The 244,702-nt window shown below is 48.8% G+C and overlaps 4 protein-coding genes across 8 annotated transcripts in view; 2 read left to right on the forward strand and 2 right to left on the reverse strand.

The window, feature by feature from the left end:
• Nucleotides 1-1,570, forward strand: part of Zfyve27 (zinc finger FYVE-type containing 27) — an 18,483-nt gene extending 16,913 nt beyond the window's left edge. For all 4 annotated transcript variants that reach the window (XM_036169620.1, XM_036169630.1, XM_036169639.1 and 1 more), the window contains one exon: nucleotides 249-1,570. In XM_036169620.1, the coding sequence (XP_036025513.1) occupies nucleotides 249-313 (65 nt within the window). In that variant the 3' untranslated portion in view covers nucleotides 314-1,570. The remainder of the gene's footprint in view (nucleotides 1-248) is intronic.
• A 7,239-nt stretch (nucleotides 1,571-8,809) lies between these two features.
• Nucleotides 8,810-12,924, reverse strand: Sfrp5 (secreted frizzled related protein 5). The gene is made up of 3 exons (XM_036176475.1): nucleotides 12,405-12,924; nucleotides 10,527-10,604; nucleotides 8,810-9,156 (listed from the first exon to the last, which is right to left on the reverse strand). The coding sequence occupies exons 1-3, from the start codon at nucleotides 12,922-12,924 to the stop codon at nucleotides 8,810-8,812; spliced, it is 945 nt and encodes a 314-aa protein (XP_036032368.1).
• Nucleotides 12,925-64,993: 52,069 nt separating this feature from the next.
• Golga7b (golgin A7 family member B) lies at nucleotides 64,994-77,942 on the forward strand. Its single transcript, XM_036169666.1, has 5 exons — nucleotides 64,994-65,429; nucleotides 72,513-72,638; nucleotides 75,178-75,330; nucleotides 75,402-75,503; nucleotides 77,119-77,942. The coding sequence occupies exons 1-5, from the start codon at nucleotides 65,418-65,420 to the stop codon at nucleotides 77,227-77,229; spliced, it is 504 nt and encodes a 167-aa protein (XP_036025559.1). The 5' UTR covers nucleotides 64,994-65,417; the 3' UTR covers nucleotides 77,230-77,942.
• A 12,994-nt stretch (nucleotides 77,943-90,936) lies between these two features.
• Nucleotides 90,937-231,648, reverse strand: Crtac1 (cartilage acidic protein 1). 2 transcript variants are annotated; one of them, XM_036169680.1, is made up of 15 exons: nucleotides 231,438-231,647; nucleotides 213,389-213,588; nucleotides 139,698-139,894; nucleotides 130,160-130,296; nucleotides 124,694-124,850; nucleotides 115,384-115,518; nucleotides 111,394-111,539; nucleotides 108,752-108,888; nucleotides 105,371-105,453; nucleotides 104,431-104,531; nucleotides 103,884-104,052; nucleotides 94,840-94,985; nucleotides 94,126-94,168; nucleotides 92,009-92,152; nucleotides 90,937-91,570 (listed from the first exon to the last, which is right to left on the reverse strand). In XM_036169680.1, exons 1-15 carry the CDS (start codon nucleotides 231,459-231,461, stop codon nucleotides 91,452-91,454), a joined length of 1,938 nt encoding a protein of 645 aa, XP_036025573.1. In that variant the 5' UTR covers nucleotides 231,462-231,647; the 3' UTR covers nucleotides 90,937-91,451. The 2 variants fall into 2 exon arrangements, with proteins under 2 accessions (XP_036025573.1, XP_036025581.1); XM_036169688.1 differs by lacking the exon at nucleotides 115,384-115,518 and having other exon boundaries at nucleotides 231,438-231,648.
• Nucleotides 231,649-244,702: the final 13,054 nt, after the last annotated feature.

Below are 244,702 nucleotides of genomic sequence, written 5' to 3' on the forward strand. Positions count from 1 at the left end.
GGCTTTAAAAAAGTGTTTTGTTGATGCCGAAGAATTTCCAATGCATAGAACACCTGGGAGAGGCCCGTCGTTGGCATCAGAGCCCCAGTGCTCCAGCGTGTCTGAGGGCAGGGAATGAGCTGGGTCAGGGAGGGTGTGGGCTGGGCCGTGGGTGGTCTGTCTACGGACTGGGGAGGCTAATTCAGTATTGGCGCCTTGAGCCTAAAGGGTACAAAGAACCGTCTCACCGCGTTCTTCTTCCTTTCCAGCTCCTGAAGCCCAGAGAGAGACTGTGTTTGTGTGTGCCTCCTGTAATCAGACCTTGAGCAAGTGAGAAGAGAAGAGAGAGAGGCCAGGCTCCCTCTGTCCTGGGGCCAGCAGCAGACCCTACTCTCCCAACACTGGTCCTCTGAGGCATGTGCCGGGCAAATGTAGCCTGACAGCTAGGTCCTTCCTGCCCTTCCCCTGCTGCCTCCAGCTGGGCTGGTGATCCTCTAAGGCCCTCGGGGAGAGGACTCCCTGGAGCTGTTTGCCCTGAACAACCCTGTGCCCTGTTGATTCCGGACTGACCAGAGAATGTCCACCAGAGGGCAGAATTGAGCAAAGCCTGCTCTCATCTGAGCTCTGATGGTCAAGGCCAGACTGACTAGGCTCTAAGAGACCTGAGGTGGGGAAAGAGGTTCTTCCCTGTTGAGTGCTGGGCCGGCTCAGCCCAGAGAGCCTGCAGGATGACTTAGACACCATGGCCTGACTCTGCCCTTTGAGTAGCCTCAGGAACTGTAGTTTTCTAGACATGATTGGAGTTCCCAGGTGCCCAGAAAAGAGTGCACATGAGGGTGCTGATCAAGTCTCTCAGTGTCAAGTGGATGGTAGCACTGGGAAGCTCTGCCTGCAGGATCTTATCTCCCATGACTCTCTGGTGTCCTCAGCCCTGCTGGGATGGCTGTGGGACCCTCACAGCACTCCTGCTCCTGCCCTGGGTCTAGGGCACCCCACCTCTCTCACACTGCCACCTCTCCTTAACTCTTACCCCATAGAACATGAGGCCAGGGGAGTGGAGCAGAGATTCTGAAAGCCCTTGGCCTTTGAGGTCCAGGAAAGTGTAGGACTTGAATGGCTGGCTCTTAGAGTCCAGGGCTGTTCCTGGAGAACAGCGTCCATTGTGGGATAAGGTCACATGATTAGTTTTATGTTCCCTCTGATCTGCCAAGGGGGCCCTATTCCTCTTCTTAAGCCATGAGCTGGCTCAGGCCCCCCTCCCCTGGAGCTGCCCTGTCTTTTCAAAGTATTTATTTATTTATTTCATGGTTCCTGGGAGCATGCAGCACAGGGGTGGGGTGAAGATGATGAAGGGCTTCTGCCTGAGACCCTTCGCTTGGGACTGCTCTGCAGGACCTTGCATCTGGGTGTGGGATGAGTGACTCCCGTCTGAAGCCCTCTTTGCTGATTGGCCATATACAGAGCAGTGAGGTTTGGCAGTGCGGACCAAGCAGGTGAGGTGTATGTACCCTTTGTCCTGATGAGCGCATTACCTCTGTGCTTATTGTAAAGGAACTGTGTGGAGAATTGTCAATAAAAGGCCTCAAGCTTAGGCTTTTGTCTTGTCCTTGTGCCAACACTCGCCATCAGGGTGGAGACCCAGGTTTCTTAGAGCTGTTTAGATTTTTCACTTTGCCAAGGGTGGCCTGTGGGGTGGGTCTTTGCACACCTTCAGTGGCAGTGCCTATGTGTTGCTGCCCGGTCTGTGAGGGAGCCAGGCCCAGTGGAAAGCTGTGCCTTGTAAACAAGAGAAGCAGGCTTTGTCTTGTGACCAGAGTGAGGGCCGTGGATTGAGGTTGGGGCCAGAATTTAAATATTAATGCAGGCTTTAGAATGGAGAAGTTTTAGCTACCCCCTTTCCTTCCCCTACAAAGCCTTTAGAAAGGCCTAGCACTGCTGGAGGCTGAGAGCTGGTCGGAGAGGTTGCTTGGAGGTGTGAGGTGCAGGTGGCCCCTGTGATCGAGTGAGACAGGGTGGTGCTGGGTGCTGGGCACTGCACGAGTTATGTTAGTGCCAGTGCCAAGCCTAAGAGGCACTGTTTTTCTCACAGTAAGACGGTAGTGCCCAGCAGCAGCAGTGTAAGCCAGCTCCAAACTCAGCCCCACCTATCGTGGACCTCCTGTGTGTCATCCTACAGCCTAGGGACAAAACATGCACCTCTGTCCTGTGTCCTTCGGCAGTCACCTTTTTTTTCCTTCCTCTTTTAAGCCAGAGAATAATTTTAAATCATTTTTTAGAGGAGAGTGTCAGGGAGAGTCCAGGGTATAGTTTGAAAGGAGACTCGTTGCTCAGGAAGGCTGGCTATAGGGTGTAGTCACAGATGTGAGAAAAGGGGTTTTGCCCTTTTTGTTTCCTAGAGGCCCCTGTGAGAATGAGTGGGGGAGGCTGTCTTTAAATGCAGGTTCCACTTGAGAGCAGAGTCACCAGGTTTCACCAGGATTGGTGGCATTGTCACCATGGAGCTCATGGTACAGATAATTCAAAGTGGTATGACAGACAGCTTGCCCTTTGTGGAATTAGACACATGCCATTTTGATCTGGGGCATCCAGGAGGAGGGGACAGATAGCCAGGTTACAGTCCTGGCACCTGGCAGGGTAGGTCTGGAGGCTTGGCTCCAGCCTGGCTTGGGCTTGGCTCTGTTGAGGTTTTTGTGGTCTGGACTATTGATGCCTTTGGAGAGTCTTGGCATACCTGGAACAGGCGATGGTTTGGGGTGGGGTGGGGGGTCTTCTGTAGCCTTTGGGGCTGAAGCCAAATGAAGCTCCATTTTCATTCCGGTCTGTGTCTGTCTGTCCACAGTAGCTCATTTTAATGTCCCACAACACCACAGGTCCATCTAATTGGTGGGTATTTTAAATGGGTAAATGAGGCACGGGGAGGTTAAGTGACCCACCCAAAATGGGATGAGAATTGTGCTGCAGGTGTTCGTGGTAGCCGGGGCCTAAGAAGCTTTGGGTAAAGGTTACATTCTGGGCAGCTTCCTCACATTCTGGTCCCCACTCTCTAAGGAGCTAGCCACTGAGCAACAAGAAGGATCTGCCCACCGAGCACCACCGCCTTCAGCCCTTAGCAGAACAGAGCTGGCCTTGTGGTGAGAGTCCCTACTTTCTGCAGCTCCCGGTGACCCCAGCCCCTGCCAGCAACACCCCAACAGCACATTCCATTCTCTGGCACTGTTGGTGGCTGGGGTTCCGGGTTCCTTTGGCTGTGAGCCTTCTTGGGGCTCCAGCAGAGCCTGCTGTCTGGGCTGGGACCCTGCTCTCTGGCCACACACATTCCAGCAGCAAACACCCCCACACTAGGTTTCCCAAGAAGTGAACTTTAGCCAGGATTACAGCTGGCTGTACAGTTGTGGGATGTGAGCTTGCTTTGTGGAGACCTGAGGCTGGATTATGGTAGGGGTGAGGGGAGGAATGTGGGACTCAGGGCTCCTCTGCCTCTGTCCAGGCCCTTGCAAGTGTCATCAGCAACTTCCTGGAGCCTTCACGATTGTTTAACCTATCTCAGACCCACCTCTGTAGAAGATAGTAAATAGTCCTCTTTGTGTGTGTGGGTGGGGGGGGAGTTTTGAGGCAGGGCTGTCCTGGAACTAGCTCTGTAGACCAGGCTGGCCTCGAACTCACAGAGATCCCCCTGCCTCTGCCTTGAGAGTGCTGGGATTAAAGGTGTCTGCTGCCACCATCTGGCTTAGTCCTCAGACTTTTAAACTGTGGGCTGTGACTCCATGTGGTGCCCTGTAACTGGATGTGGGGGTTGTGAGGAGTTTGGTAACAGTAAAAGGTTTTGGAACATTGAACAACCAAAAATTCACTCAAAATCAAACGTGTAAATCAAGGTGAGAGGCGTCTTTAGAGTGCTGTCCTGTGCACTGTACCACACAACACACACCCTGTGGTCTGTGCATCCCTGGATGCCATACAGCCAGAGAATGCTGCTTGAGACACCCCCAGCTCAGATGTGAGACCATTGCATGTTGTGCAAGGCGATGTTTTTTACATATATTCCATTCCTGCTCTTACAGGGACATAGTGGTTTACAGAAAACAAGGACTTAATATTTGATCCCTCAGCATGTAAATATCAAATTAGCATGTCTTTGGATTGCATTAGGTTGGAATATTTGATTTTAAAAAAATTAACGTTTGTGGGCTGGTGAGATGGTTCACTAGGTAAAAACTTAGTCGCATAGGCTGGATACCAAATTTGATCCCTGGAACCTATGTTAAAGAGTCAGGTGTGGTGCATTTGTGATCTCAGCACTCCTGTAGTGAAGTAGGAGACAGGAGAAATGCCCTGGAGCACACAGTAGCCTGACATAAACTCGAGACCCTGTCTCAACAAGGTTAAAGGAGAGAACCAATTCTCTGGCCTCCACACATGTACATACACAAGTAACAAAATTTAAAAAAAGAAAAGAAAATTACTGACCTCAGTTTCATTAAAAAAAAAATTGTTTAATGATTTCATTTGGATCAGGGGTCAGGATAGAATTTCAAATAGTTTATGAAATTATTCTAAACATACTTCTGCCATTTTGTACTCTGTGTGTGTGTGTGTGTGTGTGTGTGTGTGTGTATGCAGAACAGCATTCTCAGTGTTGGTGATTATAAAATCAAAACTGATTATCTAAAAAAGTGTTATTCATCCTAAAGTATCAAACAGCCACAGTTTAATTCCTTATGTAAATGCAAGTACATTTGTTCCATTAGTGTGCAAATTTGCTTTCATCCCTTAAGAAGTGGTATGTGTATGCCAAAGGATTATTTTGAAATAGATTTATGGCTTATTATAAATAAATGTTTGATTTATATACCCATTTTACATAACTATGCTCGGAAGCAAGTAAACATTTCTTGGGTGAAAGGTTGTGGGTGGGAAGTGTTTAAGAAGTCCTGGGTAAGCCAGATGGTAGGGCACACCTTTAATCCCAGCACTCGGGAGGCAGAGGCCGGCAGATCTGTGTGAGTTCAAGGCCAGCCTGGGCTACAGAGTAAGTTCCGGACCAGCCAGGGCTACACAGAGAAATCCTGTCTCTAAAAAATAAAATAAAGTTCTGGATAGTGGTTAAGAGTTTGAGGTCAAATCTAGCACCACCATGTATGTTGTGCAAACTCAAACAAGGACCGTAACTTCTCTGAGCTGTAGTCATTGGTACCAAAATGTGCTACCTCTTGCTGGACGGTGGTGGTACACGCCTTTAATTACAGCACTTGGGGGCAGAGGCAGGTGGATCTCTGTGAGTTTGTGTCCAGGTTGTTCTACATAGTGGAGTTCTAGGCCAGTTAGGACTACACTGTGAGATTTGATCTCAAAATGGCTCTGGTAGGTTTAAATTAGAATGGAACGGTGTGGGGCTGGAGAGATGGCTGAGTGATCAAGAGCACTGGCAGCTCTTCCAGAGGTCCTGAGTTCAATTCCCAGCACCCACATGGTGGCTCACAGCCATTTGTAATGGGATCTGGTGCCCTCTTCTGGTGTGCAGATGTGTACCAGATGTGCAAACAAAGCATCACATAAAATAAATAAATCTTAAAAAATTAAAAAACCACTTAAAAATGCAAAAATGCTTTGAGTAGTGCCTGCTATTCACCATGACCTTGGCAGTAGTAGATATCTTTCCCCAATATTGGCTTATATGCCACCTAGGGATATATTTCTGAAGCAGACCCCCAAATGCAGTTTCCGTAATTCTGGCTTTTAGCTAAGACACCCCTGCTTCTCCCTGCCATCTTGTCAGTCATGTATAAAGACTCAATTAAGAATTTTACTGCGTACCTGCTATGTGCAGGCATTGTTGGGTTAATAAAAGTACTAATAACCACTAACAACCATCTAAATCTGGGCATGGTGTCCAGGCACTTGTCATGTACTTGACAGCACCTGTCACCCTGGAGGAGGTAGTATACTTAGTGTCACCTGGTCACTGATTCGTAGGACTGGAGGCCAGAACTGGACTGCCTTTTCCCTCTACACCATGAGTGTGTGGTCCCCTGCTCCAAGTCGCTCCTGTTTTGTATGAGAACTTAGTGTATTCAGGTGAAAACTTGACTTCTCTGCTCTTTTGCAAGTAGGAGGGTAGTCATGTGACTTATCCTGGCCTGGAGCTGGAATGGAAGTCTACCAGGCGCTTGCCCGCTACTTTTCTGCTCAGGAGGGGTGGAGGCTTCTCACTTAGCTTTATGCCTTGCTGTCTGGAAGGGGCTGGGAGTTGGGAAGAGAACTGTGTTGTAATGGTAAGAACTGCAGACATCTGGAGCCTGGGACATCCCTAACACACACCTGCCTACCTCTAGACCTTTTGTATGGAGAGGTCCAGTGTGCCAGAGGGATTCAGTTCTGTTCATGTGATGAGAGGCTTGCCTTCACTGGTTCCCTGAATCCAGGTGTGGGCTCCTGCTGACTGAAGGAAGTCATTGTAGCCAGCAGGACCGGGTAAAGAAAACTGGCCTGGGCCTTGCAGAACCTCCCTGGTCTCAGGAGAATTGCTCTCGACTCCAGAAGAGATTCTAGGTAGGCAGAGAACAGAGGACTTGGGGCCCAGGGCCAGGTCCCTTTTTGGGGTGGTGGGGAGAGCCTTCCTGGACTCCATGGAATGTGCTAAGGGAGCCCTGTCCTACCACCACTCTGGGCCACCAGCACCTGACAGAGCTCAGCATTGTGCTTTAGCCAGAGGTGGCTCCAATCCTGTGTGCTTGGTGGAAAAATAATCTCTGCCTGGTGGACCAGAGAAGTGCCTGTAAATATTTGGTTTGAGCAGGAGGCCAGGAGACAAGGGGCAGATTCAGAAGCTGGGCATGCTGGGCAGGGTGGGTGGCAACATCCTCCTCTGACGGAGGAGGAACAATTAGGCCTCTGCTGCTTGGGCAGAGGCCACCTGACTGCCCAGAGGTGATTTATGGACATGTGGTCAGGCCACCTGTTAGTGATGCCTCCATGGAGGGCAGTTCAACTGGCCCACCCTAGTCTCTGCCAGTGGCCTTTCTGTTTTGCCCATGTGACATCTTTCCAAGGGAGCACACTTTCAGAGCTGGAAGCCAGAGTTTTCCTTACCTGGGCAGCTGTATTAAGAGGAACAGCAGGCCTTGACTACGTCAGCTGGCCAGGAAAGGCTCTCAGGGTGCCTGCCCCCTGCTCTGTGGACATCTGCCTGATCTTTTCACATGTGCTGAGGGGCCCCACCTGGTCCCCACAGTGAGCTCTTCCACATGCTGGTCATTTGCATGGCAGTGGCCTCTCACCTCCAAGACTTCTCCGTTCCTGCACCTGTACCTTAAAGTTGCTCTGTGGACCCCAGCCTTCTCTTTTCTTGCTCAGGTTTCTTTGTCCTGGCCATGGCTCCCAGACCCTGCATGCCGCTAGGTGGCAAAACCGTGGGTGTTTGGTGCTTGGCAGAGGCCCTGTTTTCATTGCATGGGAGCGAGGCCCAGTATTTGTTAAAAGCTTAGGAGATGGGCTAAGGTTTATGTGTTAAAATGCAGATTCTTGGGTTTGATCCCTAGTACTATAACAAACAAACAAACAACAAAGCAGTTTCCATTACAGCAAGTTTGGGTGGGGCCCAGGTGTCCAAATTCTCAGGCAAGCACTCTCTCTTTGAGGGGCAGGTATTCCTAGCCCTCTGAGGTTCTGTGTTTTTAACTAGCTTCTGGGTAACACAGCGGCTGCTGGCCCTGGGGCATGCTTAGGGTAGTGTGGTCTAAAGTATCTGTCACCTGTATGTCAGGACAAGTGCCCAGGAGTATCTGGGAACCCCAGGGGAAAAGTGGCATCGATCCCTGTGGCCTGGCCTTCTTAGACCCTTCTGACCTGGAACTGCTCAAGTTCCAGGGAACAGTGCATGGCTGGGGGCTTCTGATCAGGTTGGGAAACTTGACACCTCTGTCCCTCCTCAGGGACAGAAGGGTGGTCGTCTCTGTCTCTTACTTAGTGGTTGGGAGGTGAGGGTAACTCTCACCTTGTATTCTTGTGGAACATTGCCTTTCTTGGGCTTCCCAGGGAGGTGAGTGGACCAAGCTTTGGCTTAGGATCGATATTAGGCCCTTGCTCAGTGTCATCTAAACCTCCCTAGCCCCCAGCCTCTTCAGAGCCACTGGATAAAGAAATTACCTGATCCAAAGCAACAATTATTTTCTTTTATTTAATTAAAAACTTTAAAAAATATTAAGAACCAACCCTGTTGTCTAAAACCAGTGGCCTCACAGCAGTAGCAATAATTTATTGTTGGGTTCGGGACACAAGGGTATGGAGGGCTGAGGCAAGAGCCAGGACGCAAGCCTGTGTGACAATGTCTGCTGAAGCTGCTGAGTAGGCACTCCTGTCCAGCAGGGCTCCAGATGAGAAGTGGGTGTGGCTGGAGGACATGGAGGCCTTGACTCTGGTTCTTTGGAGGCCCATGATGACATAAAGAGGCAGTGGGAGAAGAAAGCGTCCTCTAAGCACTGAAATCCCTCTTAAAAGAGACCCACTCTCCTTTCTGGAGACTCTCTCCCCGGGCTGAGGGAGGCCCTGCCTCCTTCCCTCACATTTTTCTCTGTTGCCGTTTTCTCAGACATTGGGGCTTCCCCCAGAAGAGAAAGTCCCTCTCCCGAGAGAGGGAGCCCCAATAGACCCCAGGATTCCAGGCCCCTTCCTTCAGTCACGGAGGGCAGCCCTGTGCCTATCCTTTGGAACCTGTGCAAGTAGTAGCTGTGTGAAGCCACCTCTGCCAGGGGCTGGGTCAGCCTGGGAGTGGGGGTGAGGCCAGGCAGGCAGGGACAGAGGGCGAGGAGGAGGGGGCAAGGAGGAGGGCCCTTCAGTGGGGCTCAGCTGCCCCATAGAAAAAAGGGTAGTAGAGGGAACAGGGGTAGGAGGACATGAACTTGGCTGCGAACTTCATCTCCTTATTCTTCTTGTCCCAGCGGTAGACGGCCGTGAGCAGCAGCTGTCCCTCCACTTTGCGACCCATGACCAGGAAGCTGCCCGTCAGGCTGTCCAGCTGTGGGCAGGGGCAGCCTGCGCCATTCTTCATGTGTAGGACCAGCTTCTTGGTGCCCTTGCGCTTTAAGGGGCCTGCCTTGAGCAGCTTCTTCTTCTTCTGGGCTCCAATCAACTTCCGGTCCCCACTGTCTATCTTGATCTCCTTAATGCGCATCTTGACCACTGTGGAAAGGATGGGTAAGGGATGGTCTGAAAAGTGTCACATTTGTCAGGACAGCAGGAGCCCTACGTTGATACCAGGACACTCTTGGGAAGCCTGCTGAGGTGTGGGGCTTGGATGGCCAGACTCATGAGGTTACAGCAATGTTTATGAAGCTCCTGTGGGCTGGACTTCATGGACATGGTAGGCAGGCTTTCAGCTTCCAAGTACAGTAGGGTGACATGGGTATGAGAAGGGTGTGTCCTTCCTGAGCTCTGGAGCCCAAATCCCATTAAGATCATCCAGGTTTAGAACCAGAGCACTCCATGACACCCATGCAGGGTGGTAGGTTCTTCGGCGATGGGGTGGGGTAGCCACTGCCCATCTGGAGGATGTCTTTGTGATACAGGGATACTGGCTTCTGCTATCCCTTGTGGGTGATTCAGATGGGTCTTCTAGGTGTGTGTGGGGTGTGTGTGTGTGTGTGTGTGTGTGTGTGTGTGTGTGTGTGTGTGTGATGAGTGTGTAGAGTGGTGGGGATTGGTAATATTTAATAACCAGTTCAGGGAGGAGGAGTCCTACTATGTAGTATTTGCTGATATCCATCCTGGCTGGAAGTATGTTGTGGTATGTGTAGGAGTGTGAGTGAATGTTTAGGGTAGGGAGGTAAAGTCCGGGCCTGTGGCTTGAGTCAGGTCTAGATCACTCACAAGTGGCCATAGGGACCCAATACAGATAGGGACAGGAATTCTGGGCTGAGGGCCCTCTGGCCAGCTTCACCCTTCTATAGCTAGCCTCCATCTTTCAAGAAGCCAGAGAATAACTTTGCCCACTCAGAAAGGGAATTGGCCTAAAACCTCTTCTTTTTCCCTGCCCTGCCCCCTGCAATTATAATAGCATTTTCTTTCCAAAGAGGCTACCAACATAAAGATTCCTCTGAAGTAAGGATTTCATCATTGCTCTTTCCCCTGTTTTTATAGATGAGGAGGCTAGGACACAAAACAGAACCAACTTTGCAAAGATCACATGCAGAACTCTGTGGCCTACAGTGAGCTTGGTCCTAACTAGCTTGGTACAGCTGTTCCAGAATGGGAAGAGTCCAAGATGAAGCTGTGAGGAAAGCTAGTCATAACCCACCCTGCCAGAGGAACACTGGCCAGATTCCAGGGGACAGGGGACTGACTCTACTTCTATTGGAGTCCTGTGTCCTGTTAGGGCTCCATCCATCTCTGGCTAAGCTTGCACCCCCTAAAAAAACGACAGCCCAGCCACGGAGGCCTCTTTATAGCCAGTGCCAAGACACAGCTGTTGTACCCTTACTCAGGTAGGGCTGGTTCTGAGCCAGGCTGCTGGGGGCAGTGTCAGGGATGTGGGCCTGGGAGCCCATACTCACCAAAGTCGCTAGAGCACATCTGTTCCATGAGGCCATCGGCACTGTGCTCCATCTCACACTGGGCACAGATCCTGGTCACTGAAGAGAGAAAGCAGAGTGGCTGGAATCCCAAACCGCCAAGACAGTACAGGCTCCTCCAATAACCTCCCTCTTCACAAAAGCTGCTCTGTGATACCTAACCAGAAAATGGGATGGTGGCAATAAGTGAGTGGCATATAGTGTAGGGACAATGTGGTGGTGGTGGGCGTTGTTTCCCCATGGCGGCGGCTGCAGCCATCACACACATGTTCTAAATTTTATCCCACCTAATACTCCGCTTGTGAAGCAGGCACTGCCTTCTCTACTTCCAGGGAAGGAGCACAGGCCTAATGTGAGTACCAAAGGCAGCAAAGCTTAGGGCTCACAACTGTGGTTCCTACTCTACAGCCAGGGCAGATGTGTTTGCAGGGGTCAGGCAGGTGGGGAGCCAGCAGAGAAAAGCCAGCATTAACTTATCATTTCTCAAAGAAAGCCCAAATGACTCCTTTTTATGTGAAACATCTGAATGTCATCTGTTGGCCACACATACACCTTTCTGCAATCCGCCTATTGTCCATCCCCAACCCCCCCCCAATCTGGCCTTTGTTTGGAATCTCTTGTGTGCCTGCCTCCAGGTGAGCAAGCCTCACTGGGAAGGGGGAGTCGCGGAGTAGCAAGGCGGGGCCAGGCAGGGTTCTGAGCCCAAGATTCTTGAGTTTCTCAGGCTGTTCATGTTTGGGCTCCAAAGAAACTATAAAAGGAGTCTGTAGGGACTTCTGGGGACTGTGGGCTTCTTGCTTAGCTGGCCCTATCCCTGCTTGTCTGCCGCTTTCAGCCTCCGGGATAGGGATTTCCCCTCTAGGCACTCCGTGGAGAGGGAGAAGGAGAAGGAGAAGGAGAAGGAGAAGGAGAAGGAGAAGGAGAAGGCAAGAGCCTCCAAGGACTAAGCAGTTAAGATTAGCTTTGAGAGAGGGGGTGGGGTGGTGCAAGGAGGGGCCCAGCTGCTTTTGGGGAGTTGGGAGGGAAGCAAAAAGGGAATGGAGCTTTGCCTGTTCCAGCCATGGGGGCTCATGGGAGCTCTTGCTCTCCCATGCTAACTGTGCAGGCAACCTGCTGGGTGTCACCCTGGGTGGAGTGTTAGGGGCCCAGGCCAGCCTGGAAGGGAACCTGCCTTCTTGGAGAAAGGAGGAGGGTGTGGGACAGTTTTGAGGATCAAGCAGAAATCAGGCATGACAGCAATAATGACACCAAGGTGCCAGTGGGAAGCAGGACCCCGGAACTCAAGAGGCTGGGATTTTACTGCTGGGGAGGAAGGCTCAGAGAAGTTAAGCACTCCAGAGATGTCCAGTCTAGGAATTGGAGAAGTTAGGGTTCCAGGCCTGGAAATGAAGGGCCCTTAGTTCTTCCCTTAACCACTCGCCTTTCCCCAGAGTTCCCACGTCGGGGAGGAGTAGGGCTTGTCTGGGTGCCTGCAGTTCAGGTCAAAGACACTGTCTAGCGACCCTAAGCATTGCTGAGTTGAGGAAGGCAATAAAGAATTTATGGGGACGCTCCCAGGGCACCCAGGGATTCAGCAGCTTGGGAAAGCCCGTGTGCTGTGAGCTGTGCGAGGCACAGGTTGGATTGGGGAGAGAACCAGCGGAGATAACCAGAGCTCCAAGTTCATGAAGGTGGGAAGGAGAACGGAGACAGTTATTGGGCGCTGGACACGCGTGTGATGTGAGCGCGCGCTCACTGTGTGTGTAAGGGGCTTGGTACCTATCCGAGCGTGCAGATAAGGATTTGGGGAGAGGCATCTGTCCAACCCCAGGTTGCTGGCCCGCGGGACCATCGGGGCGCGCGGAGCCCTGGTGGAACTACCTGGAGGTGCGGTGGCAGGCAGGTGCCCGAACTGCACCGCGATGCAGAGGTCGTTGTCCAGGGGGAACTTGTGGCAGTGCAGCATCTCGGGCCAGGGGAAGCCGTAGGCCTCCATGAGCGGTGCGCAGCCGGCGCGCACGGCCTCGCAGAGCCAGCGGCACGGGTAGATGGGCCGGTCCAGACAGACGGGCGCGAAGAGCGAGCAGAGGAAGACCTGGGTGCCCATGTGGCAGTTCTTGTTGAGCAGCGGCACCCAGCTGCTGGCCTGCTGCTTCACCTCTGCCAGGCTCTCGTGCTCTAGCAGGTTGGGGAGCCGCATGCGCTTGTAGCCCACCGTGTGGCAGAGCGGCAGATCGGCGGGGATGTCGAGGCATTGCGGTGGTTTCGAGTAGGAACGGCCGTGCAGAGGCTCGGCCTGCCAGCCATAGTAATCATACTCCTGGCCGCGCGCCGGAGCCGCATGCAGCGCCCCGAGCAGCAGCGCCAGCGCGGCCGTCCGCGCACCCCGCGCCACCCGCATGGCTGGATGTCGCCGCCCGCCCCGACGGTTCGGTGCTCGGGGCCTGGCTGCCCCGTGTGCGCCCCGGCCGGGATGCTCCCTGCAGCTGTCCCAGATGCTCGGGTCAGCCAAGTAGGTGGCAGCCTCTGCTCTGCTCCGCAGCCGGAGTGATCCAGGCGCCTCCCACCTCGGGGCTCCAGCCCAGGCCTCGCTGTGCCCTAGCCAATCTGCAGTCGCTGGTCCCCCCCACCCCACGCCCGCCCCGGGGTTGGCGGACCTGGGAGGAACCCTGGAGTCCCTCCCGCCCGCTTCCCGTCCGGCTCCCGCCCCGCCCCACCGTGGGACCCTGGCCCGTCAACTACTCCCCTGCGGCAGCCCAAGCCTCTCCTTGTGCTTCTTCCTGGGGCTCGACATTTTCCTCACTCTTGGCCTTTTCTCCATCCTTCTTATCTCTCTCCGCCACAGTCTCTCCTGTTCCTTTTCTCACTCACTTCACCTGCTTATCTCTCCTCCTCGGCCTTTCCCCGCTCCGCTCTGGTTTCTCTTCCCCAACACCTTTCATTTGCTCTTCTCTGATACTGGAGTCTCTTGACCATACACGCCCTCCTGGCCAAGCGGGCAGAGAGCTTCTTCACTCTGAGCTCTTCAAGTATCCACTGAGCTTCTGCCCAGAGCCAGGCACCTTGCAGCCTGCTGGGGATAGTGGATGGCAATCAAGGGTGTGTGTGTGTGTGTGTGTGTGTGTGTGTGTGTGTGTGTGTGTGTGTAGGGACTTTTAGCTTCTATTTAATGAGCTTCTGCTAAGTGCCATGGATACTGTGCCATACTGCAGAACCTTGTCGAAGCCTCTTTCCAATGAAAGTTCACATCCAGTGAGTGCTAACTGTGCTTGGAGACTGTTCTAGGCACATTACCTAAACTACTTCATTTAGTTCTCACAGTGATGCTATAGAGAGGCTAGGTACCATTATTACAACCACTTCACAGCTAAAGCCACGGAGGCTGAGGTTAGGCAAGGATTAGTTAGAGCTGGCCATTGGATCTGGAGAGTCTGGTTTCAGAGTCAGAGCACAGACACAATTAAAAGGCCTGGATTCTGAGAGTTCAGAATAGTGGAGATAATTGTCCCGGGGTTGCTCAGCTCATGTGCTAAAGCAGGCAGGATTTGAATTCAAGCATTGGGCTCCAAAAAACAGAGCTTCACTATTCTTGGTTAAGATAAAAGTCTGATCTGGGGCGGTATGGGTGGAGGGGAAATGTTGTCATCCAAGTAGACATCAGAAAGGTGATATCCGCTTGGTGTCCTTTGTCGGTCTGGGCCCTGTCTTCCTTGACTTTCCCGAGAGAAAAACTGGAGCAGTGGCTTGTGGGAGGAGCCTCCTAGGGCTTGGGTGCTGAGGTGGGGTGGAGTGTGGGGGGGGCTGGTTCTACTGTAAGGAGTGCTTCTCCCCAGTCATCCTTACCTTTTCTCTCTGCTCCTCAACATTTCCAGGGCTCTCGGCTTCCAGTGATCTGCCTATGCAGTGGTAGTGGAGACAGGTGGGGACCACGCCTTCGTATCCACCCCAAACACATAGAGCACTTGCTGTGTGCCACGTATAGGTGAGGTGCAAAAGGCGTGGTCCTGAACGCAGTTGACATAGCTGTGAGAACAATTCACCAGGCAGAGCAGAGGAAGCAGGAACGGATCAGGCAGACAGACAGATGTCTCTGATGTCCTGGATGATGTAGTTGAGTCCAGGTAGAGCTTCCCTTCCTGTTCTTTACATGCAAGAGGCCCTATAGACGACCATTGAGAGGGTGACGGACTGGTCACCACAGAGCCGAGCCGTATAGAGTAGTAATGTGAAGGGCGCTGACTGCATCCGAAAGCCAGGTTTGCATTCTGTCCCTCCTCCCCAACTAGCACCTGTGTGACCTCAGGCAGATGAGAGTGATTCCGACCTTCAGTCTCCTTCTTTATAAAGGGGACTTCCATTGAAGTTACTGTGATGGGCAAGGAAGATGAATGGATGGCCTCATGCAGTCCCCGCATGTGAAGAGCAACTGGGAATGTCAGCTGTTCATAGGAATGAGTCTTTGGGTTGTTCTGAACACCCCCTGAGATGCCTTGGACAAGACTCTGATTTGAACTCTGAGTGTGGCCTTGCTCTCTGTGATCTGCCCCTGCCTCATCTCTGGGCCTGGCCATCTGTGACCATCGTGTACACTGTAGGGTAGGTGTGGCTGTGGACACTTACAAGGGCCCTGGGCCTCCCAGGTGGTGTGCAAGGTGTTGGCTCCTGGGCTTCCTGGTTTGGCTGGGCTGTTCTTGGCATTGCTGTGGGTGACCTGGACAGAGCTGGGCATTGTTCCTGTGGCTAGTTATATAAGGCCGACACATGGCCAGAAAGCAAGCATGTCTGGGCTTGGCAGCCCAGGTTCCAAAGGGCAGTGGAACTGGGCTGGAAGCCTCCTTAAAGAGGATCATGTGCCTTCTTTACCTGCCAGCTCTGATGTGGGGAGGCCTGAGGCTCCCTGACATGGATGCAGGGTGAGAGCAAGGGGGAAGCCCCTTTCAAGGGATGGAGCCAGAGTGCACGGGGCTGCTCAAGGCAGTCTCTTTCTGTGGCTAGCCCTTCCCCTGGCTCTGTGGCTGGGCAATCGAGGCTGCTTTCTGATGTGGTGTTGCTCCTTGCTGAGGTGAACCCAGGGCCTAGGCAGCTGGATTGAGCACCCGGCACACTTGGCGTCTGTCTGTCCTGGGATGTATGTAGTCTGTCCAGGTTCATGCTACCTCAGCTAGTAGAGGGAACCACTTGTTCAAAAGAGCAAAATTCTATATAGGTATCTCTTGCATCTAAGATGCTTCTAATTGTTTTTTTATAAACTCCTATAGTTTTCTACATTTTCATTGTTTATTTCAATGGATCTCAAAATCGCAAGCCTTTTCAGAGGGTATACAAAAATCAAAATTGTACACAATTTAAAAGTCAATTTGAAGTACAAGATAAATCAATGGATTTTAGAGCAATGGAATAAAAGTTTATTAATAGGTTTCAGATTACATATTATTATAATGAACATATAGCTCATATGTCATTTTGGGGTGTTATCAAAGAAGATATCCATAATTATCTGCAAAGGCCATTAAAACACTCTTTCCTTTCCAAGCATATTTCTGCATAAGGCCAAATTTTCATCATATAGTTCAGCCAAAACACATGTGGCAACAAATTGACTGCAGAAGCAGCCAGAAGAGTCCAGCTGGCCTCTATTAGCCTATACATTAAGGGGATTTACAAACTGTAAAATAATGACACTCTTCTCAGGGCATTGTGTGTGTTTTTTCTCTCATTTGAAAAAGCATAATTATCTTCATGAAGTTTGTTTATGTTAACATACAATGATTTTTTAAATTTAATTTGTAAAGATTTGTTTATTATGTATACAGTGTTTGCCTGCATGTGTGCCTGCCCACCAGAAGAAGGCACCAGATCTCATTACAGGTGGTTGTGAGCCACCATGTGGTTGCTGGGAACTGAACTCAGAACCTCTGGGAGAGCAGTCAGTTTCTTAACCTCTGAACCGTCTCTCCAGCCCATACAATGATTTATTGACAGAATTAATGAATTTAATTTTTTCTTATCTTAAATTTCAAACACTGTAAATCACTTTTTGGGGTTCTAAACTGATTAATTTACTGACTGATAATAGGCTCATAGATGCCAGACCGGCCAAGAGAGTGACCAGGAACCCGCCTGTTCCCTGTAGCCTCTGGCCTCACCTGCAGACAGAGTTTGGAACCTGGAGGTAGTCTTGTCGAGCTGACCAGCTTTCTGTGTTACTTTACAAAATACCCTAAGGGCTGGGCTTGAGGGTCTGTCTAGCTGAGGCTGTAGGAAATCCCTTCACACATGACAACTCCTGTCATTGGGAGTGTGGGCTCTGGGGTAACAAAGGGAGATCCGCCTGCCTTTGCCTCCTGAGTACTGGGATTAAAGGCATGCGCCACAGCCCGAGTTCTTCTTGTTTTGTAGTTGAATCCTTTCTGCTTTACATACTTTAAAGCTTTGTGGCTGGGAACACAAAGCTTTGTGATTGTATGTTTGTGTATTACGTGCACCCTCTTCCTGCTGGTGCCTGAGGAGGTTAGAGGAGGCATTAGATCCCCCAGAGCTGGAGTTAAAGGCAGTTGTGAGCCACCTGATGTGGTTCTGGGGATCAAACTTGGTTCCTCTACCAGAGCAGTATGTGCTCTTAACCACTGAGCCATCCCTGCAGCCCACTGCTTCCTCTCTGGAATGCAGTTTAGAGACAACGAGGTACCTGGCATTATGCTCTATACTCTCCCTGTATGTTGTTCATCTAACTATCTCAAGAGCACTGAGAGAGAGACGTTGTCCCCACTTATATGAGGAAACGAGCTCAGAGAAGGTAAGTAATCTAGAGCCACACAGCTAGAAAGAGCGCCAGGACTCAAACCCAGGACTTCCTTTTGTGGTTTGTGGATTCCTGGTTGCATGTGAGAAGTTGCTGGGGAATGTGCTATCTTGTTGGGCACTGAGTCAAGCTGCCTTGCAGAAGGGGGTCTGAGGGAAGCAGACCCTTAAAGGAGACCCAAGTCGCTATAGCTGAGGTGGGTTGGCTCCCTGATCTCAGCAGTGCTCAGTCTAGAAGGCAGGAGGCCATTGATGAGCAAATCCATGAACTTGCGATCGATCGCTATGCAGGATGACTTCCTGGTTGGAGGGAAGATGCTCAGAGCCCCCTCTGTGGGAAGGGGAGAAAGTGTGGGTGCAGTCAAAGACTCCTTTCCTCCCAGGCTTTGTTTCTACTGCTTTCAATCTGTGGGAATTTGGACAAGACCCAATTCCCTGTGCTTTGGTTTTCCTGCCAACAAAATGGATGGGGAGAATTCTCTGCAGGTTTGTAGACAACTGCTCTGGTGTTAGGTGCAAAAGCCTCTGTGCAGTCACAAGAGTACAGTGCAGGGTCCCCTTTTCTAGCTCCAGACATGGTGATGTGGGTTGCTGGGGGCTCCACGTTTATAAACTGTTGCAGCTGAGAGTAAGCCTTAATTCTGCCCCTGACCACCAGCGGCTGTGGAGGCGGTACAGAAAGCTATCAGCCATTGTCCACACTCCCCAAATCAACACAGACACAGTACAGCTCATTTGCCTGTAAATAAAACAGCGATTTCTGTGATTGGAACTAAATGACATGCTCTCAGGGCTACAGCTCCTTCCCAGGCTCACAGAAGTCAGCTAGCAGCCCTTGAGGCAGGAGGGGGAAGTAACTGGCTTTTCAGGGGACAGCAGGTCAGAGGCCCTGGGGGGGGCACTTTGTGCTCTGGGTGCAGGAGAGGAAGTCAGCACCCCTGGGAGGGACCTAGGGGCAGGACTGTGGAGGGCAAACCCAGGGCATTAGTGTTTGGGGTTGGGACCAGCTGTTGGGGGAACCCTGCAGAGACAATGGCCTCATTAAGGAGAGGGTGCAGGCAGGCAGGAGCTGGGCATGGCCACAGCAAGGGAGAGAATGTGGGGAACTGAGCCTCCTCTTGCCGGGCCAGCCAATGGAGCAATTGTCCTCTGGGAGGAGGGAGCTGGGGTCTGAGCCTGGGAATGGCTGGACAGTTGCCCTTGGGGCAACTGAGGTGGTCCTGGCCCTTTTGCTGGCCTAAAATGACTTTTCTGCTGGTTGCTGAGAGTTCAGGCCCCAGAGCAGGTTGCTGGGCCTGACAGTTCAGGGTGTGGGTCCCCACACAAGGCTCTCTGAAAAGGAATTCCCAGTTCCTAATTGCCCATGTCTGGGGAACCCGGTACTGTTTAGGGTTGTCTCTAGCCTGTAGCTCTCCTGTGCAACTCCATCCTGCTGTTCCGTGCTGGTGGATCCCAAGAGCTCCTCCATTTGCCAAGTGATGGTTGAGCTGGCTATGTTCCTCAGCTGGGTGGGCAGCTGGCTCCCACCTGGGTGAGGTGAGAGGGGTGTGGTCATCAGGATGGCTAGGCTGCCACTTGAACTTAGTGGGCACCATCCTGCAAAGCCTGTGTGACCAGAGGTTTACTGTCTCACACGCTGACAGAGCTCCTGCTGAGATGTATCCAGAGCCCAGTGCTTCTCACCAAGTGACAGAGGTGACATGGCCGAGCTCAGTAGAGAAGAGAGGGGCAAGGTAATTGGGGCTGGCACTGAGCCCCAACGTCCCTCCCAACCCTGGACCCTGCCCTGTAGGACATCCAGGGCTGGTTTGCAGCTGGAAGGGCATGCTTGATAGTTCCGGATGCTCTGATTGGTTAGATCTCTGTTCTGACAGGTCAGTGTTGATTCTGATGGACAGATGTGCTGGGATTGGCCTGTGTCTGCTCCATAGTAGCTCCTAGTTCTTACTCCTGGATTTAGGCTTTTGTTCATTCTAAGGGAGGTGGTGGGGCAGCTCAGGTGTGAGAATTAACTTCCCACAGCTCTGAACTATTGCTGGTTTTCTGGCCCTCCATTATGGCTGATTCGGGCACATGTCATAGAAGAAAGGAGAGATTCTCAAACTACACAGCAAAGTTGCTGCTGTGGGTAGAAACTGACCAGAACACACATTTTGATACCTGGGCCACCTGCAGAGATCCCAGCTCAATGCCTGTCACTCCTAGGTAGTTGGATGCAGTGGACCTTGGACCAGGGTGAGAAACACTGGTCTTGGAGGTGGTTTGTGTGCATGTGTGATACTAGAGGTCAAACCCAGGGCCCTGGATAGGCATATGTTCCACTACTGAGCTATACAGCTCGTGACTGTCTTGGAAAGGCTGTGGCTGGTCCTCTGCTCTGTACCACCTCATCTGCTGGGCACAGCCTCTCCCCAGTCTCCTGCTTTGGGCCTCTTTGGGATAAAGTGAGAACTATTTTTTGTGGAAGTTCCACACAGCCTGGCCTCTCTCCTCTCTCCTGGTCCCCTGTCTCTTGTCTTCCGCAGTTAGTTGATTTCACAACTCTCTTATTTGCCCAGCCCCCACCCAGCTCAGTACTCTGATGGATGACAGTGTCAGGGGACAGTGTGTGTCCTGCATTAAGTGCTCCATCATCTCGGTGACTAGGCACACAGTGGGGAGGTGTTATCACCTTCCTCCTGTGCGTGAGATGGGAAGACAGAGGTGAAATGGTCGCACAGTAGGGAGGTTGCAGATGGATGGCCCTCAACCACACATCTCTGGCTCCTCATTCTCAGCCCTCATCGAGCCTGGCCAGCACTATGAGAACAGAGTCTATCACTAATGAGGACATTACAGGGGTTTCTGCTTCTGGAGAGAGTCCCATGAGACAGCTATTGGGGTCCTGGTGTGGATGACTCATCTTAATGAAGGGTTTGGGAGTTACAGATGTTGTCTTGTTCCATCCTTACAGCACCAGGGAGGCTTATGGGAACTCTCCCTATTTTGCATTTGAGGACACCGAGGACTGAGGTTAGCTTCCTCCAGTTCACCCAGGCAGTATGTGATGGCGAGGCCCAGAACAAAGCTCTGATTCTTTTTGCTCTGACATTCCGTCCTTTTCCCATTGCCCCATGATTCCAGTGGGGCCAAAGTCAGGGAAGCTAAAAGGGCTGGTCTGGTCCCTCTGCGGCCAGCCAAGGAGGGCTTGTGAAATCAGACCAGGGTCTGCAGGAGACAAGAGGGCCATCCATCTGCAACCTCCCTACTGTGCGATCATTTCACCTTCTGACCTGGCTCAGGGATGAGGCAGTTGGGCGTCAGGGATAGGTGCATTCTTTCCCCTTAACTCATCAGCCAGCCTTTGGCTTCCTGGAATTTCTGTTTGGATTCCAAATGACTTGGCAAGGAGTTCTTTTCCCCACAGTTCCTGCATTCAGGAAGGCAGCACCGTGCAATTCCAGACTGCAGAGTTTCACACCCTTTCCTAAAGGGCTGGTTGATAGCAGACTAGGAGGTCAGTTGGGCAGGAGAGTCAGTGGTCACCAAGAGTTTGGTAGCAAGTTTCTGAGGAAGGCAGAAAGGACGTGGGCCTCGGAGCCCCAAGACCGAGGGTAAGACCAGCCACTTCCTGTGCTACTTTGGGGCCCTGCATCTCCTCTCCCAGTCTCAGTCTCTCAGCCTTTGAGGCAAATGTAAAACCATCCTGGTGAGCAGCTTGGGTGAGACTGTGTCTGAGGAGATCGATCACGGTAATTGATTAGTTGGAGGTCAAGTTTGGCAGAGATTATGAGTGGGATCTCTGCAGTGGTGAAGTGGCCACCAGCCACGAGTGTCTGGGACTACTGAGGAACTGAGTTTTAATGTAATTGTGCTTTAGGGAGATGAGAATCACAGAACACCAAATGACCATCTTTTGAGAAGTGTTTTTTAACCTTTATTTTTATTTTATGTGAATGGATGTTCTACGTACATACACATTTATACACCATGTGTGTGTTGGCTCCCCTGAGACTGGAATTACAGTTGTGAGTCACCGCGTGGGTGCTGGGGATTGAATCCAGGTCCTCTGGAAGAGCAACCAGTGTTTTCAACCCCAAAGCCATCTCTCTAGCTCCCTAACCATCTTTTTAAAAAAAATTTTTTTTAAATTTTATAATTTAATTTTACAAATCAGCCACGGATTCCCCTGTCGTCCCCCCCACCCCAACATCTTAAAAGAGCAACCCAGTGGCGTTTGGGGCACTCACAGGCTTACACAGCCACCAGCCATCACTTCGATCTAGCAGCAAATCATTTGTCATCTCTGAAAGAAACCCTGCTCCCTAAAGCAGGAGCTTCCCATCCTCTCCACACCCAGATCTTCCAGCTGATACAACACTTCCGTATCTATGGCTTTGCCTGTTCTGAGCACTTCCTACCAATGTCCGTCAATGTGACTTGCCTGGCTGGTTTCTTCCTCTTAACTTGATGCTGTAAAGTTCGTCTATGTTATAGCATGTGTTAGTCCTCCGTTCTGTTCTAAATGATGGCTGTGATCACCATACTGCACAACAGAAATGCTGATATACTTTGAGACAAACCCGGGAATGGGACTTTCCTATGCTGGCTGTTCCCTTAGGGGACTCCGTGGGACAGTAGAAGGACCTAGGAAACCAGAAGACTAATAATGGTGCCTGGGGTCTCTCCAAAGACATCCGAAGGCATGTCTGTCATGTGTGGAAGTCTTACTGAGGCCCAGCACTGGGTTGTGTATGATGTAACTATTAATACCGGCAGAGCCATTTAAAATACATTATTTACGGGCATTATATGATTTGTTATTATATATGTATTTCTTTTTGAGACAGTTTTTCTATGTAGCCCAGGCTGGACCCAAACTCACAGCCCTCCTGCTTCTAGGATCTGGGACTAAGGTGCGAACAGACAACTCAGCATCACAGGTTTGCAAGTAGGGTTTCCTTTTCATCCCTGCTTTTCCGAGTAGGAAGGAGACTGAGTCTCAGTGCTGAAGTAACTCATTAGCCTACTTAGCCGGTACATGGCCAGCCTATGAACCCAAGTCCGTCTCTTGCTGAGGCCAGTGATCTTCATCAGAGCTGTGCACCTCCCACCCCCTGCACCCGCACCCTGCGAGGGAAGCCGATTAGGGACTCAGTCCCCTCCCCCCAACTTGAGGCAGGGTTTCCCAGCTCCATGTCCTGTCAACCTTTCTGTACTCAGATGGGACCTGGGCTTCTTGGAGTGATAGCAGGGGCAGCTCTTGGGTTAGGGGGTAGTCTCTATCTCTTTCCCAGTGTTTATCAGTGAGTAACCTGCCTGTGCCCTCGGAGGCCCCCACTATTAATTGATCCGGGAAGGAGGCTCTGTTAATTGCTGACTCAGAATAAACAGGACTAGGAGAAATGGGGCTGATAGCAGAGCGAGCCCCTCAGCAGCGCTGCCCTTTGCCCTCTGGGAAAGGGTGGTGGGAAGGGGTGATAGACAGCAAATGGGAGGTGTGCTCCTGGGAATGACTTTGGAGCGGGGGAGGGAAACTAGCTTCCTGGGGCCCCAAAGAGTCGCTCGGTATGTCCTTATGGGAATAAAATCCGGCTGGGCTCCCGGTGTGCTCCCCGTGTGCCATGCCCTGTCAAAGGGTTTGGGAGGACGGCCAGCAAGACTCTGATACTCATCCTTTACCCCTCCTTTATCCATCTATTCTTCTTCCTTCCCTTTAACATCTTAGCGTCTTTCTCCTCGTTAAGTCAATTTATTCTTTCCGTGTTCAGCCCATTCATCTGAAAGCCCGTGTTTTCCTTGTAACCCTCCTCTTTCTTCATTAATCGCCTCCGTCTTCATCTTTCCTCCCCGCAGAGTGACCGCATGTTTCTAGGGAAGAGAATGATGGGGTCCTTCAACCGACCCAGTCATGGGGTTCTGAGATGGGGACCTACACAGTCCTGACGGAGCTCACAGTCTGACCTCAGACATGATGTGCACTTGCTCAAGGTTAGGTAGTCTCGCTGTCCCTGGGAGAAGGGTAAAACTTTATTCCTTTGGAGTGGAGACCAAATAACTCACTGTCCAAACAGGATACGTTAGTCCTAGTAACCACCCACCTGGGCCACGAGTGACCTCAGAATGTTCTGGGCAAAGCAGAATGTTCAGCCATGTTTCCTTGGCCTCAGCCTTGGTGAGTCTGTGACTCTGGCCTCTCTCTCCAAAGCCAACACTTGGTTTGGGGGTAGGTGTGGTGGTATTTGTTCCCCCAAAATATTGTGCACCCTAATAAACTTATCTGGGGTCAGAGAACAGAGCAGCCACTAGATAGATATAAAGGCCAGAAAATGGTGGCACACACACACCTTTAATCCTATCATTTGAGATGCAGAGATCCATTCGGATCTCTGTGAGTTCAAGGCCATACTGGAAACAGCTAAGCTGGTAACAAGAGCCTTTAATCCCAGAAGGTATTGGAGTGAATGCTGGAAGATCAGAGAAGCAGAACAAGCCACAGCTATCTCACCTCGCCAGTTCCTCAGCTGGTCTTGTTTCCTCAGACTGCAAGCTTCTGAATCCTCATCCCAATGGCTCTCAGCTGAACTGTGCTGCTCCAAAGCCTAAAAGCTTAACCAGCCAAATGTTTGACTAGCTCTGGTCTTCACACCTTATATATCTTTCTCTTTCTGCCATTACTCCCTAGGATTAAAGGCTCACTTTCTGGGATTAAAAGTGTGTGTCACCATGCTGGCTGTGTCCTTGAACACACAGAGATCCGCCTAGTTCTGCCTCCCAAGTGCTGGGATTAAAGGCGTGCACCACCACCGCCCAACTTCTGCTATGGCTTGCTCTGACCCATTTTCTAGCCACCATTTCTGGCTCTGTTCTAGTGGCTGTCTGTTCTCTGACCCCAGATAAATTTATTAGGGTGCACAATATTGTGGGGAACACAATACCACCACAAATAAGAACTTTTAAGATTCCTGCTACAGGTAGGCCCAGTGAGTAGAGCACACTCCAACATCAGACCCTTGGTAAGAGTTGGGTGTCTGATCTCCCTTTGTTACCCGAGAGCCCACACTCCCAATGACAGGAGTTGTCATGTGTGAAGGGATTTCCTACAGCCTCAGCTAGACAGACCCTCAAGCCCAGCCCTCAGGGTATTTTGTAAAGTAACACAGAAAGCTGGTCAGCTCGACAAGACTACTTCCAGGTTCCGAACTCTGTCTGCAGGTGAGGCCAGAGGCTACAGGGAACAGGCGGGTTCCTGGTCACTCTCTTGACTAGCCATATGTGGTTTCTCCAAGAAGGAACAGAGGCAGAAAGAATGATGGGTAACAATGATGAAGCCCTTGTTAAGTGCCAGACACAGTCCTGGGTGCCCAGCCAGTAGAGGTTGGAGTGCAAGAGGCCACTGGGGGACAGAGCCTTTTGGGACCCTAACCTTCTGCTTCTGCTCCACCCCCACCCCATGGAGCACTCAGGTGGGTCTGGTTGATTGTGTTCACCTGCCTGCCACCACCCCTACTCCTGAACTGCTCTCCTGGGAGATAAGATAATCACAGCCCATTAATCAAGGTGGCCTGGCACATTACAGGTGCAGATAAGCCCCCTCCCGGATTGGCTCCCAGGCCTGGGCCAGTGGAGGTTGCTGGGGAGTTTGGCCTCGAATTCCAATATCAAGTGTGTGGAGACGGGGGTGGAGTCCATCATGGGCATTGGGATGGTGATATGTTGGGAAAGGCAGGTTAGCTGAGAGTCCAGAGATCTGCCTGTCCCCACTCTGTGTCTTTAGATACACCACAACACCTCTCTGGGCCTCTGTTTCCACCTGTGAAGAAAATGGAGGAGGGGCAGGCACAGCATGAACAGTCCTTATGGTTTGAGATGCTCTAAGCATAGGATGTGAGGAGTGGACTCATGTGTTGCAGGGACAGGGACAGGGACAAAGGGTGTGTGTCAGAGGAGGGGCCTGCCTTGGCTAAGGGTCAATGGGTTGGATGGGATTTATTTTACTGTCATGGGAAGGGGGTGGTTGGTGGCCACACAGGCTGTGTGACTGTGACAGAATAGAGAATAAATAGTGGGCCATTGTGTACTTTGGAGTCCTGTGGCAGCCTGGAGAGGCTCTGGGATAATGGAGTTTGGTAAGGCCCCACCTCTGCTACTTTTCCATGCAGACTTTGAGTAGGTCACCCAGCCTGTGCCCCTTTAGTGTCCCCTTCTACGATGACATGAAGGTGGTGGGTGACAGACTATGGTCTGGCGGGTTATTCTAGGAAGACCAATGCAGAGCCCTCAGCTCAGTTGCCTGGCGGGCAGCTGGCCGCAGGTGGCGGGTGCTCAAGAAGCACCCCGCCCCCCCCAAACAATGGCCGACCAGAGGATGCGGAATCTAAAGTGTATTGGTCACTATTGTTTTTAAAACTTATTCTAATGGCCTCATCAGTTGTGGTGGCCAGGAGTTCAGGAGCAGCTTAGTGGGGTGGTTCTGACTCAAGATCTCTCATGAGGTCAAGATCAACTTGTGCACCAGGACTGCAGTCATCCCCAGGCTTGCTTGAGGCTGGACCCTCCGATTTCAAGCTCAGTTACGAGGCCATTGATCAGAGGGCATGTAAACAGCTCGTATCCTCATTTTCCCTGCTTGCTCTGGTGTTGCCAAGCAGCGGCAGAGACTCATCACCAGGCCCAGCTCATCTCCAGTGCAGGGTGCCTTCTGTGCCTGGATGCTCTGTGCTAGAACTGGCATACCTTGTCTTTAATCTCACACCTAAGTCAGGAGCTACTTTTCTTTTGCCAGCGAGACTTGGTGGTTCAGAGAGGCTGAGGGATCTGCCCCAGGCCACTCAGCAGGGATATCTGAGGTAGTGGCTGGTCCTCGGGGCTTGCCTGACTTGCCCTAGGCTATTCCCTACTCCAGCTGAGCCACATCTGAAAGACACAGGACTAGCTGAGAAAGTGTGGGTCTCCCTTGGTTGTGGAATTAGAAATAATATATGAGGGCACAGGGCAAGGGCAAATGGCTTGAGGGAGCTATGCCTGCTCTGATGCCATCAATAACTTTCTGCCTCTTCTTCTGCATCTACCTGCAGGACGGCTGCAAGGTAAGGTGAGGACAGTATGGGCGGTACACATGCTACCTCTTATTATTGGGACAGGACTAGTCGGTGCCAGGGTTGGACTGCCTGTCCTTGGAGGACTGTGTTGGTAAAAAGCAGTGTCCCCTTTTCAATCTGAGGTCTCCCATCTAGGCCTTGCTCAACTAAGACTCCCTGGCCAGGACCAAGTCTCAGGACAGAGACCCTTGACTGGGGCAGGATTCAGGCCAGGCTACTGTCCTTTCAACGCTGCTCATCTTGTCTGTTCTGGGCTCAGGAGATGCTGCAGGAACTCCACTAGCCTTCTGTTTCTGCCTTCCCTGAGGATGGTTACTCCGATGTCCAAGCACTTCCCCAGTTTTGCCAGCAGAGGGAGCAGATGCTGTGTCTGGGAACTGGGAGGTTCCAGGCGAGGGCACCCAGCTGGGGTACCCTTCAGCCCAGACACTGGCTGGAGTGGGATAATTTTTTCTTTTTACCATCCATCCACCCATTCATCCATCCATCCATCCGTCCGCCCATTCACTGTTAAGGCGGACACATGAAACCATGTATTTGTCAAAACTCAGTACAAAATTACAGAGCAGAGTCCTTGTGAACTTCAGCTTTAAGTTAGTGTGTTGACTATGGATCGTGAATCGTGTTTGCTATAGTTCAAGGAGACACACTGCACCTGAAGCCAGTTGAGTGGTTCTGAACACACTCTAGGTTCACTCAGGGGGAAGTACTGGTACTGGATCGTGAATTGCTAACAATAACCACACTGAAGCAAGATTTTAGTTTAAGGGCAGCTAGGAACATTCAAGTTTCCTATAAACACAGTTTCCCAAAGTCATCTTTTTGTTTTAAAATGTCACATGTAGCTAAGACCCTATATGCCAAAGGCTGTCCCAGAAATGCCAGGAGCCTTGGAATTAACTGTCACGAAGTCTGTGGTGCTCATGAAAGGCTGAGCTATGGGAAGGTGTGAATTGGACGCTGGTGTGAAAGCCCAGCCACAGACACTGCACTTGTCTAGGGAGTGGACAGCAAAGGGCTTTTCAGGCACGGGCTATTTCAACAGTGATGTAGTTCAGTGGCGACAAGAAAACCCAGACAGATTTCTGGGTTATTTCCTGATGTTTTAAAATTCACCACCAGGCTGGGTGGTGGTGGTGCATGCCTTGAATCCCAGCACTCAGGAGGCAGAAGCAGACAGATCTCTGAGTTTGAGGCCAGCCTGGGCTACAGAGTGAGTTCCAGGACAGATTCCAAAACTACACAGAGAAATCCTGTCTTGAAAAACCAAAAACCAAAAACCAAAAATCTCACCGTCACCAGGCACTGGGGATGTTGCTCAGGTGGTAGACAGCTTGTCTACCACAGGCTTGGTCCCAGTGCTAGAAGTGGTAGTGTTCATCTGTAATTTCAACACCCAGGAAGCAGAGACAGAAGGATCAGAAGTTCAAGGTTATAGGGTGAGTTTGAGGCCAGCTGCGATAGATACATGAGACCCCTGTCTTAAGAAAATTGGGGGAGCCGGGTGGTCGTGACACATACCTTTAATCCCAGCACTCGGGAGGCAGAGCCAGGTGGATTTCTGTGAGTTCGAGGCCAGCCTGGTCTACAGAGTGAGATCTAGGACGGGTACCAAAACTACACAGAGAAACACTGTCTTGAAAAACCAAAAAAAGAAAAAAAAAAAAAGAAAAAAGAAAATTGGGGGTGGAGAGATGGCTCAGCAGTTAAAAGCACTGGCTGCTCTTTCAGAGAACCAGAGTTCAGCTCCCAACACCCACATACTGCTTGGCTCACAACTGCCTGTAACTTTGTCCCAAGGAATTTGATGCTGTCTTCTAGACACCATGGGCACTAGGTACACGTGTGGTACAGAAACATATATGTAGGTAAAACACCCATATACATAAAAAATAAATTAAAAAAACCCTGCCAGGATTCTCCCATTGGGTTGTACCATGATGGTCCGCTTCACTGTTCTGGGCTCATTCCTGCCAATATCTTCCCTCAGTGGGTCAAGGAACATTGCAGCTCGTCTCTCAAGACCTTGTTAGTACTTCTCTTGTGTACTAACATTTCTCACATCTTTAAAATTAAAATTTTAATTGATTTTCTTAATGTATTTTGGGGAGATGGCTCAGTGGTTAAGAGTGCATACAGTTCTTGCAGAGGAACTGCATTTAGTTCCCAGCACCTCCCGCTCCCAGGGATTTGGTGCCCCCTTCTGGGCCATGTGGGCAAGAGAGAGAGAGAGAGAGAGAGAGAGAGAGAGAGAGAGAGAGAGAGAGAGAGAGGTTTAAAAAAATAAATCATTTAAGTAAGAGCACTTTTTGTTCATATCAGAATTGAACAGGAAGTACAAAGGTTTCCATATGCCACCCCCATGTCATTTTGTGTCCCAAGACAGAGCAGTGCATCTGTTACAGCTGAGGACCTGAGTTGGTGTCCCATCAGCATCTAAGTCCATACAGGGTCACTTAGTATTGTACATTCTATGGGTTTGGACAAACATGAGGGTGTGTCCCCACACCACGACAACATACAGAGAAGGCTCACCATCTTTTAAATTCCTGTTCCACTCATTTCACTATCTGCCCCCAGCCCTGGCAATGCTGGTCTTCTCCATGAGTTTGCCTTTTTCAGAAGTTGATTTTGCTGGGACCATACAGTTAAGTAAGCTTTTAAAAGGTTATTTATGGGCTGTGCATATTGGCACATGCCTTTAATCCCAAAACTTGGGAGGTAGAGGCAGGTGGATATCTGTGAGTTCTCAGCAAGCCTGGCCTATATAGCAAGTTCCAGGTGAGCCAGGGCTACATACTGAGAGCCTGTTTCAAAAAAATGAGTAAATAAAAAAGCTATTTATTATTATTGCACTACTACTACTATTATTATTTTTACATGTGAGTACCACAGCGCTTGTGTGGAGGGCAGAGGCATCTTTCAGGTGCTGGTCTTTTCCTTGGGGTCCAGGGATGGAGCAAGCAGCACACAAGATAGCTTCCAGTCCTGTTAACTCTTTCAGACTTGGACTTACAGTTATTTGAATGCAGTAATCACAGCTGTTTTTTTTTTTTTAACAGTTTCTACCTGAGAACACCAGTGTTTTGTTTACCTCTGAGTCTGCTTATGTTGTCTGTTGCCTTTTATTTTATGTCACAGACAGGGTCTCGTGTAGCTCAGGCTTGCCTCAATTTGTTATGTAATTGAGTTTAACCTTGACTTTGTGGTCTTCCTGCCTCTACCTCTAGAGTGCTGGGATTTACAGGTATGCACACCTTATGTAGTTGGGAATCAAACCCAGGGCTTTGTTCTTTGTAGCTAGAGTTTTTCTCTCTGGGTCCCCCCAGCCCTGGCAGTCCCATAGCCCACTTATAAAATAAACATACAGACGTTTATATTATTTAAACTGCTCGGCCATTAGCTCAGGCCTGCCATTGTCTAGCTCTTACTCTTATACTCAGCCCATTCCTGTTAATCTATGTCGCCACGTGTTCTGTGGCTTTACCTGCTGCCTTTACATGATGCTCCCTGGACGGCAGGCTGGCGTCTCCTCCAGACTTCCACCTCCCAGCCTCTCCTCTCTGTTTGTCCCGCCTATCCCATACTTCCTGTTGGCTACTGGACAATCAGCGTTTTATTTATTCACAACATACAGGACATCCCACATCAGTTCTGTGCATGCTAGACAAGTATTCTACCAACTGAGCTACATCCCCAGTCCTATGTATGGTTTCTTATTCTAGAGTTCAGAATAATACCTTAAACCTAGGGTTCAGGGCATCCAGAGAATATTTTTATTTTCTTCAGCTGTGATTCGATTTCAGGGCTGGATAGTTCAGAGTAAGAATCCGGAGGGCAGGTTTGTGCTGGCTGGTTTAGGGGCGGCATTCTCCCTGCTCACTCTGCCCCGGACTCACACATGCAGGCTCAGCTCCCTGCAGGGTTTGGGTTTGCAGCATCTTTACTTCACAAACTCTGGGGCTTCAATGCTCTCCCTCCAGCCCTGAAAAGGCCCAGCACAGCCCTGCTCCAATATCTGTTTCCAAAATCAGCAAATGTCCTTGAGATGAATAAAAACGGTGCTCCAGCTCGGTGCTCTTTGCATAGGTCTAGGAATGTCCCAGTTGCTTGGCATGTTCAAGAAGATGTTTGCCTAATTTTTGGCTTCCTTCCGGTTCATTGTCCGTAGTGGAGAACTGGTCTGAATTAACTTGCAGAATGAGCAACTGAGGCCACGTTCTCCTGAAATACTCCTAGCCTCATTAGCCGCAGGGGGCTTGCTTTTACCAGATGGGTCCATGCTGGCTAAGGACAAGGCTGACCTAGGCTTTGCCACTGCATAGTCACTCTGTTGTTCCTAACTGCTGTCCTGTCATAAGCTCAGGAGTGGGAGGTATGGCCGCAGTGTGTCCCTCACCCTGGGTGAGGAAGTTCCTTCCTGGTTAAGCCTTCAGCCTTCATGTCTTTAAATAGTTTACATGCAACATGGTGTGAAGAATGTGCTCTCCTACGATTATCTCCTAAAGTGATGCTGTGAAAATCCCCATCACATGGCCTGACATATTTAGATACTCACAAATGTCTGATGACTATCAATCCAAAGCAGTTACATGGCTCTGCCAATGTAGTTGTGAATATTAGAAAGGTCCCCAAGTGACAGGAGCTTCGGAGGTCTCCCTCCCTCCCTGTGCCCCTAAACAGGAGTCCAGGGCTAGGTAGTGACTATGCTCCATCAGGGTCCCTGGCACCTTGCTCTTTTTCCTCCATTCTTGGTGCACACACACCCCCCCCATCCCAGATGCTGCCCATGCGGCACCCGTGTTTTAGACAGCAGCGAGAGGAAGGGAAAGGTCACGCTTCCCACGCAAGGAGACACTTTAGCAGTCCTGCACAACACACCCACTTAATCCCATGGGCCAGCTCTTACACATAGCTTATACGGGGCTGCCAGGGAAGTAGAGAATGGCATCTCTAAGAAGGACTGGGACATTGGCAATGGATCGATTGAAATCCCTTTCCCCATTGAACTTCAGCTGCTCATCTATAGACATTTGGTGGAGGGGTGCTATTAGCATTTTGAGCAGCACTTTCTTTACTGTGCAATGCTGTACTGCTCTATGCCACATAGGGTACTTGCCACCCCTGGATCTGCCTATTAAATATAGTCACATCTATAGGCATTGTGCTCACTCCAGGGGCCACAACATCACTCTTGTCTAGCCGCCCTTAGGTGCAGTACTTCTCCCTGCTGAGAAGCTATGGGCAAGACGATTCTCAAGTCTCCACTAGTGGATGAGCAGCTGTGGGCAAGATGATTCTAAGTCTCCACTAGTGGCTTTCTGTTCTACTCTTGATTCTGTGGAGCCTGGGTGAGGGTAGGGCAGCGGATGGGAATGCAGATGTCTACGTAAGTCTTCCCTGGAGCCAGAGGGGGAAGAAATCATTGTGTAGGTAAAGAAGAGGACATTAATGGATCTCCCAGTGATCATAGAAAGAGAAAGGATAGAAGGAAGAAAGAGGCCAAGACAGTTCTCCAAGAAATGGTGGGAGGCAGGAACTCAGAACACCTGGTCCTAACACAGCCCCCCTGCTCCTCCCCTAGGTCCTTCACTGTGCCCCTGGTACGAGGGATGGAGGGGGAAGCTGGCAATCCTGGCCTTCATCTGTCATGATGCCCTCATTAGTGGCTCCCATGTCCATTGGCAGGACCTCATCAGTGGGGCCCACTTGACCTTTGGGGTGGCAGATACTCTACCTGGCAGACCTGATCAAAGAGCTGGGACCAGGAAGCCCTAGGACCTGGGCCAGTGCCCATGAGCTCTCCCTGCAGGTCCCAGCCCTTACCAGGGTGGGGAGCAGCTAGCTGCATCATGCTGTGCTTATGCCATGGGTACTGATGAAGCCGGGGGAGGATAGTAAGTCACGAGGCTCACACTGCCCGGATCCAAAGCTGGTTCTTACACTTCTTAATGGTGTGAACACTGAACACATTGTTTGACCTTCCTGTCTTGTTTGCTGGCCCTTCTGCAAAATGAAGATAATAATAGACCATTTTCACGGGGTCACTGTGAGCTGTGAATTGGACACCACTGCTAGGCAATGACGAACAGTGCCTGATGACAGTTCTGGCACATGCTGCCTTTCAGGGAATGCTGGCCATCAACCATTTGAAGTAAGGCCTCTGCTCTCTGTTCTTGTCTCTGGAGAGTCTGTGCATGTAATATGGCTTACAGGGCTTCTGAGGCTTGCCTGAGGTTCCACAGCCAGTCAGCATGGGCAAGCAAAGTTCCAGTTCACCACTTCTGGATGAAGAGTGGGGTGCCAGGGGAGGAAGGGAACAGCCTCGGATGATTGCTCTGTCCAGAGCAGCTGGGATCTCTAGGCCATGAGAGTGATAGAGATGGTGGAGGGGAAACAGCTTCCCATGAAAAGTTCAGAAAACTTAGTGAGGCTGGTGAATGGCAGAATGAGGACTGTGAGTACCCGTGAGGAAGACATAGTAGGATGGATTGGAGGATGATCCAGCTGAAGCCACATTGCAAGCAAAGGCAAGTGCCTTAACTGTGCCCATCATAGGTTGGGAACTCAGAGCCATCTCCCTGCCACCTGCCCCAGTGTCACCATGGATGCCTACACAGATACAAGCTTACTCTAGGAGATTTCAGCTTTCCACTATGCATATGGACTAATGCTGGAAGCTGGAGGGACAAGGTGGCTCAGCCTCAAGAGAAAAGTTCCTTGAAGCAACTCAGGCCATAGAGTGCAGTGGGGTGGGATGGGGTTTAGAAGGCTCCTTAGGGTAGGCCAGCACTCACTGTCTAGACATGCTTGTTGCAGGGGAAGTCACATACAGTTTGAATAAAGTGGGTCTTCCTGGCTTCCAAGCACACAGCAAGGCTGGCACAGTCACTGTTGAAGAAGACTCATCCCATTAAGTGAGCACTGGGTGTGGGAGGGAGAGAAGGACTGTGCTGAGGACAGTGGGGGATTTTGGTTGACATATTGGATCTGGGGTTAGGAGAGCCCGCGTTGATTCTAGAATGAACTATGGCTGAGTATATTTAAGTAACATGATAGTAGCAGTGCTCATCCGATGTCAATGAATAATGAGTATGAATTAGTAATGATAATAACCACTTTTTACCAAGTGCCAGACACTCAAGTGCTGTCTACAGGGTCTTTCGTGCTCCCCAATAATGGTATGAGGAAAGTACTACAAATCCCATATTGAAAGGGGCGCTGCACCAAGAAAAAGACTAGCTTGTTTGGTCAGGCAGCAGGTCTACAGGGGGGCTGGCTCTCTGACACCTCTCTTTGCTCATTGGTGTTAGAATGGTTTCAAATAGTCTCAATCTGTGTTATGTCACAGAGTAACAGAATCAACCGAGTGAAGGAGGAGACAATTATTTTAAGCTCGCTCACTGATCCACGAGGAGCCTGTGTTCTGTCCTGGCTACCCTTCTTTGGACCAGGGAGAGAGAATCGAGCATCAGGGTTCCTGCTCTTGGGTCTCCACAACAGCCCAAGGTCAGGGAGACAGGCAGCCACCAGATCCAAGAATAAACAAGTCTAGAGGTTCTGGGAGGAAAATGAGAGGGGCGGGTGGGCCACAGTTGGCTCCACACGGACTGGAAGACAAGAGCCATCTGAGCAGATGAGGACTGGAGCAGAAGCCTATTGACATCAAGCAACAGGTGAGGGCTGAGGAGGTGTGACAGGCGACACAGGAAGTGGAAAGGAGAGTGTCATAAGGTATAGAATCAGGTGGAGCCCAGGTTCGGAGTCTCGTGGGCATGTCAGGAAGCTTGGATTCTATTCTCAGGGCAGTGGGAGCTGGTGGTGTAACTGTGTTGGTACTAGCGCAACCGTGGCTAAAACAAACAGAAGTTTGTTTTTCTCATTTGAGAAGAAGATGGGAGCTGCATGCATGGCTGTCTAATCTGGCTCAGGGGCTTGGTGACTGGCCTCTGGGCTTTCTGCTGTGCTGCAGCTAAGGCAGCTGTAGGTATTCCGTCTCTACTCAAGGCGTCTTCTGCTTGCCTCTTCTCAGCTAGAGTAGCTAACCGTTCTTCTGCAAGGACGCCTGGCAAAGGAAGCCAGTGTGGGAGTGAGGGTTTCACTGCCCTGAGGTGGAGGGAAAGCAGGATTGGAGGGAAGGGAGACGTTGGCAGGGAACACACTTTAGTAAGCCGTCTGGCTGCAACCAGGCTCTCGGGTTTCTATGTCCCTTCTGTACCTGCCTGATTAAGTTGACACTTGGCAAACTAGCCCACGGACAAAATCCAGCTACCACCTGGTTTTGCGTAGTTTGAGAGCTAAGAATAGTTTTCACATTTTAAATGCAGAACGCCAAACAAGACTGCCTAGGCTGTCAGCTAGGACATTTGTTCATTTTGCTTTGGGCCTGTAAAATCTAGAGTATTTACTCTCTGGCCCTTTGTCGGAAAAGTTGGCTGGCCCCTGGCCTGCATTAATTGGTTTGGCTCAGACTGAAGAAGACAGTGTGTTCAAGTGTGAAACCCTTCTTGTCACCACTGACCTGCTTCTCTAGTGTTTTAAGTGCCTGCAGGTTGTCAGACACAGGAGCGTACCCCCACTGCGTGCCCACCCTGTGCAGGTACAGGCCTCAGCAGTGTACAGTCCAGTCAGCTGAGCTGGTGAAACTGATTAATGCCATCAGGGCACTGTTTACTGGAACAAGTGATTTATTCAGCACCTAAATTTTAAATGGTGCCTATGCTTCCTGGGAAGCTGTCTGGCTTAGAAAATTACCTATAATAAATGTATGTAATAAATCCATTCTTTTGAACCTAAAGGAAGGTACCCAAGTTTTCTATGGAAAAAAAATCAGTTTCTCCTCATCCTTGCTAAATACATGTTATGTAAATAATTAAAAACAATGGTTTGAATGGATGTTAAATTATCTGCTTGCCAAAATGCAATCAGGGCTCTTATTTTCACAATTAATCATGTGAAAAAAAAAATCCTGCCTGCTGGCTTCTCCCTAGAGAGGGCCCTTCTCTGCTCCTAAATGGTCCTGGATGTATAGTACTGGCTCAGTCCAGCGTGCTCAGGGCTTTGCAGGATGGGGGCAGATGTTTGCACTCGGGGCTTTGGACTGTTAGAACTGGTTTTGGGATTTCCTGTGCTTTCTCACTTACTACTGGGGTGCTCTGGAGTGGCTTTCACACTGTTCTCAGAGTCACCCTACTTGTAGATTCCCCAGATTCTAACTCAGTTTGTGCTCACTTAGTGGCCAGGAGCTGTATATCCTAAGAAGTATTCAGCTTTGGTTCCGTTGGCAAGAGCCAGGTGTCTATTTCCCTCAGAGGCTTTTGAGGTGCAGGATCTGCTCAGGGGAAAAGGTGCCTGGGACAGTGGGCTAGGGCTTCATTCTCAGAGGCTTTGGATGCTCTCCCTAGAGGGAGCCCAATTCTCCAGAGCCTGTGACAGTGGGGCATTCACAGATTCTTCAAGCCAAGTAGAATCCCCTATAGCTAGGTCCTGTGTCTGCGTTTCTGGCACTGCATGACTCCCTCCGAAGCTAACTCTGCACTGGAGAGGAGCACCCTGACATCGAACCATGCCACCCCGCCTGTCTAAAGATTGCATTGAACACCTTCCCTCCTTCCCGTTGCCTGCACCACACCTCCTAATTTAAGAGCGGAATTCATTAGCACCTACTTCGCATTCTCTCTGGGAATGTCAAGCATGAGGACAAATCCTTGAACCATCTCCGCGAAAGTTTGCAGAGGTGTTTGCACTCAGTCTGGGCATGCAATAGGTGTGCAAAGACCTGTCAATCAGCCAATGATATATGAGGAGAATGAGGGACACAGGGTCCCTTCTTGTCTTTGAATGTTATTGTGTGAACATGGGGTTTGTTATAGGCTCTTATGGTCATGTTGGGGAAAGCCAAAACAATGTCAGAGAAGATAAGCCAGCTCTGATTTTGTTGAACCACCTAATTAACACATTCTCGAAGTCTCTTGCCTCCATATTTTATCTTTTTTAAAATGAAGTTTTTATTTTACTTATGAAATATTATTGCTTATGCACATATGTGTGTGTATATGATGAGGGGGCTGGGGCATGTTGCCACTGTGCTTGGATGAAGGCCAGAAGACAACTTTGTGGTGCCAATTCTCTCCACCTTTATGTGGATTCTGGGAACTGAACTCAGATTGTCAGGCTTGGGTTACTGGGTAGCAAGTGATGAGCCATCTCATTGGCCCCTCCACACTTCTTACAAGAATTATTAAGTGTGCTTTATTATGTGAGTGGTTTCTATCAGCTCAAAGCGTGCCTTACGTGCCAGTGGGCCTTAAAGTGCTCCCAGGGCTTCTGAAAAGTGAAGGACCACACCGTAATGTGGGGGTTTATCAAGGCAACTCCATGCAGTTAAAAGGGAGGTTTATTTTGGGCTAACTTACAGTAAAGGGGTTGGTTATAGGATCGGGGGAGGTGAGGTGCAGTCCAGCGGGGTTCTCTGGAGAACTCTGACTGGATCTGCCATCTAGCATCCAGGATCACCAGGAACCTAAGGGCTCCTGTCTTGGCCCCGCCCCAAGGGCAGGTCATAGGTAGGTGTGGCAGCTACCAGAAGCCTCACTAAGGGTAGTATTTCCAGGTCAAAGCTACCCACTACAATACAGAGGTATCACAAGGTCACCACACGGCGGTGGTGGGCAATTTGGCATCCAACACTTGATATGGTTGTAATGTCTTGGAAAAGGAGATGGGGTCAGCAGTAGGAAGGGGAGACCCCAGTTTGGGATCACAGGGATGGCAAGCTGTCAGAGGCTTATGGGTAATTATTCCTGAGACCTGAGCCACTGGGAGGAGCCTGGCACATCCAGACTTCTACCTTGTGACCTGAGCCAGCTGAAGCACTTGCTTCTCTCTGTATCCAGGCCAATGGACAGTGAGAAACTCTGGCAAAGACTTTTCTTCAGGAAGGCAGGGAGGTGGTAAAGTGCCTGCTGTCCATGCACATGGACCCAAAATCCATGTAAAAAGCCAACCATGGTGGTCTGTGACTATAACCCTAGCCTTGGGAAAGAGAAAGGGTAGAGACAGATTCTTAAAGTTACTGGCCAGCTTAACTGAGTGGATGAGGCCCAGGTTCAGTGACTGAGTCTGTTTAAAAAAAAATAATGGTGGAGGGGCTGGAGAGACGGCACAGCTGTTAGGAGTGTGTAGTGCTCTTACAGAGACCAATGTGGTTACCAGTACCTGTGTCAGGTAGCTCACAAGTGCCTGTAAATCCAGCTCCAAAGAGCTAGACACCCTCTTCTGGCCTCTGTGAGCAACTGCACTCTGTGTGTGTGTGTGTGTGTGTGTGTGTGTGTGTGTGTGTGTGTGTGTGTGTGTGTGTGTGTATGGACACATACACATAATTCAAAATAAAAATAAATATTTAAAAATGTGGATAGTGATCTAAGCACGGCATTCCACATCTACCTTAGGCTTCTGCATATACAAGTACTCAAATCATATGCACATATGCATGCACACACATACATACACATGTATCCACACAGTCATAGAGATGTGCACACATATACACACACAAATACATACACATGTACGTACTTTCTTCTGGTTGCTTCTTGCTTGTGCTATGTTATGTGGTTCTGGGGTTTTCAGGGCTCAGCTCTACCCCAGAGCACAGACTTCTGCCTTCAGATTGACCTTGAGCTGGGCCACAGACTTTCCCCTGTGTGTGAACTTGGACTCCCTGGTCTTGCAGCTCTAGAGATGCCACTTGCACACTGCGGGGACAAACCCTCTCTGCTGATAGATCGGTTCCAGGAGGCATGGTTGGGCATCTCCCACCTCTGCCTCACAGCATGCCCGCAAGAGTAGGAACATGCTTCAAGCCTGCTGCAGGTGAGAAGGGAGTCCGAAGCCTTGCGTCTGATCTCTAATTTGTGGGGATTTCCCAGGTGCTGGCTTGAACAGGTAGGTCATTGCGATGTACAGAGGAAAGCGTGCTCAGACCTGCCATGGCTGCCCAGTAACCACTGCATAGACCACAGCTGCAAATGGCAGCTAGGTCTTCACAGAGCTTTGGTATTTACATTGTGTCCTTCTCTCCCCGACTTTCACTTGTCTCCCACCCTCTCCCTCTTCCTGTGTGCATGCACATGTGGAGGCCAGAAGCCTATGTGGAGTGCCTTCCTCTGTCACTTTCCACCTTGTCCAACATCAATCACTTAATTGTGTGTGTTCGTGTGTCACGGTATGCTCATGGAGGACAGAGGACAACTTGTTGGAGTCAGTTCCTTCCTTCCACCATTTAGGTGCCAGGCCAGGCTTGGCCAGAGTCTCTACCTACTGGGCTATATCCCTGGCCTTCTACTTTTTGAGACAGGTTATCTCACTGAATCTTGAGCTTATTAATTTAGTTCAGCTTTTCTGGCTCAGACCAGAAAGCCCCAGGGATCTGCCTGTTCCTACCTCCTTAGAGTTGGGGTTACAGACTTGCGTTACTCTGCTGGCTTTTTACATGGGCACTTGGATCCAAACCCAGGTCCTCAGGCTCGAGTGGCAAGTGCTTTACAGACCGAGCCATGCCCCACACCCACCTTCATGCATCTTGACTTGTGGATCTGCAGAAGGCTCTTCCCTCTCCTCTCAACGTGGTTTTCTTCTCTGTCTATCCAGACGAAATTAACATAAAGCCCACAAATCTTTAAATGTACCATATAATTTAGGAACTTTTCTATAAGTAGACATCCATGTGAACACCATCAAGATCAGGATGTGGAACATTTCCATCCCTCTGGAAGCTTCCTGAAGCTCCTTCTCAACAGCTCCCAGCCCCTGCCTCCCATCAGCCCAGCTTGCCCCAGGAAATCTCACGCTGTGTGACATCACACCACGTGAGTCTCACTGCTTTCCTGACCAGTTTCAAACATGCTTACATCATCACGGTCTCTGGATAGACCAGGCTCCTCTCGGCTGCCCATCACCAGTGACAGCGTTTCTGCTCTCTAAGATGGGGCAGAACCCTTAGCTATGGCTCTCCTGGAAGAAGTACAGCCAAGGAAACCAGATGGAACCTTTCCTCCAGGCGTGGCTGGGTGGCTCTGCTAGCTCTCGCTGCTGCGATTCTTGAGTTGGAATGGCTGGAAGCCTGTACCGAGGCCGAGAAGTGTCCTGACAGAGAACCAATGGGGGAGGGAGCGTAGGGACACAGTGGATCAAACTGGAGGCTCAACAGAGTCTGCTGTAAATCTGGTGCTCACACACTGTCCAGGGATTCCGAGGTACCCGAGAGCAGGGGTGCCTGAGTCAGGCGTCAGCCTTGACCTCCCCTGCGAGTGAGGGGAGGGAGACCCGAGGTGGGACTCGGACCTTGCTGACTGACCAGGCTGGCCTCAGGCACGGTCACCATTCCCCACAAAGCGTCCCTCTCACCTGCTTGCTGGTGGCATGTTTTCATTTTCTGGGAAGCCCCCTGGCCCAAGGACGACACAGCATCTGCTGTCCCAAGAGGGTCAGTATCCAGACTAGACTGCAGCATAACCTACAGGGAAGTTCCCCAGCTGATGTCAAAAATCACGAGTACAAGGATAGCAAAGAGGAGTTTGCTGGGACTTAGAAGTTAGGGTCAGATGTAAACCATGTTTTTAGGGCAAAGCTGAGGACCTGATCCCACCACCATCTGCTTTCCTGATGGAGCCTTGTCCTGAGCACCTCCCGCCCGCCCGCTCGCACACCCCCACCAGGCAAAGGATGTGAGAAACACCTTCTCCAGGCTTCCTGCCCCTGCACCTGGAGGAAAGGTCATGCTTGCCTTTGCCAGGTCTCATCATCTCCTGGAGTCTTTGAACTGCTACCCAGGCAGTGGGCCAGCTCCTGGGTGGGACAGTGGCAGCTGGCAGGTAAGAACCATCTTGCCTCTTTCTCAGCCAGGTGGCTTGACAGTTGCTGGGCTCTGGCCAGGAGGCTGGAATCACACGGCTCTGAGCTTGGACAGAAGACGTGGGGACTTGTATGAAGAACAAGTGCTTTCCTGAGTCAGATTGGCCAAGGCAGGATGGGGGTCTTAGGCTATTGCTGTTGGAACTTCAGCTATGAGAGTGGGAGTGAGGAGTCACACAGGAAAGGGGGCTGTCAGGGCAGGGTCTATGGAGTGGAGAGCACATAGGAAGTTCTATCCCCACCCCGTGTGTGTGTGTGTGTGTGTGTGTGTGTGTGTGTGTGTCTGTGTGTGTGTCTGTCTGTCTGTCTGTCTGTCTGTCTCTGTCTTTCTGAAGTGCTGGAGTTCTGGAGATCAAACCCAAGGCCTAACACATATTAGAAAAACACTCAACCAATGAGCTACACCCCCAGCCCAGGAGGCACTTTTCAGGGTGACAGAGTGAACTCAGGTCTTAAAGTAACCCTGAAAGCAAATGCCTCCTTAAGAGTATAGTGCTGAGGGAGCAGAATGCATGAGCCCCTAAGCCTCTGGGTGTTGGCTACTGTCTGTCCCACACAGAGGTGTGGGGGCCAGAGGAGAGGGTGGAGCCTAGAGGACACCTTAGGATACCCAGAAAAGACCCTACATTCTCAACTTGACCACACATGGAAGTCCCTAGGCAGCTCTAACATTTCATCATGCCCCTGTTCTAAACACTGAGATTTCGATGAAGTATTCTGGGGTACAGCCTGGTTGCTGGGGTTTATTGAAGTTGCCTGGGGATTTGAATGCACAGTGGTATTGCAAACTTCTAGTCTTTTTAAAAAAGATTTATTTTAAAGTGTGTGAATGTTTGCCTGCATGTATGTAGATGTATTTGCATGCTGCATACATGCCTGGTGTCCATGGAGGCCAGAAGAGGGTGCTGGATCCTCTGGAACTAGCGTTATAGGCAGTTGTGAGCCACAGTGTGGGTGCAAGGAGCTGAACCTGGTTTTTTTTTTTTTTTTTGCAAGAGTAGCAAATGCTGTTAACCATAAGGCTTTTTCCCCAGCTTCAGATCGCAGTCTTGAAAGAGCAGGGTGGAAGTGTGTTTCCCTAGTTTTCCTTTCTTGGCTTTTAACGGGCACGGGGTGGGGTGGGGGGCGTGGACTCATAAGTGTAACAGAGGTGCTCATGGTAGAGCCACAGAGCAGACCACATGGAGGAGGGTGTCTGTGGCAGAGCATGGAGGGAACTGCAGCACAGAAGGAAGCTGATCCTCAGGGCCCACAGCCTAGGGATCAGCTGGCAGACTGGTGTCTGCGTCTGCTGGGTTGGGGACATTGCAGGTGTCCTACAGAGGAACCTTACATGACATGTACCTGTGACAAGTTGATAAGAAATGAAAGTCAGGATTGTTACCTACAGACTTGACTCGCAGACCATGTCTTTTCTATCTTTAATTCTTTATTAGCATATATTAGCTATACATGATTGGTCTCATATGACACTTTTACACACACACACACACACACACACACACACACACACTACCACTACCACCACACATGCACATGCACGCACACATCACACACACACACACACACACATACACACACACACTCACGCAACATGCATACACATTCATACACACAATATATTTTGACTATATTCTTCAGGTCCCCTTCCTTTTTCTTACTAGTTCTCCATTCTGCTCTCATGGAGGTTTTTGTTTAAATGACCCAGTGAGTTTCATTAAGGAACTTGCAGGAGGATGGTTGAGGTTAGTTGGAGAGTGGATGCTTTGCCAGTGGCTACAAGAAATGTCTCTCTCTTTTCAGCAACCGTTGACTTTGCACAATCCTCAGGGAGGACTCATGAGCCCCTGACCCCACTGCAGCGTATTGGGTTTGGGGAGGCAATTTATGCAGATAAGCATGGCTGCCATGGCTTGAAGGATGCTACGCCAGAAGTCAGCATTTCCTATCACTCCCCAGCCCTTCCTTTTCTTACATTCTTTTGGGCCCTCTGTTCTGTGATGTTCTCGGAGCTGTGAAGGGGGTGGGATAAATTGTCCCTTTATGACTGAGCTGAGCATTCAACCAACCAAGGGTATTTCTAAGGCCAGCTTTCTTAGTGTGAGAGGAGACCCTCCCCTTGCAAATCAATCAACATGTATTCCCGCAAATGTGTGTCCTCACACACATGTGCATACATGCCACAATTCTTCCAATGAGGTTATTATAACAAATGCAAGATCTTCACGAAGGGACAGACACAAGAGATTGCTCATTCATTACACTAGAGTGTGGCTGATGGAGAGACTTGGCGGGGAGCCAACTCCAGCATCCTTGATAGATCCCAGCATCCAGGCAGATATCAAGCTACACAAAGCAGACCACGGAGGCTTCTAAAGATGAGAGAGAGAGAGAGAGAGAGAGAGAGAGAGAGAGAGAGAGAGAGAGAGAGAGAGAGAAAGAGCATTTAAGGTGAGGCTAGGAGAGTGCTGAAAATTCAACATAACAGTTATGAGAAATAACTGGCTTCCAAAGCAGGTGGCATTGCTGAGTGGCTTTTTGCTGTGGTAGCGAAAGTCTGTTTTGCTTTTGCTGATGTGAGCTTTTACTCTTACATAGGGAGCTTCCTGCAGGAGCGATGGGGCAGGAGGAGAACACTGGGTTTGGCTGGGACACCAGATCCAGTTCCTTCTGGCTACTTCCAAGCTGTTTGGCTTTGGGTAAGGGGCTCACTTCTGAGTCCTGGTGTCCTCATATGCATGTCGGGGGACTTCTTCTGGCCATGAATGAGGGACGGTACTGGATTTACTCTCCATCTAGCAGCATGTAAAAAACAAGTAGACAACATTCTTGGAGTAATGGTTTTGAAGATACAGGACCCAAGTGTTAGGATTCAAGATTCTGGACCTCAGAGTGTTCTGACTGTCCCTAATGACTGCTTGCCACAGAGAAGGAAACAGGCCAGGAAAGAAATGGAAGGGCACCACAGTGATGTCCTTACACAGTGTGAAGTGTGCAACATCACTCGAGGGTAGGCAGTGAAAGAAAGCGGTGCAGACCATAAACTCTAAAGCGGAAAGTAAGTCATCAGCTGGTGAAGGCCATTGGAAATAACCTAAAAGGAGGCAGAAAGGGGGCTAGAAAGGGAAAACAGTCAGTAAAATGACAGATAGCTCCACACTCAGCCATAGCAATGATCATATCAGGTGGAAGGAGTCCAAACATCAGTCATAGATATTAAACTTGGAGAAACAAGTCAATGATACACCACCTTGCAGAGATACTTCTAGAGACATATGCTCCAGGTAAACTGTGAAGAAAGATACTGTCACCAACACTCGCCAAGAAGATGCTGGAGAAGCCGAATGCATGTCAAAATCTATTTTAGAACAAAGAGGATTAGCTGTTGGTTTACATCTCTAACCCATGGCCGTACTGTAGGAAACCTCAATCCATGCCTTGTGGGATCTGAGAGAGTCCCAAATGTGGTAATACCTAGGAAACAACCCCAGATGGTAATCCAAGAGGTGTAATTGGATTCTAATAATTAGAAGTGGAATCAGGGAACCCTTATGAAGAATCAGATTATTAGGCCTGGACTGTTTTGTTATCAAGAAAAAAAGAATAACAAAAAGATGTCACTGGGGGTGGTTGTCATGGTGGCATCCAAGATGTCAGCTATGGACTTCCAAGTCATCGACAGGAACTGGATTTGCCTAGACAAACAAATGTGGGAAGGTAAACTTTGCTGGAAGAATGAGCCATAGGTTGTGAGATGGCTCAGTGGGAAATACTTGCTGTGTGAGCAGGAAGACTCAAGTGTAGATACCTAGCACCCACATGAAAGCATAGTGCAGTGGCATGTGTCTATAACCTTTCAGCTGGGAGGCGGGTGAGTCAGGTGGATCCTGGGGGCTCTCTGGCTGGCCAGCCTTGCTGAAACATCGAGCTGCAGGTTCAGTGAGAGACCCTGTCTCAAAAAATATGGTGGAGAACAGTAATGAAAGGCACTAGAAGTCAGCCTCTGGCCTCCACATGCATGAATGGACATACTTGTACACACTACACACATGTGCATCACACACACACACACACACACACACACACACACACACACACACACACAAGTTTAAAAATATTCACATCACCCAGAATACCTTATACCCTTTTATTGTTGTTTTTGAGACAGGGTTTCTCTAGATAGCCTCAGCTGTCTTGGAACTTGCTCGGTAGACCAGGCTGGCCTCAAACTCATAGAGACCCATCTGCCTCTGCCTCCCTGGGATTAAAGGTGTGCACCACCCGCTCCTGGCTGCCTTATACACTTTTAATGATCACTCTTTTTCTCCTTTTAGCCTCTGGCAATCTAACTGCTTTCCCTTTTAATGAATTTACTTATTATGATTTTAAAAAATTAATTAGTTAGCTAGTTAATTAATTAATTTTGTTTTTTAAAATTGAATATTTAAAAAGTGTCTTAAAAGTAATTTAGCCAGATGTGGCAGCACATGGCTGGAACCCTAGCACTTGGGAGGTAGAAGCAGTAGGTTACAGTTTTGAGGCCAGCCTGAGTGATACAGTGGAACCTTGGTTCAGAAAACCTGTGAGTCTGTGCTGGAGGACTTGCCTAGCACGACAGGCCTAGATTAGACTCCTAGTACCGTGAAAGAGGAGAAGTTTAATTAAAAAATTCTAAAACTGGGGCTGGAGAGATGACTCAGCAGTTAAGAGCACTGGTTGCTCTTCCAGAGGACCCGGGTTCAATTCTTAATACCCACATGGCAGCTCACAATTGTCTCTAATTCCAGCTCCAGAGGATCTGACACCTTTATACCAATGCACATAAGATAAAGTTAAGTAAATTATTAAACAAATTAAAAGAATTCTAAAAGTATATATATGCACATGATTATTGTAACAATTCAAATAAAGGAATTTCTAGGGGAAAAAGTCTTTTTATTTTTTCCCTCTTCCCTCCCTGAGGCTGACTCATGGTTATCCTTCAGTGAGTACATTTAAAAAATTTGCAGTATAGTGGTGTGGTGGCACATGCCTTTAATCCAGCACTTTGTGTTATGGGAGCCGCTTGGAGCCAATATAACTCACACATGGAGTCAATGCAGAAAACACAAATTTATTGTCAGTAAGCTGCTACTGATTGATCAGGGACACAGAAGAGACCCCGGAGCTGAACGGCGACCCTCCAGCAGACTGTTACAGCGCTTTTAAGTCTGAAAACCACAAACATCCGTGCCAAGTTACAGCTACATTTTCCCACCAATCAGGATTTAGGGATAGGGAACTTTCCTAGGAACGTTTCCCTATGTGGCCCACTTACCTTGTTCTCATTGGTTGGTTTATTCAACTGTGGCAGGGGTGCCTGGCCCCCTATTCCTGTCTCAACTTGCCAACCAGGATGTCAGTTACCCACGTACATATCTCTCTCTGCCAAGCAGGATGTCAGCTGCCCAGGGAGGTCTTGGGAACTTAAACTTTGCTTGACCCCTATTCAAGATAGAAGTTGTATTCAAAATGGCTTCAGTTTGGTTCTTTCTAAATTGGGAAGCTGGGGCAGGTGGATCACTGTGAGTTCCAGGACAGCAAGCTCTATGTAGCTAGACCCTGCCTCAAAGAAACAAGCAAAAAAATTAAAAATTTTAATGTTTATGTTTTGCAGTACTAGGGATTCAATGTAGGGCCTCTTGTGCTAGGCAGGTGCTCTACCAGTGAGCTACATCCCTGACCCAGGGCGAACCTTTCCATACTTTCTCTGGGCATCAATATTGCTTTGAATATTTTCACATAACTATGTCACATATCCATATCACTTGCTTTGAAGCCCTTCTGTCCATTTCTTATGAATTTCTGTTGTTCTAGAGATCATCTCACAGCCAGGCTGAGGGTCCCACCCTCAGATCTGAGACTTGATGGTATTTTACTTAATAAAGTATGTCAGTCCAGGCCTCAGACTGGATATAGCTGCCTTTGGATACGGGATAATGAATATAGTATATTATAATTTTTCTTTTGTCTGCATGTACAGATTCTTTTAAAACGAGCATGAATTACTTTTATAATAAGAAGAAAGAAGGCAGTCCAGAATTGAGGGCTCGCGAGCTCTGTGCCCAGCTTGTCCCTTAATTTAGCACCTGCTTCACCCTCTCCCTGGTTGCATAATGAGTTGTTTATGTGTTTGCCTCCCTGGGGGGCGGTTGGGCAGGCTTATTCATCTCTCTGCCCTCTCGGCCTCTTCCCACAGAGCTGAGTCCAGGGCCAGGCACACAGCAGGTGAGCGGAGTGGCAGGCTGCCCCTCTAACTTTCCTGGAGGCTACAAAGTACAGGGTGGGTCTTAAAGACCCTCATTTCAGACTCACAAAAGGGTGTCATGGGTATAGAGTCCAGACCCCAGAGGCAGGTCTGGAGTGGTCACACTCTCTGCCTGGATATTGGGGGGGTGGGGTCCAGCCTCCTGGGATGCTTAGTGTGAACCCAGGTGTATTTGTTTGTTCCTGGTGGCTTCAGCCAGGGGTGGCAGGCAGGCACCCAGCTGAGGAAGTAATTAGCACTGCCAGGAGCAGGAAGGAAGCATCCATGCTGGGGGCCCTGGCTCCCTTTCCAGAGAGATATAAATAGCTGGTCTCTGGGAGGAGGTGGAGGAGCTGTACACTCAGGAATCGAGGTGCGAACTACCAGTGTGGGGAACTGGGGTGCAGGCTGCCTTCTTGGGCATGTCTGTAAGTCTGGGTGGGGAAACCACCAGGGAAGTGGTACTGAGGGAGTGGGCCCAAGGTCTGTGGCTAGGAAGGTACCTTCCCATCTGTCCCCATAGACTGGCCTGCTAGGACTCATGTTCCTGCTGGCCTCAGATTGCTACTGGGGGCATGAAGATGGCTGAGCAACACAGGTCCCAACCCTACCTGCCTTTCTGCAAAGAGCAGGCTGCTGGGGTTGGTGGGAGCCCTGAAATCTATGCTACTTATAGTGTTTCTTCTGGAACATCCCCTGAGGTACCGGGCAGTGTGTGCCTGACTCATCTGAAAACATTTTATAAATAACCCAGCAGGGTGGGGTAGCATGGGCTGGTCACCGGCGCCTGACTTTAATCACCCAGGCTTGCTAGCTTTCCTCCACGGAGTGCCTCTCCTCTGGGGTGGGGGTGAGGTTTAGGATGCTGGCAAGAGCTTTGTCCTGGAAGAGGCGCTATAACAGGTCGGGTCCTCTCAGCCATGACGTCAACACCACCATTCTCTGTTGGGAACCCTAGGGCTTCCTAGCTAGGCAAACTGAGCTATCCTGGGCTAAGTTCTCTGGGTGACCTAGAATGACCCTTTCCTGTGAGGTCTCAGGACTTCATTGGCAAGAGGAGAGGATGGAGTGTGGTGAGCAGCAAGCAAGGCCCTTTCCAGCTCATAGGGTTTTACATCTCCTTGGCAGGTACAGGTCAGCATTCCTAAATTAGCCTCCAGGGTATTTACTGAGTCCCCGTGTGCCTGAGCGGTGCTGGAAACATATTTTAATAAGGCTCGGCTGGTTAGTTGGCCTATTGTTTGGGGCCTTTGCAGACCAGTCAATACCAGAGGGAGGTGCATGAGGCCTCTCTAGAGTCCGGTGTTACTGTTCAGAACACTTCTGAAGACACACCTGGGTTGGGATTGGTGGTGAGGAGGCACTGATGCCATCTCCTGGTCGTGTGCTGGGCTGACACTGCGTTTATACCGTCTCCAGCTCCTCCAGAACTCACGGGGGAAGATATGGTCTGGGCCAGTGTACAAGGAAGGATAGCAAGGTATGGGATCAGTCGCATGCCCATGCTTCACAGCGGAGAAGTGGAGCAGGCCTTGGACTTGGGTCTGGTGACTCTAACCGCACAGGAATCCCTCAGTGCCACCCTCTCCCCTTATGGAATCAGCCTCCAATTTTTATTTAGTCCTTTTTCAAGACAGGGTCTCATTGTATAGCTCAGGATGATCTAGAACTCACTGTGTAGCCCAGGCTGGCCCCCAGCTCACGATCCTCCTGACTTGGTCTCCTGAGTGCCAGGATCACAGGCACATATCACCCTACCTGACTCATGAGTATCATTCTCTGAAAGTGTGTGGCACCTCTGTGCCCAAGGCTTTGAATGTGTCTCTCCAAGGTTGGGGCCTGTACGTAAATGAAGCTGAAGAAAGTGTGAGTTAGGATGAAACTGCACTGGAGAAGTTTGAAAGAACCTAGAATAATCTAACAGTGTCAGCAGGACATGAACCTGAGGTTTACCTGAGTGTGGAATCAGCTGCTGGGGAAACTGAGGCAAATAAGCTCTGGCCCCAGCCTTGAGCTCCTCTTGTGTGGGAGGCAGGCAATGGGATGGCTGCAATGCCTCCTGTTTCTGGGGTGGATTGCTGCATGGGGAGCTATGGGGGAGGAGCCCCAAGAAACGGCTCCTGTGGCCTCTCTGAAGATGGGTTGCAATACAAGAGTTGGATATGGGAGAAAGACGTTCTAAGGGCTGGGGCAGCAAATGTGAAAAGATCCCAGGATTGGAAAGATGAGTTGGGCAAACGGAACAGTTCTCTGAGAGGATAGAAGGAGCGGGTATGAGCTGCGTGGCTGGACAGCTGAGCAGGGCTGGGGAGGGGAGGCTGGATATATGTGTTTCTTTCTGATCTCCACTGATTCTCAGCTTCCTTAGTTGAACAATGGAAGACTAAGGCCACCCTCTGTAGGGCTGTGGGACTTAAACGGGATAGCAACAGTAATCAGGAGCGAGGCGCCGTCAAAACTGCATGCTGTTACTGAATAAGGGCCCCTGGCTTCCTTAGTCTATTCCTAACACTGTAGCAAGAGGGATTGTCTAGACATATGGTGGGTCATGTCCCTTTGCTCACAGGTCTGGGAGGGGGGGGGGCTCATAACGGTCCCTGTGTGTCCGCTGCTGCTGTTCCTCTGTGCTCTGTTCCAGCCACACTGGCCTCTTGGCTACACCTTGAACTTGCTCCTGCCTGGGGGCCTTTCACTTGCTGTTTCCTTTGCCTCTGGCCATGCAATTTAAAATCTTAGGCGAATTTCTGCTTTCGACTGACATGCCTCATCTCGGTTCCTGCTTTCTCTCCCTTCTCAGCACCTCTCACCTTTTAATACATTATGTATTTTATTTTAACTCTCGTTTCTCCCACTAGAATAAAAGGCCCATGAGGGCAGGACTTTTTGCCTGTTTGTGTCTCTCTGTATCCTTATCTTCCACCTCAAAGTTGGTGTTCAGGGACACGTGCTGTTATTTTTTAATTATTTCTGGAGCCGGGGGATAGGTTGAACCAGCTTTCTCCTGCTGCATGGGATTGGCCCTGTGTCTAGGGCCTTGAGGTATCTCATTTGCTTCTGGAGGGCATTTCCTTCAGGCCTCACATGGGAGCTGTGGGAGCTGCGGGCAGCAAGCTGACAGCTTCCTCTCCTGTAGATATTCTTGATTATTTCACAACACAGCTTCTTCACTCCCTTCCAAGCTCCCTGAGCCCGTGGGGTGGTACCTGGCAGCCTGTGCACCATCTCATTCCTGAGGAATTTCCCCAGATCCCAAAGCATCTGGGGGCCTGGGAGCCTCCAGCCTGGGTGGCCTGACTTAGACACTGGGGAGTGGGGCTGCAGCTGAGGCTGCCCCTCCAGCTGGATCTCTAGGGAAACACTCTGGCCATGGCCTCCCGCATTATGCACCCTTTTCCCGGAGCTGTTCTGTCCACACATCTGGGCTGTGTCCAAGCGTGAAGCACAGTCCTGTGGTCCCTCTGACTGCTGGCCAGAAGAACACCACCCAGAGTCATTGAGGTCTGGGAGATCCCTCTCCTCCCAAGAGCTCCAGGCTCTACCTCTGTCAAGCCCAAATGCCACACTCCACACTGTCTGACCTGCTTCCCAAATTCTCTGTCCCCCTGGAAACTTTAAGAGAGTCAGTGCTTTGTTCTAAGGTATGGCCAGTGGAACTGCGGGCCTGTGGGGCAGGATTTGGAAAGGCTGGCTGGAGATGGGATGGAGGAGACTTGCTGGATTCATGAACCAAGACTAGGATCCTAAATTCACTGCTTAGCTGAATCACTCAGTAACTTGCTTGCTCGCCTGTAAAATGGGTATAGTGAAGGTGCCAACTCCTAGGATTAAGTGAAACACTGGTGTCCAAGGCCCTTAGCTGGGCCTGGAGCAGAGTGAGGGCCCAGCAAATGGAAAGAGCAGTGGGATGTGAGCCCTGGCTTCTCCTAAGAACTGATCATTCTCTAGCTGCCCAGGCCTGTCTAGAGCCCTGCAGACACAGCTGCTGTCCTGGAACCTGCCAGAGGTACAAGGCAAGAGCCCCAGGCCTGATTTCTCCATGGCTGTGACTCTTGTCTTTCAGTCTGTCCCTTCCTTCCTCACCAACCAGGGCCCTGATGAAGTGGCTCACCCTGGAACCCCAGGAGGGGATCCCTGCCCATCATACTGAGTTAAGTCCTCCAGCACTCAGCTATTCCAGTTTCCTAGAGAGCTCTCGAGGATCCCGAGTTACTGCTGTCCTGGGTCGAAACTGCTCTAGAAAGGGAGATATCCAGATGTGTATGAGCAGCTGTGAGGGGACTCTGCAGACTGAGAGCCAGGCCTGGGACAGTTTTTAGGGTTGTGAGGCTTGTATTCTGTTAGTAACAGACTACCCAAGGCCCAGAGAGGCCTTGTGAGTTTTGCATATCACAAAGCTAGTTAGAGTGTGAGCTAAGTCTTGAACCTGCATTCTTGCTGCTCATCTGGGGCTCTCTCCATGGTTCCTTACTCACCAGTGTGCTCAAAATGTCAGGGCAAACCCAACTCTCACTTCCTGTTGCTGTACCCCTATTCTCGACTAGTTAGACGTATCACAGGAGCCAGTGACGCTGTGGGGATGGAGAGGATAAAGTTTGTCTCTGATTCCAAATGAGCCCATGATGGGAATACTTCATGACCTTGTGCTCACTCTGTCCCTGCTGTCCCTGACAGTCACATTCCCTCCAGCTCTGTTGTCCAAGCACCATTCTCATCCTTGAGAGTGCTCTCCCATCCCTACCAGAGAAGGCAGGTCTGGGAACTCTGTGCTCCGTTTAGCATTTTGATTTTGCTGCTTTGGGGAGTCTGGCTGTTTATGTTTTAGATGCTGGCGGAAGGCCATCACCTCTCTGATGTTTATTCAGAGAAGTTCAGAAGCCAGGTTAGTTTCAGAGGCCACAGGCAGAGAACTTGGGGTCACCTCTGTTCCCAGCTAAGTTACAGGGTAGGCCTATCTGCTGCTGAGCCTTTGTTGGCTGGCCATGGTGTCCTCCAAGCAGGCAGGCCTTGCTTCTCCACTTCATCATGCCCAGATCTTGTCTACCCTGAAGCCTGCCAGAGAGGGGCTTATCTTTGAAATCTTAACTGAGACTTTTCTTTTTTCAGTATTAGGGATGGAAACCAGTTCTTTCCACATGCTGAGAAAATGTTCTACGCTTGAACTATAATAGATACTTTTAAACTAGGGGTGGGTCTTTCAGCAAGTGCTTTACACAGAGGCCCCTAAATGAAAGCTTATCTGCAAGAGAGGAGGCCAGGGGACAGGCACTGGACCTGTTGCCAGGGGGCCCGCTGTCCAGTGAATCAGCAAGAGGCTACTATTTGTTTGATTTCCACTGCCTTGAAAGTAAAGGAGAGGAAGATGTGGACCTGCCCGGCCAGGCTTTCATGCTGAGGATTCTACCTCCCAGGGCACTCACAATACCACAGGCTACATTGGACTGCCATCCACTCCAAAGCTTGGTTCCCACACGGTTATGGTAGGAAATGGCACCTCAGAGTCTATTGAAACCCCAGGATTCTATGGATCCAGCTCTGTCTCCATCCTAATATAGATGGTATCCCAACAAAATCCGATGTGTGTCTCTGTTTGGGCTCTAGAACTGAGACCCACTGTGTTTTTGTTTACCCAGCGCTCTGACAAGAACTGATATAAGTTGGTCCATTACTGCCCCTGTTTTCTTTACAGCATTAGTGCCATCACCACTTCCCAGATGCAGAACTTGAGGTCCCAAGCTCCTGAGGCACATGCCCATGGCCACATGCCAGAAAGCTGGCATCTGAGGCAGGAATCAGGTCTCTGACTGAAAGCCTGTTCGAATGACCACTATACTACCCCACCACCAGATTACTTCTGGCCAACCCTTGGCCCCATCCTTCTCAAAGGAGGCAGCCATATGTTCAGTCTCTAGATCTGGCTCAGAATGGGCTTAAATGCCACCAGGGTGGTACCTACTCCTTCCGTTAGAACTGTGCCCAACCTCAGAGCTTTCCTGGGAGGAAATGGTTCCTACCACTAAGCCTAAAATTCCCGGGGATTCATTTTGTTCCATTTCGTATAATTCTATGCTCCACACCATCCCCAGGGCACCTTCTCCCTCCGAGGGCTTCACACCCTTGAAGGCCTTGAATGCAATTATCTGATCCCATTTAAGTTGGCAGAGGCTAGAATGTGGGTCTTTTCATCTGCTGTAATTATTCCACCCCCCTTGTCCACACATTGTTTCAGATAGTTCATCTCTGAACATCCTCCAATTTTGGGTATCTTTCTGCAACAGTGGCTGCCAAGAAAGTAATGGAAAGATCTCATTAGGAGTAGGGGTGGGGGTGATGTGCTCACTGCGGGGAGCCGTGACCTGTCAGCACTGGGGCTGTTGGGAAGGCCTTACTTCCTCTTTTCATGGATGTCTGGATACCAGTCTGAAGGTGGAGAGGGCTGTGTGCCTGACTAGGCATAGAAGAGGTGGGTAGAGGCTCTGAGCTGGGACATGGGTGGAATCTATTCACCTGTCTTTGTCTTGGCTGCCTTTTGCCAGCTGAGTTCAGCCTTTTATTCATTCCAGAAAGTTCATCAGCACTTGCCATGTGCCTGACTAGAACTATGCGGTGCTCTAGTGTAGGATGTTCCGGTGATGCTCTGGTTAGGAGCAAAGAGCGTATGGGAATCCGAACAACTTAGTAATGTGGGCAGTCAAAGACAGGGCAGGGCAAGGGGCAGAGTTCAAGGAGGGAGAGCAAGAGAGGTCCCTGAGTGAAGCAGATTGGCCAAGAAAGGCTTCCTGGAAAGTGACACTAAAGCTGAGACCTGGAGGTGGGCAGGACACTCCAGGAAAAGACCTGGGGTTTCTGGGATAGGGGAAGGATGTACAAAGCCCTGGGTAGGAGAGTCTATTGGATGGGCTGGATGAAGGTCATTATGCTTAAGTTGAGGTTGGAGGCTCGCTGCCTGAGACATGAGTGAGCTGTTTGATTCAGCTCTAGCCTTCTCTTTGTTAGAATGGAGGTATCAGTGCCCATTTCTGAACTAAGCAGGAAGCTTCAGTGAGAGCTACTGAAATGGCCAAGCCTGGCTCAGGGCAAGGCCTCTAGGAAGAGATTCAGGGTCTTTCTCCTTATTCTTGCCTCTAACTCCCCAAGGAAAAGCATCTAGATATCCTGGCTCTGTCTCCATCCTCCATTTCTCCTTCCCCCAAATGTGGAGCTTACTCAGTCTACCTGACACCAGGCAGAACTGGTCAGACTTCATCCAGCCTGGTCCTGTAGCTTCTGGGCTCTGAAGATTCTAGATGGTATTGCCGTGGGAAGCATTCGTGCCCTCAAAACAGGCCACACCCGTCCTCATCCCACCTTGATGTTCTATGTTCTTTCTTTTAATTATTGTAATTAATTTTTCCAAGAGTACAAAGGATATGTCTGGGCTATGTAATCTACAAGGAATAAGAACGTAACAAAAGCCTGTGTGACTACATTTGGCTTAAAGGAAAAAACGTTCCCTCCCTATCTGGAGTCCCCAGGATGCTTGTCCCTGTAGGTGGAGTTTCTCTGTGTCTCCAAACCAGCTCCCCAATAACCATTCAGAGACTTATTATTAATTATAAATGCTCGGCCAATAGCTCAGGCTGGTTACTAGCTAACTGTTATATTTTAAATTAACCTGTATTTTTAAAATCTACCCTCTGCCATGTGGCTGCACCTTCTTTCAACGCAGCATGTTCATCTTACTTCTTTCTGAATCTCTAGAGACTCCCGAGACTCTAGCCTTCTTCTCCCAGCATCCTCTGTGTCTTATTGTCCCACCTATACCCCCTGCCTAGCTATCTGCCAGTCAGCTCTTTCATTAAACCAGTCAGAAGGTACCTTGGCCAAGACACATCTTCACAGTGTACAAAAAGATTATTCCATAACGTGTCTCCAAGTTTAATCACTTTATTGAATTTGGGGTGCATGAGTGTGGTTTTCCTCTCTTTGGTAGTTTTACATTCAGGCTAATTTTTATCTAAGCAGCATATTGTTTTAGCTTTTGAGTGTTGTGGAGCTTTATATAAATAACCACGCTGGATAAACTCTGCCACAGTTCGCCTCTTCTGAACGGTGTCTTCTGGAATTAATGCAGTGCATGCTGCTCCTGCTATACTGTGATTCCTGCAATGCTGTGACCCCTGGGACTTCACTATTCACACTCCAGTCTCAGGATATTTTGGTTGTTTCCAGCTTTGTTATTCTTTTACAGGGCGTCTCTGTGAATATTCCCATCTATAACTGGACACACATATGCAAGACTGTGAATCTAGAAGTGGAATTTGGGGCATGGCTTGATTTCCAAAATGGCTGAGGCAGCTGATGTTCCCATCAGCCAATGGAATGAAAATGTCCCCGTTGCTTCCCAGTGTTTGCCTTGTGTGTCCCAAATTGTTGATCCAGAGGGCGCGGCTCATGGTGCTTCCTGAAGCACCCACCTTTTGGGGTTTGGTTTGGTTTTATTTTGTTTTGTTGAGGTGGGGTCTCCCTATGTAGCCCAGGTTGACTTGGAACTCACCATCTGCTGTCTCCTTCCTGATTACAGGTGTGAGCCAACATGCCTGGTCTCGTTTCTGGCACTGCTGAGATGAAAAGGCACTGCCTTCTCTTCAGAATCTGTTTCCTTGAGCTGGGGAGTGAGCTCAACTATGAAAGGACCTCACCCCTCTTTTAAGGACACAAGCATGCTTTTCAGAACCTTTTTTCTAGACACACTTTCTTGCTCACAGCAGAGAAAGACACAGGCCGCTCTTCCCTCCAGCCTGGGCCCTTTCTGGCTCCTTAAGGATCCTGCTCCTTCCCTACCATCTTCAGTGTGATGGTTCCCACATTTCATGCCCAAATAGCATGGCAGATGGTGTTGGTCACATACTCAGTGTGATGTTTTCAACCCTCTTCTCCTTTCCTCCTTCCCATTCTGGAGTTCGATAGTGTGTCCTGGCTTCATTGGTACTAGACATGGGCGGTGGAACGAGCAATGTCTGACAGGTGGCTCCTGGGAGAGACTCATTCCCTGAAAAGAGGAACTATGCTCTTCCTTTCCACTGCAGATACTTGTCAGTCGTGGTGTTTGGCGCAATGGCAGCTGGATTGCAACTCCGCGTGTGAGGAGCCAATTGCTCAGGCTTTGGTAGAGAAAGGATGGAAAAATCCTGGGTTCTTGGGGACACTGGTGAACCACTGGGCTAATTTTGGAAGCACCACCCTCCAGACTTCTTATGTTAGTTAAATGTCTGCTCTGCAAATGGTGTTAATAGGACAATCTATTTGCAGTCTGAATGCCCTGACTAATGGAGTTCCTCCTGTGATCTCTCTCTCTCCTTCCGTGTTATTCTGTTCCCTGCTCCCTCTGCTCCTCCTAGGTCCTCTCTCTCTAGACTTCACGATTAATTCCTGCCAATTCAGTTGCTCTTGAACTTCCCTTGAGACCTGACACTGTTTATCTGCCTTCCTGAGGGATTTATCTTTGGGCTTCTGCCATAGTCCTAGGCTCAGGGTCCAGCTGTCAGTTTCTCCTTATTCCTCACCTTCATCCTCCTTTGCTGAAAACCTGCTACAGGCCATGTGCTGAAGCTGGCTCTTCCCAGAGCTCCTGTGACTTACTTGTTCCTGATGGAGCTTCTGTGACTTAGGGAACATTGTGTCCACATTAGCTAAGTGAAGCTGGGCTTGTAGAGGTTAACTGACTTGCCAGTGGTCATCTAGCTAGTGGGCAGCAAAGTCGCAGCTCACACAGAGACATCCATGTGCCCATCATTCAATAGCCAGCCCCTCTTACCGTTCTGTTTACCTTTACACTGAATGACCCATTTTCATGGCATCAGCTCTCTCTCTCTCTCTCTCTCTCTCTCTCTCTCTCTCTCTCTCTCTCCCTCCCTCCCTCCCTCCCTTCCTTCCTTCCTTCCTTCCTTCCTTCCTTCCTTCCTTCCTTCCTGTCTTGTATGTGGACCATAGAACACGAACTGGATCTGACTTGAAACTTTCACCCATAGCCTGGATGAAGAGAGGTGACAGGTTTTTGTGATGGAAGCCATGGAGAAGGAAGACGGGCTGAAGAAGGAGGAGTGACGCATGTGAGGCAGAGAATGGGTGCTGGCTAGTGGAACATTGGAATGCTGCGGAAATGTTCCAGTGCGGGCCTTTCCTTGTGACCTGGCCAGTGGCTAGGAATTCCAAAACCATATGACGGGGGTCAGAAAGCTCTGTCTGTGGCTTTGGGTTGGCAGACTTGGACACATGGCTACAAGGTGAGAGTGTCGACGTGGGAGGTTAGCACAGTCGTCTCCCTTTGCTGTCTATGCAGCGGGGACCCTGTTCTCCTCTGCAGAAAACGGGGGGGGGTGTCACAAAATTAACACACAAAGAAGTAGCATCGTGAGTCTATCACCTGGTAACTTAAAGATGAGTATTGGGAGAATTTAAAGCAGAAATCCCTGGATGAATGAAACAGCCATTTCTTCTGGTTAAAGGGTGGAAGATGTGAGGCAGAGTGGGCCAGACCTCTTACCTTTTCTTGTAAAGCCTTCAGCATGTCTGCATTTTATTTTTGTTTTTTTTGTTTGTTTGTTTGTTTTTGTTTTTTTTGTTTGTTTTTTTTTTCAAGACAGGCTTTCTCTGTGTAGCCTTGGCTGTCCTGGAATTTACTCTGTAGACCAGGTTGGCCTTGAACGCTGAGATCTGCCTGCCTCTGCCTCCTGAGTGCTGGGATTAAAGGTGTGCACCACACTGCCTGGCTTGTATATCTGGATTGTTAAAGTGGTAGGCTTGTGTTACGTCAATGATTTGAAAAAGTCTATTCTGCAGAGCCTTGGTGGGGAGTGGTAGGTACCTTGGCAGCTTTAGTGGGGATGAGGGGGTGGGGGTGGGGAGGTAGGAGAGCAAATGAGTCTTTATCTCTCTGTATCCAAATCCACCTCTCCCATTTTTTTCATAGATCTTTTGGGTGAGACTGTGTTTGAACAAAGGGTTCTTCAGTTAAAATTGGTTTGAACTGCATGACCTCTGTTGGTTCTCATAATTAATAATGTCTTCAAAGCACCCTTTACCCTTTGTGCCCATGCCTTTACTTCTGAGACCATGCCCTTCGTTCCCTCAGCCTCTCCCAGTGGCTGGGTTTGCAGTGGCTGCTGCGTTTGCTGACAATGTACTTGATGTGGACGGACGACACTGTAGTCAATCATTCATGACTGACTCTCCCCCAGGAACCTCCCCGAGGTGGCTCACACAGCCTCTGGTACCATAACTGTTGTGATGACAGGCAAATACTTTGGCCAGTAGTTTTCTGGTGTTACCCTAGTCTCTGCATTTCCCTCTGATGGCTATGAACTCTACTTGGAGACCTTTCCCCCGACTCTACTTCCTGGAGGAGGAGGGGGGCAGAAAAGGAGGCAGCCCCACTTAGGCTTAGTCACCTCCCAGTGACTCCGCTTGCAGACATGTGTCATGGGCTGCTCCTCTGGCACTATTTTTAGGGCAGTCCCCTCATTCATGTTTCTGGGGACTTTACAGTTGCCCTTGTCTCTGCCCAGCTGCTGCTTCATTCAGTCTACAGTTCTAGAGGCTCTGAGTCCCCAGGTACTGTGCAAGCGTTCTTAGCTTCTGCCAATGTCTAGAAGTCTGATACTAGTCCTTGAAGGAACCGTTGAAATTCCATAGACCTTTATGGGCTCCAACCACCTCTCTGGGCTATGTTTTCATGCTAGTATTCATCATAGACCTTGCTTATCTCAGTCTTTGCAGCAGGGTCTCTTGTAGACCAGGTTAGGCTTGGTATGTACCAGAGGCTGACCTTGAACTCCTGCCCCTACCTCTCATGCGCTAGGATTAAAGATCTGTGTAACCATCCTTGTCTTCCTAGTCTGTTTTCTGCTGCTACTGACACATCACAGACTGGGTAAGTTACAGAGAAATGATGTTCATTCTGGAAGATGGTTCTAGGGTGAGGTCAGAGTCCTTGTTGGCAATGTCTTGTGGCAGCAGGGTATCATGTAGTGGAAATAGGGAATGTGGAAAGGCCTGGTTCGACTGGCTTTATGGCAGATCCATTCTGTTTTAAAAAATTTATTTATTTTTGTTCCATGTGCATTTGTCTTTTGCCTGCATGTATATGTCTGTGTGAGGGTGTCAGAGCCCCTGAAACTGGAGTTCAAACAGTTATGAGCTGCCATGTGGGTGTTGAGAATTGAACCTGGGTCTTCTGGAGTTGAACCACCACTCCAGCTCTGCAGATCCACTCTTAACATAATCTACTAGATCATCAATCCATTTCTTCATTAAATGCGTGGGCCTTAATAACCTCTTAAAGGTCTCACTTGGTCTTCTTAATATAATGGGGATTAAATGTCAGCACACTTTTCTGGTGTGTGTGTATTTTATGTACATGTGCACACGTGTATGTATATGTACACACACACACACACATATACATATTTGTGTTTGTCTACCTTATTCCTGTGACACTGGGTGTTTCACTGGTTCTAGACTCATCATTTTCCCTGTAAGCTTGTGGCTAGGAAGCCCCAGTGATTCTCTGTCTCCTCCTTCTCTCCACCCTGATGCCTAGTTACAGGTGTCTGCAGCCACGCCTGGCTTTTAATGCAGGTGCTGGGGTTGTGAACACAGGTCCTCATGCTCACACAGCAAGTGCCTTACCCATTGAGCCATCCCTCCAGCGCCTCACCATGCATTTTAGAGGGAAAAATCATATTCAGAACCATATCCCTGGCAACTGATGAGATTTGGGGTTGCGTAGGGGTGGGAACACCCCATCGTTTTCTTTCCGGCTGGTGGGTAGTAAATGTTTCATTTGCTGACTGGGTGAACTGGGGATTGATTGTGTATCTTTTCTGTGCTTTAGGAAGTCCTGCTGGGCTGGGAAGAAGTATCACTGACATACTGAGGGGCATTCACATAAATCTTGCCCTGTTTTCTTCTCAAAGGCTTGGTTTGGAAGTCAGGTAAGAGCTAGAGGAAACTCCCTGTGCTTGGTGGTTTCTAGCTGGGAGGGAGAAGGATCACATGACTTCACAGTAGCTAACAGAGCCAGAGGCTGCAGTCCCTTGCGACCTGGCTCCAGAGACACTGATTCCTACCACACACTTCCTCCCCGGTCTCTGTGCTTCTGCACAGCGACACCACTTAAGACTTTGCAGGCCACCATTTCCCCTCAAGCGCTCATGTGATGGTTTTCCTCCCAGGCCCCATCTCCCCTCCCTTTCTCCCCCCCCCAGGTTTGCCAGTGCCCCTCCCCGCTTCTCTGCTGTCTTCTCAGCAGGACTTATTTTGCCTCTCATCTCTCTCTAGATCTTTCAGTTGGTTTCTCTTTCTGGCCACGCTCCTCCTTTTGGAGACTTTCCAATGCAGCCACAGACTGGAAGATGATAACAGTGAATTAGTTAGTAGATTGTCTTTGATGTTATTTTGTGGGTGAACTCATTAATTTATGACAAAAACATCAAAGACCCGGGCTCCTGCACGGAACTGGGCTGTCTCAAGGCATCTGGATAATAACGATTAGTCAGATTAAATCTCAGGGCCTCAGCCCAGATGACTGGGGTGTGGGAACATTCCATCCTATAGTGTCTTATTCTAACCTGAGTCAGCATGGTGTGGGGCTCCCTTCTCACTATGCTTTCTGCTTTGATGCCTCCAAGCCTTGGGGGCCATCAAGGTTGTTGTAACTACCCTGGAGGCAATGCAGAAAAGTGGGCTGAGGCTGGTAAGGTCTCTTCTTGTCAATAAAGTTAGACATTGAAAGGGACCCTCTGTGCTTGCATAGATGACCTCAAGGCCTTGGAGTTCAGGTTGTACAGTGTAGCGTAGCTAGAAAGATTTCCAGGAAAGAGGCAGCATCACACTTGGTGCCATCAAGCTCTCTATACACTTGTAGGTTGAATGGACTTGTTGAGGTAAGTTAGGACTCTGGTTGGTTGAGGTGGAGCTTGGAATAGTGTTTGTCTTTCTTCACAGTACGACATCTGATCAGCTTGCACGTGTGGTCAAGTTCCTTCACCACCAATGTAGAAAACTGGCTGTTCCCTACAGTCACACCCTCTGTGTCATCCTGCACTTCACTCTTTGTGGACCTCCATGAGGGTGATCCAGCCAAGTGTAGTGGCTCATCATGTCTTAAATCTCGGTACTCTGGAGGCAGAGGAAGGACGATCTTTGTGAGTTCAAGGCCAGCTTGGTCTAGATAGAATGGGCTGGCCAGGATATATAGTGAGAGCTTGTCTTTAAAAAAAAAAAAAAAGGTTTGCTTCTGAAATTGCCTGCTCTTCTCAGAACCCTTGGTGTTTCCCTCTCCACCTGACTTCTGCTCAGTGCCCATCAAGACCTAGTGTCTGCATCTTCAGAAAGAATCTTCCTTGGCTTCTCTCAGACAACCATGCTACTCTCAAGGTTGTTGCTTCCTCTCCCCTGTTCTAACTCCCAAACTCACTCTAATCAGGAGCACACCCTATCCCACTGACAGTCGTTTGCAAGGTCACCAGTGACTTCTCTGTTGCCAAACCAGGGGCCATCCCTCATTTCTTGTTTTAGGTCCAGTGGGAGCAACCTTGGGCAGTGTGAGTAAGGCTTCCTTCCCAGCCTGCTCCGCTGGGATCCAGGGGTCATTCTCTTGGGTCTTGGACTTGGCTACCTCTTTTTAGTCTTTTCCATCTTCTAGTCCAGATGTGGTCAACTCAGGATTAGTTCTTGACAACTTTTCTGGCTATACCTCTTCCTTAAATGAACTTATGTAGTCAATTGTTTCTGCAGGGGAGAGGAGGGATTGAGCCAAGTTCTCTCTATCATATAGCTCTGGCTTGTCATGAAACTCACTATGTAGGCAAGACTGGCTTTGAACTCACAGAGATCCACCTGCCTCTACCTCCTAAGTGCTGGGATTAAAGGTGTGCACCACTATGCCTGGCTAGTCCTTTGGTTTTAATCCTTATTTGGGTCTGGATAGGTCTAGAATTTTTATCTCTTTACCCCTCCCCTAACTCCTAAATGTCTTCTCACTCCAGTCTATACTATGTACGTCAATCTTCAGACCTAATTCAGCAAAATACAATTCAAACTGCACCCTGTATCTTCAGGGCTTAGTCAGGCCCTACTTTTCACTCTACCTCTTCAGTATAAGGAGGCTCTTTTCTTCTGGGTGTCTCAGATCTCAACGTTGGGATAACTTTGGACTCATTCAGATCATACATGTAAAACTCTGCATACACTGTCACACATTACCTTCCAGCTGTGCCTAAATATTACTTACTGCCTGGAGTGTCACACTATACTCTAATTTCTCTCTCTGCCCCTTGCCTGAACTAGTTCAATTGGTTTGAAAGCTTTCAAACTTGCCTCTCCTACAACCCCATCATCGAAACAAAACGTAAGAACTTTAATAATGTCATGTCTCTACAACTTGCTATCTCACTCTCTTGACCATGATCCAAAGTTCTTAGTAAGGCCTGTAAGGCCCTAAAAAAACCTGGCTACTTCCCACTTAAAAAATTCCCATCTTCCTTTCTCTTGCTTTCTGTTCTATGGACACTAGTTTGGAGCTATTTTTTTCTTTATTAAGACTTTTTTTATTCGACTTACATACCAACCACAGATTCCCCTCTCATCCTTCTTCCCTCTCCCCAGCTTCCCCTACTTCATGGAGCTATTTTTAGGCACCTCAGGCTCGGTCCTTTTCAGGGCTCTTGAACTCTGTCCTTTCTGCCTCATTGCTCTTTTCCTAGGTATTTGTATGTCTGTCTCTCTCTTTCTCCTTGCAGACCTCTGCCCAAATTTGACCTTATGAAGAAAGTTTTCCCCTGAGTATTCCTTCAGAAATGACCTCCGCCTGTCACCAGGTCCTTATCATAGCTCACTTTACATTCTAGCAATGATCACAAGTCTGCACTGAACTTATTTTCTCATATTTGCAAGTAAGAACAGTCTGTGTATTTAGTCATTGCCGTATCCCAAGTCTGTACAGTCTAGTACTCAACAAAAATACAATGGATGGGTGGATTCATTGAATGGATTCCTTCTAGCCACTGGGTGAACAGGGTGATTTTCAGATGATTGTCAAATTAATATGAAGTCAAGTGAGAGGGACAGTGAGGTCATGGACACCACTGGATGGGCTCACTTGTTAGCAGTGAACATCATGGGATTTGCAGATAGTTCCAGTTTGTACATTAATGCCAAAACACTTTTGGAGTTATGAGGCAGACCAGAATATCTGCCTTTAGCTGTTTTTGGCATGTCACTTATCCTTAGAGACCCAATGTGCTCTTATGAAAAATTGGCAGTTGGAGATGTTGGACTTCTGCCAACAAACGAGGCAGTGTAGTTAGGGGACAAGCCACACATGGCCTCTAGAGCTTGACTGCCTTTGTCTAAACCCTTCTCATAGGAGACCTTGGGCATCTTATTCCGTCTCTTTCTTTGTAGAGTTGAAATAATAAAAAGATGATTATAATATGGAAATGGGGCTGGGGAGATGGCTCAGTCGGTAAAGCTTTTACTATGCAACTGTGAAGAACTGAGTTCAAATCTCCAAAGTCTATGTAAAAAAGCCAGATGTGGCATGCCTGGAACCCCAGTGCTCATATGGTGAGATGGGCCAGCTAGTCTGGTGTTTGCGATGGCAAACAAATGACCCTGTGGAAAGAAGGTGAAGATTGACAGTCCAGGTTGTCCTCTGACCTCCTCACAGGCTCTGTGGCATCTATACATTGGTACTCACAACACAAATTAAACACACACACAGACACATGCACGGAGAAAGACAGACATATACATAGAGAGACAGAGACAGACAGAGACAGAGAGAGATACACAGAGAAAGACTTAAACAAATTAAAAAGAACATTAACTCACAGTGGTTGTGGGGGTTACAAAATATATATGCAGTGTGGAACATATCATCTGGCACATAGTAAGTGATCCCTAAATGTTTATTATTAAAAATAGAAAGTTCTGGAGGAATTGCTATTAATATGTCTTTGGTGCAACAAGCTACTCTAAAATAAGAGGGTTACTATGGAATTTTAAAAGAGATGATAATGATATTGTGATTAGGTAGGAGAATGTTATTTTTTTGAAACAAGATCTCATGTATCCCTGCCTGCCTTAGCCCCCTGAGTGCTGAGATTAAAGGCATGCACCATCACACCGGGTTTAGGAAAGTGTTCTTGGTCTGAGGGATGAATGTGGAAATACTTAAGGACAAGACTGTAGAACTTACTGATTTCTAATAATCTAGTTAGATTATATATTTCCTTGCTTCTATTTCCATCAGTGAAACAAATCAAACGTGGTAAAAAATAACAATTGTGGAAGCAGTTAGATAGTAGTTTGTGATATCCTCCCCCCTCCCCAACCTCTCCTGTATGTTTGGGAATTTTAAAATACAACTGTGAAGGAAAAAGAAAGGTCACTAGCTATAGGCAGTGAAGGTCAATGAGTATATCCTGCAGAAAGAGGACATAGGCTCAGAAGGTGACAGTCACTCCCCTGGAATCGGGTCTTCTGGCTGTCTCACCTCCCCCATGTGTGTGGCTGCTGCTGCTGACCTGTGGCAGCCATGCTGTAGAGAATGGTTCCCAGCTCTCCTTAGGCAGACCTGGGGGTATTATGGGTATGTTCAAGGGCCTCGGTGTTGGGGCTTCTTTTCTGCTTATTAAGTAGATAAGCCATTTGACTGGAAGGCCTGATGCCAGACTGCCACCTTGGACAGTGGGCATACCGGTTTGGCACTGGGCTTGTGGTTTCTGACTGGTGGTGGCAATGGGTAATGGGAGAGTGTGTGTAAACTGGGATTTCAGACGGGAGAGGGAAGAGTAAGGTGTGGGGCCTAGGGCCAGGAGGAACATAAAGACAGGCTGGTTTCCATCTAGAGCTCTTTGAAAGAAGGGACTCCAGGGCAAAGCTGGGAATGAAATATGTGCAAATATTAAAAAAAAAAAAAAAGACTCTGCGATCTACAGCATCTCCTTCTAGCTAATGCGGTTCTATAGGAAGTGGAGAGCAGAAAAGAGAGGAGAGGAATGTCCGCGTAAGGCCGGTTGGTGCTTGGGGAGTGCACAGCGATAAATCAGGCTAGAAAAAGTTGGGGGTGGGGGGAGAAGAGAGAGAAAAAGAGAGAGGGAAAAAAGAGGAGGCGGCCAGGGACATTGTGGGGGAGGGGTTAGAGTCTGATGTTGTGGGTGTTTGGAGAGGCCGGTCGGGACGGTCGGGACGTTCCTGCAGACTGGAGTGCCTTGCGGCAGAGTGCAGCCTGTCTTCTCCTCTGTAAGTCCCGGGAGGCGGTGATAGCTTGCGCAGAGCTCTAGGCTCTTCTGCAGGGGAGGGCAGGCAGGAGAGGCGGGGCGCTGGGCGGGGTCGGGACGGGGCGGGGCGGGAGCGGAGCGGGTGGCCGCGGGCGGGGCTCCTCTCCGGCGGGTGCCGGAGTCTGGGGGCCTCGGCTTCCCCCTCCCCGCCCGCCGAGGCACTGGCCCCTCCTACCCCCGCCGCCCCCGTACCCGCCGCTGCTGCCGCTGTCAAAGATAAACCGGGCCATTGCTTGCAGGAGCCCTGGCAGCAGGCGATCGGGCGGTGAGGAGCCTCGGGCGCGGCCTCGCCTCCCCGGCCCGGCTCCCGCATCAGCACGGTGAACAGCACAGACCCTCTCTCCCGGACCCTGCTGCCCGCAGCAGCTCGTCTCGGGCTTCGGCGATCTCATCAGCACCGCGGACAGCACCCAGGCCCTTGCGGGCCTCGGCCAGCCCACCAGCTCTCCGAGTCAGCACCGCGGACAGCCCCCCTGGGCCAGTCCTGAAGATGGCCACTGAGGTAGGGGCCAGCACCTTAGCCCACAGGCAATGCTGCAGGAATGCCCACTAGGGGCAAACTGGGCGCAAGGAGAAGGCGGGGGCGGGCGGGGGTAGGGGGTGTTTCCCCAGGTTCATGGGGGGCAGGTATGGAATGGCAGGGCAGAAGAGCAGGGCTTGCCCATGCCACCCTGTGCCCTGGAAAGTCCACTTGTTACCAATAGCACCAGGTCCCAGCCTAGGCTGGGATTTCCCCTTCTCTTGAACACAGGGTTCTGATTCCCTGGAGGGTTGGAGATCCCTGCACGCCTGTGTAAGGGGAGGGGAGGTGGCCTACTGCTGCTGTTGCTATGCGGTGCAGTATCCTGCTTCTAGCCCAAAATGCTTGACTAAGGAAGACAGACCTTCCTCTACATCCGCATTTCCCTAGGAGGAGGGTGTGGACAAAGACATCCTCGGGCTCAGAACCAAAAGGGTTGGTTTTAAGAACTTCCTGCACCAGCCCCCTTTGAGAATCATCATCCCTTGCTTTCCTTCTCTGCCTGAGTTGCTGGTCCCAGAGTGCCCACATCTGCCTGTGTATGGGGAGAGGCTGCCTTCTTCACAGTGTGCCTATGGACCAAGGGACCTGTTAGCTAAGGGCAAAATCTTGTCATAGCGCTTAAGAAATCAGGATTTTTGTCTCTACCCCTAGAGGTTACCCCTTCCCCTCATTTGTGCTGGAGATGTGAGCTCTTTATACATGGAAAAAAGGATTGGTTTGGTACTCACACAGCAGGCTAACAGCAGAGTGAAAGTTTCTTTCTTTGAATTTTTGGAGTGTAACGCAGCACACTGGGACTCCCCTGTTCTGCTGCTTCCTTCTTTTGTGGTGTCTCCCTATTTCCAACCTAGCTGGAACACTGCCAAGGAGGAAAGCAAGGGCCTGTGAATGATTCTGTGCAGTGCCTCTGGGCTTCCTGGTGAGTGGCATGACATCAGTACCAAGTGCTGTTGCCATTATGCCATGGCATCTCCTGATGTTGCTTGGCATGGTTTGCCTTCTGATGTTATACAGGCTAGCTAGGAGGCACTCATGCCCTTCCAGAACCCCATGTGCAGGCAAGTCTACCGTCTAGAGGAATGCAGAGCACTTCAGAAGCACCACAGAGATGGAGAAGAGCCCAAAGGAGCCAAGGGGCTGGTCACCTTGCACATAGGTCTGCCAGACTGCAGCAGCAGTTGCTAGTGTGATCTGATGGAACCCGACAGGCCCGGCTGTCATAGTGTCTCTTCTCTACAGGTCTGATGTGGCCCACACATTCTGCCCAGAGGCTCACACCTCCTGGCTGAGGCCAGGTTTCCAGGAAGCTGTTGGTAGGCTTGATGACTCTCCCCTGGGAGAGGCTCTGCTCATAATGCCTCTGTGGATATGGCACCGTGGCACACAGCACGCCTTTGAGTGTTTGAGCAGTTCTGTGAAGTGGGCCAGGATAGTGTTATTATCTGCAATTAGCAGATGAGACAACTGAGGCTTGGAAGCTTGCTTCAGTCTGGTGAAGGAGTCAAAGAAGGCTTCATCATCCCATTTTACAGATGATGCAGCTGCAGTGCCAAGACAACAACTCACCTTGCCTCCATGACCGCTATCTTTGTTGCTTTGTGACCAGGACAGTGTGTCCAATTAGCCGGTGCGATGCTTACTAGAGGAGAATGCTAGGGGTCTTGAGTTAGGGAAGGTATGTCAGGAAGAGCTACAGCAATGGCTCTCAACCTGTGGGTCGTGACCCCTGTAAGACCATTGGAAATATCAGATATTTGCACTGTGATTCATACCAGTAGCAAAATTACAGTTATGAAGTGGCAACAAGAATAACTGTATGGTTGGGAGTCACCACAGCATGAGGAACTGTGTTAAAGGGTTGCAGCATTAGGAAGGTTGAGAACCACTGGGTGAGGGGCACTCAGGTTCCCTGACTGGCCTGGCTGGTCATCTTGAGGACAGAGGGACAGAAGAATGTCTAGGATGGGCGGGAAACATTTTCAACCACACAGCTCAGCCTTGACTGGACTCTGCTAGCAGTGCTAAGGGAAGAAACTCAGGCTCTGCCAGGGCACAGGGTGTATGGTGTCTGGGCCAGGGTGAGTCATCCCCCTAGGCTGGTTTTTACTATTAGGATTGGATTGAGAGTACCAGGAAAAACCTGTTAGGGGAAGGAAAACCTCACTCCAAGTTCCCATGGTCATTTCCTTAGCATTCTGAAGAAAGAGCTGAGATGTAGGGGAAGACAGGAAGAGAGAGGAGAGGAGGAAAGGAGAGAGAAGGGGGAGGGGAAAATGGCTTTCTGATTTCCATTTAGAAGTTAGCATTAGGGGAGGGGTGGGTGAGGAACACAGAGGGAGAAAGGTTCCTGAATGAGGCCCTGACCTCATTTGGAGAGCTTTCCTGAGCCTGTCTCTTGGGCAGCAGACCTTGGCAAATGCTGGTCTGCCCAGGAAACAGTCTAAATGACCAAGAACAACAGCTGGGAAGTGCCTTTCATTGGAGAAGCTTCTCGAAGTGGGTTTTGGTGTGTCGGAGATGTTTAAGTGCATTACCCAGGCAGGGTATTTGGAGGTCTGATCTCTGAGTCACTGGCTTGAGCTTGAGTGTGTACTAGGCTGAGAAGAAGGGTGGCCCTGTGCCCAGTTTTCCACCTTCAGGTCCTACCTGGCTGTCAGTGACTCATGATCTGCACTCCTCCACTACGCCCAGCCCAGTGTAGGTTATCATATGGATCTGTGCCTCACCTGTACCTTTTGGAATGAGATGGTTTTAAGTGAGGACGGAGCTGTGGACCAGCTGGGACCTCCTGTTTGTCTTGGGCATACCAGGGCCAGGAGCTCATTGTGTTCCAGTGATTGCTCTGTACTAGCCCAGCCTGGAGGCCTGACTGCCAGGTGTGTGGAGACACACTTCGTCACCTGCTCTGTCGCATCTCTAGGTATTCTTCCATTCCTTGTTACACTGTGGGAAATGGCACCCACAGGTCTCACCATTGGGTTTCCTCCTTATGAAGGAAACATGGTCTTGGCCTTACCTGCCAGCAGGCTGCAAAATGACTATGGGAGAGAGGGGCAGGCTGAGGATATCGAAATATCGGGAGTAGCTCAGTTCTCAGAACCATCTAAGATTCCCCTGGAGAGATTCAAAGGGGGCGCTGCTGAGGGAGACACAGAATCTGCAGCCTCAGGGAGTATTGGGTTTTGCTGTAAGAATTCCTTCCTGTTTCCAGGATCCCAAGAAGCTGGATAGTAAGTGTTTGGGACCTGGCTCTAGCCTCTGTCTTTTTTTCAAACTGGAGCTATAGGAGTTAAGTCTTCATTCATAGATGAGCCTTATTTAGCCTGTGTAGTGCTCACATGTTTAAAAAAAGTCATTGGAAATATTTAGAAACCAGGATACCTGATATTAAGAAAAAATTGGATTTGGGGCTTCTCTTGAAAAGTCAGAAGTGTCAGATACCTGGGTGTACATTTTCAATGGCAATAGCCAGCTGGCTCTGTGACACAGGTCACAAGCTGTCTTATTAGACACAGGCCTGACCCAGCCCACTGACTGCTCTGCCTCTGGAAATGTTTATGTTCATCATTGTTGATAAGGCTTCTTTGAAGTCAGAGATGTGAGGGTTATGATGATGGGGTTCCAGATTAGTGTCTTTGAAGAAGTGGGGGCCTGAGAAGGGCAGACTCTTCAAGGATATGTGGCCCAAGATCAGGCCTCCTACCACTGTGCTCAGCAGGCTACTTTCTGCCTGGGCCCTTGGTACTTCTCATGGAATCACCATAGATGCAGAGAACCAGGAGACCCTTTCTTGCCTAAAATCCTGCTCTTCACCAACTGTGCTGGGATGTGTGATATGTGTGCCATGTAGGTCTGGCATGCTAAGGTGCTTACATGTAAAATGTATCTCATCTGCTCCTCGACAGACTCCCCACTGTCCAACATACATTCTCCAGGGACAGAAGCAGATGCCTAGTCACCTGGAGCCAGGACAGGCTCTTAGGTTCAGGATACTGCTGTGGCTAGGGAGGGTGTTGACCCCTTCCACTTCAGGGACTTGAGACTGAATGAATCAGTCAAGAGGAAATAGGTCTGTAATATGTAAGACTGTAAGACTGCTGTCTTAATAACTGAATATTACATCCTTCTCAGTAAAGTCCTAAATGGGGGGGGGGGGGCTCCTGATCAGCAAGCAGATGTCCTCCAAGCGGCCATTCAGGGACCTAGCCCTTTCCAGTTCCACTGTCTTTGGTAACTGGTTCCTCTGCTTTTGGGAGAAGGGAGCGTTCCTGGTGTGTATGAGTCAAATAGGATATTCATCAATTCCATTCACTCAGCATGTGGCCACTACAACTTGCAAGGAAGCCTTGGAATGAATTTAGTTGTATTCCTGGAGGAAGAAGAAATAGCTGGTCATCAGACAGCCAGTCACTGAGAGACACACTGTCATGGCTTATCATAGTATAGTATCGCCTACATCGATGTACACACAGGTGTGTGTGCAGGCTCATACAAAGGATGTTGCCTGTGGCAGGAAGCCAAGTCCAGGTCAGAACTGTGGAAACATTGTTTCTATCTTCTTTCAGTTCTCTTTCTCATCATCACACCCCCCCCCCTTTTTTTTTTGCCAGAGCTGAGGACTGAACCCAGGGCTTTGCGCTTGCTAGGCAAGAGCTCTACCACTGAGCTAAACCCCCAACCCCTCATCATCACCTTTTGGGGTTTTATCTTTACCCTGAACTATGACAAAAACAATCTCCTTCCAGCGGGTCCCTTAGGCTTACCCACTCCTGCAAAACTGCCAGAATGATCCTTCCAGAGCTGAAGGAATCCATGGCTGGATCTTGTATGCTGCCTTTGGAAGGGCAGGGAAGGCCACAGCCCTTTTCCTCTCTCGTGAAAATGAATTGTAGTGAAACCAGACGGAACAGAGACATTGATGAGAGACTTAGTTATATTACCAAAGGATGTTGATTTTTTTTCAAAATCACCAAAAGATTCTTGTAGATATTAAAAGGGGACTTTTTCTTTCTTTCTCCCCCTACACCCCAGACAGAGTTTCTCTATGTAACAGCTCTGGCTGTCCTGGAACTTGCTCTGTAGTCCAGGTTGGCCTTGAATCCACTGAGATCCGCCTGCTTCTGCCTCCCAGTGCTGGGATTAAAGGTGTGCGCCACCACACCCGGCTGAAAGGGGATTTTCAACAAAGATCCTGGCTAGTGGGATCAAGAAATATTAAAACTGGGGGAGCACTTACATGCTATTTAATTCATTCTCAAAACTTTGAGATCAAAACTCCTGCTTACAAGTTTACCTAAATTTAGGAGAGCCTTATGTAATGTTCTCCGATTGCTACATTTCTCAGACCTTGATACACCAACCATTCACTCCTTCTGTCTTGTCAGCCCCTCTCCACTCTTTCCCTCAGCTGTTATTATCTCCACCTGCAATCCTTCCTGTTGGCAGAGACCCATCCTATTTGTGACCTCACCCTTGACTGCAGTACATGTTCATTCCCACTGGTTGTATCTGTTCTGCAAACCAGCTTTGGTCTTGCTAAATGCTGCCTCAGGCCACTGGAGCAGATCATGTTCTGCTGTCTTCATTACCCCCTTTCCCAGGGTCACCCTTTTCCTCCCCTTTCTACTTCCGGTCAGTCCCTACCACTGCTAATCCCTAACCTTCCAGTAGGACTCAGTACAGGCTCCAGGAAGTCTTTGTGAATAAGCATTTCTGGGTAAATGTGACTTTGTTTCCACCATCCATCACAGTCTAATTCATTACACATTTATTTGTCTTCCTCCCTGGAGCCCATAGAGTGACTTTTGCTCAGCATCTGGAGAGCCCAGCACTAGTAGGGACTCAATAAATGAGAGTCGAGTGACAGAACGGATTCAGCTTAATTACACAGGATGAACTGCTGTTTCTTCACTCTGCCTGCAGGGCCTGGTCTCCATGTGGTTCCAATGCTGGGCGCATTTCACCAATGAGGTGTTTGTCTCCAGCATGAGTGACTGAGGCTGGGGAGGAAGAAGAAAGAGACCTTGTTCTTTTGCGGAATGGAGCACACTCCCCTCGATTGCTAGGTCAATGTCAAGTTTTCAGAGTGGGTGGAGAGACAAGTCACCCTACTCCTTCTTATAAAGGAAACCTATTAATTACTTCAGCTTCTGGCCCCAGTCCACTTTGTACTGTTGTCTCTGGGGAAATAGCCATTCCTGGGCCTTTTACTGGGGTAATAAAACCATTGGGGGTGCTCCCTGGCCTTTCCGAACTTGGCCTGGGCCTCAGTCTCCTCATGCCCATTCCCTAGTCTGGTTGTGAACTCCACCTGCAGGGCCTAAGGTTTCCATACTGGCCAGTGCTGAGTCCTCCAAGGCTAGGGCCAGCTGCCATTCCACCTCGTTTCTCTGTTAGAACGAGTTGCTGCTGTGATTGAAGGCTCTGAGGGGCTCATTTTGGCTCACTTTTGCTCCTGCTTTAGGCTTTTGCAGACTCACTGAGATGACCTCAGGCAGCTTCTCATGTAAATTGCACAGTGCCTGCTTCTCTAGGGCCCTCCTGGAGCCTGGCTATGTGGCCAGCCCATCCCTGTGTGCCAAGATTCAGTAATGCTGGAGAGCCCTCCATATTAGTACAGCGTTTCATGAATCTTAAATGGTCTTGCCAATTCCTCAGCTGATCCTGTTTCCTTAGACTAGAAGCTTCTGAGTCCTCATCCAGAATGAATTTCAGCTGAACTGTTGCTCAAAAGCCTAAAAGCTTAACCAGGCTCTAGTTCACGCCTTAAATACCTTTCTACATCCTGCCATCACTTCCTGGGATTAAAGGCATGAGTCACCATGTCTGGCTGTTTCCAGTGTGGCTTTAAACTCACAGAGATCTGGATGGATCTCTGCCTCCCAAGTGATAGGATTAAAGGCGTGTGTGCCACCACTTTCTGGCCTCTATATCTAATGGCTGTTCTGTTCTCTGGCCCCAGATAAGTTTATTAGAGTGCACAATATTTTGGGGAACACAATATCACCACAGTACAGTGAGACAATGTTCCCCTAAGTGTGTTCCTTCTGGCTATCTCCTCAGGTTCACAATCTTCAGGAGCTCCGGCGAAGCGCATCACTGGCCACTAAGGTCTTTATCCAGAGAGACTACAGTGATGGCACCATCTGTCAGTTCCAGACCAAATTCCCCCCAGAGCTGGATAGCCGGGTAAGGGCACCTGATGGGTGAGGATACCTTTATCTAAACATGAGCTCTATTTCCATGATGGCACTTGCGGGGGCAGGAGTTGGGGAGTCTTCTTAGAATGTTTTATTTTCCCACCAGTCTTATGTGACACATAATACCACAAAATGCAGGACTTGGTCAGCTGCCCCAAAGGGAAGAGTCTCTTGCATTTCCACAGAGAAAATTCTCTGAAAAATAAAACACAACACAAAACCTCAGACTTGTTCCAGCCCAGCAGCTCGAATTACCCTTGCATGAAATGTCTCTAAAAAACTTGTTAAACAAATGTAAATTCCCGAGTCCTAGTGGCTTAGATTGGGTGTCATTCAGACTTGCTGACTCAGTTGCTGGCCTGTGGCTTAGGAATCTCTACCTGTCAGCTGTCCTTAGCCTTGGCTTTCGTGCTAGACTTTTCTGGGGAGCTGAAAAAAAAATCTCAGTGCACCCTAAAGCACTTTAATCAGAATCTCTGGGAGTAGGGCCTAGGTACTGGCATTGTTTTACATCTTAATTTGCAAGTTAATTTTTAAGTTAACTAAAAATTATTTTTAATTATAATTGTTCAAGCTTCAATTCTTAATGAGGAATTCTCATGTGAGCAGGAATTGAGTGGTCCCTAGATGCTGCTTGGGTAGTAGCTTGCTTCTTCCCACTCTGCGCTGGATTGGGGCCACTTGTAAGCTTTGGGAAGTGGGGGACCAGACAAGGCATCTACTTAGGTAGGGGAGGTGACAGCAGTATTTGCTGTTCTGACCTATCTCTCCCTGTCCCAGACTATTTGAGTCCTCACCTCTTGGGGCTGAGATTTGGGTGCAGGGTTGGCTTTAAAAACTGCCCAAGTGATGTTACTGTGCAGCCAGCACTGAGCATGACCACTAAGCCCTTGTTTCAAAATTGTGCCCTGTGGCCGACAGAGTCAGCATCACCTGGGAACTCAGACACAATGCCAAGCCCACCTTAGAGCTCCCAAATACGAATGTGTTTTAGCCAGATCCTTAGGCTGAGCCACACACACATTGCAGCTTCAGAAGCAGAAGAGTCTTTCAGGGCTGGAAGCAGGAAGTGACTCACCAAAGTTATTAGAAAGTACTGGAAGAGCAAGGTGCCCGCTTTCTCTGCTTTTCCACTGGCCTCTGATTATAAGACTGGTACAAATGCATCCCCAGTCAGTACAGATGAAAAGTAGAGACTGTGTGATCAGAGCTGTGGCAGGGAAGCTTAGAGACCCAGAGGGAGAGCTGGGAGGCTGCTGTTCATCTTGTTTTCACCTGTCTTATAAAAAGGGTGGAGGGAGTCTGATGTCCCCTCTTCATCTGCTGGTGGCATCTAAGGTAGTCAGCCAAGGGTTGTGCTCTGCCCCTGTTTCTGAGGGTGTCCAGTCCCTACCAGGGGCTGCCTCAGAGCTGGTTTGGGATCAGAGACCCAGTGCTGCTCTATGTTGTAGGCCAGGCTGATTTGAGGAGGTTTGAAAGGTGAGGCGTGGCTGGTCTTTGCTGACTGAATCTCCAAGGACTCTGGGAAAACCATGAGCATCTCATTCTCAAGTAAGCTTGCCAGTCCTTTACAGGAAGTTTGCAGTGGTAGGGGCAGGGAGGCCAGAGATGAGACCTCAGGGCTCTTTAGTCTCAGGAACACAGAGCAGTCCTCACCTGTCGGAGAGTGGGGTGACGAGAGTGCTTCTGAGGTTATATGAGAGTTGGTGAAAAGGCTGGTGAATGGAGAGAGTTCTGAGCGTTTCCTATTGTTAAGGATACAGGCCAACTTCCTGGCTGTCCGTGCGCATGCGCGCACAGCAGCTGTGGCGGCCCATGACTTCTTAGCTGGGGAAAGTGCTCCAGGAGGGGCTCCAGAGCTCCCACTGTCAGTCACAACCTGTCAAGCAGCTGAAACCCCCTCCAAATCTGGAGAATCTGCTTGTGGGAATTCGCTGTTGAGCTCTGGCACAACCATCACAGTGGGAGCCAATGTCACCAGAATACTTCTCTGAGCTTCTGCGTAAAACATCTATGGCAGTGGTTCTCAATCTGTGGGTTGAGACCCCTTTGGGGGGGTCAACTGACCCTTTCACAGGGGTCACATATCAGATATCTTGCATATCAGGTATTAACAGTATGATTCACAACAGGAGCAAAATTACAGTTAGGAAGCAGCAATGGAGATTTTTATGGTTGGGGGGGGGGGCTCACCACAACATGAAGATTGGATTAAAGGGTCGCAGCATCAGGAAGGTGAGATTCCAAGGAAGGCCAACAGCCATGCTTGTTCCCATACTACAGATGGGAAAACCAACAGAGCACGGGCAAGCCTCTGGTGCAGGGCCACACGTCTAGTTCATCAACAAGTCTGGGCAGACTCCAGGTCTTCTGCTCTCTGGGCTCTGCCCTGCCTGCCACTTCTCAGTCATGCCTGTGTACCAGTATTTCACCACCTCCCACTCATGTGGCCCCAGCGATGTTATCCCAGCCCCACCAGGGATTGTCCCCACTTTGGGGAGGCTAACAGTCTGCCTCTTTCCCTCCAGATTGAGCGGCAGCTCTTTGAAGAGACCGTGAAGACCCTTAATGGTTTTTATGCAGAGGCTGAGAAGATCGGGGGCAGCTCCTACCTGGAGGGCTGCCTGGCCTGTGCCACAGCCTACTTCATCTTCCTCTGCATGGAGACCCACTATGAGAAGGTGGTGCTTCCCTACCTCCCCTCCCCCCAGCTTTGTTGCTACAACATCCTTATGGACCCCTGTTTCTGCAGGTTCTCAAGAAGATTTCCCGTTATATCCAGGAGCAGAATGAGAAGGTCTTTGCTCCTCGAGGACTCCTGCTCACAGATCCTGTGGAACGGGGGATGAGGGTTGTATCCTTCTAGGCTCTTCTGTGTGAGGGTGCAGAGCTGTCTACCCAGTGGGCCCCTTGAGGATGTTACTAGGAAATAAGAGCTTCCCCAGAGCCTTCAAGGATTCCACACATCGCTGGTCATAGGTACCCTTCCACTTGTAGCCACTGAGGCAGGCCACTTGTGAGTTTCAGGATTTGTATTTATTGAACTGTATGCCATCAATGCTTAATATAGGCCAGCCACCATATAAGGGCTTTGAAAAATACAATCTCATGTGATTTTCATCACATCCCCAAGAGGTGGGCTCTTCTTACCCTCCTGGGTATACCAGGACACTGAAGGTAAGCTGGCTGTCACTTAGCTTTAAGCAGCAGATTGTCAGTCAGGGTTTGAGCTAGGCTCTCTGACCCTGCAATGCTGTGTGGTCCTCAGAGAATCTGCAAGCCTTCCACAGTCTCATTTAATATTTCATATTGACCCACTGAACACAGATGAGAAAGATGAGGTCCAGGATGGGGTCCAGGATCCTCTGGGCTGGCTGTCTTAGTGAAAGGCTGGGCAGGGGTGGATGATAGTTCTCCTGACCCCATTTGGAATAGTTGTTCAGGTGAACAACCCCCTTTCAGTAGCAACAGAAGTAGAATAGTTAAAATAATGCATTTTACAATAAAGCTGAGAAAAGAGTTCAGAAAACAATCCCTAGAAACACATTTTCCCCACGCTTCTTTTTCCCAGGGACCTCGTGTTGTGCTTAGCATTCAGATAGTCCATTTAATTTACACGAGTCCCAAGGCTCTGCAGTGGCCCCAGTTTGCAGATGTGATAATTGATGGTTAGCAGGCGAAGGGATTAGCCTAAGTTGAGTGGGCCAGTAGGGATCAGCAAACGCAAGTGTTTGTATGTAACTCCATTTCCAAGGCATCTGTGCCTTGGAATCCCATAATGCATCTCAAGGAAGGCCAAATTCAACATGGGACCCCATTGCGCACTCAGCCCCATGTCCTCTCAGAAAAGGTTAGCTGAGGCTTGGAGAAGAGTTGGGACTTGTTTGTTTTTATTCTTTTAGGGGGCCTACCACCCAGCTCCCAAATAAATCACACATGGAGGCTTATTCTTACTTATGAATGCCTGGCCTTAGCTTGGCTTAGTTTCTAGCCAGCTTTCCTTAAACTACCCCATCTACCTTTTGCCTCTGGGCTTTTCCCATTCTCTTACTTCTGCAAATCTTACTCCTACTCTGTGGCTGGCTGTGTAGCTGGGTGGCTGGCCCCTGGAGTCCTCCTCCTTCTCTGACTACTTCCTTTTACTCTTCCCAGATTTCTCCTTTCCCAGATTTCTCCTGTCTGCCTGCCAGCCCCACCCATCCTTTCTCTTGCCTTGCTATTGGCCCTTTAGCTCTTTATTAGACCATCAGGTGTTTTAGACAGGCACAGTAACACAGCTTCACAGTTAAACAGATGCAACATGAACAATAGTAACACACCTTAAAATAATATTCTACAACAGGGACTTCAGGCCTTTTGGTCTCTGCTATTGGGCATAGCGGGGCTCCGGTCACAGGCCTCATTCTGGGTCTGTACCCCCTTTCCCAATTAACAGCTGAGTGTGCGCAGCTCCTTAACCTTCATCCCAGATCGAGATCTCCATCTATGAGGACCGGTGCAGCAGCAGCAGTTCGAGTAGTGGCAGCAGCAGCGGCAGCGGCAGCAGCAGTGCTGGCGGGGGTGGGGCGGGAGCCCGGTGACTGGCCGAGAGTCCCTGCACGGAGGTGTATGGCCGGAGCGAGGGGCTGGCAGATCTGCGGAGGCTGCGTTACCAGAGCACCCGCTTCTGAGTCTTTCTCTGGGCCCACCCTGCCGTGTGGCGTGGGAGGGAGGGTGACTACCCGCTGTTCCGTGTTCCCCAGTCCTTTGCCTCTTGGTGGGATCTTCCTCTTTCTGACCCTGGACCTTTCTTTCTCCCATGGGGCTAGTCCGGGTCATCAGAGCCAGGCTTTCCTAGGGAAGTCTGAAGGTGGGGAAATCCCAGCTTAGATGAACCCTCTCTTCTTTGCCTTCTTCCCCCACTCCAAGGAGGACCTGAAGAATTCCCACCCTGCATGATCCTTCACCGTCAAAACCCATGTCTACCTGGACTGTGCCCCTGGGCTCTTTCTAAGGCCCAAGGCCACCATGAAGCTCCTGCTTGTCAATGATCCCACCTCCTAGTTGGAGATCTGGGGAGATGGGTGCCCTGGGAGCTACCCAGCTGCTCCTAAGGCTGTGGCTTTCCTGTACTTCCCTCAGAACAGAAAGTCCTCTCAGCCTTGGCAAGAAGCACCCAAGTCAGAGACTTTTCACCCCCCAGGAGCTGGTTGTGGGTGTTCAGCTTGGGACTCTGGGGGGTGGTGTTCCACTGGGATATGGTAAAACCCTGTGGATGAATGCAGCTGGACAGAGCTTGAACTCCTGAACTGGAGCCAATTCCTGCATTGTGTGCATACTGTGTGCACAAATGTATGTATGTGAGTTTATGGGTGGGAAAGCATGTGCACATGTGAGTTTACAAGTGTGTGAATGTGAGTGAATGTATGTGTGTGACTGCACAAGTGAGTGTGAGTGGGTGTGTGCACAAACCTATGTTTATCTGAATGAATGAGTGGGAATGTGAGTGTATTGTGTGCACACCTGTGTGCAAGTTATGTATGCTTGTGCATAAGTGCAGGTGTATGAGTATGAATGTGTGTGTGTGGGGAGAGAGAGAGAGAGAGAGAGAGAGAGAGAGAGAGAGAGAGAGAGAGAGAGAGAGAGAGAGAGAGATTACTTTGTGTGTTCTTTGGCTGCTAGGCTAATGACTCTCATGTCCTGCCCTGTCCTGACACACAATGGTCTGCAGCACCTCTCTGTGAGCTCCCCCTGGCCCTGTCAGTCCATGTCCTAAGGCTGGGCTTCGGCTTGGCTCTTCTTCCTGGCCTTCCTCCACCTTGGCTCTATTGTGCACATTCTAATGGAGGAAAGGCTGGGGTCCTAGGAGAGCAGGGCCAACATCCGGGTGGTCCTTGGTGCCCTTCTTCCAGACCCCATGACACAGTGAGGCCACAGATGCTGCATATTTAGCCTGCCCAGGGGTCAGGGCCCTGAAGCCCTGCGGGGAGGCTCCCTAGACATTCAAGGCAAATGTGCCTTGCAAGAGAAGAAGGGCTGGCCAGCCAATGGTGCTGTGGCTCCCAGGGGGAGCCAGTGTGTGTGTGTGGGGGGCATCCTGGGGCATGAATATAGACAGAAATCGGCTGCCTACCTCAGCGGGCAGGAGGTGCTAGAAGAAAACAGGAAACACCAGCCACTGTAGGTAGCTTCCTAGAGCTTGAAAGAGCCTGGTTCTCTACTGCCCAAAGCGGCAGCATGTGACATCAGGAGACTATGCAGAGAGATGGAGAGGGCTGGCCAAGGCCCTGAAGCCTCAGGGAGTCTGAGCCTGATGAGCCCGGGTGCAATGAACCCCTTCTTCCCAAGCTGCAGCCCCAGACTCCTGGCAGAAGCCTGTGCCCTCTCTAGCCTACGGTATGGCCAGGCACTGTGTCTGACCTTGCACATCCTGTTGGGAAGGTTGGGAAGAGGCAAAGTGGAGACCTTTTGTTTTATTCTTTTTCCAATAAAAGGACTTGCCAGCTTGAGGCTCCATGCTGTTTCCACTAGTCCAGGGTGTTGGACTTAGTTCTGCATCCCAGGTTCATGCAGAGATGCTGGGATGGGTGTGTGTGTGAGAGAGAGAGAAAAGAGGCAGACGACACAGGACTGATGAACTCTGTCTCCCTAGAACTTGTGGGTCAGGGAGGAGGTAGACATCCCCTGTTACCACTCCTTAATCTGTGGTGGATTTGCAACTCTGGGTGGAGACAGTAGATTCAGATAGAAGCTAAGCCCGAAGTAATTTATCAGTGAGTTAGGTAGGGCCTGTTTCTTGAGCTCTTATTCTAGGTCAGGCTGTCTGGGTTGAATCACACAGGGCATTCATTACTGAAGACTAGAATGGGCTGGCAGGATGTCTTAGCTGGTAAAGTGCTTGCCAAGCAGGCCAGATGTCCTGGGTTTGAGCTCTGGAACCCATGTAAGGGTGGAAGGAGAGAACCACCTCCACAAAATTGTCCTCTGATCTTTACATGCACCATGGAACGTGCACAACCCCCACCAGATGCATATATCAATTTTTTGAAAAGATGAGAAAGCAGCTAGATATATCATAGATATATTTTGGATATCATAAAACTAAGCATTTATTAACCACCTGTGATATACCAAACACTTTGCTAAAACCATATTATAGGGATAAGGGGGATTTTTAAAGGTTAGCTGAGTCTTCTCAAAGATCCCAAGAGGTTGAGTAATGTGTCCCCCATCACAGAGCTGGTGGGTGAGTTAAAAAAGGGAATTCCTCCCAGATAGGAAGTTGCCTGAGGCTGTGGTGGGGCTGGGCCACACAGATCTTCTGGCCAGGGTCTGTTTCAGAGAGGCCCTCATTAGGTCACAGCGACCACAGCTCTGGTCCTGGGGTTGGGAGCAAGGGAGAGATAGTTTCTGGGTGGTGTGGAAGATCACTCCAGGTGGTTCAGAAGTTTCCATTTGCTGCTTCTACGGGACACCTGGCTCTCTGCTTCTGCTGTCTTGAGATGTAAGTGAGTGGGTTGGGGAGCTTCTCCACTGGCAAGGAGGGTCATGCTTGAGTTCTGCTTGGGTAGGAAGTTAGCTGTAGCCTGAGGTCAGGCTTGAACCTCAGCCAAACTGTTTAGTGAGGAAGCCCTGAAGAAGGCTGGGGATTTCCAAATTGGCAAAAATTCACCCAACACCCCCACTCCCAGTGCTTGACTTGCTGAGAGGCATTCAACTGTCCCACTTTCAATGGTCACCGTGATAAAACAGTAGCCGTGCTGGAGAGAGGGCTCAGCAGTTAAGAGCACTTCCTGAGGACCTGAGTTCAGTTCCCAGCACCCACATGGCTGCTCACAACTGTAACTCTATTTTCAGGGTACCCAACACCTTCTGGCCTCCTCTGGCACCAGGCACACTCATGGTACATAGGTATACATGCAGGTAAACAGTCATACACGTTTAAAGAAAATCTTTTTTAAAAGGAAGAAAAATGGTAGCTAGCATCTGTTTAATGCTTATTATGTGTTGGGGCCTAACTAGGCTAAGCTACTACATAATTCATTGCTTAGGCCTTCTAGCAAACTCTACATGGTGTATATTACTATCCCCATTCTACAGATGAGGCGCACAGAAGTTAAATTGCTCCAATTTATATGGGAAATAGTAGGGCTTGGCTTTGAATCTAAGGAGCTTGCAAACTGCAGAAAGGAGCAGGGGTATATCTGGCTTTAAAGGCCACTCAGTTACCTGGAGGCTGGAGCTGTAGGTTCCCAGGGAAGGACCTGGGGCTGTTGTGTCTGGGTTCTGAAGCAGGCCTGGCATCTCCATGCCCCAGTAGCACAGGCTTATGAATGGGCTGGGCTCACAGGCATGTAGGACCCAAAGGGACAGCCCAGTGAATGGCAGGGGAGACCTGACTTTGCAGATCTGATGAAGTGTGGTTTTCTCTGCTTCCTCTGTTCTTAAAGCAGTAGCCTGTCCTCTCTGGCTGGTGGCAGCCATGTCACTACTTCCTCCTTTTGACAACCATACACAAGCCCTTGGTTCCCTTTGAAGGGCACAACCATCCTGGCACACCCCAGGCAAGCTTTCAGTGCATGGTCTCCCTGTGCTGCATGCACTGGCTTTCTTCTGTTACTAAGACCTGGCTTCTTTGCTATGGTTAAAGATAGGGCCTGTGTGACAAGAGGACCAACGAGTTTACAGAAGTCGAAGGTGCCGCCAAGTGGCAGGATCATGTACTGCACCCGAGTCAAGAGAAAAGCCACTCAAGATACTGTAAAACTTCCTCAACCACTCTACTAAGCCAGCAGCTGCTGCTTGTGGCTTCCAGAGGTGTGGGTCAAGGGAGGAGATCCAAGACAGCTACTCTTTCTCCCCGCAGCCAGGTTCAGCTGCTTCAGGAACCGCCAGTCTGGGAACCTCTCTCCCACTTCCCATGTGGCTCCTGCAGGCAGCACCCTTACCGGACCTTTGCCTTCTATTCCTCCAAGGACAATGCTGAAAATGGGGTTCTAAACAAGACCCCCAAAACTTTGAGCTCTGGCTTCAAGACATCAGCAGGCCTCAGAGGCAGCCTCAGTTTACATTCACACGATTGTTCAGACCTAAGCCTGAGACCTGGATTAAAAACACCAGCTCCACAAAAGTAGTCAGACAAAGCCTGGGACAAACTCAAGACAGACACAGCTGCCTACAAAGAAAGAACTAACATGGCTGTTTGCTTCTGAGGGTGGTGGAGGAGAGGGGCCTGGGGACTCTCAGGCCCCCATTCTTCTGTTTCAGGGCTGGAGAGTTGGTAGCACAGGGATCTCACTTCACATGAGATCTATGCAGTTTTTTCTCTGTTTTATTGTTTAGTAAAACTAACCAAAGAAGTTTATTGGCTCCAAGATAGGCAAAGAAAGCACAACACAGGAATTCATGTTTTATTGAAGATCTATTAATGTGCCTCATGTCAAACCAGACAATTGCAATTCAACATGACATATGTATATACATGTGTGTGTTTGTATGGCTCCCATTTGCTGTGGGTTGTGAATATATTTGATATGCTGAGGCTGCCAAAAAAGAAGGTCCCTGGTGCCTAAGAAAACATAAAACAGGGTCTCGATATGTAGCTCTGGCTGTTTTGGACCTCGCTCTGTAGACCAGGCTGGCCTCACACCCACAGAGATCCACCCGCCTTTGCCTCCTGAGTGCTGGGATTAAAGACATGCACCACTATGCCCAGCTACCAGTACTTAACCTTAACCTCTGTGCCCTGAACTTATTTATGTGCATAATCAGTACCTTTATCTGGGAGACACACTCCATAGCTCTCAGCAGATTCTCAGAGGTACACATGACCCACCTCCAAAGGTTAAGACTAACTGGTTTCAAAGAACCAGAAAATAGCTGGAAATGTGCCTGGCATGAAATAGGTGGTCTGTAATGCCAGTATCTTTTCTGGCTTTCAGAGTGTGGCCTTTGAGGATTTCCACATGCCTCTTCTCAGGTGACTCTAGGAGGCTATATTCTTCCAGACAGTACCAAGGGCAGAGTACGTTGTGCTCACAGCTCTTCTTTCAAGAGGTCCTTTAAAGGCCCTGTCATTTCAGCACCTGCAGGATGCAGGATGCAGTGCATAGCATCCTGGGGTAGCATCAGGGCTTGTGTATTTGACTCAGGGATGGTAGAGGAGATGAACAAATGTGAAGGTATCAGAGGGCAGCACTAGCCAGGGGACCTCCTGCCCCTACCCATTCCCTGAACTTCCTCGAGTCTGTGCTTGGTCAGTTGTAAATCGGCAGCATTACAAGAATACATCTTTGTAAATGATAATTATGATGTAAATTATAATTTCCTCAATCTATGAATGTTATTGTGGAAGCGACACTGGGACCTCTTTATGCAATGAGCTCATGACACAGCTTTATAGACGGCTTCAGATACTCACATGGAACGAACGGATATTTATCCCAGGCTTCAGTGATTCCCCACTACAAGCAGGGGATACAAACATTCGTATCATTATTCCGTTACTGCTCTAATACTCTAGTGGGTGGTTATACTCATGATCTGATTTTATATGTGAGGAAACAGATGTTCCAGGTTCTTATGTAGCTTGACAAGAGCCCATAGCTGAATGCCTTAGAGCAAAGATTCAAACCTAAGTCCCTCTGAACCCTCCTTCATTCTACCTCAACGTGTCACAGTCAGACACAAGATGCCCATCTCCCTGGGCTGACTCATAAAGATAGATTCCAGACCCAGAGTAAAGCACACGGGCAAACGCAGACACAGAAAAAATTAGTTTCGGAGGGGGATGGAGGTGCTCGTTATTTTGGAGTAATTCAAGTTATTGATTTCTGTAATGGAAAAGTGATTGGGGACCAGCTACCACCTGAGAGTCAGTTGCTTGATGCCTGCAAAGGAGGAAACAGTGCACACAGCTTACAAGGCCTCATACATAGTGAAGGTCCCTTTCCTGCCGTCCCCAATTAATCAGTAAACCCCTTGAGGGTGGGGAATCTTGTCTTACTCATGTTTACCTCTCTCCTCCCCACCTCAGGTGCCTGTCACAATGCCTTGCCTTTGGCACTGAATGGGAGATTCAGCCTATCACAGGCTGGCAGGAAGAGAGAGAGAAGATGCAGCTTGTGCAATCCCAAGGCCTCTGGGCGCTGGGCTGCTGAGAAGCAGTGCAGATAGGCAATGAAATTGGACTGTAAACGGCCACCAAATAATTCAATAAAAAGGTAGAGGCAGTGGCCTGGCCTCTCCTGGGCTGGCAAGAGCTCTCAATAAGGTCACCCTGGCTGTGTTCTTGTGGCTCTCTTCATGCTCTCACGGGAGACGGGGAGAGGAAAAATGCATCCTGCCTCGACTTAGCTCTCACTGCCTAAATACTGCCTGAATGCCATGACTTCAAGCAGGGAAAATCCTTTTGGACTTTGATGTTTGCTTGTTTGATTGTTTTGCCTGGAACTCTAGGCCTGGGTCTTAAGAGGGAATAATACCATGGGTAGATGGATGGAAGAATGGAGGGATGGAAGGATGGATGGAGGAAGGGTAAATTGACAGATATGTGGTGGATAAAGAGAAGATGGGTTCAGGGAAATGACTGATGGATCAGAACTGAGTGAGAAGGCTGCCTGGCTGGAGATGGATGCTTGTAGACCCTGGAGAGGCAGGTGAATGGATGAGTGCTGATTGGCCCTGTGTTCCCTCTGCTGTTCAAAACACGGGCCTGGACTCTTCAAACCAAAGATTGTGTGTTTACCCCATTCCCCAATGAATTGAGCATTTGTAACTGAGTGATGGATGGGTCTTGCTGGGAAGAAGTCCTATAGGTCTAATGTGGCCTGCTTAATGACTTACGGATTGTTGTAAAATCAGGCAAGAAGTGAATCAGGAGGAGAAGGGCTTGGGACAGACTTTATAATCATCTCTACCTCCCATCAGTTGGGTGTTGTACCTACCTGGAGGGAGCCTCACTGCCCTTCCTTAAGGCTGTTCCTACTGCCCCACTCTGTGGATGAAGCACCTGGGGCTTAGAGGGGAAATGCCTTGCTTCAGAAGCAAGTGTGGAGGTGGACTGCCTGGCATGCACACCTGAGTCTTTGATCCCACAGTCTCTTAGTGAAGGGGACTTTCAAACGTAGACAGATAGAAGGAGAGTCATAGGGGTCTTGTACCAGGTCTCTAAGAAGTAGCTTGGCATTTGGCACACGGGATACCTTTTGCATGGGCTGAGGTATTGTGACTGTTGAGTGACTGTGTCCTGGTGACAGCCCCCAGACCCTCCTCTCTCTTTTCTGCATCTGCCTGGAACAGCAGAGATGAGTACGTCTGGTTGGCACATCTGGTTTGCCGTCCCCCATTTGGTTTGTACCTGTTCCCTTACCACGCAGGAGCCTCCGGGAGCTGGGGTGTGTTTCTCCTTTCCGAGCAGCTCCATAGAGGAAAGGACCTCAGCTCTTAGCTTGGAGAGGCATCCAGGCTCTCTAATAGTAGGATTCTCTGCGGTTGCTCTGGGGCTGGCCATACAGGGGAGCTATCTTTATGGGAATGCCTGGCTGCAGTCAGGTTTTCTTCTTTCCCACAGGCTGGGGTGGCAGTATGGTCCCTGGGCTCTGAGCAGGGCTCCCTAAGGAAGTGGTGACATTCTCTTTGCTCCCCTCACTAGCCCTGACCCTACCTCCCTACTCTCACGTGGAGGCCCACGAAAGTTTCCTAGTGAGATCTGAGCTTGCTTCATCCAGAAGGGCTGCATTAGAGGATTGCTTGACCATGTGCATGGTTACTAGGTGATTGGAAGGGGCTGCACTTGGCTGTGCTAGGGGGAGGTCTTTACTCCACCTTTTGTCATTCTTATAAAAAAGTCCTTTAGAAGAGACAGAAGGGGCCAGCGGATAATGATCCAGGCCCTCCTGAGGCTATCCTGTGTTTCTCTCTCTCTCTCTCCCTCTCTCTATTTCTACCTAAATCTCTTATCCCTTACTCCTCAAGAATACCCTGGGGAAAAAAGTGGGAGCTGGTCTTCCACACTCTCAGCCTCACAGGTGTCGCCTGTGGTGGGTGCCTTCCATCTTGGATTGCTTCCAGGATGAAGTGCATGAATGACTTTTCTGTCACTTGGTGGGAGGGACCAGTGCTGCCCACTTATCTGCAAAACTGTGGTCACATGCTTCTGAGACACTGGAGCTTTCTGGGAAAGGAAGCAGGGAGTGGCCTGGCCTGAACTTTTTGAAAGACCTATAGGCAGTGTGGGTCCAGAAGAGGACTATAGGGCAGAGAGTCTGTGGTCCTCAGTCTCCCCATCTGCAAAGAATGGGGCAGTGCTAGATGACTTCTCAGGTGCCTCAACACTTAATGCTTGAGGAATCTGTTAGTGTTGATGCAGTACATCTAGAAAAGTTCCGTGACTCTCGGCACCCTCTGCTCTGTGCGGCCCAGGCGATTCATGCCTGCCTGCTTCATTTACCTTATTTTATGACTGTTCTCTTTGGGAATGATGCCTTGTGAGCAGTATGCCAAACCTGGCACACCCAGAGGCCAGGGAGATAGGTTCTGTCCCTTGTGGCCATCTGTGGTCCTGCAATCTTTCTCACTAACCTAGCATCCTGGGGTAGCCAGTGCATTCCATATCTCCACTTGCACACCCCGAGTGTTCTAGGCATAAATGTGGGGATGCATAGGAGCTTTGACATCAAATAGAGCCTGGCTCCATCATTAATTTAGGTATTTATTAATAATCAGATCTCTAATTTAGTGGAGGCATACTCCATGCCAGACACTGTGCCAAGTTCAATACAATAACTGTGAGGTATTGATTACTGCTAAAACTCAAGTTTTTTTTTTACTTTTTTTTTTTTTTTTACTTTTTAAAAAGGTTTATTTATTTATTATGTACACAGAAGAGGGTGCCAGATCTCATTATAGATGGTTGTGAGCCACCATGTGGGTGCTGGGAATTGAACTCCGGACGTCTGGTAGAGCAGTCGGTGCTCTTAACCTCTGAGCCATCTCTCCAGCCCCTAAAACTCAAGTTTAATAAATAATTGTCAACTTCATACCCATTTTACAGATGAGAAACTGAGGTTCAAGGATACTCCACCTACTTTAAATATTTTCTCAAATGCCTGTTTTGTCCCCCCTATCCCCCCCCCCCCGGGGGGGGGCTGAGCACTCTGGCTCACCTTGCTTAAAATAACAGTTTGCCTCTACCTAAGGACCCCACACATAGTCTTAATGCCACTCATCTTCCCTGATACACCTGGTATTTTCTTGTACACAAGAACTTCCTCCCCCATCCCATGTTTACGTCAACATGCCTTGCCATATGTCAACAGGGAAGGAATGTTCCCTGTTGTATTCACAGATGAATATCCGAAGCCACTAGCACAGCACGTAGTAGGTATGCAGTTGATTATGAGTGGACAGTTGGTTATACAGCTCCCTCAGGTGCAAATTACCTGGCGATGGGCAGCATAGGCTTGAGAACCCAGGCTGCAGAGTAGACAGTTTGGGGTCCAAAAAGCATTTGCTACCTCAGTGAGCTGTGACCTTGCATAACTAACTCTTCCTGAGCCTCAGTTTCCTTGGTAATAATAATAATAATAATAATAATAATAATAATAGTAATAATAAAAAACAGCATTTGCCAGGGTTGGGGATTTAGCTCAGTGGTAGAGTGCTTGCCTAGCAAGCACAAGGCCCTGGGTTTGGTCCTCAGCTCTGGCAAAAAACCAAAAAAAAAAAACCAAAAAAAAAAAATAGCATTTGCCTTGGGGGATGGTTTGAGGATTAATGGAGACATGTATGTAAAGTTCTTGGCATAGAGTGAGCACTCTGTAAGTGTTAGCTTCTTGCCCGAGGGTGTCGTGTGTCTTCTTGCTTCTCATTCCTCTGATGGTCTTCCCTCTTAGGAGGACAGAGCTGCTGAGGGTGGGGGACAATGGAATTATCTATCTAGTTAACTAGCCCTAGCTACCCTTCTTCTCCTTCCTTCCAGGGTGTGCTTGTTGCCAAGGAAACACAACATCAGCCCTTGGCAGGTTTCTGACTCTCTGTGGCTTGGCCACTGGCTTTACAAAAGGAATGAGACACTAGTGACCATGGGCAGGGAGGTAAGGGGAAGGACCTGACTGTCCTCCTGGGCTGGGAGTCTGGTGGGGTCTGGAATATCAGGTACCCTGAGATAATGAAGTGTTCTTTCTCTGTGTCCACGTGGCTCTTGGAGGCTCTGGTGGAGTTCTTGCTTGGTCCGGCAGCATTGGACAGGATGTGATGCCGAATCCCTGAGAGGGGGCCATAGCAGCCAGAGTGACTCATAACCAGACTCCTGGCCTTCAGAATGGCACCTTCCCAGAGTAGGGCCAGTGACTGTGGTGATGGAGGTGGCCTGGTGTGGGACTCTCCACACTGCTCTTGAGAAAATGGCCAGGCTGGGCTCATGAGGATGCTCTCCACATGGGTGTGGCCTGCTCTTCCTTCAGGCTTTGGTATGACATCGGTAGGACTTCTTCAGATCTTAGCTCTCTGGGGACTCTTGTTTCTCTCTTCCCACCTGGCCCTTGACTCTGGGTAACATAAGGGACTGCGGCTTTCGCACAAACCAGTTGGCTAACTGGATGAAGTGGGTAGGCCTGGCAGGTAAGCATGTAGGTGGGAGAGCCAGTCTGTCTGGGACTCCATCCCACCTTTGCCTGGCCCAGCTGTGTGATCCCAAGGAACCACTTAACTTCTCCGTGTAACTAGGATAATTATAGCGCTTTCCTCTGGGGATTGCTCAAAGGATTAAGCGAGTTGGTTCTTGTAAAGAGTTTCTATCTGACCCAGACACGCTGAGCTCACTCACTAAAAGCTATTATTGCCATTCTGAGGGGGAACATTCCTGGAGGAGGCTGCATCAGGCAGAACAAAAGTATTCTTATTATTGTAGTTATTTTGGGGGGTTTTCTTGAAAAAAACAAGGTCTGGCTCAGTTGGAGTGAATCTTGAGTTATTCACTTGCCCTGAAGGCCTTTTCTATTTTTTTAAATTTTACAACTTCGATCACAACCTAAGAAAGATGTCAGGAACCTAAGTGGGCTTATGGGAGGGAAGAAAGATAGGTGTGTGTGTGTGTGTGTGTGTGTGTGTGTGTGTGTGTGTGTGTGCGCGCGCGCGCGCGTGCACGCGCTCTCAGAAGGGGACAGTGAGGGTTCAGACACCATGAGTCTTGGGAAGAGGAAGCAGAAGGGAAGAGGGGATGAGAACACTGGCCTGATCAACCTGACTGAAGCTTTGTCCTGATACATCTGTGGCCAATAATGCTTAGGCAGCGAAGATCTGAGTTGGAGGTACCTGGCTTGAATACTTGGATTCCTAACGAGTGGTGGGCCCTGGGCTTGGGGGCAGGTGAGGTTAAGCAGCTTCAGAGCCTGCCTGTCCTCTGTAGAGTTTAGCCTTGTAATTTTTTTTCTCCACTATAAGCATCTTGGATGTAGGAGACTTGACCTTCTCACTGGAGGGAGCTTGTCACCTTTCCCATGAGAATACCCATGAGGTTCTCTATAAACACTTGCTGAATGAACACGTGGATGAATAAATGTGTGGAGTCTGTGTCATGGTGCAGTAACCCATGAATCCACCTCTCACCCTTACACTTGGCTTTTCCATCTGGCTGGAGGGAAGGCAGTGTGGGGGTATTATCCACCATGAACCTAGAGCCCTGCTCAGGCCCTATTGCAGGGCAGGGGTTCGGACCATAGTTGCTGAATGAATGAACTGCATGGAATGCCTTATAATCCTGCATTTACTCTTAACAATTAGGGAGCCTGGCAGCCTTGGTGCAGGGAGGAGGGGCTTGGACCTGCCTCAACTGAATGTACCAGGCTCTGCTGAGTCCCCATGGGAGACCTTGCCTTGGAGAAGGTGGGAATGAGGGGTGGGTTGGGGGGAAGGCTGGGGGGTAGGAGGAGAGAGGATCTGTGGTTGCTATGTAAAATGAATAGAAAAATCTCTTAATAAATAAATTTTAAAAAGACAGTCAAGGAGCCTGAAACGTCTCTTTGTGACTCATCAGACTGCCCACCAAGTACAGTGAAATGGCTCCGTCGGTGAACCAGGCAGTTCAGCCATCCTCTGAAGTTGGCCGTCACTCTGAATTTCCTGGTGTCCTTGGCAGGCAGGCAGGCTTACCAGCTTTTTCTACTTCCCCACCCCCATTTCTCATGCCGTTGTGTGTGGCCAGTCAGTGGGGCTTGTTATCTTGTCATCCCTACCATTGCTGTGTTTGCAGCCTGTCTCTGTGGGCCGTAGGCCTCACTCATCTTGATATCTTAGATTCACTTGTTCATTTCTGAAAAGGCAGCAGAATCTGGGTGAACAGCAAAGTCTGAGCAGTGAGCGTGCCGCCGCTCACCCTCACCAAGATGGTGGGAAAGGGCTGCAGACCTGGCTTGGGGAGCAGCTGCCACTGTGACCTTGGGCAGGGTGACCTCAATCACTTCATCTCTCTGAGCCCAATCGGGGGGCCTTTCAGATCTTTAATTCTCTGTCGATACCCAGGGATGGCACGGTGGAAGCGGAATGATTTTTAGGTTGTTATGTGCTTCCCAGGGAAATTGTAGCTGTTTTCATTTAAAAACTTTTCATTTAAGCTCTGGTTCCGAGTAAAAAGAGCACTAGCTGCAAGGAATTCATAGTTTGTGATTTATTGGGAGAATTATTATGGTATCAGAAAAGGGTAGTTTTTTTGTTAAATATGTTTTTAAAAGGCTTGCTGCATTCTTAAGCATGATTTTATTATATCTTCAAGCGACTTTTTTCCCCCATGAAGAATATATCTGTGATTTATAATGTGCCCTCACTTCCAGAGCTGGTCGAGAGCGTATTCTACGGTGTTACATCATCCCCAAAGAGTGCTCTGGCTACAGGCACTTACAAGTTCCTAAGCATATTGCAAAAGCTGGGTTGTTAAGTTCTTTCTAGAAACCAGGACTGCTGGAGACTAGCCATACACATGTCCAGTCACACAGGGAGCAGTTGGGGAGAAAAAGGGGTTTATAGATGTAATGACCCAACTCTCTTGTCATTTATGAAAAGGGAATGGAGACCCAGAGTGAAGGAGTGAATTCCCCAAAGTAAACTGTCCAGAGCACAGTGTGTCTGCCACTTGCCCACCCCACATGCCTTGCCTGCTCCCCTAAGTGTAAATATTGTTTCACTCACCCAAGCACAGCGTTCCAACCGGCATGTTCTTGCACACCCATCCCTCCCCCCAACTAGCTAGGTGCTAATATCCAGCAGAGAGTTTATTGGCATAATTTCTCCAGAAAAGAGGCTGGAAGACTTAGCAAGTTCAAACTTAAGCATTTTTATCAACAGTCCCCAAGGGCCACCCTTCCCCTTCCCATCATTACCACCAACCCAATAAGGCTTTCATAATCATAGGAAATCAGGTTGTACAAAGCAGCAACAGCACAGGCCAAATGAGCAGGCACATGATACATCACTGAATCAGCTGAGCAAGCAACCACCTGGGAGCCATCTTTGTTAAGGGCAAAATAAGAAGCTCACAAAGATACAGAACTGACTGGACTGTCTTGGTTCTTCGGAAGGAATGAAGGATGGGGTAGAGAGGAGATACTTTCCTTTTCTGTTTTCTCAGAAAAAAATGCAAAGGAAGGCTTCGCAAACAACTAGGGTCGCACCAGTATCTCCCAAACTTCCCTTTTCAAAGATGGCTATCCCTGCTGTCCACTTGAAGGAGCACATGGCAGATTCTATTGGGTGTGGAGAGAGGTAGGCAGCAGGAGAGATATAGTTTTCCACAAAGGTTGTTAGATTTTTTTTTCCTTTATTGATGGATTTAAAGTGCATATAACTGAAGGCAAAGTCCAAGGCCTAGAGAAAGATATGAGGCTTGAGAGAGAGGTTCAGAGAGTCTAAAGGCAGCCGAGGAATACCCACCTAAAAAGGCCACTTGAGCTGCAAAAAACGAAAGGGTGGGAGATTGAAAACGGGAGAGGGAAGAGGGTTGGTTGGGAGGAAGGAGTTTGGGAGGAAGAAGAAGGCAAACACTGGTTCAGAGATTCTGCCCAAGGGCACTTGGAGGACCTATTTTCCACCCCAGCTTTGAAAACATGGGCTGACCTCCAGGTTGGAACACTTGCCTCAGGAGAAGAGTGGTAACCACAAAATCAGGACACAGCACCCCAGGGCCCTTCAGGCGGGGTAGCAGTGATGGGACCTCTCCAAGCCTGACACGCGGTCTCCCCTGGAGAGCTAATGTGAGTCTAGGAGCCTCCATCAATCCAGGGAAGCAGGGGCTAAGGACAGTGGTCTAGAGCCCACCCAGAGACCCCTGCGCTCCCCGGGACAAGGCATGTTTCCTCTGCTGCTGAGTGTGGCCAGCGTTCCACTTACCCACACAGGCTGTGCCATCCTCATTGGGCTCAAAGCCCCGACTGCATCTTTTATTGGTCCGGCACCTGTAGCTTCCATAGGTGTTGACACACACGGGCTTGTCTCGGGGGCATACAAAGGGGAACTGGATACATTCATTGGTGTCTGAAAGGCAAGGGAGCCGCTCACCAGGGAGAGGTGGGCAGTGTGTCCCAGCTTAGGACCTGTCTGCCCACCTGCCCTGTGACCCTGGCCGGGCATGTCCCTTCTCCTTGCTGGCCTGCCTCTCCTTTAGTGCCCTTGGATAGCTCCTCTTGTCCTTGACCCCTGAATATTGGGGGAGCTCAGGCTTGGTCCTGGGTCCCTTCTCTGTACTACATTTTCTCCCGATAAACTCTTTAAATGTGGATGACCGTAAACTTCCTGCCTCCAGCCGTAACCTCTCCTTTGGGCTCCAAGCATGTGAATCCAATCACCAATGACCTACATGGCAGTTCCACTAAGATGTCTAATACACACCTTAGACTGATAGTTTCCAAAACGGAGCTCTGATTTCCCTCAGCCCTTAAGCCTCTTCTGTCCCCTGTTTGCATCTTCCACTGCTCTGTCAACGCCACCAGCCACACCAGCAGAAACCAGACTTCTCTCCCCATCCTCCCACTTCCTCACCCCAGGGTGCAGTCCACTCTGCCCCAAAGCACGCTTCTCATCTATTCACCTTCCTCACTCGGCCACCACCATATGCCCAGCCCCCATGGTCTCTTGCCTGGATTTCTGCAGCGGCTGCCTTACTGGCCTCCTGGCTTCCATGCTTCCCTCCAATTCAGCAGCCAGAGTGATCTTTTCAAAATGTGAATCACATCAGGTCACTCTCCTGCTTAGCTTCCAAGGGCCTAAGAACAAAGTCCAGAATCCTTCCCGGAGCCTCAAGCTCCTCCTTGACCTGCACTACCCTTCTATCACCTCCTCTCGGCCACAACGGCATCTCTGACAGCCCTGTGGCAAACTCTTGCCCTTCATTGATCATCCTCTGCCAGGAAAGCTCTCCCCTCAGCTCTTTCTGGGGCTGGTCCTTCTAATCCTTGTGGTTTCAACTTAAAAGTCCCTTCACCAGTGGCTCTTTCTGACTTCTCTGCTCAGAGTCCCCAGAGAGCACCTTGCTGATAGGGCTTCTACACCATTTTTCTCAGGCCGTGTAGTCCCGTGTCCTCTACCAGGATGCAAACCCCTCAGGTGAGGCACTTGGCTGCATCCCCAGAGTCTGACATGGTGCGTAGTACCATGTAGAGGGCCTACTGGGTGACAGAAAGAAAGAGGTGCTGGACCAACGATCTCAAAGGGTCCTCTCGGTACGTAGAGAAGACTCTGAGGTTTATGTGCCTGTGCTGTCCATTTATCATGTGACCACAGTGGGGACATGGACAGTAAGGGAGAGTCACGTCTTCCTCTAGTCACCCTAACCCTCGCGCTATGCTTCCTCATTTTGCAGTCCTTTGCCAGGTAGCATCCTCCATGGGCACACTGTGCCCTCTTTCTACGGCTGCCTTATTCATCGTCCCGCAGCTCCCAGACCGACCTCAATTTCTCTAGGCTTTCTTCTGGGATCTACCCCAGAGAGCTTAACACCTCGCTGGGTACTTTCCTGCTCATTCCATCCCTGGCCCCACATATGGCTGTCATATGTGGGCCTCTCTGTTAGCTGTGAGCTCCACAAGAGTGGGGCTGTGTCTAGTTTTCTCCGGATCTAAGGAAGAAAGAATCCTCACCCTAAGTCCTCATTGTAAACAATCAGGATGTAAGGCTTTGGGTTGGACATCTTCTGGACCCTGGGCTGCTAGACTTTCCCCTTCACAGCATATTGGGAGACTTGAGAAAGTCATGAGACCCTCACTGACCTGGCATCTGGAAGCTAGCAGCCTCCCCTGCGCTGTACCAGGCTGCGGTCTCCTATATGCACTGCGATTCCATTCCACACCCTGTTGGCTGTGTCAGCACCTGGGTCCCTAAGGACCAATGGCATCTTCCTCTCCCCATCTTTCTAATCCCTGTCTGCATCTTGGGCCTTGGTAGGGTAGGCTGATAGTCCCCAAGAAGACCCCAGCTTCTGCCCCATCCTCTAGTGCCTATAGGTAACTCACCCATGCAATGGCCATTGTCCTGCTGGGAGAATCCTTGTCCGCACTGCAAGGTGGCAGAAGCAGAGACACTTGTGAGTTGAGAGGCCTCATCTTGGGTCCCCTCCTTGTCACAGCCACAGAGAAGCTGTCACCCCATTACAGCACGAGAGATGCTCTTAGCCTGGGCCAGAGGGCAGCCCTCCTTTTATTGTGCCTTGCACTAAGGATGGAGATGGTGTTGGGGGCGGGGAGGGCAAGGAGATGTAATTCAAACTCTCCCTGTACTTGAATCTATGTACCTGATAGACCTGAAACTGGACCAGAACTGTACCCCTAAGAGGCTCAAGAACCCCGGTTTATGGTCTAAGCCTCATCCAGTGCTAATATGAGGCCTCTTGAGGTATTTGGAAAATACCACAAAGGCAGCAGGAGACTAGGGTTCAGTTCTCAACCCAGTACATAACTGCCTATATAACCTTAGCTAGCTTTTGGTTACTTTCTAGGCCTCTGGTTTCCTCCTCTGTAAAATGGGTGCAAAACCCATTGCCCTACCAAGCCCCCAGGATTCTGTGAGAAGCTGAAGAGATGTGGGTATGGTGTGTTGCAAAGCTACAATTGGAGCTGTTATCCCTATCATTCTAGAGAGCAAGTCTATAGATTTACCCCAAGGGTCATGGGTGGTGGTCCCTGCTTTTTTTTTTTTTTTGACTATGAGGCCCAGAAGCCTTGGCCCACCTCTAGTGGGGCTGTGTCCTGAAGTTTGTCCTTATCCTGGGGGTAGAGGATCTCCAACACTGAGTTCATCTCCCCGCTGGCCACACTGCGGCTCACCATCTTGCCATCTGGCCACGTCACCTCCACACTACTGGCTTCATCCCTTCCTGTTGGAGAAAGAAGAGTGATCAGAAGAGGAGAGAGGGCCTCTTGGAGTACTGGCCTGAGTATGTTAGCAGAGAGAGTCAGTAAATCATGCACTCTTCCAAGGGCTGTGGGAATGAGTAAGAAGATAGATTTGAGGAAGCTCCTTCTTGGGGCCCTACTGTCCAATCAACCACTGTGCGGTGATGGAAAGGCCTGGTGGACGCCCTGTCCAGTGCACTAGCCCTGGCCACATGCAGGATGAGATTGATTGAAAAACTAAATTTAACATTTTACTTAATTGAAATTAATTTACAACTCAACAGCCACTTGATGCTAGTGGCTACTGTGTTGGAGAACTTTTATTCTAGCCAACAGAGTGGGCAGCTCGAGGTTGAATCTGGGGAGCGCTAAGGCTTGATGGTAAGCAGGCTGACTTCAGAGCCAGGGGTTCAAATCCTGGCTCTGTCACTTGCTTGATATGCTGAAAGGACATGATGGGGAGCAGGTGGCTGGAAGTCCTGGGGACAAGTCCTAGCTTTGCAGCCAACTCACTGTGACCTTCTGAGTATGCCTCTGATATTTCTATTTATGGAGCTGTGCTAGGAGCCAAGCTCTTTTTTGTCACTGGGAATGTCCCCTCATGGGTTTCCCTCTCCATTTGGGAGGCAGGCCAACAGAGAACAAATAAATCCTGTCAGATATTGATAAGCCATGTGATGAGAAGAAAAGGCAGACATTGGGGTAAAGACCTGGGTGCTGGCCAAGGTCCTGTTCAGTGATCAGGGACACACTCCTGGGAAGGAGGCATTGGAGCTGAGCTGTAAATAAAGACCCAGGAAAGATAGGGAGAGAGAAAAGGCCATTCTGCAGATCTGAGATGTTTACAAATGATACCCGCAAAGCTCAGACAATGTCCCTTGTGAATCCATCATGCACATCCCTACTATATCAATGGCAAAAAGTGGGCTAGGAAGATTGGTCAGGTATTCAGGCACTGCCAAGGTGTGCCCAGCGATCTGGCTAATGGTGATGACCCGGGGGTGGGGGCAGAGGAGCTTGATCGTCCTCACCTGTGGGCCTTTCTCAGGTCATAAGGAAAAGCAGACAGTGCTCAACACACCCAAGCAAGGGTGTTGGGATTCTGGGAGGGGCTCAGAGGACAGGACTCATGCCCACAGCCCTGCTCCTCCCATAGATCCCCTGGTTTGGTTGGCCGGAACCTTTGTCTAGTCAGAGGTGGCTTCTCAGCAGGCCTGACTGCTATCCCCCACCCCCAACTCCTAAAGCAGGGGGTGGGAGAGAGACTGAAGGGGGCCAAGTATAGATTTTCTGTTTTGAAGCAGAATCGTGAGCCCATGAATTTGGTGTTTTTAGGGTGTGCAGTGCCCAAATTATGTGAAAAGCAAACATTTTCCATTTAAAAAAAAGGAGACAAAAGCAAGCGTTTCTCACCTAGGCCAACAGAACAGCTCCATGAATACATTTTACAGCCTGACTGAAGCCACAAATAACTCAAGGAGTTGAGGAATATTCATAAACTCAAATTTGCAGCCCGCACTGGGGCATGTGGCTCTAGATCAGGTTCTCTCTCTGAATACCAGGGAGGGGTAAGATGAGTAAGCCATCCTTTCTGGGCCTTAGTTTCTTTGTCTGAAACTTGGGGGTGCAGGCTCAAAGCCCCACTGTCCAGGGGAGCACAACCTTTCTCCCTGGAGAATGAATACTGCCCCATGGATGACTTATTACTCTCGGCACGCTTAGACAGGTTGTTAGTAACGCTGAACACTGACAGCGTGCCCAGACCAGACCAATGCTTCATGGTGTGAACACATGAGCTCCTCACCCCTTCATGCAGAAGCTGTTGTCTATATAATCTTCTTCTTAGAGAACACTGAGACCTGGAGAGGCCAGAGAAATCACCCAGTCACTCACCTAAGGCCTGTGTGACCCCAGAGCCTCTGTTTGCTTCAGCCTTAGTATACTACCCTTCCCTTACTCAATGACCATCCTATACCAAATGCTGGACAGGGATCTAGGCTTCAGCACTGAACAAAAAGGACTCAAGCAAGTTGGAGAGAGCCCATTGCTATGGGACTAATGAACAAGGTGATGTCATAAAGAGTGAGGGAGGGTTATGAGGAGACTGGTGCCCTTCAGTGAGGACGGTGGCCCGTTCCATTGGGTTGCACAGAAGAATGATTTTTCAGGCAGAGAAAAAAAGCATTCAAGGAGGGTGGCAAGTTTGGTACGGAGATGTGTGAAAGGGCAAGATGTGTTTGAAGATGTAGAAGTTCAAAGTTGGGGGAGGCAGAGTGGAAGGGTGTTATTAGGTGGGGGGTAGGGAGGCAGGAGCTAAGGAAGAACTTTGGAGCCTTTGCACCTGCAGGGTGGGCATCTTGTGCCCATTCTCTGGATTTAGACACTGAGGCCTGTCAAGGTAGGAAGTGACTTGAGGTTACATCTGAGCTAGTGCTGGAACCCAAGTTCAGGTCCTTGGACAGGTAGATAGATTCCCCGGCTCTAGGCTGCTAGCCAGGCATCTCTGGCGTTCCCAAAGCTGTACAACTGCAAGGCCTGTCTTCCAGCCTCTGAGGTGAGGTGGCCACACTGCCAGGCCTATGTGCAGGGAGAGGTCTGCCTAGGCAGGGCCGTTACCCAGCAGAGAGTAGGTCAGGAACAGCGGGGAGTTGCCTCTAGCAGCTTTGAAAGGACAAAGGCCAGGGAGCCACGTGGCATTGTGCTTTTCAGAATTACAAGCAAAACAGATGGTGGGAATACAGTTGGTGGAATATTTTTGCACTTTAATAAAGCCATTTTTATGTGGGGCACTGACTTTTCCTTCCCTAAATGAGCACCAGCCGGTTTGGAGGCAGCTCTGAGTCACTTACAAACAATTAACTGAAGGAAGGGGTGTGGGGGTGGGGTGTGGGGTGGTATCAATGGGTGGAGTTCGGAGAGCTTGAGTGGGTGACCACAGTGGGGGCAGTCGGGGACCAAGTGGGCTAGCTGTACTTGTTTTTATCTGCTGGGCTTGGCTGTACACTGGTTCAATCTACTGGCACTCAGGAAATGCAGAGGCAGCCCCGTGGGGGCTGGGTGAGCAGTATTCAACACCATAAACAGAAAGGTTTATTTATGAAGCCAGCAGGTGGTCTGCACCCAGGAGGGGTAGGGACAAGCCAGGGCAGCTGTGCAGGAACTGCAGAATGTGGTTAGGGCTCCCTGGAGTGAGGGCAGGGTCTTCTGAGGAGGAACAAGACCCATAATGCCCTACAGCCGAGTAGGTCCTCAGGGGACCCCTGCAGAGCAAGGCTAGCAAAGGTCCCTGAGAATTTTACTGCTTGGTGCAGCACAGCTCAGTTTCCTAGGGAGGGAGGTGAGATTGCATGTAAGGGTCTGAGTCGTCTGTCCTTATTGGAGCGTTTGGAGAGGCCACTGCAGGCGGGTGTGCCTCAGCAAGTACAGTCGGGAGTCTGCTGCATCCTGTGTGGCCTTGAAGGGCTGATGTTGTGTGCATACATGTGTACTCACCTCTGTGTTCACACACCAACACCAGCTCACCACACCTTGCGGCAACATCAGAAGGAAGCAGTGGGGAGTGATTCACGGAGAGAGGACCACCAGGGAGCAGAGTTGCTTAGGTTGGGCTGGAACCATATGCCAGGAGGGCTTTTTGCAGCCCTCTCCCCTCCAGATCTGGCCCCTGGACACAGCCTCACCCCCTACTCTGCCTCTCAGCCATGCAGAACCCCAGGGCAGGCCTTTCTTGAATATGTGATCTAGACAGCCCCCTTATCACCTCCAACTGCACAAAACTGGAAACAATCTAGCTGTCCATCAACAGGGGACTTGGTAAATAAATTATGAATGCTGCCACACAGTGCAATACTCTGCGGCGCTGGAGGAAAATAAAAGATGTGCATAGACTCGGAGGGATGGCCAGGCTTTATTGTTCAGGAGAGGAAAAGAGCAAACGGAGGAAATGCCATTATTTTTGTTTTGTTCTTTAAAGAAAACAAACAACAAAGCTAAGTAGTATGTGCACCTATAAATGTGCCCTGCGTGTAGTGCATGGGATAAAGGCTTATTAGAAGCTTGGCCTCATATTTGAAAATTGCTGCTTGTCCCTTTTCCTCCCTACTCCTAACCCCTCTCCCTGCTTGGCATTTTCTTTCTTGGTGGTACCTAATACAATCTTAACACGGTCTATTTCACCTACTTATTCTGTCCATCATGTATTCCCTGCTTCTCTTACCACTAGAATACAGGGGTGAGCAAGGCCAGGCTCTTGATCCAGATTCTGTTGGGTAGCTTGTGGGTGTTCAGTGGACATGAACTGAATTGAACCAACCATGCTGGAGTGAATGAGGGGAATGTTTGTGTTTTTTTTTTACTTAACAGTCTAAGCACTGTGATGAAGATTGTGGGTGATTTTTACTTCTTTTTATGCTTTGTTGTATTGTCTCATTTTCCTATAATCAATACACATTGTTCTCAAAATCAAGAGAAATGTTTTAAGAGGACTCTAAGAACAAGTGCTGTGGGGCTGCTGCCCCTGCACAGGCACATCTTCTCACCTCAGCACTGGCTCTGGCTTTCCCGGACCTGCCAGGATACCCCCTCTGTCCACCATGCCATATCCAGCCTCCCTTGGAGACCGTGGGGACCTTGGCCCAGCCCCTGCTTTCCAAGCTCTGCTCCTATCCCTCCAACAGAATACTCCCACCGCTGGGCCTTGGTTCAAGCTTGCCTGGCCTCTGGACTGCTCTCAGCCCCTGCCTTCTAAGTTCCTGCTGTCTTGCTCTTCTTTCTTTTAGTCTCCTCATTTGGCACAGCTATCCAGGGCAAGGATAATTTCACGTGCTTTATCCCCTCAAGGCTCCACAGCAGTGCAGGATGCATCCGAGACAGCCCTGCATGAGACGTCCTGGGTTTGTCCAGCAGACTGGCAGCATCTCTTGCTGCCTCTTCCCCCCATGTCTCTACCTCTCTTGCCTTCCGTCTGCCCTGTTTCTCTTCCCCCCCCCCGCCCCCCCACCAGTCATTGCCAACACCTGGTTTCCCCAGTCTCCTTCCCTGCCTGCTCTGCCCTGCTGCTGGCTTTCCTATCAGTCAGGAAGGACAACTATGCTCAGTCCGTAAAGAACCTGTTAGAATCCTAAGGGCCCTGAAGAGGCAGGGATGAAGCTGGCCTGCCTCACTGTTTAGGCTTCTGGTCTGGTCCCCAGAGCTGCTCTGATATCTGAGGGTCACTGTCTGCCTCAGGTAATTAGCAAAGGTCTGTTACTAAGAGTATGTGTCCTTCTACTGTCCTTCTGGGAACGGAGCCTTACAAAAGAGGAGCCTGGTCAGGGTAGGGTGGGGGACCTTTGCAGCAATTTGGTTCAAACCAACAGCAAATCCCCCCCTTTTTTTTGCCCATTATTGAGGGCTGGTATCAGGAGGGGCCCCTGGTCTGGTGCAGTGTGTACAGCATGGGTGGTAGTTGGCTCCCAAGCACCCTGGATCTCATCAAATGATCCTGTAAGCTGCCTAGTTGAGGAAACAGGCTCTTCTCCTGGTGGTGACAGATTCTGGAAAGGACCCAGGGAGGCTCCTAATACACAAAATAGCAGAGACAGTACACAGGATGTGGGGCCAGACAGTCCCAGCCCAGCTCTGCTGGTCTATTCTGGGAGCCTCAATTTCCTTTTCTGGCCCGTGGAACAGGGCTGACATCTAGCTTGATAAACATTTCACTTTTGAAACCACAGCAGCCACCTTGGTGCTTGAATGGCCTTCTGGGATACCCATAAACTGAGGGGATGTGCACACCGGGAAGAAAGAGGCAGAGAAGCCACAGGAGGTGGAGTCACCAAGCCCAGCAACTCTGTTTCTAGGGAGGGGTCCAAAGCCAGCACCTCCCCACCCTCTGGAGCTGTGAACTGGGTTAGTGTGTTTAAGCGTAGCCTCAGGTTTCTGGTCTGTAAGTATGGACTACGGTTCATAATTCATCAAGTTCCCAGGAGAACTGATGAAGAATTTGGGCAAAGCCCTGCACACTCGAAGCATGCTGTAGGAGTCAGCTACTGCTGGTTTGCAAAAGAGAGGACTCCATGTTTAAAAGTCAGCTAGTACCTTTAGGGCCAGCAAAGCAAATGGCTGCCCTTGGAGTGACAGATGCCCTAGGCTCAGGCTAACCCATCCAAGCGCAAGAGCCAGGGAACATGCTCATATAACTAGGCCTTGGGTCCCCTAAATATTTATTGCTTCTTTCTCAGACTACATAAATATTATGTGTTCCCTATAAAAACCAGAATGTGCACACATATACTAGAACATATGGCAGAAAATACAAACCACATTTTTAGGCAGGTCTGAGTTTGAATCCCAGCTCTGCCCTTTGAGAATCATGAGCTCACAGGCAGGCTTCCTTTAACATCTATAGCTTCCTCATTTCCAAGATGGAGATAATAATGCCCATCTGAGGGTACTCATGAGGGTCAGCTCATGAGAAGTGAGGCCCAGCACTGTGTCCAGAACAAGTGACAGTCCTGTAGTAATCTAGCCACTCTGCTCTTTTTTTTTCCCCTGTGCACATATGATGTGTGCTTAATATTAATGTGGCTATATACTTATCGATTAGAGAACATATTGTCTAATCTTTTTATATTAAAATCATATCACCTCATGAAGTGCTAACACACGGAGAGCATCTGGTTAGAGCCGGGGATTCTGACTGAAATGCTTTAACTCCTGGTCTGCCTTTTCCTCAGGTCTCCTCAGTCTTTTCCCCATTAACTGTAATCCCTGCATACTCCCTGAAGAATTTTCACATCTCCCTCTAACCTCCACATTCTTAAAAAACAGTTTATTTGACATAACTGGAGACACAGCAGGCCGTGAAGGTAGTGCAGATGGTTCATGTAGTCAGTTGCCCCAGTGGTTATGGCTTGCTTCATGATTGTACCACACTGCGTTCAGGGTGTTGCCATGGGAACAGGTGTGTGGACAGTTCTACGTCATGAATCGCACATTAGATTCATGTAGCCACTGCCACTGAGACACTCATCACCCATCACTGTGGAGATGCCCCCTACGGTTTACCTGCTCTTCACTACCTCTACCCTGGAACTGTCTGTCTTCAGCTCTATGACTTTGTCATTTGGGGAAGGTGACTTTGGCGATGAGACTTCTTTACTCACCAAATACCTCTTATTGCCAAACCACATTCTATAGCATCAATGTACCACAGTGAGCTGAAACATTAACCTACCAAAGGACACTTGCATTGTTTTTGTTTTTGTTTTGTTTTGTTTTGAGACAGGGTTTCTCTGTGTAGCTCTGGCTGTCCTGAAACTCACTGTGTAGGCCAGGCTGGCCTCGAACTCAGAGAGCCACCTGCCTCTGCTTCCTGAGTGCCGGGATTAAAGGCGTGCACCACCACCACTAGGCCATTGTTTCTGGTTTTAGCTCCCAAACATAATACTACTGTGAATAACAGTGCAGAGATCTTTGTGTGTCTATTTTTTAATTTTTCTGAGATGCATAGTTAGAAATATTAGAGACTGCCCCCCAACTTCTGATGATGGCTTTTGTAATTTTTTGACTTCATTATGATGTGAAAAATAAGAGACATTCAAGTAGAAACTGAACCCAGGGCCTTGAATGTGCCGCTACTCCCCCAATCCCACACCACCACATCGAGTAGTAGACATTATGGTCCTCTCTTGGGACACTGGGCAATGGTGAGTAGTCAGGAAGGGAACAGTCAACACTCTGCAGTATACCACGCTGCTATCTGAGGATGTGTCCTTGATGTGCTTACTAATGCAATGCCTTCCCAATTTAAGATCTTCTAACTTACATTGGCATGGAAGCCCAGGATGGATCAAGGAGCACCTCTAACAGTTGGGGCATGCCTAATAGTTTCTCTCTCTCTCTCTCTCTCTCTCTCTCTCTCTCTCTCTCTCTCAGTCAGGGTTTCTCTGTGTAATCCTGGCTGTCCTGGAAATCTCTCTGTAGACCAGGCTGGGGTCCAACTCAGAGAGATCCGCCTGGCTCTGCCTCCTGAGTGCTGAGACTAAAGGCGTGTGCCACCACTGCTCAGCATAGTTTTTCTTTTTTAAAAGTATCTACCAAACAGACAAGCCAGTGAGATGGCTCAGCAGGTAGGGGCACTTGCCAAGCAAGCATGGTGACCTTCGTTCAATCCCTGGAGGCCACATAAAGGTGGAAGAGACAACTCCACAAACGTTGTCCCCCGACCACCACATGCACGAATACCCACACACACTAATAATAATAAATACAAAACTAAAACTATGACCTACCAAGTCATTTTCAGAATGGGAGCTTATGGCTCACAGCAGTGAGAGAGCCAGCTTCTCCTGTGTCTGGAAGCTGCCCAGCCCCTAGCAGCATAATTTTGGGGCATTCTCAGTGGCATGCTGTTGATCTGCTTCCGTGATGTGTGCAGATTGCTGCTTTTAGACATATAAAAGGGCAAGGTTTTTTAGAATCCCATCCTCCACCAAGATCCAGCCTTCACCCCTTGGGGTGACTCTGTGCCCATTAAAAACTCAGGGCTCCAAGCCTTCCATCTGAGGAAGTCATCAGCATCTTAAATACTGAACTAGCTCCTGAGAGGTCAGGGGGCAGCTGCTCTGGACGTATTCAGTGGAGATCAGCATGTGAAAAAGGCTATGGCCGGGCAGATGGAGAAGAAGTACTCTGACTCCAAGGTGAGCTAAGTCCACAGAGGCCCTGGGGTGGGGGCTCCTGCCCCCCATTCCTTTTGAGCACAGACTCACTACAGAGCATAAACGGTTGTCTTTACAGTGGGCATCCCTTGTGATGCCATAGTGAAGATAAATCTCGGGGCACGCTGCAAGACTTAGTTGCAGAATCTACTACTGTCCCCATGGGCCCCGACTCACCCAGGCCAAAATGTGCCACAGGCTCCATCTCACATAGGTAGCCGGAGCCCCCATCAATGATCCGTAGGTGCGCCCCACTCTTCTTGGTGTAGAGTACAACCTTGGCACCCCTGGCGAAGGCCCCAAACCGGGTGCGAGGCACCACACGTAACCAGTTGTTGCTGAAGCCCTGCGGGGGAGGAAAGTGGCTGGCATCAGCCGGGCTGGCATAGAGCAGGGAGGCAGGAATGCTGGGAGGAGGGATAGGGGAAGAGGAGGAGGAGGAGGAGGAGGAGGAGGAGGGGGGAGGTACAGAAGAGAAAAGGGGAAGGAATGTGGGCAAAGATTGCCGCAGGAAGGAGGCTGTGGGGCAAGCTTGAGGCAGAAGGCAGAGGGCTGAGCAAAGGAGTCTCCTGAAATGGTCCTTCCGGCTGGGAACTTAAGGGCTTCTGGGTCCGAGGCTTTTCACTTCCCATCATGCTGTCTAGCAAACCCAGGTTCCTGTGCCTTCATGGGTCCCTGAGAGCCCACCAGACCAGGAGCTAAGGGCCCTGAGATGGGTGCACACCTGATTTCCCCGGAAGACAGACAGTGGCTGAGCCATGGACTCTCCATGTGACAAGATGAGGTCCAGCATCCCATCTCCATCGAAGTCAGTCACCACGCCCCCTACAAACAACACAGATTTCACCTCTAGCCATCAGCCAGTGGACCGAGGGGGAGGAGGGGCTCCCTGGGGACAGTAGCAGTGGGGTGTGTGTGTGTGACAACGGCCATGAGTGTGAAAGGCAAAAGGAGAGAACAGGGTTGGGGCAGGAACAGGGCTGCAGGCCCATTTCCCTCCTGTTCCTCATCCAGCTCCAGACAGGAATTCACGGACGGGCTTCTCTTCCTTCCCCCTGAATCTTCATGGATGGGATGGGAGCAAGTTATTACCTTGCTTTTCTTGTGGTTTGAATGATATACTTCTTTATTTAAATAGTCTTTTTGTTTTTGTTTTTCAACTTGTCCAGTGTTTGCACAGGCATGGTCTCTTTCTGGTCCTCTTTACAACCCAGAAATGAGAAAGGCAGACACTCTCATTTTGTGGAAAAACAAAACCCAGAAAATAAGGTAACTACAGACCTGGGTCCTAGGACTCCCAGTTAAGTGCTCTTTGCCTGATGCTGAGCTGATGATTGCCGGGAGGGGAAGGGTCAGACACAGGATGCCTGCCAGGGAACAGAGCGGGCACAGCCCTCCACCTTCCTATCTCTACACAGGAAGGCATGGCCAGAGAAACAGTTGCCTCCCACCAATCCTGCTCCTTCCTTGGCAGCCCTAGGGATGGGAGGAGGGGTGGTCTCCTTCCCTGCCTCCTGCCTTTGGGTCACGGCTGTCCTCCATTCTCGTCCTACCCTTGGATTTCAGGACAGCAGTGCCAAGATTGGCTGCTTGACATCTTGCTCCTCCAAGGGTGTGGACTGTGCAGAGCTTGGTGGAGCCGCTGAAGCCTCCAGGTCCCTTACCTGTACCCCGGCCCTCAGGCTCTAGAGCATCACCAGGATTGAGCTCCTCGATGAGAGGGTCCCCATGCTCCCTGCGGATAACACTGTAGAAAAGACAGACTTGTTCCAACAGGGCCCTCGTGGGCTCCCTGGACCTACTGGCTGGTCACTCTTTCTGTCCCTTGAGACTCCTTCACTGTGCTCGGGATGCCCATGGAATTTCTCTCTGCTCACAGACTCTGCCTTCACTAGGGCAGTTCCCTTCTTGTGTTTTAATTTATGTTGGTAAACATTGATTTTTCCTTCTCTAATAGATGAATTATAGACAGCCTGGGGAGGGGCAGGTGATGGATGGGGAAGGGCAGAGGCACAGCTACCTTCAACTGACCTTCATGCTCCTCCAAAGGTGCTGGTTCCATAGCTCTGGATGCTGCTGAGGGTTCAACCTCATGCAGGCTCTCTCCCCTCGGCCCACTCGCCCTCCAGTGACTGGCTATGATGCTAGTAGCCATCCCCGCTGTCTCTGTCTTTACTGCTCTCCTGGCCTTATCACTTTTTGCCCATGTTAACTTGGCACGCTGCATCTTATCTCTCAAGCTGTGGTCTGGGAGCTTGCTGTAGGCTGGGACCTAGTATTGTTCATCTTCTCCCATGGGACTGAACACAGGGCCTAGCTCCCAAGCAAGCTCCAAGCACATGTCCGTGGGGTGTTGAAGTGAATTCCAGGGGCAAATAGGAAGGGTCCCTTTGGGTTGGAATACTCAGTCTTGTCCCCAAGCACTTCTGAGGCTCTCCCCATGTCTTGCGGTCTCTGTATGAAGGGAGCAGTGTGTAGCCAATGATGGTGTGAGCTCTCCAATCTAGCTTTTCTTACTTGTTGAATTCTGTAGCTGTGGATCCTCTGCCCTGGCTCGGTGAGGAGCCTGGGAGGAGCCTACCAAACTGTCTCCTCAAGTCACACTCTGTGTCCCAGGAGCTGGAGCCTGTGGTGACTGGATGCAGGCCATTGTAGATGTTCAGGCACGTGCAGGGTTGTACAGATGCCTATGAGGCATCCTCCATTCACTGAGGGCATTTAGGTTGAGCAATACGTGTGTACATGTGGGTGGCACACAGTGTGCCTGGGAAGGGTGTTGTGTGCAAGTACATATGGGCATATGCACATCTGTTAGAGGTGTGACTCTTCAGCATGTAGACTCACACTGTCCTTTGGCCATTTGTGTGCTATAGGCTTTGCTGTTGCTGGGCAGAGGCAAAAGGTGGTCAAGGGAATAGGGGAATGGTCAGACTGGCATTTTAGCAGGTTGCTATGCTGGACTAGAGACTAGGCCAGAGCTGTGGTGGGCTCAGAAAGCCCCGCGAGACCAGAAAGTAGTGTGGGGAGACTTGAGAAAAGACCAGATATATTTAGATGCATAAGCAGGGGGCAATCCATGCCCTACCAGGCCTGGGAGAGTCCTTGCTTGCATGCTCATCATAGGCTCCTATCTCTGGGGCTTGGATCTGGTTTGGGTGATATACTGCCTAAAGCATCATTAACGGACCATGAGGCTTTGGGTCCCCAGTGCCTGGGCATGTGGCAGGAGAGACAGAGCTCCAAGAACGGGTCCCTTCAGTGATGGTAACAAGCTGGTATAGTACAGGGCAAGTGAGGGTTAAACTTCCAAGCTGCCAATTGAGCAGCAGTTCCAGCTGCAGCCCCTAAGCTGTGTGCTCAGGACCCAGCCATCTGCCTCCGGGACTTGAGGCCCAGCTGTACCTAGACAGTGGCTTCTGTTGCCCCTGAGTGGAAGCTAACACTACTCCAGGGGGTGACCATGTGGTGACTGTCCACTGCCAGCCCAGGGACAGCCTCTCTTGGGCAGCATGGGAAGCTGGGAGGTTGGACCAGGCCAGGAAGGTAGACAGGCAGAAAGGTACCTGGGTTCTTGGGCCACAGAACCAGAGCCCTAGACAAGTTGCTGCTCAGGGCCCCGGCAAGTGACACTTTATTAGCTGGAGAAGGAAGGCAGCATCTCTGTTAACGAGCAATTGATCTTCTGCAATTAATCTAGAAGTTGTGAATAAGCTTTTTGCAAGGCACCTAATTAGTAAATCTGGTGCCTTCAGGGGGTGATTACATCCAGTCAGGATTGATGCTTGGTTAATAATTATATTTTAAAACATGCTTAGTCACAGCTTGCACCTTTTATTAATAGCTGAGCCCCCCCCCCCCCGAGAGAGGGAATAGGAACTTGGAGGGCCAAGCAGGTGACCTGACCTATTTCCTGGCTCCAAGACCTTTGCTCCACCTGCTCTCCCAACCCAACGTGTCTTCGTGACATCCCAGACTGTGTGAGGTTTGTTTCTGCACTGCTTTTCAAATGTCTGTGTGGTAAGAATGGCCGTGTGCATGCTGCTCTTGCTAGGCCTACAAAATCTTGGGCCTCAACCCTTGAGATTTGACCTGGACATCTGAAGTGGCCCCTAAGACTCGACACAAGCCCTTGGAAGATTCCTCCAGTCCCCAAGAGATGTATCACCTTAGAAATTTGACCCTTTCTCCTTAGATGCGATGCTCAGGTGCTTGAGGACTCCAAGATCTCCTCTCCATTCTCTTCCTTAACTGTTGTGGAATAATCTCTTTGTACACTGTGAAGTTGTGTCACTTGGACTGGCTTATTAAAAAACTGAATGGCCAATAGCTAGGCAGGTTTTTCAGGGCAGAGAGGACACTGGGAAGAAGAAAGGTGGGGTTGCCAGGAGACATAGAGGGAGCAGGACATGCTGGAGGTAAAGCCATGAGCCATGTGGCAATACATAGATTAATAAAAATGGGCTAATTTAAGTTTTAAGAGCTAGTTAGTAACAAGCCTAAGCTATGGCCGAACTTTTGTAATTAATAATAAGTCTCCCTGTCATTACTGGGGAGCAGTCCCAATGAAAAGGCCCAACTATACTTAATCATCTCTTCCAGCGTTCCCCAAGAGTACTCTACAGAGCATCTATCCCTTTGAGAAACATTTCTGAAAGACGTGTCCTGTGGCCAAATCTATTTGAACACTCTGTCCATTTTTTGGAAAGTTGAAATACTCAGTGGTTCTGTTATAGGTGCTCAGAAGTTTCTGGTAAACAAGCCAGACCCTCTTTGCTTAGCCCAGGTTTACCCAAACAGACTTGACTTTGGAAGCATTTCTGTGGCTGTGGGAGTTCTGCCTCGTGGGGATGGAGGTATGGGCCTATCTGGACCATGTCCTCTCTACTCATTTTCCAGCTACAGCAAGGGCTGATGTCTAACTCAGAGCTCTCCCTCGATCTTGCCTGCTTTCTGTCCTCCCCTCCTCTCTTAATCAAGGCCCATGCTCCCTCTGGCACAGCTTCTCTGACCCTTGGAGTCTAGCCCCCACGGCCTGGATATGGTACCGGAAGAGACGATTGGCTGCAGAATTGCGGTAGGCGATGTTGTTGAAAAAGACTTCCAGTTCCTGGTCGTTGTCGAAGTCGGCAACAATGACAGTTCTGACCGGAGAGGGCATGGAGAACTTGGGTGAGGCAATGTCCTGGAGGAGAGAGTGATGAGGGTCAGAAGACAGGAGGGTAACAATGAGCGAGAACCCACACCCTCTACTGCAGCACCTCTATCATGTACCCTCTGCTATGACCTGGCGTGGTGACCTGTGGGACTGCATAAACTTCAGACTGCTTGCAGAACAAGGAGGTCAGAGTCACAGCTGCAGCTTACACCAGCTCATGCAGGGAGCTTTGAGCTGGTTCCTGGTCCAGATCACACTTAACCCGCCTGCCATTCCCCTGAGCAGCCTGATGTCAGCATTCCATTTTACAGATGGGATAACTGAGTCTTGAAGTGATTGCTAATGATAGGGGCCAGAGCCAGAACTACAGATCGAAGATTCTGACCATGCACCTTTCCTTCTTGACTGCTGAACCAGAAGCTTGGAAGGCACTGGAACCCACCTGCTTTTAATCCAGGCTCCAGCACTGGCTTGACCTTAGAGAGGTGACTCAAGCCTTGGGCTGGATCTCACTGTGGGGATAGCAGCAGCCCACACTGTGAGGCCTGTATATCAGGTGTACGTCACAGAGTGGCCAGGAGACAGATCACTGGCAATCTGTGTTGCCTCCTCTTTGTCACTAGCCCCATGCAAAGCCAGACGTATCCGTTAGCTGTGTCTCTCAATGCTCCTACTTCCTTATCCTGTTTCTTGGGAGTCTTAGAATTTTAGTTGAGACATGATTTGCAGGACTGTCATTATCATTTATACCTGCCCAGGACTTATGGGGAAACTCTGGACCCAAGACAGCCAAGCCGGGCACCCTCCCCACAAGTGCTGGCAGTCTTGAGAGGGTCTGGCACAGGGTCCTAGGTGTGGGATTTGCCTCTGAAATGGAAGAAGAGCTGTGCAGATGGTCTTTTGTTTCTGAGCAGAATACTCCCATTGTGTGTAGGTTGTCCCTTGAAGACACTCAGCGCTGTCCAAATCCCATTGCCTAGGTGAAGAGAGCTGGGTTGGGTTGAGCTGGTTCTTTGGGAGTCCCTGTCCTTGGGCCAGGCCCTGCCCTTGGGCCAGGCCCTGCCCTTGGGCCAGGCCCTGCTCTCCTCTCCTTTTGCAGCCTGCTTTGGAACCATAGGAAGGAGCTTTCTTGGCTCAGCTGCAGAGATGCTTCCTCCTGGAGTCAGGAGAGGGTGACAGTCCTCATCAGCACTGTAATGAGGTTGATTAAGAGCCTGGCTGGCTGGTCAGGGTGGGCTGAGCAGGTTCTTCAGACCGGGGGAACAGGGAGACCTGAGGATCTCTAACTCATTACTGCTCCATCGATCCTGTAAAAATGGAAACTTACACAGCCCCCGTGGGGTTGCCCCTCTGCATGCCTGGGCTTCGAGATAATCTATGTAAAGCTCTTATCAGGGATCCTGGCACGTGGGTGGCATGTGATAAATGGGACATTTGTTATTATTGTTATTGTGCTGTGAGCTCTGTGCAGGGGCCTCAGAAGGCCAGCATGTTTTCTAACCTCAGCACAGGACATCTGGAGCCTTTATACTATCATGTAGAAAGGCGATACTTTATAGTGCAGACTGCCCTGTGTATTGTGGGGCATCTGCAGCAATCTTGCTGGCTTTTGTCCTTCCCAGTCAGGACAATTCAAAATGTTCCCAGACATTGTCAAATATCCTGGGACAGGGAGGGCAAATCATTTCTTCTGTGAGTCTGGGATAGAATGCTAGATAAAGGAGGAATTCACTCAGAACTCCAGGCTCAATATCCCGAGTTCAAGGCTAGCATCCTCTCCAGATGGCCTGGAGTCTCAGCAGGGACGGGAGTCATCTGCGGTTGAGGTCTCTTCACAGTCACACAGACTTTGGGAATTTTGGATAATTCTGTGTTCACAAAGCTGAGAATACCACAACCTTTCATTTCCCATTTATTATTATAATATTATTAGTATTTACCAAGTCCTAAGTACTTCAAGAGTAATCTGGCTCCTTGACATCAGCTTCATCAGATCCATACTCTATCATCTGCTGAGAAAGTCCCAAACTCAAGCTTGTCACTGACACCAGCAGCCCTCCGGGAGAAGACTTGTCATTACATTCTGCGGACAGCGGGGGACTACGGTGTGTGTATGGTTAGCCTAGCCTTTATTTGACCTTAGGCACAAGCTGGGAGATCCTTGGCCTCAACTTCTCTCCTCTCCCATCATTTCTCCCTGGCCCTCAGCTGGAAAGCCAGTTAGCAGCTACAGGTGGGATGTCCCGGGAGTCCCAAAGGACAGTAGTTGCTAAAGAATAACTTTCCCTGACAAGAGTTCCTGCGGGCTGCCTTGGAGACGTCTCTTACTCTGCGGCCACTTGTTTTCTGCTCAGGGCCCGAGAGCCTTGCACATGGCCGAGGCTGGTGTCTTTGCCCCCTGCATGTCACCTTCCTTGGGACCCCACCCTTGGCTCTGGAGAGGCTCAAGGCCCAAGGACTTAGCAGGAGTCACAAGGCAGGTCTCCATTTCACGGTCTGCCTAACCACTGTGCAGCACCTGGCTGTTCTTACCCTAAATCGGACCTTCCCGTGAGCACTCATCTGCAGGTAGAGGCGGTGTGGGCCATTCCAGTTGCCATAGACAATGTCCACTTTGCCGTCACGGTTGAAGTCTGCCAGGGCCACACCTCTCCCATGCTGCTGAGGGTCATCCACACCTGGGGAGGAGAGGCAAGAGCTTCAGGGTGCTATCCCTTGCATGTTCCCTAAGCATTCACCTCTGGCAGCAAGAGAAGGTGACGCTCATACAGTCCCTGTTCTTCTGAGAAGATGGGGAGGCACAGTTGAATTCAGATGTTTTCATGTGGGCAAGAAGGGGCACAGCCATTCCCTTCCACGCTGCCTGGACTCAGCTCAGGGATGGTCTAGGAGGAGAGTGATCGGTGTTCTGGGGGACCAAAGCCTTTTCCACCACTATCATATGGCCACAGGGAGACATTAAGTTGATTTCATCCCTCTTGCTTAACTTCCTCAAGGGTTCACCAGTACTTCAGGTCAAGTTCAAATTTCGGCCCAGGGATCGTAGGCTCTGGCTTACTGTGTCCTTATCTCGTCTTTGTTTGGTTTTACTGTTTCCTTGACTTACTGACCCCTGGTCACCACAGTCCTTTCATCCCTTATGTGAACCAAGTTCTTCCTATATTCCAGATATTTGTTTTAGCTGGTGTCTCTTCTCCAGATGCCTCCCTGGCCCCTGGAAACTTAACTCTTTTAAGGAAGCCTTCCATGACCTGTGCATATAAATTGGTCCACAAAATAAGCCATGTTCAGGAAAACAAACGTTAAATGTTTTTTTGTTTTTGTTTTTTGTTTTTTTGTGCTTGCTTGTTTGTTTGTTTGTTTTGAGACAGGTTTTCTGTGTAGCTCTGGCTGTCCTGGAACTCACTTTGTAGACCATGCTGAGACAGGTTTTCTGTGTAGCTCTGGCTGTCCTGGAACTCACTTTGTAGACCATGCTGGCCTCTGCCTCCTGAGTGCTGGGATTAAAGGCGTGCACCGCCACCACCTGGCTCATTTTTCTTGAGTATGTGGACTCCAGGTTTAAATACACACACACACACACACACACACACACACACACACAGACACACATATACACAAAACCTGACCTAAAAGCTGAAAGAGGCTTCTGAAGGAAGAGACCTAAGGAAGAGGGGGACGTGAATAAGAAAGGCAACGGAGTGTCTGTGACACGAAAGGGAAGGGATGATTTGGAAAGGGAAGTGGGGGCAGCAAGGATGATGAGGGAGGGCAGTGTGGAGGTGACTGAGAACAAGGCATAATGATACACGTATGAAGACGTCACAATAAAACTCATTTTTCTACACTAAAAGGATTAATAAAAAAGACAAAAAAATGCAGCCTCCTAAAGCAGTCCCTCCCACCCGCCCTCCTTATCTTTCTAATCTTCCCCTTCCTGGTGCTGGCCTTTGGGGGTCTCCTTGCTTGGGGTCTGGTCCCTCCACCTGCTCCACTCTCCTGAGGTCAGCACACCCCCCGTGCTTCCTGTGTGCCGCAGCTACCTTGGTGTCTGCAGCTGCATGAGAGCACTCAGTAAGTACTTGCTGAATGAATGAAGAGACATAAATAATTTGACAGCAGGCAAACTGGGGATGTTAGTGACAGCAGAGGAAACAGAGCAACCATGACAGAGAACCCACAGCGGGCCTGAGAACAGGAAGGGATTCACCGTCCACCAAGGAGCCCATTCTAGGGGGGAATGGCGCAGGCACAGGCTGGAGACATGGTATAGAGGCAGATCTGCCCACTCTGCCCAGGTGCAGAGCTAAGATGACACTTTGAAAGGACAAACAGCTGCAGGTTGCCCTGAGGATAGGGTCATAGAACAACAGACTAGAGGTAGGTGGTGGGCAGACTCCAGGGCTGCTGCAAGCAGGGTGATCCTGAGAAGGCAGGCTGGGGGCTCTGAGAACCTTGGAGGTGAGGTGTTCTCACGGAGGGGAGAGGTCAGGGGCTGAACAGTGATGGAAGACAAGGCAGAGACTCAGTAGGAGAGGGTGGGGCTGAAGGGACTGGTGACAGCCCCCAAACCCTGAGGCTGATATCCCATTAATTCTCTGCAAACTCCCTTGCCTAAGCGTTGGGTCGGTGGCCTGCTGAGCTGGTCCATTTCCCTCCTATCTGTAGGCACCTTGACAAGGAGCCGGTTCCTTTCCACGGGACTAAGCAGTGCCAGGCTGCACTTCACAGCGGCATCTGTTTGGGTGATGAATGCCCCCTTGACATGTCTTGTTAAACCCCTGCAATCGCTTTGACTTTCAATTATGGGCCTCGCACCTCGCATCTCCTCCTGCCTGGTACGTTCCCCCACTCCAACTTGTTCGCTCCCCTTGCTTCCATCTCCTTAACACCATATCAAATGCTCTCAGTTTTCTGTGCTTCCTCCTTCCCTGCATTCTGTGATTTCTCAGCAGCGAAACTGGCTGCTGCCAACTACAGCCCAAGCAGGCAGTGGGCTCAGAGGGCAGGCCAGAGGACCACACCCTATTATGCCAGAGAAGGAGAGACCCTGGGGCAAGGATGCGGAGTGATGGGTAACCAGCTGGGGTGTGGAGACTCCTGAGCAGAAAGGTGGAGGGCGAGACACTCTTGCATCGGAGAAAAGGGATGTGCTCATGCTTGGGGGCTTAGATGCTGCTGTCTGCAGAGCTGGTGGGACCTAAGATCTATGGGTTCAGCTCCTCAGTCACCTCTTGCCTGTGCTCCAAGGAGAAGGTGCATTGAAACTGTCATTCATTCTTAAGATGGGAGGAAATGGAGGATGAGGAAGGGGCTGAAGAGCACATACCACATCCACAAACCTTTTTAGACAGTATCCATTCTGTCATCACCTGGATGCCAAGAGAGGACAGTACAAGGTCTCAGTCCTTGTAGAGCATACAGACCAGTCATGAGGGCAATGTAGGAACCTGAGTGAGAGGTACATGCCAGGGGCAGTGGAACCAGAGGAAGAAAGAAAATGCTTCTCAGAGGTGATGCTGGACAGAATGTTGAAGGGTGCATGGAAGTTCAACAGAGAAGAGGGAGGGCAGTCCAGCAAAAGGAATGGTACATGCAAGGTCCTGAGGTTGATGGGAGATAGTCACAGGCAGGAAGGGGAGCAGAGTTGGAAGCCATGGTGATTGTTGGATTTGTATTTTATCCTGCTCCTGATTATAGCTGCTCATGTAGACGTGTGTTTCTAGAGTGTTAGCTCCTTTCCTACGTGTGGGGTGGTCCTAGCCTTACTCAGATCAGCATTTCCGGCTCTTGGCACTAGCTGGAAACTTAGCAAAACTTCTTGACATGATTGTTGGTGGCTCACACCTTTAACCCAGCACTTGGGAGGCAGAGGCAGGTGGGTCTCCGAGACCAGCCTGGACTATAGATCCAGTTCCAGGACAGCCAGGGCTATACAGAGAAACCCTGTCTCGAAAAACCAAACCAAACCAAACCAATAACAAAAATCCAACCAACCACCTCAAACAAAACAAAAACAAAACAGCCCCCCTAAAACAAGAGAACTAGTTTAAGCGATGACTGGTGTAATTTGAGGCCCATGCCACAAAAGGGAGCCCATGTCCAACACTGCCTGGATGACCAGGAACCAGAGGCTGGGCCACCCAGAGACCTGAGTTCAAGCCCCAAGAACCACATGGTAGAAGGAGAGGCCTGGCTTTTGCAAGTTGTCCTCAGACCTCCAGTTGAGTGCCACAGTGCACACACATCCACACATGTGCACACATGTGAAAGGTTAAAAAAAAAAAGGAAGATAAATGGGGAGAGACCAAGTTGGGGAGAGAGCCTGGAGGATTGTGCTAGGAAACAAAATCAGACTCAGAGGTTCACAGGCCAATGCCATCTGTGGGCACAGGGCATGCTAGGGGCAGGAGCCTCCCTGCCTGGTCAGCAAACACCCCTGTGGCTTGAGGGTGGCAGAGGAATCCACAGTCCGTTAGGCCCAGGACCTCCAGGACACAGGAAAGGTCCACACTTACTCACCAGCACTAGCTGCAGCATCCACAAATGTCCCATTGCCTTGATTGTGGAAGAGGAAGTTGGGTCCATTCTCGTTGTCACAGAAGATATCTGAGGCACTGTTGCTGAGAATGGGGCCCACGCTGACACCCCGGCCCGCTAGGAGAAGAGGTGCACCCACAGTGAGTGTCTAGTGCCCAGCCAAGCCCCGCCTGGAGGACTGGACTGCTCAGGACCCAGATAAATTGCTTTAAGGAAACAATTAGAAGAGCCTGAGGGATCTGAACTTTGGAATGCTTCCCTGAGATAGACCTTGGCTCCCAGTCTCCATAACTCTGATGGCACCAAGGCTGGAGAAGAGCTGGGTGGGATCGCTTTGTGCCAAGAGCTTCATTCCATGCCCCAGGAACTCAGGGTATGGTCACCACACATACCAGCTGAATCACAACATCCCTAAACCCAGTTCTATCCCTGCAAGCACAGTCAAGTTATAGCACCCTCAGCAGGGCCTCAGTCCCACTTCAAGTCCCAGATAACCCCGTCAAAACCTGTACATGTGATCTTGGGTTAAGAATCTTAGGAAGTCAGTCTGCCGGTAGGCTCTGACAGGCTGTGGGTCCCAGCTGTAGGCCCAAGGATGCTTTCTGGCTTTGGTTGATATACTAAGCAATTTTGTCCTTTGGTAGTGAACTGGCTGAATGGATTATGGTGCATCCGTATGGTGGATCATTCTGCAGCTACTAAAAGGACTATGTAGATCCATATGTATTGATTTGGAGGAGTGCCTGAGATTGTTTTTTTTTTTTTTTTAAAGCAGCTTGGCAAGTAACAGTACTGTGTGATCTTACATTTATTAAAAAAAGGTGGGAAAATTCTTGGTATTTCAGAATAGACATGTGTATAAGTTAGTTTGAGTTCTGAAAAAGTGGAGAAGGTCATACCGACTAGCTGCATCAGGACGGACCAGGGAAAGAAGAGAGATGGTAGTTAGCTTTTTCTTTGTTTGGCTTGTAGAAACAAGTCTTGCTTTTGCATTTTGAGACAAGATTATCCAATAGCATATATATATATATATCTTAAGGCAAAGGTTTCTCTGTATAGCCCTGGCTGTCCTGGAACTTCCTCTGTAGACAAGGCTGGCCTCAAACTCACAGAGATCCTCCTGCCTCTACCTCCTGAGTGTTGGGATTGAAGGTGTGTGCCACCACCACCAGGCTTACATTTTTTAAAAAGACACAAACCAATCCAGCTCTCCATTAGACTTTGAGGACTAATGTCTATTTTGAGCTCCTGATAAGAAGAAGTCCAACCTTAATGCATCCTGAACCAGAGGCACCAAGAAGTCCAACCTTAATGCATCTCAAACCAGAGTGCTTCAACTATGGCATTTGCTTGCTGATCCTCACTTGCTTCCAAGAAAACCCACTCGCACCTGGGAAACCTTACCAGCCGCAGCCCCTGGATGCCGGGAAACTGTTGAAAAAGCTGTGTAAGGAGTGGGCGGAGATTCTCACGAGATGCTGCACTATAGACAACTTGTTACCCGTCAAACGTCAGTTTCTTCTGCTGTTAAATGGGGATTTTCTGACTTGCCCTTTTCAGTCTTTATAACAATCAGATGAGTGAGAAAGGACAATGGATTACAAATGTCCAACAGGAGGGAGGGGAAATGAACCCCTAGACACGCTTGGAGGGAATATAAATCAGTACACCACAAAGCAGTATGGTGTACCCTCAGAAAAATAAAAAATAGAACTAACATATAACCCATCAATTTTGCCGCTGGGCAACACCTCCAAGGAAAATGAAGCCAGTAGGTTCGGGACGTCTGAACTTCTGGGTCCACTCAAGCACTGTTCATGAGCGCCAATCTGAAACCACGCTAGGTGTCCATCAGAAGACCGAATAAAGAAAATGTGGTACGCTTTCACAATGAAATGCTATCCAGCCTTACAAAAGGAAAAAGTCCTGTCATGTGTGGCCACACAGGTGAGCCGGGGGGACAACATGCCAAATGGAGATGAGACAGATAAGCAGGGGTTCCCTGAGGTGTGGAATCTAGAGAGCCAAACTACAGAAGCAGGATATAGAGTGGGGTTGCCAGGGTCTGGGTGAAGAGGGGCACGGGGAAGGGATGACAATGGCAAAGGAAGAGCTGAACAGGGGGTCTAAGTGTGGGAGAGAGACTATTGTACAGTATGGTGAGTACAGGTAATAACTGCATGCTGCTCTTGCTGGTTAAGATGGTGGGTTGTAAGTGACCTTATCCCAAGTGGAAAATAATTCATGTTAGTTCAGGCCAGCTATTCCACAAGACATATATATTTCAGAACATCATGTTGTGTATGATAAATATGGAGTCTTCAGAAGTCTATTTTAAAAAGTGAGGCAAGAGTGATGGAGGTTTTGAGAAGCCTACAGCCTTGCTGTGCAACCAGGCCTGTGGACCAGCCCCACAATCAGAAATTCAAAATCTCAGGCTCCCCTGAGTTCTGCATGCTGACGAGCCCACTGTGTGGCTTGTATGTTCACTAAAGGATGAGGCATATTGCTCTAAGGAACTAGGCAATGTGACAAGAGAAAACTGGGCTGGAGTTCTCAAGTAAATGATAGTTCTGGCAGAGCCATGTGTTAATGGCCAGGCCCTCGGCCACTCATTTCTGGATGGATCCAGGGGTTTGTGAAGTGACTTCACCCTGGGAGATGCTCCCTGATAAGTTATGGGGCTTTGTTCTAGAATGGAGCTAGGGCAGGGGCCCATAACGACGTTACCACTTTCGTTACTCTTGCTATAATACCTGTTGGGCTTTTGTATCCCTGCCCTGGTCACTGCCAGACTCCCGTCTAGGTGAGGGCCTCCAGGAATTTCCAGGTAGGATTCAGGACTTGCCACCATGCAACTCAGTCTTTTTCTCTCTCTGTGGCATACTCCAATTTCCTCTCTGCCTCTGGCTCCCAAGCTGTGACACATTCCCTTCATTTTCTACAAAGCAGGTTATTTCCCTTTTGGACAAATTTCTAAATCTTTCTAATTAACTAATTGGGTTGGGTTGAAGCCTTGCACCATTTGTAACCTGTAATTACTAGAAAATTGCCATGGTAACCACACTACTAATTAGCAGCAATTTATTGCCATAGCAACCGGACCATAACAGAGATGTTACCCACAACTCCTTCTTGGCAAGTTGGCCACACAGTTGGGGAGCAGGTGAGTCCACAGTCAGGGAGCCAGCCTTTGGGGGCTCATCTCCAGAAACCTTAGGGTAGTATCCAAACTGGGGTCTAAGGCAGGGCAGCCAGGTGCTGCACAGCTCGCTGATGCCACAAGGGAACTCTTGAAACCAACGGAAACCTCCCGTCAAAACTGCCCTTCTGTGCCTCCTCTTGGCCAGTGACAAAGGGAACAGCAGAAATTCTCCCAGGACCCGTCTCTCCTTTTCTTCCTGCTTTAGGACACCCACACTCCCCTCCTCTGCCTAGGTTCAGCATAAACCACACCATACAGGGTTATCCAAAGGACGGTTAGGGACATCCTGATGAAGTCGACTTCACCCTTGTCAATGAATTCTTTGCTGCTGAAGCCAGCACCCTCTCTCACAGACACACACTTCCCCAGATGAAGCTGCAGGGGTGGAATGCCAGCCCTCAGGACTGGTGATCCGCAAGTCCAAGCTTGAGCTGTGTGACCTTGGGCATATCACTTAACCTTTCTAGGCTTCTGTTTTCTCATCTATGAAATAAACTGGTAATAATAATAGCTCCTTCTCAGGGGTGTCATAAATATTAAGTGGGATGAATTTTGGAAGGTATCTTGGAAAATGTCAGGTGCCACACAGTCATTAGCTGGGACTATTTACCACCTGCTGAGTGAATAATATCACTTTATTTTTGCCCAGCACTTCAAGCTTCAAAGGCCCCTTTGTTATGCTGTGGGGCTTTGAATGATTCCGTCTCCCCTTCCTTCCCAAGGACATGTGCCTCTTTGACAAGTCTGTCAGAGAGGTTGGGGGTTCCAGGGGAAATGACCCTCTGAAGTCCCCACTTCCTTTTGCCACATTTCAGGCTTCCCTGCCTGCTCACTGGACTCACCCCCTGTGGGGAAGCCTTGGCTAGTCTCAGTACCCACACCTCCAGACCTCTGACTCCTGTCCTTGGACAGTGCAGTCTCCAGTGTGGTGCTGATGCAGGGGTCCGTCTCCCAGCTCTCAGGGCCCAGATGGGGAGGGGAGGCAGAGGCTGTGGATGGACCACACACTCTGAACTGCTCCAACTATGGGCTACTGACCCAGGGATGAAGCAGCAGACTGGGATCCAGTTTCTGAGAAAGGGTCTCCTGAGTTCTTTCCTGGGCCATTCCCTCTCTCTGGCTTCAGGAACTTTGGACCTCTAGGTATCACACCCCTGTACTGCAAAACGAAGGAAAGGGGTGATGAGATGATCTTTAAGTCTTTGCTTTTCAACAGATCAAGCATCCTCCAAACTGGACCAAGGATAAACATGTTGGAAGCAGTTCCCTGCCCATCATCCCACTGCAGTGGAGGCTCAGGGGCTCTTCATTGAAAGGGCATGGGCCCGTGACGTTCTCCTACTGGAATCTTGTAGAAACAGGGTTCTCATGGACACCAAGGTTCATAGGCCACCAAGAACATCCAAGAACATATTGTGAAAGAGATGGCCTAAGATTCTGGAGAATGTGTGAGGTGAAGGGATGGGCGGCATGAGTTGGAGAAGGGGGTGGCAGGTAGGATGGTGAAAATGGGGTTCTCCTTTCTAAGTTTATTTCCTGCGTAGTTCCAGATGGAAGTGCTGAGGCTGGGTTGGTGTGGTGAGCCTGCTGATGCCAGGCAAAGCTCGACTGTGAGACTGTGTGGGAGCTGGTACTGTCAGGCAAGGACACTCAGCTCAGGTCTCTCCAACCCCTGGTTCCTTGAAGCTTTCCAAATGGGCCACCAGAGGCTGTGGGAAGAAGAGCATTTCCTCTTGTGTCCACCCAGCATAGAGGGGCCATGCAGAAGCTGTGTGAGGCCAGAGTGGGTAAAGGACTAGAAGGAAGAGTCTGGTGGCCCCTCCTGTGTGCTGGGCATGGGCACACGCATCTCACGTTAAGAGTCATGACACCTGGAGGTGTGTCTCATCACCACCACCACTTAACTGAGGAATAAGAAATTGCATATGTTTATCGCATACAACATGTTTTGAAGGATGTGTATGCCATGAAATGGTTAAAGTGAGCTAATTAACATATGCATCTCACATATTAATTATTTTAATTCTGTGAACACTTAGAGTCATGCAGGAATACAATGTATTGGTATTAACCATGGTCACCACAGTGTACAGTAGAACTCTTGAGTGCTCTTGTCCAATGTAATGAAAATGTTGTTTATTTTGGCTAATACCTTTTTAGTGTCCCCCAAATTCCCTCCATTTTCCAGGTGAGCAAGCTGAGGCTCACGTAGGAGCAATTACAGTTGGCAGGTATTAGGGTTCCAACTCAAACCCTCATGCTCTCTCCTCTGCTTGCTTCTCTGATACTTCTGCTCAGGTCCCCCTTTCAATAGGGAGGGGATTATACTGGCACCTCAGGGGTGTGGCCGCCAGTGTTATCTCGTTAAAATCTCTGGAGACAGCTGAGAAAAATTCACGTAAAAATCAAAGTTTTAGGCCATCACACATCTATTCACTTCAAAACAAGGATAGACCCCTCTGATAACCATCAAATGCATCTGACACCTCTGGGAAACGGTCCTCCTGCATCCTGAACCTCGGGAACTCCTTTGGGGACCCCTCTGGGGCTCCTGGACCTGGCTGTGGTACCTGTCACTCTAGCCTTGACTGGTCCTTAGCTGCTAGATCTGGCTGAGCAACTGCAAGAAGGCTGGTACCCACCTGGGAACCTGGGAGGCTCCTCCGCCCCCACCCGGAGCCACCAGCCACACTACTGATGGGAATCTGCCAGAAGGGCTCAGCTGGGCTTTGGGCCTCTCCGTCTCCTCCAATAATGACTTCCTATAAATCAGATCTGCCCTCCGCTTTGTTCCACACTGCTCCCAGCCAACAGCAGAACTCTCCACCCAACATCATAAATCCCCCTTCATTTTCTTTCCAAATTTCCTTTAAGGCTTCTTTAATCACCACCTTGCAGCCTAGGCAGATGCTCCCTCAAAGGGCAAGGCCTGAATGCAGAGGTCTCGGGGAAAGGGGAGGGCCTGAGTGAGGCTGTGTGCAGAGGAAAGGGTGACAGAAAGCTGGACTCCATCTGGGGTGGGAATGAAGATGTCTATGTGGTATCCAGGCCTGAAGACACAGCCTTCATGCCTCCATGACAGGTGGGTGGGCTCCCAGGAGATGCCCAGGAGAGGGCCCTGGTGCCACTCTCTCAGAGCCACAGGGCAGATGTGAGTGTGTGTGAGACCATAGGTGTTCCCTGAGTTCTTTAGCTCTGCCAGAACACAGTGAAGGTAGAATCTATGTTGGGAGAGGTCATTGTTTTCTATGGTATCTAGGCAGGCATGATACAGGTGGGGTCTGCAAATGGCAGCCTACTCCCTTTAGCCTCTCTGCTAGTTGGCTGGGTCAAAGTGCCTGGAGAATACCACAGGACTTCGCTCTACTTCTCTCTCTCTCCTATGCCACGTTGTCTACAGGATGGAGCCTGTTCCTCATGGTTCCCACACATCTCAGCTCCCAGCACTTCCTGGCTCCTAGAGGTCTCTCTCGTAGGTGGAGAGGTTAGGGCTTGGAGTGTTCAGGGAGTCACAGCAAGGGGAAGCAGGCTCTCCACTGCTATACTCAGTCCTGGCAGCCCTGGTTCAGATGCCCTTTAGGGGCCCTCAGTCCCCTGAGAGCAGCATTTCAGCCGCTAGATGGCACTGTGACCCAGCAGAGTGGCAGTCGATACCAGAATCAATAGTGTCTGGAGAGATCTCCCCTCCCCCTCCTGCATAGCATAACAACCTGTGCATGGTTTGTGTGCCATTGGCCCTAGTCACTGCAGGCTGCTGTCCTGAGCACCCCAGGCCAGACAGCTGCTTCAGCCTGACAACCTGGGTACACAGTTCAGGGCCTGTCTGCCAATGCATAACCCAGTGGGTGAGGGCCTTCCCTTTACCAGACTGGAGCAGGATACTCAAGTTGGAGGTCATTAGAAAGGCCAGCTGCTTGTGGCTAGTTTAAGCATCAGGAGATAGGGCCCCAAGTGCTGGTTTTCTATAAATCTCCTAGGTGACCTTGGGTGAGTCCTTTCTGCTATTTGGACCTAGTTTGATTCCTTGGCAAATGGGAGGTCCTCCCAGGCCACATGGCTGCCCCAGAAAATGAGGGCTGTGTGGCTTGGCTGTAGAGGTCGCAGTTTCCTGAAGCACATCTGGCCACTGATTGCTTCTCTCCAGCCTGCTTAGACCTTGCTCACTCCTCCCGGCTTCTCAGACCCCTTCCACTGTTCTGGCGTTTGAGCACTGGCTACCTGCCCAGAGTCTCAGCCATTGGGCTGGGCTCAGAATAGTGGCCCTTACATTTGGGGTTCATTCCCAGGGCTCAAGGGAGCACTCAGGGGCCATTTTCCAGCCAGATGTCCATGTGTCATTAACCGAGTGACAAGTGGGGGTTGCAGAATAGTGTTGGGGGGGCTGAGGAAGGCGGGCAGACAGAACAGTAACTTGGTGGGCCAAATTGGTTCTTGCCAGCCAAATGGCTTCTGGAAGTCTGCAGAACTGCTCTTATGTGTCCTCTGGGCATGCCAGCTGCCCTGGCCTCCTCCATGCCTCCACAGAAGCTGCTGGCCCCGCCACGGGTTGCCCTATCCTTCCAGCATGGCCGGCACAGTTGGCTGGGGCTCTCGTAGCATCTCTGTTCCTCAGCTGTCTTTGCTCGGCCCCCCTTCTCCCTGCTGCGTTCTGTGCCAGCCCAGCCAGCGTGAACAATGCCCCCTTCAAGCTCCAACCTCCAGAATTCTTCCGTTCTGTGTGTAATGCACTCTCCCAGTCCTTACCTCCCTTCCATCTCATCATTTACAAGTGTTTCCCCCCCCAGCCCGCACCCCTCCCTTCCTGCAAGATCAAGGCACTTAATTGCCAAGCCAGCCCAGTACACAGAACTGGGAGCTTACTCAGAAAAATTGACTGTACCAATCTAGGCTGAAGCGCCTCATGTTTATTCTTCTTCCCATGGAAACATGGTTTATTACTGACACTCAGCCTTTCTGAGGCACGTTCGTGCCCAGGGCTCCCAGGCACTTTGATGGGGCTTGAGCCACACAGACTACTTTACCGTCTAGTCATTTGTTCCCACAAACATTGTCAGATAGGCCAGCATTAACCTCTTTCACGGAGGTGGCAAGTTGGCTGGGTGAGGGCACCATCAACTCCTAGCAGGTCAGGACAACCTTTCCTGGGTGGAACTTGGAGATTTGCTGCCAGCCAAGTGTCTGGGGGAAGGGTGATGCCCACGTGACTTCCCATGCCACTTTCCATCTCCAAGCTTTGAGCTCAGGCTGGCTGCAGCTTTGGTAGTATAACTTGGAGCAGATGTGTGGGGAAGGCTAGCTAACAGGAGAATTTCTACACCCAACTGCAGGGCGGGTGTGAACGAGGCCGAGTTGTTATGCACAGCCCTGGCTTTCTGATTTTTGGCACTCAAAACAGGAACTGGATGGCTCTGCCATCAACAGCCTATTGGCAGATTATCAGAGTTTAGTCAGCAGCCCTGCTGGAATTAGAAAAACAGCCTTCCCTAGAAAGAGCTCCTGTCGGAGGCTCTGACAATAGGCCCCCCATCCAGAAAGTTGAGGGGGGGGCGCACCTTCCATAAAAAGTGCCGGAGACGGTTTGGAACAAGAACGCAATTCTTTGAGCTCAGTTATCCGAGACGGGACCCAGCCGAAGCTTAGGGACTTAGCGCTCAATTCCTGGCCGCTTATGTGTAAGTAAATAATTTCATCTGCTGTTGGGCAATAAAGAAAGCTTTAAATCTCCGTTCTTGTGATCTGTCAGTTTTCTCCAACGCAATCTGCTCACTCATCACTGGGGTTATAGCAGGGGAGGGGCGAGAGGTTCCTGGGACAGGATGACATGGTGTTCTTTTCATTCCAGTCGTTGGCAAGCCCCTACACCTGTTGTGTGGTGCCCCCAGCCCTCCCAAGCTCACACTTGCCAGGCATCTCACCTCCCCTTGGAGGGGCAGCATACATGGTGGGAGCGGATGATGCCTTCATCCCTGCTCAGGGTTTATAAACCTTCTCTGTCCTCCTGGTTGCTGATGAATTAGACACAGCTCTACAGGGCCCTGGACCCCAGCCCCAGCCCCTCCACTCACAGCCTCCACAAACTCGGCATACCTGTGTACTTGCTGACCCCTGCCTCGGCAGCCACATTCCTGAGTGCCAGGATCCCCCGGGACAGGTCACTGGCCTCAGGGTCCATTTCAATGAGCGCATCAGGTCCCACATCACCATAGGCATAGTTAGCGATGTAGATGGAGTATCGTCCGGAACCCTAAGGAATAATGGAAGGAGATGAGAAGCCTCATCTTAGTCCGGGCTTCCCAGGAAGTTGTCTCTGCCCCAGGGACCCCAGCTTTGCCGGTGGGTTGAAGTGTGTGTGAGCTACAACCCCAAGAGGTGCGCAGGACAACGGCTGCCATGTGGATGGTGCCCACCTCCCGAGCCAGACAACAAAGCAGCCTTTCTGGTTCTATCCTGTTCCAGAACACATCTCTCCCTCTCCCCCACAACCACCTTTTTATAGACAATTTTCTAATGTGCCTCCCTCCAGCTGAGCTCGCTCCAGCTGCCAGCCAGGGTAGCTGCTCAATAAATATTTGCTGATTGATTGATCTACCAGTTCCCATTATTCTCCGTCTCTCATTCAAGCCCACTCCAGCCTAGATGACAAGCAAATTCCTGTGCCTGCTCCCTCTCTTCCTTGCAGAAAAGGTACAGATTCCTGAGGTCTTCCATCCTCCTTCAGCCCTGTCTCCCCAGCTTATCAGGAAGAGATAGTTCACTGTTTTGGCCTTTATAATACGACCTCCTTTCTTTTTCTTTGCATCTCAGAGAAGCCCCGGGCACCGGCTTCTCCTTCAGTAGCCATCATCTTCTGTAGTCCAAACCCCGCTGATAAAAGATTCCTTTCTGCCTGTTATTATAATGGTGTTATTTCTCCGGTGGATGCCTCCTTCTTCCCAAGAGATACACACAGCTTCAAAATCTGTTTCCAGCTTCCCTATTATCTTTTCACCACTTTCCTCCAGAAGTTATCCCTCAAGCTCTCACTGTTTACAAAGTGTTCTTCGATGAGTTCTGAACCCACTGTCCCTGTCCTTAGGTGGCGTCAAGTCTAGTGTGGAAGGCTAGCCAGAGAAAGAAAGAGAAATAGCTGAGCTTGAGGTGGCAAGCAGAGGCTGTCAAACTTATTGACCTTCTCTGCTTGCTTCATTCTCTTATCCCAAGGCATCAGGATCAGGACCATCACGATCACTCACTTTACACCTACTGTGGACCCTTTTCTTTGGGAGGGAGGCGGAGCCAATCCAGAGACACTCAAGTGGGGGTGACTTGATGGGCGAGGACAGGGAAGGAGCTTAGAGTCTTCAGGGGACACAGAGGTGTCCAAACCACACAAGCGCACGGCAGATGCAGGCACAGGGTTTTCTAGTCTCACTGAAGAGAGGCTTGCAGCCTGGAGGCAGGCGCCTCACTATGAGCTTAAGAAAAGGTTTTCTAAGAGCCAGTGAAGCGGAGGGAAAGAACCTTCCAGGCAGAGGCGGAGAATGGCGGACTCACAGAAAGCATGGCAGCTGGTTCTGAGTCTCCAGAGGTCAAACACAAGGCAGGAAGTATTAGGAGATGAAATTGGAGACTGGGAGGCTGCTGGGTTATCAAGTCTCAACCTGTTATCTGGGAATTGGCGCTTTACAAGTCCCATTACTCAAGGCAGTCCCTGGACCAGCACCCCAATACCATTTGGGAGCCGCTGATAGAACTACAGAATGTCAGGGTCCACCCCAGACCTGCTTAACAAGAATCTGCATTTCAGTAAGACCCCACAGGACACTTAGGCAAAAGCGAAGTGTGGGATGCTTTACAACCCGTTGGAGTCTCAACAGGGGAAAACTTTGAGAGGTTCTCACTTGTACCCATCACAGGAGCTCCATATGTGTGCGTGCAGTGACTGGATGAAGTGAGAAAGAGACGGGCCAAATGGGAAAGTGCACCATGGCGAACCATTCCTGACCCCACCAGCTGCTAGCAAGCTCATCAACAAACGGGCAATTAAGCCCACGTGGGCTCAAATGCACTCTGCTACAAACCAGAAGCTTTATAAAATTCAGTTATACCTAGATCCTTACTTCAATTCATCTGGGTGATAAAACAGATAAACACAGGCGTGTTGTAGGTGTCGACGATTGTGGAAATTTACATGAGACTGACCACGGTAGTTCTAAGAGGGTGAGATGACACCAGGCATGGGAGGTGCTTCTGGTTGCTGGGTCTACACCAGGCATGGGAGGTGTTTCTGGTTGCTGGGTCTACACCAGGCATGGGAAGTGTTTCTGGTTGCTGGGTCTACACCAGCAGGGCATGGGAGTTGCTTTCTCTGGTTGCTGGGTCTTACACACCAGGCACGGGAAGGTATTTCTGGCAGCTGCTGGGTTACACCGGCTTGGAGTTGTTCGGTTGCGCTACTAACCAGGCATGCGAATCTCTGGTTGCTGGTCTCACCAGCACGGGAGTTTCTGCGAGCTCTGGTCTACACAGGCATGGGTCCAGAGCTAACATCAGAATCACCTGGGGAGCTTGTTGTCACAGACTCTCAGCCCCATTCCTAGAGATTCTGACTCAAGGGGTCTGGAACGGGTCTGGAGGATGTGCATGTCTAACAGACTTCCAGGTGATGCGGAGGTCAATGGTCCAGTGGTCGCCACCTAGCATGAATGAGGCCCTTGGTTCAAGGCTCAGTACTGCTGGGAAAAGGGAGAGGGAAACAGATTTCCAGGCTGTGTTGCTGCTGCTTACCAGTGACTCTAAAAAGCACCAGTCAGCGCCTATTAGCCCAGTCCTGGTCTAGCCTCAGGCCCTCAATGACTCTTCAGCCTTGGGCACATCCATCAAGGGCTCTTTCATGTGCTAAATGGGGATCAGATTCCCCCTGGTTCCTGGCAGGGTGGTTGAGAAGATGAAATGAGACAATGTATGTGAAAGGTCTTTGAAAAGACAAAAATGCTATATAAACATGAGGCATAATCATTATTGACCAGGGGACGCTTCTCGTAAGAGACCAGCTTTGAGTGAGTGTGATGAGATAAGAGGGCAGGAGGGTGCTCCAGGTTTGGAGCAGAGCAGAGTAGGGGTGCATGGCTGGGCCAGTGACATACTCCCCCGAGCACACATCACAACCTCCTGCAGGTCCCCCTGAACGGAACCGCGTCTCTGGGTCTTATCCCTGGCGTTTCTGATTGAGCTGGTCTGGAGGATGGAGCAGACAGGGTCTGTTCATGCTAGTGCACGCACAGTCTAGAGGAAGGAGGGATGTGTGTCCTGTTCTGTCACTGTCCACCATGTTCTCCTGAGACAGGATCTCTCATTGACCCCGGAGCTGGGGTAGTGGCTGGCAAGCCCCACAGATCCTCCTGTCTCTAACCCCACAGGACCAGATTGCAAGTGCCTGCAGAACCATGCCTGGCTTTTTACATGGCTTCTGGGGATTTGAACTCAGGCCCTTAAGCTTGGGCAGCGAGCACTCTCAACTTCCCAGTCATCCCCACAGCCTCTGAATCTTCCTTCCCAACACTGGGTGTGCCAACAATAGTCTGGGGACCACACTTTCAGAACCACTGACCCGTAAGACCAACCTCCCCCTCCCCCCAGGTGGAGGCTGTGGGGCCAAGTGCAGTTGGCTTGAGTGGAGCTTCCAGCACGCCTGGGTTAGAGATGTCTGCCTATTATTACTGTACCCAGAGCCAGGGCAGCCGAGGGATGAAGAGGCGGGTGCTGTTTTGGGGCAGGCAGAGTTCAATTCCCAGTTGTGCCTGCCATTTATTATGTGACCAAGGTCAAGTTATTTAATTGCTCTGATCCTTAATTTCCATATCTGTAGAAGGTGATAATGGTAGCTGGTACCTCGTGGGCTATTGTGAAGGTTCTGGAAGAGGAGTCCTGTGCACGGGACTCCATGCATGGTTTGCTGTGCAAGCGGAGGCTGCTTTTCTCTCTCGTCCTTCATCGTTGCTCTTGTGTTTCCTGCACCACACTGCATCCCTGTCTTCTAGTTCCCACACGGGCCTGGGCCTCTCCCAGCTCCTTCCTCACAGTTTGTAGGTCCCAGGAATGGCCAAGGTGGTGGACTCAAAAAGCACCTTTTCCCCTGCTGGTGACCCACTGAAAGCCCCCCCCCCCACCCCCGGGTTCTCCAAGGCCTGGGAGGATGGAGTGAGGCCCCGTGGGGAGCAGGCAGCTTCTGCATATCACCCTTTCCTGCTGCCTCCCACACAGCCCTTCGTCTTGTGTTTAAATGCCTGCCCGTGTGTGGATGACCTTGCTGGGACACAGAGAGCATCTTTGTGATTAACCTTCAGCTCCTCCCTCCAGTTCTGGGGGAACTTCCTACTTAGGCCAGTTGTGGGAGGCTTCGTCTTGACCAGGGAGGCGGGAAGCAGGAGGCATGTGGACAAGATCCCCAGCTGTGACCAGACCTGATATCCACGGCCCTCCACGCTCTCAGGACTTTAGACCCGCCTCACTGTCCCCTCCCACCAGGCAGGAGTCCAGGTGGCATGGATTCAGGTCAGGGCTAAATGTGGCTTCACAGCCCAGCTTGGCTTCTCTTCCCAGTACCAGCTTGTTAAGAAATAAATATTTATACCTGGCACCTGCCTTCCCCCAAGGCCTGGAGGCCCCTGCTGCGAACATTCACACTGAATCCCCAATCCCTCTGTGCCATCTCAATCCAAAGTTGGAGCCCACCCCTTCAGCCCCAGGACTGGGGCCAGAGATGCCCTATGGAGCAGAGCAGCAGCTGGGACTCCAGTGCAGTGATCATTGTTATAGAGCCGAGCAGGTGGGTGGCAGGGGACCAGGTGACAAGAGGGACAAACTGCTTCTTCAGAAGTCTCTGTCTGGGGCTGCTGGGACCTAGCTCAGGTCACGGGTGGCAGCTCCTCTTACCACTTCCATTCAGGCAAGCCTCCCCATGTTTTGGGTTGAACACCTCTGGGTAGGATGTACTAGGAAGGTGTTCATGGAACCATTGATGAACTAAGGTTCTAGAACATTCAGACAACCCTGCCTTGACCACTTTTGCACTCCCCTGTCACACCTTCAATATTCTATAAATGTGTACAGGAGGCCACATAACTCAGTGCCTTCCTCACCAGGGCATTTAATGTTATCTGAATGAAGGACCACCCCATTCGGTACTGGGCTTTGCTTCGTGTCCTAGACATGTAACTGATGTATTTTGGGTCCCCAGCTAAGTCACTGCTCCAAGCTGAGCCTCCACCCTCCCCTAAGAATCTGATATTCATGATCATAACCCCCCCCACCCCCGTTGCTTCCACAGGGTCAGGTCACTGGGAGGGTCGCACAAGAGATAAATGTTCTCACTCATCCTGAACCTTGGTTCTCAGTATTTTGCTTCTACTACTCTGTGTGAGACAGTGGCAGCTACCAAGGTGGGACAGCCCTGGGCTCTGTCCTCAAGGTGGCTGCCACTATTCCACAAGGAGATGTCTACCTGGGGAGTCCCTCCTGGCTCTCACATCAAGGGGTCCCTCTGCTTCTTCCCTCATGTGTCCCTGTACTCACCGTCCTGTCCACACAGGCCACCGAGCGTCCGGCAAAGAGGCTGGCCACTCCACGGGCCACATTGACGTCATCACTCAGGACGTCTTCCCAACGGTTATTACGGAACTTGAACAACTTGTCTGTGTACGTGGCCACACCTGGAGAGAGGAAGAAAGAATGGTGGGTGGACAGTGGGCAGAGGACAGGGAAGCTCTGGTTCTGTCTCCTGGCATTTGCCACAAGGTGACTGGGGCCAGAGGTCAGGAGGTTAGATATAAGGAGGTCCTCTGCAGGCAAGGGTCCTTTCTCCTCTCAGTTGTGAACTTGACTCTGGCTGGCCCCAGGGGAGAGGTTCAAGGGGAAGATGGCATGGAGCAGTGGTTATAAGCCTGGGGTTTAGAATCAGTGAGCAGAAGTTCCAGTCTCAGTTAGACCTAGATTCTAGGTCTTTGGGCAGGTTTCTCAGCATCTGTAAGCCTCAGTTTTCTTATCTGTAAATGGGATGACGGTAACCACATTCAAGCTCTCTATGAGGGATGAAGGAGATGCTGTACATTAAACGCTTGGCACAGTCCCCCTAGCTAGATTAGGCAGAAATGATTTCTCCATTTTTTAAGCTTTATTTTTATGTACATTGGTATTTAGGATGCCAGATCCCCTGGAACTGGAGTTACAGACAGCTGTGAATTGACATATGGGTGCTGGGAATTGAACCTAGATCCTTTGGAAGAATAGTCAGTGCTCTTAACCACTGAGCTATCTCTCCAGTCCCTGACTTCCCTGTTTTAAAGATGACCTACTTGCTGAGATTCACACTTCACAGGCTTGGTAGTCAGTGATTCTGGGAGTGTGTATGTGAACACAAGCATAGGAATGGGTAAGTGTGCAAGACTCAGGTGTGCGGGTGGGAGTGAATATGGGAGCATGAGTGAGCATGAGTGTGAAAGTGAGAGTGTTCAGGATGAGTCTGAGTCAGTGTGAGCATGAGAATGTGTGTAGTTGAGTGTGTTAGAAGTCACAGGAGCAAGTGTGCCCTGGTGGGAGACTGAGAATGGATGTGTGAGCATACAGACAAGTGTATGAGGGCGTGTGAGGGCGTGTAGATGCATGTGTGAATGTGTGCAGGTGGCAGCACTGTGTACACAGCCCACAGCTCCCTCAGAAGAACACCCACGCAAAGAACAGGGAGGCTGACTAGTAGACGTGCAGGGTGTTTTCAGGTGGGGGCCTCTGAGGAGTCAGGTCTACACAAAGCTGCTGTGTCTGGGAGGCACTCCGTGGGGCGTGTGTGTGTGTGTGTGTGTGTGTGTGTGTGTGTGTGTGTACACGCTCTCTGCTGTGTCTGGGAGGCACTCTGTGGGGCGTGTGTGTGTGTGTGTGTGTGTGTGTGTGTGTGTACACGCTCTCGCACACATGTCGTCTGAGGTTCTGGAAAGTTTCTTATCCTTTTCCAGCCTCACTTTCCTCGTCTGAGAATGACAGGTAGTAGCGGTCCTCACTCACAGTGTCACTGTGGTGTGAAGACACACATGCGGTCTGGTCACAGGTCAGACAGGATGAGAGCACACAGTGATAGCTTTGCACCCCTGCAGGGACACCGCCCCTCACTGAAATCCCTCGGGGCCCAGTGTGTTTAGAAACCCAGATTCTTCCTTCATCTTCTAGGAAGGAAACATGGTATGAACACTGTTGATTACATAACACCCCCAGCAGGGACTGGGGGTGGCACCCCATAATTAAACACATTAATATTTCTGCAGTGAAACATGAATATTCACATTAAGTGGGATAAATAAAGCTTATAAATAGCTCACATCAGCTCAGGACAGGTTTTGTTATCTAGTGAATTTTCCACAAACTTAAGAAAAAAAAAGTGCTAGAGGCTTCCAGAATGTTCTGGATTTCAGATCTGTGGAAAATGACTTAGGGTGTAGCTGCCATCATTGGGGCTATGTGAAGCAGCAGCAAGCTTGCCGGTGTGTTTAGATGCCGGGGGTGGGGGGTGGGGGGTGGAGGGTGGAGGTGGAGTGGGGTGGGTCTGAAGATGGCCCCTGCAGGCCTCCAGCCTTCCCCAGCAGAGAGCAACCTTGTCCATCTCATTCACACTGGGGCCCACTTAACTCTCTTACCCACTTCCTGAAATGACAGCAAATACGTTCCACCAAGGCTTGGGCGGGCAACCTTGGTTTCTCTGAGCAACTTGGAGGAAGAATTCCATCATCCTCCAAGTCTGGGAAAGACTGCATATTTGCCCAACCTTTGAAGCCTCTCAATAGATATCAACTTACTAAAACTTTGAAAAGATTGCAACAAATTGTCTACTTAATTTTACTGAGCCCAACCTTTCCCAGATGTCCCTGGCCATGGCACCCTTCTTTGGAGCTGCCCATTAGCTACACTGGCTCTGGCTTAGAAAGTCACCGTCTAGGCTGCTGACGTCTGGTCAGGCTTTGGGCTTGGTAGCCAAGGAATCTGGGTATCTTGTACTGTTGGTCCGTCCTCACTGGTCTCATGGCTTCTGGGCTCACCAGAGATGCCCAGAAGAATAAACTAATTAAGGTAAAATGTGCAACAGCGATGTGGAGCCTTGTAGATCATAAACGGGAACGGTAAAATCAATGGCAGCCCTTCTGCAGGCAGAGGCCTGGAGGCCTGGGCGACAGGAGGGTGGGAGCCTGTGATTTAGGAAGAGCAAACGCGCTGGCAGCTGCAACCTGGGTAATTAGGTGTGTCAGGAAGACAGATAAACAGCAAGCTGTGCTGGTCGATGGCACAGGCAATAAACACCCAGGCCTGGACCCTGGCCCAAGTCACCGCTGAAGTGGGCCTTGCCTCCTGGCTCCTTGTAACTGCACTTTGTCCCGGGGCCCCACACCAAAGTGGGCCAGTACTCAGAAAGAGGAGGGACTGTCAGTAATGTGGGAGGACCTAAGAAGCTCTCCTGGGTCCCCAGAGGAGACACTGAAAGAGTGGGGCTCAGGAAAAGGATGTCCAGGGGTAGGGAGAGTCTCTGGAGGTCAGTGTCACAGAGGTGAGTCTGGGAGCTCTGAGGCACAAAGGTTACCACCAAACAGCTGGGTGGCTGTGTGACAGCCAGCAACCTCCCTTTGTGGGTTGATCTTAGGGAGCCATGGACTTGTCCTTCTCTTAGCTATGATATGGGATAATGGGAATGGCTGCCTCTCCATCAGGCTGTTATAAGTTAATGTCTGCAAAGTGCTTCCAATAATACCAGCACAGGATAAGTACCATAAACAATAAGATCATCTCTGCCCAGTGCTTCCCCTTCCTCCAGGGAATTATAGGGCATGACCAGGCCAGTCCTTTACAAACCGCATCCCAGGGGGCAACTGTGACATTAAGTTTCAAATGCCTCACAAGACTTAGTCCATGGAGAGCCAGCAGAGCAGTGATGGCCCCAGGGGACAGGGAACTAGTTCAGACAAAGGATGTGTTTCAAAAGAATGAACTCAGGCTCACAGGGTCCCTGGTAGAATTCTTGGCCTCTTCTTCCTCCCTCTACCCCAGAGTGAAGAGGAAAACTCCATAGGGTGCCTCCTCCAGCATCTCCCCAAGACGATTCAGGCTACACAGACAAACTGGGGCTCAGGGGTCAACTCCTGTGCCTCAAGTTGCACAGCTGTGAACGATGGCAATGTCCAGCTCCAAACTGGCACGACGCGGCACAGCCCTCCCGCCCAGTGGCACAAGGCTAGTGGGAGAAGCTCCAGGTAAGACCATGGTGACGAAGTCTGGGACCCAATATTCATGAGTGTTTGCGTGTGCACTGCACCAGGGGACAACTTTGCCTGTCATTCCTCAGGAGTTGTCCACTTTGGTCTTGGTTTTGCTTTGTTCTCCTCTTGAGACAGGGTCTCTTTCTGGCCTGGAGCATGCCTAGTGGGCTAGGTGGTCTGGCCAGTGAGCCCCAGGGATCCGCTCGTCTCTACCTTCCTGGTGTTGGGACCTGACTTCTTTATGTGGGTTCTGGGGACTGAACACAGAAGCACTCTACTGACTCATCTCCCCAGTCCCCAGTTTTTGTTTTTGAAAACATGCTCTCATATAGCCCAGGCTGTCCTCAAAATTCACTGTGTAGCTAAGGACGACCCTGAACTCCCAATCTTGCCTCTGCCTCCTCAGTGCTGAGACCACAGACAAGTGTCACAACATCTGATTTTTTCCTTACTCTATGGTGCTGCTCTGGCAGCTTCTCTCCAGGCACGCTGTTCATTGGCTACATGGGATGAGGCACAATACAGGCTGGCCAGGGAGCATACAGTATCTGAACTCATCTTTGAAATGGGGCCAAGCTGGGACAGCTGAGAACCAGGACTCTGAATCTCAGGGAAAGTAGGCTGGGGATGCAGAGACCCGAGAGTCCATTTCAGGGCGGATTGGCAGAAAAGGGTGGAGACTCAGACATAAATTAGATGACACACTAACACACACCCTGGACTTCATGGGGCACAGGAAGCTCCTAAATATTGCAACATTGGGTTCTGGGCTAGCAGCTGTGGGGTCAAGCTGGAGAGAACCTGTGTTTTTCTGAGTTTCCAGCTGATTCCAAAGCTGCCAGCCCAGCATCACACCACGGGGAGTGAGGTGCAGGGCCTCTGGGTGCAGCTGGAGCCAGCCTGGCTGAAGGAGCTGCTGGGCAAGGGGGGTGCCTCTCTAGAGAGCAGATGGCCCATCTGCTGTGTAGGCAGAGGAGGCTGGGAATGCAACCTGCCCAGGTCCTCCTCCTCCTCTCTAGCTAGTAACAGACACCTCGTCTCTGGGAAGTTACCAGTGTCCCTGCCAAAGGCCCCTCCAGGTGCGACACAGCCCACAAGACGTAAAGGAAGAGTCAGCAATCTGAGTCTGTGGAAGTGAAGGTTTTCACAGTGGGTTTCAGAACCAACAAGAGAAAAATGACAAACCCAGGAGACCAACCGTAACGTGTGTCTCAGACAAAGGGCTAATTTTCCTAATTTATAAAGAGGTGTTCCAAATCAATAAGAAAAGACCAATAGTCAATAGGAAAAAAATGGGCGAAGGCTGGGAGCAGACAAGAGAGTCAAATATATAAAAATATTCTCAGCCTCACTCATTTAAGAAAAATGAAAATTAAAACTACACTTGGAAATCAATTTTTTTCCTCTCAGATTGGCAAATACTGAAAATGCAGTTGATGGAACACTGTGTTGGTAAGCCTTGGCAAGTGTTTGATCATTGGGCATGGGAGTAGTGTGGTAAGCGCTGCCCCCAGGGAAGGCCATCTGGCACTCTGAGCTAGCTATATGTGTATATTCCTTTGACACAGTCACTACGCTTCTGTAAGCTTATCTTACCAATATCTTTGCAATCATGGGAAGTGGTGGATTGTACGAACTCATTCATTAAGTGACATTCTTTGTAAGGAGAAAAGAATTGCAAGCAATATCAGTGTTTCCCCACAGAGGAATGATTCCGTTAATGACGAGGCTATACACGGGGGTACTATACAGCCATAAAGAATGTGAGATCCTTCTGTATGTTGTTGTGAGCTAATATCCACAGTGCCTTGGAAGTGCAAAACCAGAACTGTGATCAGGGCATGCTGTGTGCTCACAAGGAGGGGGTCTGTGAGCGGGGGTTTAATGGAGATATTTCAATATAGGTTCAAGCATAAGGGTTAAAATAGAGGTCCCTCAGAGGAAGACAAGACACACCCAAAAACATGGCTATGAGCTTTTCAAAGGGGAGTCACAGAAATAAGTGTCGGTGTGGGACCTTCCAAGGAGAGTCTCCAGGAACGTGGGCTGCAATAGTGCCATGCGCACAAAAGTCGGATGCTCATCACTGAGTGGGGGTCCATAGTTGGTGCTGGCCCGCCCACCAGTACACTACCCATCAGGGCTAGGGAGCCAGGGTGGGTCAGGGTGGGAACTCCATGGAGGGGACTCTGCCCAAGAACTTCAGGAGAGAGAGGGTCTAGCTGCCTCTCGACCCCTCCCCCTTGTCCTATGCACACTCCCATGGAAGCACCCTGGCTGGCCTTTTCCCAGGTCAGTTCAGCACGAGTGCGTTTCCAGGCCTCGGCCGTCTTGGGAATGTGGTTAGTCCTCCTCTTCTCTTGGTTCCTCTCCAATTCTCCAGCCTTGAGCCAACCCCAGTTGGGACCCCATCTGCCACAGCATCACCCCATGCTGTCAGGGTTGTTTGGCAAATTCAGTGCAAAGTAAGATCTTTTCACCCTTGATTCCAGTTATTCACTCAAGAGTCTGTATTTGATGCTAAGTGACAGGCACCTCTTTGGGTTCCCAAGTACAAAGTGACAAAGAGCCGGATGAGGCAGTATATGACCCCCTTCCAGACAGGAGTGAGGCAGGAAGGCAAACAAGCCAGCTAAAGATACAGGGCATAATCTGAGATGAGGCGCTGAGAGAGACCTTATTTGAAGGGTGAGTCCTGGGAAAATCATCAGGAAAAGCATTCCACGCGGGAAGAATAGCAAATTGGAGCTTCAGGCAAAGCCGTAGAAAGTGGGAGAAAGGGGTAAGGCTAGCCTAGCAATTTGGCTGCACCCGGAAGGCTGGCAGGTAACCGGAAGGACCTTGATTATGGTCTGTGGAGCTGCTGGAGGCAGGAGAGTTTGTCAGGTCCATATGGTTCCTGTTCTACAGATGAGCAAAGACAGAGGGGTCAAGATCCTGTCTAAGGTCACCCAGGAAAGTCTGCATGGGCCAACTCCCAGAGGGCATTGCAAGCACCCAGGCGCTTCCAGGGATTTCAGTGCTAACATCCCGAAAGCTGGCTGAGGGAGAGACTGTCAACACCCCACAGGCCACGTGACTTCACTGGCTGGCTAAGGTTCCGAAAGAACTCTCAGGACCGCCACAGAGGGCAGGGTGGGGATGGCTGAGTGCTGTCTGGGCTGGACCCAAGGAAGTGCTGACATGGTACAAATGTCCCTGCTCCATGCCCACCCCCTGTTGACTAATCAATGGATCACTCAACTACAAAATTAACTCAAACCCACAGACATCCCTCAAACCCACAGAAGGTCATCGGGAGGTGTACACTCGGGGCTGAGGCCACTGGGCACTGCTGTCCTTGCCTCTGCCCCCCCCCCCCGTGTCCTGGTACCCCTCTTCAACGGCCAGGTCTTCTGTGTGGCGTGCCTCCCCCTGACATCTCTTTTGGCTTTCCTCTTCTTAGGCAGTTGCTCATTCACCTTTTCTTCCTGAAACTTAATTATTATTCAATTTTAATTAAGCTCCTGGGATAGTAAAGACCTGGCTGGGGCCACTGGGAGTCACACAGTAACCAATATAGGGGCTTTCTCTCATGGGTCTTAGAGATCAGGGACTGGGAGAGGATGCAGGATCCTGAGAGAAGCTGCAAGGTGTACTGGGAAAAACACAGACCTCTGGAAGAAGGACTCTTGTGTTCCACACACTGAGGCATCCTCAGTGCCTAGAACAGTGCCCGCACATAGTATGTGCTCACTAGCAATCTGTCCGGGAAATGGGTACATCTGTGGGGAACCCTCCTTGTTTGGCTAACACAGAACTGGCATGATCCCAGGTAGTGACTGACCATCATTTTGGGCTGCAGTGTAGACTTGAGAGTTGAGTGTCACAGTCTGATAATGGGTCCTAGCCTACTTCCAGACTTATTTGATTGTGGCAGCTCAGTAGGAGGCTGTCACACCCCCTCCCCAGGAAACTCTACAGAGCCCCTACTCTGGGATTCACAGTGCATACTCTAAGAGAACGGGAGAGGCTGCTGCCTCGGAGACGGCCCTAGGGCCTCCTCCAGGTGTTTTGGCTTGGGGAAGCTGTTCCCTCCTCTGGCATCCTGCCGGCAGAGTCCACTTAGGGCAGTTGTCCCTGTTCCTGCTTCCTAGCCTTCCAGGGACTTCCTGGGGACCTGCCCCTTCTGCAGGCATCCTAGACTCTGCTCTTTTCCTGACCTTGCCCCACATTAAAGAGTTGATCAGCCCATCAATTAATCGCGTCCTAATCCAATCTCGGCTTGGTGGAGAGAGGGCAGTAAATCCAGCTGGGTAATCATGCCCTGATATTTGTGTTGGGATAATTACCATCTCTCAGGCCTCACTCGGTGGCAAGATGAGATGAAAACCCATAAAACACCACTCGGGGCTGTGGCTCATTGTTTCTTGGCGGCACAAGACTGGCTACCAGCCAGCCAGCCAGCCCACCCCAGCCCCTGGCACAGGTCCCCAACCTCTTTACCTCTCATTCATGCAACTGGCTGAATTCAAACTCCAGGGGCAGCCTGGGCTGGATGCTGGATTGGGACTGGCAGCTGGGGAAAGCCTGGGTGTGTTGGTGGGGGTTGTTGGGGGCAAGGTCCCATAGCCGGCACTGTAGCCTCCGGGACCTTGGAGAGCTCAGGACAATGCTTATTATGTGGAAAACTGAACCACAGCTAAGAGCCTGTCCTGTGAATACCCAACTTCACCTCTAGGGGGTGCTGTGGTTGAGGATGCTCTATAGATGTTAGCTAACAGCCCTACAGGAGTGGGCTTATTAGTGAGTATGGTTTAGGTCTGAGAAAATGTGGGTCAGGGGTAAGGGTCTGCAGCCCCAAGAATATAGCCCCTAACTTTGAGATGCTGAGTATCTAACTGTAGCCAGGCTCCCCGGAGACAGAGGGTTGAGAAGAGCAGTAGCATGTCTTGATGCAAAGGATAGGTTGGGGTGGGACCCTGGGTTTGAATCTAGAGACTTAAAGGTGAGTAAGCTTCTTAGCACCCCAGTTTCTTCAGTGTAAGACTACTAATTCCTTCTTAATCAGAGTGCTATGGGCTGCCTGAGATAACTGAGGGCTGGGAGTCAGGGCCTAGTACATAGAAGGTTTTCTTTATATTAGCCACCACGAGGCTGATAAACAACAATTTACCTGTGGTCTCTGGGCCGTCTGTACCCGGTAGCCCAGGAGCAGTCAGGAACAAAAGGCTCATCCCCAGACCTGAGGAGCCGGAATGCATTAACAGAGACCCTCAGGTAACAGGGATGGTGCATGGGGCAGTATGAAAAGAGCTGGAGGAGGCTCTGAGAATTCAAGGTCAGCCTCCCTCAGAGTTGCAGCCCCATAACCACCCTGACATCCAGAGCTCTGTCTGGCACATAGGAATCTGTGAGAGAGACCTTTGCACCAGTCTAAAAGCTGACAGGCAAACTCTAGGACTACAAAGCATTTGAGAAAGGCCTAGGGTAGCATGGGGAGGACCCAGGGACATCTGTTGACTTCAGAAGTGGCCTAGTGGGGTGGGGATGAGCTGGAGGACCACGCAGAAGTGGTGGGATGGCAGGAGGGGAGAGGGGGGAGGGCAAGGTGTCTTAGGATGCAGGAGAAAAGGATGACCAGTCTGAGGGAGAAGATTGTCTTTTTCATGCCCTTCTGTCCCTGTCCAGGGTCCCGAGGATGAAAATCCAAGGCCCATCACAGGAGATGAAGGGTCTCTGCCCAGCACAGGGAGATCCTGGAGGCAGCAGAGAGAGGCCCGAGAAAGGCCTGTCAGAGAAGGGAAGAGGTAGCTGGGGCAGGAAGAAGACCTGACCCTCACCTGAGAAGGCGTTATTGGTGTTGAGAAAGTAGATCTCCTCACGGCCATCCCCATCAATGTCACAGGCTGTGACCCCAATGGCATTCCCCTGCCGGTCCCTCAGTGCGTAGTAGGGTGAGCTGCGCTCATCCACTGCAATGTTCACTAGCCGCTTCTGGGCTCGATCGTACTTCAGCACCAAGTTGGGGCCGTTGTACCTGGAGAAGGAACAGGGAGAGGATTTTGAGGGTGAGTGGCTGGGTCCACCCAGCTCACTGGAGCAGGGTAATGGGTTCAAAGTCCACTGCAGCTCTGAGTAACTTGGTCCCTGGCATGCACAGGAAGGACCTGCCTTGTCTCAGGAAGCTCAGAAAGAAAGTGAGGCTAGAGAAAAGTGCATCAGAGCCATGTAGAACACAAAAAAGGGTCAGGCTGGTTGAGGGGAGTGGGTAGCTAGGGACAATCCCTAAACTAAGGGCCTGACTGGAGAAAAAGCTCCCTGACATTTACTTTGCCCATTTCACCGTAAAAGGCGATTTCCCACTGATGACCTCATTAACTTAACATTAACAACCTGACAGCTAACAAAATCCGGTTGAGACTGGCATGGGAAGCCATGCTGCTAGTCACTCACTTCACAGAGGAGAAATAGATGAGGTCCGTCAGAGAAACTGAGGCTCAGAGAGGTTGTGTGTGCTTCCTGAGGGCAAACAGTATCAGGTCTGCCTGATCAGTGAGGGTGCCTGTGCCCAGGCATCCTTCTGCTCTCCCAGGAGCAGCCCTGTGAGTGGTCCCTGCAGAAGCCTGTGTTGTTGACAGCTGAGACAGCTGTCTGCTAGGTGGAACCACCAGCTCTACGGCACCTGGGATGAGAGACTACCAATGTATCCGGGGGTCACCAGGCAAACCTGCTGGATCTTTTTCTGGGGAACTGGGAAAAAGTTCGAAACTTTTGCCTGTCTCTCCCGAACCCATGCAGCCTCCTAGTCACACCGAAGCCGCAGACATGCGTCTGTTTCAGGGACTTTGCCCTTGCTGTACCCTCCATGTGGGATGCTGGTCTAGACAGCCACACAACTGGCTCCCTCCGCCACCTCCCTCAAGCCCTCCTTATAATCTGCACCTTCACCCACTTCCTCTTCCTCCACTGTCCCCACCACAGCTCTACCTGTCTGTCTTCTTGTTCCTCTTCCCCTGCTCTCCCTGGTTCTGCTCGAATGTTGGCTCCACCAGAGATAAACCTTCCTTCCATGTTGTGCTCTACTACCTGGAAGAGCACCTGGCACACAGGAGGTGCTCAGTAAATATTTATTGAGTGAAATCTCTGAGCTCGCACCCAAGTCCTTGGGGCTCAAGTGTCGCATAGTCAGTGTCTTCCCATCACCTTTCCAAACTGAGGGTACCCAATATTTTCCCAGGTAGCATGGCCAAGCATGATGCCTTGTGCCCTGAATAGTGACCTGCCGGGATCTCCAGAGAAACCCACACGCCCCATTCACCAGGGCCTACTGGCTGGCCTGTGTTTACAGTTGAGTGTGCCTACCATGAGCGAAGCGCAGTGCTGGCTTAGATGACCCGGGAAGGACTGACAGCTCGCCTAGGTCTTTGGGAGAAATTTTAGTCCTGAATCAGATCCAACCTGGCCTTCTCCTTTGTCACCAGAAGCCAGTGAAGTCTGGGGGATGCTGGTGGTTGGCCAAGAGCCTTCTGGCACCCACAGAGAGAAAGGGGAGATGGGGGCTGAGTCAGCATCCGGTGACAGGAGGGTGCGCCATAGACGCCTTGATGAAGTGTGTCTGAGAGCTGAACACCAAGGGCGCAATGTTACCTCTAAAGACTCGTCGGGGTAGGAGAGACAGAGTGCTTGGGCTCTAGCATGGTCAGCAGCTGGCTCCAACCCCAGGGATGTGACTTTTGAGTGTTAAAACTAGTCCTGAAGGTCCCAGGCCCTCCGCTCTGCTATCACACCACGTCCACATTATCAGACCACAGTGTCCATCGGATGTCGGCCTTGCTAAGAGGACTGCCGTTCATTGTCACGCTTGTGTGGGGGTGTTTCAAAAAAGCGACGGAGGGTCAGAGAGGCCAAGTGAGGCCCAAGGTCACACAACCTGTAAGTAGCCACTGGGCGTCTCTCTTCAGGGCAGGAATTCTATGCTCTTTCCCTGCTGCCTGTGATGCCACCGCCCAGTCCTGTCCACGTTTATTTCTCTGGTAGCTTCCCCAGAGTAGTGGCTCTGAGGAATGTACAGGAACTTCACATAAGCGGCGGAGGTGACAAGAGCCCATACATTGCAACAGCACTTTACACAGTTTGCCAAGTGCTTTCTGCTCTGAGGCCTCTGCTTCGTGGAGGCCCCAACTGCTGTAGTTAGGGTGGTGGCTTGGCTCTAGACTCCACTCTTCTCTTCTGTAGGATGGAAACTGGACCAAACGGGGAGTCTGCGAGTGTGGCTCCAGGGCGTGCATCTGGACCTGCCCTCTCACATTACACCGGAACGTTTCCATGTAGAGGCTTTCTGTCTTACACTTGGCCTTCCAGATTATGGTGAGCAAGCGATCCCCAAGCTGGAGTGGGACAGCCTGGCAGGTCTGTGAGCCCAGGGGTCTGACTAAGCTTACAAGATGGGCAAAGCCAGTGTATGTCTCCCAGGATGTGGTGGGGGAGTCTCCACACAATGTCCAGCGTCGATACCCTCTTTACCCTGCTGCCTCGTGAGTGTCCCAGATGTTTGCCATGCCCTGGAACCATCCAGCAGCAGGGGAGGGAACATGACCTGAATCTGGGTGGCTGGAGTGGGCACACGCTCCTTGACCCTATGAAGTGACCCTTGTACATCTCTTCTTGGAAGATCAGGGGGTGCTAGTCTCAGGGTGCCTCCTAAGGGGATTGTGGGGCAAAGTAGATAGGCTGGGTCAGTCTTGATTGTTAAACAGTTAGCACATGTCCAGGGACCTCCCCAAACCTACATGGGGCATGGGAAGAGGTCTGACAGTCTGGTCGCACCTCCCCAGGGATTACAGACACGAAGTCTGTTCTGAGGTGGGGTTCTGAACCACCTCAGGGCAAGGCTGTGTTGGGGGCATGCTCCCTGTGGCCAGCCTTTCCCTTCCATCAGGCCGCCCTGGGCTGGCCCTATAGACCAACAGCTGTTGTGCTCAGCCCCCGCCCCAGGAAAAGCTCCCACCCCTCCAGAGAGCTGTTGTTACAGCTTGCTTCCTCGCCAGCCCCCGAAGATGGCCTGCCCTTTCTGGCTGCGCCTGTGTCTTTGTTCAGCTGCAGCCACTTGCTCCGTGGGGAATGTTCTCCCCACCCTCCCGGCCCCTTCCTGTGTGGAGTCTACCCCACCTGCCAGACTAGATGTGACCTTCTCTCTTCCGGATACCCTGCAGTGTTTTGCCTTGGCCTGCTCTTGAGAGGGCAGAGGTGTCAGTTCCACAACCCCATCTTCATTAAGTGCATGCTGCTGGAGTCCAGACGGCTGTGAGTCTCTGCGTGTGCGATGCCTAGAGCATGTGGCAGCAGAAGGTACTCATAAACAGAACACAGGGATACGGGTTAGGGGAGAGGGGATGGAGGGGTGAGGGTGAGGAGGAAAGGTGAGGGGGGCAGAGGGTATGTGTGGAGGTAAGGGGTAGGGAGGGGAAGGTGAGGGGTGAGAAATGAAAAGTGAAGGAATGAGAGGCAGGGGTGTAAGGATGCAAGTGATGGTAAGTGTGGATGTAAGGATGGTGAGAGGTGAGGGGGTGAGGAATGGAGATGGAGGGTCAGGATGAGACAGGAAGGTGAAAGAGAAGGGGAATGAGGGGACCAGCGGGGTGAGTGGAGGTGATGTAGTAATGGAGAGCAAGGTGTGTGTGTGTGGTGTGTCTGTGTGTCTGTGTCTGTGTAGGTTCTTACACAGGGATGAGGGATGAGGGATGAGGGATGAGGGTAAGGTTGTGTGTCTCTGAGTGAGATTGTGTGTGTGTGGAGGTGAGGGTGTGAGGGTGCGTGTGTCGGGTGAGGATATGTGTAAGTGAGGGTATGTGTTTGTTGCAAAGGGTGTGAGGGTGTGTGTATAGAGGTGAGGGTGTGAAGGTATATGTGCAGAGGTGGGGGCAAAGGGAGAGGGTGAGAGGTGAAGCAGGAACACATCAAAGCTATCCTGGGCAGCCCTCAGAGAGCAGTCTTCATTTGCAAACTCTGCGCCAAGCACTATTTATTTATTTATTTATTTATTTATTTATTTGGTTTTTCGAGACAGGGTTTCTCTGTGTAGCTTTGCGCCTTTCCTGGAACTCGCTTTGGAGACCAGGCTGGCCTCGAACTCACAGAGATCCGCCTGCCTCTGCCTCCCGAGTGCTGGGATTAAAGGCGTGCGCCACCACCGCCTGGCTATGTGCCAAGCACTTTAAATCCCACTTCATCTTCATGATAGGCCTGGGCTGCTAGTCCTATTAACAACCCCATTTTACAGATGTGAACAATGGAGCACACAGGTGACTTATCCACAGTCCCTCTGTGGCGTCAATCCCCACAGTGAGGAGCCTGGGCAAGATATGGAGGTCGCGTGCTTCCTTTCTCTGACACTTGCTGGAGAGAACTGGGCATCTGTAGAAGTCCAGGGGGGCTTTGAAGCACAGTTAAATGGAGCCAGGAAAGGCAGCTACTGTGTCTAATATCAAAGGTGTGCCAGCCATGGTTAGACCAACACAGCCTTGGGGGTACATGCTGACTGTGACCTTGAGCTTGTCACTCAGCTCCTCTAAGTTTTCAGCTTCCTCATCTGTAGCTCAATGCTGCTCACACCTCAAAGGACAGCCTTGAGGAGTGTCAGAGTGTGTGACAACACTTGATAAACTGTGAATTGTTACACAATTGTAAGCTTACATCATTTAAAAAAAAAAATCACAACAAACCTGAGGTGGGACCTTTCACTCTCTGGTGATCAAGTAGCTGGTTTCTAAACATGCTACTATTTCTCATTCCCAAACATCCCAGCCTTGGTTGGTCGGCCTCTGTAGGTAGATTTCTTTATTGATTCCCCACATGCAGCCAAGTTTCATAAAAGAGCTGTCTTTATAAGTGGTCTCCACTTTCCCATCATGCATTTCATCTTCTCATCCAGCCTTGGTCCATAAAGCTGCTCTAGTTGCTGTCACTGGTGGCTCTCACGTGGCCAGGTAGAGGGAGGCCCTGTCTGTTCTTACCACCTTTGGCCTCTTGATGTGAGTGGCACTGTGGCCACCCCCAACTGCCCTCCACTCTCCCATAGGACAGCCCCCTTAATGGGCTCTGTCTTATCTTCTCCTCTCTCCAGCTTCCTCTCCATTCCCCCGACTGTTGGGTACTTTTTCCTATTCGCACCCTCTGGTGGCTGGAGTCTCCAGGCCTGGCCTTCGGTCCTCTTGACTTCTCTCTCTCCTTTTACTAGCTGATCATATCCATTCCCATGACTGACAACCCCTAAATTCATATCTCCAGCTCAGGCTCAGACTCATATTTTCGACTGCCTACCTGACATCTCCCCTCATGCACTGAGATGGAACATGTCCAGAATGGAACTATTGATTGCTTCATTTCTCCCTCCCCGAAATGGGCACCTAGGTACTAAAACCAGAAGCCTGGCATCAGCCTCAGAACTCACCCCCTCCCCTTCGCCTTCCCATCTAATCCATCAGCCCATCTTGTCATTTCTACCTCCCAAAATATCTCAGCTTTGTTCTTCTCTTCCCTCTCCGACTGACTGCCACTATCCCTGGGGTGTCTCTGTTCCCTTACGTGCCCCCACTGATCTCTGGTCTCCTACCATAGTCAGAGGCATCTTTTTAACATGTAAGCCAGTTTGTGCTAGCTACCTACCGGAAACGTGGGTAGCTGCTGTGGTTTGAGTCTGAAATGTCCCTCACGGGCTCAGGTGCTAAATCACTTGGTCCCCAGCAGGTAGTGCTGCTTTGGGAGGCTGTGGGACTTTTGGGATGGGGGCCACAGCTGTTGGAGGTGGGAGTGGGCCGGCCTCGGGGGATTAAGCCAGGATCTTCTTCTGGTCTTATTTCCTGCTTCCCAAATCCACCAAAATGTGAACAGGTCGTAGCCATTCTGTCCTGCACCATAAAGTTACTCCACTACATTGTCTCTGCCTTGATGGACTTCATTCTCTGATACTATTGGCCAAGAGGAAATTTTCTTCCCTGAAGTTCTTCTGTCAGATTTTTGTCAGTGATGAGCAGAGCAACTAATAAAGTGACTTTCACTGGGTCTGGGCCTGGCCCCTCTGCTGCCCACTTTGCTGGCTGACTCTCCCTGCCTAGTACATGCTCATCCTACTTCCTCCCACTAGCCCCAACAGCTGGCTCCTCTCCTCTCTTAGGTCTCATCTTAAAAGGCAGCTCCTCAGAGAGATCATCCCTTCTCTGTCTCCCAACTCCTGATCCTCTTTCCTGTAGCTACCCATTCTCTTCTCTATTGCCTGCTTCTCTCTGGAGACCCTGAGAGTCAAGAGGGCAGGACATGCCTACTGGCTTCACTTCTCCCATCCGGTGCACACCAAGTGTTCAATACATAGTTGCAGAGTGGACAGAGGGCAGGGAAGGCCCTACATTATCTCCTTATGGCTCAACAAAAGCACACTGGGCACAGTCTCCTGGTTGTCTTGGGTTCTCCAATTTTGGTAATTCCCCACATAAACAGAGCAATGGCAGAGAAGATGTGGACAGTTCATATCCTGGGCAGAGGTAAGAACGAATAACCAAGTATTACTGATGGAGACAGAAGATCTACTTTTTTGTGGTGGTAATTGTGATCCACATGAGGGGAAAAATTACTTAGAAAGTCACAGAGTGATAAAGGGCTGCATGCAACCCCCAAGTATTTACTGTATGCCAGGTACTATGCTAAACAATTTACATGCCATATCTCTTTTTATATAATAGAAAGATTTTTAGACTTGAAAGATATTATAACATATCTATCTTGAGAATTAAGAACAGAAAATGTTTTTAAAAAGTAAATAGTGAAAAAAAAAATCTACCTGACATTAGTCAAGAGAGAAGCAGGGGCCCTGGCATTGTGGTGCACACCTTTAATCCCAGCACTTGGGAGGCAGAGGCAGGAAGATCTCTGTGACTGTGAGGCCAGCCTGGTCTACAGAATGAGCTTCAGGACAGCCAGGGCTACATAGAGAGACCTTGTCTCAAACAAACAAACAAAAACAAACACAGAGGGGGCAGAGGGAGAGGGCAAGAAGAAGAGAATGGTACATGCACACAGAGAGGTTGAACACTGGAGACAGACTACACAAAGATGGACATGAGAGTCAGTGAGCCTATAAACAGAAGCCCAGATGAAGGGGTGGGACTCAGACAGACAGAGATGCAAGGAAAAGGGGAACTGGTCAACCTGTAGACTAGATTCAAAGTGTGATGATTAATTAGGCTTGACTGTCAGCTTGACCGGATTTAGAGTCACCATGGACACTACGCCCTGGGCCTTCCTGTGAAGGGGTGTCTAGACTGCATTAGCTGAAGTGAGAAGACCTACCCTAACTGTGAGTGGCACCATCCCTGTGGGGTTCTGAACTGATTTAGAAGATGGGAATGAGCAGAGGTACCAGCACTCCTTTCTCTTTCTGCCTGACTTTGAAGCAGCCTGAAGCTCCTACCACATGACTTCTGGTGGGCTGAGCTCAAACTGTGAGCCAAATAACTCTCCCTTAGGGTGCTTTGCCAGGTACTTTATCAAAGCAACGACAGTGATTAGCATTTTTAATGTATTTTATCTTATGTGTCTGTTTTGTTTGCATGTATGTATGTGCACCATGTGCATGCCTGGTGCTCAAGGAGGCAGATCCTGTGGAACAGAAGTGACAGACGGCTGTGAGCCACCATGAGAGTGATGGGAACTGAACCTGGGTTCTCTGCAAGAGAAGCAAGTTCTCTTAAGTACTAAGCCATCTCTCCAGTCTCTTGAAGCAATGATAGAGCTAACTAACACAGCATGTCACCAGGAGGAACATCTGGTGGCTACTTTAGACACTTCCTGTAAACATGTTTTGCATTTTCATGACTAAAAAGGGCATAAAAGAAATATTTTATTCTTGGGCACATTAATACCTTTAGTTATAGGTTAAAAGAAGTGCATTTCTGATAAAAAGTGATTGGCTAACCATTACAAAAAAATTAATTGAAAGGCAAACTTATCTTTTTGGTCTAAAGCAGTAATCAGCAAATTATGTGTGGCCATCTGCATGCTTTTGTAAATAAAGATTTATTGGAACATAGGCATGCAAATTCATGTATCATGTATAGTTGCTTTTGGCAAAAGATAGTGTTGAGTAGTTGCATCAGGAACTGTATGGCCTAAAAGGTGAAAATACTATCTGTCTCTTTGAGAAAACTGTCAACCCTGGTCAAAGAGGTTAGTTGTATATTCTATCACATATAAAATATTATAATACATATATATATATATATATATATATATATAAAATCTGATTTATTTTAAAAAACTTAGTGACTTAAAGATTATTTATAATTCAACTTAATATAATAATTATATATATCTTGAGTCTGGGATGGCTTTGTGATTTGCCTGGATAGTCAAAACATGGTAAAAGTAATGATGGGCCAGTTCTGGTCTTAGCTTTTCAGAGGCCTGTTGGCTTCCATCTGTCTCTGGGGAAAGCTAGTTATCATGTAAAAAATCTGATGTTCATGATATAGACATATATATGATATATATGGTATGTATATGATAACATATAAGACATATATATAATATATCATCCATATGGTAATATATATGATAGCCTTATCATAACAAAACAAAAAAATTAAGTAAGGTTAATAATTAATTTGGGGTTCAGCATTTGGATTTTTATCGACAACAGGAAAGTGAGGTCAATGTCAAGATGCTGGGTCTCAGGATGGAGACTGTAGCATGAGAGCTTGGCAGAATGAGACTACAGAGGGAAGCTGCTTTTTATAGATGACCTCTTTGGGACCAGATGGGCATTTCTAAGACCAACAATGAGCAAGTGCATGATCCCTTTAAGAAAGACACATGATAAAAGGCATGAGGCAATTGGTCTCTGCAGGCAACCATGATTATTTCCTGGCTCCTTAGCATGCACACAACACTCCATTCATCAAGAGTTGAAGCCTATTCTTCATCCTCTTGAGTGTGGGATGACTTTGTGATTTGCCTGGATGGGCAAAATGTGGTAAAAATTATGTTTGGCTAGTTCGGTCTTGGCCTTTCAGAGGCCCAGCTGCATCAATCTGTCTCTGGGGAAAGCTGGTTACCATGTAAAAGAAAATCCAATGTTCATGAAACAATCAGGAGTTGTAGAAGCCAGTCCAGCCATGGATGAGCAGTGAAGCTCCACGCAGGTAAGGAAAGACTTCTCAGGCCTTCAGCCCCGCCCATTGACATTGGAAACAGCAGAGTGAGGATACTCTGGCATTGTGTGGAATAGAAAAACTACCCCAGCAGGTTCTAGACCGAATTCCCAATGAATAGAATGGGAGGAATTATAAATCATCTTTAAGCCACTAAGTTTTTGGAAAGAAATCAGATAATGATGAGCTATCATCTCAGACCGAAGAGAAAGAAAAATGTATCCCTGGAAAGTAGGAAAAAGGATTACCCATAAATCAGTGGAGTTCTCTAGGTGAACCATTTGAATTCACAACCAGCATGTCTGTCCAGTGGAAGTCTGGAACTGTTGGCTGGTAGCTGGGTCTCAGAATATCTGATTGTCTGTCCAGAGCCCACAGAGGAAAGGTAGTAAGAAGCACAGGAGCCAGGCATGGTGGCTGCATGCCTATAATCTCAGTATTTGGGAAGCTGAGGCAGGAGGAACATTGGCTGGAGGCCAGCTTGAGCTACTCAGTCTCACAAAACAAATAAAGAAAAAAATAAAAAACCAAGAACAACCCCTGCCTCCCACAGGGATTCCAGACACTACTCATTTTTGAGTCCTTGTTTTCTTCCTAATTTCTTACAGTGTGGGTGTAAAATATCTCTCATAAGCTCATGTGTTTGAAGCCTTGGTCCCCAGTCGTTGACACCGTTTTGGGAGGTTGAGATGTGTGACTTAGCCAGAAGAAGAAGTGAGTTGCTAGGGATAGGCCTTGAGGGCTGTGAATGCATCTCATTCTGGCCCATGCTTACTGCTTCATGTTCTGCCACTGTGTGAGCAAGCTGTGCTGCCAGCTCCCACTGCCATGGCCCAAGCTGTTGCCCCTCTGGGCGGGACCACACCCTCTGAAACTGTGAGCAAACAACACTCTCTGCTCCAAACAGGTATTTGACCACAGTGACGAGAAAAGTAACTAATACACAGCTGTAGCTAAATGTTTCCCATTTTTAAATGCATACCTTTGAGTAGAGATTATCTCTTTGGAAATGTACGTAATGCTCTTTTTTCCTTTTCTCATATTTAATTTGTTGAAAGCCATTGACGTTAAATAGGATCTGAAAACATATGGGAAGGCATTCAGACAGGAGATTCCCAGATTGCATTCTGGAATAGGATCTGTCTAGAGACAGATTCAATGTGAAAGAGTGGAGCTGAGGGATGGGAGGTTTCTGAGGGTGTCTAGGCTCTGGGAAGGGAAACTGGCTAAGCTTGCAAATGGCATCCAGAAAGAAATGGCCAAGCAGATTTGATCTTGATTTAAGAGTGGGCCAGGGTGAAGAAGATCTCACAAAGACAATGCTCTATTGAAAACAGTAACTAAGATGAAGGGAAAAAAAAACGCTTCTGTCCTGAGGGGTGGACGGTTTTCCAAGAAAGGGATGTTTGGTACTAAAAGGTGAGGATATTCTGCAGCCACGAGTGTTAAAACTCCACGTGGAGTGATTGATGTATGCTTCGTTCCAAAGAAGCTCTGTGCTCAGCATGTGCATGGTGCCCTTGGAATTTCCTGTATTTTGATGTGCACAGAAGCACCTGGAAGGCAGAGACCCTCACTGGCAGTTCTGTCTCCCACCGTTCCTGGGACTGAGCAAGTGCTTGCTCACATTTGCTGATGTGGACAGCAAGGGTGAAGATGAGTGAGACCGTGACTATACTCCTCAATGTATTTCCAGGAAAAGAGGGAGACAGGGAGGCAGACATTGTCAAAGGAGAGATTTGGGGGCCAGATAGAGGCTGCTAGTCGAGGTTCTTTGATGGTGTGTGATAAACACTCAAGCTGAACTAGTGAGGAATTTCTTGGCACAGATTCCAAACTACACAGACAGCAAGGGTGTAGCTGGGCCCTGGGGTGACTGGAGTGGGGAACTGCAGGGCTTTATCCTCTTTCCTTTTTCTTCTTCTCAGCGTTGGCCTCATTCTCTCACCCCATCCATCCATTCAAAAGGCTTGAACAGTGTCAGCATCCCAGCCTCGTATAAGAACCCTGCTCTCACCTTGAATAGAAGATGCTGCCTCCCCCCCCTTTCCTTTTCTTTTATTTTTTTGGACAGGATTTTTCCTTATTATTTTATTGATTATTAGTGCATGTATATGATATGTGAGCAGAGTTTACACATGCCATGATGAGCGTGTAGAGATCAAAGAACAATTTTTTAGGAAGTCAGTTCTCTCCTCCTGCCTTGCTGAGGCAAGGTCTTTCTTGCTTCTGTTATACTATGTGCTCCAGGCTACCTGGCCCATGAGCTTCCAGGCGATTCTCCTGTCTCTGTCTTCCATTTTGCTATAAGCATGCTAGGATTAACAGATGCAAGTCACTGTGTCCATTTCTTTCAAAATATTTATTTATTTTCATTTTATGTGTATAAACGTTCTATATATATTCACCATGTGTGTGCCTGGAGTCTGTGGAGTCAAAAAGAAGATGTCAGATTCATTGAAACTGGATTTGCAGATAGTTGTGAGCCACCAAGTGAGAACTGAGAATCAAACCCAGGTCCTCTGAAAGAATAACAAGTGTTCTTAGCCACTGAGCTATCACTTTTGCCTATCCTTTTTTTTTTTTTTAAACATGGGTTCCTGTAGTTCCTGTACTCAATCTCATGTCATTAGGCTTGTAGACGAAGCCTTCACTCATTGAGTCATATTGCTGACCCAAGGTGCTTCCTTTCACTTTGAAGTTCCAGCAGGACAAACTTCATAGAAGATCTATGATTCGCTCCACTGGGCTTGTATGGCAAAGTCAGAGCCAGGAGATGGGAGCCTGTGATTGACAGCTCTCAAATAGGAGCTGCGTGTCATTAAGAAGACAAGTGTCTGGAAGGATGAAGAATGTGTCTCTAGGTGACAATGACTCATCTAGTCTGTTTTGGTAACATACTCAAGTCCTACTGATGGGAGGCAGAGCTTCCTTGCCAGCTCCACCGGGTCCCCGTGTCCTCAGAGACATCTTGACACCCTTCCACTCTCCTCCAGATACCCAAGGAGGTCAATGCTGAGCACGGAGCAATTGTCTGTCTCACCATGTTCTGGAAATGGGTCTTCTTTTAGATCTCCTTGCATGATCCTTAGGCATGTGTCCAGAGGGCAGGTCTGGGCTATAGACACTGAGTCAGCAGCCCCGAGGCCAGCAGATAGATCCCTTGCTTGGGATTTTGGGAGACAGACCATTAACTGCTTTGTCATAAAACATTTTAGATACCTACTCAAATTTTATGGCATGCTATAACTACCCAGGATCTGCTACTTCAAACTGTTGGTCTTGATCAGTTGAGGAGGCACAGCAATGGGGCACATGGCCCATAGATGTTTTCTTCTTTTTAAAGGGCAGAAATGATAAGTCAACTGTTGACTCCATGCCACCCCCTCCTCCAAACTGGGATCCTATTTATAGGCTGGACCCACTGCTAGGTACAATGATGGATGTAAATCTCTGCCCAGGGTGTCAGCCTGCTTTGGCTAATAAGCGACTCACATCTCAGGTGTTCAGAAGGCAGAAAGACCACTTTCATTGGAAGTAAAGACATCACAAAAGTGCATCTGACCTATAAATTGAAGCATGCACGAGCTTTTAATAAGATGTATAAACAAACATTTGTGGAAGAAATGGTGCAGGCTAAGAAACAGATCTGGGAGCAGAAAACTTGTTTAGGGAGCTGGGTAGGCTGGCTGGACAATACAGTGATGAGATGGTAGTAGAAATAACAGACAGCGACATGCACAGTGAACATGCATGGAAGCTAGGTTGATGGTACCTGCAGCATCTCACCAAGGCTTCAGGTTTTCTTTGGTAGGAAATGGAGGAGGGTGCCAATGGATTCTGAAAACAGTATACCATTATACCAAACTACTGCATTAGAAAGCATTGTCTGTTGACTAATATATATGAAGAATTAGCCAAAGGAGAGAATTAAAACAGTGCATGCCAAGTATGGTAGATTAAGCCTGTAATACCAATACTTGGGAGATTGAGGCAGAAGGAAAACCATAAATCTGAGGCCAACTGGGGGCTACATGAGTTCTAGGCAAGCCTGAACACTATAATTCCATGTGATTCTGCAAAACCATTCCAAAAGGCTCTTTTGGGCTAACTTAGATTTCGGTTCCTTGCAAGTAAATGATTTCTAAGACAGGATAGAGTGGAACCCCCTTGCAAAAGCCACCAGGATTTAAAGCAAGAGGTGCAGCCACCAGTGATAAATGCTTTAGGATAAAAAATGCCAATGATTAGACCAGCAAATGAGTTTGGGTATTTGGAAGCCACTGGTGACCTTTAAGATGGCTCTTTCCTGAGAGAAGACAGGAAGGAATGCTTGAGGCTACAGTGTAGACAATACATTGAAGATAAAAGGTCTCAGAACAGCCTCGGACATGGCCAGGGGACACATTGATCAAGTGTCTCAGTATGCTCTGAGCCCTGGGCATGTGTGTGTCTATGGATTGCCAGGAGGAGGCAGGAGAAACATGTGTCAAGCCCAGGTGCTTTTCCAGCCCTGAAATTGCAAGGAAGGCAGGCAAGATGGGTAAGATGTGAGGTAGCAATCAAGAAGTGATACTTGGAGACTGTGGTCTTCTCAGTGGCCAAGGGTGAAATTTTTCTTCCTAGCTTGGGGAAGGAAGACTTGCAACAGCGACCAAGACATGGCCTCAGAGGGCGACACTGGGCCACAGGAGGAATGGTCAGTTACAGGACACCAGCTATGAACTTCAGCCCCACAAAGATGGCTGACTCTGTCCTGGAGAGGGGAAATCCATGTAGTGAAGGCAGAGCTTTCTACCTGGAGCGAAGTGGGCTCTGTGGAGGTACCACCCCGTGACAGAGAGCACTGGACTTGGAGACAGAACATATAGGTTGAGAGGTCTAAGGTACTCAGAATAGAAGGGAAACAGCCTGAGGCAGCCCCCGCCGGCTATATAGGGGCTCTTTCCAATGTCCAGCCTCAGTGCCTTACTTGTAACATGGGAATTCTGATACCTGCTTGCATGCTGAGGATGATGATCTGCCTTGGATATCCAAGGTGGTTGTACTGCCTCGCTGAGGTCCAGAGCATATGCTCAGTAGACACTGGTTAGCAAGACTGTCTTCTGACCAACACATAATGGTAGCTCAATAAATATTTTTGAAAGGCTGAATTATTATTATTACCAGGGTAGCCTTGAGCACAGGAGACTGAGCTCCACAGTGTTCTGGACCATATTTTATTCCTCTAACCCCAAACAGGCTTGATAAAGAACCTGATTATATGCACTAGGATTCAGTTTCCTCATCTATGAAGTGGGGATAATAATATTTGCTTTACCTCAAGGCCAAATGAGATAATACATGTAAACAGTAATATAGCCATTGTTTTTACACACACACACACACACACACACACACACACACACACACACACACACACACCTATTGTCTACAGCAGAGGCAGCTGCCTGGGCCCCTCCTGGGAGCTCTGTCTCATCTACCAAGTTCAACAGAAGCTGACAGATAGGCTCTATGGGTTGCAAGAATGCCCTGGTTAAAAGAGAAGATAGGCATTGTCTAAGCCTGGTCAACAGGTGGCTGAGGTTTTTTTCCACCAGCATGGCATTTGGGTCTGGGCATGGACTGGAGATGAACAGGAGGCTGCTGTAAGCCAGCCTGTTCTGATGATGTCCGCACTGGACCAGCTAAGAGACATAGAGTCACAGGCTCTCGTGAGGACCAATGAGTACACAGGTTTTGGAAAAGAGTAGGGCTGTCATGCAAAGACAAGGATTAGGTAAACTTATGTTGATTACAGCTCAGCAGGGAGGGAATGGCAATGGCCATCTTCAGATCAGAAAGGGCCTGTCCTTCTGGCTTGGGGCTCTGTCTAACCAAGGTCCTCCATGATGACCTACTTGGGATTTGTAATATAAATCACTGTTCAAGTCCCCAATGTCTGTCAAGACACATGGACCACACTGTATTTGGACTCCATCTTCCTTCACTTGCTGGAATCTCTATAAGCTCTGCCCGGACGTGTGCACATCTGTTTTTCTCGCTTTCCCTGGCTACCCCGTCTCAATAGGGAAATCAAGTTCCTGCTAGTGTTCCCTCTCATGCTGCAGCTAATGGGGTACGCCTGGCTGTGTCTTGAGAAATAATGGCTGGAGGAAGCAGCGAAAGCCTTCTAGTTGCTATGGAGTGTTAACTGATGAATTCAGCTCTTCATTTTGATTGGGAGGAAATAGTTCTAGAAGAGACTCTCGCTTTAAAAAAAATATAGAGCTGCCAACAACAAAATGTGTTCATTCCGAGGGGTCTTTGTTGCCAAGCTGACTTCAATTCCCTTAGCCATGCATTAACACTAATCAGAATCTGGCTGTTGGAGCAAATGCACATTAAAGTTTAGGGAGAGGAAATGTTGTGTGTTAAGTATTAGTGAGAAAGTACCAAATTGGACCCAGACATTTATTTCTTTAAAGTGCTTGCTATATAAAAATTACCTACCTGACTGGCAGTTAAGATAAACAGCTATGCTAATTACAAATGAAAGGTACAAGACTATAATCTAAGATATTAGGTCAACAGGCATTTTATGATTTGAATCTTCCATTCAGAATAAAAGCCTTTCTAGGGCTGGCTGATCTTTTCTAACTACATGGAGCAGATATGTACTACTTAAAGTATAAGTGTGAGGGCTGGAGGCATCATTTGGGAGCATGTTAAAAATATAATGGTGGAGGGGGGATCCCAGCTCTTTAAATAAGAATCTATATTTTAGCAAGGGCATTCATGTGCACATCAAAACTGCAGAGGAGCGGCCGAGGAGATAGTTCAGTTGGTAAATAATTGCTTGCAATATAAGCATAAAGCCCCGAGCTCAACACCTAGAACTCTTGTAAAAAGGCTGGGTATGCGGCACACTTGTCATCATAGCATCAGGGAGGCAGAGACAGAAGAATGGCTGGGGCTTGCTGGACAGCCAGACCAGGAGAGAGAGAGAGAGAGAGAGAGAGAGGGAGAGAGAGAGAGAGAGAGAGAGAGAGAGAGAGAGAGAGAGAGAGAGAGAGAGAGACTGTCTCAAAGAAACAAGGTGGGGCCGACACTTGAGGCTGAGCCCCGGTTGCCTCATGCACATGCATCCACACCTATACATGCATACTCACACATGAAAACACACAAAATAAAAAAAAATAGTTGAAAAATTCAGGAGGGCTGATCTGGATCAGTGTACCTCAAAGAGCAGATCACAGATGATTCCATTTGAAATTCCCAGGAACTCGTGAGAAATGCAAATCTCAGAGTGAGTGCCACCCAGCAGCTGAATCTGTTTGGAATCCATGTTCCAAATGTTCTCCAGGTGGCTTTCACCTTCATCAAAACATGAGACCCATCCCCGGTCCTTCCCAAGTCCAGTTAACACGTGGTGTTCCAGGGCCAGCATAAAAGGACCCGGATGAAGCTTGTCTCTGCCATTTAGGCATTTATAGCAACAACGCTGCAGTCAAACACGTTGAAACAAGCTGTGTGGTGTGAATACCCAGAAGGATGGTATTGATTAATTCACAATGCACAATGTACTTGAGTTTCCCTCCCACACTACACCCTCCCTGAGGGTAGAGGACAACAGATGCATTGTTTTCATCCTTCCCAGACCTGGGGTTGAGTAAATTCCCACTTGGACCCACCATTTGTTCTGCTGAGACACTGGCTGGGATCAAGCCACCCTGGTGTCCTGCTCTCAGCAGACAAGAGCGTTGTGACTTATTTCACGAGCCTTTTCTTCTTTGTACCCACCAACCCTTTCAAAGGCCATGTGGACCTGTGCTTTGAAACTATACCCATATCCAGTTGCCATGGTTCAGTAAGGGTCAGATCAAGCCTTGGTGCCTGCAAGCGCTCTGTCCTTTGGGATGGTGCAAGCATTCTTCTCCTTGTGATGTGTGCGTTTAGTTCCTTTAGAAAGAAAGGATTCGGACCATAGCACTCTTTTAGAGATAAGAGAAACCAGCCGACGTCGTTTGAAATTCAGTGTGTGACAAGCAGAGATGGGACAGCATAGAACAGAATCCTCCTGGACGTCTCTGATGATTTGTAGCCTCAACAAATGGCCAGAAGGCAGCAGGCCCCCAACAGTGGTCCTTCAGTGGGTCAGTGTCTATTATGAGGTGGTTTTGAACCCTGGGGTTCAAAACATAGAGCCAAAGAGGCACAGGGGGACCCTGCATTCTCACCCCCTCAAGGCCCAGGCAGGCACTTACATATCAGTTAGCTTCCCTGCACCGATGGCTTAGTCCTATCAGCAAGAAAGCCAAACCATCATTTACCTCCCTACCTTAAATGTCAAACTAAGCCTGAGGTTAGTCATGTGCCCAAGTCACACAGCTAGGAAGTGGCAGGCTGATGCTGGGCTCTGGTTCCTCCAGCTCTCAATTCTAGCTCCTTCCTCCCAGCCACCAGGCCTACTTTTCTTCCTGCTCTTAAACTAACATTTTAACTAGACCAAGGATTCCTTTTGGCAGAGCTTTCTCCGGATGGACACCAGTGGGTTCAGAAGGAGCATGTGATACCTGCTCTGCAGGTGTGGTGTCCACCCCCACCCCACCAAAAAATACCCACAAAAGCCGAGTTATGGCTTTTTTACGTTGCGCCTCCAGCAAATTCTCTGGAGGTGTAGCTGAAAAATCCGAGCCAGATGTCTGTTGTGGAGAAGTCCCCACAGCTCGGAGGCTAGGCAGGCGCCTTGGGAGGGGATCTCCGCAGCTGAGGAACACCATGCTCTGGACCTTCGTTCTCTGCAGTTCCTGGTTGTACTGTAGCAGCATAGCTCTAACTTGGCACTGCCCCCACTCCCCAAAAAGGCTGCTAGGAAGTGACTCTTGGGAGAGGACCTGCGGCAGGCACAGTGTCTAGGAGGCATTACTGCTGATCTGGAGAGTCCCCCACAGGCCTGGATGGAGAGGGTGATAAAGCAGAAAGTGACAGTACAAATAAAGCTCCTGTCCGCACGGTCATTAGACTCAACAGATAAATGCGGCCCCGTTGTCAGAAATGACAATCTGGGTGTTACAGAGAACTGACTTGCCATTGTGATTGCTGTGGCTGAGACTGGGAGGAAAGGAGAAGACCTGAGTGGTGACCGAGCCTCTGCTCTGAGTGTCTCTGGAGAGCAGAGCCGGTCCCTGCCTGACCTCGCTCACTGTGGGAAGGAGCGAGGTGGGCACCCTTGATGTAGTATTTCAAGAGCACCATCACATGCCCTATGCCCGCCTCTTTCTGTGGAGCAGGTGCTATACAGAGCATGGGGCTGGGACACACGGAGGCAGGATCCTGTACCAATCTGCTGGGCTGCTGTGACCAAAGACCAGGGTGGTTCAACACAGAAATGCCCCCACCGTTTTGGTATTCATAGGTTGCTTAGCTTATGGAAACATCTTCCCAAGGTCATGAGCTCTGTCACATTTTTGTCCCATAAGGTAAAGTGAAGGGCTGCATGGCCCCAGAAGTGGGCGTAGATTTTGGGGGTTATCCGCCATCAAGCTTTAGATTAACACTTGTTTTCCCAGACAATGTATCGGTGAGTCTCGGACTAGCAGCAGCTGGGTAGGAGATGCTGCTGCATGGACTTGCCAGGTCTTCCAGGCACTTAGTGCGTTATTTGTTTTCCCTCCCACAAACAGGAACACGCCTCAAGGCCCACACTCCTCCCAATGGCCCTGCTCTGTGTTCTGTACCCCCACAAGCTCCCCCAGACCCAAGGGCCCGAGGAATATGAGACAGGCTCTAGGCCCTCATAGCAGCTCCATACACCTGTTTTGTTTGTAAGATTTTCTTTCTGTTCCAAAGCGTTTCTCTGAGAAAATAAAGTCTGCAAAGCTCAGCTCTTTATATCCCGCTACCTGAGGTTGTTGGAGCAGGAGCCCCATTTCTGCAGGCAGAACACTGAGCTTGGATCTCCTTACTGTTCTGTCCCCATTCCGTGTCCTTGAGCAAGTTACTGGACATCTCTGAGCATCCTGCTTCTCAACAGTGTAATGGGGATATCAATAATCACCATCTCAATGGGCTCTTGGGGGAAGTGAGTGAGACAATGCACCTATAATGCTTATAACATACTCAGCGAACAATGGATGTCATTTCCCCTGCTGTCTTCACTGTGCATGCCTCTTCTGCTCAGCTCCCCTGATACTCAGTCTGGAACTTCTGGGAAGCGAAAATGTTCATCCAGAACAGGTGGGTCCAGCTGTTTCCCTCGCTACAGCCTCCAGAAGAGATGGCTGGCAGCCCCGGGCAATGATGTGCAACGTCACTCTCCCAAGCTCACAGATGAGGGTGCTGCCATCCATACAGTACCCAGAGGCCCTCCCCCCATTATATGCATAGGTATGTGGTGATGCATCCAAGCTGCAGCCAAGGCCTCCAACAGGATCCTCCAAAAGGCTGTGATGACCGACTTATAAATCATGACCCTGTGAGGAGACATGAGACTTTCTGGATATCTTTGATAACTGCAAATGTTTATTTACCTACATCTGTGGGCTTCTATTGACCTTGTAGTAGGCCACTGTTCACCAGAAGGGGCCACCAAAGTGGCAAAGGGCAGTGAGCATGCTTCTGTGAAGGGCCCCCAATTACCCTTGCTTCCAGATTAGATTCAACTCGTGAGCTCCAGGAGGCAGGCTGACTGACACCAAGCCCTCCGTTCTACTCCCAAACAGCTGCTTGGAGCACAGACTCTGATTGAGTTTTAGAATGCATCATAATGACAGCTTAGCATGTATTGACTGCCTACTGCCTGCCAGGCATAGGGCTAAGAACTTCATATGCATGTTCTCACATTTCCCCAAATGAACCTATTATCCCTTTTTACAGATGAGGTATGGGAGCTCAAGTGACTTCCAGAAGGTCATTTAGCTACAAAGTGACAGTGCAGGGCTCCGGCTGGGATTTGCATTTCTCTGGAGGCTATGCGCCCCATCCCTACATAGTCCCTCTCTAGCGTTCTCGGGAAAGGATTGTGAGTGACGGAGGTTGGCATTTTTGGGGGGTGGGGGACAGGGCTTTATCCTCACCATTAAATAAATGTTTTGAATAGCAAAAGTAGTAATTAAAACAAAACAACAAAGCACGCCATCGCTACCACCAAAACACAAAGGAATCTTTGGGTGTGATTCCATGTTTAGGCTACTTAAAAGGACAAAGTTAACAGGGTCTTGATATTTCCCTGGAGCAGAGGCGTGCAAGGGTGATAGAAATGAGCTCAAATGGGGGTGTCCCACAGGAAGAGCAGGGTACTCACTTTAAGGTGAGAGGTATCTATTTGGGAGACCCCCCAAAAAAGCCATGTTTGTTCATTCATTCCTTTCTTTCTTTTTTGAGACAGGGTCTCTGTATGCAGCCCTGGCTGTCCTGGAATGTGTTACGTAGAGCATGCTGGCTTCAAACTCACAGAGGTCACCTGTCTGCTTCCCTCCAAAATTTGAGATTAAATACATACATCACCATGTTGGGCCCCAAAAGTGAATGCTCCAAAAATGCCTTGGGACAAGAATGTAGGCCGTATCTGTGGTTGTGTGTGTGTGTGTGTGTGTGTGTGTGTGTGTGTGTGTGTGTGGTGTAGGCATGTGTACATGTGGTAGATTTCTTAGAAGCAGGAGAGAGGTAACAGAGGGAGCTGGAGAGAGGTGATGATGAAGGAGGAGGATGTTAAAAGGATTTTTCACTGTGGCCCTGAGAGAGTGGGCTTCCTCCAGCAGCATCAGTAATGACATGGGCAACACCAACAGCCTGTAGCACCATCAGTGGCCGATATTTAGTGTAGACCTACTATGAGCCATCTGGCCTCTAGCTGAATTAACTCACTTAATTTTCACACTCTGTAAGGTAGGAACCATTCTTTGTCTCCTATTTATGGATGAGGAAGCAAGTCTCAGCGAGGTCAAACAGTTTACTTGAGGTTGCACAGCTGAAAGGCAGCTAAGCCCAGTTCAAATGCAGGTTATGTACTCACCACAGCTTGCTTCTCCTATCACCTGGGTGTGGCCTGCCTTAGTCTTCTGGAGGCGATGCATTTTTGATGTCTGTGCCTACCACATTAGAACAAAACAGGCGCTCTACCTCTCAGAGGCCGTGTTTGGTGGGTGAGATAGCGAAGACACATGAGTGTATGTTGGGTGTGATGGTGGGCTGAGAAACCGGAAGTGGTAATGGTTACCACTTCCTGTGACAACTGGAGGTCCCCCAAAGTCCCCCTCCCTTGTGTTTATGGCACCCCCAAGGTTAAAGGCCCTTTCCTTCCTCAACTTCTCCACCCCATCAGGGCCTTGTTGCTGCCTTAGTAGAAGAGAGTCCTCTGGAAATAGGATGTCCATTGCAGGGTCATTTTTACCAAAACCTCCAGCTCTCAGCCTCAGGGCATTTTAGGTGAAGGATGCAGTTCAAGACAGAACTGGGTGTTCTGTACCTTCTCAGGCTGGGGAGAAGATGAGCCCATCACTTGCCAGTTGGCAAAGAAAGGGGACAATTTCTTCTCCCACAAAGATATTTCAGTGCATTTAATAGAGAGAGGGAAAAGGTATTCGGTAATGTTAGAAATTAGCCACCCTTTCAGAGAGTGTCCATGTCTTGATGCCTCAATGCATACCCCCAACATACACTTGGGAGGGCTACAGCATGCCTTTATTTTAAAAAGTATATTTCATTCTTTTGGAACAGTTTAGGTTCAAAGCAAAACTGAGCAGGAAGGCCATAGATCCTCATGTGTCATCCCGCTCCCCCCACCCCCACCTCTGTCATCTCATCCGTGGCACATTTGTTACAATGATGAGACTACACTGACATGCTATTACCAGTCAGAGCCCAGGGTTTGCTCTTGGTGTTGCATGTCCCTTTCCTTCTGACAGGACGAGGAAGGGGTGACTGGCTGGTAGCCACCAGGTGGGGCAAAGCCTGGGCTGGTACTCAGCCCTAGTCCTCAGTCAGTTGGCACACCCACATTTTCTTTGCTAGAAATACAATGGCTTGGTCTTGGAGGTGGCAGGTACCAACAACAGGGGCAGGAGAGACCTGCTTAGAAACTAAGAGGACTAAGTTCAACGGGCTCTGAAAAGCTGTGACTACCCCCACCCTACCGCTTTGAGTGGTCTGTCCTTCTCATCCCTAAAGACACGGAGGTGAGCTGGGGGACCCCAGAAATCTGAGGACAGCAGGACTCTCCACTTAGGTGCACAGAGAATGTCAAAGAGCAGCAGCCTCTGGAGGTAGCATGAAGTCTTGGGTCTGGGAGGCACAGATCCTATGTGCAAAATGGCCATATGAAGAATGTGGCTGTTGCCACCCATGAAGTCAGCCACCTGTAGTTACCTACACAAGATCAAGCTAGCCCAAATTCCCACACGGAATGGGGGAGCGGTTACTAGTAGCTGATAGGGCTGGGGAGGGAAATCACTCTTCTTTGAGGGTGTGGCCAGCGGCAGGCTTCCCACTCCTCAGTGGATAGTGCTGTGTCCATGTACATATGGGCAGTGCTGATAGGGTTTGGTGAGTAATAGGAAAAAAAAAAAGAAGAAGACAAGAAGTAGGGAGAGAGGAATGTAGGGCAAATCTGGAGACAGTTGAAGGGAGAAATAGGCGTGTGTATGATTATATTTCATTGTATACATGTGAAATTCTCCAAGAATAATATCAGTGTGTGATATTATGAAGTGCCTGTGGGCCAGGGGTTCCTAAGACCACTCCAGGTTCAATGATTTGCTTATAGACCACTCAAGACTCAGCCTAGAATCCCACTGATTGCTAAGATGTATTGAAAAGATGCAAAGCAAAATGAGCAAAGAGAAAAGGCATGTGGGTGAGTCTGAGGTTACCAGGCACCCGCTTCCAAGCGTCCTTTCCCTGCAGAGCACACAGACAGCGCTTAATTTCCCCAGCAACGAGTTGTGACAACATGTGTGAAATGCTGTCCACCAGGAAAGCTCATTAGAGACTCAGTGCTTGGGGTTTTTACGGGGGGCTGGTCCCACAGGCACCCTGTGCCTAGCACATACCAAGAAGCCTGTCTCCCAGAAGGAAAGCGAATGTTCAACATAAACCACATTGTTTATATCAGCAGCTTAGTTAGGCACAGTGAACCAAGAACGTCTGTTCTGAGGATGGGGGGAAACATCTTCAAAGCCAAGTTCCCAGACACCAGCCAAAGGCCAACCTTGCTGGCAGGTCTTTCTAAGAATAGCAGTCTCAAGCCTGCTGTGACTTTTTTGCATAGCCTACTCGGCTGCTTGGCACACAGCAGATGCTCAACAATCTCCAGCTTTTACTGTCATACACTCAGATCTATCTCTGCAGCAAGGAGAAGTCATCATCTCGCCGCTGCTATCCACCACCTCAAAGGAGGTACCCACTCGGGAAATGGAGAACAGGTGCCTCTATATATTCCCAGATGTGCTACCTATATCTATAGCACATTTCTATGATGGTTTCTGTACACACAAGCATGTATCTGTGATAACAGAGGTGCGCATACAGTCTTTCCCCTTCTTATGTTGAACCGTTATTCTTTTTTTTTTTCTTTTCTTTTCTTCAAGACAGGGTTTCTCCGTGTAGTTTTGGAGCCTGTCCTGGATCTTGCTCTGTAGACCAGGCTGGCCTTGAACTCACAGAGATCCACCTGGCTCTGCCTCCTGAGTGCTGGGATTAAAGGCGTGCGCCACCACCGCCCTGCAAACTGTTATTCTTCTAACTCAGGTTTTAGTTTGCCATGTTCAATTTTGATAGCCATGCCTTCTGAGTCCAGCAGAGTCACTGATGGAAATGGGTTCAATGAAGGAAGGCTGTAGTTTGAGCATTCCTTCTGGCTCATGAATCAGTCTTTGGGATGGGATTCTAGCTAAGAGAATGATCATTTTTGTACTTAGAGGCCAACGTATTCAGTGTGATGAAGTATGGAGAGACTGTTAACTGCTTCACTAAAATTCATGTAAATGAAAGCTTTCTGTCAGCCCACTAGCCAGATGCCTTCACGTAGGAACAAAAGTAGTTGAGTGTAGATTAGCCTTAGCTGGCCAGTGCTTGCTTCCAAACATACTACACGGAGCCCTAAACCTTTAAAGACATTAGTTTGAAGCCAATGACTGTTCTTTGATCTTTCTGTCTGTTTTTCCTCCCTGTTTGAAATACTTTGCCTGTTGTCTTTTTGACTGCCTCATTTTTATGGGATCAGGTTATTAAGATCACAGTTGCACCCTGTCTTGGAGTTTTCTTTCAGATGACCATGTGTGCTCCTCCTCTGCCTCTGGCTCTGCTTCCTGGCCAGCCCGCTGCAGAAGATGGAAGGCATGGGAAACTGTAAGCTCTGCCTTCACTCTCTCGTCCATACTACATTCCAACTCAGAACCACCTCCTCCATGCCTCATTCCCAATTCCAAGCAAGTAGAAGAACAACACTGAGGCCCAAGACTTGGACAATTAGGGGAAATGCCATGAAAGGTTCCATATTCTGAGGTCATAGCTCTGCCATTGGACCAGTGCATACAAATTTAGATATCCAAAGTTTTCAATATATGTATTGAATCAGACAAATAATGCTTACAGTGTTAAAAAGTATGAGTAAGCAGGCTGGGTCTCAGGTAGGTGAGAAGAGACTTTGCATATAAAGTAAAGTACAGGATCATGCAGAAATTATTAACGTCTGTGAGGCCTTATAAACCCAAAGCCCAGTGCGCTAGAAGTGCCCAGCTCTTCCTCTCCCGGGGGTGGTGATGGGAATTCTCCTGGCTAGGGATGTAGTTCAGCTGGTAGAATATTCTCCTAGCATGCATGAAGCCCTGGGTTCAGCCCCTAGCATTATATAAAACTGAGCATGCAGGTGCATGCCTGTAATCCCAAGATTTTCTCAAATTACAAAGTAATTTCTAATACAGAACTATATGAGGCCCTATTTCAAAAACAAACAAAAAAGAAAAGAAATAGCAAAAAGGAAGAGAGACTCCTAACTATTTAAGTAGAGGTGCCAATATTCTAGGTAACAAACTGCCTTCCTTTGGGATAAAGGTCTTCTCCAGGCTACAATGTAATCTTCAAGATAGCTGATTAATTTCTATACTCAGTGCTCATGTATTCTTTATGTCCATCATCTTTGTTGTCTTGTAGCTACCATCTTTGGTAGTATCATTCAAAAGACAGAAGACACTTTCTAGAAGGCCATAGAATATCACTGAGCTTGGGAGAACACACCTTTTTGGATGTGGTGTCTTTTTTTGGTTTTTTGAGACAGGGTTTCTCTGTGTAGCTTTGGTGTCTGTCCTGGAACTCACTCTGTAGCCCAGGCTGGCCTCGAACTTACAGAGATCCGCCTGGCTCTGCCTCCAGAGTGCTGGGATTAAAAGCGTGTGCCACCACTGCCCAGCTCGGATGTGGTGTCTTTACGTCTGCTGTTTCTTGTGCTGGACAGGATACTAGCTTCACATCACAGGATCTTGGTCTCTTTCTCCAGTTTCTCAGTGAACTCTCTAGGCCAGAGCAAGGAAAGCGAAGGACAGTGTCCCCAAGGCCGCCTGCCCAAGCAAAGTAGAAGTGGCGGATCACAGCCAACTTCCCAGCAGAACTTTCTGATGCATAGAAAAGAGGACACTGCACCAGTAAGAAAAACCAAGAACCATTTTTCAAAGCTAGCAGCTGTAAAAGAATTAATGTAGATCACCATTTAGTGCACACACAGACTCATTCCTCCCTCAGAGAGCTTCACGGTCATTATTAAAGGACACATTTCAGAGCATAATATTATTAGGCTATTGATTGGTGTTTGTTTCGATGTTTAATTCAGTAACAACTTGGGTTGTGGGGAGCTCTAAATGAAACGGATGCTCTGAAGACCTACGTAAACGTTTTAATTTTCCACTGGGCTTCACAAGAGATTTGGCCATGCCATGGGGATGGGGACTCCAGTGCCACACGTCTCTTATTCAGAGGCTAGCTGAAGAGCTGAGTTCTGTGCTCTTGCAATGCAGAAAACAGAAGAGAGAGAGAGAGTCACACATGAATCCAAACAACATACACACTCTCTGTCACCACGCAGTAAATGATCCGGGACCAAAATTCAATACACGCCTCAGGCACTCTTGCAGAACGGTACCTGCACATCTCAGTGCTATCAGTACCCCAGGAGGAACAGAATAGAAAGGGGAAGAGAAGAAAGAAAGAGCAGATTTCTCTGGACAAGCATGGAGAGAAAAGAAGAAAGAGCCTACTCCAGGAAGCCAGTCCCACCTGCACCACAGGACCAATTCCAAATATATGGCCAGGCCACTCTATAGCACCTCCTGCTTTCTCCAGTGGACAGGTCCACAGGACCCTAAAGGCATGTGGGATATCTCAGGGATAGGCACACTTAGAGCCTGGACTAAGACAGCCGAGCTCTGCAGTCCCTGACATCATTTCTTGCCCATTCTTCCCTGAAGCCTTGCTTAGAATGGGCATCTCCCCTTCCCTGGCTGGTGTTGGTTCCCCTTATGTGTGTAGTGGGTAGCCATCCCAGCCTTGGCCTGGAAGTTCCAGCCCCCATTGATGCTTCGGTAATGGTCACACCCACAAGGCGGGGCTGAGGGAGGAAGCTGAAGACCCAGGATGGAGAGGAGAGGTCTCTCTTGGTTCTGGGACCCTAGATGCTGGAGGCAGACCAAGCAGAGTTCTCCAGAGAACACTGCCGGACTGCGCCATACCTTTGCCAGACCCTACAACCTACCCTTTCATTTGTAAGTTACCCCACAAAATAAATCTCCCTTTTAACTACGTGGAGTGGCCTTAATAATTTCACCAATATATGTCTATGCCTGCATCAGACTTCTGTGGTCTGAACAAGAGATTCTCAGAGTGTGGTCCCATAATTGGGTGCTCTAGCATTAGGGTAAGCTTGTTACATATCTTTATTTCCCAGGTCCCATCTGGGACTTCTAGGATCAGAAAGTTTGAAAACAAAGCTGTCTAGTTGAGAAGTCCAGGGCAAAACCTGAGAAATGTGCACTTTAAACAAGCTCTTGGCGGACTTCTGATACACATTCAGTTTTGAGAACCATTGGTATCAACAATCACAACAGCTACTGAGGTCTCTCGCCCTCAGTTCAGCCCCTCCCTACCACTTTACGCTCATCATCTAGAACACAAACCTCATCAGCTTTGATGCTGGCACAGCCTGTCACATAGTAGGTGCACAATAAATTCTACAGACAGAGTAAATGAAAGGTGACTTTTACTCTGAAAGCTCACAGCTACTGATGAAAAAAGTAGAGTTGGGCTGGGTGACATAGGCTTGTAATTGCAGCATCTCAGGAGGCAGAGGCAGGAGAATGGGGAGTTTAAAGCCGGTGTGGGCTGCATAATGAGATCAAGGCCAGAGTGAGCAACTTAAACTACCTCAAAATAAAAAAAGAACTGGGGCTATAATTCAGTGACACAGCAAGAGCCTAGTATATGTGAGGCCCTGGGCACTGAAAAAAATAGTCAATGCTCAATAGAGTAGGATAATGTTTGTCTGATTATAATTCATTGTTGGCTCTATCTACTAGTACCTAGCCCAGTGGTTCTCAACCTGCCTAATGCTGTGACCCTTTAATACAGTTCCTCATATTGTGGCAACCCCTAACCATAAAATTATTTTTGCTGCCACTTCATAACTGTAATTTTGCTACTGTTATGAATCATAATGTAAATATCTGATATGCAGGCTATCTGATGTATGCCCACTGTGAAAGGACTGTTTGACCCCCCCCCCCAAAGGTTTGACCCATAGGTTGGGAACCTCTGACCTAGAGGTCAACAGGGCATTTTTCACCACTCTAAGCAGTTTGCTAAACACTGTGTCCTTCTTTTCCATCTCTAGGAGTAGGTAGTCTCTCTTTACGGATGAAGACATTGAAGCTGAGAGAGGTTGTGCGCAGTTGCCTCAGGACACACAGATGGTAGATGAGTAATGAGCTGGGATTCGAATCCAGGTGTGTGTCTGTCCCCGAGGCTCATGCATGTCCTTTTATTTAGGTTTTATTTATTACTTGTGTAATATAGGTCTGTATGTGCATGTGTGTATATGGATGGTGTGAGTACACGTGTGTCATGGAGTGCATGTGTACATGTGGGGGTCAGAAGACAACTTTTGAGAACCAATTCTCACCTTCCACTGTGGGATCTGGGGCTCAAACTCGGGGAGTCAAGCTGGGCCATCTCACTGTCCCTGTCCTTTAAACTCAGATCTCGATGTCCTTGCTTCTCCCTTCCACTCGCTAAGTCTCTCAGGGTTCCATTGTCTGGCCTAAGCTGGTCCCTCTTGCTAACTTACCCTTCCTGTTCTCCTGTCTGGAGAACTGACATCCAGATGTCTCTGTTTCCCACTCATGGCAAAAACAAAACAAACAGACAAACAAAAAACCCTTGCTAGTCACACTAGTGACCTGATATTGGACATATGCTCTAGGCTTAGTGAGTTTCTGAGCCTTAAGTTACTCTGTCTCTTTCATCAGATGCCCCAAGGGTACATGGGAAATGTAGATCCCAGGCTGTACACTCGCAGCCCCAGTTCTAACACAGTAGGCTTGGAGTATACCTGGGGATGCCTCTTTCCCAAGCATCCCACTCCCCATTGATGAGTCTGCACAGAAATGTTCTAGGACTGCTGCTCCAGGGCCTGGGTTGGTCTTACTTACACTAGTTCCCTGCAGTGGATGGATGCACAGGGCTGCTGCTTGACAGGCCATTGGAGAATGGATGAATGAACCCTTTTCTCTTGAAAGGATTGAGGTGGGGCAGGGTGTCCCATAAAATACTCATAGGAGAAAAGAAACCACAGCACAAACAGCCTTTCCAGATGTGGCACCAGCTGCTGGCATGTAAGCAACAAGCCTGAGTGTGAATAGAAGACACATGTTCCCAGCCACAAAAACTTGACGTATCGACTTTGGCAAGCCTTGCAGACCATGCCATGCTGATAATGTTATTAACGCTGAATGTATTTGCCTGACCTTATCAGGCTGTATAAAGAGCACAGGTGTCTAATTAAGTTCGGATGCCAGCACCTCTAACTTCTTTTTCGGTAACTACTGAGCCCATCATTTACCCCGGTGCTCCTGAAATGATCATCTTGAAAACCAAAGACAGTTGGTCATTAGCATTTGTAAGGCGCTTGTCATGATTTGTGGTGGGAGGAATCTGGTGTTCAGAGATGGAGGCCATTTCATTCCACTTGGCCTGACACCAGCCCAGCTGGTAGGAGTTGAGGCTTTATCACCGCATCACACTTGTCACAGGGCTCTGCCCTTCACCTTTGTCCACTGAACAGTCACACAAATGACTTGGAAGGGGACCCTGATGGGCTCACCGATGAAATAGGCAGATGACATGGAGTTGAGAGAGGAAGCCAATGATGGGTGTCAGAGCTGAGACTCAAAAGAGACGCATGAGTCAGGAGTGAGTGGTGACTGGCTGGTGGAAGATCTTCTACTGAGACCCAGACAAATACTAAAACAACTGGGAATGATAGTAGATGTTTATATAGAACCTAGTAGGTGACACAGATGTGTGCAGAATCCTTTGCACATATCAGTTCATTTAATTCACTACACCTATGGTCCACTACTACCCTCATTTTATTTTATTTTTTTATGAAGGAATTTTAAAATTCATTTTAGATACCAACCACAGATCCCCTTCTCTTATCTCCTCCCTCCCCTCCAACCTCCCCCTACCCCGTCCTATTCCCTCCTCCAACAAGGCAAGGCCTCACATGGGGAGTCAGCAGAGCCTTGTCCATTCAGTAGAGGCAGGTCCAAGCCCCGCCCCCCCGCATCAAGGCTGTGCAAGATGTCCCACCATAGACAATGGGCTCCAAACAGCCAGCTCATGCACCAGGGATGGATCCTGATCCCTTTGCCAGGGGCCCCTTAAGCAGATCAAGCTACACAACTATCTCACTTATACAGAGGACCTAGTCGATTCTCGTGGAGGCTCCACAGCTGTTGGTCCAAAGTTCATGAGTTCCCACTAGTTTGGTTTGGTTGTCTCTGTAGGTTTCCCCATCATGATCTTGATGCCCCTTGCTCATAGAATCCCTCTTCCCTCTCCTTGATTGGACTCCCAGAGCTTGGCCTGGTGCCTGGCTGTGGATTTCTGCATCTGCTTCCATCGGTCACTGGATGAAGGCTCTATGATGACAGTTAGGGTTTTCACCGATCTGATTACTGTGGTAAGCCAGTTCAGGCACCCTCTCCACTACTGCTAGTAGTCTAAGCTGGGGTCATCCTTGTGGATTCCTGGGAACTTCCCTAGCACCCGGTTTCTCCCAATCCCCATGATGTCTCCCTCTATCATGGTATCTTTCATTGCTCTCCCACTCCATCCCTGTTCCAACTCAGCCATCTATTCCCTCATGTTCTCATCCCCCATCCCCTACCCTCCATTGCCCCCCCATCCTCAGTTTACTGATGGAGATCTCATCTATTTCCCCTTCCCAGGGCAATCCATGAGTCCCTCTTAGTGTTCTCCTTGTTGGCTAGCTTCTCTGGAGTTATGGGTTGTAGTCTGATTATCCTTTGCTTTACATCTAGTACCCACTTATTAGAAAGTACATATCATGTTTGTCTTTCTGAGTCTGGGTTACCTCACTCAGGATGATATTTTCTAGTCCCATCCATTTGCCTGCAAATTTCATGCTGTCATTGTTTTTCTCTGCTGAGCAGTACTCCATATTGTGTATATGTACCTCATTTTCTTTATCCATTCTTCAGTTGAGGAGCATCTAGGTTGTTTCCAGGTTCTGGCTATTAGGAATAATGCTGCTATGAATATTGTTGAGTGTGTGTCTTTGTGGTATGATGGAGCATTCCTTGGGTATATGCCCAAGAGTCTACCCTCATTTTAAACGCAAGGAAATTGAGGCAAGAGCAGGTGAATGCCCCACTGAGACAATAAACACTGGACTGAACTGCCTTTTCAACTCAATTTTAATTAGCTTCAATTAAGTCTCCCTTTTCATTGTGGCTGCCAACAGTACTCAAATACTTCCAATGTTGGGATGCTCACTATTTCAAGAACATTCCTTTCTCCTTTTCCTTTCCCTACCCCCATCTTTCTCTTCTCTCCCCACTATTCCTCATTTTTTCTGCTACTCTCCCCTTTAATTGTTACCAACCTAACTCAGAGCACTGTGTTCAATTCTGGCACCTTTGTGACACTCGAAACAGGCTTCAGAGGATCCGGTGAAGTAGATGGAAAGGCCTGACTTGGACACTGGATGGCAGATGGGACAAAGGAAAGGTGAATCTGAAAACTGCCACTGGGAAGTATCCTTGAAGGACACAGGGCTGACCAGGTGTTACCGTTTGGATCTTAAGTATTCTCCAAAGTCCTGTGTTATGAAGCCATGGTCCCAGAGGAGACAGTATTGAGAGTTAATGGGATCATTAGGGGGCGGAGCCTAGCAAGAGATGTTTAGGTCATTGGGAGTTTGTCCTTGAAGGGGCATGTGAGACTCAGGCTCCCTCCTCACTTATTTTTTGTTTTTCCTCCTGGCTGATGAGGTGAGTGGCTTCACTTTGTTATCTGACCCTGGTATGCACAAAGACCCAAGTGATAGGGCCAATCAATTATGAATAGAACCAAAATGTGAGCCACATAAGCCTTACCTCATTGCAAGTTGATTATCTTGATAATTTCTTGTAGTGATGGAAGCCGAGGAACAGAGCTGCCTTTGGGCATTTCTCCATTGTTTTAAACCAGGGCCAGACTCAAGCCCTGCATGAAGGTAAGGAAGGCTGATTTTCTTTTTCAAAAAATTTTTTTTTAGATTATGATAGTCTTCAATTTATAGAAAAATTGTGTACACATTACAGACGGTTCCCATATGTCATATCCAGTTTCCCTTATCATTAATATCTTACATCAGTATGCTACATTTGTCATAATTACTGAGCCAATATTGAGCTATTATTATTGGTTAATAGTTAGACTTTGTTCATATTTCCCTAGAATGTACCCAGTGTCCTCAGGATCCCATCCAGGGCATCATATTATATCACACTTAAATGTCAAATCTTCTTATTGCCACTTCACTGTCACAGGCGGTCACCATCCCTGGTTCTAATGATCTCGCCAGTTTTGACCTGTACTGGTCAGGTATGGTTTTGGAATGTCTCTTGATGTTTATCTCATAGCTAGACTGGTATTAATGGGTTAGAAGAGGATGACCACAGAGATAACCTGTCATTTCCATCACTTCGTGTCTGAGACTTCATGACTTAATTTTGTTGATATTCACCTTGATCATTTGGTGGAGACGGTGTCTGGTGAGTTCCTCTATGGTGCAGTCAAACCATCCATGTCACACTCTGAGGGAAGTCACTGGGCAGAGCCCACATGTAGGGACCAGGGGGTTATGCTTCCCTTGCTCGAAGATAGAGCAATCACATGAGCTTTTTTGAATTCTTCTATGTGGGAGATTTATGTGTCCTTTCCCATGCATTTATCTATGCAATCACTTATTTATATCAGCAGAGATTCATTGATATTTATTTTACACTTCTGGTTATAATCCAATACTTCATTTAGGTTGCTAAGCAGAGTGCTCCAGCGTTAGCTCTTGGGAGTTCTTTGGCTATCTTTGGTTCCTCTGTGATGTTGTGTCTCCTTGACACGTTCCTTCTGTGTAGATTTTAAGTACTTCCTTACACTGCTACGTCCACATGCTGCTGGCTCCTCTCGTATGTTTCCTGTTCTAGTCCTAGACTCGCCATTTCTCCAGGGATCCTGGGTTCTTTGATTGGAGAACAGTATTCTAAACCAAGATGTGGTTCTTGGTGCTATTGGGATGTCAGTTGCTTTTAGGGTCTCTGAGATGACACAGTAAGGAACTACACATATGTACACTAACCCATGCATATGTACATCTAATATTCCTACAGGTAGCCATCTGCATCCACACTAGGCTGAATGTGAGCTCACACTGATGTCTCCAACTCCATTCCCCCATGATCAGTCCATCCTAGGGGAGACTGATCTCTAAATAACATAAAAAGGAATTCTGCCTCTAAAGGTAGTGAGCTCTCTGTAACTAAGACTATTCAAGTAGGTCAGGCATTTCTAAGGAAAGGGGAGAGATGGTGGGCAGAATTGGGAAAGCAAGTTCAATTTAACTGTGTTCTGGGTCCTGTCCGGTCCTCTGAAGGTTGAGATAGAAGTATTATGTAAGGAAAGGTACATATACACTATCCGTGTCTTGCCAGGAGGATTCATGGTTTTCTAATTTCCAATATCTAAGATCTGTGCAAGGAGAAAGAGCTGGCACTTGGGGAAATGAAGGTAGCACAGCCAACAGGTAGACAATTTACAGCATTTGTAATCCAGAGAAGAGAAAACAGGCTTAAAATATAAATGACGCTCAAAAAGGTTTAAATTCACAGATGACAGCAAGAATGGATTATGAAGGGAGAATGCCGCTGGCTGGTGGGAGGGATGCTTGCCAGGGTGTTGGTATCTGAGGAGCTAACCCTGCTGTCTCGGTAAGAATCTTGGGTATGCACAGGCAGAGGGACAATTCTTTGTGTTCACTGCTGTGGCTTAGAGTCTAGTCAGGAAAGCAGCAGGGGTGGGGGTGGGTGGGAGGGGTGGGTGGGGCAGCCGAGAAGTCAAGGCAAAGAAACAAGGGATAGACAGTCCTGAGCATGTGAGAGGCCAGGTCCCCCAGGGAGGCAACACTACTCCATCTTAGGATGTGTCAGAAAGTGGGCCACTCCGCACAAGACAGGAGACCCCTCACCTAGTGGTGCTTCCCCCTGAGAGAGCCTTGCCCATGAATCATGCAAAGATGGAGGACACAGAGAACTCACCAGGGTGTGCCCTGAAAAGACAGGCTGTGGAAACTGAGAAGTCAGCTTGGTCGTTAAAGTGCTTATCTTGCAAGATAAGCACAAAGACCCGAGCTTGATCCCCAGGACCCACATAAAAATTCTGGGTGTTGTGACATGTGTTTGTCTACCTAGTTCTGGAGAGCTGGAGAGAGAAGGCTCCCAGAGCTCACTGGCTAGCCAGCCTAGCGTAATTGGTGAGCTCTAGGCTCACAGAAGGTGGATGGTATTCTTGAAGATGATGCCCAATGTGAATCCACACCCACACAGACATGCACACATGTACACACACACACACACACACACACACACACACACACACACACACCATCCAACTGTGGGTTGTTGAAGTATAGCATCTAGTTTTTGTTTTTAACATCATCTCCCTAGGTGACCCTGATACCAGAATTTCTCAACCACATGTGGAATACCAGTGGTGGTTTTAATGCAAGAATTTGCCTAGAACAGTCTCAGTTGAAACTGATTCGTGTTGCTCTGGAAAATTTTAGAAAACCCCCTCATGCCCTCCAATGTCAAAAGTATTCTGGATTGGGTAACAAATTATGTGGCTGTTCTTAGCCTGGGCATGCATTTGAGCTACAGGGAGAAGTCATGTACTGGTGGGCCCTGCTCAGCTATTCAATATTAGATCAATCTGGAAGATAGTCATTATTGAAGGTGAATGTTCTCAGTGAGGCAGGAAGGAGAAGGTTCGAGAATCTCCTGGGCTGATGGGGTCTTGGGGACCAGGGAAAATAAACTGACAAAGCCTCCCAGGTGTTTGATGCTCTTTCTTCTTGTAATCCTCTGACAGTTACTACTTAAGGGAAGAAGCTGGCAGATGGGGACAGGGCTGCCACTGCAGCCCCACCTCCTGTTGGGCCTCTCTCCCTCCCTCTCTCTTTCTTTCTCCCAAGATTGCGTTTTCCCCTGCCAGTATCAAAGGGCTGCCGATGTGCTCCGCCCTGTTGGTGATGAGTCTTGAGATTAAAGAGTTGGCTGATCTTTGGTCAAATGTAACCATGGAAATCTGAGACATTAACCATTGCCTGCTGGGGAAGCCCTGATAGGAAACACTCAGAATTTTTCTGCACAGAAGAAATGGGATCAATCAGTGAGTCTACCAAGCCATTGATCTGAAATACAAGGTCTGATCAGATTTTTTCCCCCACCCATGACACTCCCAGCCTGGTCTGCTTTAGTGTTCTCAAACCACAGAGAGTCCAAATCCCTCCTGATATTGGCTCAGTCCCTGGGCAACTATCTCCACTCTTCTATCTAGTCCACTCCTTGGTGACCTCACACAGCATCAGGGCTTTAAATACCAGCTATACACTGACAACTCCTAAATTTATATCTCTACCCCAGACCTCTTCCCTGAACTCCAGACTCATATATCCAGCAGCCTCCTCGACATCGCTCCTGAATGTTTAATAGACATTTCAAACTTAACTTGTCAAAAACCGAGCTCCCAACCGCCCATCTGGATCCACTCCTGCTGTCTTTCCTCCTTCAACTTCTGACTTCCAGGTGCTCAGGCCAAAAGCGTGCAGTCTTTTCCAACACCTCTCACCCTCCCTCAACCCATAAGCATGCACCATCAGCCCCGCCTTACAGTGCATACTGGCTATTTCCCACACACTGCTGACGTCTAAGTCACCGCTTTCATTGGCATCACTGGGAGAACTCCCTAACAGTCCTCTCAGCTGGATTTCCTTGCCTTCCTTCCACCTATTCTCTTTTCAATTAAAAATATTTATCTATTTTATTTTATGTGTATGGGTGTTTTTGGATTCTCCAGAACGGGAGTTAAGGATGGTTGTGAGCTGCGATATGGGTGATGGGAACTGAGCCCGGGTTCCTCTGCAAGAGCAAGTGCTCTTAACCACTGAGCCACCTCTACCACCCTTTCAGTCTATTTTCAACTTGAAAATCAGAATGGTGCTTTTAAAGTGAGTCACTATTGACTCAAAACTCCTCTCCTACAGCCTTCTCACTAACAGAAGGAAGCCCGAGCCTGAGCAACGGTGCTGCTGGGGTTTGATTGTGGTTCGTCTGAGAGCCTCATGATGAAATGCCGTTGTGGTGGGGTGGGGAGGTGGATGAAGTCATTAAATGGATTAATTCCTTTCTAGGAGGTTGGATTAGTCACTGGGAGAGCAGGCTGTCTGCACCCTGCCCTGTGTTGACCTCTTTCTCTTACACAGTGCCCTCCTGCCTCTCTGCTTCTGTCAGGAGCCCTCACCAGATGGAGCCATCCATTATTGGACTACCGGTCTCCATGTGGTGAACAGAAGGAGCCTTTTCTTTATCAATGGCCTCATCTCAAGTATTTTGTGAGAGCAGTAGAAACAGACTAGAAAGCTGCCCCAGGACCAGCCTGATCTGAGGCCCTGCCCATTCTCCTTCATCTCCTCCATCTCAGTGTTTTCAGTTTGAGACCCTCTACGTTCCTGCCTCCAGGCCTCTATCCCGGATGCAACCTTTTCTTCAGACACTCTCTGAAGATAACCAGAAGGTTTCCTTCCTCCTTTTCTTCTTCTTTTTTGGGGCTTGCTTAGATTCCTCTGGGGATACCCCACCCCCAGCCCTTCCCTACAGTAACTCCGGAGCATGCGCACCATCTAACACATTGCATGGGTTGTTTAATGACTTCCTTCCTCACTAGGATACAGACTCCATGAGGACAGGGGCTTTTGTCTGATGACTTGAAGGAATGACTCCTTTGACTGGATAGTGTCTGGGACAGACAGGAGGCACTGCAAAAATATTGGTGATTCACGCCCTAATCATTCATCTATAAAGAGGGCATCTAAAGCAATGAGGAAAATACTACATCTTCAATAGGAAAGTGACCAATAGAAAGTGACATGGAAAGAATTTACAAAGAGGACACTCACATATACATATATACCTTCCTTAGGAACACTCAAAGAAATGTATACTAAAACAACATCATGCTATATTTCTACTATCAAAATAACAAAACTAATCAAATAATATTGAATGCTGACATGTACACTTATACAATGAAAGTCACGTAAAAAACTTTGTCAAACATTTTTGCAAAGCAAGTTAGTGATGGATATAGAGTCAAAACTTTTTCAAACCTTTTGACTGATGACTAGCAGTCTATTCTAGAGAATCAAAAGTCAGACAAAAATTTGTGCAAAGAGACAGATAAGTGAAGAAACAAAATATGTGATATACACCAGTGGAGTCTTAGTCAGCCTTAAAAAGGAAGGAAGTTGTAACACATACACACACACACACACACACACACACACACACACACACAACATGGATGAACTTCGAGGACATTAAGTAAAGCAAAATATGCCAGTCACAAAAGGGTGACTGCTGTATAAGTACACAAATGACAAGTACCTGGCATGGTCAAATTCATACAGAGTGGAATGGTGGCTTCTAGGGGCTGAGACAAGGGGATGGATGAGCCATCCACTAACCACAGTGGTTTCTGTTTGCAAAGATGAAAAGGGCTGAGCAGATGGTGGTGGTGGTGGTAGCATGGGAGAGTGTACCTGATGCCCCTGGACTGAATGCTTACAAATGGTTATGATGATAAACTTTATGGCGTGTATTTTACCACAGTTTATAAAAAAGCCACTGGATTGAACACAGCCACACTTAAGCCCATCAACAGCTATGATATAGCTTGGAGAAAGCAAAACACACATTTTTCAAAGATAAATCTTATTATTCCATAGTCAATGATTAGCTTGTAGGATACTTTTACCTCTGGGTAAAATATGAAAAACAACAAAAAACTTAATGCACAGCAGCATGCATATTATATATAATGATGGGGGAAAAACCCAATATAGTATCTGTTCATAGGAAATGATTGTGTAAACTGGAATATCCATGTGATGGGGTATTATACATCTATTAAAAACCACCTTGTGGGGTGAGGAAATGGCTCAGTGGGGAGATGCTTGTAGTTACAGGTGTTAAGATAGGGCTTCAGAACTCTAGGACCTAAGGAAATGCCAAAGGATGTCACAATGATGCTTGTAATTCCAGCATTTAGGAGGAGGAGACAGGTGGCCTCTGGAGCAAGCCAACTTAAAGGTCCTACTGCCACTAAATTGGCAAGTTCTGGGTTCAAGTGATATACCCTGCCTCTGTAAAGACGGTAGAGAATGACTGAGGAAGACAATGTCAACTCCTGGTCTTTATAGGCACATGAGTACGCACATGGTGTGTGCATGGGTGCGCGCGCACGCGCACACACACACACACACACACACACACACACACACACACACACGTGCACGCGCCTATACATGGGAACATGCATATACACATATACATGCAAAAAGCCTAAATAAGAAATACTTTTATAACCTGGAGAATTCTTGTGGTATAATTGCAAATAAAACAAGACAGGAACTTTGAAATATGATGAGAATTCAAGTTTAGAAAATTCACACAGCCTAATTTGATCAATTCTAAGACACAGATCCCCTCCATCACCACATTTCCACCCACCCAAAAGGGAACTGTCTGTTTCATCCTCTCTTGTAGAAAGGCTTATATCAAAGCCCAATTTCACATCCTCAGTGGCACAAAATCTCAGAATCTGCTCCCAAATGAGGTGTCTTTTGATTTAATGAAAGCATATAGAAAAAAAAGGGCTAACGGAAGTAATATGACAAAATATGAACAGTAATTCTGTGTTTGTGTTTCCCTATAATTATCTATATTTTAAAGAGAGTCCTGTAATGAGCTTGTGTGACTTTTAAAAACAGAGAAAATCCAGTATGTTAAGAAATTCTTCAAGGCTGTTCATCGCCTGACGGGGTGAAGCACAGCTCCTCAGTCCCCATACTCTCTGCTTCACACCTGGTTTGGGGGACTACCTTCCTTCTAGCCTCTTCCCCATTGACTCCAACAGATTATCCTTGGCTCCAAACATCATATGGTCTCCCAGGCCACCATCTCTGTGAGAGTGCGCTTCTCTGTCCCCAGCACACCCTCGCTGTGCCTGGTGAATTCTTCCTTAGCTTTCAACAGTGCTCCTCAAAAGCAGCCCCTCCATGAAGATGTCCTTTCCAGTTCCCACCTACAGAGGAGCTAATATCTGGCTGGGTTTCGGAAGTATGTCCTCTACCATCTCACCTCCCCGCCTGGCCTTGAAAATGGAGCTTTCTTCTCTCCTGACCCAGACGCTTTCTCCCTGATCACCACCAAGAGCTTGCTGTCTGTTTTAATAACTATTTCTCAGCTTTTTTCTCTGAACCTTCTGAGGCACCTAATTCATGGCGTTTCCTCCATCCGGAGCTCCTTTTGGCTCTGCTGCATCAGTGACTTTTTCTAGGATGTTCTATTCTATGGGAGATCTTTCTTCTGAGAACAGATGAGACCAGGGGTGGTCAGGGGTGGTCAGAGCAGCATGGCTGCAGATCCAAGATGTTTTCTAACCATCACCACTGAATCTTCCTTTGGGGATTCACTGAGATGCTATTGTCCACAGTCTCTCCTCCTTGGTCTCAGAGTTCTCATTCAGAGGTCAGTAGACTTGTGGTTAGGGCTTAAGGGTTCATGAACTTTCCCCCCAACGCCAGTTTCTAGAACAACAAGGTGCTAATTGCCTGGAGAGAAAATCACATCACTGTCCCATAAACCATTCCCAGGCTGGCATGATGGCTATTCAGTAAAGCATGTCTGACTACCTGAGTTCAAGCCTCAGAACCATGTAGAGAAGGAAAGAGCCAACCGACATTACAAAATTGTTCTCTGATTTTATCCCCCCCCCCACAATAAATAGCATTTAAAAAAATTGACAACCTCCCCCTAAGGTTACAAATGACTTCCCTGGACCTTCTCTAGTGACCTCAACGCTTTTGACTTGAAGATGTAGCTGGGTGGTGGTGGCAGAGTTTTAGTCCCAGCACTTGGGTGGCAGAGGCAGGGGAGCTCTGAGTTCAAGTCAGGGCGACACAGAGAAACCCTTTCTCTAAAAACGAAACAACGCCCCTCCCTCCAAGATGTAATACAAATTATTGCCTCTGTTTTAAATCTCCCTTTTGAGGAACTTCTCAGCCGCGGCACTGTGTGCTACATGCAGGAGATGTTTTCGCATGGAGGAGGCGTTTCTCTACGTCTCATTCAGCCAGCTCTGCCTACACGTGAGGAAGGGAAGAAGTCTCAGAGATGCCCAGGAAGCCCGTGTCAGTGTGTGGCAGAGAGGGATGAGCCAGAAGCTGCCATGAAGCAGGACCTGCCAGCAGCCCCCGCCAGGCACCCCCTGCTGTGTAACAGGCGACTAACTTTGTTGAACATTTCTGATCACAACACGGGAGTCAGGCTCTTCCCTGCTCAGCACCTCTGGTTAATGCTCCGGTTGCAAGGTCACCTCCCTACAACTCACAAACACAGCAGACAACATTGCTTGGAGCACCTGAATAGAAATCTGACTCCAGGGCTGGTATCTCGACCTCTTTCAACACTTTCCAATTTCCTCAAAAATAAAGAAAAAAAAATATTCATCTTGAAGGGGGAGAAACCGCTCTGGAAGAAATTGTTTAAATTATATTCTTCTTGGGGTCGCCAGAGCAGCTTAACTCCTTGAAGATAAAAAAAAAAAAAAAGTGCATTTCATTGCTAATTCTTTGGAGTCCGGTGGCACTTCTTACCCCACCCGGCTTCATCCCTTTCCTTGGTCTGGGGTCGCTCTTGCCCAGGAGCTGCGGGCAGGGCTCAGGAGCCAGGGTGCCCTGGGCTGCCTCCCATATGCGATCCTAAGGCCGGCATTTACACTCCCTGCTCAGAGATAGGAAAAAAGACCCTTTTCTTCTGCTTGATATATTTAGTAACGACCTTAAAGAGTCTGCGAGGCTGAATGAATTGGTGCATCTCTCGCTGCATTGGAAGCAGCTGCCACGGCTCAGACAGGAGGAGGGAGAGGCTGGAGGGGAAGAGGGGAAGGCGGCGGGGCGGGAGCCGTTGGGGAGAAAGGGAGCGGGAGGCCGGGAGAGAAGCGAGGGAGAGAAGGTGGAGACGGTGGGGAGGAAGCCAAGATGAGGCGCTGGAAGCGCCGGGCCTGGCCGGGCTGCTGTGTGCTGAGCTGAGCCCCTGGCTGTCTGGGCGGCGGGCAGCCTGAGATCGATTCCCAGGGACTGTGGAGGGTCAGCCTGGGGTGGGGTTGGGGGTGGCGGTGGGGGCGGCGGTGGCCAGAGTCTACCGTTAAATCTGGCTAAATGGTAGCACTTAAGGACCCTGTGAAGGAATCCAATTTGCTCACAAGGATCGTCTACAAATTTATATGTCGGCATTTAACACAAAACGCGCCTGGACCAATCCCAAAGCAGAGAGGAACCTGGCCTGGCTGATGGATCCGCCTCGCCATTCTGCGCCAGTCACTGAGTGGGGGAGAGGGGAGGCCGGCGCCTGCCCCCATAGGCCTACTGATCGCAGGGTTTGGAAGGCTTGGGACCTCTGGGTCTGCTGTGCCCAGAGGTTGAGATTTCCATGTAGGAGATGGAGGGGGCTGGAAGATCCATCTTTCTTCCTTTTTAAGAGGGGGTGGGAATTGGGACAAGGAGTAGCTGAAAGATTCGTGTTTGACACCCCAAAAGAGGAAGAAGATGAAAGCCCAGAACTTTGGCCCAGGTTGGCATGAAAAATCCAGCTCCGCAGAAGTGTCTGCCTCACAGCACCATTGCCGTCAACACTGTGGCCATATATCTTTGGCACAGGACTAGATAGACCCTTCCTCCAGGCCTGCACAGCCTCCTGGAGCAGGGTCATGCCTGGAATTGTAGCTCTGCTCACAGAGACCCTCTCTGAATGTCACACTCTCCTACCTAGACAGAGACACCTGGCAGAGCTTATTCCAAGACTGGCAGGCAACAGACCAGTATGCTGCCTCTTGGGCCTGTGTGGTCTCAAGCCATGAAGCCAAGGCAGAAAAAGGAGCTGTGAGTCTGACAGGTGGGTCCTCTGCAACATAGTTTACATCCAAGACCCCTAAAAGGGCACTGAGGCATGAGTCCACAGATACAGAAGGTGAGGCAGGCTCAGCTGGCCTCTGAGAGCCATGAAGACTCTCAGGAGCGGGGACTGCAGCCTGAGGAGCCTGGGTGGGTTCTCCCAAGCTCCAAGAGGCAGGCTGCTGCAGCTCACTCTCATCCAGAGCTCCACTGATTAGGTGGCTCAAAAGCCCTTGGAGAGGAATAAACAAACATCTTCAGTAGGTCCTCAGTGCTTACTCTGCTTCTAACAAAGCTCAACAGAGCTGATTAGTGACTTAAACAGGAGGGTGATAAGAAAGAAAAGCAAATGTCTGTACAGAGAGGCGACAGCGTTTCACAGTGAGCAGCTGCGGCACGGTCTCCCCAGACACCTGAGTTCAGATCCCAGCTTCCTATGTAGTATCAAAAACACACAGTTCAGGACCTGTCAATATGATGAGCAGCCTGCCAAAGGCCTTAGAGAACCGTCATGGAAGGCGCTGAGCAGAGGCCCTCTATCAATTAGCTTGGGCTCTCTTAGCTGTCAGGGGCCCACCTGGTCCCTGGGAAAGCTTACCTGGCCTTACTGGATCTCTCTAGTCTCATTTGTACCATTTGGATAAACATAAGCACCCACATCATGGATTGAACAGATTGCCACACGAGCTAACCCTGGGAAAGAACTTAAGACAGTGCCTGAGACACAGGAGAATTTATTTCTTAATGGTGACTGTTAGTTTCACTAATCATGCTCATTGCTAGGTTCAAATTCTATCTGTTCTGTGGCGAGAAACCAGGAGATCATGGCAGACTCTCCAGTTAATTTCCTCTCTTACCCAGCCCCCAACTGCACTTCCATGGCGTGCTGTAATGGGGACTTTATCACATTCTATTCTTTGTACTAGATATCTGTGGATATGTCTGCAGTCTCAACTATAACAGATTTCCATCCTCTTGAATTCAGGACTACACCTTATACATCTTTGTTTCTCCTTGAGTGGCTGGCAAAGTTCCTTCCTACAGCTCAATAAGTGTTTGTTGAGTTGAATACAATGCAGACACACATAGCCTGACACAGTCATTTTTGTTCATTTCGGCCTAGGGATCATCTTACTGAAAAGTTCAAGCTGGATGCTCTCTCAGCGCCCTCGAAATCTTTGCTGGACCTTCAGGATGTCATAGGAAAAGTGGGAGTGTTCGCCAAGCATTTCTAAGCACTTGGTATTCACCTGTTGTTTGCTGGCAAATTAGTATTGGGCTTGCCTGGAATACATGGGTATGGTTTGAACAGCTGGACCAGGTGGGCCCCTGACAGCTAAGAGGGCTCAAGGTAATTGATAGAGGGCCTCTGCTCAGGCATCTTCCGTGACAGGTCCTCTAAGCCCTTTGGCAAGCTGCTTATCATGACAGGTGCTGAACTGTGTGTTTGGGATCCTATGGCTGAGGAGGGGAACCATGGCTCTAAGTTTACTGTCTGGTCATAAGTGGGGAGTAGGAGGAGGAGAGCCGTGACTGTATTCAGTGGGTGCTTTTTGAGATTGGGGTGGGGCACCATGGATGTTCCCCAAATCAAATAGTATTAGTTTTTTTCCCATCCCTAGGTAACAATGACTAGTGTGATGAGATATCTGCTGCTGAATCTATGCTGTTCCCCACACTCTTGGAATAATCACAATGGCCGTTCTCCTGGGTCCCAATAGGACCCTGAGCCTGCAATACCAGACTGGAGAGGGGCAGCAACTCTGAGACCCTCAGAGGAACAAGATCTGATTGGTTAGGAACTGGAAGGCAGCTATGTCATCCCTGAAACATAACCAAGAAGAGAAACGCTGGTTTCATGGAGTTGGTTTTCGCTATCAAAACTGAAACCTAAAATAACTCAACAAGTTCCCTATTGGAATTGATGAGCACCTCCTGAGCGTAAATCAGAGTGGCAGGGAACCAATACACTGCCATCATCAGTATGTATGGCCTGACCCAGGCTGCGCCAAAGACAAAGGAAGATTTTACACCAGCCTGGGCTCCAGCCTTTGCAATGTGCCTGAGGGGGAGGGGTAGTGCCTGCTGCCTCCCCCAGGGGCATTTTATCAGGGTCTGAAAAGACTCTAACCTCCATATTTCACCCCTGGGTTGGGAGATGCTAATTCCAAGGACATAGTCTTGCTGGCCAAGTAGCCAGAATATGAATAATCCACACCCTCACCCCCTTTCTGACCGAACACCCAAGGTTAGTATCCATGATGACCTAAGATCTTCTACACAAAGCATGATCCATGGAAGAGCTGGAGCTTGCCAAAAATTCAGAATCTCAAGCCCTGCCACAGACCCTAGAGTGAGAATCTACCTTTAAATCAAGTGCCTAGGGAATCTATGTGCGCAGGAAGGCTGCATAAACCATGATGTAAGCTTCATCATTATCATTACCAGCCCTGTCCCTTCAGCCCTTGGCTTCCCCACCCGCCTCTATACAAAAGCCAGCATCTTCTCTGAGGCCACCAAACTGCTCCAAGCATAGGTATCACTGTAAGAGTTCTGCCACTTGATAGGAAGTTTGACTGAATAAAGGGAGCTCATCCTCAGGCATGAGATGAAGATGGGCCCTCTCTCCTCTTACATCATGGACTGCAATAAGATAATGGATGTGAAGAGCCTTGCAGAGCTTAGAAACTTGTGACTGTTGTGCACACATCAAGCTCTGCTTGCTTTCTGCCCCTGTCATATGCCGAGCTGGCTACTGCCCTGGGAATTGTTGCACAGGCTGTTCACTCTGCCTGGCGACTCTTGGTCATCCTTGGTGCCCTCATTGTTTTTAAGGACCCAGTTGCAATAGTCTTATGTGTGGAGGTGGGGGGCACTCTTCTCTAGGTCCTTTAAGGCCTAGATCATTCTACCATTCAGGTCTCAGCTCCAAAATCCTCCACTTAAAGAGGTCTTTCTTCCCCTCACAACCTAAAGCTTCCATCTTGGTTATTCATCCTAGCCCACCATCTTCATGTCACAGTATTCACATTCTAAACATTACTTTTTACTGGTGACTTCTTCTGAGAGCTGCTTGGAGTGAGGATATGGTCTAGTCGTCTACCATATTTCACCAGCCATTAGAACACTGCTAGATACCAGCAGACATCGCATGTGCTCTGCTGAGTGATGTCATGAATTATCGCTGGAGTCTGGAAGCATGGTTGGGAAGAAGCTCATGGGTGTGGGTGCTTCAGTGGTATTTCCTGCAATTGTTGTGGCCACAGGGTCTGCCAGAAAGCTCTCTCCTCCAACTGCCCAGTGAGAACACCAGCATTAACAAAAGGTGATCTCCTCCTGGAGCATCAGGCCCCTACCCTGGTCCTAAGGTACCAGAGCAGGCAGGAACGGTGTCCTGCCATCCGTTTCAACAAGCTCTCTGCGTGGTTCTGATACACCCTGTGTGTGAGGATGTTTGTGGTGAGAGACAAGAGCATCTCTCCTTCCTCCAGCCCTATCCTACCAACACCTTAATTACCCTCAGGCCTCCTTGGTGTTGGTCAGAAGCTGGGGATCTAAGGAAAGCAAGGGTTGCTGTCACACCCTGCAGGCTGTTTGGCTTTACTCTCCATGCCCCCTTTCAATTGCAGGGCTGGAAGTGGGAGACAGCTGGCCAGCACCGACTGATTCTTCTTTTCCCGGTGTTTTTGTAGAGTAAGTCAGGCTGATTTAATTTTAATCAGCCGAAGCAACAGAGCGGAGGTTCTCCACACGAAGCACCTGGAGAGCTCGAAGATACTGAAACCTGGGTCCCATTCCAGCTCGATTAAATCAGAATGTCCCAAGGTGAAGCTGGGCACCAGTATCTTTTAAATGCTCCCCTGACAATTCTAACTTTGCAGCTGGGGCTGAGAACCACAACAGCACTAAAGCTGCTCTCTCCCACCAGCTTGACAGATAAGAGTCACCAGGGACTTGGTAAAATCACGAATGCCAGCCCCCAATCCCCAACTACCTTGGCAGAGAGGCTCCAAAGCTTGGGGGCTGTGGCTTTAGCAAATACCCGCTCCTTCTCTTGACCAAACTTGGGACACAGTGATCCAACAACAGTCTGGGTTCTAACTCTGCAAGTCAGGTGACATAACAAGTTCTGAAGCCAGTTTCCCTGACTATGAAATAGAGGGACTGAGTACAGACCTTGGGAGACTGTTGATGGTTACCTCAGAAAGGTGATGCAAAGTGGCACGAGGTTGGGTACACAATGCGGGGGCTCAGTGGCCACCGGTTGCCACCCCACCCTCGCATAAGATAGGTTCTAGGAAGTTGCTTTTGTGTCAGTTCGGCAAAGAGAGTCAGGCCTTGCTTCTCCTTTAAATCAGAGACTGTGCGTGCTATCTGCTTTGAGCCCTAGTGCTATGTGCTACACCCTAAGAGCTTCACGAGTGCCTGCCCACCGAAGAGGGAATTTAATCCTCTATTACGGGTGCTGTGGTGAAGTCTTGGGATTTCTTCCATAAAGTACAGCCATGGAGATCTGGGGGAATAATAGTGGGGTGAACTGCAGCTGACATTGAAAGGAACCACACTGGATTCGAAGACAGCTCAGGTCACATCACACCTTCCTCACTGCACAGCTGCGAGTTGACGGTTTGAAATGTCCACCACAGGACATTCACTTAGGAGGATAGGAACCGAGGCATCTATGTACCAGGACAAAGATGTGACACAAAGAGGAGCCCCGCCTCCGAGACTCTAGGGTGTGTAGTAGTCCCTCAACATTTTAAGACACACATATTTAAGTGCCATCTGTAGATGGCGGAGTCAGCAGCTCCCCCTTACTCTTGGACAGAGAGCTGTTAAGTAAGAATGAGTGTATAGCTGAGTTCTGGGAAGAGCATTCCAGATACCCTGGTTAGGACCATGACCAAGGAACACATTTATAAATCCATCTTGTGATATCAGACAAAGCACTGCAGCCTCCCTCTGACTCCTGATGAGGTGCAGAAAGCAGCTGAGAAAACGCAGTGCCCACAGCCAACGGAGTTTCTGCTAAAACCCCCCAAATTAGACAAAAAGAAACACAGTGATTCCTCCTGTCCCAATCCTGAGCATCTCAAACTCTGAGGCATAACATTTTTGGGAAACCCTCTGATCATTTTGACTATGATCATCAAAAGTTCTAGATCATGGAATAATGTACTGGGATTTGATCTTGCTTGTCAACTTCAGGGTATGTTTTCAAACCTCATTCTGGAGCTGGTTCGATCAGGAGGGTGTTGGTGTCATCATCTGTTCAATCCATTGATGGATCATAAACTTGGGAAGACCATTGGGATGTGTTGGCATCATGGGAAGTGGGCCTCCCTGGAGAGAGTGTGTTACTGGGATATGCCTTTGAAGAGCCAGGCTTCTTCTTTTGACTCCTCTTCATTTCCTGGCTGTGCTGGAGCAGGCATCCTTCTCCTCCATGATGGTCTGTCTTCCCTCAGCCCAAAGTGATGGAACCATCCAAGCATGGGTTGGAAACTCTGAAGCCATCAACTACAATAAATCTACCTTCATTTTAAACAGCTTCTCTCGGGTGTTTGTCACGACAAAGAAAAGTTTGACTAATGTTCATGCCTTGCACATTTAAAACACACACACACACACACACACACACACACACACACACACACACCAAAACCAGAAAAGCATAAATAAAAATTACCTCTAAATCAACCAACTGGAAAACTTAGTAATATTTTGATATATTTCCTTCTGGTCTTTTCTATGAACATTTAAATGTTTTATAATGTTGGGAACCATACTAGTGAAATTTTGTATTATATTCTTTCCTTTAGTTATGATATCATGGAATTTTTCTCTCATACCTTTAAACATTCTCTGAAGAGAATTTTAGCAACTGCATAGTATTTCATCCCACTGGTGTTCCACAATTTACATAAATATTTTGTTATTAATGGATATTAAAGTTGCTCCTAGTTTTTTTTGCTGTTATAAAAAGGTTAAACAAATAGCCTTCCACATAAATTTTTGACCATGTATCTTTATTCTCCTCACAGACCTGAAGAAGAATTACAGCATCAAAAGATCTGTATGTATTTAGGCCTCTCCGTTTTCTTTTAAAAATTTGTTTCCATATTTTTTTATGTCTCACTGGTAGATCACAGCATATTTACCAACACCGAGTAATCCAGTCTGCCTAAATTTTCAACTGTTTCATGAGTGAAAATGAAAGTCTGATTTTATGCCACACTTTAAAGATTCTTAGCTGAAATTGTATACTTTCCCCATCTGTTGGCCGTCTGCACATCTCAACTTGTGAATTATTGGTTGCGATTATTTTAAGAATTCATATGTAAAAGTCAATTGCACATACCATGTTCCAGGAAAGCCCTGCACCTGAGCTGCCTTCTTCCACATCCCACTGTGACATTGAGTCATCCAGACTCAGGCTCATAAATGGCTACCTTCACCTCTTGCCAGTGGCAAGAAAAACTCTGAAATGATAATCCTATTTTTTTTTCTTTTTCCCTTATCTGATTTCATGAAGGCTCTGACTCACTGGGATGATAGTCACTGTTGGAAGATTCTCATCCATACAAATGCCCACCCCAATGTGTCAACAGTTATTTTTCTCTAGTGTGCTTGGTGGGCAGAAATCTTTGATAATGTATACATTTTCAGACCTTTCAAGGTCAACACAAAAGTTAAACAAGGTTGGACCTCATTCCAATGTTCCTTGACATCTCTTTTGCTGATGGTAACTTATGTCACTAACCATCTCCCAGCAAGAAGTTAAATCAGTCGATGGACAGTAAATCTCTGCCGACGCTGGGGGAGAAGTAAAACCCACTCTGATCTAATCAAATCTAATCATCAAGCTCAAAAATGCTGCTGCGGCGGCTTTAATTTCAGTAACAGATCTTCACACAACTGTCAACATCATTACCAAAACACATCAGAAAATTGGATGAAAGTGCAACATGTAGACAATCATAATCCCCCATCATCAATCTCTAAAAGTCCCCAGTTGACAATTCAGATTAGGAGGTGAGCCTCCAGGGGACATACTTTGTAAATCAACTTCTCAAAGAGTGATATTAACCCCAGAAACACCTCGATTTTGTGAACTTGGTCACTGGACAATTGAGGATCAGGAAGGAAAAGAAAATCACAACACTTGAACCAAGTTTATAATGTGGCCTATTTGTTACCAGGTGACAAAGCGCAGGCTGCTGAGGGTTGAAGGAAGGTGGGAAGTTGTTCATGGAAAGCTTTTCAAATACACAGAGTAGATGAAGAAATGACAGGATCCAAAAGCACTGAGCACTGGGTAGGCGATGGTACTTCTACTGGGTACACCGTGTAGGTGTTCTATTCTAGACTCCAGAGAGGAGTCACCCATGCTACCACAGTGAAAGAGCAGGCTCAAAAAAAAAAAAAAAAGACAAAAGCCATGTGTTTGAGACTAAGTGCCAAACCAATATGAAATGTGTCAAGGGGCAAAGGTGATGGCACCATGGGGGAGAGCTCACTGTTAGTCTAACTCCTCAGTCAACAGGGAGGCTACAGGGAGTCGGAGGTGGGAGTCTATCAGAAGCTGTTCGATTCACACTTGGAAGCACCTTCTTCAGGTCAGGCTCTGGCCTTCCATTCAAGAACACAGGTTAAATCATTTGTCCAAGGTCAGGCAGATAGTTAAAATCAAGTCATCCACTGAGAAACTAGCATTTCAATTTTTTATGACAAGAGATAGAAAAAGAATGTTTGACAGAAATGAGTTACAGAACAAATAAATAATCCAAGACTGTCTTGGAGCCTGCCAAACGCTGAGAGATTCTTCTTCCTCTCGTTGGGCTGTGAGCCTTTGATCACGAGCAGATGGAAATCGAGAGACATCCAGAGACAGAAGTCAATTGTGAAAGCCTCACTTTTCCTTTGTTTCTTTATCAAAAGACACATCAAGAGTGACCACCTTTCTTCTGCCTGCAGCCAGAAGGTGGAATTCTTCAATTCTCAGAATGGCACAGGACTTTGCCCTTAAAAATAGCATGGGAGTAGATGACAGAAGATGTATCAATTCCTCTGTCTGGTGGTGTATAGGAGCAACCAGGAGACCATGTCAAGATGTGGGTGGGGTAGTGGGTTCCACAATATTTCACTTTGTGTCATTCAAACATATAGCACATATACACACAACACTTTCTCAGCCTCCCCCTCCCTCCCTCCCCCCTTCCCTCCCTCCCTCTCCCTTCCTCTGTAGTGGGTAGCCATCCCAGCCTTGGCTGGAAGTTCCAACCCCCATTGAAGCTTTGGTATTGATCACGCCCACAAGGCGGGGCGGAGGAGGAAGCTGAAGACCCAGGATCTAGAGGAGAGGTCTCTCTTGGTTCCAGGACCCTGGACGCTGGAGGTAGACCAAGCAGAGTTCTCCAAAGAACACCGCCGGACTGTGCCATACCTTTCCCAGACCCTGTAACCCATTCCTTCATTTGTAAGTTACCCCACAAAATAAACCTTCCTTTTAACTACGTGGAGTGGTCTTAATAATTTCACCAATATTCCTCTCTCTCTCTTATTTAGGGAAGGTTAATGTCAAGTCTTTCCCAAGTCCAAGAGAAACTTGAAAAGGCAAGGAAGCATGCTGCCAATAATACAAAGAGCTTTAAAGCAGGGCTTGCCGGCGGATGCTCCACGTTCTCTTAATTCAGATTTGCAGCTCATCTTTGGGCAGGGGGCATACATTCTGCTTAAGGACAACGGATAATGGCCACTGCCTGTTAACCTTTATCTGCTTCCCATGTGAAAGGGAAAATCCTTATGTGGTCATGGGTGAGGGGAATGAGATGTGGAAGGGTCTCAGGCTGCACATGGGAGATTTTCCAAGGGGTCATTAAAAAAACATCTAATTTTTGGGCTTTGGAACATGACTCTACCATAGTGTGGCTTTTTGATAATGAGATGGGCTGTTCAGTAAATACATCAGAATATGTCCATCCAAATGAATATCTCTCCTCTAGGCTGTCATCAGAGATGCCAGATATTTATCCCAAGACTGTGACCATTGTTTCAGACACTTTGGGGGCTCCCTGGAGAATCTTCTTCAAATCGATGCCACATTATTTGGAATAGGCACAATAGTGGCAGATTTTCATCCTGTGAGGCTGGATTTTATTTTTGGAAACAGTCAAGAGGCTTTTTGGCATCTGTAGCCAAGCCCAGTGAATAACCAGCTGATTGAGCTGGTAATGTTGTTCTGGATCCAAATTGAAGCGTGGTTATAAGGTGCCATGTTCTGGTGTGGTGGGGAAACAGGCTTCCAAGGTCATTTTGGATAAAGAGGCCCTATACTGCTGGACCAGGGACATGGCCTTGCCGGAGACCCTAGGAAGAAGACAGCACAAATTTGGGCGGGCACTGCTTGGTGGGTTCTTTGGTTGTTAAGCAGCAGGAGGAAACCGCCTAACTGGATGAAAATGACCTTGCCTCATAGGCTATGGGGCAGCTTCCTGCTTCAAAGCGGAAGTCAAGGGAACAGGCTCGGGACAGACAGCTGCAGAAGAGTCGAGGATCCCATGACAACACAGCTCAGAAGCTGCAGCTAAAACGACTAAATTCCAAACGACTCCTCCATGCGGGGGCTGTTCTGCCCAAAGACGAGCCTTGGGGGAGCTTCCAATCGATGAGCTTAGGACCTGTGCCCACCTCTTGGCTCTGCCCCTCAGCATCTGATGGCAGAACCCCTGGAGATCCTCTTGGCTGCTGTTGAGTGAGGGCAATAGTCCTCGATTGCCATTTATCCAAAACTGCCCACATAAAGGGAGAAGAGCAGAAAGAGGGGTGAGCATTTAGGAGAAGACAGTAAATGCTAAGAGAGGAAGGGAAGGGGAGGGGAGGGAGGGCAAGGGAGGAAGAGGAAGGGAGGGGAGGGGAAGGGAGGGGGAAGGAGGGCAGGGGAGGAGAGGGGAGGGAAGGGAGGGGAAGAGGGAGGGAGGACAGGGAAGGGGAGGGAAAGGGAGGGAGGGGAAGGGAGGGAAGGGAAGGAGGGAGGAAGGGAGGGAGGGAGGGAGGGAGGGAGGAAGAGAAAAAGACAACTGTGTGTCACAAATAGGTCCTGTTAGTCTTCTTACTAGTAGTGTATAATGTTAGGTAAAATACTACACTTTGCTCTCTTGTCAACATTTTTCTCATGGTGTGAATTACACTGGCTCATTAGCCATCTCCAGTTGCATGAGCTGATGGAGTCTTCCCCCTTTATACTGCACCTCCTAAAAGATACATTGGTCTGTGGTTTGCTCTTTCTCCAGGAGGAGCCAGATCCTGTTTCTTTTCTTCAGAGCACTCATGGAAGCAGGAAACCAGCTCTGTTCTTCTCATCTTCCTAACGAAGAGCACAGGGCTCTCCGTGTCTCTCTGCACCTCTGCCATAGCCACAATTGGCAGCTGTACTGTGCGTCTGTCATTGAGGATGAGCTGAGGCGTGAGTGACAGCAGCACCTTGTCAGCCAGATGTGTTCTTGTTTCTGCAAAGTGCCAAAGTACTTATGAACGTTCTGTGTGTGTGTGTGTGTGTGTATGTGTGTATTCTCAAGAAACCCAGCCACCAGTGTGTTCAGATGAAAGCCATTCTCTAACCTCTGTGCCAAGCCATTATTAACATGGAAGGGAGTAGCTGGCCCACCTATCCCAGCCTGCCTGGCACTCAGAAGAGAAATATTTTTATTTTTTGCTAATTGAGAGCTTTGGGGAATTCATTTGACCTCAGCATCCCTGGGTAGCAAGTAAGGAACAGAAGCCATAGTTCTGTTCAGGCTTTCCCAGTTTTTCTCTCTGGGAAGCTAGAACACTGAAAAGGGGCCATAGGAGCAATCCAAAGCCCTCTCACTTGCTGCTTACAGGGCTTCTGAGAGCCAGTGTGGGGTTGGACTCTGCAAGGAGGCAGTTGACTGGCAGTAGTGATACTCAGTGGCGCCCTCTGGGTGTAGGCAACAGAAACCGACTCTGCCTTTCAGAATCAGACCGGAAGTAGATGCGGGGTGGGTGGGTGGGAGGGAGCTCTGCTTCAAAGGGAAGGTCCCACGCAAAGTCTTTTGGGATGGCTGCTTGGAGTGGACTGCACAGAGAATATGGGGCTTTGGTTTAGAAGTAGCTGACCAGCATTTTGCTTCTAAGGATCTTTCTTAATGTGTAAAGCTAGGGTAAGACTTTTCGTCAGTGATGTGACCCAGCAGAGGTGATACAAAGAAGCCATCCTGACTGACTGCCATGGCGGCCACTCAATGAATGCCAGCTTTTGAGACACCAACCTTCTATAGAGCACTGCTTTCCAGACTGTGAGATTCCATGGCAGAAGGTCTGATGGCACACACACTCCTGGGCACTCACACATGAGTGCCAACTGTCCAACTATGAACAATTAAAAAGAAAAGAACCGCCACACCCTACCAACTACAATGTGACTATTAAAATACTCTTTAATATTCCTCCAAAGCAAGATGGCTGTGGTTTTAGAACTGAGAAATAGAATTTGAGTACAGCACTTCTTCCAGCTTCATGGAAACAATTACAACATTTTTATTTAGGTGATTTTGTTAGAATGGGAACCTCATTCTAGGTCAGCCTAGATTAGGAACAACACTTGGGAAGCAGGATCCCAAACAAGTCATGGTCCCCTCACAGCTCTGGCTTTTACTCAGCAAGTGACCTGCAGCATACGATGAGTCCCTTAGGTGTCACTTTCCTCTTTCATGGGCCAGAAGCAGCGGTGCATCCCTCGTCAGCGAGGGCGTGTGTGCGGGGTGAAGCACGGAGTCTGGTACACAGCAGGTGCTCACTAAGTGAGCATTGCCAGGACCTCCCAAATCTGAATGAAGACTGGGTCACCTCTAAGTTCTGGGACTGTCATAGGAATGCTTAGACGTAAAACAGGCTTTCATTCTCATGAATCTATCATAATGTCACTAAAAAAACCCAACAACAACAACAAACAAACAATAGCAACAACAAAACCCAAAAGAATGTCAAGGAATGCTTGCCAAAACCACTCACATAATTTCAAAATATTTGTACTAGAAAGAAATACTTGAAACTTTCTCACACAAGTACAATGGTTATATGTACAGCCTCATAGATTCTACATTTGTGAGAAGGAGTCCTGGTAGCACCTTGGCCCCAGTGGTAGGTCCAGGTTGACTCTGTTCTAAGCCAGGGTTCTTATGGATGACGTACTCAGAGATACCAATTTTGCTTGTCTTTCTTTGCCACTGTTTTCCCCCATCCGGGTTCATAAGGAGCCTCCTTCCCCAATCTCAATGCATAATTCTGAGCATGTGGATTTGGGAAAGCTAGCTGGTGTCTTCTGTGCATCACTGGCTCTCAAAAGGTTTCTAAAGGACTAAAATGGAGGGTTAGAAGGAAGATAAATGGCTGCTGAAGTGGATGATTTAACTAGAGGATTCCAAGGCAACCGAGGAAGAGCAGAGCACTGTGCTGGAGGGTCCCTGCCGGCGGTGATGGAAGCATGCCGGCACAAGGATCTTAGAGGATTTCTGAAAGGTGTGCCTATGTCCGTGATGCCTATGCATGCAACAGTGTGCAACCTAACTCTCTACAAAAACTCAAGTCTCCCAGCCACCTGTCTCCAGTGCCGAATACAGGACTAGGCAAACAGCAGGTGCTCAGTGAATGCACAGACTGTACATATCATGACTGGGTGTCGGCTCATCACTCCCTTTTGATCTAGGGACAGAATCCCTCACATTTGGTGATCCACACTTCCCTTTTCCTAGCCATACAGTTCCTCTAACCCCCAGGGATAGGCACATGGCCAGTCCCTGCCTTTTTCTTGTGATTGGAGCTTTCTCACTGGAGTTCAGCCTGGAAGATTTATGCCCAGAATTACTGGCTGTTTTGGTGCCAGACTCACAGAGAAAGATACTCTGAAATAATTAAGCTGACAAGCAAGGCACAGATACAGGGACAAGAGGCAGGAACACCAAGAGCTATCCTGGCTGTGGTTGGTATCTGGTTCCTGTCAGTCCTGATGTCCCCCTCAGGCCCCTATGAACTGCTTTCTCAGGCTCAGCTGATAAGTCTGCATTGCATGACTGGCCTCTGTACATCTCCATAAGATCTGCTTGGCCCTTTTGAAAGGGAGGACAAGGAACAAAAGGTTAGTTTCTACTACAATGAAAAGTTCTGGCCAGTTCCACTTATTAAAGATGAGCTGATCAGAACACAGCCATCAGAGATTGGCTGACAAGGAAAGACTGAAAGAGACCATGAAAACGCATGGGGGGGGGGGGCGCTAGGCAACAATGGTCATGCTGCTGAATAACATCTGAAGACTTTGCAGATGTTGGGCACAGAATCTAGGTGTGTGTGTGTGTGTGTGTGTGTGTGTGTGTGTGTGTGTGTGTGTGTGTGTGTGTGTGTCTGTGTAAAAGCCAGGGGGCAACTCTGAGAGTCATTCCTCAGAAGCTGTCCACCTTGACTTTTGGGATAGCATCTCCCACTAGCCTGGAGCTTGCCAAATAGGTTAGGCTGGCTGGCCAGCAAGGCCCCAGAGATCCATCTGTCTCTGCCCAGTGGGATTACAAGGAGTGCCTGGCTTTTTAAGGAAGGTTCTAGGGATCAAATTCATGCTTGGAGCAAGCACTTTTAGCAACCGAGCTATCCTCCAGTCCTTGTGTGCATTCTGCTTGATGGCTGTGATAGGTAATTTTATGTGTCACCCTCAGTAGGCCACGGGCTATCTAGGTTCAGCTCCGTTTCTGGTTGTATCTGTGAAGTGCTTCCAAATAAAATTATCATTTGAAGTGTGTTCTTTCTGCCTTCTTAAGGATTGAACCCAGGGCCTTGTGCATGCTAGGCAAAGGTTTTATCCCCAAGCTATTTTTCTGCAGCCTTCATTTTATTCTACGTTTAGAGAGGGGTCTTATTATACTGGCCAGGCTGGCCTTGAACTTGTGATCCTTTCTCAGTGTCCCAAGTAGTTGGATTACAGGTATTAGCCACCACACCGGTTGGTTGAAATTAGCTCTTGAATCTAAAGAATGCAGCAGAGAGCCTGCTCCAAATCCCCATCATCCAATCCACTGAAGGCCTGAACAGAATCAAACAGGGAAGGAGGAATTTTCTCCCATCCTGCTTGTTACTGAGCTGGGACTGCTTATCACAGCTCCTCTTATCCAATGATTTACATCACTGTTTCTCCTGGTTCTCAGGCCCAGCCCCCACCCCCCAGCTTTCTTAGGCCTCCAGCTTGCAGATAGAAGATGGTGGGATGAGGTTCCCTACTTCCTGACTCCCCCCTGCATTTCCTTTCTCCTATTGGTGACCTCAGTACATGCTACATGGTGCTGTGACGTAGGTTAGGCGTTATTATTGTCTCTGTATATGAAGAGACAAAAACCTCAGGGAAGTTAAAGATAGCATTCTAGGGTCTCCCAGCTCGAGGGAGAAGCGGCTAGTTTAAAGCAGTTCTGTGAGTCCTGGGTTTCCTTCCTGTGTCTTTGTCCATTTCCCCTTTTCTCAGCCTCCCACTCCTAAATTCTCTCATCCTTTACGTTTTAGCTTAAGTCTCCCACGGCCTCTTCTGTCGGTGACCTTTCCCTGGCTACTCTTGATCCCATTTTCATGAAAGACTCTAAGCATGTATTTCGAGACTGTGGTTTTCAACTCTTTTCAAGTCTGAAGATACCTTTTAATATTAAAACAAAAACTCTGTGTAATGGTAGTTGTGCGCATAGGTATTGATAAAGTGCCCACATACAGATGGATCCTCAGATGCCTTATAATAACTCTGTGACCTCTAGGCTGGCATTCACTACTTTAAAATACATGGGGGAATCCACATAGCCATTGCTCTTCCTGATCTCTGCTTGGCCTGCTACAATATAGAAAAGGCTTATAAATGCTATTTCACGGCTCTTTTTGACTCACTGTCTGCCTTAAGGCTACTAATTTCTTCTGAAATGTGGTCTTTTTGTCCCTTCTTTAATATGCTTAATTATTTAAGAAGCCATGAACTATGATACTTACATTTTATATATCACCTCTTGATTATTCAGGGACTGATTAATTCATGGGTTGCCCAAGTCATGTTCTCCTCCGTGTCCCCCATTTTGTTTTATCATTCCATTTCTTATTAGCGTTTTTAAGTCAGAATGGACAGTGGGAGTGAGAAATGATTCTGGATACAAATTATGAATTCTGATGAAGGATTTGGTTGGAGGAAGGTGAAATTATTTCCCAAAGTAAGAATTCTTTAATTCATCAGGCATATTGATTCTCTCTGAGCTCTGTGAAGGCAGGGGTGGTTCTTGTTCACTACTAACCTCCAGGGCTCAGCAAGGTGCCTGGCACATGGTAGCTTAATAAAAAAATTGTAAAATGAATGAATAAGAGCTGACTAATATAACAGGGCCAAATAAACTTTCTCCCCTGTGAGACACTGATTTATAGGACACCAAGTAAAAATGCATAGTATCTTATTTTAGGGTTGTATGTCTGCAGACAACACAGAATAGCAATGTTTAAATGACGGTGTTAGCAATTAACAGCAGGAATATACAGTTCTAATTAGAAAACAAAACGCATGATACTTCTGCCAATGGAAGAAAGGATAGAGAGGTGCTGGTGCTGCTGAGGTAGGGGTCAGTCCAGCCAAATTCCTCCTGCTATATTAGCATTAGATAGACATATTCACCCAAACACACTAAGACCTGGGTGTTTCATATGTGTCAGGTGCTGTGCTAGGCACCCTGTGTGCCTTATCTCGTTTGTCTTCTCCACGATGTAGGAAGCAGTATTATCTGATAGCCATCAGAAAGTTCCCAGTATGCCTAGAAATTTTCTTAAGCTCTCCAGATTTTTAAAACAGGAATGAACTTGTCTTCTTTTTTGCTTCCCAGTTTTAAAATTAAAGATTTATTTTCACCTGAAATGTTAGATGTGTTTGAAAGATTAATTCAGATTTTAGATATGGCTTTGGAAGCGCAGACGTACCTGGTCTCTCACTAGCTCTTGCCTTTTGGTGTTAGGGAATCTTCTTGAAGGGAAACTTTTATAATGAGAGTTCCCAAACTTTTTGTCTCCCTAACTTGTGGGAGCAAAGTGGTTTGCACTTGGGGATGCAGCATTTCTAGGCATCCCTGGCTCTGGTGCTGTTCAGGACCCTGGTGCCGAAAGTTTACTAAAGCCTTCCCAGGCCAGCCACAAGGAGCAATGGCTGATGGGAGTTGGAGGAATGCTGCCTGGGTGTGGCAACACCCTTTCAAAATAGGTAAGCAACTTTGAAGGCTCCTGGAGGAACTGGAAATAGCGCATCTTATTTGGAGGAGGAGAAGGAAATGTTGGAGCCACCCCTACACACACACACACACACACACACACACACACACACACACACACCACACCACACCACACCACACCACACCACACCATACCACACACACACCCTGTTCCTTCTCTCACACCTTGCTTTAGCTTGGAGAGAAAACAATGATAATAGGTTACTGATGGGGAAATTTCTGTTTTTTTAAAAAGGAAAAGAATATCAAAAGAATACCAAGATTAATGATGGAAAATGGTATAGCAGTTCCTCAGAAAATTAAAAATATAATCCAGCAATACCACAGCTAGGTTTGTCTCCAAAGGGAGACAGGTCTATGTTGAAGAGGTTTTCTCCATCCCAGATTCATTATAGTACTTTTCACAATAGCCAAGTTCTGGAACATCCATATCTAAGTGTCCACCAATGTATGGATAGATATAGGAAGTATGAAATATACAACCAATGGAATATTTTGGATTTTAAGGAAAGGAGACAATCCTATGATTGTGACATCATGGATAAGCCTGGAAGACGTTATGCTAAGTGAAGTATGGCAGGCACAGAGACAAATGTCAAATGAACCCACTCACATGTTGAATTTAAGGCTACTAATTCTTAGCTCACAGGTGTAGAAAGTAAAATGGTCATTTCCAAGGCCTGGGGCCAGGGCAGGGAGAACTGGGGACTCTATGGGAAAAGGACATACATTTAAGTTAGGAGGGGTTAGTTTAAGTGACCTATTACGTGGCATGGGACTTACATCTAGAAACAATATATTACATTCCTGAAAATTGCCAGGAGAGCACAGACTGTAACTGACCTCACCACAAAAAGTAAGCATGTGAGGCAAAGCATATGTTAATAAGCTCAGCTGAGTCATTCACAATGAGGCAGGAATTGCTCTCGTTCACTAACCTGCATGGTTCAGCAACCATGGCAAAGCAAGTATGTGTACAACAGACATACACCACTTCAAGTTTTCAATTCTGCACATGCGCACCTGGGAAGCGGTTCATTCTGGAGAATTCCACTGCAAAGAGGAACTAGAAACAACCAGGACTAAAGGCCTGGTGGTGCTGTTGGTCTCTTGGGTTTACTCTGTCAACAAGTAATTATTGTTGTTTAATGAAAAGGTAATGAGTACAGAGACCCTGGCTGCAATTGTAAAAGATCAAACCCCAAACATCGGAGAGACTCTCCATACAGGGGGCACAAAAAGCCATATTACAACTTCAAGTAAAATTCCATATTTCCAAGAAACCGGCACATCCACTGGGGACACAAACCCCTAAGTGTATTGAACATGGATGAGTATTTTCTCTCTAGCACATGACTTCTCCTGTCATTTTCAGACATGACTTGTCTCTCCAATGACCATGACTATTTATGGGACAGGATCATATTCTTGTATTTGCAAAAGAACAAGGCACACAGTTATGCACACGATAGGTAGGCAGAGAATTTGTTTACTGAGTTGATTGATGCTGCTCTCAAGGCTAAGGCCCTCGAATCAATCACTTCTGAGTGTAGCTAATGTTTATTATTTTCATTAGTTCCCCTACTCAAGAGCCTCCATCCATCTACAAGACCCCTGCCTATTTCATTTCACTGAACACTGACTATGTGCTCAGCACTGTAGGTGCACAGATGAAAAACACAAAGGTCCTGCCTTTAGAAGCCTGCAATTTTAGACAGGGTTATTGATCTTATGGATCATATTATATACAGGATGGTTACTACTTAATTAAATAACATCACTTTTTTGGTTTAGTTTCTTTTAAAATCTGATCTTATTAGCCAAAACCCATGTTTCAGAAATGTAAGTTAACATTAACCTATTGTATAGCATGGCATTTATAGTTAAAAACAACATATTGTTTGCTGAAATACTTATACACATATGCAATCATATATATGAAGACAGACAGATTCCTAAGACTCTTCCCTGTGACTGAACAGTCACAGCTTCTCCTTTGGGACTAGGGAGAGTTGTGCTCTGGTCTGCAACACAGCACCTGATAAGGGGCTTGCTCTGGCTTGCCCTTGTCTGATCTCTATCATGGATTTGGTATTGGACGGTGAAAGTAGTTCTGGAATAACAGAAAGGCGAGGAAGATTTACTGAGGGTGTGCAAAGGCATTTGAAACCTGAAGCACAGGTAAGGAGGGACACATAGGTCTGGATACCTCAGGGACAAGAACCATGGCCTTGATGATCACCATGTTCTCTCTAGGTGTTTCATTCTTTCAGGTTCTTCCAAGAGTCAAGGAACAAGGTGGGTGGTAGCTGCGACATGTACTTTTATAATTCATGACCTGTGAGCAGGAGGAGAGCTTTTCTTTTAGGATCAAGAGGGGAAAATTGGGTGGAGACACTGATTGGGCCACCCAATTCGATCATAGGGAGCTCTAGACTACTCCCAGTGGACAATGGTCTGCTTTACTTGGCAGTTACACAGGATTCTGGGATTGGGCGTTTTCTAAAGGATGAGGACTTTTCCTCACAGAAGCTATAAAAGTGCTGTGGAGGCCATGCACCAGATCCTGCCACCTTACTCTGAGCCAGGAATCCCCACCCCACCCCACCACCAAAGCAACACTGCTCTTCAATAGTCCTTCCCACAAGTGGGATCTTCACTACCCTGCTCATCTTTTCACTCATGGACAGCATACAGAATGACTACAAGATCAGTCTATGTCAAGAGCTGAGTCTGCGATGTCATAGGCTATAAACAGCATGGGAAGATGGCTGCCGGGGGTGGTTCTTGATGTGCAGTCACATGCTCTGTCTTTCGTTTGCAAAGTCAACAGCAATGACACAGGCTGACATCACCTGTCATAGCAACAGACTCTGATCGTGACTGTTCTGTTTTCTTCCACGGAAGTTTAGTCAAAGGATCTGGTCTGGTTACATGAGTGTACAGGGCTCACTGAACATGCCTACACACACACACACACACACACACACACACACACACACACACACACACACACACACACACACACACACACACACACACACACACACACCACACATGCACTCATACTCACACGCTTCCTTGTCTGTGTTATACCTGAGTCTCCCATGCTGTAGGGCTCTCTGTGTGTGAGCAATGAGTTCAAATATCTCCAAGCAGCTAAAAAGATGAGTCTTAAATATGTCTTCCTTAGCTGCACATGCCCCTCCCATGTCTTCTAGATGTCATAAGGAGCTTTGGGGACTCCAAGTCTGTTGGGAGCCCCAGATTCCTGTCTACATTTGTGTTTAGAATACTAAAGAATCCTCCCATGACAGAACAAGAAATTCCAAATAAAACATCTTTTAATAGACATAAAAATGTAAGGGGTGTCACTAAAAGCAACCCCACTCACGGATGGCAACTGGAGAACAAGCTGGAAAGAGGACCTGAAAGCACCATGAAGAATATCTCACTAGTCCTTACCCTCACAGCAAGGTATCCAGGAAGGTAGGGCATCAAAGTCCTAGACTAAGCCAGGGCCTTTGGAAAGAACCAGTGTTCCCAGTCCATAGGACCTGTCTTCCTCAAGGGAGGTGGACAGAAAGCCTCTCTTGGTAAAAGGTGCATTTAGTTTAGACCTGTATAGCTCCTCTATTCTAAGATCAAGCAAATGTAATTAGAAAGCAAGCTGTTATGAATAGGCAGAAATAAAACCAACCACAAACACATCTAATCCCTAAACACTATAGATAACAGAATTGCCAAATATAGAATATAACCACATGAGAAATAGTCCGAGGGAAATGGGCAAAAACTCATAAAAGCAGGTGAGCAGTAAACACTGTTATGAGTTATTAGATAGACTTGAAAATGAGACAAACAAAAAAAGTGTATTTTTGAAATTAAAATTCAGTAATAGTTCAGATGCAGCTGAATGAAAAATCAGTGAACTGGAAGACATACTTGGGAAATCACCCAGAAGTAGTAACACAGAGAGGCAGGGAAGGAAATACTAAGAGAAAGGTTACTGATTTGGAAGGCAGATGGGAGGCCTAATGCATCTAAGTGGAGTTCTAGAAAGAGAGGGTAGAGAAGAGAATACGGGAACTTTTTCTAAGTTGAAGGCAGATAACTAACTATTTGGAACTGACTTGAATCTTCAGATTCAAGAAGCACAAACTTTTTTTAAATCTTAAATTTTACAAAAGAGGCTTTGGCTATGGAGACAGATGGGTGGATAAAAGTGCTTGCTGTGAAAACATGAGGACCCGAGTTTAGATCTTTAGCGCCTACGTAAAAGTTGGGCACAGCAGCATAAGACTGCAATCCCAACAAGGGGCTAGTGACATGCAGATCTCAAGCTTAGTAGCTAGTTTAGCCAAATATGTGATCCTCAGGTTCAATGAGAGATGCTGTTTCAAAATAATAATGATAATTATTAATGATAATAATAATAATGTGGAGAGTGACAAATTAAGGCATTTTGTCATCCTTGATCCTCCATATACATGTCTGACTATCTGCACATATGAACATATACACAGTGCACCCCCACAAAAAGAGATTCCTGTTTCTACATGTGGTTGTGAAACAATACATTGCAAAAAAGAGAGGAAGGAAGGAAGGAAGGAAGGAAGGAAGAAGGAAGGAAGGAAGGGAGGGAGGGAGGGAGGGAGGGAGGAAGGAAGGAAGGAAGAAAAAAGCAAGAGGCAGATCACCTACGTGGAAGTGCCATTCCTAGAAACAGGTATCCAAAGCAAATGACGGCAGCTGGAAGACGGAGAAAATAACCATTGGTCTGAAAAAACATCTTTCCAGAATGGAGACACAATAAAGATATTTTTAGAGTAAGCAAAACCTGGGCATTTACCAGCATCTGGCCCTCAGGAAAGAACATCCAAAGGGGTAATCCCAGGAAAAGGGGAAATAATCCCAGAAGGCCTTTCTGAGACGCGAGGGGAATGGCGAACAAGTGAAAAGTGCTCCAACTATAAAACATGGCTTCTACACAATAACAACGGCATGGTGATCACCGTGGTGGGCGGGGCTAACAAGGAACAAGACTAAAGCACTCTCTCATGCTGAGCAGACGCATGCACAGTTAGAGTGCACTGAAGGCCTGCTTTGTTCCAGAAGACGGTTGGGATAATTTTAGAGTTTGCACAGTTAAAATGTATCATAAAACTTCAAACTAAACCACAAATAAAACAGAAGTAGAAGGTATTAACCCCAAATCAATAGACAAAAATAAAAGATTTAAAAAAAAAAAAAACCCAAGAACCTTTTTTATTGTCAAAATTTAAAAGCCCTTTAATAAATAAAACAATTTTTTTTGACAAAGTCTTACTATATAGCCTAGGGTGGCTTCAAGCTCAGGCCAATCCTCCTGCGTCAAGTTCCTGAGTGTTGGGATTACAGGCATGCAAACACCACCTCACCGACCTATGACGGTTCTTAAAAACAAAAACAAACCAGCTCTAAAGACCATGGAAACGAACATATAACAGAAACAAGCCTGGAAGCCTACATAGCTTGACGTTCCCATTATGTAGAAGCAGACTAAACTCAGCAGAGACTATTAAATGCGACCAAACAGTTTGAAAACCCAAGCCAGAAGTGACTGCCACAGATAAGAAATACACAAAAAAAACCCCATAGAAAGTGTGGAAAACTGTACTTTGTGTGCTGGTTTTCTCACTATAACAGAGGTAAGTAAGCACCTGGTGGGAGCGTCATGTGGACTCACTGCTCAGAGGCTTCACTGAGCTTGCAGTGAGGTAGCACCCCAGGGTGGATGCATGGTCAAACCAAACCCACTCACTTACGGCTGAGACATGAAGAAGAGAGAGGAAGAGGAGGAAGCTGGGGGCCCACCATCCCCTTTGGGCACATCCCCCCAGTGACTGGAGGGCCTCCCAAAGGTTATGTGGCTCACAGTTCCCATTGCCTCCAAAAAGTGCCAAGCTTGTAACAAGGGTTTTACGCAGGGACTTTAGTGGGCATTGAACATCCACACCAGGGAACCTGGTATACACTAACCAAAAGAAAATTCACCAGCTATACTATTAGGCCAAATGTGTAATGCAGGGGTGGATGAAGTCAGTTGATAATGATGATGGATCCACTCACCAGGAAAACACAAAGATTTTGAAGTTGCACCCAATAAATCTGCATCAGCATATATGATACAAAATTCACAGACTCAGAAAAGAAAATGTACCACCACAGTAGGACATTGCAAAATAAACTTCTTAGTTATTAATAAAAGCATGAAAAGGTTTAATAAAGACTGTGATTTGGACAACACACTAACCAGGTTGATTTGATGGGCTTGTAGGGAATAGTGCTCATACCTTTCACCACCCCTATGACCCTGAGCAAATCTCTGGACCTCAGTTTCCTCATCTGCAAAATGGGGACAGTTCTGTATAGTGTTTTAATCCAGTCTGGGGCTTCATTTGGCAATAAGGCAAGGCTCACTGTTGTTTCATGTATCTTTAGAAAAGGAAGAGCTGCCAATTCAATGCGAGCTGCCAATTGGAATTCACATGTCAGTTTCGGAGATATTAAAATGTAACAAAAATTGTAACTTGGAGTAGATGACATGCTGTTCCTTGTGTGGGCTGCTGTGGTGGTTAAAATGAGAAGAAATTCCCTGTTGCTTCTGCTTTTGCCTTCAAAACTGGTTTACAAGCAGGTGAAGGCAAGGCTCCAGGGAGAACATGCTGAAATTCGGAAGGGGACGTGCTTGCTTCTGGTGGCTTTGAACCCTCACTAATTAGAAAGCAGTAAAACTACCTGCTTCCCAGGTCGGCGGGTCTTCGAGGAGAAAGGAAGTGCAAAGAAAACTCCAGAGAGGAAGGCTGGGCCAGAGGCCTCCAGCACCCAAGTGATGCTTGGAGGCCCGTGATGTAGGGTTGCCAATGGCCAGCTAAGCTTTCCTTTGCCTTGCGGTGGAGGTGGGGTCATTGGCTGTCAGCCCATCATTAAAAAGTGGGGAGAAGAGAGGCTTCAAGGCAAGTGATGGGAGGCAAGAACGTACGCTGACTTTCTGAATGGATGAAAAATTCAGGTTACTAAAAGTAGCCCTGCCGTTTGTGGCAGAGGCAATTTTGGTGTCTTAATTATATTACTATTTTTGAATGGCTTTTTATAAAAACTCTTCATTTCTTTGCAAAAATCAGGGTTTTTTTTTTTTGTTGTTGTTGTTAACATGCCTTTCAAAAATAAATTTAAAAACAAATAAATGATAACAAGGACATGTGACTTTCTTTGGCCTGAGAGGCCTACGTCCTCTCATTAAACAGTCTCTCAGGCTACCTGCCCTCTGCCCCCTCAGATGCTTCTGTGAGCCTCTGGATGTCCTTGGAACCTCCAGGGGTGCCTGTGGCTCTTGGATGGTGACCTCCAGGGGTGCTTTGTCTCATGAGTGACACTGGCTACTTGGGACCTTCCTGAGTATGTTTGCCCCATTAAGGACAGTGGGCTCCTTACAAACCTTGAATCGCTTCTCTTGCCTCCATCCAATCAGAGCACCAGGAACCAAACAGTGAGATAGGGTGAATTAATCCAAGGGCCATCAAGGAACAAAGTTCCTTTGAGAAGGTGGCTCCACAGGTAGGCCCTGAAAACTTAGTTTAACCCCCAGAATCCACGTAACTCCTGAAAACTGCCCTTTCACCTCCATGGTGGCTTGTGGTGGTGTGCCTGCCCCTACCTAGAATAATAGTTTTTTAATTAAAATTTTTTTTTGTTCAAAGCTATACATGTTCCCATGACAGGTAACTGACACTGATTTTGAGAGATGAATTTGTTGGAGAGATACATTTTATTGTTGTGAAATTATAAAAATAACACTGTTAAAGTTCTCCGAGGTAATGGCCGACACCCCTTTGAAAAATGATACCAAGCACTTGACCTTTTACCCACTTATTTGGTTCCTGTGGCTGCTGTGACAAATGAACCCAAACCTAACGGCTTAAAGCGGAACAAATTATCTTCCCATCTTGTGTATTAGACAACTCATGTTGGTCTCACTGGGCCAAAATGAAGTGTGGCGAGGCTGGTGCCTTCCAGGGATGCTAAGCAATGCTCCCTCACATCCCATCCCTCAGTAGCTACAGTGGCACCCGTCTCTCCTGGCTCTTGGCCCTTCCCTCCACTTCTAGTGCCAGCAAGGGAGGGCAAGCCTTTCCTACATGGGGTCCACTACTCTTCTACCTCCCATTTTCCAGTTTTTAAAAATGTTGTAGTCATGTGGGAATGACCTCCCCATCAAAAGGTCATTAACATGATCACATCTGCAAAGCGCCGTCTGTTGTTCTGCCTTCTGGAACTCCTGCTATCCTTTGTGTGTGCCTGGGGAGAAGGGCATAGAGAGGCCTGGGTCTTTTGAGCTGGTTAGCAGAGTCTGTCGCCTGCCCTTGTTGGTGGCTGCCCAGGGCTGCAGAGCAGGAGGCATGCATGAGGCAATGGGATATTTCTGGGAAGTGGCCTTCCATGCTATCCCACAGCTGAAGATTCAGCACTCACGATCATTCTTCTGTGATACTGCTGACAATGGGTCTCGAGGTTAAGGGTGACTCATTTAAGAAATACTTTTCTTTTTTTTTGAGGGAGGCTTTCGAAGTCCTCTTTGCTGTTTGAATTAGAAAGTATTGAAGTTCCTCTACCTGGGTTTTAGCAGCAGCAGCAGCAGCTTCTGCTGGTGAAGAATGGCCTCTTTCTTTCTTGTAACCATTAAATCTAAATTGATAAAGTGCAGATCCTGGGACGTGGGTGACTGTACATGTAACAGGGGCTCAAAGAGCTGTTGAACTAAATAATCCCCAAGCTTACCTTTTGCTTACAGCCTGTGAATAAATAGAGAAAGACTGAAACTAGAAGCAACTGAGTGATACCCATTAAAACTGAAAACACACATCTCCTTAAGCCAGCAATGCCACTGCTCTTTGGTATCCGTCCTAGAGAGAAGTTTGCATACGTCTGTAAGGATGACATGCAGTAGTAACCAATGCCTGCAGTAGTTAGAGATAAGAAACACTGGCAGTCCACTCGAAAAATGAGGAACTGTGTACGGTATGTCTGTACTAAACAACTTCTTTTTAAAAGATACATGTACATGTTTAGTATGTTACACCAGGGAAAACCAGTGTGACAGTATGTAATTCAGCAACTCCTCTCACAGTTCTGTATTTGATACATATGGAATTTATATGATATAGAATGCAGCTATCATCTGTCTGTCACCTGTCACTCATTCATTACTATCTAGAAGCAAACCACAAACCGGAAGCCATTGATAGTCTAAGAGTGCCGAGGGTGGGCTTGGAGTAGCGGATAGGGGTTGGAAAAGGTGGATTTTTACCTTTATCTATATTGTCTGATTTTTTTTTGCAATAAAATATATTTAAGTGTAATTAAACCGGGGATTGGGGTGTCAGCTCAGCTGATTAAGTGTGTGCCACACAAGCATGAGGATCTGAGTTTGGGTTCTCAGAATCCACAGCAATGGGGTCTGTAACTTCAGTTCCTGAGTGGGGGAGCAGGGAGATCCTGGAGTTTATTGGCCTGTCAGCCTGGCAAAACCAATGAGTCCCAGATTGAGTCAGAGACCCATTCTCAAAACTAAATAGAGTGGATACAACTCATATGATCCTCTGACCTCTACATGCTCAGTGACACATGTGCAAGTACACCTGAACACAAACATAAACACACTCAAAAAGTAGGCTAGGTCAGTTGTCAGCGAGCCTGGAAGATCTGCCTGTCTCTGCCTCCCCAGCTCTGGGCTTACAAGCATTTCTACAACGCCAGCACTGTTTGTCTGGGTTCTGAAAATAGACCCAGAACCTCATGCTCACAAAGCAAGGACTTTACCAACTGGGCTATCTCCTCAGCCCTAAAATAGCATCATTTTTTAAAAAGGAACTGAAAGTTCAAACATGTTTATTCCTGTTTTGTTAAAAGCATGTGTATATGTGTGTGCATCTGTATACATTTAGACATGAGTTTTAGCATAGTACATAAATCTAAATGTATTTATATGCACACGGAACCTGTTATTTATGACATCTGTCTATTTGTAGCATGCATATGTATGCACAGCAACCACACATATCTGCCTACAGTTATAATACCATGGTAAGTGCTGATTTGGTTAAACCATAGATAAATATCCTATTCTTTTTCACTGCTTCTATTATTTTTAATGGTATCTCCTATATGATCATGATTAATCAGGTAATTGAATACAGTTTGCCTTTTAAATAATTCAATTAGCTTTAGTAAATTAAAAAAAGTTTCCTGACATAGTTGCAAAATTGAGAGAAAAAAACAAAACACTGCTTTACAATCTGCAGCATCCTTTAAATGAAACCCTCCCGAGTGTGAAGAACACGCTAAGGTTTTACCAAATGAATGCTCTTTGTGTAGGAAAACTGATCTAAATCGTGGTTTAAACTTTACAACCACTACAGTCTCTCTACTGGAGCCAACTCCTGCTGGGAGCTGAGAGGGCAGAGGGGTTATCTCAGACCCACCGGGGTAGCCCTTACAGCTCTCCTGTAAAGGATAGCACCGGATTGACACCAACAGGATCCCTCTCCAGATCCTAGGAGGATAGAGATTGGGTGTTTAGTTCCACTGAGAAAAGGGGAAGCCACTGGGCTTTCCATTTGCCCAAAGACCCTCAATGGTCTGTGCGTGTACAGCCTTCTCTGGGGGTGATCAAATCCTCCCCTCGCCTGGCAGGGAGGCAGCTATCCGCAGACCTCAATCACCGCACCTGCCGGTTAGCAGATAAGCCCTCCATATGCGCAGGCACTCGCCCAGCTGTGGCGGAGGAGCGGTGAGCCGCCCCTTCCCTCCCCCATCCCCGCAGAACAAAGGGCGGTCATTTTCTGCTCCTCCCAGAGTCAGAAGCACGCACACGCCTTCCATCACAATTAACTCAAGAATCCGAAACACAACACAAACCCACCCGCAACATGTGCAAAATCAATGCTGTCAATAGCCAAAACGAGGAAACAGAAAAAGCAAAGCAAAACAAACCTATTCAAAGAGTAAATACTCAAAGTAACAGGGCTCTGGTCAGACACACAAGGTCAACAAATCCAAGGCAACTTCAAGTACAGGATGCCTTATGAACCAAAGAGCTGGCCATTATCCCAGGGGCTGCAAAAGTAACTGCATTCAGGGATCAGCTAATAGAAAGATCTGTAAGATAACGGGTGGGCCTGCCACTACCAGGATACGGGTGCCCCAGGTAAAGGCATTCCAATTCAATTTTTAGAAATATCCACTCCTGCAACATGCTTCTTAAACAGAAAGCCCACAATCAGACAGAGGAGGAAGCAGAATTTAATATGGGTGCAGGGCAGATGAAAGAGTAAGAGTCTAAATCAGAGATGCTGCCAAGGAGTCAGCAGGATGAGAGGCAGGGCAGGGATCCTGGCTTTCTTTATGTGAAAGAATGGTGGCTCTGTATCTTCAAGGCAGTAACGAAACAAAAGCTAAAGGAAATGGCCTATTAAGCTCTTATATGAAGGATTCAGATTAGACAAATTGGTTCTGACTTAAGTAACTGAGCTGGATTGCAAAATGATCACTACATTCCCTTGGATGGTGCTCAGTACATGCAGCATCCACACACTACAGGAATGGCCTTGTTGGGAGGCAAGAGGTGGACCAAATGACCTCTCAAGGTCCCGATTTAAATACGTCTGCATAGTCAACTCTTGGTTATCCAGCCCAAAGCAGAAGACAGTGACAAATCATCCCAAGTTGAAGATAATAAAAGTTGTATTTGCCTTTGGAATGTATGTGGGTACTTAAATTAGAACATGTCTTTCTGATGCTCCGAGAATTCACAATTCTTTGCAACAGCCACAAAGAAACCCTGACCTGGACCTGGGAGGATGCCTGATTTCTCCAGTTTTATTTATCCTGTTCCTCCTGTAAGCCTTTTTCCTTTGGATGAGCAACAAATATGTCTTTCAGAATGACACACAGAAACTCCAGCTGCCTTGGAGAGAGAGAATAAGGGGGCAAGGCCCTGTATGATCTAGGCCAGCTGCCTTGGAGAGAGAATAAGGGGGCAAGGCCCTGTATGATCTAGGCCTTGTTTCCAAAGGGTAATTCCATCCCCCTACAGGACCCAGGCCTGGGGCAAGCTGGATATGGTACAGCACCTACTCTGCAATGACTGTGATGACAGTCTAGCTTCTCAACCTTACAGGACACTAAAGCAAAGTCCTTGAGCTCACTGGAGGAGACAAGGTCTTTGGAAGAGGAACGCGAAATGCACAGCCATTGCTCAGAAAGGAAGAAGCTGAATGCTCAGGAAATGCAGGGCGAACTCCCTGCACACCAAAGGATATGCGGAATGGAGATGCCATGTTTAAACTGGGGCTTGGGTAAGCAGCCTCGGGGCACAGGCACTACTTTTGACCTGGTAAAGACAAAGAGACACTGAAAACTCTGTCCTCAAACTTCTTTTTTCTTTCCAAACAGACTGAGTCAGGACGAGACTGGGGGCAAGAATTTTTCTGTTACCTGCTGTTTTTGTAGCTGGAAGAGGAAGCTGGTGCTGGCTAGTACTACTGTGTCAGCATGCCTTGGAGAGCAGGGCCAGAAAAGAGGCAGGATGAAAGGAAGCTGGGAGAGGCCCTAGCATCTTTCTCCGTGGGAGTGCTTTGCTCTTCAAGGTGTTTTTTCACCCCCTGTGGGGACCACAGCAAGAGTGAGCAACCATCGGACAACAACTGGCCGAGCCAGCGGGTATAGGGCAGGGCAGAGGGAGCACCAGACAGGTATGGGGAGCATGAGGTACTGAGGCCAGAGACAACCTCCCTGTGGAGCCAGTGAGAGAGACTTCCCATCTGTGGAGCCTGGCAGCACCTGTCAGGTGTCCCCTGAGAGGAAAAGTAGGTGAGGAGACTTTCTGTTCACAGTGCAGGCCTTAGGTTTTCCAAATTAACTTGTGAGACTATGAGCTTATACCAGGGTCTTGGTTGAACAGAGAACATGCCCATGATGCTTAGGGGTGGGGGTGGGCAGGAGGAGGGGCCCACCAGGGGGAGGCTGCGGTCACCTATCGGGAGCCAACCAGAGCATCTCAGAAATGGTAGGGTGGCATGTGGCTCTGGGAATTACCCTGGGCATGGCTCAGCTTCCTCCTGCTTCAGCTTCCGGGGACAATGGGGGCATTGCAGGCGGGATACAGGTGAGCCGCACAGCTCCCTACAGGAGGAGAGGGGCACTGCTACCCTCCATATTTGAACTGTTTTATTATTTTCTGCTCTTTAAGCAGAACTGAACTGCCTGTTTGAAATGTGGTCACTTGATCAGAATTAGAAATCCAGTTCCCTGAACTGGGCACGATGTGACAAGTCTGTAAACCCAATACCAAGGCATTACAGGCTTTGGGCCAGCCCAGTGTTTACCTATAAAAAAAACACTGTGTTGGAAAAAAGTAGAGAAGATGGAATTCAATTCTTTGGCCATATTAGCCATACTTCTAGTCTTCATTGTCACATAATACCACACTGGGAAACACCACCTAGCATCTAGAAGGTCCAGTAGTGAGTAGCTCACATCTTATCAGTGTAAAAAAAAAAAATGGACGAGAAAAAAAAATTCCCTTTGAAACTAACTTTTCTATATATCATCACCACTGACCCTGAGTTCAGTCCTGGTAGGCGGGTAGTATAGGGTTCAATGTGTCCATTTTACAGATGGGGAATACAGAGCTGAAGCACAAAGGTCGGCAAGTGTTGGGTTAAATATGATTAAACTGAAAACCAATTCTTCACTGTGAGTTGTGGCAAATGCCTGTGATCCTAGCACTTTCAAGGTGGAGGTAATGAGAGTTAAAGGCTAGCCTCAGCTACAAAGCAAGTTCAAAACTAGCCTGGAATACCTGAGACCCTTTCACAAAATGCTTAAAACCAATTCTTACATCTCTGAGACCAACACTTTTTACTGCTGCGTACAACTACTACAAATACCACCCATTGGGTACTTTGTTCTATGTTACCAAAAGAGCTAAGGCCTCCTAGAACTAGGCAGATAGACCCTCCTATGTTTTTATTACTGGCTGATTGTTGAAGTATTGACTAAACATTGTATAGTACAGTTTGGTAACTCTAGGCCACCTTAGGGTTTGAATCCTGACCCATCCATCCACTTACTGTTTATTTACATTACACAAAGAAAGTTAATTATTATCTTGTGCCTCAGTCTCATAGTGCTCCTCCACCTCCCAAGTCCTGGAATCATAGATGTGCACCACCAATACGTGGTGGGGGGTGGGGGGGGGGATGGAACCCAGAGCGTCATGCATAGCGGACAAGCAGTCTCCAGCTAAGCTCCATACCCTCCTTCCCACCTTTGAGTTTCAATTCTTCATCTCTACATGGGGATGATAGTGTTGTCGGAGGATAAAGGTGATGCATGTGAAATATGATATATAGAGCCTGGCACACACTGATGCTCAATAAATAACAATTATCCGTGGTGATTGGCAGAACTTACAATGCACTCTCAAGTGCAATAGCCGAGTGAGGATTCAGGACGAGTCATTACTGCAATCCCTTCCTTCCGGATGATGTATGTGAACCTCAAGGTCATGCAACTAGAAAGCTGTACACCTAGGGCACCATCTCAGGCCATCTGAACTCTGAGTCTCTGCTTCTCCAGCTACACAATATTCCTTCTTCTTCTGAGGAGCAGCAGGCAGCATGCCTAGCCAGAGGAGGCTTAACCATCCCTCTCCGTTTCCATCTTCACTCTTCTTTGAAATGGGTAATTAACGTTTTCTTAGCCTTATGTCAAGAGCCCTGGGAGTCAGTGAGCACGCAGCAACACCTTCCACGGACTAACACTTTTATGTCCTGCCTGTGTAGAACCTCACTAGGGAGGAAGGAATACCTGCATGGCCAAGGAGGCTGATGTGTGGCAAGAAGCTGCCTTGCAAGGCCTGTGGATTTCATAGCTTTCTTCTAAGCCGCCGCTGCATGCCTCAAGCCCCTGCTGTAGCAAAGGGCAAAGCCACAGCATCCCAGACCTACAGCTCAGCCAGCCAGGCTGGTGCTGCCCACAAAGGACTGCAGACCCCAGTGAGGACAAGCATTGGTCACTGCACTGTGTTTGGGAGTTACCGTCGTCACACAACTGTATCACTGCAAAAGGTGATTAATATATCTGTCAAGCTCAGGGTGGGAGGCGCTTACCCTGCCACAACGATCTCGAAGTCCCCATCATGGTCCACATCTGTCACTGCCACTCCATAGTTGAGCTGGGTGGGGTTGCTGTCATAGTCGGGGGGCAGGACTGAGTTGGTGACTGCAGTGAACATGGGCTCAGCCCTCTGGGATCCCCCAGACAGAGGCAGAAGCCACAGCGGCAGCAGGAACCAAGCCATCCTGAGCATCTGAAAGCAAAAGTTACAAACTTTACTAAAACGTCTCAGAGCCGAGCAGCCAAGCAGATCCAGTCCCAGGATGGCCATGGGGGCATTCTCCCCGCCCCCTCAGTCTCAGCGATTGTAGGACCACTGCTTTTTATGAGCTCTGTCTCTGCTATCCTGTGTAAAACTACAAGCTGCCTCTGCCACAGTGAGGCACGGTCCTGGTCCTTCTCCTCTTCTGTAGCTTATCACTGTACTACACGCAACAGGATTTACTATGCATCACACCTGGTTACTGCCTGCCGCCCTCTGCTAGAGTACAAGATCCACTTTGACATGGATATTTGTCGGTTTTATTTACTTGATGTGCACCAACTAAGGACAGGGTATGCAATGAGCAGCCAGCATGTATTTGAGGAAGGAATGAAAGAGGGAGGGAAGGAAGGAAGGAAGGAAGGAAGGAAGGAAGGAAGGAAGGAAGGAAGGAAGGAAGGAAGGAAGGAAGGAAGGAAGGACCTCCCATACTCTGGGGGAGTGAAGAAAATAAGAGATCTCAATGCAGAGGTGGGGGTGAGACCCCCACAGGTTGCTGGATCTAGAGTATTGTTAGAAGTGGTGAAGGGTGGCTCTTCTGTGGGACATACTCCAGAGATAGCCTGGCAGGTTCTCCAAACCAAGATCCTCCCAAGGGCTGGTGGTCATTGCCTCCAGATGAAGAGGCTGTCGGGGGTACATTCCAGCAAGGTCTGACGGGTAGCACATCATTCACTTGGAGAAATTAAACCATTGCGTGCGTGTTTTATTATAAATTAATTATGTATAATGCATTGTATAATTCATTATAATATCTCTAACATAACTCAGGGTGTTGCCAAGCAGCCTGGGGCCTCGGGAGCCAGCGGGCCTCACCCAGGAGACAGCTGAGAAAGGCTAGGGCGGTAGAAGAACGCCATCTGCTCTGAGCTAGAGCAGAAGACACTTCAAATGCCGAAGATAGCACCACTATAAGACTCTTAGGCAGAGAAGCGGGCCTCACAGAATGTCCCAGAGACTCTCCTGGACTTCCGGAAAGCTTGCACAGGTCGAATCCACCGGCAAAGCTCTACCCTCCTGCCTTCAGAAGGCAGCAAGCCTCCTCCTGATAGAACTTGGCTGCTTGCTTGTCAGTGCATCTGGCAGCAGAGAACAAGGCTGAGCCAGACTGACATCTTAATGAGGGAAGAGCAAAGGAGATCTGAGGACTGTCTCCCCATATGGAGACAGATGCTCCTGCCAGCAAATGAGCTGGAGCTCCAGGTCAAGGACCCAGAGGCCAAAACGGGGGTCCAGGCACTGCCTTTAGATCCAAACAGAATCTGAAGCCTCCCTGACGTCTTGCTGTAGAGAAATGCAGGGGCAGGGCTTCATGGCAGGGCAGAAAGTATGTAGGCTCCATCCTTAAAGAAGGTGCTTGTAGTGTGTTCAAAGTGCAAGCGCTGGGAGTCACAATACCAAATGAGGTCATTCCAAATTAAAAGTCCTCTGGCTAAGACAGCATCTTTCTACTGGGCTGTCAAATCACTAAAGACAACACGTTATTATCAGAGTTCTGCAGCATAGTAAGAGATTTGGCTGGATAAGGAAACCCAGCACCATCTTTACAAGTAGCCGTAGGACAGGTAAAGAGTATTTAATAGGCAGGATGGACATAATGGAATGTAGCATGGATCTGAAGATCACTGGACATGTTATTTTATTTTAGATAGTATGACCTCTATTGAAGGGACAGCAGTGAGCGCCTACTTGAAAGACTACATGAGGCCTTTTCTTTTGGGCCACCAACCAGCTCCCGAATCATGATGCACAGACTTATGATTAGTTTTGAATGCTTGGTCTTAGCTTAGCTCTTATTTTAATCTGTTTCTCTTTATCTACGTTTTGGCTTGGAGCTTTTTACCTTTCTTCCTTTCTGTGTATCTTACTTTCCTGCTGTTTCCACGTCTGTCTGTGTTTCCACGTCTGTCTGGTGGCTGCCTGGCTTCTGGCCCCAGGCATATCTCTCTCTCTCTCTCTCTCTCTCTCTCTCTCTCTCTCTCTCTCTCTCTCTCGTTCTCTTCTCCAGCATAGATTTCTCCTCTCACGTATTCTCTCCACCCACCAGCCCTGCCCTTCCCTCTCCTGCCTGGCTATTAGTCGTTCAGTTTTTTTATTAGACCAATCAGGTGCCTTAGGCAGGCGAGGTGAAACAACAACACATCTTTTCACAATTAAACAAATGCAGCATGGACAAATGTAACACACTTTTGCACAGTTAAAGAATATTCTGCAGCATTAACAAATGTAACATATCTTTACATAGTTAAAGTCATTTCTACAACAAAAGATAAATCCAGTTGATTGGCAGTGGCTTGGATGAGTGATCAGCTTGCAACTCCTCCAAGAAGTTGCCTTCTAGAAGCCAGTCAGTTCCTCCCGGGCTTTCCATCTGCAATTTGGGTCATTCACAAGGGGTCAGATTCTAGTAGGGTGATGGGTTGACCTCAGCATTGTTTGGAGATCTTGACAAGTTCCAATATCACTGGGTTCCAGCCCTCTCCTTTGAAATGAAGTTTTGAGAAGAGACCTCTAAGAGCTTTTCTGGCTCCAAAATTCTATGGTAGATGAAAGGAATTTTTTAAAGGAGATATTCAGAAGTCTACACTCCATGTCCTCCAGCTGCTTCTACAAACTCACACCAGTCTGAATGGCTCCTTTCTGAAGACATTAAACCCATTTTAAAGAAAACAGCTTTCCAAAAGAGTCCTCCAACATTTCCCTCCAGGGTGGAGAGGAAGAGACTATTAATAATGTAGATCCCAAATTTTCGGAGCAGAGTGGACCAGTGGATGGCTTCACCTAGAGGGGTAGGCTGGGGATCCAGGCTTAGGATTTGTGTTCCTAATGTTCAATTCCTCTGCCGTGCCAAACGTACCCTGTACAGCCACCGCTGAGGTGCTTGGGACCAGCCCTAGAAAGCGAGATGGTTCAGGACTGGGGCATCCTGGTGGTGGGTCAGCAAATAGTGGTAGCTGTTGAAGAACTATGGTAACTAGCTCCTCTCAGGATCAGATGGAGGCTGCCATATTCCTCCACATCCTTGGACTCAGAGTGGTCCACAGAGCAGAAGAAGTCTCATTTAGGATTCTATTAGAAATGCAGAAAGTCTTGGGTCCCACCCTAGACTTAATAAATAGAATATCCATTGTAATAAGATTTTGGGTGATTTGTATGTATGTTAAAACTTATGGAACATTGCACAATTTTTGTCTACATTGAAATCACATGGGGAGCTTTAAAAAATTCTCATGCCTGACAACGATTTCCTAGATAAGACATCAAGAGCACAAATGACAAAAGAAAAGCTAGATAGGATGGGTTAAATCAAAATTAGAAATGTTTGTGCATCAAAGAACACTATCCAAAAAATGAAAAGTCAACCACAGATTGGGTGTAAATATTTGCCAATCATACATCTGATAGGGCATTAGTATCCATAGCATACCAATAAAACATTCCTATAACACAACAGCAAGAAGGAAGGAAGGAAAGAAGGAAGGAAGGAGAAAGGAAGAAGGAAGGAAGGAAGAAAGAGAGAGAGAAAGAAAGAAGGAAAGAGAGAAAGAAAAAAGAAAAAAGTTAAAAGAAAGGAAGAAAGAAAGAAAGAGAGAGAGAGAGAGAGAGAGAGAGAGAGAGAGAAAGGAAGAGAGAAAGAAAGAAAGAAAACCCTGATTCAAAGTGGGCAAGGAAAAGGACCTGGACAGACATTTCTCCAGAGATATGCAGATGGCTGACAAGAGCATGAAACTCTACTAATTATATAGCAAATGCTGATCGAAACCACAATGACATATTTCACTCCCACTGGGATAACTATAACAACAACAGTAATACAGAAAATAACCAGTGCTGATGAAGATGTGGAGGGCCTGGGGCCCCGTGCATTGCTGGTGGTGGGGGAATGGTATAGCTGTGTCAGAAGACAGTAGAGTAGTCCCTCAAACACCTCATGATAGAATTACTATGTGGTCTAGAAACTCTACTTCTGAATGTGTACCTCCAAACTGAGAGAAGAAACAGATTTTTAACAACTTGTTAAAAACTGAGGGTTTTCTTCTGTGTAGCCCCTCTTGTGACTTAGTAACCACGTGTTCCTTTTCTGTGAAACGTGTCTCAGTTTGGCAGGGGAGTTCACGTGTGGGTTGATGAACTTAGAAGGTTTGGTGGCCCACCTTGGGTTATGTTGAATGACTACAGAATCTGCATCTGAACTCTCAAGTTCGGCATTTTTAAGCATGTGCAGCAAAACTCAGCATTCTTTTTTGGGGTGGGGGGGCATCAGCCTTGTCCATAGCCACGGTGTGGCTGAGGCACCACCAACCTCACGACTAAAAACTCTGAATGGCTCTCATTGTTTGTTCAAAGTGTTGTCTTTCAGATACTTGATGACTTTTGGGATGTGCACATGCCTGATAGTCTGGGCAATTTGCTAGGTTTTCTTAAACAGAACACAAAGATGTGGACCTGTTGACATGTATGACTTTGTGGAATTTCTGCATCAAGAGAGTAATGATCTCCTTTCACAGGTCATCTGAGGCTGCTTGATGGAAGAGTGAGAGCAAGAGCCTCTGGAAGAATTCAGGAGACATAGATACCTGCACATCTAGGTACAGAGCAGCAGTAGTATCCACAATGGTGCAAAGATGAAAGTCACCCAAGTGTCCTTGAATGTAGAAAGAAAACATGGCATACACAAACAATAGGATGTTATTCAGCCTTGACAAGCAAGGCAGTTCTAGCCCATGCTACAGTATGGACAAACCCTGAAGACATTTTAGCAGGTGAAGTAAGGTACTCCCTAGGAGGACAAATGCTGTGTGACTTTAGTTGTCAGAGGCACTGGGAGTAGCCGGACACATGTGGACAGAAGTTAGAATGTGGTTCTAGAAGCCATGGAAAAGAAGCAGTGGAGAACCAGTGATGACTTTCAGAATGGGAAGATGATGTAGATGGATGCTGTGATGATGGCACAACACTGGACCGTTGGTTACAATCAAATGGTAAATTTTATGTGGATATTTTGCCACAATTTAAAAAGTGAAGATGCATGAATCTTATCTCAAGACCATCTGACTTCATTGGCCTAGGATGGAACCTGGGCACAAGAGTTTTCAAAGTTACCATCTGATTTCAGTATGTTGTGAAATTGGGGAAACACTGCTCCATACTAGTGCTTCATTCCTCTCAGTCTTTAATGTGTCCACGAATCATCTGGTGATCTTGTTAAAATGCAGGTTCTGGCTCAATAACTCTGCCATGGAGCCCAAAACTCTGTATTTCTAACAGGCTCCCCAGCGGCATCCATGATGCTGGTCTATAAACTACACATTGAATAGAAAGGTTCTGTGCCGAAGCTCCCAGAGTCATGAAACCAAGCAATATATTCCACTGAAAGTCTGGGCTTGATTCAAGAACCTTCTCTTTGCCTCTAGATCTGAGGAATAAAATCAACCACAGGGCAATGCAATCCCCAGGACGACCCAGACTCAGTTCATCTTTAAATACTCAGAGCATCAGCTGTCTTCACTCATGGTAAAAATTATACAACTGGCAGGAAACAAGAAGGATCTAACTCTGCTTTCTGCACAGAGGTAAGGAGAAGGGAAGGGGTCAGGTCCAAGAGGTGCGAGTCAGGTCAAGGAGACAAGACATAGATGTCATTGAAGGGCAGAACCCAGAGAAAATGGGAGTAGGGAAGGTAGAAACACATGCCAATGAGTTCCCACCACAGGAGGTGTGCTATTAATATTATTAACTGAAGGAAAGGAGGAAGGGATATGTCCAAGTGGTAATATGAATCAGCAGAAACGGCTTGCAGCTTGTCACAGGTGTCTAAAAGCTGTTCTTTCTCTAAAGCAACACTTCTCAAACTGCACTGTGCTTGACATTCACCAGAGTCTGCACTGGTGCAGGCTGATTCAGGGGGTCTGCATGTTTGGCAAGACAGTGCCCAGGCTACTGGCCTACAGACTCCACCTGAAGCCACAGGGCTCCCAGCCAGCCATGCCCAACTCCTGCTGCCCAGTGGAATCACCCAGCCTCTGACCCTGCGCCAAGACATGTGCTGTTGGGTGCGATTTCACTGGTCAAGGGTCATGTCTGGATGCTGTGCCCTTTTAGGACCTGTCCAGCTGATGCTGATGGCTAGTCTGGGATGAGAAACACTGCCCCAGACTCACGGTCCCCCGATAAGAGTGTTCACTGTGATCTGATTTGAAGTGAAAAATGTTTCTCCTCCTGGAATTCATCATTGACTTGTTGAAGTATATGAAGAAAATCCATTTAGCTGAAGAGTGTCAATGTAAGCTGAAGATAGGAAGTTTGGGGAAGAAAGCAGAACAGGCTGATACTGCCTGAGGCAGAAGGGTGGGGGTGGCCAGAGTGACCTCACATTTGATATGACTTGTTCAGGAGGCTCCTGTCACACTATTGTAAACATCTGAATCTTTGGGGGAAACGTAAAAAAGCGAAAAATAGATTGGGAAGTGTGTTAAGAAGGGTGTTTTTTTATTTTCTTGTGTGCTTGGGTATCAATCATGTGCTGGGCATTGTTACAGTACTGTGTCTGGTACTCACTAGTAGGAGCAGTACTCAAATGGTTCACAGGGTACTACAGAGTATGTTCTATTCACAGTACTAGTGCTCTAGTACACAGTAAACAGTACTTCTGCTACAGATGTATGGGTTCCACAAACTAAAGATGACCAAAACCCAGTCCTTTCCCTCATGGAGCTTGGTAAACAGGCAGTGATGATGTATGGCATCCTGTGTCAACGTCATCTAAGGCCATCCAGGGGCAGATCAGCTCGGAGGAGGAGGAGGAAAACTCGAAGGTAGAGCAAACATTGGCAGAGGGGCACTGGGGCAGAGTGCATGGTGTCTCAGCAAGGAGTGAGGAGTTCGGCAGGGTGGTGGTGGGACAAAGACAAGAAAGTTCTCCATGAGGACCACAAGGACGGCTGGACTTGTGTTTCAGGTTCTGGGAAAAACAGCATCACCATAATAACTGCTTTAAAATGCTCTATAAGCGAACTTTTCGACAATCCTCAGCAAGATGGAGAGAGGGAGCCAAAGCTTGCAGTCAGCGACCTGGATCTGGACCCGAAGCCCAGCACTAGACCTTGGCGTGTTCTTCCAAGTTGCTGACCTTGGATGTCCTTGTTTTTAATGTGGATCACCTGACCCACGGTTAAGTGAGCCTCAGGGAAGGTCTGGCAGGGGGCCAGGTGGAAAGCATCTAGGAGGCCCATAGCAAAGGTGGAGGGTCTTCAGATCCTGGCTCTTGGTCACATGCAGAAAAATCAGTTTTCTCAGTTTTCTGTGGCCTCAGGACTTTCCTGAATTGGGTCTGAAAACTGGTATCCAAGCAACCTGGTTTCTCTGCCGTGGGGTCAGGCAGCTGTGGGAGAGGCTTCCAAGGGCAATTTCCAGGGCTCGCAGTTCTTCTGCAATTATCCAAAGTGCAAGGACACACCCCACACTCTCACAAAAGCAAGAGGCCCAAATGGTGGAAACAGGCAGAGAAAGCAGACCCTTTCAGACACTTGTCAGACAGCTGAGATAAGAGGGAGAGGCGGACATGGTAGCTGCAGGAACATTCTGCCCCTCACGGACTGGCCCATCAGGTCCTCGGAGACCCACAAAAGAGCTTCTGGAATGAAAGTGCCGTTGGAGAAGAGCTGACGGAGCAGCCTAGCAGCACTTCCTGTAGACCCAAAATGAACCTGGCCTTGAGTGAGGCATAGAAGTTCCGAGGAGACAGCCATTCACCATTTGCTGTATGGGGTGAGGGGTGCCTCGGAGGAGGGACCATGGAGAGACCATAGAGATCCCCACCCACCCACCCCCACCCCCGGAGCTGGTAGGGCTTCTGAGGGGAGACTGCTGTGGCTGGACTTCAGAGGACGTAAAAAGTGAGCCGAACAGAGAGGCTGAGCAGGAGGGAAGGACAAGCAGTGCAGGAAGCAGACATCTGCAAAGGTCAAGGGGACCCAGCTGTCACCCTGCCCTGCCCTGGGCTGCCTGGATTACAGTGTGGGAAGCAGTGCTCACTCCTCACTCCAGGATCTTGTCTGGAGGATCTTCCATTAGAGAGGCACTCCTCATCTGGGATGTCAATGTCTAGAAACATTCGGGGTGGTAAAACCAGGGAAGCAGTTGCTAATGGCATCCTGTGGGTACAGGTCAGAGATGCTGTTGAATGTCCTTCAGAGCACAGGACAGTCCCTAGAACAGAAGCATCTAGTCCTAAGTGTCAACTGTGATGGCAGTGAGAGAGACCACACTAGAACAGTGCCCTATGCCCCATCAAGCTGGACTGTTTGAAAGACTCTGCCTGGGGAATCCTCTAGATCTGGTCCCTGTGGAGGCAACTTGTCCTATACTCATCTTGACCAAGCAAGCTAGCCTGTTCTACCCAAAGGGACCTGCACTGGGCAAGAGCAGGGCACCAGCAAGGCAACACCTACCAATCAGCTGCATAGGTGACAATGGTGGCATTTCATTCTGTCTGCTGGAGTTCTGTCTCCAGCTTCCACTGGTCCCCAGCTAGGTAGGGAAGTGAGGTGTTATTCGCTGAATCTCTTCAAAATCAACACTGTTGTCATTAAGGTTGCAATTCTGGGATCCTGGCTGTTCTTATAGCTTCATTCTTCATGATCCCTAGGTCACGGGTCAAGTCTCCTTGGGGTCCCTCAGTGCTCCCAGCATCTCCATCCTGGTTGATGGGCATGTCTCCCCTTCATCCTGCTGACTCCTCTTACCCACTCTCCTGCTTCCCCCTCTACCTCAGAGCTGGGAGAGGACTCTTCCTGTGCCAAAGCAAACCAAGGGGCATAAAGCTGCAATTCCAGGGAGTAAAAGTGGACAGTAATAATGATGGCATTATGTACTTCTGGCTATGTGGTCCTTCATGTGGTGAGTCATTTAATCCTCACTGGAAGCCTGGGAGGTAGTGTCCCCATTTTATAGTTACAGAAGCTTGAGCCCAGAGGAGTTGAGTAACTTTCCCAGGGTTATATATTACTACACAATGGACCCACGATTTGTGTTTAAGCAAACTAGCTCCAGGATCAATATTACTAGACACCACACTACATGGTTTCCTTCACTCCACCAAGCTTGTCTTAAATCAAGTAAGACAGGGATAGAAGGCAAGGAGAGAGACATGGTGAGCTAGCTACAGGTCAGGGTGAGGTCTGTGTCTCAGGCTGAGGAGACAGCATGTGCACGGTGGAGGTTCAGGTTTCTGTAGCAGAATGGGGCTTTGCATGGTACAGCAAAGCATGTGCAGGAAGGATGCTGGGAAGCCTATAGAGACTAGAGGACTTATGGGGACCAAGTCCAAAGGATGAAGGGGTGACAAGGTGGACAGCATGGTAAAAAGAATACAGTAGGGCTGGAGGTGTGGCTCACTGGAGAGTGCTTGACTGGGATGTACCACACCCTGGCTCTTATTCCTACCACTGGAAGAAAAAAAATAAGGCAAGAAATTATAACATTAAAGGATGCAGGAGACCAAGAGTGGGCTAGATGCATAGAATAGCTAAGAGGGGAATACCAGGGCTGCCATTTGCTCGTTTAGTCATACAGGATTGTTTATGGACTGCTTTATGCCAGGCTCTGTGCTGGCCATCAGGAAAAGGCTGAGAACAAGAGAAAACCCTTGTGGCATGGAGTATACATTTTAATACCTTAGGTCTGTTTCTCCACTCAGCTTGCACGCATGCACGCACTCCACCCAGGAGGCATAAATCCTATGCATCTTTCCTCCCGTTGTGGATCTAGGGATGGAGCTCAAGGCCTTGTGCATGCTAGGCAAACACTCTACCACTGAACCACATTCCTGTGGCCCTGTCCTATGCATTGTCTCCAGCATCAGGAAAATATATTGTCTTCCCCCATGAAGAAAAAGCTCTACACTGTCTGATACAAGAGAAGAAAGTTGGGTCTTTCCCAGAAAACAGGCAAAAGAAAACCTAAGCACACAGGCCAGGCAGGAAGTGTTGCAGAGAGCACTCTGTTAATGAGATGCTGTTTGTGAAGGAGATGCATGGAGACTGCTGGTCTTAAACCCAAGGCAAGGCAGGACCCTATTAAGTATTGCCAGTGGCTCAGCCTTCCTGGACTGTAAAATGGGAAGACAGGCCTTTAGACTGTGGTGAGAGTGGACTGATACGAATACATGTTAACTTCTAAGCACAGCACTTGGCATGGCAAACGCCCACACAGGGTAGTAATGCTAACAGTAATCACACTATTACTGCTAGTAATAGATGCTTGCTGCCTGAACAAATGCATCTCAGGAGAAAGGGCCAGGCACGCAGGTGCCCTTCCAGGAGCAGCTGTCAAATGTTGAGTGGAATGCTCTGGACTGTGAGACTTTGAGGAATAGGCTTGCCTCTGTTCCTAATTTATCTAGGGACCCCAGAGGAGTTCTTTGGCTCCTTAAACACTGCTTTCCAAACGCAGAAGCCCTCAATACACTTAGATACACACACTCATTCTTCAAACATGTAGAAGAAACCTACCTACCAGGTTAGAAATGACAAGTCAGGCATAGTCCCTGGACTCAGGAGCTAGGTTTGCACACACCCTCGTGGGCTAAGTTCAGAGCAGCAACAGGTACAAAGACTAGAGGAAGCCAGTGGGAGAGAGGAGTTAACTAGTGAGGTGGGTGGGGAGGTTAGACAAAAGAGGGTCTCTGCAGCAGGTGGATTGGGATTCCAGGTGGCAGAGGCCTATGGCTCAGAAGCATGCATGTGAGGCAGATCTGTGCAGGCTGCAAATGCAATTGCTGCTTCCAGAGTCTGGACACAGAGTGGACAGAGATGGGAAAGGAGAAGTGAAGAATATAGATAGCACTGTGTAGAGGCTGCAGCTGGGGTCGGCCAGAGCCTGCAACGCCAACAGAAGGAGCCTAGAGTCACACCGTGGGCAGGTTTTGAAAGTCAAGACATGATCAGACTTGCATTTTTCAAAAGGGCATTTAGCTTTGGGGCAACCATGTGCAGGACGTTGACTGTGTTTCTGAGCCGTGTCCCTGAGGAAATGTGAACTGCCTGGGGTGGGGGCCAGGCCACTGGATGACCTCCAAAGTTCTTTCCAGACCTAAGAGTCTATGGGTCAGGGTTTTTTTCCCCTGAAATCATTTAAGATGCATTAGTGGACCTTGCTATTTAAAAGCCTCCTCTCGGGAATGGTTGTGTGGAACAATGATTCATTCCCTGGTTTGTCTTCAGTGGAAATCCAAATTTTCATCTGTTCCATGGGCCTAAAGCAGGCTAAGGCTGCTTGAAGGGGTCATCACTGAAGCTTCTTGGAGTGGGGGAGGGGAGATTAGTGAGAAACAGTTGTGGATGGTAACAAGGAAAGAAAACAGCCTAGCTCTAGGCTCACAGCTGACCAACCTCCTACTGTGTGGACCTCGCACAGGATTCATGAAGCCTGCTCATCCACAGGGGCCTGGAGGTATACACAGCCCTGATACCAAATGCTAGTTTTAAGAAGGAGCTAGAATGGAAGCAGGCTTCATTGGCTGGGGCCAGTTTGGAGATCCACTGTAATGCCAGAGGCCACCTCTGTCTCAGAATAACCACCTCTATCCCCTTTTACATTTTTTTTTTCACTAAGCAACATCAACCCATCAGGTGCTGTCCTCGGTGCTGAATCTGTACCTGAAAGCAAATGATGCTGTGTCTTCCCCACACCACTGGCAGGGCAGCATCTCCATGGGGACTCTTGTCTCCACCTTTGCAAAAGCCTCTTGGGATGAGAGGTGCAGGGCTGTGAAGTGTAACAGAAACTGCTCTTAGAGGGCAGGGTGAAAACTAAGCTCACTTCAAAGAGAAGGGGCCTATCAGCAGGAGAAAGAGCTGTGACCCAGCTTAGGTGACCGATTTCCTGAGACCTAGGGCTCAGGGCCCCCAGTGCATTCAGGCAGGGGTCTAAGTAGCAAAGCCTCATTCTCCAATGCAGCTAGCCAAGGATGTAACCTTAGTCCTCTGAGGGAGCCTTAAGTGACTTCCTTCTCCAATCCTGACACAAGGAGCCAACCACTACCCAGCCTTATGCAGAGAACATCAAGTGGAGCTGTTACTGCCTACCTTACAAGAGCTCTGCAGCTGAGCTACAAGGGAAAATCCAGGCACCCAGGCCTGGGCCTCTCCTGCAAGCTTCAGGGAGATTTTCTGGACAAGGTGGCTCATTTAAGACAGACGTGAGACAGAGGAAGCTACGAGGCTCAGGCCAGAATCCCCACTGAAGTAGCTGCTCTAGCCAGAAGGAAACTGGTGTAAGTAAGGAAAAAGGTCTCTGGGATCCCTCCTCAGGTCACCAGGACAGTCCCTTAGCTCAGCAGTGATTCCATGACCTTGTCAGTGCACTTGTACCGTGCAAACAAAGATAAGAATAACCGGAAACATCAGCAAGGGTCAATTTACCCTCTCTGCATTCTCCATTCTTCTGTGGCTAATTAAAGCAATATGTCAAAACGTCCCTTGGAAGAGATCTTTAAGAATATGTCTGTTAAGTAAACAAGGTTTTACTAATTAATGCCCCGCCTTCCCACCCCTCTCTGAACTTCCCATAGAACTTGCCCCTCCTGCCCTGCCCCCAAGCAGAAAGGGTGGTAGGGAAGTCACAGTCTCCCCTGCCCCAGGGAATGGGGACAAATCCAGTCGCCTGTCATTTGTGAAGCTATCAGTTTCTGCTCCGGATGTTGATCAGATTTCCTTGGCTGGAACCAACTCACAGGGCCAGGAGACTGGAATTTTTCCAAGAAGTAAGCGTTTTGTTTCACACAAAGTCTACACGATCTCTTTCAAGGAAAAATTTTAGCCTTTTTTTTTTTGTTGTTGTTTTTCTTTTTTAGGTGCTAGTACTTTTGAAGGGCAAATCTTTGGACTTTCCTTTAAAGATAAGGGTCCCGATCCTTATCTTTTGTTAGAGCACCCCTACCACAGGCACACACAAAGCGGGCACCGGGCTCTGGGAGTGATGGGTTCAATATTATACTGTGAATCAGCATCACAGAAACAGAACTTTCCAAACCCCCACATTTATAATAATAGCTGTATTAATAATAGTCTCCTTGTAGTTTTCTAAGTGTTTTCACAGCTCATATTTATTCTTCACAGCATCTTTGGCGGGAGTTTGGGTAAATCAGACTCAAAGGAGCAAGTATGAGTTCCAGACCATCTCTGCCATCCACGTGCTGTAGGACTCTGCCTGGCTAACTCTCCACTCTGGATCTCAGTGTTCTCAGCTCAGACAGAACTGGGTTAGAATATTTCTAAAATCTCTGCCACCGTAATGTGCTGCTGTGCTCCCGTCTTGGTACCATGGACATTTGGAGCCAGAAAATCAGTGGTTCGGAGGCTTCCCTGTGCACTCAAGGATGTTTAGTAGCATCCTGGTCTCTCTCCCACTAGATGATGCTTGTAGCACCCTTTACTCCAATTGTGGCAATATACATATTATCTCTAGACACTGCCAAAAGTCTGGGTGGTGTGGGTTAAGTAGCCTCTCCAGTCATTGCCTAGGGGCTTCAGTGAGGTCGATAAAATGGGTAGCTTGGGTAGCTTGGTGGAGTAAAGGTCTTTCTATCCCGTCCTTTTCTCTAACCCCTTCACACCTTTTTGTACATGTTTCAAACCCAATCTCACAGTCTTCTGCTACTTCTTATTGCTTAAACACCCTAAGTGGTCCAGAGTGTGTTTGGTGTGATAATGAACCAATTGATTTCATACTTTTTCCTAAGGAGAGTTCACAGGTTTATGTCCCCTAAGCAACCAGCCAGACTCTTCAGAAATCCAGAGCCACGTCCAGGCTGGCCTGAAAGCCTATCTGCAGCCTGCAGGAGGCTCGGGGAGCATGGATTTGTCAGCACTCTTAAATCACTGGGCTCTGAGGAAGGCTTCTCCCAGCAGAAAGATCCTTCCTCAGGAATCAATAGCTCAGGCCTTCCATCACATTCAGAATTATCCTGGGACCTGTAAAATTTCTTTTCCCCAAGCATGGCAGAACCCCAAAGTGAAAATCCAGCTGTGGGTCAGAGAAGAAGGCAAGGAGGAATACCTGCCAGTCAGACTTTGTCCAACAGTCTCTCTGTCACCATGACCAGAAGCTGATGTGCAAACTCGGCACTTGGCCTTAGCTGTAGGGGAAAAAGATCCCATGCAGTTCCCAGTGACCCAGCACTAATAGCCCCTTCCGAATGACTAGCTCTCTGCATCACATCTAAGGAGATGAATCCCAAAGACCATCTCCTATCTCTGCTCACCTACCCTCTCATGGGAAGATCTTCCACTCTTCCTATACTGAATGTAGTTATACTCCTCCAGCCTTAGCTAGAACCAGACCGGGACTGACAATGTGGGGGACATTTCTCCAGTTAAATCAAGGTGGCTGATGAGGATCTCAAATACAGTTCTTGGAATCCCACTTAAGGAAAGGGGCTGCGACTCTCTGGTGGCCTACACTATCCTCACCTCCATTCTTATAGATAAAGACTCATCTTGTCTGTGAGTCCAGAGAGATGAACAATCTTAAGCATTTTTCCTTGGCAACAAACATCCACTGGGTGAATCTTAGGGGCAAGGGAGGATTCTGCTTCTCAGAATTCTGTATTGACAGCAGGATTCTTCATGAAGATAAGCCACCAAGTCTGCCAAGGCTCCATGAAGAACCCCATGAAGTTGATAAGATATGTAAAGAAACTGAGTGGTAACAGAAAAACAGAGGGGTCAGCCATGGGCCTGCCAGACCCGCAAAACAGAGGGACCCCAGGAATGAGAGCATGCTCTAGGTGCCCAGATGCTAGAAGAGGGGGACTTACTGAGACTGGAGCACTCTGACCTTGAGCTGGGAGCAGCAAGGATGGAGGGCATTGGGAAACACTCTTTGGAAATTCTCTAGTTCACCCGGGGTCTGAGTTTGAGAGGTCCCACCAGCGGGTTTGACTGCAGGACAGAGCAACCCTGCTCCAGCAAATTTTAGAGGACGTCTAAGCCTTGGCTTGGGTTCTAAGACTATCTTGTGATAGCTTGAGCATTTTTAATTCTGTTACATGGAGTTGTATATCTTTTGCCTAAAGACCACTTAGAACAGTAAGACAAGACAATGGAGGAAGGCAAAAGGATAACTTGGAATTTCTATGAGCTGTGCATGTTCATTATGAGAACTTTATCTTCTCTTGCCTCCATGCAAAGAAAATTTCCCTAAATTTACTAAAGCTATTAGTATACCTAAGTCTGGTCTGTCAGTAATTACCAATGCCTACTGGGTAGAGAACATATGTCCATTCTCACAGCAGGTCACTGGAGTAGAGAGTGCTCCAAACAGGGAACTAGGAATTGCAGGGTTTGGCCCCATGTCTTCCACCAAACAGCCATATGACCTTGGCCAAGACACTTGTTTTACTTCAGCTGTATTATCTGTAAATACAGTGTATATGGGAATGTTGGGGGTGGGTGAGGTGGACTAGATGCCCCCTCATGGCTCCTTTTTCCTAGTTTTGATATTCTTGGGTTCCCAGAATTCAAAAAATACACCAATATCAAACAGAAAACAATGATCTCAGAGAGCAGGTGGAGCTATGTACCAGTTCTGTCTCCCACCCCACTGCCTCTGGGGTCACAGGACCAGCCGAAGTCCACAAAACACATGGTGGAAGGGCCCCAATGACAACAGTCCTCAACCACAATGGGTTGGGGATTGTGGCCTGAGCTTGCTTAAAACATTACTATGGCCAGTGAAGGGTAAGAAGCGAGAAAGTCACTAGTCCTGAGCTAGGTGCTTTTGGCGCCCCCTACTGGATGCCAAGGAGCCTGTTGCACCTCCAAGTGTCCACTGACTTTGCAGGCTGCAAGGAAGCTTGAGGACCAACTCAAGCTGATCACAAGCTGTTTAACACAATTGCTTCCTAGTTGGTGGTCCATTCTCTCTATAAGAGACTGTGTTTCACTCCCAAGTATTACACAAGCCATTGGTCTACTCATTCACACTGGCTCCACTGTGTAACCACAGGCTACCTTAGCCAAACAAACATCCTGGTGCCAAAGAATAAATATCGGGGTTCAGAATGCCAGGTGCAGCCCAGATGGAGAAAGGAAGAAAGAACAACAAGCAGGTATTTCACCACACAAATCCCTAGCAGAAAGAAGGTCTTGGGAAATGCAGCAGAGAAATGTTGACTGCAGGCAAACAGAGAATGGCGCTGGGGGGTTGGGCATGGATTGGTAACCCCCATATGAGATCATTAGGCTAAGGCAGGTATCCTAGGAGTTGAACACACCCCCACGGGATAGGGCTGGGGTATGGTGAAGGATCCAGCCCCAACCCATCGGCTAAAGAGCTGATAACCACCTTAGTCTTCTCCAGAGTCCATCAGCACCAACTGGAAACGAAAACATTCTAATCTTGACCCTCTAGGCCAGCCAGCACCAAGAACTAAACTCCCTTCATTGACTACCAAATTGGCTTAGAACTTGCCTCCAGAAGGTTTTTTTTTTTTCTTTTAACCAAGACAGAAAGAGAGAAAAACTGCTTCCTTGAAGACCATATTGGGACAACTGCCCTATTTCCACTTTTCACCCTCCACTTCTCCGTCTCTGCACCCGACAATGCGAGGAACTGTTCAAGTCTCTGGGTTTGCTTTAATTCAATGGGAGTATTTCCTGTCCCAAGTTATCATGGTTTCAAATCTCCTCTGATAGCTTTTTCCCGGGAATTCTTCCCATGCTCAAGACAGCACCACAGAGCTGTCCCCTACTCTGGGAATCTTGCTTTCTTTTCCACCTGGCTTCATTTGCGAAGTCCTGCACCTATCCCAGAAGGTACCTCAGGTGCAACTCCTGAATGCTTGCAGGGGAACTGAAGCTCCTTCTGGGAGGCACGGAAGCCACGATAGTATACATTAGTCATTCGAGGAGGAAACCCACACCCACACCCCTAGGGAGACTCTCATCCCGACTGGGATGACTTTGGATTCTTTAGTTGGTTTCTGCAGAAGCGGGACTAACCAAGGCTCTCAACTACTGTACTGCAAAAGAAGCACGCTGCATTGCTGGGCATGCCCCCAAGCCTGCCTGTCGCCCCACCAAAACGTCTATGTGCGTCTATGAGATAAAGAGGGACCCCATGGTTCCCATAGAACGCCGGAAAAGAGCTTGCCAGAAACAGCCCTAGCCAGAAAGCCAGACCACACCTCGGTCCAGCAAAAGGAGGCTGGCAGCTCCACCGGGCTGGCTCCGGGAGCACTCTGCCACTCAGTGCTGTGCAGGGGAAGCAGCTCGGTTTCCCCCGAGAAGAGCTATGCCCCCGGGGGATCTTCCTCAACCTGGAAGCGTTGGCAGTCGACCCAGGCCAGTAGCTTCGTTGGCCCCAAGCTGAGCTTGCCAGGCTAGGTGACTCCCCCTGTACCCCCTGCACAGCCTTCACCTGCTCCACCCCCTCCTAGCCCCACTGCCCCCTTCTCAAACCGCTGACCTCCATCCACTGTGCCCCTAACACGTTCTCTGCCAACTGCGGGCTGTCACCCCCACCCCTCGGCTCCCATCACTTCCACCACCTCCAGCCCAGCTCCCGCCTTGCTCCCAGCCGGCGGGGGAGGATCTGCGCGCCAATCGAGTCCAGCGCCTCTTGGCAAGTTGGGAGCAATGCTGCCGCCTTCGTGGTCCCGGTCTTCCCAGATCCCCAGCTGCATCCCCCACCACCCCTCGGGGCGTACGGGGAGGGGCCTTGGGCTGGAGAAACTTTCTCCACCGGAAGGGGTGGGGGCTCCGGGAGCGGATACTCACGGCCGGGTCAGCGCTCGGAGCCATCCTCGGGCTCTCTCAGCCCCACCGCCTGGGGGCGTCGGAGAGCGGGCGCTCGCTGTCGCCTCTGCCGCCGGCGCCGCCGCCTTGCAGCGCCCAGCCTTGGTCCCGGGCTGGCCTCGAGCCTCCCGCCCCGACGCCGCGCGCTCGCTTTATACAACTCCACTCGAGCGCGCCCGGGCTTATGTAAAGGCTGGCGGAGGCCCGCAGCCAATGGCGCGGCAGCTGGAGCCCGGGCCCAAGCTTGGGGGGCGCGCGCGCGGCCAATCACGGCCCGGGGAGCCAGGGGAGCCGGGTGGGGGAAGGGGCGCCTCCCCACGCTGATTTAGGAGCCGGGATTGCGGTGGCAGCAGCCGGCAGCCAGGCTGGCCCGGCGCGGCGGGCACTGGGGTGGGCGGCGGCGCGGGCGGCGGCGAGGGCGGGTGCCCCCCGTGCTCTGCCGCGCCCCGCCGCCGTGCCGCGTAACCTTCAGGAGGCAGCGGGGCCTGGCGAGTGGGGAGAGGGCGCCTTGGAGGGGCGCTGGGGACCGGGGCGGGCGGGAAGCAGACGTCCCTAGGGAGGGAGCGCAGGGAAGGTAGTGCAAATGGGGGAGGGGAGGCCGGCGAGCCCCAGGACCCCGCAGCCACCCTGCGCGCAGGGCGGGAGTGGCGGCGGAGCTGCCTCCTCTCTGCCTCCCAGATAGCGATCTGGCGTCTCGGGGGCCCGGCCGGAGCGGCCACGCGAGCCACGCCGATGGCGAGATTTCTCGCTGCGGAGCGAGCTCCGAGTCGATCTTTATCTAGCCTAGGGACGTGTCCGAGCGCCTCCCGGGGACTGCTCAATATGGGGAACAGAGCTTCACCACGGTCCCAGCGTGCCGGGAGCAGGCGAGGGCGGCTTGGCGGTCAGGCGCGGCGGCCCAGGCGACTGCGGGCAGCGTCTGCTCCCCAACATCCGCGCCCCCCCGCCGCGGGCAGAGTCCCCACCCCACCTAGCCCTCGTTCCAACAGCACCCACTAGGGCTGAGCCTGGCCCACCTGCTTTGCCCACACAAACTGCTACCGCTTGCTCTCTCTCCATTGCCACCAGCTGGCTCCGTTGGGTGCGATGGCTTTGGTCTCTCTGGCCCAAGGGTAGTGGTGGGAGGGCGACCAAGATGAAGAAGAGTGCCTTGGTCAGCAGCACCTCAGATACCGATATCTGTGGCAGGTAACTGGCTTAGGTCAACGACAATGACAGGTCCCTTCTCTTACATCTATCATAGAACCAGGCACATAGTAGGTGCTCAGCAAGTATTTCGTGAATTTCGACCTTCTATGAGTAAGCCCATGGGTTTCTGAGAGCCAGAATCAGGGCTTCTGAAGAGAAGGATCTGGGAATCTACTGTCCGAGGGAGAAGAGCTGGGACTGTTTACCCAGCTCCAAAGGCTTTTGTGACCACTACTAACTAGCCCGGCTTCTGTGCTTGACTCTTAAATGGCTCCGATGAGGCTATGGAGGGCTCTGCCAACCAGTCTGTGGCTGGACCCGGTTACCTTCAGATCCTGATCAGAGCTCTCAGCCCTGTTTGAAGGTATTTGTGCTCTCCTCTTAAAAGCAGGAGCTAAGCATAGACAAAGCTGGTCCCTTGGGCTGCCAAGGAGCTCAGGTTCTTAACCCTCAGCGGTGGGGAACCTTTGAGAATCTGGCAAAAGTTACTGAAGTCTTTTTCTGGAAAAGTTGGCAAACATTTACACACAAGTGGCTTTTGAGTATAATTTCAGGACCTTTAGGAATCCCAAATCTTTGGGGGCTCTGCCCATTATCCACCTGTTTCTCCGGGGTTCTAGGTTTACAATCACCCTCTAGGGTTCAGCTCTCTGATCCCTGTGAGAACCTGATGAGTGTGTGGCTGTGCTTCTCAGAAAGATGCTCTCTCACACACACAAAGGGGTGTGAGAATTGTTAGAACTTAATCCAAGGCTCCACATTAATGCTCTGCATCTAGCAGCAAGTAGACTCCCTCCCAAGGGCACTTCTGTCCCCAGCTCCCCCCATAAGAACAGCAGTAGGTTCTGCACTCTGATGGACCCCCCACCCCTCAGTGCTGAGGACATCTGCATCATGTGGCTGTGGTCCTGGCACTCGAGAGACTGTCTCCACACTTGTCCTCTGCACCTTAGTCCCTGCCACCCTCTTTACGTGGAAATAAGTAGCAGGTTGTCAGATCCTGTCTAATCCACGAGTGTTCCTTAGGCAGAATCTCCAACTCAGGGAGACAGCAAGTGACTGGTAATTAACCAGTCTCGCTCAATCCCGAGCATCTGAATACACCTTTCTTGGTTTCGTTCTCACCTCTCTCTCTCTGCCTGGGAAGCTGTGAGTAGCAGCCCCAGCTGTGGAGCCTCACCTCACCTAAACCTGACAGATTTAGTAACCATCTCGGTAATTATCAGCATTAGCCATCCAGATGTGAATAGGTTGTCTGTGCAAAACAATTCCACAATGATCTCACATTTCCCACAGCTAGTCGGGTAAGGGGCTAGCAGAGCAGAGGTGTGGGAGAAGGTTGGAGAAATGGAAGTGATAGGCGTTCCACTCGGGAGTCCTTCAAGGAATGAGCTGGGAAGATCTGGTCCTAGAATTTCTAATTCTTCTAATGTTGTCCATGTCTGGAAACCCTTGAAGCCAGAGTGTTTTAGAATTCAGAGAGGTGCCAAACATGTTGTGCCATCCTGTGAGGTCTGGAGTCGCATCTGAAAATCAGACACATTCATATTTCCGCAATGAAATGTCGGGGCTTCTAGAGTGAGTGTGAGAGTAACGTGGCTTGGTGTCGATTTAGGTCAGGATTTGTCTCCAGATGAGTTGCAGCATCAAACTAGCAAAAACCCCCAAAGAAATCCCAGACCTTCTGCCGTTTGGGGAGTTGGCCATTTGAAGCTGCAGACAGGGAGCGGGCTTTAGACTGCTGGTCCCTGAAGAAATGGATTCTTTCTGAGAACTGCAGAAGCAGCAACAGTGGATGGGAAGCCACACACTGTGGCAGGCATTCAGGGATGTGAGGAAGTTCTCAAACCAAGCCGCTTCTCGGTGTGGTCCTCTTTTCTCAGGGAGTACACATGAGTCATGAGTCAACAGTATGCTCTGAGTGACCGGTGGGCAGAATGGGCTTTTGTCTGGAGTGAAAATAGACAGGAGTTCTTGTAGGGATGCTTCAGGCCCTAGGGGACAGTTGGTTCTAGGGGTGTAACTGTGGCAGACATAGAGAGGAATCTTCCAGGTGGCCAGTGTTAGCTCAGAACAACTGGAGGACAGCTAGAGGCAAACTCTTCTAGGCAGGATGCAGACCCTAAGGGTGGCCAAGAAACAGGGAGATGCTACTGAGTCCTGAGGTGTCAAGGTCAGAGCTGCTCAGGACTGAGGAGAAGCCTGGGACAATGGGAGGAGGCATCTGGTCGTGGTGTTCATCTGTGCTTAGGTTCTTGGTGCTCACCCGCCTGTGTGGAATATGCTTTGGGGGTTCCAGTCAAAATGACTCTGCAGCCCAAGGGGCTGCATGAGAGTCTGAGGCAGGGAGCAAGATGGAGACTGGGGAAGCCTTCAGGAGCCTCTGACTACACAGTTCTCTGACCCTGTTCAAGTTGCTTAGCCACAAGGCTCCCCCATGTCACGGGGCTCTTTGGAGCTCAAGGTCAACAGTAAGTTTCACATTGAATTGTAAGGTTAGTCTGCTGGTCTTGTCCTAAGCCATAGCACCCACCCAATACCCTTTTCTTCTGACAGAGTTCTGCTTGGTACCTGCAGGTTTAGTAGCTGGAGCTCTATGTCATTCTCTCTTCCTGGTCCTCAGGTTAAGGATACTGACATCCGTATATTTTACCTCTCTTCCTGTAGCTAACCGAGTCTTTGTCACCTGCTGTCCCATATTTTTGACATCAATTTCCTTCTCAGCTTCTGTGAACTTCCTCATGCCAGCTTTCTTGAACATCCTCAAGCTTGGCCTTACCTCCTCTACCATCAGCTGCCAGGAACCCCTCTCTCCTGAGGTACTTTGGTCAAGTCTTGCTCCAGGCTCCAGCCCCTCTCAGTCTGGCATCTCCAACTTCCAACCCAGCCGGATTTCTGACAGACAGGAGCTTGTGATCCTGGTCTAAAGAAGAAAAGCATGCATTTGTGGAAACCCATCCTCATCATCAGCAAATACCAGGGAGAGCTCCCGGCCTGGGCGCTCCTCTGCCCGTTTCATCCTGTAGGAGGAGAGAAAGTGAACAGGAGAGGAAGGTGGGAAAGGAAGAGAGAAGGGAGAAGAATCAGAAGAGAGAAAGGGAAGAGGGACTCCAGCCGAGGGAGGAGACTGTTTGAAGTCTTTTTCCCATGTCGAAAATGAGTGAGTCTTGTGAGCAGCAAAGGGTCAAGCGTTGAAGATGAAAAGGAGACCCAGTGTGTGTGCAAGGGAAAGGAGGGGGCATAGGAAAAAGAGAGGGGAAGGGCAGAGCTGGATTCTGCATGAAAGGTTGAATGTAGGAGAACAAAGGCCAACGTCACTTCAATAAAGGAACCTGAGTTTGAAATTGACAAAGGTTACTTTCTGGTTACTCTGCCCTGGCCTCACCAACCAGGGGCTGTTGAGCACCTTCTGGTTTTTCTCTGGTTTGTCCTGAAACCCATCCTCTACATGGCACAGATCGGATGGCCTTTGCAGAAGTTCTGTCCTGGGGTACGTTATGTGTATCTGGAGATGTGTTCTAGCCTGCCAGATGCAAGGTCAAATGGGGTTATCAGAGCTTTGACAAGGGACATGTCAGGTGGTGTGTGCACAGCACTCAGCAGAGCTCCTGGCACGTAGTGGGTGTGCCCGAAATGACAACAGCCATCTCCTTTTCCTCTGCTCTCCATGCCCACAAGTCACTTTCTCCTGCCTTTTCCTTCTGGGAAAGGCCACTCGGTTTCAGCCTTTTCTCCTCAGTCTTTAAGTGTACAGTGTTCTCATTTTTCCAGGTCAGAGCTATAGGTATTTCAGCCTTCATATATTCCCATCCCAATCTACTATAACCCTTTAATTTACACAGCACTTTACAGAATAAGGCAACCCTCATTAATACATACCTATGACATGGACACATGGACAAAAGCTCAGAGAGGGGATGTGCCTTGCCCGGAAAAGCACAGCCAATGAACGACAGCTGGGATGAAAATTTGGTCTCCTGGGTCCAAATCAGTACATTCTGCACTGTCCAGAGTTGAATAAGTAATTGATTATTTCATGGTGCTATTCTTGAGGGTAGAGACCTGGTTTTCTATTTCCCATAAACATCTCTTTGGGGCCCGGCCCACGACAGGCTCTCAATCAGTGTCAGTCAATTCACTTGTAGGTACCCAAGGGAGCCCTGGCCACCCTTGCTTGGCCTTTCCTCCACATTGCCACTTCTGCCTAGATGCGGCCTGCTCAGGCCTCAGAGCGGCAGCCCGGAATGAGCCAGCCCTGTGAACACTGTAGAGGAGAGCTGCCCAGGAGCCCAGCCATTGGTTCATGTTCCGGCAAAGCAGGAGAAAATCAGGAGGAATTAGATTTGTTTATGTATAGCTCAGACAGGTAGAAAATAAAAGCAACTCCGCTCTCATTGCAACAGAAAGGAGCTGAGACTTCATGAAAAGCAGGCTTTCTTCTCCCCGAGAGTCGAGAGTCGAGATGTTAGAACAAGATTTCCTGCAGAGGTTGTAGAAACGGCTCCCCTGGAGGTCTTTAAGAGCTGGAGAGTGACTGGCTTTCCAGCAGGATGTGGGCATGAAGGCAATCATGAGTGTGGGGCCAGGACACAGGCAGCTGGAGGAGGACTCAGCATGCACCAGACCCGACCCAGCATCTCCAGGGGTAAGGTCAGAACTAAAAGGTAAGGATGAGTGCAGGGCAGAGAAGGTGAGGGAGGGGATAGCAGACCTAGTGAGGCAGGTCAGAGGTTCAGACAGCAAGAGCCCCCTAACAGGCTGCCCTGTTCCTGGTGCACAGCCCAGGCTATCCATTGGTGTGAGTGGGCTGGTGCACTGGGTGAGACAGCATAGGAACAGAGCACACATTCTGGGTCCTTGGGTTGACTGGACCTTTAGGGACACAGGCCACTTTTTCTTTGAGCGGAGGAGATGCAGAGGCTAGTCTTTCAAAATGGTAAACACAGACCACTGAGCCTATGAGTGACCTGGGCAATGACTGGCACACATATGATCCTAGCATCAGAGAAGCTGGGGCAGGAAGATAAGCTCAAGGCTAGCCTGGGCTATATAGGGAGAGCCTGTCTCAAAAGTAAACAAGGAAGAAACCCCAGATAAACCTGCAGATTGGTCTTGTGCAGTTTCCTTAAGCAAGAACACTCTTTGGGATCACAAGCTACCTCAGATAAGAGTGTCACCACCCCCCTGGAGTCCCCATTTTCACCCAATTTCCTTCTATTATGTGGGGGGGGGCAGGGGAGGATGTGTGATGGGTAAAAACTGAAAAAAAAAGTCAAAACTAATACATGTAAGTGCATCATGCAGGTATATGCAAACTTGTGTAAATACGTGGTAGACAAAGCATGGCCCTCAAACAGAGCTTTAAGGCTCCCTGTGGAGTGGCCCCTAGATCAAGGTGGGGTACCCTAGTCTTCCCAGTCCAGAGTGCTTTTTGCAGGAAGTGACTTCAGAGCTGTTCTCATGGCTACAAAGCCACATCCCGGTAGCCTATGTGCTGCTCTTCAAGCATCTGCACACCTGTGTGTCAGGCACTATGCTTTATGACATACATGAGGGTGTTTATATTTTTCCTGTGGCTGAGATGAGGAAATGGGCTCTGAAGGATCACCAAAATCCTCACACAGCTAGACTGGGCTCCCTCCTGGCAGGTGCTGTCCCTTCCCCGATTCAGGCTTTTTCTCTCTCCCTCATGGGCCATCCACCCCACGCTTGTTCCTCCCTTTCCTTCAGCACTTACCCACACTCTTGCCACATTCCACCCTCCCCAGAGACTCCCTGGCAGGAGGGACAGGTTGCAGGCAAACGGGAAATTCAGGATCATCAGATGTACTGGTGCCTTTCTGCCTTTTCTGGTGTTCACTTTTCCAGGTAAGGACATGAGCACGGGAGTCACCAGCATCCCCAGGTCAGGAGCAGAGCATCCAATTCCAAAGCTGGCCAGTGGTGTTCCGGCTCAGTGCATCGCCCAGGGTCGCCTGGAATGTAACCAATTCAGTGAATGGCCCAGGATGGATTGCTCACTAGTAAGCATCTATCCAGGGCTTGTTAGGTGCAAGCTCTGTTAGGCCACGGGGGAACAAAGATAAATAAGACCTCTCTGCCTTCAAGGAGCTTACAGCACAGCAGGGAACTGATGCCCAGGTCGTGCTGAGAAAGAGATAAAGACTAACAATGGGCTGGAGAGATGGATCTCAGCACCCTCCTTTAGCATTCTGCAACCTCCTGCCAGCAGGGGCGCTGTGAAGCTGGCGGTTATGCTTCTAGTTACCTGTTCCTCTAGCCTCTCACGCACTGTGGTCTCATCCTCACCCTCTGTCAAATGTTCTTTCTGGGCAGCTCCCAGCAGTCACCTCAACCAAAAGCCAGCCCAGCCTGGGTCACCAGCTAACCCTTCCTTTACAGAGGCTGGTAGCCCTCAGAGGCTACTGGGCACGTATATGTCTGCATTAATGCTTTCATTTGCCCCACAAACCTGTGATTCTGCTGTTGTATCCATTTTGCAGAATTAAAAAAAAAAAAAAAAAAAAAAAAAAGCAAGCTGAGTTAAAGGAAGCCACACGTAAACAGAAAAGCCGAGAAAGTCCATCCACCCACTGCAGCTCTTGCACACGCAGTATATACTGTGGACCTCGTGAGCGCCCAGGTGTGTTGATCCAGGAGCTGAGATCTGGGAAGGCTGAGAGGTCAAGCTCTTTTGCTGTACGGTGCGGCTGAAGTTCAGGTCCAGGGCCGACACCTCGCTGGGCTTCATCCTAGAGCGTTCGCTTTTGAAGCCACACAGACCTTGTATATTTTCAGTCACCCCGAATCCACCTGTTTTGGGGGAGCATTGGGTCTGCACTTTTCTGCAGGGTGAAAACAATGACAGAGCAGTCTTGACCACACTATCCAGAAAAGCTAAAAAGACCGCCACCTGGTGGCTTCCTGGGTGGTGGCGAGGGACCTGGGCTGGTGCTGTGAGCTGTGTAAGAACAGTGACCTTCCAGAGCACCCACTGTGCCTGACGCTCTGCTCTGCCCAGCACTCAGCCTGGCTCCTTTCACTTGTTCTTCACACTCCGTGAACTTGGTCTTATTACAGCATCATTCCCATTTCAAAGGCAAGGGCACTGAGGCTGAGAGGCTAAATGACCTCCTCAAGGTCATGCATCCTTCAGTCCCCAAGCTGGCATTCCAATCCAGGTTCTTCTGACAACTGATCCTGCATCTTCTCATCCTCTCTTCCCCACCCTGACTCTTCCATAGCTGCAGCCGTCCCAACCTCTTCTCTTCACACAAGGCCTTTGCATTTGCTATTCCCTTTGTCTGCAGCATTCTCTCAGGTCTGCCCATCCCTGCCATTTGTCACACATCTCACCTAGGCCACTCCCTTAAAGAGGCTAGCTGGTCCACCCACGCATCCAAGTTGCCCACTAGCCAGTCAGCCAACTGCATGGACTTCTTCCGGTTTAATGCTGTCAGAGTTGTGAATTTTGCCCTTGTGTTCTTCCTGGGGCAGGAGGCAGGTCAGCTGAGAGCAGGGCATGCCCATCCACTGTGGCTCCATTCACTGGAAATATGACTGGAAGCAGAGGCCGGAGAGAAGAGGTTCTATGACTGGCCTTTTGTCCATTTGCCTCGAAGACCTTCTCATCCCCCGTGGTTTCCCATCACTCTTGATGCCCACTCCCCGCCCCCACCTTTTGATGACTCCTCTGTCTGTCTCGGACCAGTTGTGAACTCCTGACAGAGCACAGGCTTGGTTCAGTCTGCAGCAAAGTATCAGTGCAGTGGGAAAGGAAAGGCCACATTTGGTGCTCCGGGTTTGATGTAGTTTCAGTGCCTGGGCTTTTTGGTGGAGTTTGTTGTTAATTCTGGTAATTAGCCTGTATCCTACTGATATTGCTCTTGGCCATTTAGAAAGAGGTTTAATTGGTCATTCAAGCCTGGACCCTGTTCTGTTCTCCAACTTTATTACTTCCTCCACCCCATTCAGAACCTGGAAAGGTAGATTAGCATCTTGGGATTATAAACTGCCTGTTCTCACTCACCCACACTTGGACAGGCTCCAGGAGGCAGACTCCGGCTTGTGAATTTGAATGTAGAGTCCTGCTCCTATACAGAGAAGGCAGACCCAGGCTCAGTGCCTGTGACCTGCTAGCTGGAGGAGCAGGCTATATGCTTGCAAAAGTGAGGCTGTGGCCATGGCAGGAGGAGTTAATAGGTGTCATTGCCAAACTGATGCCATTTCAGAGAGTGAATGAAGGCAGGAGAACTGGGCTGCCAGCTGAGTGGCTGTGGGGTGTCAGGGTGAGTCTCCTGCCCTCTCTTTAGACCTACCATTGTTGTACTGTGTTTTCTTCCTGATTCTGGAAAAAAATCAGCAGAGCCAAGTGATCACTAATCCTGGCAGTGCTGGTATTCTAGGCCTTTTTCTGGGAGTGGGTGTGAGAAACTACCCGAGGAAAAGAGGTTATTGTCCACTGTGCAGGATCCCACTGGCCTCAGGTGCTTAGCTGGGCACATGGCCGTGTGTCTTCCCAGCAGCTGTGCTGGGGGCCTCTGGTTGTCAGGAGAGGGAAGGAGGTTGAGCACACACAGCGAGAGTGCCTGGAGCAGAGCAGGCCAGTCTGCTCTCACTTATCCCAGGCAGCTGGCACCTCACCCCTTTCCTACCCTCTGCTCCAGAAAGCCTTGTCCCTCAGGATGGTTGTCCCTTCCCGTGGTGCACTCGGAAGGGACAGCTCAGCTGGGGATCAGACTGCTTGGTTTGCTCCAGACTGCTCCCGGCTCCTCGTTAGACAGCTCAGACCGGAAAGCTGGCCTTGCCGTAAGTAATGGGCAGTGGGACAGTGTAAATCTGTAACTACACCATCCACTGTCCAACGAGAGCTGCATTTGTGCTGAGGCCGAGGACAACAGCAGCAAAACCAGCAGCAGCCACTGGCTGGGCCCCGGGCACAGTGGCACACTCATATACACGTTGTCTATGAGGGGAGTGAAAAGGATACATAGCCCCCTTCTTTCCTGGTTACGGATGGAGGCTGGGTCTCCTGCTCCTAAAAATTGAGACACATACCCCAAGGCTGAGCTACCAGAATGGATAGGCATCCTTATATTGGGAAGAGAGTAACCCACCAGACAAGACAAGAGGCTTTTATTTTTTTCTCATTGAGAAGCTAGGAAACGTGACCCGGCACATTGGCTCCTGGGCAGAGCCTTGCAGGATCGGGAGTGCCTGCCAACACTGTTCTCAGCATGGTCTCCTGCTTCTTGGTGCCCTTCTGCCTCACATTCCCTGTTCATCATGTCACTGTTTGGCTACCCAAATCCCTCCCACAAAAATTTATCACTCTGACCTATCTCTCCTTCCAGAGTATCCCACCTTCAAAACTGTCACTTCATATCTACAACCAAACTGACCGTTTCCAGCCTGAATCATCCTTTCCTCGCTTATTTTGGCGGAAATTTTAACAACTGATTGGTATAATTCACACTAAGATGTGAGTGACTGACAGCCACCTGCACTGACAGATGTCTTTCTTTTTAAAGATTCTGGTTGATGTCTTACTCACAGGATTCCAGGCTCTGTAGAGGACAGGCCCCATGGAGCTAGGTGGAGACTACCTTCCTCAATTTTCCACAGGGAGAGCTTTTACCTGATCTTGCTGGTCTCTGAACAGAGCCCAGTGGATATAGAGAGCCCTTCCAGCACCTTCCTGTTGGGCACCACCTCACCTTTCCGAAGCCCCTCTTCAGTGAGAAACCATTTTAATAAGGCTGTAATTTTGTTACAGAAGTTTGTAATTAAATATCCTTAAAAGAAATGAGGTTGCGGGTCCCTATCTCCCAATTTATCATAGACTTAATGCCCCAAGTTACACGCTGTTTAATTAAGAATGTATCCCCGTTGTAACTGCATGCAGCGTCCTGGCCTTGGAGATAGGCAGTGCTCAGAATTTATCATGAAAGGTGCTCTCGCTTCTTGTTGTCCTGTTTTACCAAGAGATCCAAAGTGAAGACAGCCTTCCTACTCAGAAAGGATAGGCTCTTCCTCACTCCAACCCTGCAGGGCCTCTCTACTTCAATAAACTCATCTTCACGCCCCAGAATCCGAAACACGGTATTAGCTTTTTCATTTAAGAAACCAACATGCTCCCCCTGCTGGCTGGGAGTTGTCAATATACCTTTGTGCTGGAAAAATCACAGCCTTGTCTTTGGTTTCCCTGGAAACCATGCTTAGAGCACCTACTGTGTGCTAAGAAACCATGGTAACATCACCTACCATGTGCTAGGTGCAATGCTAAGGGATATAAGAAGGACCAGGCCCCTATTCCCAAAGAACTCAGAGTCTTATAGGAGAGACAGAATTCACATACACAATTAACATCTGTTAACTACAGGATCACAGAGGATGGAGGAAGTATGTCTTCCACAGAGATGAGAAAGACTCCCCGGGGAGGCTACCATCTGACTTGCATCTTGGAAAACTGCTAGATTTTGGAAGATTACCAGGGAGAGGATGGCCAGATAGGAAGACATAGGGGCCTGGGGACCTGAAGAATCTTATGCCCAAGTGAGAAAAGAGCTTTGTTGATAGTAGTGCTGGGTCAGAACCTAGAACCCACATTTTCTCACTCCAGCTCTCACTTACCAAGAAACCTAGGCCGAGAGAGGGCATGGGGCTGTGGAGGGAAACGCAGATGTCAGGGAAACAGAGGAAGGAGCTCACATTGCCACAAGAAATTCAACCCCACTTACTGAGGAAGTGAAATGGTCTGGCTAATTTAATTTCCTAATTAGATGGAAGTTCTGAAGAAAGCTTGCTTTGTTAGAAATGTGGATTTTTAAAATACTTCCTTAAATGTTTTATGCCGCTTTCCTGCCTTGGCAGGCGAAGCAGAGGCACCCACTTAGTCACGGATAACCCTGGGCCTTACCATGTTCCATAGTGCAGCATACAGCCCATAATGCAGAGCACACAGCCTTAGCAGCCCTCAAACTCACCATCAGCAGTGGATTTACCTACTGCAGATTTCTTTATCATCTGTGGATAAGAGCATTCTGGTCAAGCCAGGGACCTGACTCCCTACGCCCCAGGCAGTCAGGCTTTTTGAGTTGTTTTGGGAGACCCTCCAAAACCCCAAGAAGTGCTGTCCACTCCCAGAACTCTACTGGGCTGTTAGACTTTGCCAGGAACCTGCAGATGCTTGGAGCTTGTTTGAGAAGGAGCAGGCAGGGTATTCTGCTGACACGGGCTGGCTCATGTACATATCCCCACTGGAGTGCCCCTTCCCCTGAAATTATGAGAAATTAACAGAGTTGGTCTGGAGTGAGTGCCAGTTCAGATATGGAGACAAGCCTCTTGGATAGTCCCCAATGTTTCCTGCCTTTGAGAGTCATGTCCTGTGTAGGCGGTCTCCTGTATTATAACAGGGATGGTCCATGACCACGAGATATTCCAGAGATGATGGGTCACTGTTCCTAGGTTTGGATGGACAGAATGACTCCCTCAAGCTGTCGTCTAATTTCTTCATGTGCACTATGACACACTCAGGCAAACACACACACACACACACACACACACACACACACACACAAATAAATAATTGTGATAAAATTTTTCAAAGGAAATAGGATCAGGGTTATGGAGATGCCTCACTTGGTAAAATTCTTGCTAGGCAAGCTTGAAGAGTTGGCTTCAGAAGATCCGTGTCATCTATAACCCTAGCACTGAGAAGAGGGAGTTAGAGCTGACACAGTAAGTTCTGGGTTCAGTGAGAATCCTTGCCCCCAAATAAGGTGACAAGCAATAGAGGAAGATACTCAATATTGATCTCTGGCCTCAGCAGGCAAGGGGTGTGTATACACATGTACGCATGGCGGTGGGATCATAGTATTGCCTGGAAAGCAAATATGGAGGCACCTAGAGGAAAAATGATCTTTTTGAGTATTAGGCATGCTCTATCCGCCCCTTCAACATATATGAGACACTTTATATCTAGTAGTCAGGGTTTCCTGATATGTTAGAAGTTCATCTGTGAGTGATCCATGACTCAATAGGCCAAGTACTCCTAATGC

Source organism: Onychomys torridus, chromosome 1 (assembly GCF_903995425.1).
Source record: "Onychomys torridus chromosome 1, mOncTor1.1, whole genome shotgun sequence".
In the NCBI taxonomy this organism is placed as follows: Eukaryota; Metazoa; Chordata; class Mammalia; order Rodentia; family Cricetidae; genus Onychomys; species Onychomys torridus.

Coding starts and splice junctions, on each gene's coding strand:
- Sfrp5 (XM_036176475.1), bottom strand. CDS start 12,924: ATGCGGGTGGCGCGGGGTGCGCGGACGGCCGCGCTGGCGCTGCTGCTC. Junction 10,605..12,404: donor GCCTGCCACCGCACCTCCAG/GTAGTTCCACCA, acceptor TTCTCTCTTCAG/TGACCAGGATCTGTGCCCAG. Junction 9,157..10,526: donor GATGTGCTCTAGCGACTTTG/GTGAGTATGGGC, acceptor TCCTTTCCACAG/TGGTCAAGATGCGCATTAAG.
- Golga7b (XM_036169666.1), top strand. Junction 75,331..75,401: donor TGGAGACCCACTATGAGAAG/GTGGTGCTTCCC, acceptor CTGTTTCTGCAG/GTTCTCAAGAAGATTTCCCG. Junction 75,504..77,118: donor TGGAACGGGGGATGAGGGTT/GTATCCTTCTAG, acceptor CCTTCATCCCAG/ATCGAGATCTCCATCTATGA.
- Crtac1 (XM_036169680.1), bottom strand. CDS start 231,461: ATGGCTCCGAGCGCTGACCCGGCC. Junction 94,986..103,883: donor TGTGGCACATTTTGGCCTGG/GTGAGTCGGGGC, acceptor TTTCTCCAACAG/GAAGGGATGAAGCCAGTAGT. Junction 94,169..94,839: donor AGGACACAGCCCCACTAGAG/GTGGGCCAAGGC, acceptor GCCACCTTGCAG/TGCGGACAAGGATTCTCCCA.